This window comes from Heteronotia binoei, chromosome 13 (assembly GCF_032191835.1).
Source record: "Heteronotia binoei isolate CCM8104 ecotype False Entrance Well chromosome 13, APGP_CSIRO_Hbin_v1, whole genome shotgun sequence".
Lineage (NCBI taxonomy): Eukaryota > Metazoa > Chordata > Lepidosauria > Squamata > Gekkonidae > Heteronotia > Heteronotia binoei.
In genome coordinates, this window is record NC_083235.1 from 44,480,868 (window position 1) to 44,769,225 (window position 288,358).

The 288,358-nt window shown below is 45.6% G+C and overlaps 2 protein-coding genes, 1 long non-coding RNA gene and 1 other non-coding gene across 5 annotated transcripts; all 4 read right to left on the minus strand.

Moving 5' to 3' along the window:
* Positions 1-1,795: 1,795 nt before the first annotated feature.
* Positions 1,796-14,711, minus strand: SMARCD1 (SWI/SNF related, matrix associated, actin dependent regulator of chromatin, subfamily d, member 1). The gene is made up of 13 exons (XM_060252282.1): positions 14,499-14,711; positions 13,099-13,286; positions 11,857-11,899; positions 11,658-11,780; positions 10,349-10,471; positions 8,345-8,461; positions 7,932-8,033; positions 7,442-7,603; positions 7,251-7,348; positions 6,513-6,648; positions 4,381-4,503; positions 3,945-4,046; positions 1,796-3,452 (listed from the first exon to the last, which is right to left on the minus strand). The coding sequence occupies exons 1-13, from the start codon at positions 14,664-14,666 to the stop codon at positions 3,399-3,401; spliced, it is 1,539 nt and encodes a 512-aa protein (XP_060108265.1). The 5' UTR covers positions 14,667-14,711; the 3' UTR covers positions 1,796-3,398.
* A 10,184-nt stretch (positions 14,712-24,895) lies between these two features.
* LOC132581324 (uncharacterized) lies at positions 24,896-26,626 on the minus strand. The gene is made up of 2 exons (XR_009556115.1): positions 26,260-26,626; positions 24,896-26,073 (listed from the first exon to the last, which is right to left on the minus strand). It is a non-coding gene; the product is annotated as an uncharacterized LOC132581324 (long non-coding RNA).
* A 514-nt stretch (positions 26,627-27,140) lies between these two features.
* ASIC1 (acid sensing ion channel subunit 1) lies at positions 27,141-230,385 on the minus strand. 2 transcript variants are annotated; one of them, XM_060252900.1, is made up of 11 exons: positions 229,991-230,385; positions 223,200-223,395; positions 43,594-43,744; positions 41,633-41,760; positions 39,421-39,571; positions 37,267-37,323; positions 34,460-34,613; positions 32,825-32,916; positions 31,729-31,808; positions 30,458-30,562; positions 27,141-28,546 (listed from the first exon to the last, which is right to left on the minus strand). In XM_060252900.1, exons 1-11 carry the CDS (start codon positions 230,353-230,355, stop codon positions 28,442-28,444), a joined length of 1,584 nt encoding a protein of 527 aa, XP_060108883.1. In that variant the 5' UTR covers positions 230,356-230,385; the 3' UTR covers positions 27,141-28,441. The 2 variants fall into 2 exon arrangements, with proteins under 2 accessions (XP_060108883.1, XP_060108882.1); XM_060252899.1 differs by lacking the exons at positions 223,200-223,395; positions 229,991-230,385 and adding an exon at positions 78,239-78,921.
* TRNAP-UGG (transfer RNA proline (anticodon UGG)) lies at positions 44,367-44,433 on the minus strand. The gene has a single exon. It is a non-coding gene; the product is annotated as a tRNA-Pro (tRNA).
* Positions 230,386-288,358: the final 57,973 nt, after the last annotated feature.

Sequence of the window (288,358 nt, forward strand, 5' to 3'; positions counted from 1 at the left end):
TACTTTCAAGAGCAGTTGTTTCAGAGCTCTCTCAGCCCCACCTACTTCACAGGATGTCTGTTGCAGGGAGAGGAAGGGAAAGGAGATTGTAAGCTGCTTTGAGACTCCAAGTGAAGGGCAGAGTATAAATACAACCTCTTCTTCTTTGGGTGGCACAGAGACAGTTAACATCTGCAGTCCAGAAGAGTGCTAGATGGCACGGTCTAACTACATGTTGCACACTATTTAGATCATACAGGAATCCACCAAGGGGCCTCTTGCCAAATTCCTTACTGAATAGCAAATTCCATGAGACCTTAATTCCCAGGCATGCAGGGATTTGGATGGGGGATCAGTGTGTTGGGAGATTATATACATCCTTCCCCCCAGGTGCTGTTTTCTCTGCCTGAAACATCCCAGGGGGGCTATTTGCCCTGCTTCATGTGTACTTTCGGGGTACACACCGATTCACCTAATGGAGCAAACATGACCACACTAAAGCCATTTCAGGTGAGAAAAATGGAAGGGCTGAGGAGACTTCAGCTTCTTCACGTGCCTGAAACAGGCACCTGAAAATTGTGTTTGTGGAGAACTTGTAGTGCATGTCTGACTGACAGGTCTCATATAGAAGATCTGGAAACAACCCAAGGAGTGCATAAGATGTAGTTAAGCCCTCAGAACTTCATCTGTCCAATGAACTCAGCTCTACCCACCCAAGGTCCTCTTAGGATATTTTCTTGCACAAGATCAACACATGAAACTTTGGGTGGAAAACATCCACCATTTAGTCATGCCAACTGTGAGCAAGGCAAGCTACTTAAGTAGGCAAAGGAGTAACTTTGTGTGGATTCTTTCTCTCTTCAAGATCACTACATTAGTCCTTGGAGAAATCCAGTTTTAACCTCTGTACATGGGTCAGGGCTTATAACAGGATGAATATTTGGAGGAGGGGGAAGATGACCAAAGGGTGATAACAGGAACCATGATTCCCAACATATGCGCACTGTTCCTGCTGCATCCCACACGCAGACATGCACACCAGCATGACTTTCTCACCAAGCATCCATGTGCATTCAAATAGTTTCCCCACACCACCTTTAATAAAACTATTTTTGCTCCAAATATGGACAGCAATGACTACCTGCCATTCCCATGGTCTGGGAAATGGCTACCAGTCACCAGAGCCAGTTTGGTGTAGTGGTTAAGTGTGCAGACTCTTATCTGGGAGAACCGGGTTTGATTCCCCACTCCTCCACTTGCACCTGCTAGAATGGCCTTGGGTCAGCCATAGCTCTGGCAGAGGTTGTCCTTGAAAGGGCAGCTGCTGTGAGAGCCCTCTCCAGCCCCACCCACCTCACAGGGTGTCTGTTGTGGGGGAGGAAGGTAAAGGAGATTGTGAGCCGCTCTGAGACTCTTCGGAGTGGAGGGCAGGATATAAATCCAATATCTTCTTCTTCTTCTTCAATCTCAATGGAAGGAAGGGTGGGGCCTTGAGGAGGGAGAGACGGGGACTGCTGAACACCCACTCTGCCCCTTCCTGGCTTCTGCTAAGGGCAGCACTCACTTTGCCTCAGCATTTTCAGTAGAAAGCATGAGCATGTGTTCAGCAGTTGAAGGGGTTCACAGATAGATTCTTCTGCTAGGCAACGGATTAAAAAGGTATTATCTTGTTACTGAGCAGGAAAAAAAAAATCAACCAACACAAGAAAGCCTGAAGGAAAATCTAATCAAATATTTTTATTCTGCCACATGCAGACCATCCCTTCTTACCCTGGTCTTTAATGAAAAACCAGTAATAAAACACACAGAGATGGCCTTCATTTAGAGGCAGCTTTTATTTAAAACTGGGTGACATCTAAAAGGATACAGTACAAAAAAAAATTTGGTCCAAGGGGAATGGGTGGGTGGGGGGGAGAGGAGAACCACAAACACAAAGCATAATAAGAGAGCACTTAAAACAACTACACTTTGCTAGCCAGCCAGTCTCTGAGCTTCCTTCATCTATACTTGCCCTGAGAGCCTGTGGCAGCTACAGAGGGCACCAGGGTTCTAATCCCTGGTACCACAAAGCGGAGGGGGGGGGGGGGTGTAACAGGGGAAGGTGGTCTTTCATATGGCAAAGACAAGACAGAAAGGCTAGACAGCCCCCAACTCTTAACACAGACGCACACATAGAGGATTAGGGCCACCTGGACTCCTGAAATCAAAGCGGTCCCCAGCCTCGCTTTGGAGGGGAGGTGTCAGTAACTTGATCTTTGCAGCTAGTGTCAGAATACAAGCAGCTAGGACCTGTCCAGCTGCATTACAGTCCCAAAAATCAGTTCAGCGGAAAGATCCTCTCCCCTCAACCCTCATCCCTGCCAGAAATCAGCAGGTGCCCAAGACCAAAAAATACATGCAAGAGGTGAGCCCCGTCTGATTTGCTGGTCATCACCCATGCTGTATTCTTCTCAGGTCAAGGACTCCTGCCTGCTCATCCCCATTCCCCATCTTAATGCTTGCCCCAGAAACCTGCTCTGTGCCAGTCAGCTGAAGAAGGCAGACCGAGAGCAAGCGCAGCTTGGAGGAGCCTTTCAGCCAACTTCTGTGTGCCCAGAGAACTGAGAGAGAGGAAAAGAAAAAGGGAGCTGGGATGGGGATGCTTTGTCCTCTAAAAGGCAGTGGCCTGGAGTCACCACTACAGCCCAGGGACAGGTCCAGAGCCTTCTGATGATTTCACCTGTTCAGAAAAAAAAAGCACCATCCCAATAAGATCAGGCGAGACAGGCAGGCTTGCCATGACTCTGTGCCGACCTCGCTGCATTTTGGTTCCTGATAAGAAAGCCACGTCTAAAGGAGATGGGGGGATTCCATCCTCTCCCAACAGATGCACCAGCACATCATTCCCCACCCCTTAAAGACCAGAAAGCACATGGAACTCCCTGCAGTGATGCCTGCTTGCCTGCCTGCTGCCCCTCAGGCTCTGGATCTGAGGGGGAACTGAACAGACCTGGCTTCACCTGAATCAGCCAGAGCTGATGTGCAGAAGAGCTGTCCAACCTCATTGCTTTGGGGGAGGTGGGGCTGGGGAAGGGGCATTGAGGGATCGGCAAGGAGGTCCTGAGCTTGCAAGGCTCTGAACTGAAGCAGTCCTGAGTGCAGGAGAGCTTCAGCTAGAGCCAAGACAGAAGAGCCCTGGGGCTCTGAAGGCAACGATCAAAGGAATGAGGCCAGGTTGAAAAGCAAGACCTTTGGCCTGCCTGCTGACTACATTCCTCCCCAAGGGAGGAAATGCAGCAGCAGAGAAGAGATGATGGCGGAAGGGATGGGAGAGCAGTGCTAGGTTCTGTGCTGGAGTGGGAATGGCGTAGGCCTGAGCAGTGAATCCCTGCAGTGTTTGGTAGCCACGAGACCTGCTGGCTAGGGAGAGGCAGGCCGGTCTATGTGTTGCGGATTCCCAGAGCCTGTTCGAGCTCCTGCCGTCTCTGTTGAACCTGCAAGAGAAGGCAAAATGACAGCTGTAGTGCAGATATAGTGAGAACTGCAGCTCCACAGAATTCTGCATGTAATAAGCCAGTAATAAAGGGTGTAAACTCAGCAGCTTTTATAAGACATTCTGCACCTAGCATGGGGCAGCTGCACCTGGAGGTGCCTCTGATAACACAGCACTCTCTTGCTTACACACATTTGTTGTATTAAGTGTCCCTTAAGCCCTAAAACATCACCTCATTTTAAGTACTGCTGGTAACCAGAACCTGCCAATATGCAAAATACAAGATGGAGAAGTACGAAAGTTCTCCAGTGGCTCCCTTTTATTATAACACCTTCATGCCAATAGTGCCTTCAGAAAGGACATCTATACAGGCAACGAGGATGGAGGTGCCCTTTCAGAACTGAAGGAGTGACATTCTATGATCCCAGCTTGAAATGGGAATTGTCCACTCCTCCCTGATTGCAGGAAAATCACAAGGGCCAAGATGTTTTACCTTAGAGTAGAAGTATCTGCACACAGCCTCCTGAGCCCATGGCTGGAAATAGAATTCAGCTCGGCGCTCCTCTTCTGGATTCCCAACAACATCTGTCATTGTCTAAAGGGAAAATGGGAGGGGGGGAAAGTGTATTCAGTTTAGCCCTTTCTTACACGCCCAGGGAAATGCTGCTTAGCAATTTCTCTCCAGGCCAGTTTAGGTTTTTGCCATCTTCTGGGCATGGAGCAGGGGTTACTGGGGATGTATGTGTATGGGGGAGGTATTTGTGAAGTTCTTGCATTGTGCAGGGGGTTGGACTAGATGACCCTTGAGGACCCTTCCAACTCTATGATTCTACTCATCTGCCCAACCTGGAGCAGAACCTCAATCCCTGCTGGAAGCCCAACAACAGCCAGGCAATTTGTTTTTGGGTTCTCCCTCTCAGGCTTCTCACTTTCAGATCCCGGCACTGGGACTGCAGCCAGTCATTGATGAAGCCTTGGGGGTCTCTGGCAAAGCTCAGCATGAATTCCCGCTGGGTCTTCAGCTGGTTGATGGTTTCTATGGTCTCATGGATCTGTGATGCAGAGACATGACAAACATTAGAAAATTTTTTAGAAACATTAGAAAAATTATACACTATTACAGTCTTATTTCACAGTCCATCTACAGTGGCTGGTTTTCAAACCATCTGCCACACAGCTTCATACACAGGACAGAGAGCAGTCCAAATCACATCCAGTAGTTAGTTTTTTTTGTCTCACTGCTTTTGTTCCCCATGCAAAAATCTTCTGCTCCTTAGTCAGGGTAAAACAAATGAGCCCTTTTGCCATTAAGTCTGCAGTTTCCCACTGACATGAAACGAGCAGTACAATACCATGCAGAGTCACTCTAGTCTAAGCCCACTGAGATCAATGGACTCAGAGTGGTGTAATTCTCCAAAGGGTTTCACTGTAAGGCTGCAATCCAAAGAATGGTTATAAGGCAATAAATATAATTAAACTAAATGTGGCTAAAAGTATTATTAAACTGAATATGGCTTAACTCTAAGTAAAAAAGGGTGCATAGATGTTGTCAGCTTTCTACTCTGGGTGGACTCTTATATTACAACAAAAGAAGCAAAGATGAAACTCTTTATGGCTAACCCAGATGAGTCACATGTTCCTCCAAGTATATAATCTTCTCCAAGTCTGTTCTGCCCTACATAAAGTGGTGGATCCTCCAACTGTTGCCCCAGAGTCTGAATCCTACAAAGTAAGAATCCACTTTGTTTCAAGCTCTTCAGGACTATGACTGGGCAACCTTCCCAGAGTCTTGGAAAGATTGCTGGTAGGCCAGGAGTCTGGTAAATTCAGGTCAAGTTTTCAGGACTGCCACAGACATCTTGTTGTGAGGAGAGAAAAAATAAACTCCCTCTGGTTATCACTGACTAGTCCTTTAGAAGCCAACATCAAAGTTCTGCTGCTTAGAGACCACATACTCAAGAACAGCAGAAGCTGTCTTATATTCACAGTGGTAGCAGATCTCCAGGGTCTCACATCACCTACTATTTGGTCCTTTTAACTGAAGTTGCTGAGGACTGAACCTGGGACCTGCTACATGCCCCACCACTGAGCCACAAGCCCTCATCAAGCAGTGATCTGTTTCTTAAGTTAAAACAGATAATTTTCACTGCAATAGCGAGGACAATATTCAATGGATACATGTATCCCCTGACTTTTTACAACTACATTTCTTTGCCCCTTTACAGCTTATACATAAGTTTGGAATATATGAATCAGGAACTGACTTGCCCAGATCTTAATATCTTTCAGACTGATGGGTGAGACTGACATGGAAAGGGGCTTAGCTTGTTCCTCTGCCAGTCACTCCAAGGCTCAGCTCTGTGAGGGAGATTCCTTGGTGCTTTTCCTTGGGTTGGTGAAGAGACAAGAATGGGATGGGCAACCTCAGAACTGAATGGAAGTAACCAGCAAGTCACTTGCGTCTCTTCAAAACAGCCACCTGGCAGTGTCTGGGCTTGCATCTATGCTCTACTTTCATGTTGCCAGAATTTCATGTCACAGACAACCACAGCCTGCTCCTTGCTGTTGGGACATACAAACCTCTTTGGAAGGGTTTTTTTTTTGTGGGGGGGGGGGAGATATTTTTCTACTAACCTTAAATGGAGTTTGTCATTGCTTTGCAGAAAGTTGCCTCCCCTTAATGCCTGGTCCAGCTGTGCTGCTTTGCTGATTGGCAGTGGGGTGGGTGGAAAACAACCGACCCCTTTGAAGAAAAAGGACTCTTCATTACATAAAAGCAGAGCTCTAGAAGAATCCAGAACTCCCAGTCCTCTACATCACTAAACATTACAGTGAGGACTTGGGTTTCTCCTCTTCTTGAAATTGGTTCACCTGATGGAACAATCTGAGCCATTATATCATTATAATCGACTAATTTTGACTGGAACGTCTTGCTACAGGATCCTTGGTAGATGAGATGTGCTGCTCCTTTCCAGATTTCTCACATGCACCCTGAGATGCTGTTTGCTACACAACTGCAAGAGTGCTCAAGGTATAAACGATCACCCCCAGGAGCTCTCACCTTGTTGTCTAGAGCAGCAATCTCCTGCTGGCTGGCCGTGGAGAGCAGGAAAGAATTCATCTGGGTTTTCAAAGTATCATCTACTTCCACATCAATGTCATAGCAGGCAGTTTTCTTCTGATCATTTGGATCGACACTGGGAGAGCAGGGCAGCAAGACATATGAAATAGTCAGAGCTTGGTTCAGTACAACAATCCTAACCAAGGGGACAACTGCGTAGGCTGTTGGCAAGAATTGTTCCTCTACTTCCAAAAATCCAATCTGCTCAATTCTTTAATTTTTTTTCTTCCTTCCCTGAAAGTGCTCTAGAATGCTTCTGTCTCTTGCCGATGTAACTTTCCAAAACAAACCCATTTGCATTTCAGCCATTTTAGAACCGTCCTAATGAAATATATCCTAAAAAATTCTCAGAACAACCTGAAGCAAGGAGGTGTACAGAAAGAAGACCCTAAGTTTTACTATGTTCTACCATGAAAAAAGGTCATTTTTGTGCTATATTAGCATTCACAGTATTCAAAGTATTTCACATGCATTAATCTTTTACTAATCCCCATAAGGCAAGTCATTTTGCAAGCAGAAGGCAGACAGGCTTGCCTGAGGCTATCTACTGAGATCATGACAGTTGCAAGACTGGAACCAGGGACTTTCCAAGTCACAGTTCAGCCTCTGTGCTGCAATGGATTCTATGGGCCAGGCAAGCCTGACTTCACTTCCTGCCACCAAGTGTCCCAGCCTCACCTGATGACGTGGTTGATGATGATTGGCTCTGGAGGCATAAGCAAAGCATGCAGCCGTTGGGGGATCTCAGAGAACTTCATTCGCTGAGACTCAAAAATCTGCAGGTTGAAAGGGAAGGTCAAGCAGCTCACAAGAGCTCAGCTCAGAGCATTCCTGGAAGAGCTGCTGTTTCCTGCCCCCACTGCCATTACCTGCTGAAGGTACTTGTCGCAAATGACATACTCCCGCTCATGGGGGTCCTGCAGCTTATGAGTCTTGATGTATTGCCACAGCGCCTGGATGATCACGGGACGGGTCTGGGTGTGGATCCCCAAAAGGCGAGCCAAACGAGGGTCCAGTTTGAACTGTGGAGGCTGCAAAGGGAAGGTGGGGAAATCCAAGAACTAGAAACATAAGCAATTGAAAAGAGTGATTTCTTACTGCAGGAGGTGCTTTAAGGAAAAACAAAAAATATAAGGAACGCAAACCAAGGAAATAATGAAGAGGAGAAAATACTTTGGAACATGTTCAGGGGGAAAACAAAACCATTTTAATCACAACATTCAAAAATGCATTAGCAAAGGAGGAGGAAGTTATTTCCCAATCAACAGGAAGGCATAGATTAATCTGTGGCAGCCACTGATCTCCCAGCTGCCACTCTCCTCCTTCTCAAATAGCACTCATGGAGGCAATCCTGCTCACCTGGTAGTCCAGCATCAGCAAGACAGTGCAGCGCACATTCACATCTCCAGGTCTCTTCACCTGGAAACCGTCTGTCTCTTGGGTGGTTGCAGTCCTATGCCACTGAACAGTAAAAGGTTGGGTGGAAGGAGGGGAAAGAGAAGAGGCAAGTACTGAGAAACTGAATAGAATACCAGCAAGAATGAACATTTCTAGTGCGACCCGGGTTCAAATAACCAACATGAAGCTTATTGGGTAACCATGGATTAGCCTCTTGGCTAATTCATTTCCCTTGTTTTTTAGGGTGGGGTAGGAAGGAAACCAGGCTCATGGCCCAGAGCTCCTTGAAGCAAGGGGAGGAATAGCTTTCACCTATCTGTTTGGAAGACTATTAAGAATTTTAGTAATTTATTTTTTAAAAAAAACAATCTTACCTCCACCAAGTGATTGTCTGGCCCATACAGGTCCTTGTCTAGCTCAATTACCAGAGATTTGAAAAAGGATGAGAACTTCCTCTTCTGCTTAGTAGCATCATACTTGGAAAGAGCAGACTGCAAAAGACAAGAGGTAGGATGAAGCCAATGGATCCCAGTTTGGAATGGTAAAAGCAACAACAACCAAACCTAGAAAAAAAAGGCAGTGCTTGCTCTCTCTCCTAGGACAGACCGCCTTTCATTAAGGAGGTGGTAAAGGATGCTGCTGTCTCTTCTCTGAGCCAGAAACTGCACACTGACTAGGTCACTGGTCCCCTCCCCACATGCAATACTAACAGTCTTCACATTGTCATTTAATCAATGGCTTCTTCAGACAGATTTAACATGTTGATTAACAGACTGGTCAAATATTAGTTCACCGGTGAGTTGACCATGGTTCAGTATGGTTAAGTGGGGACAGCTTTTTTAAAAAAATAATTATGGTAGCATTTACCAGTAAGGACAACAGTAAGAGCTGCTTACCCCCTAGCCCTGTCACAGTCACAGGAAAACCCAGCTGCACAGCAAAGCTGCTTCTACTGGCCATTTTCTACAATTGCAGATATTTTTCCACAATTGTAGATATTTCCAAATGGACTTTCAAAAAGGAGTTTCCATGACTTTTGCTTCATTCCTCTTAAAACATTTAAATAGGCTGACTTGGCTGCTTCAGGGCAAAAGCCAAAGAGCAGGAACTATTCAGTGAATCACTCACATTCAGAGAAGCCTTACTTAACATTCTTAAAAATTAATAATAAAAAGTATCAAATTTTCTGATTGTTACAGTATCTCCTTGCTCTAATTAAGTTAGTGCTTTAAAAATACTGGATCAATATTTGACCAAAGTTTCTTCAATCAGTCATATTCACTGTTGTATCTTCAAGAATGACTCAGGTACAGGACCTCCCTCTTAGCTGGATTAAGCTTCAGCCAGCTCAGTTGTAACCAACCCGCCACTGCTTCCAATGCCCTAGTTAGATGGTCAGGGGCGAAGTCTGGATGGCTGTCCATCAACAGATAGAGCTGGGTGTCATCTGCATGTTGGTGACATCCCAGCTCAAAACATCTAGCAATGTGGGCAAGGGGGCGCAAGCCCTGACCTGGTGGAATCAACTCCCTGTGGAGATTCAGGCCCTACCGGATTTACTACCATTCCGTAGGGCCTGTAAAACGGAGCTGTTCCACCAGGCTTTTAGCTGAGGCAGGCAGATGTCCTTACCTTACTGAGTATACCATCTAATTGGACTCCCTGCACTGATTAACTATCCTGATTGTTGGTGATCGGACTGATATTTTTGACATTTCTGATCTTTAGGACACCTATGACATCTGTGTCCTAATTTGTACAATATGCTTACACCATCCATGCTGTTTTATCTAATTGTTTAGTTGTTTTACTGTTGGATTTTAATTGTTTCACTATGTTGTAATCTGCCCTGAGCCCGCTATGGGAAAGGGCAGACTATAAATGCAATAAATAAAGAATTATTAGATCATGTCACTTGGAAAGAAAGGTTAGGCACCTGTCAATTTCCTGTCAGTTTCAACCCCTAACAAACAGCTTCAGAAAAACCTAGATACTCTCTGCAGAGAAAGTCCCTGTGAAATTGACACATTTGACTATCCACAGTGACACTGGCAGAGTCTTTAGTGTTGCAAGACCAAGGCTGATTAAAAGCTTGAAGGAGCATCAAGTTCAAGGTCAAAGGGTGAGTTTGATCTGTTCAACTAGGACTGGATGAGCTGAGCTATCAGATTTAATATACTATTTCAGGATGGAAAAAATTCACACAACAGCTCTGCCACAATAAATAAACAAGCTCTTGTGTACCCCAAATGTAAAGAGCACTGCCATAAGCCAATTTCGCATATGGGGAAACAGCTCTGCTCATGCAGCCACTCCCTATCACTGTTACACGTGGAAACTCTCCCACCGGGGACATGCTCATCCCATTCATCACTCACATCCTCTAACAGTCGCCCCTCGACTCGGAGCTCCCAGGAAGCCACCGTGCCTTCACCATCCTCTGCATCCGACTTGGCTGGATTGAAGGTATTAGAGATGAAAATGCGCAGCTTCCGCTTTTGCTGAAAGGGAGCACAAAATAACTGTGAAGCAGAGAACCAGTCATCCCAATCCCTAGCTCCACAAGCACCACTCTTGTCCCCAGTGTACTTGCCCACTCACTGCCCAAAAGAACAATGTCTTTGTTCCTCATTATTGTTCTGGAGGAAAGCTTCCAGTCCTATCCTAAACTTTTCTAAAGCACCTGCAGGCACAATGTCAAATATTCCATTACAGTTCAAATGTGCTTGCAACCTGTCAGATTTTAAAAGAGTGATGAACTAATAACAACAGATATAGGTCATTTGTCCATTATATGTGCATTAGGATGCATATATAAATCTGTCTAATTTTCTGAAAATCTGGGTGTCTTCTACAGGACTGATACTAAGGCCTGATTCATACATGCTCACAGAAGTCAAAGAGCTGCTACTACATGACTGCTTCCTATGTCACTCTGATAAGATTTAGAGTGAGGAACCACTAAGAAAGAAAACAGTTGCATGGGGAGGAACCACATCATTCACCCATCTATGTGGTCCCTCCTTCTACATGTGAAAGAAACAGCCAGAAATGAGCCCTGAGTCAATATGGTAAGGTATAGATGCATTCCAAGAAGCTGGAGAAAGCGGTGATTATGGTTAACAGGGACTGGAGGAAAGGGAAATCTGGATGCTAAGCTTGAGACAAAAAGAGGCAGAACAGGGAAAAGAGGTGGAAAGGCTGCCAGTAACAGCGGGAGGAGGGGGGAGAAATAAAAGCCATTCACGTATAGGAGAAATAGCGAAATTGAACAGCACCACAATACTTCCATGTACAGCCAAAGTCTGCATGTTGGTTGCTCAAAGAATGCAAAAGGAAGGTGAACTTTTGATTTAGCTGGTGCAAGGGCAAGCTTCATAGCCTCCTACTGACGTTGCAGAGTCTCACCTGTTTAATTTCTCCCAGCACTTGAACAGTGGGTGGGTCTTTGATTTGATGACAAGTTTCACCAGTTTAGTAGCAACAGAGTGTTAAATGGCAGTATAGCATCTTATTTCCAATCCCTACCAGTGCACCCATCCATAAAGTCAAATGCCCCTATTTAGGCCACAGATGTTTGAAGGTACATTATACAAAGGTGTAAATTGCTCTGTCAATTTTGTCTTATATAGCTTTGGGAAAGACACATAGATCTGTCTCAGATTTACAGATGATCTTCTCTGTTACCTTAATAGGTCGTTTCAAGGCCTCCTGGATGTCCAAGCGCTTTCTCATGATGGTCTGGTCCAGTTTCCTCTCGAAAGCCAACAAATCCATGTATGCCTGAGACTCCGGAACTAGCTCCCGGATCTGAAACAGATACAGTCAGTGTAGCCACTGCTTTCCCCAACCACAACAGACTACAAGTATCAGAAGCCCCACTCACTCGCTGAGGTAGAATCTTATCTGCCATCTTCTTCTTCTTGGCACTGTGTGGAGACAGAAATTTGAATGATGAAAGAAACCTTTTACAAAAGCCTAAGTATCACCTTGTTAATTCCATGCCAAATCATATTGACACACTTTAACATAAGACGCCAGGGAGAACCTTCCCTATGATACCATTGCTTTTTTAAATTAAAAGGTACCTAGGAAATCAGATTGGCATATGGAATCTAATTTTAGCTGTGCAAATGAAACCAAAAACCAATGTCCACTTATTAGAACCTGCAGCGCAAACCTAAACATGTTTACTTTCACATTAAGACCCATAGTAAGGATGCACAGGAATGCAGCCTCAGATTGGAATCTTAATATGGGTGGTATCCTTCTACATCTTTATCCTGTAAAGGCTTAGCCCATTCCTCAAAAGCAACAGAAATTTAACAGGGCCAGGAGACACTGTGGGCATGCCTTCTCTTAGGTTTCTGGGATATTTGGATCAAACTGGATGAGATGTTGGGAGATGTGTGGTCAAATCCTCATGGTATTTTTTAAGTACTAAGAGAAGCTACATTGAGATTGGCAGGAGCAGGAGGCACTGGGACGGCAGGTAACAGGAGGATGATCAAGCATGATCAGTAACAGCACAAAAGGTGCTGCCAGTGGAGAAGTTAACCCCCTTCCTTCCTCTCAGTGGCCTGTATTCAAATCAGAGCCCTGTACATACAATGCTTACAAATTTTGGAAGGATCTCATTATGACTCTCCCAGTATCCTGGCTAATTTCATCCTTGGGTCTGCATTTGAACTGTACCAATCATGCTCCAAGCTTATATGTGGACCTGTGACAGATGTGGGAAATCCCACACTGTATACAGAGAGACCAGTCAAAGTAGTGAGGCTAGTATATAAACAGCCACATCACAACAGAACTCTTTTTAGTGCTGCTTCCCACAGTGATCAGGAACTGAATCACTAGGATATGAATGGCCCATGGAGACACCTGGCAAAGTTGAGCCAAGTCTGTAGCAGATTGAAGCTTCTTCTCTCCTAAGTTTACAACAGTCATTTCACAATGTAAACAGTCTTCCTCACCCCTCTTTATCAGCATTTTTTCAACTAAGCCATCAGTGGAAATTAACCAAGGGAAGATTGCTCCCCAAAAGAAAGAGGAGGTTTCCTGACCCAAGGAAGAGGCACATAAACCTGGCAGCAGCGAGGTCTGCAAGAGAAGTGGAACCTCTTACTTGTGGTTGCGGTTCTGCACTGCCTGTTGCTGAACCTGCTGGATCTGCTGAGGGGCTGGCCTTTTCCGAGACTGGTCCATTCCTGACTGTGCCATCCCAGGTCGAACTGAAGGACTGCTGCCATAACCTGGAGGGCCCATTGCAGGTCCCTGAGGGGTCATGCGGCTGCCTGGCAGCATGCCAGGGCGCTAGGGAAATCAATGCAGAGGTAAATTAATTCTCAAGAACCTTAGGACACCTTCCCAACACACACATGCTCTTAGAGGAACATCCTTCCTTTTCCTTACATAGGTTTTATTCCTAACTGCTTAAAATTTGTCAGGGTCAGTTTATAAAGATCAACCAAATAATAGGGTACATTTCCCCCTTAGGCTGTAGCTCTTTAGCCTGCATATGGAGGCCTAACTTATGGTGACCACAGAGTTTTCAAGGCAAGAGATGTTTAGAGGGGCTTTGCCACTTCCTGCCTCTGCCTCCACAAATAAACTTTACTATACAAAAATATCAATACCTCATCACAAAAGAGAATTCTGCCTCTCACTCCCTTGTAATCTTCTATGTAAAAATGGTTACACTCCCCCCTGTTAAGGCAAGAATCAAATGTGCTATTTCTACAGGTGGTGCAATGTAAGATAAAGCATTACTGCTCCAACCTGCCAACTGCATAAAAATGGACTACTTCTCCTCCCCTCTGCTCCTACTCCAATATGCTAAAGCATCTGGGATCCTCGGTAAATGTTACCTTACATTCAACAATATACTATTTTGATTCTTTGTTGCATCTCGGTTGTTACTGAGAAGCACCTCTTAAACTCTGCAGATAAATGAGTAGTTACTCTGCCCTTCTCACAATAAGCTTAGAAAAGCCGGCATAGAACCCTCTCTTCCACTGTAACCCAGCAACAATCCTGCAAGCAATGGCAGGGTGAGAGCATACAACCTGATCAAGAATTCACACTCCCCAACCAGAGTCCCACACTCAAACCACTGCACCACTTCTGAGAGCCCCTGCCTCAGATGCTGCCCCATATACTGGCTGTCCAATCCAGACCCACGGTAAATCCTCTCCTCCCTTGACCATTCCCTCCCATATAAACTCGCTAGGTAGTCTCAGGCTGGTCATTGTGTCAGCCTAACTCACCTCAGATTCTACCTCTCAGCCCCCCTCTTCAAGCCTTACCCCCATGTTCCCCTTTCCCGCTTAATCAATGGATGACCCTTCAACAGCCGCCGCCACCGCCCTTCTCCTCCATCTTTCGAGAGGGATTTTCCCATCAGCCCCTTCCCCCGCCCACTGCAGCTTCGCCTCCCCCTCCGCCTCTCGCGCTTCCACGCCTTCGCCCGGGAAACCCCGCCCCTCCTCCGCCCCGCCCCTCCTCCTAGCCGGGCCGAGTCGGTACCGGGTATGCAGTGCCGGGCAGAGGCGAGCGGTACATTCCTTGTCCGGGCGCCGGGCCCATTCGAACAGGAGGCCCAGCGGTGCCCGGTCCTAACGCTCCCGCCCCAGGGCCGGCTCCACCGCCGCCGCCGCTCGGAGCTACAGCCTGGAAACCCGCCCGCGCCGCCATCTTCCCTCCCTCAGCAGCACAAAGCGGCCGGGAGACGGGGGGGGGGGGAGGAGGAGGCGGATGTGGGGTTAGGATGATTTAGTTGGGCTTTACCATAGAGAGGTCGCCTATCAGGGGATAGAAAACCGCCGAGCTGATCATAGAGCACAAACCGGAGAGAAGGACGGGAAGGGCGTGCAACTCGGGCCCCACCTGGTGCTTACGGGCTGTCGGTGCAGTTTGGAGTCTGGGAGGTCCTACACAATAAGAAACGGGGCAGCGAGACAGGTTTGGTTTGCAAAGGCGCATGCTTGCATCTGGAGCCTTTTTTTATTTTTAAAAGACCAGTCAGAATATTCCCCGCCTCCTACTTACAAGCTATAGACAGCGTCATAGACCACAGTCCTGTCATTTATTCTAGTAAGTTGTTAAACTATTTTGCACAGTGGCAGTGCAACCCTTTTACCTGCACAGAAAAACCCTCTTGAACAGTTCAGTTTTGCACAGTTTACGGAAACCAGGAGGCTGGGAGTTTTCTGCAAGGCCATTCCACAAGGTGGCGCCTCAGCAGAAAAAGCATATGGGCAGTTGTTGATTTGCTGGTGAGCACCAGCAGAAGTTCCTGCTGACATGACTGAAGCTGTTGTGGCAGAGCATAGAAAGAGAGGAAACCCTGCAAATTAGAGGGGTCAAGACCATGAAGGGCTTTGTGTGATAGCCAGCACCTTAAAATGAGCCAGGTAACATATAGGCAACCAATGGAGCATCTGCAAAATGGGACTAATATGCATGCTGTGTAGCTGCTCTGAATAGCTGAGTTATAGCATTTTGGAAAGGGTTGCCAGGTCTTACCTGACTGCTGGTGGGGGTCCCCAGTCCTCTTTCTGGGAATCTTTGGCATGTACCCGAAGTGCCAGTGATGTCATTGCACAGGGCACGTCATGTGGGGGGGGGGGTGCTCTTATCATTTTTGTGGGGAATGATAGCATTTTACCCACATGCTAGAGCATCCCATGATGCAACATGCCTAGCATGATGACATCATCTCTTGGTGATGCCATTGCATCAAGCATACTGGAGCTCTTTGGAGGCAGGGCTTCCCCACTGGCAGCTCCATGGCAGCAGACTGGAGGCCCTGAAAGCAAGGGAAACCCTGCCCCTATCAGGGGAATGGCAACCCTAATTCTGGATCAGCTGGAGGTTCCAAGTTGCTTTTGAGGGGAGGCCAATGTAGAAGGTATTACAGTAGTTTGTTTCTGTGGCATAGCTAGGTCAGGCATATCAAGATAAGGGACCATCTTACTGGCTAGGCTAAGTTGGCAGAAAGCCTTTTTTTGTGTGTAGTTGCATTAACTTGCTTCTGCAGGAATGCTGAATCTAGTATGACCCAAAGACTTTTATCTGAGTTAGCAAGGGTCAGTTGAATTCCATCAAAGGTGGGGAGAACAGTGTCCTTTAAGAGTTGTATAACATTTCTTTCTACACTGTACTTTTCACGTACAGAGAAGTATTCAATACATCCTTGTGATTAAACGTTTCACTCCTCAAATCCCAACGCTTAAGAATGTCAGAATTCATATCCAGAATGGAGGGCAGGACCTAATATATGATGGCTGGCTATTTGTGCAAATGATATGAATGCACATTTATATCAAATTGGTATGAGTGAAAGATCTATCAGTGCTACATGGAGGAATTTGAGCAGCTCAGTTCTAAGATAGGCAAGAAACTAACATTTGCTTATAGTGTCAAGTCATGCCAGGCCTTAAAGTTCTGAGTCTTCCACCCAAAAAAATGTGCTGGAAGTTGCAGGAGAAATGCCCTGATGTGAGATGACCTTAATCTTCCCTATCAAATAAGCTTCACAACAGGATTTTTTAAATTGTAATCATCCCATCCTGGGGTGGTACTTTCTGGCAGCTGAAAGCTAGGGATGGTATAGACAGTGGCTGGTGATATTCCTGCTGAAAGCTGCTGGTGTCTTTTCAACAGATGCTGATAATCTACAAGGCCCAAAGGAAATGGGCCTGCCTTGGATTACTTGGTAGCCACATGGTGGAAAAACACAGAAATAGAAACATGTGGCTTTCCTAAGCATTGTGCTTTGTGTCAAATTTCTTCAAGTGGTCAGAGGAAGGAAAGATGGAACAGGATGCAACCGGGATTGCACATTGCCCTCATTCCCAGATCCTTGATGGATGTTACAAAAGAGCTGATCTGAAACACTGTTTGCCAGATTTTTTTAAAATTGGAGGTCACTATACTGCATGTTCTGTTTGACAAGTAATATTCTGCATTGTGGGTCTATGTGTATATGCTTGGCTCTGATTTCTGTGGCACCAGCTGGGAAGCTCATTTTCATGCCTAAGGCTGTTTGTCTGGGACCCTCCACCCTTCCCCTTCTGGAGGTTGGCCAGATAGCACTTGCTACAAACACAACCCATATTCCCCTCTTAAAGCTTTTTACAGTATAGTCCTTGGTAGAGTTACACCCTTCCCAGCTAATAGTTATACTGCATTTCAAGTGCCAGTTTTTAAAAAAACCCAATCCTAGGAACAGAGGCAAAGGGCAGCTTGCTGCCTGTCAGCGCCAGTCCCATACTGGCCATCCCACAGATAAACCCATCCATTCCAGATCACTGTGTATTTCAGGTCTGGGCAAGCTGAGAATGGCCAAGCTGAATGCAGCCCATCAGCCCAGTACTGATTCCTTAACCCCACCTCCCTATTTTTGCAGACCCAGAAAGGCAGTAGAAGAGGGTTTTCAGGTCTCTACTCTCTAGTGGGCTGCTACTCCTCATGATATTCATGGTTGTCCTTAGCCTAGTCTGCTCCCACTTACATCACCCCTTCATAAAACAATACTGCTTGAATTAATCATCCTCTTGATGTGTTAACATATGAAGGACAATTAATTCCCAGCACCACATGTCTCAGTTAATAGAGATTCAGAGGACAAAGTAAAGTCATGAATGATAACAGATGATGCAGAAAGTGGCAGTCTCTGCCTAGCAATCTGTGGCTGTGCTTCTGGGGAATGTGCATTACATAATCTTTGTCAAAAATACATCATGATGTATCTATATTTGGCACAGTAATATCATTTCATGGGTGGAATACAGCCCTGTCCTCTTTGGGGTGTTTTCAGATGATTAAAACGTTTCTAGTCCTTGCATTACCACTTATCTAGAACCAATATGGAAAGGTAGTATGTAGCCTTATTGTGAAATTTTTGAAGCAAATCAAGAGGAATATAGCTGCACTTTAGAGAAGCAGGGTATGCAACCTTTGAAGAACAAAATTAAAACTTTAAAAAATGGCCACACAGGGACTGGTTATTGCTGCAGGAAGGAAATTAATTTGTTTTTTTTTTTAAAAATACTGTTTCTCAGGCAAAGTTTCAAAGCAATTTGTGATATAATATCTAGTTAGTATCCTGTTTTTATGGGCAGAGGCCTTTTTTTGTAAACATTGCTGTATTTTGCCAAAGAAAAACTAAGCCTTTAATGTTAATCCCCCCATACAAATGTAAAACTTTTAGTGTTGTTGTAAACTGTATAGGTGTAGGGGGGGCCTCTCATTCAATTTTGGCAGAGGACCTTATCTTTGAAAAGCCCTTGCCCTCTGAGGCTTACCTGGTGCCTGCTTTATTCTCCTTTAGGCATCAGGCCAAAACATTTCACTTCACCCAGGCTTTGAACTCAGCCAGTGATATTCAATGGCTTGGGAGGCACACATGCCTCTTTGTCATGCCACCTGTGTCTCTTCTGGTCCCTGTTCTTCACAGTCGCACCTGTTTCTGTCCCAGGAAAGTGGGCAAGGCCCTTGCCTTAGTTGGACAGGACTGACAGATGATTGTCACAGCTGTTGCTACAGGGACAGGAGGACAGGTAGGATGCAAGCATTCCTGGGCTGCAGGCTGCAAGCTAGGAATAGAAATAAAGGACCCATCCTTTCCAACAATCCCCCAGCCTTCTGCACAGCCTTTCAATGCCTGGGCAGCTGCTGGGAGGATGGCATACTGACCAGAGAGCATACAACCACCCAGGGCCGGCCCTGGACTATTTGGCTCTCTAGGCAAGGCTAACTTCGGGCACCCCTGTCTGCATTGATAATGTCACTGAGTCACATGGAGAGTGCCCAATTTGGTGCCCCCAGAAGGTGGACACCCTAGGCAGTTGTCTAGTTTGTCTAATGGCAGGACTGGCCCTGCATCCACCACCTTGGCAGCCACCTGGGACAAGAGCAGGCTGGCCACAGTGTGTGTGTGTTTTGGGGGGGGAGGTGGTTTCACTCCCCTTTCTGCATGAGCAGCTTGCTCTTCTTCAGGCATCTTGGCAGTCTCATTCTCTCACCTGAGCTGCTGTGCCTCATGCTGAGGAGAGAGCCAGAAGGCAAAGAGGGAAGCCTTACTGTTCACTTTGGATGCAAAAGTACTGGCTATGGTTCAACAGTGGTGGAGAAAGAAAACCCTACATCCTCAGACGTACTCGGGTTCTAGTCATATATTTAATAAGAATAGTTAACATATTAGTAGATATGTGTCTTTGGTGGGCTGGTGCACAGAGCATGCAGTCATCATGTGACTTTTTAAAAGGTAATTAAAAATGTGGCTGTTCATGTTCCACAGAGTGAGGACCACTGAACTAAGGGTTTCTGCCTTTTACAGTTGTTTAATAATCTGCACGCCTAGCCTGAAGACTGTTTTATCACCCTTTTAGACTGCTGTTTTATGCTTTTATGCATTGCCTTGCTTTTATGCCTTTGCCTCTCACAACTTGAGTCATTCCCAATGAGCTTTGAGAGCTAACATGGAACCTCCATGTTCAGAACCAGTATACCACCGAGTATCAGATGTCTGGGACAGAAAATAGAGTAAGGCTTTTCATTTGTGATCTCTTAAGTGCTTCCCAGAGTCATCAATCAGGTTGGCCAATGCTGAAAATGAAGCACAAGGATTAGAAGGGTTTTTGGGCTGAATCCAGGTTCTTCAGTGATGATAGGATGTCCTGTCCTCTGGGTCTGTTGAACATTAATTGATTGGGAAGGAAGGATCCCTTGTTTGATTGACTGGGGGAAGAGACCAAAGTATTAGGAGAATTAGGATGCAAGTGATCTCTGTATGGCCAGGAAATAGTGCACACTATATTTTATTTGCTGATGACATTTACTTATTTATTTATGCCCCACCCTACTCCCCAACTGAGATCCAAAGCTACTCACATTGTTCTCCCCTTCTCCATTTTATCATTCACAACAATCCAGTGAGGTAGGTTAGACTGAGAGTTGTGGGACTGACCCAAGGCTACCCAGCAAGCTTCCATTTCAGAGGGGGGATTCAAAACCTGAGTCTCCCAGATCCTAGTCTGACCATCTACCCACCACTCCACCCTGGCTGTCATGGACCCCCCTGGATTGGGGATCTCTGTGCAGAACAGGATACTGCTCTTGCATTTCTCCTGTAGCCAGGCTGGGAAACAGCAACATCTCGAAGTCTGGAGGTTTGATGTTGGTCAGGATCTTAATAGCTAGCACTGGCTATTCAAGGCATCCTGTTCCCCATTACAGTACAACATTTTCTTTGGAAGATTCTTCTATCCTCTTACCTGTCCTTGGGATCAACTATGCTGATGGTGGTTATAGATGGTTCACAAGCAGACCTACTGTAGTCAAGTGCCATGGTTGGTTGGCCCAGCATTTCATGGCCTAGGTAAAAGCAAGCTGACAAGCAGGCCACCAGTGTGCTGTTCCCAGAGCAACGGGCAGGCAACAGCTCAGTTAACATTGCCTCCCACAGCACAGTATAGTTCCCTTTGCCCAGTGGTTCAGAGGAGGGGACCATGATGCTGCTAGGATTCTCTTATGCGTGTGAGTTGCAGCACAGATTGGCCACTTCCTCCCCACCCTCAAGATGATGTCGCAGTCCAGCGTCTTGTATTGTTGGGCAGGGCTGGGAGAATGGGAGAATTAATGCTACATTAGGCCTCCTTACACTAATGGACTTTGAGAGGAAGAAACAAATAAAGCAGTGGTGTTGAATGGAGATAATAGAGGTTTTGCTCTGTAGCTCCTCTGTGATTAAGCAAGCCTTGCAAAGCAAGCTCTTATGCAGAAGGAAGGGAGAGAGAGGGAGAAGGAAGGAGGTAACAGCCAGTTGCTTGGGGACCTGATTTGGCCCCCGGGCTGCATGTTTGACACCCTGATCTAATATATTGGTTTAATTTTCCAAGGTACACTTTATCCTCTCTCAAGGCACTTTTGTATGCCCTAATACACCTTTTTTGAATCATAGTTTTAAATAGGGTCTGTTTTCTGGGCAGTGCCATCTTTTCCCAAGAAAGCACAGGAAAGCAGCATGGTGTCAAAAGGCGGAGGTCATGCCTTTGAGAAGGTGACAATGGGCAGGTTTCTTCAAGTGGTGATTCTTCCTCAGTTGTAACGTATTGAAGAAGTTGATGCTACCCAGACAAGCAAGCCACCTTTCTTCTGCTTTTCTTCTATGGACTAATCAGAGGTGGCATATATTAGACCAATACCATTGCCTCTATAATTCTCTATCTGATGCAGAGGCTGCACCCAGTGTGTGCTGTGTGTGGTTCTGGGCAGGAACAGGGAATGCCATCCCAAATCTTCACAGGAGACCTCTGGATCCAGTACATGATGTATTTGATGTATTTGATGCTGGACATGATAGGGATCACAGAGCAGCCTTTTCTGGAAGATGGGAAGTCAAGAGAAAAATTTCTTTCCCATTCTGTGAAAAAGCTAATTTGATTTTTAAAATACATTTTGGGAAATCGTACAGAAGCGAACATTTCTACTGGCCCCAAGGTTTACTGACGCTATGCCCTTTGCAGTAAACACATCATAGAATTGTGGCATTTTCCTTGATCATATCAGAAATGCCTTGGTCTGAGATGTATCACATCTGCCATTAATGTGGAATGGAAACATAAAACATTTTCAAAAATCAGTTGCACATAATAGCCAAGTTGGACAACATTACATGCGCTTTACGCTCAAATTACAGACATGAGAAACACTGAAGACCCTATAAATATTACTTGCAAACTTGGCCTGTGTGAAGTACAAAATGTCTCTGAAAAATATCCAAAGTCCCTTTTTAAATTATAACCAGCCTTCACAAATATACAGTTAAGACTATACATTTCTGGTACAGAGTATGACTTCCATATGAGCGGGCTGCCAGAGTCTCATTCATACCTGGTAGTGTATTCCAGACTTAATCAAAAGTGAGAAATCAGGTGGAGTTTTCCTTGCTGGAGAAAGGTAACATGTAATATCCATTACTAATCTTATATCTTCATTATACATGTCTGGAGTTGGTGGCACCGAACTAGGGCTGCCAACTTTCAGGTGGCACCTGGAGATTTGCCACCATTACAGTTAATCTCCAGATGACCGATATTTGTTCCCCTGGAGAAAACGGCTGCTTTGGAAGATGAACTCCATAGCATTATACCCTGCTAAGTCCCTCCTCTCCCAAAACCCCGCCCCCACAGGCACCATTCCCAAAATCACCTGGTATTTTCCAACCCAGATCTGGCAGCCCTACACCCAACTCAGCCTCTCTCCCCCTCGCTGTGGCTTCCCCATCATGTCCAGCAGCCTTACATCTAAGCAAGTTGCTGCTGTTGCTACCAGGTCAAACATGGCCTGAGCTCTCTTTCCCCCCCTCCCTTCCTCCCTCTCCACTCACCCAGCAAAGATCCTGGTCAGAAAGAAAGACGCAGCAGCACCAGGGCAGCAGGAGTAAGAGAAGCCTCACCAGAAGCCAGTTGTCACTATAGCAGCCCTTGGAAGCACCAGTAATGGCCCAGCAGGGACAGCTAAGGTCAAGAGTCCCAGTCCAGCAGAGTACCAAGGAGGCCAGGAGGCAACAGCCCAGCAGAAGTTCCTGGGGGGGGGGGGACTAGGAAGGCAAGGAAGAGGGCCAGCTGGGTTGGAGAAGGCAATTTAAAGGGGTAGTACTCCAACCCATAGCCTAGGCGGTGAGGATGAGGAGGGCTGTGGCTAACTGAAGGACTGGGAGGATGCATTTAGGTAGGCTCTAATACCAGACCAGGGAGGAAAGAGGAGATGTTTGCCTTAGATAAAGGAGCAATCTCCTAGGGAAGACTTGGGTGCTGTAACTCTTTCTCCTATCCCCTTCACCCCTGTTCTGAGGCTTGGGGAGTCCCAAAGAGGTGGGATGTGATGACGGAGGAAAACGGGGGTGGTGCTGGTGTGGGAGGACCCTTGCAATGTTCTTCTGCCTTAGATTGCTATTCCTGTTTACAGATGGAAAATGGATGAAATATTTTTGAATTTGGCTACTCAGCATTCTATGCTGGAGGATGAATCAGAAGCATAATTTCTCAGGTGTGAGGCCATACAGATGCTCATTGGATGTGGGCAGGGCCAGATTAACAATTAGGCCAAGTAGACACTGGCCTATGGGACCCCACACCTTTAGGGGCCCTGGGCCAGCTCCCCCCCCCAGTTTCCCCCCTGCTTGCAGCCCTTCCAGCCTGCATGCACAGCCAGCAACTGAGCCGCTTTTTACCCAGCTTGCCTGGTGCGGCTGATGCTGGCATCATCACCAGGTTTGCACCTCTCTGTCTCTCCCCCACAGCTTTGTCAAAGGGGCTTTTGAGAAGGTGCCTGCAGGCAGCAGGGCAGCCGCTCCAACTTGGAGATAATTTGTGAGGGGCCCCCCCGTGAGATTTTGACTGCCTAGGGGCCTCCACAGAGTTTAATCCAGCCCTGGATGCAGGTATGAGATCCAGCTTCAGTCCAACCTGAGTGTTCAAATGAACAGAGTCTATGAAATTTCTGGGCAAAACCTTTTTTTAAAAAAAATCTGTTTGAATTGGATAATCTGCCCCTAGTTCAGGTTTATTTCCAGTGACACTAGGGTATACAGTACATCTTGATCCTGTCATGTACCTGCCAATCTCATGGAGACAGTTGTTTCTAATTAACCCTCCACAACATTACTGCATGCTCAATTTTATACAATCCCAAGCCTATGCTTAAAGACATCTTCTGATTGTGAATGTTGATTGCACTTGTTCCTATAGCAATTAGGAGCCATGGCTTAATGGTGGAGCATCTGCTGTGTATGCAGAAGGTCCCCAGTTTAGTCCCCAGCAATCCCAGTTCAAAGGATCTGCCTGAGATTCTGGAGAGCTTCTGCCAGCCACCATAGACAACACTGCCCATAAGCAGTCCTCATGTGAATGGATGGTTTTATCTACCCTTGGCTGCTTCTGCACACTCTGTAGAAGCATTATAATTATTAGATGTTTATACCCAGCTTTTCTTCCCAGTGAAGACCCAAAGTGACTTACACAATGATTCTCCCCTCCCCATTTTACCCTCTAAGCGCACATGAGGTATGTTAATTAGGTTGAACAAGAGAAAGACAAAGTATGTGACCAGCCCAAGATCACACTGCAAACTTCCATAGCAGGGTGAGGATTTGAATCTGGGTGTCCCAGATCTTACTCTATTGCACCAACCATTACACAGTGCCTGGAGATCTAAGAGAAGCACGGGCCTGTCAAGACCAGTGGCACTGAGGGTGGGTGTGTTGCTGGGGCCCCAGGTTTTTCATAGGACCCACCATTCCAACAGTGGGACCATTCTCCCTTTGCACAGAGCACCTTAGAAAACCAGAAGCAGCAGTGAAGAATTCTCTTTGCCTGCACAGGCTCTATCGGATTAAGGGAGATTTTAGTGTTCAAATTATAAGAGTGATTTCAGTGTTTAACAGTGCAATCCTGAGAACACTTTCCTGAGAGTAAGTCCCATTGAGCAGACTTAAGTAGAATTCTGAGTAGACCTGTTTAGGATTGCACTGTAAATCTATGAAGGTAGGGGCCCTTAATAAAATCCACAGTCTCCACTCCTGGCTTCCATTCTTGTAATAGAGCTTGGAAAACCAAGTCATGGGTTTGGAATGTAGCATTCGACAAAGCACAGCTCCAGAGCCTAAAATACAGAGCCTAAAAGTCCTCCTCTCCCCACTTGCTTCTGTAATCTGAGGAGTAAATGCCTTGCTTAGGAGCCTCTTCAGATCCTGGAGCTGCTATTTGGCCATGTCTGGATTGTATAGTTGAGTATAAATCACTGTGGCCAGAATGGGAACCAACTCTATAGCCCGGTCACAACAAAGCAAAATAAAAGAAAGAATAATCCTAATAATGATGGATTTCTGCAGTCTAGCTAAGGAGAAACAGGCTGAGTCTCCATGGTTGATATCATTTATATCATTGTTAAGAGGAGCAAGTTTTGATATACAATGCATTTTGTCATCTTCTTGTGCTTCCTATGAAAATGTGTACATAGTACAGATACCAGAGATAATTCAACACTTTATACACTTGAAGGCATTCAGAGATTGGTAGTTGAAAAAAGAAATAATAATGGCACAATATCAAGGCTTTTGATGCTACTAGATGGATATATACACTGACATGATGCATATAGAGGTGTGTGTGTCTGTATATATATATATGTACATATATATAATAATATATATCATATATTTTATATATATATAAGAAATATAAAATGAGCATGACATAGTAAAAATGGACATACAACTTTAAAAAGAAAAAAGGTCAAATTTGAGCCCTATCTTCAAAAGCTTTCAAGCAGAAAAGAAGAAATAATTGGAAGGAAAACAAATGCAAAACACTCCAAAGGAAGAACCCTCCTGAAAGGTCCCTAGGACACTTTCTGGTCATGGCGGAGCTGCTGCAGCATCTTTGGGACTTCTGGGGCCTTGGTTGATTCAGGAGGCCAAGTACAAACAAACCTTCACAACAATCTTAACAATCCCAAACAAAGCTCTGGAATAATAAGGATCAAAGAATTAAAAAGCCATACAAAAACAATGAGATTTTATTGCAAAAGCTCTTAAAGATAAGGAGAACTTTGGCCCTTGGGGCTGCACATGCAGCAGATCTGGGTTAATGTTTGAGGAAAAGACTGGACTGTGCCGGGGAGTGGGGCAGGCACTAGATGCTGTGGGGCCCAGGCAGAGAGGCAGGGTTGATTTCCTTTCAAGGTGAAACAAAAAACTCATTGCGGACTTATTCCCATTAGGCAGCAGGCCAAAAACAAATTGAGAGGCAGTTTTCATGAGGAGTGCCCCTGTGTCATCAAGGCCTGGGGATTCTGGGAGGCTGAGGGTGAATACCTGGGTTTTCTCAGGAAACAGTTCTTTCAGCTCTTAGTTTAACCTCCTTAATTTAAACCAATCAATTTATTTAGTCTTCCTTTTTTCTTCAGGCATAAAGCCTGGAGGGATGAGAAGTCCAGCTCCATGCCCCATCAGAAGACCCATCATGCAGTTGCCCAATATGGCTTATCTCAGGCAATCCTGAGTCACTTTATGACTATTGATGACTCGCCAGGGCTTTTTTTGTAGCAGGAACTCTTTTGCATATTTGGCTACACCCCCCTGATGTGGCCAATCCTCCAAGAGCTTACAGGACTCTTCTTACAGGGCCTAGTGTAAGCTCTTGGAGGATTGGCTTCATCAGGGGGTGTAGCCTAATATGCAAAGGAGTTCCTGCTACAAAAAAAGCTCTGACCCATCCACTCAAGTGAATCTGGACCAACCTCAGCTGCCCATGGTCTGGGAGACTGAAAGGATATAATCATCCAAGCTGAAGGTGGGTTACAGAGGATGTAGTTTGGTGGCCCAAACCTTGCTCCCTAGCCTCACTGATCTTTATTGAACAACTAAATTTTGAGACAGTTGTCTCTCCCCTTGGTGACTTGGGCAATCCTACTTTCTAGACACTTTCTATAAGAATGGAGCAGGGTGGAGAAGGTTGCTTCAGATTCATTTCATAAAACAAAATTCCAGGTGAGTTTCCCTCCTCCAATAGGACTGATTCACCAAAAGTGCTTTTATTGCATTGGCTATACTTTGTGGTTGGTTTCTGGATAACAAATCTGATTCCCCCTCCAACCCCCCCATGGTTTTAAATCATGTGTAACTAGGGGTAAGATGGAAAGATCCATTGGGGTAAAGTACAGCTTCACCATTTTCAATGATAACTTTCAACACCATTACTCTGTCTTCTTTGCCTTGCTTACTAGGCACAGGTTACAGTGCAAGCCACACCAAACACAAATATCAAAATGGAAGATCAAATCACCTTTGTCTTCCCCTCCATGATATTCAACCCTTCCACATCCAAGATTTCTTTCCCAAAGGAGTGTTTGCTCTTGGCAGATGAGGGGTTTCACAGCAGCTTGGATAATCGGGTTGGATAAGGATGTTGCAAAAACAGGAGTTGGGTTTTCTGCAAGACCTCTGCATTAGGTGGAACTCAGAAACCTGACCTGCTGAAACTCAGGAGTGATTTCTTCACTTCTCTGAGCTGGCCCTTTTTCATTTCAGTGCTGAGGGTGCAAAAGTTTTACGTGATTTGGATACATTTCCTTGGAGACCTTGTGTTGTCTAGTGTTGTTTATCACCAGCAAACTGCTAGCCGTAAGGCAGGATGAGCTACGCTCGCCCATAGGTATTTAGGGGCAATGCATTTCCTGCAATGTATTTGAGCAGAGTTACTGATCTAAATTTCTTAGAGATCTCTGTTATTCTTTCAAGTCCTGGTGCTGAGTCCAAGAGGCAGGAACTGATCTATGTCACCTCTACAATTCTGTGTAGCCAAAGAATGACACCATCCTGTTCCTAGCTGCAGGACTGGGCTAAGGGTTGTGGGAAGTGATGCATGGTTTACATGCCACCTGCTTTCTTTTCCTTTCGGCAGGCAAGGAACCCTTGTGAAGAAATATACTGGAAACCATCTAGTTTTGTAGCCTACTAAGAATTCTGAGGGATTCTTGCCGAACCTTCAGAATTTTCACACTATCCCTAAGAACATGCATGGGTAGGATGGAGGGGGGGGGGAGAATGGGGGCGGGCAGTTCACAAAGCTGATGTTTTCAACTTTGGGACATCTCCACAGTTCCTTCACCTGTCTCATGTGGTGGGGACTCATTTTAGACCTAGAAAGGAATCTAAGCTGGGCCAGATGGGAAGTTGCTAGTTGGATGAGACAAGCAGATGACAACATGTTCTAACTGAGGGGGCCTCTTCACAGGTTAGGTCACAGTCTTGCCATAAGGGAAAAGGTGTGGCTGTGCCCCATGATGATACATAGCAAGGGAGGCGGGGAAAGGAAAGGGAGCAACATGTCACGCACCTCCTTTGGCTAGGCAAAGCAGTCCCTACAAATGGCACACCACAGAGGAACAGCCCGACTGGCACTCTTGTAGGTTCTTCTTGGCATCAAGATTCAAAAGGAGAAGGCTCCACTTGAGACGACTGCCCCCCAGCAAGGCTTGCTGTGGGCACGAAGCGGGATGATGACAGATAGAGGGACAGACAGACAGTCAAGATGTGTGTGGGGGGGTTGTATGAAGGAGAGAAGGCTGTGCCCTCTCCTCCACTTGACACAGCAGAAGGTTCTTCTGGCAGCTCTTCTGCTGAGTTCAAGTCCAAGGCCATTATTGGGGCAAGAACAGTTCCTGGAGTGGACCTGGCAGCACAGACCCTCCCCACACTTCTGTCCACCTGGCTCTGTGTGCGTATCGCTGCCTTGGCCTGGGGAAGGTGGATGAGGGGGGCCTGGATTTTGCAGCTTCCCCAGGAGTCTGAGATAGAGGCCCTGACATGTCGGTTGGCAGGTTCATGGGCTGGGCTGGGCCAGGGCTGCTCAGCACGGACCCTTCCCTTTGGTAGCGTTGGTTGTACATCCAGGTGTCAGTTAGCAGGTAAAGTCCTCGAAGGTGCCCCTGGCTGGGTGGTGAGGTAGGATGTTGGCTGCATACGTCATGCCAGCTGGATGCCCTCGGATATTCTCACATGGATTCTGAAAGAGCAGGAGACAGGAAGGAGGAGATTAGAATGGAGAACATAGTGGTCAAGAGAACAGTATCTATATTGTGAACAGGGCTTTTTTTGGTAGCAGGAACTCCTTTGCATATTAAGCCATGCCCCCTTATGTTGCCAAACCTCCTGGAGCTTACAGTAGCCCCTATACTAAGAGCCCTGTAATCTCTTGGAGGATTGGCTGATACATCAGGAGTGTGTGGCCTAATATGCAAAGGAGTTCATGCTACAAAAAAGCCCTGATTGTGAACATTTGCCACTCACTACAAATAGCAGATGAGAGCCAGCCCTGGAGTATAGATGCCAGAGTTGCTTCCCACCCTCTCATCTCAGAGCCTCTGAACCTCTAACAGTTGTATGTACAACTGAAATTCAGCAGGTGAAATTTTTCTTAGGGATGGGGAAAGTTTTGCCTACCAGATTTTTGCTTGTCTGCAGTTACTTAACAGAGGATAAAGACAAATGAGCTTTGCCAGAGAACAAGAACGTGGTGTGATGAGGATGGAGCAAACATGATGGTTGGCATCTTTAGAGAGTGGGAAAGCAAACAGCAGGAGCTGTGGGGTGAATACGGATGTAGCTCAGTGGTGGGGACTGGTGGGAGCTGCCAATAATCAGACAGCACTGGGTAAGACAGATCAGTAGGGCTGGATTTCTGTTGACAGCAGGGGGGTGGTGTTTCCACCCATTTCCCCATCCTGTGGCAGACCTCTGATTCCCCCTTCAAGTTGTCTCTGGGGGAACTCAGGAGCATCATTTTGTAGCAAAAGGGCAGAAAGCAAGAAAGTTGCTCTCTGCAATGGAAATCCTCCTACCAGTGGATATTTTCGGCAGAATCCAAGCTACAGTCTAGTAAAAACAAAAAACAGGATATTCATTGCATTTGAAAGAGTGACTTGTAAGAGGTTCTGCCTGTTGAGAATTCTGATTTCTGAGAAAGGTGGAGGGGAATGTCAGCAATTGTGGCAATTTTTCAGACTATGCCTGCTTACCCTTTCTATAAGCCAAGATAAGCAGATAAGATGTTCCAAAGGCTTCCTGACACTCTTGCTTCCCTTGGTTTTTATGACCATCTCCTATCTTCTCTGCCCACCTCTGGGGGACTTTCTGAATTCTCTTCAGCCAGAGACTTGCTTATATGTGGCTGTTTTGGATGCAATGAATCTAATGGTCAGCCAGGGTTTTAGAACAAGGCAGCTTCATAAGTGTACACACAAAGAAGTCATGGGATAGCTGCTTAAAGACTTACCATTTGGCACCTGGAACCTAGGGAGAGGTTGCCATTTGCTAGTTCAGAACCCTCAGCACAGAATGACCAACCTTGGGTTTTTCTAACCATCTGCCAAAAGCTTGGTCGTGCTGACCTTTACCAGAAGGTCAGAGGCCACTTCTGGTTTTAACTTTTAAGTTGAACTTTTAAGTGCCTACTGATCATTTTCTCAATTCACATTCACAGCATATCCACCTTCCAGAGTTATATTAAAAGTCATTCCCTTTCCTCGGGGATTGAAATTGAGGGCAAGGCAGGACCTATTACAGAGAACTCTTAGGGTCCTTGTTACCAGTTACCAGAATCTTTGGGGAAACTTGTGACTTGGCTCAGCATCTGCTTGGCACGCTCAGGATCCCAGGTTCAATCCTTGGCATCTCCAGTTAAAAGAATTAGGCAGTAGATGATTTCAAAGACCTCTCTCTGAGACCCTGGAGAGCCACTCTCATTCAAAAGAGAAAATACTGACCTTGTCTAACCAATAGTCTGATTGCACATAAAATAGTTTCATTTGTTCACATATACAAATCCAGTATATCAGTAATGGCCAAGGTTCCTAAGATTCTGGAATAAGTGAGTCATTTTATACTAGGGCAAGCATTATGGATTTTAGACACTCACGTGGCGTTTCACGTCATCCAGGCTCAGGGCCACACCCTTGTCACTGTTGTTGCCTTTGTGTTTCTTCTGGCACTTGCCACGGCGGCAGAGGCGGAATTTAATAACCTAGAGATGGAGTTAGAGGATGTTTTGGTTGCTTGAAGCAAAATGCTTCTTATTTGATGTTCCAAAATGATAAATCCACTATTGTAGAACTAGTTGTGGTAGCTAGAACTTTCATGTATAGTGTGGCTTGTTTTAGAAGTAATACAAAACCATGGTTTAATTAGCTTAACTGGGCTCAGCATGATTGTCTAAATGTGGGCCACTCCACTAATTATGGTAAACTGGGATCAGAAACTCTAGCTTGAACTTGTTTATTAGTTAATCTTAACTATGATTTTGTGTGATTCACGGTTGTAAATCTCCTGGCTTGTCCTCTGGTGCCACCCTTGGTACAGTGCAGGCTGGGATATCAACCAGGTGTCAGTGGGTAAGTGAGGGAAAGAGCAAAGGGTTTGAAACCAGCAATTAGGATTTGAATGGTCATCTGTGAGCAGAATTATGGTTTCTCAGACTAGCCATAACTAAAATAAACCTTGGCTTGTTGCTAGGTCTGAAATCAAGCAACAAGCGAACAACACTTTTGTTTTAATGGGGAAAACTGCCTAATTCTTGTTATGACTAGTCAAACCACTATAATAAGAACATTCCGGGATGGATATGCACAGAAATGAGCTTGGGAATGCAAAGGGAAGGGGTGGGGACATCTTCCTAGGACAGACATAAGCTTCAGTATAGGAAGGAAAATGGAGGAGGGAGTAATAAGTGAACCCAGTATTAGGTAAACATCTTAAAGCAATGGAGAGAAATGTGCATGTCTCTGAGTTGGGGGATGTCCAACTTACTGCATTGCTGTGGCTACAATGAGACTGTCTTGGCTTAGTGTTAAAAGAGGTAGGACAGAGTTGCAAAGAACTAGACTTAGCAGTATCCCCGTGCAGTGGGAATGTTTCTGGGGGAGAGAGGCACAAACTGAAAACCTTCAAGAAACTACAGTGCTCTGAAAACCTTCAGAAAACAGGCATATTTTTTTGAGGGAGCATCTCAGTAAGATGGAATGGCAAGGGTCCTTCAGGGAGGTCACAGCTGGTTCCCAGGAAGTTGCCTGGCTAGGCAGTTTACAGGTCCAGATCTTCTTAGAACTTCATCGTGACCCTTTAGGGCAGTTTCTAGGCCACAAGCAAACCTGCACCCTTCCTTCCCCTTATGTTCTGGATACTTGAACTCACCTCATAGGCGTAGTCAAAGAGCTCAAGAACAGTTAATATACTGGCTCCGATGAACAGACCCATCTGTCCCCCAATGTCACCTGCAGACAAGAAGAAAGTGGGCAATACTAACGAGGCACCGAGATCTGGTGTGCTTCTGGAGCTCTACACTGAGCTTTATGGGTGCAGCTCATGACCCCAGATTACCTAAGCTGATTTTAGAAGTCTTCTACAGTTCTGGAGACTGAGTTAACCAACCCCCCCATCCAGTATTTTTGCTTCAAGTACTTTGTTGAAGAAAATGAGGGATTTTGATTTGGGGGATGTAGGAGCGTATGTCTATCGACCCCACAGTCTGATACACTAGGCCATACTTCCTGGCACATCAAAACTTGCTGACATACCCCTTACTTGCCCAAAATCTATCAGGCTCCACCCCTCACCAGTTAAGCCCCACTCCTGGCTCCACCCCCATGTGGATATTTTTAAAGCCACAGTCTGGTGAGCTTATGTGCAGGATGCATTCTTTGATAAAGAGTTCCCTCTCTGCTTTCCCCAGTGCTCCAGACTTGAATCCTTTCCCCCCAGCTTGGCCTAGGAGCTGTCAGTGACTCTGTACAGGGCTTCAAATGCTTTATCCTTAAAACAAGACAAAACCCTGTATGCATAAACATCTGGATTCTGTGATTTGTATAAATCATACGAATTTGCATATATTTGCTTATTGTTATACAATTTATTTTGCATCTAAGTAGAAATGAGGAGCAATAGCTATGTAGTCTAGTGTGCTGACTACTGGGAATCGCTCCCTTCGTCTTTTCCCCCCAACTTCCTGTCCTTGAAAGCTTAAGGTCTAGAAACTGCTCTCTGAAAGAGTAAAAACTGAATTTCACAAGATACCACATTTGGCAGCTAATGCTAATCTGGTAACTAATACTAATCTTTGTACTTGTCTGGTGTAAATGTGCAATTGCAACTGCAGCCATGATTATGTATGTTTTGCATATAGTAGCTAGTTGGACCTTGAACTGAGCCCATTTTGGGGGAAGGTCACAACTGGGGAAGGTTGGAGGCATGCAGGCTACCCCCTAGTTGCTGGCCAAAAAGATTGTCTCACCCAGAAGTCCAGCCACTTCATACGCTTTCTTCTGCTCAATGGTCTCATAGTTCAGAGCTTCAAAGAAAATGTCCAGTACCAAGATGTTCTCCCTGTATAAGAGGAAGGGAGGTGATAGGCAGTCCTTGGCACTACAAGAGCATGCCTGGCATTCACAAAGGAACCTGCCCACAACAAACCTATGGATACACCAGCATGGTCATTTGCCTGCCTGGATCTAAAATACGAATATCGAATTGATGCCAATCAAAGGCACTGAGTTATTGATTTCAAGAAATAAGGACACATCACAATATAGAGTTTGAAAGGACCAGAATTGGTTGAAAGACTCACAATACAAGAGAGATCGGTTGGAAAGGGCAGAGAGTGAATGTGTTAATGATGACGTAATCTTAGGCTGGAGACAGACAACAGTTGTTAAGAGAGTTGAAAGTGACTTGAGTGAAGCATATTTTCTTTTGATGTAAACACAACTTGCCCCACTCTATCCTGGAGTCAAACAGTTTTTTTGGGGAAAAAGACACTGGTAAGTGAACTGCCTTCAGCTCTCTAAAGATACCACTATTGTCTGTCTCTGGGTTAATGTGTTTTGGGTCTTAGTGGTGTGTAGACTGTCTTTAGTGTTTGGGACTGTGCTCATTACACATATAGTTTCTTCAGTATAGGACCATTTGTGGCTCAAAACATTTAGTTCCGTTTACAATTCTTTCTCTGGGCTTTTCTTCATAGGGTATTTTAGTTAGTTCTGGCCCCATACTGTTTTGATTTGTCCCCTGATTACTATATGCATTTCTGTGCCTTCAGTTTTTGCTTATTGTAAAAAATGTATACCTGTTTCTTTGTTTTCCCTGGTTCTTTTGAAAACTTTTACCATGATTGTTTTCTGGAAGCCAATTTTGAGTCACCTTTTTCCTCCTGCATAATATTTCTGCTCTTTTCTTTGTCTTTTCCGCTCCCATCCACCTCCAGCCCATTTGCTGATGATTGGACTGTTGTCATCATCAAACCCCTACTTCTACCCCCCCCTGCCCTCTGAAGATCAAAATTTTAAAAGTACAACTCTTATATCAGTGTGTTGATATGTTGATATAAGCATACACATACATTAAAAAACAAATTTAGGTTTAGCAGGTTCTCTGAATCCCTAGCTTTCTTCTTTTTTTAAAAAGTAAGTCTCTATCCCCTCCATTTGCTAATAATTTTTCTCTTATATCTTCAATATATAACTATATCAGTATTGATGATACCATTGATGACAACAATACCCTCATTATTTAAGGCGTGGAAGACAATGAATCAATTTTACATCTGTGAAAATGGCAGATGCAGTCATCTGCAGATTGAAGCAGGTGAAGGGCCAATTTCCTTGAGTTTGATCTTGTTGGTTCTGGCTTGGCCAGAATAGAGGAAGTGCCAGAATTAAAAGTGCAGCGATTCAGGGCTGGATTCATAGGTTCCATTCTTCTAGATGATGCCTTCCTCTGGGGCATGGAGCCCTCCATTGTGGGGCAACATATACCTGGGGAAGTCTCCTTGCATTGTAGGAAGGGTTCCTTTAAATAAAGAATGGACCTTGGCACCCAACCCAATAGCATTGTGGGGTGGGTGGGAGTTGAGGGCAACAGAGGTACTCACGCAATGTACTGCTCACTCTTGTTGTATTTCTTGGCCAGGTACTTGGCTGATGCCTTGCTGGGGATCTTGACCATGGAGAGCTCCTTGTTGTAGCGGGTAACATTGCAAGGCATCTCACATACACAGTACTCATTGTCCTTTTCCACCAAGAAGTCTGGGGCAGAAGGCAGGAGTCACATGGAGTGGGTGCAAAACAAATCAAACACAAACAAATTGAAAATGTTAGGAACAGTGGGGGAAAATGTGAAAGGTACTTAGAACATTTATATCTAGATGTTCTTATTCAGCCTGAAGTGGCTTATAAAACAAAGCTATGAAAGCAAGGGGTAAGATAGTTAAGAGCCGGGGTGATGTAGTGATTAGAGTGCTGGACTACAATCTGGGAGACTCAGGTTTGAATCCCCACTCTGCCATGGAAGCTTGTTAGGTAACCTTGGGTCAGTCATACACTCACAACCTAAACTATTTCACAGAGTTATTGGGAGGATAAAATGAAGCGAGAGTGAGGTAAGCCTCTCTGGGTTCCCACTGGGAAGAAAGGCAGGGCACAGATGAAGTGACTCAACAAAATCAGATGAAAATGAAACACCAAAGACAGCAAGAAAATATTTACAAAGCTCCAAAGGAGCAACTCCATAGAAAATGGAGCACCTCCCCCAAAACTTAATTCTGTTGGCCAAGCCCTTAGAAAGAAGCTTCTTAAAAATGATGCAAAAGAACAGTGGCAGCACAATATATGAAATCCAAAAATACAACAATACAAACTATTGTGCACAAACAAACACTCTTAACTGGTGTATATAAAGTTCTATTATAATGAAATGAACAGCCTACAACAGTGGGCATACATTCATACAGTATAAATAGAAAACAACAGTCTCAAAACAATATACCAAGGAGGACCCCACACAGTCACTGAGTTTTCCAAAATGAGTACACAGACTCAAAAATAATGTTCCACAGGAGTCCCTCCGTTGTTTGTTGACTTCTGAAGGACAAATTCTAGCCTTCACGCAAACCCCGGATTTGATTGCGTTCCGCTGCTCCTGCAGCTTCCTCGTAAGTCAACTGAAAACTCCAGCCAAGTTCTTTCTCAAACGCCCATTTTGATATCTTAATTTGCAAATTAAGAATCAAATCCGGGGTTTGCGTGAAGGCTAGAATTTGTCCTTCAGAAGTCAACAAACAACGGAGGGACTCCTGTGGAACATTATTTTTGAGTCTGTGTACTCATTTTGGAAAACTCAGTGACTGTGTGGGGTCCTCCTTGGTATATTGTTTTGAGACTGTTGTTTTCTATTTATACTGTATGAATGTATGCCCACTGTTGTAGGCTGTTCATTTCATTATAATAGAACTTTATATACACCAGTTAAGAGTGTTTGTTTGTGCACAATAGTTTGTATTGTTGTATTTTTGGATTTCTTAAAAATGATGAGCTGCTTCCACAATATAGGACAGTGACTGAAAAAAGCTAGGAATGAAGAAAGGTAAAATGTGTCACATGTGGAGGGGGAACAGAGATGAAAAACAGTTGCAAGAACTGCTAAATTTCACTTTTCCTTTAGAAAACAAAATGCTTCCTTCGACGGGGCTCCCTGTCCACTTGCGCTTCAGTCAATGCATACAGCATCAGGTGCTTCTCAATCATTCACTCTGCCAGATTAAACAGTTTAAATATGCAGACATTCATCAACATTCAGTTACATTCAGCTTGGAGGTGAAATCTGGAGTAATCCAATGTTAAGAGTAAGGGAGACTTTTCCAACAGAAATCTGGTTTGCTCTTTCACTGTGATCCAAAGTGCTCTTTCACTGTGATTTTAAAGTGATCCAAATAAGATTTACTTCTGATTAAGTATGGTTATGACTGGGCTGCAGGATCAAAAACCAGCATCCAGGAACTAATAATGCCTTAAGATGTGCCGCAGAGATACAGTTACAGGATCCTGCTGTTGAAAATGTTAAGGGCTGCTGTGCAATTCTAAGTAGAGTTGCACCCAAGTCAATTAAAGTTAATGGACTTAGAAGGGTTTTAACTCCACAGTTAGATACATTAATAGAGAATAGGCCATGTTAGGTAAAAATAGAACCTCCTCATTCTGCAAAGAATCTCTCTTGCTATCTCTGAATACCAGAGCTTGGAATCATTCAAATATATTGATTGGTTCAGTGAATTAACATGGAGTTCACTGTCATGTGATAAACCTTTAGACAGCTAGACAAGTTCATAGAAGACAAGATCTACCAAAAGCTATTATCCACTGTGTTATGTTGTGACAATAAAACGGATGGGGGAAAAACAATGTTATAAGCCACTTTGAGCTCCCGTTGAAGAGAAAAGGAGGGGTATCTGAATAAATGACAGACAAATGGAACCTCTAAGGCATTATACATCTAAATACCAGATACTAGTGGTGAGCAACCGGAAATGGCCATGACTATTATACACCCAGTTCTGATGTTTGCTCTGATTACCAGATTCAAGAGGGGATGACTATGTCTACTACTTTGCCAGGTATTCTTTGGACTAGATGGAATCTGAATCCCTGAAATAAATATTGGCACTAAAATTGTGAGTGAGTGATTTGGCTACTGCATAAATTAGTGTGCTCTGGGGCCACCTTTCCTGAGCTAAGACAAAAATGTGTGAGCTGGAGGCTAAAAAACTGAGGTAGCTCACACTAACTCAGCTTAGAGGGAACAGTGGTTGGGACTGCTGATTTTTTCTGGACCCTTTGGGCCTAATCCAGCAAAGCATCTTGAAGTGACATCCTATGCAAAATTACTGGGGTAAATGATACTTACCAAGGGCGGGGTCTGCACATTCCTTGTATTGCTCAGGGGTGCAATAGGGAGCATCACCTGCAGAGAAAAAAGAAAAGAAAAGCCAATAATGAGTCATGTCTCAGAGCTCTGTGAAATGTGGGAGAATGTATGATGACTTTTCTGCATTCAGAGGCAATGGAAGTTTATCCCAAGAGACATAAGCAAGAATCTGCCAAGCCCTGCCTTTGAATGCAAAGTCACAACTACAGGCTTGACTCTCCATCCTGAATATGAAGAAGTCACATATAAGAGCAGAGCAGAAGGAATCCACTATTTCACCACCCAGATTTTGTGGCAAAAGGTTCACTTGAGTGCACTTAACTGTGACTTGTTTGCATCGCGTGATCTCTAACTGCAAGAGATCCTAAATCCCCCTTCTCCATTAGCCAGCAGCTCCCTTTATCAGCCATCATTGCTGATGAAGCAGATTGTGTATTTTGAAAGCTGAAATTTCCACTGATGACTAAGTGATTGATCATGTTATGCCTTTGGATGCAAGGCAGACAAAAATCCTTCTGACCACGTGAATGGCATTTCTACACAGAAGTGTTTACTCATGTCAAAGAAAGGACATTTTACCTTGCCTTCACCAGGAGGTTTGAGAAAGCTTCTCTGCTGGAGCATTCTGCATTCCTGAACTAGCTTTTATGGCTAGCGGGGAAAACCTTATACTGATACTGCCACTGACTCTGCAGTTATCACCTCCTGCGCTCAGAAAAGTAGTATGCAAGGGAGAAGACCTGGTTGAACCCAGGGCTTTTTTTTTTGTAGAAAAAGCTCATCAAGAATCATTTGCATATTAGGCCTCACCCCCTAATGTCGAGCCAGCCAGAACTGTATTCCTGTGCATTCCTGCTAAAAAAAAAAAAAAATCTTTGGTTGAACCCCTTTCCTTGACATGCTAGTGATTTTTCTATTGAGAGTTCCCTCCCTCCCACAAACCATTCCAGTTTGAGATTCTCTCAGGTAAAGCCCGAGAAGATACAATCCAGGAGAACCTTTACCACTTGTCTTTGATAAATCCCCAAACACTACCCAGAAAATGAGAACACTGTATTTCTTTACGCTTTATACAGATATTTCTGTGCATTAAAGCTATGTAGGGAAGTGTAAGCATCATTATGATATATAGAATTCTCTTTCTACCTCTAGCTCCCTTCAGGACTCACAACACCCACCTTAAGTCTCAGAGAGAAAGGTGGACTATAAACAACATAAACAAATGCAATGTCAGAGCAGTCCTGATAGCTGTCATTGTGGCTATCTCTGCCCGCCTGCCGTTGGCTGTCATTCACTCAATCCTGTTTCCAGAACATTCTCCAGTAGCTTGGATATCAATTGGCAGGCTCAGCCGACCTTGGGAAATTCTTCTCTCCTTCCTCTTCATACATCTGCTCTGTTTTTTTGCCTGCCCTCTCCTCTGTGAGAAGCAACTGACTAGAATAATTAATGTATTACCTCATTTTTATTATGCAAATTGCATCCCTTGAGAAGAAGTTGGAGTTCCCTCCCTTGTTCCTGCACTGACATCCTCCTGAGGATCACTATAAGCTTGCCAAGGAGGTGCAGGGCAGCCTCCAAGGAGGAAGGAGGCCAGGTCTTGTCCTCAAAGCCAGAGGGCAGACAAAAACTGGGAAGAGAGAGAGCTAAAGGTAAGGGAATACCACCCCCCTCTCCATTCCATTGCCGAGGCATTGGTCTCAGGCATGCTGGAAAAGGAGAAGCTGGAAGGCAAGCCCTTCTGGAACTCTGGCTCCTGGCTGTTGGAGTCTGACACTTGGTGTCCTGCCTACCAGGAAAGACTGAGTACAGACTCAACATGGAGTGGTTGAGAAAGCACTGGAGGCTTGAATCTTTATGGTTGAAATAAAGTCTTGAGATGGCTGTGGATATAAGAGGCAATACCTATGATTGGTGGGGACTATCTCATAAAAATTGGGACTAGCTGAGAAACGAGGGATGGGGTGCTATTGTGAACATTTTGGGGAGCATTGAAAGGCCTGTTTCAGTGTTTGCTCTACAGACATCCATGAGATATGCTCCTTGCTAGTAAAGCATGGGAATCCTGGGCTTTCCAAGCACTGAAGAACTTTGTTTGCCTGCTCTGTGTTGTCATTAACTTCATAGGCTTACCAGGCATGTGGACCATGCGGCAGTTGCAGTTCTCCACCAAGTAGCGGGTCTCACAGTCTATGCGGCAAGCTGTGATGCTGTAGGTGTCATAGAATTCGGACTCCATGGTCACAGCCTTGCAGTCTCCCCAGGGCGGGGGAAGGTAGATGATCTGCATAAAAGTGGGGATAAGAAGGGATAAGAAAGGCGGTCTCCTACCTGGGGCCCACAGTGGTGACTGGAGTAGGACAGACCTGCCCCTTTTTCTTCCTCAGAAATGCCTTCTCTGAGCACGCTGGATGATCTAACAAGATGGATATCACGTTATGTGTTCAAGCCAGCCCAAATGTTCAGTCTTCCTGGGACTGCATCACTGTGTTGCTTCAGAATGCAGGGGGGAACATCCCATGTAGGAATGGTCTTTCATGCTTAGAAACTCCCAGTTATTGAAAAGCAACCATACTAAAGCTGAAGAGTTCTAACCTAGCCTCCTCCCAGAAGCTATAATTTTGAATTGGCATAGAATTTGGGGATGGGGAGACACACAGTTGTACAATTCCCAATCTGTATTCTAAAGTGGAGCAGTCCCAGGAGGCCTGTTCCATGGGGCCAGTGTGTGTAGTAGTTAGAGCACAGGATTAGGAGTGGGAAAACATTGGTTGAAATTGCCCTTTAGCATGAAGCTCGTTGGGTGACTTCAGACCAACTTCCATCACAGGCTTGTTCTGAGGATGAAATGGAAGAGAGGGAGAACAATGTACCCTAACCTGAGCTTCTTAGAGTAAGTGGAAATATACCAATATGATACATAGATAGACATTTGCTTTGAATTGGTTCTTAGGCACAGAATGATATCCTCAATGTTACATCATCCAGCGTGCATTGCTATTTCTTAACTTTTAGTGCATCCCCTCCATCTTTTTAGGGTTTAAGCCTAAGATCACAGCCCTTTATTTCATTTAAAAGGTATTAATCCACTAGGTCTATGCTACTTATGCTGATTAGGGATGGGCACAAACTGGCTCACAAACTAAAGTTTGTGATGAATTTTGGCTGTTTGTGACTCACAGTGAAGTTTGTGGCAGGTCACCTGGCACAAACTTTCCACAAACTTTCAAGCTGTTCATGGCAGTTCATGACAGTTTGTGAATAGATACATTCAATTCAGACTGTCTTTCCTCAATCTAAATGTTTACTAAACTTTAAAGCAACAAGGGGGTGGAACTTGGAGAGGATGTAGCAGAGCATCTGGGAGAGATCCCCTATGACTCTGGTGTCTCTAACTTGAGCAGGATCCATTCTACACACTCCTGAACCTGCAGCTGTCAAAATGACCACCTGAAAGCATTTTCCTGGAGGCCCATTCTTTGGGGTGTGTGTGTGTGTAACTCAGACCCTGTAGAACTAATCTTCACAAAACTTGGAGGGCAGGTAGAGGAGAGTTAGCTGGAAACTCCCTGCAAGTTTGGTGTCTCTAGCACACTGGGAGGGGGCTGTTCTACCACATCATAAACCAAACTGGTTCATTTGATGACTAAAAGTTCACAAAGCTTTGTGAGTTGTGAACCTGGCATGCCAAGAAACACAAACTGAACTGCATTTTCCTGGTTCGTGCCCATCTAAATTACCACTTCATTTGTGAAGATGCAGTTAAAGAGAGGAGGAAAAAAATAGCCCTCCTTTTAGAGCTCACCCCCATTCCAGTGACAAGAAGATAGTAAATGTGCATTAAGAACAGAACTGACTTGGACTCTATGACATCATTTCCCTTGCATTTCTCTCCAGCTGCTGTGGAGGCTGTCCTCCACTGCAGCGCTTGCTTCTTCTGCTCCTAGCCCTTCTGTGTATGCAAGATAAATCTTTTGAAGGAGCACATGCAGAAAGCCTCTGTAGTGCCCAAGGAGAAACATGAAGGGGATGACCTCATAGGATGCAAGCCATATGTATCCTGAGAGAGAGAGCCGAACACAAAAGTTGTTGCCTCGTTTTCTAGCACCTTAGTGACACTCTCTTCACCCAGAAGCAAAGACCTTCAGTTCTTTCCAGAAATTTCCTAGCTCCACCTTTTCATTCTGAGCTGCTGCCTACTTTATCATCAGAGGATGGGAGAGAGAGAAAAATGTCACCCCTGGGAACTCAGCAATGCTACTTGAACAGTGGGGACATATCCTTTGTTCCACATATAATAAAGACTGCCTTTAAGGGGAGGAGTGTCATAGATAGCTCATCTTACCCGCTGCTCCTGGCAGGACACAAATGTTTGGAAGCCAGGTGCCACCCCAAATCCCAGCTGGTCAATGAAGGGAGGCTCATCCTGGCTGTGGATCTGCACCTTAATCCCAGCTTCAAATGATGTCTCATCTGTGGCATAGAGACAAAGAAGTAAAAAGGGGACCCAGGTGATCACAGAAAGGTCTAGCTTACTGATTTTCCCAATGTGGTACCTGTGGGCTCCATGTAAGGTTACCAATTCCAGGTGGGTCCTGGACTTCTTCCAGAATTACAATACAGTAGATCTCCAGACTATGGAGATTAATTCCCTTGAAGGAAATGGCACCTTCAGAGGGTGGACTCCATACAATTACATCAAGTTTGAGCTCCCTCCCTTCCCCCTAATGCCAGCCTCCCCAAGGATCACCCTGCAAATCTCCAGGTATTTCCCAAGCCAGAGTGTGCAGCCTGAGTGCCACGGTGGCTGCTAAGACATTCCTTGGTGCCCACTTGCTCTTTTTCATCTCCTCATCAAAGCAAAGGGCTCCTTCTGTCTTTCCTCCCCTCACTGGAGTGGGAGATGCTTCAAAAGAGCTGAGAGGCGTCACTTTTGTAGCTTCGGAGAGGACCCATTCAAAAATAGCTTCCTCCAAGATAGGAAGGGGCTTGGGCTGGAACATTCAAACATTTTATGGAAACTTGCAACATTTTGAGGTAGGACACAACCCCCATAGCAGCTGTTTTGTGACTGGTTCCACCCACTATCCACTCTCAATATTTTAAATGTGCCCACAGGATTGACAAAATGGAGGTGGGCAGAATGGTGTTTTAAACTGTTTTGCGTTCCAATTGGTGGAGAAAAATGGGCTATATATATCAAAATAAATAAGTATGCTGGAAAGTATACTGTCTTGTTCTCAGTCTTCCAGAAATCATAGGGTTTACATCAGCAAAGAAAGGGAGACAAACTGAATTGGAGGCATCAGGCAATGGAGGGCAGACCCTTTCTTTCTTGTTTCTTCCAGATAGCACTCTGTTTTAGCCACTGTCTCCCATGGTGCACTATTGCTAAGGTCATGGCTGGCCCAATCTGAATAAAGGTTCCTTAAAACTTCAAATTGTTCCTCCCTAAACACTGGCTTATTCCAGGAACATATTAGGTAATTCCCCCCTTCCCCCTGTATTAAATAGCTACATCCAGAACTCCCACATTTTTGGATTAGGGAGAAGTCTTCCAGGTCATAATTCCCAGACAATCCTGTATCCCAAACCTTCTCTCCCAAAGGACCTTTTGGATACTTTGCACAGGGACTCCAACCCCACCATAGTCTCAACAGCACAGCTCTTGACTCTTCTCCAACTCGATCAAGGCTATTTGTAGATAAGAGACAGCTTCTTGCTTTGCGGATGACAAGCTGGTTGCCATGGCAAGTAGCAGAGCATAGAACAGAGGAGCAAGTCAGAGATTGGGATGGGGGAAGGAATGATATGAGGGCCAGGATGCAGTGTGAGTCTAGAAAAATAATGAAGCAGAGAGAAGCTTTGTGGGTTGATGGACAGGGCAGGGAAGACTTGGCAAGGGGAAGCAGTCTATGATGTAGTGAATTGGAATCCACAGCAAGGAAAGAATATCTGGCATGATAAAGATCAGTGCATGGTCACACATGATGGAAAGGTCTAACAAGGCAAGGGGGCAACATGGGACAGAGAATTTGCAGCAGTGTCTCAGTCTCATCAGATCTCTGAAGCTAAGCAGGGTTGGCCTTGGTTAGTGTTTGGATGGGAGACCACCAAGGAAGTCCAAGCTTGCTGCACAGAGGCAGGCAATGGTAAACCACCTCTGAATGTCTTTTGCCTTGAAAACCCAGTGGCGTCTCCATAAGCCTGCTGTGATTTGACACCACTTTCCACCACCACCCAATGAAGGGGTCTGAGGAAAAGAAGAACTAATGTATGATATGTGAAGTCAGTAATATATCCTACCTGTCTCTCCCCACACAGGAAGATACTCATCTTGCTGAATGTCCAGCATGATCTCCAAGCCATTACCAGTTCCCCCCTTCATAGTGAGGAGTGGTGGCTTTCCAGTCTGGCCTGAATTAAATGTGTAGCACTTCCCATAGCGTGTGAACACCTGAGAAGGAAACAAGACAGGATTAGACCAGGAATGAGAAGCTTTTAGTAGAACTCAGCTACTTCTGCTAGCAGCTACTCATCAGCAGATCACAACAAGAAGCATTGAAACATCATTCTCAGCAGTGGGCCTAATAACAATCCTCAAGGATGACCTCTTATTACTGATTCAGCACCAGGGATAGTTCCTTGCCCTACATGGCTTCCCAGTTTCCCTGAAAGGCCATTCCCAGTGGAAGAGGGAGATCTTGATGCCATAGGAATGCTAGAAGCAATGTCTTATCTCAGTGGTTTTCAAAGTTCTTGAAGTGCAACTCAATTCTAAATTTACTCTTCAAGGCTTATGTGTAAAGTAACTGCACTATGTTCTCCCTCTCAAACAAAAAATGCAGAAACCAAACAGCAATTAACTAAAAAAGTTTATAATTCATTTTTCTTGTTGTATATATATATATACATATACAACATCACTGAGAAATGTATTTATATATGAACATATGAAGCTGCCTTATACTGAATCAGACCTTTGGTCCATCAAAGTCAGTATTGTCTTCTCAGACTGGCAGCGGCTCTCCAGGGTCTCAAGCTGAGGTTTTTCACACCTATTTGCCTGGACCCTTTTTTGGAGATGCCAGGGATTGAACCTGGGACCTTCTGCTTCCAAAGCAGATGCTCTACCACTGAGCCACCGTCCCTTTCATGGCTATTTCACACATTATTATACAGAGGCAAACCCAAACTGGCCATTCAGTCTCCCAGAGCCTCCTCTCCCAGTTTATCTTGCTCTCCTGGCCTTTTGACTCACCAGTGAGCAATTCATGACCCACGTCATGAGAGACACTGTCTGAGAGACACTGCCTTATCTAGTAGGAGTATGGGATATGATGGATTAGAGTCCTGAAAACAGAGCACACTGTGTTAGCCAGCTAGAGCACTGCCATTCCACAGTCATTTATTTGTAATTAGGGTGTGGTGATGGTGACAGTTACAGGTTATGCAATCTGAAAGGGATACAAAGCCACAATGATAGCCCTAGATCCTGAGATTTAGATAATGCAAGCAGAGGTGGTAATGAAGGCTGAGGGGCTCAAGTTCCAGAGGTGTAGATTCACTAGTTGCATCCCTCTGTTAAAGAGGAACTGTTTCAGCCATGCTGGTATTTACACTCTACTAGGTAATTAATCATTTGCAGATGCTCAGATAATGGTCCTTGCCAGGCAATTTGTGTAACAAATAGGTTAGGGAGTAGGATTTGGCAGCTGCTGCCTAAGGAATGTTAAATGATTTGTGGATACCAGCTGAGCTCTTCCGTCCCATGATCCATCCCCTGTGCAGTGGGTACATATGAGCTAAATTCTTAGTCAATAAAGCTGAGCTCAGACTGGGAAAGGGTTTATCCAGCTGTACAAAGTAAGTTTGCAGCACTGTCAGGCATATAGCCAAGGCATAGCTTATAGCTTCCCTCTGATCCAGACCCGTTATCCTTTAAGACAGTGCAAGGGCAGATCTCTTGGGGGGAGGGAGAGGAATCAGTTGCTAGGGAAGATTCTCCCTCTCTTCCAATCCAGGTTTTGCATGGCTTGCATTTTCACTCGCTCATCCTTTTCAAATCAATGCAATAGCCGCATGTTTGTTCCTTGATTAATCCATCATGGCAGGTGGCTTTGTTTTTTAAAAGCTTTTTAAAATAACAGAGCCATCAGCTTGTAATTTGTGGAGATATGCATTGTCACAGCACTGTCCTAAGCAGAGCTACAGCTGTCTAAACCCATTGAAGCCCATGGGCTCAGAACGTCATCGTTCTCTTTAGGATTGCCTGCATATCCACGAGAAGCTTGGTGGGTCCTGCATTTGCTTATATGATCTACCATCAGCCGAGCATAGAAGCCCTTAAAAAGGATTTATTATGGTTTACTCAATGGGGTTTGTTCCCAGGAAAGTGTTCTTGGGATTGCATTCTAAGAAGTCCCCCGTTTCAACATTCTACCCTCAGCGCTGCTGCAAGGCAAATATTTTGGAATCCCTTTTCCCACTGTTTGTGTTTTTTGTCAACTGAACATGATGGAAACAGCTGAACATGGGTTACTTCATTATTTATTTTACAAGGATATTTGTTCCTTATATATTAGTCCAGCTTTATTCTAGTTTCCAGGTAGAGCTGATAAATTTTATGCAGCCATTCTTCTTGCAAATCACCTTAATGAAACCCTGCTTAAGGCAGCCAGACCCTGTGCTTTGGCTCAGTCAGGAAGGAAGCAGACGATGCAATCTTTTTATTAACTACCTTGTATTACTGAAATTAATGCTTAATGCAAACTGTTTTTACATTTGTGTTCAGCTTGTGCTCTTATGTTGGTGCTGGCTGATCTTGGATCCTACTAAATGAACTGAATTGAATCGTAAGAACACACCACTGTGCAATTGAATTGTAAGAATACACTACTTTTCCCTTTCCCATTTCCACAGCAAATAAGATAGCATTATTTGATTTTCCAGCCCTCCTGGACACATCCTTAGAATCCATCTCTCAAGACAGAAGTATATCACTCAATTTTTGGTCCTGACCTTGATCAACATTGTGTTTGATGTACACTATAAAACTGAAATTATTTTGGAAAGCAACTCACACTAGATATACATTATAGGGTTGCCAGCCTCCAGATGGGGCCAGGAGAATGCCTGCTTTTACAACTGATCTCCAGTTGGCAGAGATCAGCTCCCCTGGAGAAAATGGCTACTTTGAAGGGTAGACTCTGGCATTGTACTATGCTGAGGCCCCTCCCCTCCCCAAATCCCACCCTCTACCAGGTCCACCCCCCCCCAAAGTCTTCAGGCATTTTCTAACACAGTCCTGTTAACCCTATGTACATAGTAAACTTTGTGGGGTGAACAGTTGGGGCACACATGCACATATAGACTTTTTTTAAAAAGTACAGGAATGAAGTTTTGTTTATACAAATGTCTGTCAACCTGAATGCTATGAAAGAGGCAGTAACATTGTTAGTTTTTTAAGCAGAGAGAGAATTTTTAACGGCTTTATTACTTACATAAGCACTTGCCAATATGAGAAACCTTTTTCTTTGTAGTCTAAAGTTTTGAAGTTACTTCTCTCAAGAAGTGACCCATGCTTAAAACACATTTGCCAGTAAATATTGGCTTGTACCATTGTGAGTGTTCCTTTCATCTCTTGCTCTTAATTTCAGAATCCCTCCATTCCTACTCACTGCAGCATTCCTGATTCCCCTTTCCCTGACTGCCCACAACCATTAAATTCTCCTTGGCTACAGAGAAGCTGAGATTTTTAAACCAATAATTAAGAAGCATCAAAGTATTCATAATAATAATAATGATAAAGTCTTCAGGTATTTGTATACCTGAAATCTCTGTAGATTTATGTGCATTCAAAAACCCAGGAGTTTGTGAACAGCTTAAATGAGGATATTTATTTACATGACTTTTAACCTGTCTTTTTCCAACAAGGGATTTGAGGACCTGACAATGATATGATTTAAGCATGTTTCGATTTTTCTGTAAGCTGCTTTGGGACCCTTAGACGGAGAAAAGCAGGTTAAACTATTTCAACACATAACATTTCAATACACATTACAACCAAATCCAGAATGAGTACTAAGAATAATTTGTTGTGGTCAAGTTGCAACTGACTAATAGGAACCCATCACGGGTTTTTAAGGCCAGATTTGAGCAGAGGTAGTTTGCCATTTCCTGCCTCTGGCAGAGCATCCTGCCCCACACCTGTCTTCCTTTGTAGTATCCCCTCCAAGTACAGATCATGTCTGACCCTGCTTAGTTTTTGAGCTCTGGCACATCCCAACTAGTCTGGGCTATTCAGGCCGCGACAGAATGAGTACTAGTCATTTAAAAAAACATTTCTGCCTTCAGCTGGAAAAGCCCTTCAATATAGCTCTGCTTTTTATTGCCTCTGGAAACTCCGCAGGCTACTTTTATCCCTGGAAAGAGAGAAAGAAGAAAAGAGAAGAGAGGGTGCTTCTTTCTATCTTTTTAAAATCAGGATCAATCCAAATTAAATCCATTCAAATCAACCCCCCCTCCCACACCAGCTGACCCACAGAAAAGACCTATGATCTGACCTCCAACACTGTGTGGTTTCGCCCCAGGGAACTCTTTGATATTTAATCTCCAGCCTTGGGTGTGGCAAAGTTAGTGAGAGTCTGTTACGCTAATTACAGTCTGAAGTGGAAGCAGATGAAATTTCCCAAGTCCCAAAGTGTCTGGGTTGTGAATCATTAAAAAATCATTCAAATTCCAACACAGTACTTAAGATGCACAAGTAACAATTCAAAGCTTTGCTAAGACAAATGAATATCCCCACACAGCTCATGAATATAGAAAACCTTATTTATTTACATCCATCAAGGTCCTTACACTGAAATGGATGTCCCAGAGCTGCCATTTCCCCTGCTTTTGGAAGGGCGACAGCCAGGTAAGAGCAAGTTCACTGTCTTTGTATCCATGGTGGGTTGTGTCCTGAGGTGGGGTTCACATAAAAGGTCTGAGCAGAGCAGCGTTAGAACATCCCACCAAGAGCTTGTTCTTTCCTTTTCTTGTGCATCTGCAGTGCTTCCTTGTTGTGTTGCTGAGGATGGAAGAGGGACTGAATGGGTTCAGGAGGGTGATTAAGCCCTGCTCCATTGCCAGTGCAGTCCAGAATTATACTGGTGCCATACTGGTCCAGTGTTAGGGTTGCTTGCTTCCAGATGGGGACAGGCAATCTCCCAGAACTGCAACCGATCTCCAAAGGACAGAGACCTCTTTGTCTGGAGAAAATGCCTGCTTCAGAAGATGGATTCTCTGGCATTATACCTAGCTGAGGTCCCTTCTTCACCCTCCCCAAGCTCCATCCCCAAATCTCCAGGAATTTTCCATGCTAGAGTTGGCAGCCCTTCCCACTGTGGTGCTACCACAGCCTGGCACATCTTCAGATATGATCGTTTATCTTTAAACTGTGCTGGCATCAGTGTTAGTTGCTTGCCATCCTAAGCTATTCAGGCAGAGGGCTTAGGGTGGAGCTCAAGGAATCATGCAAATTAGAACAGTAATCCCCCCAAATTGCCTAAATTATTCTCATAATTTTATGTATGTAGTTATTAAAGGCCATCAAAATATGCTGCACTTTACAGAGTAAAGTAAATATTGATGCAGGGGAAGTCATTCAAGGAAACAGAGGGAGATGAAAGTGGAAACAAAGGAGGGAAGAATTTTTTTTTATTATTTTGCTTCATTTATAGCCTCTGTTCTGATATTGGAAATGTTACTCCTTCAGTTATGAAAGAGCTAACCAGTTTGTTTATGTATGCTAATTCTTTGCTATGTAGCCTAGAACCAATTAGGTCTTAAACATGTATTCTTCACCAAAGAAAAGGAGGTGCTATTCCTAATGAGATGAGCTCTAGTTTGCAGGTTGGCTGATCAATAAATTGATTGGGGTCCACATGCTGTTTTTGCCATGTACACAGGAGATGGGGCTTTGGGGAAAACGTTTTGCCCTTTGTTCTCAGCTTGCAGAGTGAGTAAGAATTAGCGTTTAGACACAGAATCTAAACCAGTTAGACTATTATTATTTTCTCTTACAGCAGGAATTCATTTGCATATTAGGCCACACCCCCAGATGCCAAGCCAACAGGAACTGTGTTCCTACTAAAAAAAAGCTCTGTCTTCAAGTAACCCTTTCCTATTTTTAGTAAAGTTTTCTTAATGCTAATTACACATGTGTGCTGTGTTGCTGTTTATTCTGCTAAGTATATCCAACGGAGGGAGAATGAGACAAAGGAGGGAAGAATATTTTTTATTTTTTTTATTTTGCTTTATTTATAGCCTGCCTTTCTTGCTGAGGCTGACAGTGGAATTTAAAAGTTTAGAAAAACAATGCAGTAGGATCACGACTACAGAACTGCAGAACAATTTAAACAAACAGACAAGGAAAAAAAATCCTGTCTAAAGCATGATGCGCCATAATATGGAAAATGGGTTACAAAGGTAAGAAGACAATATATGTTCATTTCAGTTAAATGAAAGACCTAACTCTGTGTTATCTTTCCCAGGTATCCTCACTGGTTTGTTGTGAGGGCTTGCATTCAGGCTGCAGTTGCAAGTTCCCCCCACTGGGAACTCAGTTCACAAGCACAAGGACTTAAGGCTTCTCCTTTGGCATTTCCCCAACCCCTAAAAACCCAGGGGGGGGAACAATTTGCCTCTCTGGGACAAATGCTGTGTCCCCCATCAGTACCTTTGAATATCCCAGTGGGGCAAATAGTACCCCTGGGGCCCTTTAACTTTGCAAAAATGGCTCAGGGGAAGGTTTAAACCAATTATCCTCACGTTCTGTGGTATTATTTTATTGTGACATGATTTTTATGGACTCCAACCCACTTTGTCATGTGCATGAAGTTCTATTTCTGCTGGCGGGCTAAGACAATATATGGAAATGTCCTTGATCTGCATATTTTATATAACTTGCTGAAGCCAGCTTTTCTCAACATAGAAGTCCTCCCCTCCCCCCCTGCAGCCAGTGGAGGGGATGCTTGAAAGGATCAACTCAGGAATGAGTCTTCAAATGAGATTAATCTTCCTTTGCAATGCAAACTGCATGGCAAGATATTGAGCGTTCCATTAAAATGAAACAAAGCAATACTTTATGAAGACAAGTGGGTTGGAGGGCTGCTTCAGACATGAAAGTTCATTGCTCAGAGACTGCAATATGAACTCATATATGCGAATGAAGTAATCAAAGAGTTAACATCATTAAGCTAATGCAGTTTTCTGCAGCATCATTTCATACGGTCAATGGCTGGTCATCTGATGATGTGAAAGATGGCAACTTAAGGTGCTGCTCTGTGTTGGTCTCTTAGCAATCTTTAGCAACAACTGCAGGCCAATCCAGAACAGGACCAGCAGTGGTTTTTATAATTTGCAGATGACACCAAACTGGGAGGAACAGCAAATGTGCCGGAAGACAGAGATCTGAACATGCTGGAAAAGTGGGTGGATGTGAACAAGATGCAATTTAACAAGGATAAGTGCCGAGTTCGACATACCAGTAACAAAAATGAGAAACACACATACTGGATGGGAGATACACTTCTGGGTAGCAGCATGTGAACAAGATCTTGGGGTACGGGTGGACCATAAAAATATGAGCAGCCAGTGTGATGCAGCAACAAAAAAAGCAAATGGCATCTTGGGGTGTATCAACAGAGATATAACTTCCAGATCACAAAATGTCATAGTTCTGCTGTACATTTTTTAAGCAAACTTTAAGCAGGGGCTGGACAAGCACTGGTCAGGGATGCCCAGTCTAGGCTGATCCTGCATTGATTAGGGGGTTGGACTAGATGGCCTGTATAGTCCCTTCCAGCTCTGTGATTCTATGAGAAGCATAAGTTATCACTGAAACTGGAAGCAAAGCAACACAGAAGATCAAGAACAACTTTGGAACAGCTCTGTAGGAGACCTGTCTTTAAGTTACTGGCAAAAGTCATCATGGTTCTTGTAGTAAGAGGGTACTAAAAGCATGGGATTGCTCCTATGATAAAATGGGCAGGCTGATTCCATTCATGTCAATTCCTGTTCAGTAGGGCTTACTTCCACACAAGAGAGCACAGGACTACAGCCGCAGAGAGGCAAGAGCATTGGATTTTATTTTATTTCTCATGCAGATTTTGGAGGACGAGTGGAGTGTGGGGAAAGACCTTTGTCTAGACCTTGGGAGTCAAAGTCATTTGTTATGAGGCCAGATTTGACCTTTGTGGGGCCAAACTATGCTTGTCATGAAATACAATGCCAGGTAGCAGAGATATAAACTTTATAAAGGATACAGATAAACACAATTAAAGATGTTATTTTAACTTATAATGCAAACATGCTTAGAATGCTTGTGGTATTTTGTTTAAAATGGAAAAGTGGGTGAATAGTGGGATCTGGCAATGCAATTTTTAAAATAAAACATGAAGAAAAAGAACAAGGATCACAGCAGGAACTAAAAATATAAAAAGGTAAAGGTAGTACCCTGTGCAAGCACCGGGTTAAAAATATAAAATGCTCTAAATCTAGGTAAACATGAAATGGCTTCTCCCCTCTCCCCCCAAGACTACTCAGACTGACAATAGCTCTTCAGTGTAATATCCCCCTTTGGCGGTGGGTTCCCAGGTTAGTCACTAAGTACCAGTTCTCAGGTCCATTCAGCATAGACAAGCCGGCTCAAAGCATCAACCGTTTATTTGCAAGCAGCTTAAACTGGCCTTAAACTCTGCAAAAATTGAGACTGCCTTACCTCCACTCAATTGAAATACATTGCAAAACAAAACTGCAAGGAAAACGTGGAACAGATTTTCCATTAAGGTCTCTGAGTCTTTCCATTAAGGTCTTCCCTTGTAAGGAAAGCAGGTTCTGAGGAGAGCATGCGCCACCTCCACCCCTGCTCTTGCCTTCCCAGGTCTGCACAGACAAGGGAAGGTGAGAGCAGCAGGGCGGGGAGAGGGGGTGCTCAGCAGCACCCCTGTAGACCAGGTGGCACCCTAGGTTGCTGCCTACCTAGCCTACTCCTACACACCGGCCCTGTTTGGAGAGTATGCTGGCCTAGTAGCATATTGTCAATCTTGGCTCTGATACCTTGCTCCCTGAATGGTTTTTCTTCTCTGATTTGTCACTTTGTACATAAGTGCTGTCAATGATGATCCTGGCAAGGGGCTTTCAAGGCAAATGAGAAGCAGAGGTGGTTTGCCATTGACTTCTTCTGGAGGGTCTTCCTTGGTGGTCTCCCTTCCAAGTACCAATCTTTCTTAGCTTCCAAGATTGGGCTATACCATACTGCTGTCCCTCCAGTTTGTCAGTGCATGGCTAGACTTATCTGTTATGGTTGTTCTAACCTTTGGTATAGACCAGGGCTGTCAAACTCCCAGCCCACAAGCCACACCTGGCACACCCAGGGCTTCAATCAGGCCTGTGGCAATTTTCTCTCCTTTCTTCCCCCTCCTGTCCTTACCCGTTGAAGCTCTGAGGCTGCCGATGATGTTCCCAGCTCCTTCTGTCTTATCTTTGCTGACTTCTGGACTTGCAAAGTTGCAAGGAAAACACAGAATGGATTTGCCATCAAGGTCTTTGCACCCAGAGACCTTAATGGAATATCCATTCCATGTTTTCCTTGCAACTTTGTGCTGCAATGTATTTCAGTTGAGTGGAGGTAAGGCAGTTCCACTTTTTGCAGAGTTTATGGCAAGAGTGGCAGGGCAGGATGGTGAGGTGTGCTCTCCTTGCAGCCCAACTTCCCTTGAAAGGGAAGACAAGCTCTGATGAGAGCACTTGCCACCCTGCTGCTCTTGCCTTCCCAGGTCTGCGCAGACCTGGGAAGGTGAGAACAGCATGACGGCGTGTGCTCTCCTTCAAGCCCGGCTTCCCTTGGAGCACACAGGTCGCCACCCCATCTTCGCCTTTTCGAGTCTGCCTGGGGCAGGGGCGGGCCTAGGGCACTAGGAACCTTGGTGCCGACCCTGTCTCCAAAGCAGGGGAATGGACTCACAGCATACTATTTCTCCCTCTGGGGCAGTGGAGAGAGCCCACACTTTAAACTTTGGTTCCCATTTGGGAGAAAAAGGGGGATTATGAAGATCTAAATAAATAAATAAATAAAACTCTCATTTGGAGACCTGGTTTAGCAACAAAACAGCATGAAGTCGTTTTGTTGCCAGCTAGACCCAGAAAGGCCTGAGAGGGGTCCAACTGACCATTTAAAAACTGTTGAGGCAAATCCTCTCATGGCTCTTTACCATGATTACTCACAACCAAGAGATTCTTCCTGTTCCTGTAAAAGTGCTCCTTCACACCAGACAAGGAAGCTATGGTCTCTTTGCTACCTGTCCCTTCAATTATTTTTTGCTCAGTCCTTCTTAAGAGAGCAGAATTCTAGCTATACAGGGCAGTAGGTGGAACAGGAGAGCCAAGGCAGAAGAAAACACCCTGGAGAAGTCAGATCCTAATTCAACAGGAGATTGAAAGGAACCATATTGCTGTTCCAATATATCTTTCTCCATTAAATAGTTAAATATTTATTTCCTCTGCTCAGTACAGATGCCAGCCTCCAGGTGGACTTGGGGATGCCCCTGGAATAACAGTTCATCTCCAGACTGCAGAGATCAGTCCCCTGGAGAAAATGGATGTTTTGGAGGGTGGGCTGTATGGCACTGTACCCCACAGAGGCCCTTGTCTTCCCAGGCTCCATCCCCAAATCTCCAGGAGTTTCCCAACATAGATCTGGCAACCCTACCTCCATCCCCCACAAGTGACTGGGGGGGGAGGGGAGGGAGCCTGGTAACCCTACTGTCCAGGTCTCAGTTTAGTCTCCTCCAGAAGAGAAGTTTAGTCTCAGTTTAGTCTCATCCAGAAGTTATGCAGTCAGAGGACATTATGAAAACAGATCAACTTTGCATCTCTCCAATGATCTTGCATAATGTGCTTTTCTTCCAAGTTTCAGATTTCAATTAATTTAGAATTCTTGGTCAGAACTTGGGGGCCAGAGAAAGAAAAACATGGAGAATGAAGACAGGTTGGTCAGAAAATATAACCCTGCTGCCCACTCCTCCCGGCCCACCTGATGAGAGATCCACACACCAAATCAGTTTGGAATGATTGCACACCTTTCAAACTGCCTACCAGGAGCAGAGAGCTTTTTAACAGCACAGTTTCGGGATGACACCACTTGTAGATCTCACAGGACTGCTGCTGCCTTAGAGTTAAAGAGCAGGAAGGATGGGAAAAAATAGATAAAGAAAGGCTAATCAAAGGTGCCTGAGGTTTGGAGTGCAGCAGCCTTCTGTCATCCTGCCAGCCAGCCCCCACCTGGGACAGGCAAGTAAGCATTAGGGAACCAAGGTGAGCTGCGAAGGAGGTGGCAGCAGCTTCTGTTTTGTAGAACAGGCTGAGGACACCTTGATGTCCCTTCCCTTGGGCCCTGACCCGCTCACTGCCTGCTTAATCCAATAACTCCTCAGTGTCTGAGCAACAATCACCACCGTCACCACCCAACAGTGCCTGAGAAGGCTGCAGGGAGACAGCCCCGGGCACGCCACAGGGGTCTGGGTTGGGATGCAGGATATTTGGGGAGAGGGAGACCACCGGGAGAGTGAGGCTACACTCAGTTCCAGAGCCAGTTCAGCTCCAGGCTCCTCCCTGGCCAGAGACAGCAATGAGTCACATCTCTTTTGCCCCCCATTCCACTGGTCTGTGGCTTGGGGGTGGCTGGCAGGGCAGTGAGAGAGAGGCAGGTTCCAGGGTACCCAGTGCCCAGCAGCAGGAGATGATGTGGCCAGGCTCCAGGAGAGAGCTGTGGCCAGGCTCCTGGGGCCCCACCTGCTGACCAAAGCTGGGGGTGGTAAGTGGTGGAGCTGGAGCCCTGATCTCCATGTTTATGGTGGGACCAGGACTCTGTGGGGTCCACTGTGGCTACAGGCCTGATCTGAAGCCTCACTCTTCTAAGCACTGCTCAGTTATCATTGAGAACTAGTTGCAATATGCATATTACACCTATTCCGTACTCATTCCATTAGTTACTGATCAGTTACCAGGTTTAGTTCAGGGAACTTGTTATCACATAGAAAGCCTTCATGGGCTGGGGCCCTCATATCTGCAGGACCATCTCTCTTGCTATGTTCTCCTGTGACATCTGAGCAAAACCTTTCTGGTACAGTGGTTAAGAGTGGTTGACTCTAATCTGGAAAACCGGGTATGATTCCTCCCTCCTCTTCCACCTGAAGCCAGCTGGGTGACCATGGACCAGTCCCAGTTCTCTCAGAACTCTCTCTGCCCCATCTATCTCACAAGGAGCCTGTTGTGGGGAGAGGAAGGGAAGAAAATTGTAAACAGCTTTGAGATGCCTTGGAGCAGAAAAAAGTGGGGTATAAGACCTAACTCTTCTTCTTTTGAAGGTGCCATCTGGCAAATGAATATGATTGACAGCTGCATGTACAGTAGCTTTTCTGTTGAGGCCCCCACTTGCAGAAAGACCTCCCTGAAGAGGTCAGGAAGGCTCCCACATTTCAATCATTCCACAACATCTGCAAAACAGCAATGTTCAGGAGGGCATTTTAATGAAAGAATTGGGGCTGTAATGAAGGGTGCTTTTTATAAAGGAAGTTTGATTGTAGTCTATGGCACTCTTTATTATATGTATTTATTGGATGTATTATCTTGGGTTTGGTGCCTTGTGTTCTACTGTAATCCACCCTGAGTCTCAACAAGAAAGACAGCCTATAAATCAAGAAGGTTATAAAATGACAAAAAAAATCAACAGTTCATCACAAACATCCACAATAAGGACTCATAAATCAGAATGTGCTCACAGGCACAATAAACATACAGGGGCGTTCACAGAATGACTCTTATAAAACTTGCTCACGCTGACATTTCTTAAAGGTGCCACAAAATTTTTTCCAGAATCCTTAAAGCAAATATTTCACAAGTTAGTCCTCCAACGTGGCATTGATGTGTGAGAAGAAAAGTCTATTCATATAAAGCCAGTTCACATAAAACTGGTGTGATACATTTTGTTGCCTTTCTCAAGACTTGTGACTTAAAGTGGAACCAATCCTTCCTGTCAATTCCATAGAAGACACAGACTCATTTTTTGTATAAACAGAAGAGGTGAACTTGCTTTATATGAATAGACTTTTCTTCTCACACATCAATGCCGTATTGGAGGACTGACCTGTGAAATAAACCTTTAAGAAATGCCAGTGTATGTTTTGTAAGAGTCGTTCTGTGGACTCCTTTGTATGTTTATTGTGTCTACGAGCACATTCTGATTTATGAGCCCTTATTGTGGATGTTTGTAATGAACTGTTGATTTTTTTTTGTCATTTTATAACCTTTTGTGATAAATTTTCAGGCTAAGTAGTACGCAGTATTTCCCAGCGTTTCTTCTTTTAGAATTCTACGTCTATGCAGGGAGTTTCCCCCCTTCTTCTCCTGTATATATAAATCAAGGCCTGTGGGGACCTATTACCAGATTTTGCCACCTGCTCATATATTTCATGTTTCTTCCCAGTCATAAGAACCAGAAACCTGGTGAAAGTTGAAGATAGCCAAAATTACAAGCCAAATTCTATGCTTTGATAATGAAACAGTAGAGAAACAGAATACACGCAACCCTAAACTCCATCTTACTCTTGTATCCACTGGAGACATTAATATGAAAAGCTATCATAACTTTGAGAAGAAGCAGGGCAGGCAGGACTTTCTTTGGCAGCCAAGGAGAAGGGACTGAGCCAAATTCCATTCTCCCTCCAAGAAGAAACATGCCAAAACAGCCATTCTGCAAAATGGTGGGATTCAAAGCCCCGTCTCTTGTACTGCACACCTGACTGTACAATTAAGGCTGCCAACAGGCCTGACAAAAATGTCCTGTCCCTTTACTAGGGAATCAGTATGCAGATGTTGACAGCTTTTCATGGCATGGAGCTAAAACTCCCCCCACCCCGATAATTGGCGCAGATCAAAGTGTTATTAAAGGATCTGCAAGAAGGACCAATTGGCATCCAGTGTACCATCCCCACCCCTGTTGCTAGTAGCCATGCCAAAGGTCTCTCCCCCCGACTCACAGTGGTAAAGTTGTGGGGGCCACAGCGTTCGCCCTGAAAGTGGCAGGAAAGCAGCATTTCCTCTAGTTGGTGTCCCAACTTGTCCAGCAAGTGTTGGGTGGACTGCTCTTGTGGCAGTGGAGGTGGCAGATAGTGGGAGAAGTTCAGCAGGTTCCCCAGCCAGAGCCATCTTGGATCCCGCAGCAAGGCCCACGTGGCAGGCATGGGGTGGAAGTTCTTGTTGAGAAGTCCCAGCCAGTAGCCACTGAGGTAGAAGTCCGCGCGGCTCATGCGCTGTAGCAGGAGTGGGTTCTTGTTGCAAAGAGTGACGGCTGGAAAAGTGAGGTTGCGGGAATAAAAGACATGCACCTTGGTGTGGACAGGCCAGGAGAGCAGATAATGGATGAGGTTGGAGGACCAGGTGAAGAGCATGGCCAAGGAGGTCAGGAAAGCCACGAGCCAGAAGGCTCGGTGAGGGCATGAGAGGTGCACCGAGAAGATGTGGCGGAGTCCGTGGAATTTGGTTTGTTCCAGGAAGGAAAGAGAGGGGTCCACGATGCGGCCAGTCCAGCTGCTCTCCATGAAGGCAAGAAGAGGGGAGGGAAAACCCAGCGAAGAAGGATGTCCCTTTAAAGAGCCTGCTTGTTTAGATGCCAATTTCCTGCTCTTTTCTAATCTCTGGCTTTTCTAGCATCTCTTCCAGAGAGAAAGAGATGCTCTTAGAGGTGCCTGCAGCTTCCTTGAGAGGTTGCTTAAAGCATCAGCAGCATCCTACTGGTTCCACAGAGAAGGAGGAGGAGGAGGAGGAGGCAGCAGCGTGTCTAGGGAACAGTCTGGCTCTGGTATCCAGAGCCACCTAGAGCATGCCAGAGCTCAGCCAAGCAGGGAGAAGTGGAGAGAAGACAGCAAGATGTGAGGAAGGGAAAACGAGAGAGAGAGAGAGAGAGAGAGAGTGAGAGAGAGAGCAAGAGAGCTGGATTGCTGGTTGGAGAGGTGTTGACAAAGAGAGAAAAGGCAGTGATTAGGCTGCAGGAGACTGGAGCAATACAGAGAGAGGCATTACAGAGAAAAGTGCTCAGAGAGACACAGCATGTATGAAACAGGGAGGAAATGACATCTTGACAGACAGTGAGACAAGCCTGAGTGCAGTCCTATCCCTACCCCCATTAGTTCAACCGAAGGAATAGCAACAGATGCCTTTAAGCTGACTCCAGGCTTCATGAACCACATTTGTACAAGCCTGGTGGTATAGCGCATGCTGGCAAACTCCACACAGGGGCTGGCTTCCTTGGAAATGGGTGCAGACACATTCCTGACTTGTGCTTCTGTTTGCGCCCATGAGTGCATGTCCGTGTGCTCTTGCAGGCCCAGGATGGCCTCCCTTCTGACTGAAAGGGGGTGCGTGTGTGTAAATAAATATGGAGAACAGAGAACTGTGCGTGAAGGACAGCTGAACGATGGCAGCAGGGAGGAAAGTACTGCTGTATGCTTGAAAAATATGCCCAGAGATCAAACATACTGAGCAGTGCAATACCCTTGTGCAATACCAAGATATCTCAGTGCTTCTCTTTGCCAGCTTAAATTGGAGATCCAGGGAACTGGAAAGTTCCCATTGGTTCTACTGATCCAGACCCATGCCCTGGAACATGAGACTCTGACTTAGGAACTGCAGTGGCCAGTTGAGATTTAGGAGCCAACATGAGACCCCCAGGCAGGATTCACCATAACACTCAGGGCTTTAATTCATCAGGTCTCCAGCCAAATGGAACACCTTGCTTGCCAGCGTTAGGAGCAGCTTTGCTTTGTCCCTAATCATGACCTATGTGACTGATGTGGACTCCCAGAACACATTTCACCTTAAGCCTTCCAGCTGTTAGCCCAGCCTGGCCTACACAGAGATGTGTGAGTGGTCCACCCTGGTGAGAAGAAACCAAATGACTTCTCTCCTGCTTTTGCTTGGTCAGAGCCTAGATGTCACACACTTGTCCATCACTATAATGAATATTGTGTCAACAACACAGAAAAACAGGGAGAATCAGGCATGCAATTCCAGCTGCTTTTAGCATGGATGTGTACATTTGAGCTTTCAATAGTGGAGAGCTGGAGGGTCACACAGCAAGGGGCAAGCCTACTTCAAAGCCTCACTGAATTCTTCTGACCTATTCGTTTTCTTGGCTAGATGATTTCTGAGTGTTCTACAAGCCTGCTCCTCTCTCTTCAAGGAGATGTCATCTCAAAACTGGGATAACTTGAAATGGGCCAGAAGGCAGAGAACACAAATAAATCACAACAACCTGCCTCCTGATGGTTAGTTAGACACACTCTTGACTAGAAGCAGAGAACAAGAGCCCTCAAGACACTGAGGTTGCCAGCTTTTAAAAACTGCCCGTTGTAGCTGGGCCCATTGCTGACAGCTCGACAGGCAGTCATCAGTAGATGAAAAACCTTCCAGTTTACAGAAAATCATTATTACATGTTCAGAGATGCATTCAGAACCTTATTATTCAAGAACTGACCTGAATCACGTTGTGTCATTAAAATCAGAAATGCTTCCCAGGTGAACTGGACTGCTCCCAATGTCTACAAGTGGCTGGAAATCTATAATCCAGCATCTTATGCTCACTGTCTGGTTTTAGTTTTGGGGCAGTGAGGAAAGTGGATGAATCAGCAGATATGCGTTTGGCAGGGCCCTTGTCCAATAGGTTTGCCAATGTTTCTTCCAAAGATTGTCCTAATGAGTCTTTCTTTGTATAGTATCAGTTGGAAACCTTATATAAAATGGTTGCCAGTAAGGTACTAACTGTGAAAAGAAGCCCAGTGTACTATGTCTGCATCTTGCCACCGTCTAGGTCTGACCCATCTAGACTAAAACAGAATAACAGTTTAGTAAAGTATCCCCCCTGTTTAATTCAGGTTTTCTGCAACACCCCACAAGAGCCACGTAAAGCTACTCCTGGATCCCAGGGGATTTTTCTTTTTCTTGATTCTTCTCATATGCTCAACAGAGATCTTGCTTCTTGTCACAGAATTCTCGCAAGAAAAAAGCATCTTTCTTCCACCTGCCCCTGTGCTGCTGCAGTTATGGAGTGAGGCTGCCACCTAGTGACCACAAAGGTTATATGTTTCATTCTCCCACTGAGGAAGTAACTGCGGGAAGTTTTGTGACTGGAGTTTCTAACAAGCAGCTAAGCCCTAAAAACCCCTGCCGTGATGACTGAAGGGGAGGCAGTACAGATCAATGTTGCTGTGCTGGACAAGAGGAGGACTGCTACCGCTGATTTCTGTATTGAAAATGGTGTCTATTAGGTTGCCAACCTCCAGGTGGGGCCTGGAGATCTCTCACCATTACAGCTGATCTCCAGACAAAAGAGCTCAGTTCCCTGGGGAAAATGCCTGTTTTTAAGTATTGATTCTATAGTATTATATCTCACTGAGGACCTTCACCACTCCAAACCCCAACTGCTCCAAGTTCTACACCCCAGGAATTTCCCAGCCAGGAGCTGGCAACCCTATCTACAGCCCAGTATAAATGAAGGCCCTTTATGCCTGACTTTTCTTCTTTACTGGGGTTTAAACCAGTCTGGAGGGGAAAGGGTGAACCTCCCTTTCAGTGGTGCCATGACCCCAGTTCACATCACCCTCGCCCAGGCCAAATGTTGCATGCTGGGAGTTCCAGTCACCAAACTCCAACACCTTATAGTAGAGTAAGAAGGGGCATCAGCATGGAATCAGGGACAACAGGGAGAAAAAAGAACGGGAGCCAGGGGATGTTTCTTAGGAGGATCCATTCAACAATGGTATCCTGTTACGCATGCACATCTCTAAGTAGAGAGGCGACTCATGATTGTCAACATGTGATAGTGGTTAGAGTGCAGAACTAGGAGCTGGGAGACCCAGGTTCAAATCTCTCCTCTTCCCCAGAAGTTTGTCCAGTGCCCTTGGGCCAGTCACACAACCTTACCCTTACCTACCTCACAGAGGGCTTTTTCCCGTGACTTCTTTTTTTCAGTAGTTCTGACTCCATACTGCATTGGTTTATGGCCCAATTTCTGCATGCATTTTTGTGTGCTTTTAGTTTTTACTCCTTTTTTTGCTTTGTTTTCCCCCTGCTTTTTTCCAGCTCGAGACTGCTTTTACCTTGATGTTTTTCTGGAAGCTGATTCTGAGTTGGGTTTTCCCTAGTGCATATTGGTTTTCTTTGTCCTCTCCCATCCCACTTACCTCCAACCCACTGTTCAATGATTGGACTGCTGCAATAGCTAACCATCTCTCCTGCAAGACAGTGATTTTTAAAGAAAAGGCCCTAAAATATCAATCTAGTGATATAGTGTAATGATAGTTTAAACTGTGTTTCTGAATTCTCAGCTTTCATTTTTTTTAAAAAAAGTAAATCTCTAGCTTTTACTCTCACATAGATATATGGGGAAAGGCATGTCTCTGGGAGGAAAGGCACTAGAGACTTACTTTTTTTGTAAGTGAAAGGGTTGAATTCAAAGAACCTGCTTCAATTATCATTGCAACACTACACTGATATATCAATAGTTTATGGCTGTTTTTTTTTTAAATGATGGGTACTTAGAAACCATTGGTAACACCAACAAAGATGACAGGATAAAATTGAGAAGCAAAGGAAGTTTTAAGCCACTTTGGGTCCCTACCAAGGAGAAACATGTATACATGAAATAAATAAGCATGAGTCTAGTAAGTGGAACTGAGTCAGTAATTTGAGCCTACCTTTATCACAGTGTGAGGGACAGAAGATATTAATCCATAATGCATGCGCTGTAAAAATATAAATCTTGCACCAGCACCACTGCTCCAATCAAATTTGGGTCCCCTCCTGGTGCCATTCAAGAAAAACATGAGTGTCCCATTGAACATGTATGTTGGCCCTGAATACGGATTTGGACCTGTGACTCTTGCAGATGAAGTTCACGCTCTATCTGATGTTTCAAACTGGCTGCCAGGTAGCTCTCATACTAGATTTTCATTTTCCATTGATCTGTGCTGGTGGAAGCCACTGCTAAAGTATAGCACCAGTTCCCTTCTTCACATTATGTCTCTCATGTAAGCTGTCACATGTCCCAAAAGTCACCAAATACGAGTTGTGAGTCCATAGAATCTTCCTCCCACCATAGAACAGAATAAGCAGCTAGACAGTGCGGGATGAAGCTTATTTCCTTAACAGGAGCATGCACATCATTAGGCAAGCACTGATTTAGGAGAGGCTGAACTGGATTTAGCATGAGAAGATCAGCTTGCAGATCTGATGTGGGCTCAGCCCCTTCCTCCACTTTTTGCCCTTATCCAACTTGCATGGAATGTAAGGGGAAGGATGGGCAAGGGGGAAATCCCACATTATGCACATATATGCATGCGTGTTTGTGCACAGGAGCATGATGCTTGCAGGGATTGCAGGCCCACCCTCTCTGCCTCTTCCCCACAGCCATCAGTTACTGGATATCCTCACTGGTATTGTCTTTATGTCCGTAGGCATTAACAATCTCTAATGTTGATGAGTGTGGCAGCTATGGCTCATTGGCAAGAAGTTGTTTAACTTAGTTGCTTTGATGATGACAGTTGGTCTTAAACATCTGAACAATATTCAAGGTTCAATAGTCTTTGTAGCAAATGCAACAATAAACTTTCAGAGTAGGGAAGCAATAAGTATATGTAGTTATAAATTAGGGCCACTGGAGGGAGACCAAAGCAAACAGAATTTCTTGACACACTCCGGAAAATCCTGTACGCTGCTCTGGTGTTTTTGCTTGGTCTTAATGGCGGGTATTATACGATTTTTTTGTTTGAGGCTTGTTTGCCATCTGCAATCTCTGAGCCAAAAAAAAAAAAAAGGCTAAAAGAGAAATAAGGAGTAGGACACAGAACACCATCACCTGAAATCTGGAAGACTGAGGGATGGGAGAGACAGCATTGTACGTATATCTGTCACAGCTCTGGTGAGGGTGTTAAGAGCTATATATATCCATCCCATAAATATATCACCCCTAAGCAGTATCTGAATACAGCCCAGATAACATCACTGATCTGTGAAATTTAAAATAATAATAAAAATCTGTTACCAGTTTGGGGCTGGAAGCTTAGAGTGGATCTACTGGTCGGACCAGAGGGCAGGTCCCAAATATTTTGGGCAAGTCAGACGCAAATAGCAATGGTCTTCTGCTCATGGGTCAGGGCTCTCAGGCAGGCCCGTAGCTATGAGGGGGCCTGTGGGGGCACAGCCCCCCAACTTCTTGCCAAAGCCCCCTGACTCCAGGGCCCCAAGGAGCCCCCAGGGCCTCAGCCATGTTGGCAGGAGCTGCCACCAGCCCCGCGAGCGATTTGGTGATGGAGAGGTCACTTGCGGGTCCGGCACCAGAAGCAGCCTGGGCCTCCTGCCTGAGTTAAAGGGCCCACCAATCAGCTGATTGGCAGGCCCTTTAACTCAAGGGGGGGGGGTGCTGGCTGCTGCTTCTGCTCCCCACCGGCAGAGAAGGAAGGTCAGTAGCCAGAGTGACTCTCCCTGCTGCTCTTGTCACTGTCCTTCCTTCCCGACCCTAAAAGAGCATGCAGGCTTGGGGACAGAAGCAGCCCCCAGCACCCCACCTGAGTTAAAGGGCCCACGGAGCAGTTGGGGGCTAGGAGCTGTTTTAGTGACGGGAAGGGAGGGCAGCAATGGGCTTTCTCACCAGCCTTCCTTCCATGCCACTAAAATAGCACGTGGGGCCAGGAGCAGAAGCAGCCTCCAGCTGATCCGTGGGCCCTTTAACGCACCGGAGACTGGGGGCTGCTTCTGTTCCCGGCCGCTTACTATTTTAGTGGCGGAAAGGGAGGCCAGTGACCAGAGCGGCAGGGAGAGCCGCTCTCTCCCCAGCCTCCCTTCCACACCACTAAAATAGCACATGGAGCCGGTGGCATCCCTGTAGGCCTGATGGCATCCTATGTGGCTGTCTACCTGACCTACTCCCACATGTCAGCCCTGCTTCCTCTCCCCACAAGAGGCACTTTTGAGCTTGGTGGGGCTGAGAGAGCTCTGAAAGAATTGTGACTGACCCAAAGCCAACTGGCTGGCTACATGTGGAGGAGTAGGGAATCAAACCCAGTTCTTCAGATTAAAGTCCACTGCTCTTAACCATTATACCATGCTAGCAACCCACCTGCTGGATTGTGAGGCTCTACAAAGCTACCATTGGGGGACAATTCTGGGGGAGGAATTTATTTAGTGTGTGCCCACACAGAGAGCAAGAATGCCACGTCTCTTGACCCTCTTTGGACACCAGCTGACAGAGAGAAGCAGCGCCACTGCCAGGCCAGGCCGCTGAGCAGAGGGACGAATCCTCCTCAGCGCTGTTCCTTTGCTCACTCTACTACAGTACCTCAACCGTGCTCAGCTTCTGTTTCCTGTTCCTGGATTGGATTCTGCATATCCCCGAGGTCCCCCCTCTCCCAAGAGCAGCATTTCAGGGGGCATCGCGGACTGCTTCAGGAGAGGAGAAATTGGGCTGAGACAATTGCTGCTGGCTCAGCATCTACATTTATTAAGAGGGGAGTCTCTCCAGCTCATAGGCTTTTAAGACAGTATAAAGTTATATACAGTGCAAAATTATATAAAATGTCATTTAAGGTAAAATTCAGAACCAATCCTCTCCTGCTAAACATCTCTATGGTCTCCAACATCTACCATAATCAGCTGGCTTCACAACAAAGGTAAAATTATCCACCATCCTGCAATGAAACAGAAGGGCAGGGTTCCAGAGTAATCACCCTGAGTTTAAATAACTCTCTTGGAGCCTCAAGGTCAGAGACAGTATCTGGCAACTGGTAGGGTAGCTTCTCTGGTCAATAGCCATGTAGTCACCCCACCCTTGTGGCTTCCAATCGTACTGTCCAATGAGTGTGATGTCACATGACTTGCAGCTCAGTGGCACTTCAGTAGAGTTGCCAACTCCAAGCTGGAGATTTTGGGGGGGGGGGTAGAACCTGAGGAGGGCAGGGTTTGGAGAGGGGAGGGGCCTCTGTGGAGGATAACACCATGCAGCTCACCCATCAAAGCAGCCATTTTTTCCAGGGGTGCTGATTGCTGCCATCTGGAGACTATTGGTAATTCCAGGAGATTTCTGGGCTCCTCCTGGAGGGTTGCAACCCTAGCTGCCCCCTAGAAGTTAACAGTGGGATTTGGATCTGGAAATGTTGAAGTTCACTGACCCAAGATACAGTATACAGCTACAGCAGCATGACTGGAAGAAGAAAAATGCTGGCCTTTACCCTTTCATTCTGGCAGCTGTCCAGAGAGGAAGGTCAGGATACTGGAAACTCTGAATCCAGCTAATGAAAAGCTATCTTAAACTAGCCTCTCTCCCATTTGGTAATTCCCTCTGTCAGCTTGCACTCAGCAGAAGAAAAGGGGTACTTTGTTCTGGTCTGGATGAAGTTAGCCAGAACCAGAGAGGGGAGTTGGTGACTGGCAAAAAGAGAGCCAGCATTGCATAATGGTTAGAGTGTCCAATTAGGATCTGGGAGATCCTGTCATATCATGCAATTACAATTTTTTGTCTGTTTTTAAAGGTTTTAACATTAAGTACAGACCAGCCACAGCCCCTTGCTCATTATGCATTTTTGTAAAATTTTATCCTTGTTATTTCTTTTATGACCACTGAGGAAGACAACTGTCAACATGCATTTGGTCTTTTTTCATGCTTTGTAAATTAAGGGGTATTTTTAATATTTCTTTATAAATGTACACTATCTTTTACTTTCCTTGCTTTTAACATAACAGTTGTATTCCAGTGATGAATCCATAATTGTTCAGGAATAACCTTCAGAGTCTTTTTATACTATACTTTTAAATATTTTGTATTAATACTGTTCACTGGCAATTCTTCATTTCTTGATTAGGACCTGGGAGACCCAGGTTTGAATTTCTGCTCTGTCTCAGAAGCTTGCTTGGTGATTTTACGAATTCTCCGCCTAACCTGCTACACAAGGCTGTTGTTAGGATAAAATAGAGGACAGAAGGACAATGCAAACTGCTTTGGATCCCCACTGAGGAGAAAGGTAGAGCATAAATGAAGAAAATAAACAAATAAAATCTCCTAGGTGGGTATCCGCCCCCCATACTGCAGTTGCAGCTCCCATTAAAACACACACACACCTGAAAGATCTTTTTTATGGATCTGCTATTGCCTCATCTAGTTTGGCCCTAGCAAATTTTTAAAGCATACATTTTGAGCATTTTTAATCTTAGACAAGGGATGAGGTGGGCGTCACAATTTACGAAAGGAAATTTTATTTAGTTAATTTTTATTCTGCCTTGGTTTGCACAAAAACTTGAGGTATAAAAAAGTGACAACTGAATTGCAGATTGTGAATATGGTAGTACCAAATGTTTTAAAAGCTCAAGGTACATGACATTATTACTCTATAGTTATACACTATAAAACACACCCTGGTATATATAAAGATCCTCACTGTTCCAAAGAGCTAATCTGCTAAAAACCTTCTAGTTTAAACCTCATAGCTTAGAAACCTGATTTCTTATTTCATTTTGCTTTGTAATTTGTCCAGCATCTTCCCACCTTTAATAAACATCTCCCTTGATCTAAGGTCATGGTAGATGCTATCTGAAGGTAAATAAGTTTGGGATGTTTTGTCTCTGGACAGACATCCAGATTTCATTTCTTCTTATTTCTTATATAGTCTGGCTAAGCAGGGATAGACCAAGAAAACACAATAGGGAATACATTGCAGGTTGGCATTGGCTTGCTTGCATTTTCAGATGCGGGGCTTACATTTTCAGGCAAGGGGTAGCTTGTTCAAGCTGACCTGGAGCTCAGGAGGGGGGCAACCTGAGTCTCTTGTGCTGAGGAGTATGTGCCACACTGTAAACAGTATTTGGAATATGTGAAAGGGAGAATCCTGATTTCATGCAGGGCGTCCTGCTCACACACATGTGTAGGTCTTATGCAGAAGACCTCTCTATGCATGACCCAGACTTACACTGAATCAGTGTGCATAGAGGGGGTGCAGGCACAAGCAAGCTGATCCTACTTTTGCCTGATCTGCCAGCTTGTGAGCATGGGGTCTGTGCTTGCAGGAAATGTTTGTGCAAACATGCTATTCCTGTGATCGGGAACACTCCCCCCCCCCCCACAATATTCCCAGTCATGGGGACATCACCTACATGTGCACACTTCCTGTGCACTTAGATGTTGTGCTCATGAGCCAGCCATCATATCCTGTAAGTGGAGGGAAGGGCTAGTATATTCATGCCTGCTTCCCTTCTACATATAGATGACTCAGTGCAGGTATGGTTTATGATTTAGAGGGTTAGACCTTAACGGAATATGTGCAGAGTGGAAGCTCAGTCAGTGCAAACAATCTGCAACTGCCTCATCTAGTTTGGTCCTAACAAGTTTTTAAAGCATACATTTTGAGCATTTTTAAGGCAATCCCTCCCTTTCCCTTGAGTTCAAAATAATGTCTGCAAAGCCTCTCTTCATAAACCTGACTGTACCCCCTGGGCTTTAGTCTTCTTCCCTGTCTCCTTGCGCATATAGCCACCCAACTGAAGACTTCTGAAGACTTCAGCTTAATTCCAGTTTGTTGTGATGTCTGAATTCAGGCACCTTAAAAAATTGAGGTGTGCTGGGATTATTTAAGCACCCAAGGTCAGAGATCTCGGCAAAGTGGAGCTAAATAGGAGGGGTCCATTCAATCCGGGCATCTCTCATGAGAGGGAGAGGGAGGGAGGACACAAAGCTGATTATCTAGGTTCATGAAGAAATGCTATTTTCCTTAAACCATCTTATAATATAGTGGGTTCTATGCAATGATGAGGCGAGGTGGTAGTGAACAAAACTCTTTTATTGAATACTGCATGGTATAGCGCTGCCTTAGAAGACTGAAAACTGGGCCTATAGGGCCAACTATATATACACACACACAAAGTTCCCATGCTAGCATTCTATTGGACCATTCAAACCAGCAGGGGGCTTGTGACTGGAGCAAGGCAGTAGAATTTGGATCCTACTCCCTATTGTTCCTGAGTCCCCAAGCTCAGTCCTACAGGCTCCAATGAGCCAGGCAAGAACTCCATATCATAGATACAATTCTAGTCACATATACAACGCTTCTGAATGCAACCTTAGTGTATGCGTGTGTCTGTGTGGGATCTCAGTGCCCTTCAGTCAGGGAATTTCAATTTTAGGGGGCCCAGGCAGACCCCTGCCCACCAGCAGCCCCCTTCACTTGTGCTTTCCTTCCTGCCCGCTCACCTACATGCCCCCCAGCCTTCTCATCACCCATAACACCAGCCTACATGGTCCACCTCTCATTCTGTGACAGTGTGGGGAGGTACACACAGCTGGAAGTGCCACCAAGAGTGCTGCCAGTCCTCCGCACATCCTGCATGCCTTTCTCTAGTGGCACTGGGTATCATTTTCAGCTGGGATTACAGGTGTGACTGGTGGAGTGCATGCCAGTGGGTGGCAGGAGAGGAATGTAGGCAAGGGTTTGGTGGACCCGTGCCCTGCTGGAAGCCTTGGGTGGCTCCTGAGTCCTGTCCTGATTTCAGTGGCCCTTTGGAATGGGAGGTTTGGGTCTGGATTTATCTAGGCAGTGTATAGGATCCCAACCTTTCTTCTTGCAGTCATAAATCCTTAAAAAGGGAGATATTTTTGACTTGGTTGTATTCTGAGATTTAAAGGTCATTTTATGTGTTAACAGACATTGTGAAAGCATCCAATCTTCTTTTGTTTTAATGCACTGTGATGCTCATTTACAAACCCCATACATTCTTGTGGCCATCTTAAAAGAACCAGTGTATTCTAATGGCCATTCTGTGCCATTCATTTCAGTATGGAGAACATGTGATTTTTGCAGACTCACCTACATCTATATTGCTTTTATAACACTTGAATTGACATGGCTTTTCCCAGAGAATCCTGGGAATTATAGTCTGAAGAGATGCTGAGAATTTCTGGTTCGTGATCCTTAGTTCATTTTCCTCACAATCCCCAAACTGCCCTGGGAAGAGGATACAATTGGTATGGATATGTATATATGTTTGTTTTGCCTTTCAGTGCAGATGTGCACACAGCAGTGAACATTTGGGGCAAGCGCTGATTCCTGCACAGCTGGGGACATCTAAACTGTACACTGAGACAAACTTCTGTTATTTATTTATTTTTAAATAAAACTTTGCTTTGAAAGGATCTGCTACATACAAGACTTTAAAGAGCATCTTAAAAATTCATTTCTACAAAACAGCAATTAAAATGTAAACAGGAAGGAGGGTCAGTAACAGAACACTAAACAAAACACTTGCAGAATATATGGTAGGGGGGTGGGATAGACAAATTGCCTTGAAGAGGAATGGCACAATTTTGGTGCCACAAGTGATAAGGCCCATTTTTGGATTGCCACCTGCCTCATATCAGATGCATTCATAGCAGATGACAATGGCCATAATCGTTGAAGCACTTCATATGGGAACAGGTGGGCCTTATGGTATGCTGGTCCTTAGCAAAATTGGGCTTCCAAGGTCAACAGCAGCATCTTGAATTGGGCCTGGAAGCAAATTGAGACTAGTGAATGTCGGTGGAACAGTACCAGAGTGATATGGTTCCTCTGGCCCACTCCAGCCAGCAATCTCACTGTAGCATTCTGTAACAATGGTAATTTCTGGACACGCTTCAAGGCAGCTCCACAAAAAGCACACTGAGCAACCTAACCTAATCTAGAGGTCAGCAGTGCAGGCATCACAGTGGCTAGGTCTTTTTCACCCCAGAAAGGCTGCAGCTGTCTCATCAGCTGGAGCTGGCGGAAATCACCCCTGGCCACCAACGAAGCCTGGGTCCAGCAGCCCCCCAAGCTACGAACCTGCTCCTTTAGGGAGAGTGCAACCCCATCTAGAACAGGAGACATTGTCAGCCACCAGTAACACCTTCATTTTATCAGGATGAAGTTTATTAACCAGCCTAAAACTGCCTCCAGGCATTGGGTTCAAGGTTTCCACAGCCTCCCTGGGAACTGCTGGAAGTGAGAAATAGAGCTGAGCATCATCTGCATGGAGACGCTGCATGGAATTCCTGGGGGGAGGGCAGGTGTGCTAGCACTGCTCCAGCATGCAACATCACTTCTGGCTAGGGTTCCCAGCCTCTCACTGGGTGCAGGGTTTTCCCCAATTTCGGGGCTTCCAATCCACCAGCACAGTGGCCAGTGGGGGGAGTCCCGCCCTGAAAAGCTCCATCAGTGCCCGACATGCCTGGCACAATGACATCACCTGGAAGTGCCATAATTGTGCTAGGCACATCTACATTTTGGTTAAAAACTCTATGGTGCAATAGAGTTTTTAAACCAAAATACTAGAGCGTCTCCATGCAATGTGCCTGGTGTGATTATGTAACTTCCAGTGACATCATTGCGCTGGTAGCCAGGTAAAACTTGGCAACTCTACTTCTGGCAAAAAATTAAAAGTGACATCATGATGTCAAGGATGTTCTAGGGCTTTCCATGCAATATGGTTAAACCATAAAAGTTTTGGCAAATCCTAAGCATCATCCCAATGTCATGATATTTCTGCCAGTTTTTGCCAGAACTGATGTTGTGCGCTTGCATGCCTGCCCCATTTATCCCCAGCTGTCCTCTGAAGTACTGGAGGGCAATTGTGTGTGTGTATGTGTGCAGGAAGGCTTCCTACCATAGCAATAGACCTGGCATCCCTAGTGACCTCATCAAGCAGTTTCATGAAGACGTTAAAAAGCCTGGAGCACAAGATGGAGTTTTACAGAACCCCATAAACCAGCAGCACCACCTTCTGAAACCTGCCTTCCAGTTAGGATGATGCCTCCCAGTCTCAACCCTGAAAGATAGTCCAGAATGATACCATGAATGATTGTCCTGAAAGCTGCTCAGAGATCCAGGAGAATCAGCAGGGCTGCATTCCTTCTGTGTGTCTCTGGGTGCAACCAAAGCTATGTCACCCATTAGTGCAACCAAAGCTATTTCAATCCTAAAACCAGGCCTGAAACCAGATTAGAAAGGTTCCAGAGCTGAATTCTGATTGACAAATCTGGTTTGGGAAATTCAAGATTTTGGAGTTATGCCTAGGGCAGGTGTTCAGTAGGAATCTGATGACATGGCATCCGCCCTCTAAAACTGCCTTTTCCTTCATACAAACATCTCTTTGGCTTGCTGTAATCCCCAGAGAACTCCAGAACCCACCTTGAAGTAGGGTCACCAGCCTCCAGGTGGGGCCTGGAGATCTCCCACTTTTACGACTGATCTCCAGCTGGCAGAGATCAGCTCCCCTGGAGAAAATGGCTGCTTTGAAGGGTGGACTTTATGGCATTGTACCATGCTGAGGCCCCCCTCCTCCCCTCTCCAAACCCAGCCCTCTCCTGGCTTCACCCCCAAATCTCCAGGTATTTTCCAACACAGACCCAACCCTACCTTGAAGTTAACTCAACATGGAGAAAAGCTCTTTGGGACCTAAAAAGTAATCAGTGGGAGGGTCTTGTATTCCTCACCCATGCATTCCTTTTGCTGCTAAAAATGGACTCCCTGTTCTCTTCTCTCAACATGATTGAGGATGATCCAGGTTGAAACACATTGATCTGAAACCATCATGTTTAATTTTACCTGGAGACAACTATAAAACAGGATCCAGGGAAGAGACGGCAGCCCAGAAAGAAGCTTTCTTTCAGGAGAAAAGGGCATCAAAATTTAGTCAAAGCAGTTAGAGGTCTAATTTCCCTTTGCCCTTGAGAAAGTTTTTCATCAAAACATACTAGGATTTTTATATTCAGAGCCACGGAAGAGGGCAATGGCACCAAATGCTGATGCAAAGCAGAGTATTAAAACTGTACAGAAGATTTATTGAGCCACGAAAATATTCAAGATTCCAAAAAACACAGTTCTTATGTAGAGCAGGCTCTGTCAGAGTTATAATAAAGTGGGCTGGGGTTTCCTAGTGTCTTCTTTCAGATTTAAGGTGTTTTTAAACCTACAGTGGAGAATGGTAGATTATAAAGATGCTGTGTGTGGAATAACTGAAATACCATCTTCTCTAATGCAATGTAGATCCTTTGTTGTTGTTGAGGGAATCCACTGAGTTCTTCATAGATGTACAGGGAGAATTTGAAATAACAAAAAAGCCACCATACTTGGACAATGGTTCTAATGTGAGAAGTATAACCAGACACTACTTGCCTGCCAGAGGAAAACAAAATCCTTTCATGAAGCATATTAAGGATCTGTGCCATATTTAAAAGATGCTATGTTCTTGTTACGATTAGGTAATACAAAGCTAGCCCTTTCTCTAACATAGGGGTCCCCAGCCTTATTGATCCCGCAGGCTCTTTGTGAAATTTGAGAAAGGGCAGTGGGCACTACCAGCACTGTCATGGGTGCAGGAACTCGCAGAATACTGCAATGATCTAGGAAATGCTGGGAGATTCCAACCCAAGCGTCCTACAACACAGGCAGCTGCTGCTGAATGGCTACTCCCTGCAAAGGGGATACTTCCTGGGTGCCTCTGAAGCACTTCCTGTACTAAGGTGGAGGAAAATAAGTATTGGCTGTTTGTTACAGTTTCCACAGAAAGGGAGGGTTTGCTGTCTGAACAGCCAGAGGGAGAGGTTTCCAAGTGCAGAGACATAATACAATCAGCATTTAATGGCCAACATACAAGCCACACAGCAATAATATAGTACATTCCCATAATGAGCTTAGCACTCAGGACTCTGCTTGCCCTTCCACTCAAGATTCTTTGAATTCTATTCCCAAGAAGCAAGCAGGCATCAGGAAACACATTTGGCAGGTGTTGTGGTAGAGTGGCCAAGTCTCCTGCTATGGCAAGCATCACTACAATGCCTTCAGCATCACAACAGTGGTCACTTCTGGTTACATACTTGGAAATGACATTATGGGACTGCAACAGCACTCTAGGAATTTCCCAGATCTCTATGGGTTTTACCATAGCTGTAAAATTATATTGACTTTTCTACTTATCGAGACCTGATTAATGTGCATGAATAAGAAATGTCTACTAGACTCAGGATTTCAGTCATATGGTTTGCCACCTTTCAAGCACTTATCCTCTGTTCTTTGTCTGAGGCTCTCAAATAACTGGAGAAACTTGTTCTATATGATCTAATACAGGAAATAAGCATTACCATCAAGATCATTTGGGAAGACGATGTAGTCTGTTCCTTTTCTGGCTTATTATTAGCGAGAGTATCATAATCACCTCCGCTGTCCTTGCCCAACAAAAGAGAACTCTTGGAAATCGATGCAGGAGCTCAAGTGTCAGCTTTGCCTCTGGGTGAGCAGATATATGATCAGGTTGGTGAGATTTTTTTCTTAAAGGGGCCTGAGGGCTAGACCTCTATTCTATGAAAGATCTCTTAGGGCAGCTGGGTAAATAAGGGGGAAGAGAGACAGTTTGAAGCTGGAGAGAGCACCCTAAGCATTACCTCTTCAAAGTTTCAAACACTGGCAGTATTGACATCTAAACACCTCCCAACCACTTTCTCCACTGTTGCCTACTAAACTTCATCCTAACATTATTTCTTGCAGAGATATGACAATTTCTGCCTTCCCCAAAACCGAGCTGTATACACCCAAGCACACAATCAGTCAGACCTCTTACCTGTTCCTATCCCTGCATTTTGATTTTGACCATCTCCTTTGCCTGTACTGTCTTCCCACACTGTTCCAAGCCTCCTTGTTCCCTAGAATGGTGGAACAAGTATCGGATCCTCTCTGGGGGCCTCTGGCCCTCTCGCTGGTTGTCTCCAGCTGCCAGGGAGCATTTGTAACTGCAAACCACTCCACCCTCTGTGATGCTGGAAAGAGCAGATTTATTCTCCGGCTCTTGCATCCTTTCAGCTTCACTTTTCACCCCTCTGCTCTTCCTGCCAATGATCACTGCCAGCATCTACATCTATGCCACCCAGGGCCTTTTTGCTTCCAGCCAGGACCTTCATTTCCTTGGGGAGTTAACATATCATATTTAGGGGCCCCCTTCTTGCCTGGGCTCCCAGTGCTTGCTAAGATCACCCAGCTATGCTTCCTTCCCTTGTTTGCCTTGCCTGACAGCTAGTAAAACATTTGTGTCACCTCCTTTCAGGCACTGCCTCCCAGCCATAAAAAAGGGCGGCTTTCCCACTCTCTGTGGCCGCTAGCTGCTTTTGGATGGATATTTTTATGACTGCAGTTCCTGCTGCACACAGAGTTTTAATTACAGTAAGCAGCTTGGAATGGGCAGCAGAAGAATGAAGCTGCGGGAAGGCAGAGATGGTGCATCTCTGAACAGCACAGATTAGGCCATCCCATCCCTTGGTACTGAGTTGGTGCTGAGAGGGTCAGGCCTTTGCAACCCAAGGGAGGAAGCCATAGGAAATGCAGCCTGAGAATCAGGAGCTCTATTGTAGAGAAGGAGTTCTCTGAACCCTTGTGTAGTACCAAGATTACCCTAGAGCAGGGGTGGCCAAACTGCGGCTCAGAAGCCACATGTGGCTCTTTCACACACACTAAATGGCTCTTGAAGCTGCCCCCCATCAGCAAAGAAAGGCATTTCTCTCTTTAAATCACTTCTCCAAGCCAAGCCAGTTGGCAGCTTGGAGAATGCATTTAAAGTTAAAGTTGCTTTCTTTCCACCTGCCCCATCTATTTGCCTGCCTGCCTTCTCTCAAACTTGCAGCTCTCAAACATCTGATGTTTATTCTATGTGGCTCTTATGTTAAGTAAGTTTGGCCACCCCTGCCCTAGAGACTTTGTTATACAAGAGAACCAAGAGCAGCTCCCTGGGGCAGTCTGAGGATGTAAAAACAGCAATGGGGCAGAAACTGCAGCCACTTCTTTATCCATGCTGGGGCCTCAAGTAAAAAGGAACCAGTGGGTGGTCAGGGAGGCACAAAACTCCCATTGCATGTGTGATGCAAAACGCTTGTGTTGTTCCCAGCAAACAGGAGGGCTTTGTAAAGTGACATCCTCAACACAGCTCAGCAGCAGACCAGGTCTTGAAAACACAGGGCCAAACGAGATGTGATGGTGTCCTTGTGGCTACCATGAGGACACTAATGCCATTTTAAAGTCATTCAAAAATATCACAGAGGCCCCGTCAGGCTAGCGTTGTTATCCTCCAGGTGGAGCCCGGAGATCCCCCAGAATTACAACTGATCTCCAGGCAACAGAGATCAGCTCCCCTGGAGAAAATGGCTGCTTTGCAGGGAGAAGTCCTTGGCATCATACCCTGTTGAGCTCCCTCTCCTTCCCAAACTTCCAGGAATTTCCCAACTCAGAGCTGGCAACCCTACATCAAGCCCACAATGTGACTTTCATTTTTCCCTGCAGGCCTTTTCCGGTATCGAAACAGCTACTGGTGCAGGGGTGCCAGCTCCAGGTTGGGAAATTACCAGAGATTTTGGAGGTGGAGCCTGAGGAGGGTGGGGTTTGGAAAAGGGAGGGACTTCAGTGGGGCAGAATGCCATAGAGTCCATCTTCCAATGTGGCCAGTTTCTCCAGGTGAACTGATCTCTATCACCTGGAGATCAGTTGTAATAGCAGATCTCCAGCCACCACCTGGAGGCTGGCAACCCTACCTGATGTTTATGGCCATTTGGGCACTTGCTCAAGCATGGAGCGGGGGGACAAAAGCTCCTTAACTCACTGTACTGGCCCTTGTTGCATCTTTAAATGACTGGAAGATGGTGACGGTGTCCCTTAGCCTTGGAAATATGAAGCGGTCACAAAGGGAAGAGTGTTCCTGTGGACAAACAGAGCATCTTTCCTGCATTCCCACAGTTAATGCCCTCACAGGTAGGATTTAAGACCAGAGAGGTCTTGGTTTCCAGGGGATGCTCCAGAAATTTTTGCATGACTTTTTTTTTAAAGAGGCCACTTAAAGCATGGCCTTTAATTCAAGCGCACCTGATTTCCAACAGATTGCACTAACCCCTATAAGTAATCCCGCATCCAAAGGTTAAGCACCTCTAAATATGCAACCAAGTGGATATGGTTGATTGCACTGCCAAGGAGACAACTGGGCCCAATCTCAAACCCAGTGATGCAGGTTTGCATAGAGTGGGGTCTCTATATCTTGCTGTGGGCAAGCTCTCCCTATATGTAACCAAGCATAAACAGGTTGGTAAAGTTGCCAGGTTTTTTTCTGGTACAGCCCCTGTGTATTTAAAAACGACATAACATGCAGAAATGTTTAAATTTCCTCTTGGTTGTGCTGCATGGGGTTGCCATCTTTTAATTGTCTCTATTCTTGCATCTTTAACAGTAAACTCGCCACAGCAGGTCCCAGTGGAAATAACTTTGCCTGTCCACCGATTAAAGTATTTATTTATTTATTTAGTTTATTAACTCTCCTGTTTCCACCTGATTACCATATATATTACGTTTTCTCTGAAACAGCTGATGGTATGAGACTGTTCATCGAAGGTAGCTGTTACCCTTTGCAAAATAACACAAATAATTTAATATAAGGAAAATCCTCTCCAACACATTGCTTAAACCTGAAACAAGATCTATACAAACAAACTGAGACGATGCATTTGAAGGACTGAGTCACCTTGTTTGGGAAATGACATCAGGCAAAGGCAACTGAAAATCATTTTAAACCCCACCCCCAAAATTATGGTTAATGAATGAATGAGTCAATTACAGTGATTAATTGGCAGGTGCATTCAATGAGGGATCATTATCGCCTATGAAGGACTGATCTTTGGAACAGGTTCCCTAGATAGAGAGGTAGATGTTCTCAGCCAGCTGGAATTGCTGCATCAAGAATAATAAATGCCTTTCCAAAGGAAATAGCCACACCTAAACAGGTAGATTCGGGCCAGGAGGGAATTTTCTGCTCAAGTCTAAACAGGCAGTCAGGATATACTTTGGTATAGATCTCTGAGACTGAAATCTCTAGCAAGACTAGTGTGAGGTAGTTCACCTCAGACTGAAGATTCCAGGGTACCATTAAAGGGCAGAAACTTGTCAATTGTTCATTATTATATTTTTCTTTAGCATGGGGGCATCATTTAAATTGTTTTGCTTTAAATTGGCTTTGGCTTCCTTTGGTCTCTATTTTACGTCCTATAGCTGGAGCTTAGCAAAAATTTGGGAGGGTTAGCTGCAATACTCCCTCTAAGCTGTGGCATCTTGTGATCAAAAATTCTACTTTGTGAGCTACTGGCATTAAAGTTGTAAGGATATATTAGTTTGCTCTGGAGCCATTTTCTCTGAGCTAAGACAAACATCTATGAACCAGAGGCTAAAAAACTGTGAGCTAGCTCATACTAACTCAGTTTAGAGGAAACACTTGTTAGCTGTATGTGTGGTAGGTATTCCTGTCCCTCCCAGACAGAACTGACTTGGGGTAGTATCTCTCTCAAATCTCTTCATGGTGTGGAGATTAGAACTACTCACTGGATCTGAAGCAAGCCAGCACTTTGGGACAACAGATATGTTCTTTCCTTCTCCTTCCCACTGAATACATGTAACCAGGGCTTTTTTGGTAGGAAAAGTCCAGCAGGAACTCATTTATATATTAGGCCACACCCCCTGATGCCAAGCCAGCTGGAACTGTGTTCCTGCGCATTCCTGCTCAAAAAAAGCCCTGAATGTAACTGTTTTATATCAAGGCAGCCCATTGATTATCCACCCCAGTACTGTCTCTACTGACCACCAGCAACAGCTTTCCAGGGTCACAGGCAGAGAAATGTCTTCCCCCAGCTCCTGCTACCTGAGATCCCTTATGCCCAGAGACCGAACCTGAGACTTTCTGCATTCAAAGTATAAGTTTTCTGCCACTGAGCCACAGTCCTTCCTTGGACCTCCAGTCATCCCTGGGTAAAGCTGGCACTAGGACCAACACGGGAACCACTCACCACGGAGAAGTCGTCAGGCCTGCAGGGCTCGCCACGGTATTTGCAGGTCAGCACCATGTCCTCAAGCTGATGGCTGTTTCGGTCAAAAAAGTTATACAAATTCAGAGGTTCATCAGGGGTGTCAAAGGCAGGTGGGACCAGAGGGAATCCTGCTTCCAAAGAGAGATCCTCATAGCCCACAAGTGGGGAAATATATAACAGGTCACCATAGGTGAGCTGAGAAACACGAATGCGGTTGAAGTTGCAGAAAGTGACAGCAGGGAAAGTCATCTGCGAACTCTCCTGTTCATCCAGCTGTGTTATGTGATGGTACTCCAGATAGTAGAATATTCGCCCGACCACCTGGTACAGGAAAATGGACAGCGAGAACAGGAAGGTGCCTGTCCAGAGTGCCTGGCGCACCCCAAAGCCTCCCTCCACAAAGATGTGACTGGCCCCATGCAAGGTGCAACTGTTAGCAAAAGTTATCAAATCTGGAGCACCTTCTTCCTTTTCCTCCAGTTCTGCTGCATCTTCAAAGCCCCCCTCCACGTCTTCCACTTCATGTCGGCTGTAGAGGAACTTGTCACCATTACTCTCAGCTGCCTCCTTGACCGTGTTTTTCTCTTGGTTTGGAGTGAAGGAGATGGTGCAGAATATCTGGATGGGCATCTTGCCCCCACAGGGCCCCTTGAGATAGCTCCTCAGCTGGATAGTAGAGGTACTTCACAAGGACTTTTCAGGGTTGGAAATCAGAGACAGATAGCAAGGGGGAAGAACAGGAAAGAAGGAGGTGGAGGTAAAGAGAGAGGGTGCCGGTGATCGCAAGAGGGTGGAGGGGAAAGGACAGCTTGGAAGAGAATGAGGCACAGGAGGAAGGAAGGTAAGAAAGGCAGCTCACAAGAGAAATGGGAGAGGGGTATAGAGGTCCAGCAAAGGAGGCAAGGAAGGGATGAGGAATGTAAGAAGCATCCAAGAAACAGAACTGAAGGGTGCGGAAGAGGAAGTGACAGGATGAGTTGCCAGCTGACCGCATCCAAGCACCTCCTGGGACTCTGAAGCTTCTTCAGATCAAGTGTCCAGAATCCAGTGCCTCCCTGGCTCCAAAAGCTCCAGTTTTCCAAAGTTGGGAGTTTTCACTGAGCAGCTGTTCCCTTGCCAGTGCAGCCTGATGGCTGGTGTGTGTTCGCAAACAGCCTTTGGCAGCACAGAAGTCAGACCCAGACGCCTAGGACAGGGCCTGCTTAATAATTCATCAGCTTCCTTGGTTTCTGTGTTGGGGTTGGGAGCTACTGAGGGAAGGACGAGCATCTCTCTTCTCCCTCCCTTCTGACCAATGCCTCCAAAAGCCCAACCAGTGGCTGGTGCCAGATCATTTCCTGCACCCAGCATGATGCTGCCTGTTCCAGCCCTTCGCGGCTGTTCCTGTGTGTGTTTGTATCCAGAACAAATCAGCCCTTGGGTTGAAAGCAGGCAGCATACAGATCTTGCACATCCAGGTCCTTGCAGGGAAACCCTATAGGAAGTTACTCCAGACTAAGCCCACTGAAATCATTCAGCTTAGATTGGAGTAACTCTGCATAGGACTGCACTGTTGGGTGCTAAACTGCATTTATAACCCCCAAGACTCCCATCCGCTCATTTTCTTGTGTTTATACATAATTAATATGGGACCAACATACCCCAAATGCTGTCATTTTCATGAATTACCTTAGAGAAAACGAGGAGTTCCAAAATCTCAAATTGCACAGTTTGTAGGAGAGATGGAGCACCTCCCAACCAAACACCTTCGTCAATCCTTCCTCCTTGATTCTAGTTCTCTGGATTTTGCCTTCTAGACAGAAGAGGCCCAATAGCCTCAAATGATGGTCTTCTTAAAATGTACGCTCTGCTTTTCACCCCAGTGAAGACCCAGTCCAACATATCACATCATTCTTACCTCCTTCACCCTATCTTCACAGAAACGACCCTGTGAAATTGGTGAGGCTGAAAAAGTGTGACAGGCCCAAGGTCACTTGGCAAGTTTCCATGGTAGAGAAAGTATTTGAACCTGCTTGTCCCAGGTCCTAGTCTGACACCCTAACCACCACCAGCTCTTCTTCAATCAAAGCATACTTAGGATATGACATATGATATGAATGGATAAAAGGAAGTACTTCTTCACCCCAAGGGTGATTAACACATGGAATTCACTGCCACTGGAGGTTGTGGTGGCTGCAAGCATTGCCAGCTTCAAGAGGGGATTGGATAAACATATGGAGCAGAGGTCCATCAGTGGCTATTAGCCATAGCGTATTGTTGGAACTCTCTGTCTGGGGCAGTGATGCTCTGTATACTTGGTGCTTGGGGGAGGCAGTGCGAGTGCTTCTAGTGTCCTGGTCTCACTGATGGACCTCCTGATGGCACCTGGTTTTTTTTGGCCACTGTGTGACACAGAGTGTTGGACTGGATGGGCCATTGGCCTGACCCAACATGACTTCTCTGATGTTCTTATGTTCCTTCTGTTGAGTCAGACCTTTGGTCCATTTAGCCCAGACTGGCTTCTCTGACTGACAGTGGCTCCTCTAGCTCTCAGGCAGAGAAAAGTCTTTTGCTACACCTGTGGCCTGAGAATTCTTCATCAAAGAGATGCCAGGACTGAAAGTGGGACCTATTGCATATAAAGCATGTGCTCCTGCTTCAAGCTGCAGCCCCTTCTATATAACCTTATGTTGTGTGCTTCCACACGAGTGCATTTGTCAGTGACTGACACTCTTAAATCAGAGCATTGAACACCCACAGACTAACAGGATTGGCATGGGGCAAAAGGTTGTGCACCAGAACTGATGGGACCACACAGCCCTTGCAACAGGAAATAACTGTTTCCTGTTTCTTATCCACAATTGCCAGTGAAGGCAATATGCGGAAGCGCCTGCTGACACGGCACTTATTCATGTCCAAATGAGTATAGATGACTATGCAGGATGGGTGACATTTCCCTGCATGTTGAAAGAAAATCCAGTGTGACCAAGATTCATGTCACCCAGAAGTACCAAGCCAGTATAAAGTCCAGTCTGATTATGAGGTACCAGAAGTTTGGGAGTAATTTATGAGGAAGTAAAGTTGGGACCAATTTTGCCCCCAAATATGCAATTCCTGGGTTTTATTTTTTTGTGCTGGTATGTGGGGAATATATGGGTGAAGCCCTTCCACAGTGGCACATGTGTATTAGACACAGCATACAAGGCCAGTAGTATTCAGGAGGCAATTCTTTGCAGCTTGAGAGAAGAAGGATGCCTAGATGTGTTAAAGGGAGGATGTGAGACAGCAGTCTGATCCTTTATAATGCTATCATTCCTGACAGTAAATCCCACTGAATAGGTTTGGACAGAATTTTGGGTAGGTCTCTATTAGGATGGCACTGTTGGCCTCACACGATGGCCATGCCTCATTCAGGCATGCACTGTCACACTGGAACATAACAGCACTGTCCTTCAGACCCTGCTTGTCCCTGCTGATTGCTGCCCAGTGACAGCCCTGATAGGTTTACCAAGCTTTTACCAAGCTTTCCTCTGGACCTCAGCTGGACAAATACTAAAATCCAACAAAACTACTGCGTGCATCTTTGGTTGGTGGGCCCACTTCAGCATTCCTAAACAAGGCTCTGATTTTTTTAACTTTCAACAATAGCATGGCAGAAAATTGAACAGGTACAGATTTGCCTATCATGAAGATGCAGTTATAAGATAAACTGCCCCAGTCATATTTCATTTTTCTGACATGTAGTTCTTAAGAGGTGAAGAAGAAGAAAAAGAGGAGGAGGAGATTGGATTTATATCCTGTCCTTCACTCAGAGTCTCAGAGTGGCTTCCAATCTCCTTTCCCTGTGAGGTAGGTGGGCCTGAGAGTGTTCTTTTGAGGACTGCTCTTGAAAGAGCAGCTCTGAGAGAACTGTGAGTGACCCAAGGTCACCAAGCAGCTGTTTTATGGAGGAGTGCAGAATCAAACCTGGTTTTCCCAGATTAGGGTCTATGCTCTTAACCACTACACCAGACTGGCTCATTTGTCAGGAAAAGAGATGGCAACATTGATTACAATAATGTATGATTGAAACTATTTGTCCACTATGAGCATTTAGGTGTACATAACTTTCTTACTAAAAAGACAGGAAGAAAATGGCTTGCAAATAGCAAAGGCTTGGGCTAGGGTTATCAACCGGTCAGGAAAAAACAGACAGGTCTGCTCTTGTGCCTTCACACATATGAACGTTTGAAGCTGCCTTATACTGAATCAGACCCTGAGTCCATCAAAGTCAGTATTGTCTACTCAGACTGGCAGCAGCTCTCCAGGGTCTCAAGCTGAGGTTTTTCATGCCTCTTCACCACCCACTTCATCCACAAAGCCAGTTTGGTGTAGTAGTTAAGAGCCGCAGGACTCTAATATGGAGAACCAGGTTTGATTCCTCACTCCTACACTTGCAGCCAGCTGGGTGACCTTGGGCCAGGGTGTCTGTTGTGGGGAGTGGAAGGGAAGGCGATTGTAAGCCGCTCTGAGACTCCTTTGGGTAGTGAAGGGCAGGGTATAAAACCAACTCCCCCTACCCTCCTCCTTCTCAATTGAAGCTTCATCCATCACATTATTTTCATACAAAGGACCTCAGAGCAGCATTTTATGCTCCTCTCCATTTTATGCTTACAAGAACCCTGTGAGGTACTGATCACTATCAGTAGCTCATAGTCACCTACTGATGGCTGAACATAGATTTGAACCTGGGACTCCCCAGTTCAGCTCTCTAACAACTAGAATACGCAGTGATCTGCTTGCTTCTGATGGTGGACCACAGTGCTGTTAATGCACTAAAGCAAGGGCTAGTTAAAAAAAGAGAAGTGAGTAAGCGTAGCATGATTTGCAGAGGACAAGGAAATGCAAGAGAGTCTATTCAACCTGCAAGACGGATAGTAAACCAGGCTGTGAATTTAGAAACTAGGAACAATATCAAAGATGTATTTTGCTTACTTTACAGAAACTCTTTGTACCTGTACAAAGTCTAGGGAAGCCCATTGTTTGTTGCAAGAAAAGAACAATTTTTGAAAAGTAAGGAATTTCCCTTGAAACAAAGTGGATTGTAAAATATACTTGAAAACCATTGCTATTGTGATATTGGGAGTCAGATGAAGAGGAAGCTGCAGGCAGCTAATGAAGTACCTGCTCTCCCTCTCCTGGCTCTGCAGCAGTCTTCCCATCCTCCACCCCACCCCATCCCACCTTGTGGTTTCTTCTCCCTGCACTTGGAAGTCCATTAGCAGTGGCCACAAAGTAATTTCCAGCAGCTTGGTCACTGCTGCCCAACTCAGGGGATGGGAAGTATATAAAAGGGGCAGCACTTTGGGGCCTGAGGAAGCAGCTACCAAATTGACTTTCTGACCAGTGCAAGCTCAGCACAAGACTTAGCTCACCGCACCTTGTTGAGTTAACTGTTTGTGTGTTGCCTCCCTGCCTAACCCTTTTGATCCCTGATTGCCAAGAATATACATGGATGATGCATCTAATTAAATGGGCTTTAGTCAAGGAAAACTTATGCTAGAATAAGAACTGGCTCATCTTTAAGCTATTGCAAGGCTCTTGTTTGATTTTGTTGCTGCAAAGTAGGGTTGCCAGGTCCAACTCAAGAAATATCTGGGGGCTTTGGGGGTGGAGCCAGGAGCAAGAGTGTGACAAGCACCCGAAGGGAGTTATGGCCATCACATTTAAAGAGATCGTGCGCCTTTTAAATGCCTTCCATCCATTGGAAATAATGGGGGATAGAGCACCTTCTTTTGGGGCTCATAGAAATGGACCCCCTGGTCTAATCTTTTTGAAACTTGGGGGGTTTTTTTAAAGGAGATGCACTAGATGCTATGCAGAAAATTTGGTGCCTCTGCCTCAAAAAACAGTGCCCCCCCTAAGCCTCAGATATCCACAGATTGATTCTCCACTATACGCTATGGGAACCAGTCTCCACAGGGTGTAATGGAGTGTCCAGCAGACATCCCCCTCCCCACTTTCTGATAACCCTGAAGTGGGGGGAGGGCCTCCAAACCAGGGGATCCCCTGCCCCCAACTGGGGATTGTCAACCCTACCATTAAGTAACACAGATATTCCAGGGATATATGGTAACTGTTGCTGCTGGTGCATTGGAAAACATTTTGCTGCATTGTAGCTAAATGAAAAAAACTGAATATGCTGATAGATAGACAGACAGACAGGCAGACGGACAGATGGACAGGCAGACTTGACATGGTAGCTGTAATTGCTGGCACACAGTGTAAACTTAGTAGTGTAAACACAACTGGTGTCCAATGTTCCCTCTAATCTTTAGAGTCTTCTGAGCAAAAATTCTACTTTGTGAGCTACTGCCATTAAAGTTGTGAGCTACTGCATGTTAGTGTGCTCTGGGGTCATCCTTCCTGAGCAAAGACAAAAATGTATGAGCTGGAGGTGAAAAATCTGTGAGCTAGTTCATGCTAACCCAGCTTAAAGGGAACACTGCTGGTGTCATGTGCATTATTTATGTTGAACCTATGGGTTGCTCTGGTTAACAGCGGTGGACTCTAATCTGGAGAACCAGGTTCAATGCTGCACTCCTCTACTAGAAGTCAACTCAGTGATCTTGGGTCAGTCACAGCTCTCTCACCTTGGCACTTAGTGGTGTATAATGCTAAAAGATTTAGAACTTACAGCTGCCAGACAACCTTAGGATCTCGTGGCTATACCACACATAATGCCATATGACAATGAAGATGACAATGAAGATGACAATGATGTTAGGCCACTCAACTTGATTTGATCTAATTTGGTGGACAATTATTAGGAGATTTATGACCTGCACTTGTAGCTTGTAGTTTCTTATTTTTATTTATTTATTATTTATTTGGTACATTTATAGTCCGCCCTTTCCCATAAGGGCTCTCCCAGGAGTATGTAGACCTTGAGGCAGATAACAACAGAAAAGATCATAACAAAAAACCCCAATAAATATCTAACATTAAAACACTGAATCACAGCAGTAAAAAGAAACACGGTAATCACAAGAAACTAATCAACCAGCAACATAAAATCTTAAAAGCCACAATGATATAAACCAGTTTTTAAAAAAACATAAAAATAATTCTATATAATACTGATGATGATGATTTAAGCGAGGTTGGTCTCGGTTAGTATTTGGCTGGGAGATCACCAAGGAAGTGCAGAGTCACAACACAGAAGCAAGCAATGGCAAACTTCTGAACTTCTCTTGCTTTAAAAACCCTATGGGGTTGCCATATGCTGTTAGCCACCTTGAGTCTGTATGGAATGGGCAGGATATAAATATAACATAAATAAATAAATATGTCAATTACATAGGGTTGCCAGCCCTGGGTTGGAAAATACCTGGATATTTTTGGGAGCAGAGCCCGAGGAGGGTCCTTAGCTGGGTAAAATTCCATAAAGTCTCCCCTCTGAAGCAGCCATTTTCTCCAGGGGAGATCTCCACCCACCACCTGGAGCCTGGCAACCCTACCTATGACCTGATTGCACTTTCTAGCAACGTAGCAGCCAGAATTCCGTTGGAACTACGGCTGATTCCGCACTAACCTTGCTCCGCGCCAGGCTTCCATTTCTCTCTGGAGCAAGCTAGCGATTTCGCACCGGCTGCTCCACACTGCCATTTTGTGTGGGGAAAACCCGTGATTTGCTGCGCTGCAGTGTAAGTGTGCAGCATAGCACCAGATGCTATGCTGAACATTTGGTGCCTTTACTTCAAAAAACAGGGCCCCCAGACCCCCAGATACCCATGGATCAATTGTCCTTTATACCCTTTGGGCACTGGTCTCCATAGGGAATAATGGAGTGCCCAGCAGACATTTCCTCCCCTCCGTATGTTTTTTGATAACTCTGAAGTGGGGTGGGGGAGGGCCTTCAAACCAGGGAATCCTCTTCCCCCAACTGAGGATTGGCAACTCTACCTCCCAGCTTCAACTGACAGACTGTACCAAGGAATTGGTTTTGTAACCAGAGTTGGAAAAGACTGCCCTGCAAAGGGGCTGAGCTCTGATTTAACTGCCCTGCAAAGAGGCTGAGCCCTGCTACTAGCATTAGAAGTCTTCATCACTGCTGGAAAGGAGGAAGATGAAAGTGAACCTAAAGAATGTGTATATGTAAGTCATGGATTAGAGAAGTGGCCCTCAGTAGGGGGGTCATGATTCACCAGTGGGTGAATGCCCTGGTCCCTCTTGTGGTTGCACCCCATTCTCTCTATTCTTGGTGTTTCTTTGTTTTTATTAAGTGAAAGGGAGGGAAGGACTCAAAATTATAGTGAGAAACAAGTGAAAAGAGAAGCACAGAGAAGGGAAGAAATCCTGTTCTTCCCTTCCTATATTCCGACAATAGACAGAATCATTCATCGAGTGGAAAGGTGGTATAAAAATGCTTTAAATAAATAGATGACTGATATGTATAGAAAAGAATCTTCATGCCACCCAAGTTTGTTCCAGAGCCAGTTACATGAGGGTGTCGAGAGACAACAGGAAATCGCCATGGGAATGGTTAGTGGTGGAAAAAGTCTGGACTTTTCCCTTACCAGTGTGAATGACCCATTTAATCTTTTAAAAATCTAAAATATTTTATATCTGGATGTTAGCGGCATCGTGGAACTCTATTTCAGTGGTTACTGTTTGCACAGTTAGAATTTGTTTTTTGACTGTGATCCTACAATAAGGAAATGTCATCCCAGCACCTCGATCTTCCTTTCAAATCTCCATTTTCATCTGGCTTTTGAAGAGTCACTGTTGATTATCTTTCCATCTTTGTCCGAACTAAGGATTCGGGACTTCAGAAGATACACAATAGATCAAGGATCTTCCATGCCTTGCCGTAGTACAGGCTGGTCAGACCCGGTACCAGCACAAAAGCGTTGCCTGATTGTTCCGTAACTGTTTGAAATGCATGCCACAGAAACTTCAGTGCTTCTCCAGCAAGACCCTGCTGCTCTCTGAATGAATGCCTCTGCAAATCTATTGTCATGGGCTTCAGTAGGTTATGTAGGGCATTCAAAATGGACTCCGGCAAGCACCAGCTGCAGAAATGGAGTTAGGAAGAGATGCTGATTAACAGCAAGTGGCACCCAAGTTTGGCTTGCCAACTGTTGAGAAAAAAAGGTGTGGCCTGCTCTTGCACCTTTAACAAGAATTTAATGCTACTGTTGCTTGCATAGCAACTGAATGTACAGAACTGAGCAGGGGATACTTCTGCTGGCATGCAGAGAAGCATCATCACCTGCAAATGTCTTGCAGTTCGAACTGCTGTTCAAAGAGCAGAAGCTGTTTACAAAATTTAGCCACTTTATCCCCAGTTCTATGGCGGCGGTGGCAGCAGCAGCTTTGCAGCTGCTCTTCCTCATGGCATTTCATTTCTGTTTTATAATTTTAACCCTGCTTGGTTGTGAGTTTACATTTCAGTTGTGTGTGTAGCTTTTGTGATGTGAGCCAAGTATTTCACACAGATACAAATGTTAAGATTCATGCTGAAGCAGACCAAAGAGCCCTGTAGTCTGGCTTTGGATTTTATCTTCCAGAGGCCCCCGGAAAGCCAACCAGCAGGAGAGTACAAAGACAGAAGTAACTCAGCCATTCACATTCACTACCTCTGAACATGGAGGTTGCATTGAGCCATCATGGCTGATAGCCACAGAGCGACCTATTCTCCATGAACTTGTCAAATCACCTTTTAAAGGCCGCCTCACACTAGTCTCCATCTATTTCTAATGCAGCAGAGAGTTCGACAAATTAATTTTGCACAGAAGCAGGGCTTTTTTTGTGGCAGGAACTCCTTTTCATATTAGGCCACACCCCTGATGTAGCCAATCCTCCTGTAGCTTACAGGAGGCCTTGTACAAAGAGCCCTGTAAGCTCCAGGAGGATTGGCTACATCAGGGGAATGTGGCATAATATGCAAAATAGTTCCTGTTACAAAAAAAGCCCTGTATAGAAGTCTCGTTGTAGGGTATGTGTATAGGGGTTGAGATGTGTGTTAGTCATGAGTGAAGACAATGCCTTCTAAATGTGTTCAGATACAACCCTTAGCTTATTGTGTTCTAATAGGGGATCCATTCTTCTTTTCATCCTCACATCTATCCCTGGGCCTCAGGAATCCCAACAATAATCAAACTTAAAGCCTTGTGTGTTATTCCTGAAGGGACGCTTCATGTCTTGGAGCCGTATGCACAACAGGAGAACACTTTGACAAGGCAGCCCTAGGAAGGGGAAAGATCCCCCCACCCCAGCCTCTAAAGAAAAAATATTCTCTGTTACAGGAGCTGCCCTAGATAGCTGCTTAGAATTGCTGAGTGGAAGAGCTGGTTGTGCATAATGCTTTTGGGATCTGTCTTTGGCAATATGCATATCACTTTTCATGAACACTTAGGCTCCCCCCACAACAAGCCCCCAGTTGGTATCTGCTTGTTTACAGACAGGCAATAATATTCTCTCTCTTCCTGCTATAGCAAGATTCCCTTTCTTTTGGCACTGCTGCTCAGAGTAAGGAGGAAAAGAGAGAGTCTGCATCCCGATTCCCCAGGTCCCCTGGAATGCTTTTGTTCTGTTCCCAGCCACTGCTTGCAGTCCAATGGACCCCACTGACGCATTCAGGTGAGCACCTCTGGGCACCTTAATGGTGCGTTTGGTAGCGAGTACTGCATTAAGCAATACGTACTCCAGGATGTGGAGGGAACCAATGTCTGGAACAAGAGTACCTTTAAGTAATTGAAGTTGGGGAAACTCTTCAGAGGCTGGGGAGGGCATTGCTGTAATGAGAACACTCCATCACAGCCAGGGCAAGAGTCTGACACATGGCTCAGCCGTGGAGAATTACTGCTTGCTTCCAGCACTCAGCGTCTGGACAGAGACGGCAGGCTTGGTGCGGTGAGAGGAAAATGGCACAGAGGTGGAGCTGATGTTCCAGCCAAGCCTATCTTCCTCTTCAATATCCCTTCTCAGTGGATGGAATGACAACTCTATTCTCTTTCATTCAGGGTTGCCGATGCCATGGCAGCACAATTCTGGAAAGGGTGATTTCCTTGGGGCTCACTGTGTCCCTGCACACGCAACCACAGGACTGGAGCAACCACAACATGAACATCAGGAAGCTGTGGACAAGCTATAACATCATGTTACCCCAGCATCTGTTTGCCTGTTGTCCACGGGAATCCTACAGAATGCAAGTGTCTCTCCAAACAGTGCTTCCCCAGGTTGGGAAAATAGCACAGTGAGGGGAAGGCTGAAGGAAACCCCTTCTCCATGTGACCATGGTCCTGATCCAAATCAGGCACCACATGGGCAGGACATGAGGAGACCCCACAGTCAATGGGTGAAAAGGCCTAATTATTAGCTGCTCCATGGCCAGGAGCTCATCTGCACCTGTGTTTCTTAAAGGGCTTTTTTTTTTTGTAGAAAAAGCCCAGCAGGAACTCATTTGGATATTAGGCCACACCCTCTGATGCCAAGCCAGCTGAAACTGTGTTCCTGTGCATTCCTGCTAAAAAACCAAAACAAAACAAAAAAAACCCTGGTTTCTTATATCATTTTAATCTATTGTAAATTCCCTTGGAGATCAAATTATTGAAAGATGGGATATAAACCTTTCAAATAAATAAACTCCTTGGAGACAAAATGCTGGTAGCTTTGTAGAGGATGGGAAAGGGTCTGGCTGTAATTTGGATCATCTAAAATTTGCCATTATTGTGTGTTCTTATGAGTCTTTTGCCCCCAGGCAATACCATCCATAAGTTGTGTCAGGTCTCAGCAGATGGGCGTAACAGTAGAAGCAGCAGCTGTATCATCTGCTCAAAACGAGAACCAAAACTATGGGGAAGAAGATGAGCACAGCAGCAGATATGATGAACACAGCACATTAATGAGGCACTTAGAAGATGTCGTAGAAAGCATGATCCCATTTTAGAGTGTGTTCTAGACACAGGGTGGAGGCTGGAGATCCCCTAGAATGACATCTGATTTCCGGACTACATATGTAGCTTATTCATTCATTATTTCAAAAATCTGTTCCAGTTTTCCTGGACTGTATGGTACTCTGCCCTGCTGAGATCCCTCCTCAAATATCCAGGTATTTCCAAACCCAAAGTTGGCAACCTTATCTAGAAAGCACAATCCCATTTTACAGATGGGGACCATTGAGGCTGAGGAAGAAACACCCTCTTTTGCTTGCCTCCCCCCCTCATCCACATAGGGAGAGAGAGGACATGTTCAGCAAGATCCTAAGCATGCTTACTGAAAACTAAGTAGAGTCACCAACAGGCTTGGAGAAAAATGCCCTGTCCCTTTAAGAGAAAGAAATGGGCAGCTGACACTTTTCATGGCATGGAGGGAAATAACATCACCTGGTCAATAACTCTATCAGAAGGATTCCCCTCTTTTGAGTTTCAGTGGGACTTCCTTACAGCATCTCTATCACACAAACACAACTAAACAGGACACAGCCTGCCCCTGGTGGTGCGGCTGCTGCTGTTGGCACCTGCCCTAATTCCACTAGTATGGCTGCCCAGTGCTGGTTCATTCCCGCTCCCCAGCATGCACCTCCTGGGGCAGATTAGCCAGCAGGTGTGTGCTGGAGCTGGTGGCTCATGGTGGAGGCCAGACTGGGCATGAGCAGCTGACCTGACAATGGCGAAAAACTTGAACTAGCCAGCTAGCCCACTATGGCTTCTCTTTGTCTTTAGCCTGGCTACCTTCCTCCTCTTCAGCCACTCTACAACTGCAGCCAAAGAACATGGCACAGCCACCTTCTCATGGCACTACTCCAGTGGAGAGGCAGATAGGGACCAGCTGCAGCACAGTGGCTATTTGCAACTTGGCATGTGGAGGCCGCCGTCAACTGCACAAACCTACTTCAAAGCCTCCACCCCCCCCATTAAGTATGCATGTGTGTAATTCATGTGCACGTGCACAAAAAGAAACTTTTAAAAATACTAGAAAATGGTAGAAAGCTCTGTTGTGTATGACAATGAGATAGAGAAGGAAGGAAGGAAGGAAGGAAGGAAGGAAGGAAGGAAGGAAGGAAGGAAGGAAGGAAGGAAGGAAGGAAGGAAGGAAGGAAGGAAGGCTTTCCCCCCTTGTCTAACAGTGCAGTGGGGACAACTGAGTCAAATGAGTTAAATTCTGTTAGTTTGGTAACTCCACCCTAAGGCAGAATAGCAGTTTAGGAAAGTCCCCTGGTTCCTAATTTAAATGTGTCATGAGCTCCTAAGACTTCCCACCCCATCTGCAGTCTAGGGTGTAATTCAAGAATGTCAAACATGCAGCCCGAGAGCCAGTTCAAGCCCACAGAGGGCTCCTATCAGGCCCACCAGCAACTCACTGTCATCTGCTTCCTTCTCTCTGTCTTGCTTCCTTGTGCATCACAGCTTGCTTTGCCAAGCTTACTCATTTGCACAGGAGCTACAGAGCAAAACCTCTGTTTTCTCCATTGGCTGACCAGCACATGAAACATGTACCAAAGCAATTATTCTGGAGGCCTAGAGTTGCCAACTCAGGATGTAGAAATTCTTGGAAATTTGGGTGTGGAGGCAGTTGAACCTAAGGAGGGTGGACCTAGATAGACAAGGGACCACAACAGGGTCTGCCCTTCAAAGCTGCCATTTTCTCCAGGGGAACTGATCTCCACAGTCTGGAGAGCAGATAATTCCAGATCTCCAGGACCCACATGGAGATTGGCATTCATATCTCAAGCACGTTTCAAGTGTGCAAAGGACTTCACAGATATTATCTACTAGTCCTGGCAATGACCCAGCAAGTTATTATAATAAGAAAGTATTATTGCAGATGAGGCAGGGGACTGAAGATGAGCTATCAAGGTCAGTTAGGCCATGGCATCAGTCCTCCAGAGCCTCAGCCAAGGCACAGGCTGTAATTTGGGCCTCAGGCATTGTTATCTGTGTCTTTTTAAGTAGGAACTTAAGTGTAGGCTACCCAGACTTTCATATTTGCAGGCTGTATGTTGTCACTCCCAAACAATGAACCTTCTATTACCCTCATGGCCCTGAATCTGGAAGCCATTCCACCATTTGCAAGATTCTTGCCCTCTGTAGAAAATGTCATGCTTTCTTGAGACCCACCTGAGTGCTTGGGGGGAGTGATATTTTTCTATCATAGATCGTGCTCCTTTGTGGTAATGTGATTAAGTCTCTCTGTGTGTGTGTCTGTGCTTGTTTCCACTGGCTAAGGCACATCTCTGGGCTGGACTTCTGTCCCCTGGTTTGTCATCTTACCGCTTTCCCCCCCTTTGCTTTGCCACCCCAGCTCAGTCTTGGTGGGGGGAGTGGAGTTCCAGTTACGCCAGGCAGCAGCAGTGGCTCTGCTGTGCTGTGATGACACTGTCCCCGTGGGAGCTGCCCCAAGGTGACCCCTTGAGACCTGCCCAGGCCTTGCCAAAAGTATTTGGCAATTAGCAACTGTCTGTGTTAATCAGTGGGGTCAGGGCCTGGAGAGGCTGCCAGTTCTCCTTTGTGACCCCTTTCCAGGCTAATTAGGGGTGAGCTCTGCAGGGACCCTCTGGGAGACAGAAGCTGTCCTTTAAATGCTGGTCCTTGCCATTCTCTCCCTCCCTCCCATTCTCACCTCAAGAAGTGTATGTTCCTTGAAGCAGGACCCTCCCTTTTGCTTATATTGCTCTGTAAACCACAATTCACATATTACAGCAAAACTGAGATTGTTGGCTAGACTGCCTGTTTGCCTAGAGGTCTAGTAGTTTATGGAGATGAGCTCTTAGGACTCTCATATTTCCAGGGCTGCCTTTCTCAATATACTTCAGGAGGGCACTTCGCTCAACAGATCTAGGCCTATTGCAAGTATGGTCATTGCAGGCAGATCAGAGCGAAATCTGCCAGCATCACAGCTTATTCAGGGAAGGCTTTCCTGAGCATGTCAGGAAGGTCCCCAAATTAGCATTCTGATGTCAGTGTAAGACAGAACTGGCCTTCTGGTAGCCAGATGGCTGCTTTGAGTGCTGAAGTTGAAATTCAGGTCATTTGAATTTGTCATACCTTTTGGGATTTGTAAACTGGAATTGTTCTCTTTTGTTTTTATAGCATATTTTACTATCAACATGATCCGCCTGAAGTCCTTTTTAGGAGAAAGGCAGGCTAAAAATACCTTAATCAAACATTAATGCTTTCTGCTGGTAAGTCTGAATGGAATATACATTCAATGACTTGCCAACACTGAATATAATCAGCCTGCAGAACTGGCTACTGCAATATGCTCATTATTTGGACTGCCCTGGAAAGCTATGTAGAAGCAGCTGCTAGTTCAGAACACTGGCTGCCTACCTCCTGAGTAAAGCAGAAATTCATACAACATTTGCAGGGAAGTCCTGCAAGTTACTGTTTCCAGCCAAAAGCTGATGCCTAGGAGCCAGGCCTGGTAAGTCTGGGCAGGCTGGCAGTTCACCCCTGCAGTTCTGATCCACTGCTGACAGAGATAACTGAGAAGTGCTTCAGTACAACATAGTGAATAGCGCAGGTGATTCTGGCACTGAGAGAAGGAATCCAGGTGGAGGTTTTAGAGTGGAAAGTTTATGGTATGTTAACCTACATTCAGAGACAGGGCTGTTTAATTTATAGAAAGCATGTCAAGAGAATGGTTCCCAAGTTCCCTCCAAATCTTTCCTTAGTAGAGACTATTTTTATCCTCATTCAGGTAAAACAGTGTTATTATTTTTGGGCATGGAGGAAGAAGAGAAATGCCAAAAATAGATGCGCAGATCGAGCCAGTATGTTGGGCTCAGTCCCCGAACCAGCCAGAAGCTGTGACTAAACGGCTGACTTGGCATTTCACAGGCCCCCTCAGAGCCACAGCCCCCCCCCCCCGATGCCAATCATCAAGCCTGACTCCAGAAAAAGGCTGGCGGAACCTTCTGCTACCTCATCATGTAGCTTGCTACCTTTAAAAATTATCTAGAGGAATTCTGTACTTTTAAACAGCTGCTGGACAGAAATAAATTCAACAGGTAAAGCTATCCAGCATGCAGACTGATATGACGAAAAGACTTCATGTGATGAACTTCAGTCTTAAAATCATAATATCCTAGTCAGACTAAGGGTGCAACCACATGAGAGATTTGGCCTGACCTAGCTGTATCTCCCATTCAGATTTAATGTGCTCGATCACATTAACACATCTGCCTCCCAAGTCCCATCTGTACCTACCTCATCTCAGGATGGGCTGGAACCAGATTAAATAGCTACCGGGAACTTCCAGGTAGCAAACCTCTAAATTGTATGCAGGGCACATTTCCTGGCTGTCTGAATGGCGGGGTGTGCTCTGCACCTGCCCCACACTAGCCTGGCATGCTCATGAGCAGTCTGAAGGCTCCTCTTGCATGTATGTGGCTGGTGCATCTACCAGCAGCAGGGCAGGATCTGTGGGAATGCCTGGACATGGATAAAAGAGAACCAATTTTTTCAGAGCTAGGATAATGCTGTGCCTAATCTCCAGTCTGACTGTACCCTAAAATAAGGGCAGAGCTAGTGTGAGTCTCTCTTGAGAAAAAAAAGTTTTGTTTCGCAAAGGACAATGAAAGCCACATGCTGAAGCTTCAAGTGTGAAAATATCCTGAGTGTTTGTTGTTAAATGGTAAGTGCCCTCTTGCTAACACTGGTTGAAAGGACTCCCTCCCACATACACACACCGCAGGCAGCTACAAAAGACAGGAAAATGCAGGGCTATTTCCCTGGGACGGGGGGGACTTGGGAAACATACTAATTTTCTGGCTTGCCACCAGCGTGCTCCAAGCTGACTCAGCTCTGGTCCTGTACTAAGGAGCAGCTGGTTTCTCTCCTGCCTCCCCTCAGGAGCTTCAATTGATTTGGATGTGAGCAAGCAGCTATCTGAAGTCATTAGAAGTCCAATCTAGTGATGGATATCTGACAGGGCAGTGTCATGAGTCAAGTATGGTGCCTCAGTTGCCCAGAGCTTGTGGTGTGTGTGTGGGGGGGACTAGTGAATGAAGGCAGCTTCAGATAGGAATCTTCTGGGAAGCCTCAGTATATAGAAAATGAGAGGACAGACTTAATTTTGTCAATAATTAGCACTGGGGTTCAAGCCTTCCTGGAAGGCCTATTGTATCACCACTGCTCTAGATGGATGGGATCTGACGGAGTCTGTGAAGTGATGGAAGAAAGAGAATCTGCACATGCTGAGAGGCATCCAACTATTGTTGCTGCTTCTCCATATGTTTTAAGGCTCAGTCCTGGCAGGGAAATTGAATGGGGGATGAAAATTCTGCTCTGTGAAACGTGACAACTTCCTGGTACGCTGATGGGCACCCCCTGATTTTCCTGTGCAATTTTTTGGGAGAAACAGCTGTGTTGGAGAAAACAGCAAGTCACTTCCTTGCCCTAGTTTGCCTGCCTAAAATGAAAAAGAAGTAGTTCTAGGGAATCACTTAAGCCCCAAGGTTGCTCTATGGCAAAGAAAGCTCCTTCTCCTTTAAGATAAAGGCATTCTAGGCATTATGTGCAAGTTTGATCTAACTTTTCACAGTAAGAAAAAGCAGTGGTATGCATCTGCAATGCTGTAGTCCTCTCAGGAAAATCTGGTTGAAGAGCCAGGATATTGCACTGAGTTCAGGTGCTTTCAAGCAGCTTTCTCAGTGCTCACCCAACTTTTGAAGTCCATCCTAAGGGGACTATTGACAAGACATCAGACACAACTTCCTTCAGCATCCACAAGATGGCAGTGACTCTCTGTCACTAGGGTCTATGGAGGCTGCATGGAGAGGACTCTTTCCCCCTATCTTTGCACACATGCATCCAAACACAAACACACATTCATTTGTGTCATCACTCAAATAAATATGCATACATCCCCACATTCAGGCACACTTGCATACACAAATTCCATCTCATTTACCATCTATTTTATGTGCAATCTCGATGGCATGCATAAACACAGAAATGCATATGGTTCCTTTTCCATATGGAGTATGTGAAAGCTGAACAGAATAAGGATTGTAGAGTACTTTGATCACTCAAAGGAGCTACAGGATAATAAGAGACCAGGAGGAGGGGGGATCAGCAGTAAGCAGCAAAAATATCAATAATGTATCTGCTAGAGAGTTAAGAAAGAATGTATACCATCGCTGGGATAGTAATGGAGCCAATGGATTCATAAGCAGCCATCTCAGTGGGACCCTGTGACTCGTGCAAAAATTCATAGGACCTGGCTCTTTGTGACATGCAGCTAGTGATGCTTTCCTGCAATTCAGATGTAACCTGGGGGAGTTCATGCTCAAGGCAAGAGAAGCCAGCTCAGTCTCTGGCTAGCTACCAGAAAACTGGGCTTGTCAGTCTCCAGGTGGGGCCTAGAGCTTTCCCAGAAAATAGCTGCTATGGAGAAAGGAGTCTCTGGCATTATGCCCTGCTGGGTCCCCCCCCCCAGGCTCCACCCCCAAATCTCCAGGAATTTCGCAATCCAGAGTTGGCAAGATAACCTAGAATAGCAGTGAATTAGATATTACTGCAGGCACCAGCCATTTATAAAGCTCTTATTTATTTTCTCTTTCAAATTCTGTTCATTATTCACCTGTGTTTGCTCATACAACCATTTTACTTACTTATTTTATTTAAAACAATGTGTATCCATCATTCATCTTAAAATTTCAAAGCAGAGAACAACATATTTAAAATACAAATGATAAAATCAATATGGCTACAAAGAAAACACCTAATTCAACCCACAGCAGTGCACGTTAATATTCAGAGAAACAGAGCCTGGGAAAAAAAAGCAATAATAAACAGAAGCTCTCTGTAACAAGCCTGCCATGTGGCAGACTGGAAAACTAAGGGGAAGAAGGCATTTTCTGAACATCTTGAGGCAAATGGTTCCAAAGAATGAGTGCCAGCACAGACAATGAATGGCACCTTGCCTTATGAGGTAGGTCATGGCTATTTCTTGTTCACAGATGAGGAACTGATTCAACTGAAGCTGAGGGAGTGAATGGGGGGCACTCAAGGCCTAACGTGTTCCTGACTCAGGGAAGGGATCAATCCAGTCTTTAACAAAACCCTCTTCGTACCTCCCCCCTACCAAGACTAACCTTCTCTACAAGTAACGGAAACAAATGTCTGTTCTTCCACAGTTTATCCCTGTCACCATGGCCTCCCCTCCCCTCCCTTCTCTGTTCAGACTGTAAGCTGGTGCCTTTTCCTTAGGGCATCCTAACTTTAATAGTGTACACAGGAACACACAAAATTTTCTTATACTGAGTCATCCCCTTCACCTATCAGTATTGTCTACTTTGACTGACAGCAGCTTTCTGGGGTCCAAGGTAGAGGCCTTTCACACCACCAACAACCTAATTTGTTTAATGGGAAATGCTGAAAATTGAACATGGAACCTTTACATGCAAAGCAGATACTCTAAAACTGAACCACAGTCCCACCTAGTGAGAAGGAAGCCATAGAGGCGAGACAGTATGCTCAGGTCTTGCAGCGGGCCAGCCATGAGAGCAGTTCAAGGAAAAATAATAGTCTGATGAGACACACTGTGACATACCTGAGCTAAGACCAGATGTGCTGCCAATCCTATGAAAAATGGAGGGCAGCTCATACTCATTATTGGACAACTGCAACAGGTCTGAATGAGATTTAATTTTCCTATTGACCAATGCCAGTACAAAGATTTTCAGTGGAGCCAGTTCACACATTCAGCAGTGAGTCAGAAGTCATGCCGTACATGCATGTGTGAATCTGTTTCTTGAGCCAAGTCTTTATTCTTGAATGAATAACCCTCAGCAGCAAATAGCACCAGTATTCAAAGGAAGGCTGAAACAGCACTGGGTTTTGACGTACCTACAATTCCAAAATCTAGTTCGTGATCTTTCATGTTATGCAAAACTTTTCCATCCAGCTGGATATGTATAGGGGAACCCCCCACACACACCAGATATGTATAGGGGAACCCCCCCCCCCCACACTTAAACCTGGCTTATCTTGAACTGCAGATTTTTTCGTCCTTAAGATGGAAAAAAGGAAGCTCTTGCAAACTACTAATGCAAAGAGTCCCCTGGTTTATCATCTTGCGTCTTTCTTTCCCCTTGCCTACTATTAGTGTTTGTATTTCCGGAGAAGCAGATTCTTTATTATTGCTTTGTTCCAGGAGGCCTTTTGTGTGCCTTGAAACCCCAGGACAGAACCTTGCTTCAACCAACAGTCTTTCAGCAAGTTCCTCAGGACAAACACAATAAAGTGAAATGGAAGTACTATATGGAGGCATAAATAAAAATACCTTCCAAATGTAGCTTGTGTTTAAATCTGCAAATATTTCCTCTTTTCCATTTCAAGAGTGGGGTAAAATGTCTTGGAGTAACATCATGCCCATGTTCACTAGCCTCTGTGTTTTCTCTCCGCCATCTATTCAAGGAGCTATGTGAAACTCAAAAGTTTGCTTACTGCATGTTGAACACTTGCTGGTCCTAATAAAAGTTATCATTTCATTTCATGGCTTTCGATTTTTGTTCAGCACAGCTGCCAAGATTTTGATGAACCAATATTCAATTTGCTTCAAGGCAAGATATGTAAGAAAGTACATGACAGCCTCCCTCCTCGACACCACAAAAAGGGAAGCAAGCGTGACCAGAACCAAGCTGTTCAGTCCAGACTCTGTGCCTGGCCTTTGGACCCATCCCTCTTTTCCTCTCTCAACCTGGTCCTTCGGCAAGAGGTCAGGCAGCTGCTGTTTCTCCAACTTCGGCTGCTGCAAGAAGCAAGAGATCTGGAGGAAATTCTGTTTTTCAGAACCCACAGCATTGATTGTTAAGGCATATTTCTGTTTTTGTTTGCATGACAATCTCCATTTTGCACATGCTGGCACATTTGCAATGAAAATAAAGGCCTGGCCACCAGCACACAGGATTTAATTTGACTGGCGGTATTCAACGGTGCTCTGATAATGTTGTCAAACTAAAAGAAACAGTATTCAGAGGGGGGAGCACTGGTAAAGGTAAACGGGGCCACCCCAAGACATTCTGATGCTCCAGATGGTACAATAAAATGTCACCCTCATGTCCTTCAGCACAAATTAACATGGGCACAATTGACTGGAGTTTTCTCCTTGCATAAGATTCATCGCTTAAGCCTTGCTGAAGGGAACAGAAGCTGCACAAAACAGTTATCCTCCCAAGCAGCTTCTATCCCTTTCTCTGTGGAATATATACAGGCGAACCTCCCTGTGATTTTGCCCCACAGGACAGAACTGTTTCTGTCCCACTATGCCACCTGCAGCAGCACCAAACATCTGGCAGCTGCCTTGCTTTGACCTCTTGGCAGAATCTCTAGAAAGTGCTTTCCTTCCTCTGCCACCTGACTCTCCTCTGTTCTTACATTAAATCCTTTGGGGAAGGATCCTGCTGCTCTGTGAACCTCCATACAGCACTTAGCATATTACAGATATTAAATAGTTGCAGTAGGTTTTGCCCAACAATTGAGATAGCAAGCACTAGACCTGAACACACCACAAAGCAAACTAAATGCACGGGCTGGCCTAATTCAGAGTATTTCTCTCCCCACCCCCAAATGCATTTCTTCCTCTCATCAAAAACCAACTCTACTGGGCTATAATTAATCCTGAATGGAAGAAAGACAGGTGGCCTCTCTATCCCCTTGTAGCTCTAATTATAGCATGAGGGGGTCAAAAATGGCGGCCACATCACCTCCCATTTGCAGTGTCACCACAAAGCTGTCAGCTCTACAGTTTCCTAAGGGACTTAGAGAGAGGTCTTCCTTCCTCAACATCCCAATATTTTTTAGTTTAGAAAGGCGTAAACATGAGATCTCATAGAGAAATGGCAGTTGCCTTGGCCCAATCTTAAAGTCTGTGGTCATTCTAGAAACTAAGAAGGCAGATCAGAGCAAGGGAAGAGTCAGATGACTGTTGAAATGAATTGGAGTGAGTTTTCTCCCTTCTAACTGGGATTCTAAATCCCAGATGCACTTCTGGTTGAGAATCTCAAACTGTGGGGGGCAGACTTGCTCCATTTGCCCAGTGCCTTCATTTAGACACTATGGGCAACTGGACTTTGTTTTCACATTCTATATGAGAAGGAAGAGGAGTGAGGAGATCATATGGGCCTGATAAGCAAGCTATGTTTTTGCTTGCTGTGGTAAACTGGACTGTTAGTTCCTGCTTAGCACAATGTCTAAATCAGGGGTGGCCAAACTTGCTTAATGTAAGAGCCACATAGAACAAACATCAGATGTTTGAGAACCACAAGACAAGAACAAATATTACACACACGTCTTTATTAAAACTCCTAATACTTTCTTTGCACAGAAAGGTAAAATACATACATATGTGCTTTATAACATGACCATGCTAGAAGACTTTTTTTAAAAAAAAACAAAAGCTGGGATAACAGTCCCCATAAGACCAGCATAGGGAAAGGTTAGGGAATTATTTGGGAGAAGGAAACACGCATGCGCCATATAAATCACTGACCACCGTTTGCATCATTGTACATCTCTCTTTGATTTGGCACCAAGGTTAGTAAATACAGGTCCTACAAGAGCTATGAAACTAAAGGGGAACCCTGCACAGCCCTCTTTAATTCCATCCTTCCATCCAGTGGCTCCCTCGGCTCTTGCACTCTTTCTCCCTGCTCTAGGTCTCTAGGCAACCTCTGTGGTGGAGTAGAAGAGCTTGCAAGCCTGCCTATTCCCCCCACTTCCCCATTTTACACACAGTGGAAACAGTGACCTACCTATGGGTCAGCACTCATAGGCTGACTGAGGTACCAATGCTATGCATGCTTACTTGAGAGTAAGCCTGTATCAGGTTCCTCTTCAATCCCTGGAAACTGCACAGTATATGTGAAAGAGCTGCATGTGGCTCCTGAGCCACAGTTTGGCCACCCCTGGTCTAAACACAGATGATGTCTATTCTTCTCTGAGTCTCCTCTGCTTTCCTCTGCTCCTCTTCAGCAATTAAAATAAGCCCTCAACCTCATCTCAAAACTCTTTGCATTCTGTTACAGTGGGTCCATACTGGTAAAGTTAAAATTTTGCCTAGCAACCAGCTCATCTAAGAAAAGAGGCACAGATGGCCATGCTAACAGGGCCTGGCAACAAAAGGGTCAGATGTAAATGTTGCTATATCATATGAATGTGGCTAGAAAGGGTCAGATGTGAATGTGGCTATATAGAAGGGATGTCCTGACCTATATGGCCCAGTTTCATCAGATCTCTGAAGCAAAGCAGGGTCAGACCTGGTCAATATTTGGGAGGCTACCAGGATCATTGCACAGAGGCAGGCAATGGCAAAACGCCTCTTGCCTTGAAAACCCTAAGGGGTCATCACAAGTGAGATGTGACTTGACAGCAAACAAACAAACAAAACAGGAGCTACAATGAACACACTTAATGTCTGGACACACAACTGAGTGACAGTACGGGTGAAGCAAGGCACAATCATTTTCCAGGGTTTGGAGAAAAATGGGGACCCCCCCCCCAAAAAAAAACCCCAACCAAACTGATGCCACTTAGTTTGCAAGGACTTGTTCATACCAAGGCCCTGTTCCTGAGTAAACTCCTGCCATTTGGTAGGCATCACCTGGTGGACTGGTTGGCATCATCCTGCTTTTTTAAAAAAAACAAACAAACTAGCAGCTAGAACACCCAAAGGGTGATTAACATGTGGAATTCACTGCCACAGGAGGTGGTGGTGGCCACAAGCATAGCCACCTTCAAGAGGGGTTTAGATAAAAATATGGAGCAGAGGTCCATCAGTGGCTATTAGCCACAGTGTGTGTGTGTGTGTGTGTGTGTGTGTATAACATTTTTTTGCCACTGTGTTACACAGAATGTTGGACTGGATGGGCCATTGGCCTGATCTAACATGGCTTCTCTTATGTTCTTATCAGCCGGATGTAAGCAAACCATCCAATCTAGGGGACAAAGGGTTTTGCTGCAGGAGTGACTTGCCCAATATGGGTCAAATATACAGTGCTGTCAGGAAAACCACTTACTGGACCATATTATTTCGCAAGCCAGATGTGTGGTCCCTGAGTCACGGCGTCTTAGAGACAGAAGAGCAAATAAACGTGACCAACAGCCTCAAAAATACTTGTTGTGGCACAGTGTTTTGTGGACAGAAGCCCACTTCATCAGAAGCATGAAGTGTTAGCCTCAATTTCCCTATATATGCCCACATGCACACACAAGCAGTGGAGTGCAGCATTCACGAAACGTTAGGCTGTGCCACTTCTATGCAGAATGTCATTGAAAAAGTGGAGGCCAGCTTTTAAATGGCACAGAAGTGCTCCACCTTCCCAGACAGGCATTTGTTCAGTTTCGATGCTGTTCCACTACCAGGCACCCTTCCTACTTCTGTTTATATAGCTCTGCCTGCAGGGGATCCTATACAGAGAAAGGACTGGATAATGTGCGGGGAAGGGAGCCTCTGGTAGAGGCTAGGAGACCGCAGTCTTGCCAGAACCTTCGGGGCCCCTTCGTTGTGTCGGTGGGTGCTGCCAAGTTGCAGCCGATTTGTGGCACCCCAGCAAGGAGGAGCAAGTCAAGGCAAGTGAGTTGCAGAGACAATCTGCCCTGGCCTCTTTATGCAAAGGCCCCTCGACCGGAAAAAGGTAAAAGTCGGATCTACACGGATCTTCATGAATTCATATGATTTTTACATTGAAATGAAATCAAACCACTTTAATCCTATAGATCCTGTCTTAGACTATAGGCAGGACCACAAAAATCATGCCTCCACAAATTCGTGGCGCCTCAGCAATGCAAAAACTGGCTTCCAAAGCACGGATCCTCATGAATTCATATGATTTTTATGGAGAAATGAAATCAAACCACCATTATGTTGTAGATCCTGTCTTAGACTATAGGCAGCACTAGAAAAATCATGCCTCCACGAATTTGTGGCGCCACAGCACTGAAAAAACATGTTTCCAAACCACGGATCCTCATGGATCCTCATGATTTTTGCTTTGGGCCACCCCAAGATAACCAGCCAATCACATATCATGTCCATGGGCAGATGTTGCACCACAGAAATCGTGGATCCACGTGTTCGTGGCAGCGCCAGGGACCAAAAACTTGCTTTTGGACCACGGATCCTCATGGATCCACATTATTTTTGCCTTGGATCCCCCCAAGCCATCCATCCAGTCATATATCATGTCCATGGGCAGTTTACACCACAGAAATCATGGATCCACGGCTTCGTGGCAGCGCCAGGGACCAAAAACTTGCTTTTGGACCACGGATCCTCATGGATCCACATGATTTTTGCCTTGGATCCCCCCAAGCCATCCATCCAGTCATATATCATGTCCATGGGCACAGTTTACACCACAGAAATCATGGATCCACGGCTTCGTGGCAGCGCCAGGGACCAAAAACTTGCTTTTGGACCACGGATCCTCATGGATCCACATGATTTTTGCCTTGGATCCCCCCAAGCCATCCATTCAGTCATATATTATGTCCATGGGCACAGCTTACACCACAGAAATCATGGATCCACGGCTTCGTGGCAGTGCCAGGGACCAAAAACTTGCTTTTGGACCACGGATCCTCATGGATCCACATGATTTTTGCCTTGGATCCCCCCAAGCCATCCATCCAGTCATATATTATGTCCATGGGCACAGCTTACACCACAGAAATAATGGATCCACGGCTTCGTGGCAGCGCCAGGGACCAAAAACTTGCTTTTGGACCACGGATCCTCATGGATCCACATGATTTTTGCCTTGGATCCCCCCAAGCCGTCCATGCAGTCATTTATCATGTCCATGGGCACAGCTTACACCACAGAAATCATGGATCCACGGCTTCGTGGCAGCGCCAGAGACCAAAAACTTGCTTTTGGACCACGGATCCTATTGGATCCATATGATTTCTTCTTTGGATCCCCCAAGCCCTCAATCTAATCACATATCATGTCCATGAGCAGAGTCTGCACCACAGAAATCATGGATCCACGTCTTCGTGGCAGCGCTAGGGAACAAAAACTTGCTTTTGGACCACGGATCCTCATGGATCCACGTGATTTTTGCCTTGGATCCCCCCAAGCCATCCATCCAGTCATATATCATGTCCATGGGCACAGCTTACACCACAGAAATCATGGATCCACGGCTTCGTGGCAGCGCCAGGGACCAAAAACTTGCTTTTGGACCACGGATCCTCATGGATCCACATGATTTTTGCCTTGGATCCCCCCAAGCCGTCCATCCAGTCATATATTATGTCCATGGGCAGAGCTTACACCACAGAAATCATGGATCCACAGTTTCATGGCAGCGCCAGAAATCAAAAACTTGGTTATGAACCACCGATCCTCATGGATCCACTTGATTTTTGCCTTGGATCCCCCCAAGCCCTCCATACAGTCATATATCATGTCCATGGGCAGAGTTTTCACCACAGAATTGGTCGATCCACGGCTTCGTGGCAGCACCAGGGACCAAAACTTGCTTTTGGACCATGGATCTTCATGGATCCACATGATTTTTGCGTTGGATTCCACCATGATTTTTGGCAGACCTTGCACCACAGGAATGACAGGTCCATGGCTTTGTGCCGGTAACAAGGAGCCAAAATATGGTTTTGAAGTGCGGATCCTTCTTGATCTTAAAGTTATTTGCGTTGGATCAAGGAAAACTCGACATTATACCACATGTAACATCCATGGTCATAGCTTGCTGAACAACTATCACACATTCACAATTTTATTGTTCACCACACTCATTATCCATCCAGATGTCACGTCTATGTCCAGCGTTTGCAAAATACAAATTGGATTTCGAGTACCTTGTATGGTGTCACAGTGTGGTTACATACTTTGAAACACTTAATCTTCATGAGTTCTGTGACTTTTCATTTTTGAATAGTTGGGCTCATCATGCATGGTCCCCCTGAGGTTTCTTTCACATCACACAGCACGTCCATGACCACAGAATAACCCACGAAAACCTCAGAACACTGCCAAGATGCCAAACACTGCTTCAGCTACTTTGAGGCTTGTGCATTATGACATCACACCAATGTCTACAGGATGACCAAACAAAAAAAATCTGTGATGTCTCTACCTTATCAAGGACACCACAGTAACATGAGAAATCAAAATCATGTCCGTACCTTTCACTGTAAATAACTGCATTCTGAACTTTCTGATGCCACTGAGTTGCAAACTATCCAAGGCAGATATTGTAATGGTCTTATCTTTGACTTCAAAACATCTTGCTCACTAGATAGAGGCCACCAAATTAGAATAATGGAATCATAGAGTTGGAAGGGACCTCTAGGGTCATCTAGTCCAACCCCCTGCACAATGCAGGAAACTCACAAACATCTCCCCCTAAACTCACAGGATCTTCATTGCTGTCAGATGGCCATCTAGCCTCTGTTTAAACACGTCCAAGGAAGGAGAGCCCACCACGTCCCGAGGAGGAAGCCTGTTCAACTGAGAAATTGCTAACGATCAGGAAATTCTTCCTGATGTTGAGCCGAAACCACTTTTGATCTCAACCGCTTCTGCTCCTACCTTCCAGGGCCACAGGAAACAATTCCACACAAGGCAAACACAATTTATCACCAAAAACCAAGTGTCCACATCATGTTCAGTGATTGTGTCACTTTACTCTGCTGTGGTTAGGACCCTACCAGACTACTGCGTTCATTTTGGGGCACCACAGATTTAATAACGAAATATGTCCAGAGGAGGGCAATGGAGATGATGAGGGACATGGAGACCAAGTCCTATGAGGAAAGATTGAAGGAGCTCGGTCTGTTTAGCTTGGAGAGGAGACAACTGAGGGGTGATATGATCACCATCTTCAAGTACTTCAAGGGCTGTCATATAGCGGATGGTGTGGAATTGTTTTCTGTGGCCCCAGAAGGTGGGACCAGAACCAATGGGTTGAAATTAAATGAAAAGAGTTTCCAGCTCAACATGAGGAAGAACTTCCTGACCGTTAGAGCGGTCCTCAGTGGAACAGGCTTCCTCGGGAGGTGGTGGGCTCTCCTTCCCTGGAGGTTTTTCAACAGAGGCTAGATGGGCATCTGACAGCAATGAAGATCCTGTGAATGTTGGGGAAGGTGTTTGTGAGTTTCCTGCATTGTGCAGGGAGTTGGACTAGATGACCCTGGAGGTCCCTTCCAACTCTATGATTCTATACAATTCTATTATTTTAGTGTAGAACAGGGGTGGCCAACAGTAGCTCTCCAGAAGTTTTTTGCCTACAACTCCCATCAGCCCAGCAAGCATGGCTGATGGCTGGGGCTGATGGGAGTTGTAGGCAAAAAACTTCTGGAGAGCTATCGTTGTCCACCCCTGGTGTAGAATGTCAATTTGGGGACACTGCTAAACCAGGAATAAAGGTCAACTGTGAAATTGTTTTCCAAGACTCCTATCTTTTCATAAGAGGACCCATGAGGATCCGTGCCTCAAAATCATGTTCTGGATCCATGGTGCTGCCATGAAGCCATGGATCCATTATATCTGTGGAGCAAGCTCTTTCCATGGACACAACATGAGATTGGATGGTGAGCTTGGGATGAGCCAATGCAGATATCATGAGGATCCATGAGGATATGTGCTTCAAAGCCATGTTTTCGCTCCATGATGTTGCCACAATGCCAAGGATCCATGATTTCCAGGGTGTAAACTCATGAGGATCCATGGTGCAAAACCAAGTTCTTCTTCCATGGTGCTGCCACGAAGCCGTGGATCCATGATTTTTGTGGTGGAAGCTCCGCCCATAGACATGATATGCGATTGGATGGTGAGGTTGGGGGAATCCAAGGCAAAATTCATGAGGATTCATGAGGATCCATGGTCCAATACCAAGTTTTTGGTCTCTGGCACTGCCACGAAGCTGTGTATCTATGATTTCTGTGGTGCAAGCTTTACCCATGGACATGATATGTGATTGGATAGTGAGCTTGGGGTGGCCCAAAGTAAAAATCATGAGGATTCATGAGGATCTGTGTTCCAAAAGCAAGTTTTTGGTCCCTGGCGCTGCCATGAAGTTGTGAATCCACAATTTCTGTGCTGCAAACTCTGTCCATGGGCATGATATGCGACTGGATGGAGGGCTTGGGGGGCTCCAAAGCAAAAATCATGTGGATCCATGAGGATCCGTGGTCCAAAAGCAAGTTTTTGGTCCCTGGTGCTGCCACGAAACCGTGGATCCATGATTTCTGTAGTGTAAACTGTGCCCATGGACATGATATGTGGCTGTATGGAGGGCTTGGGGGGATCCGAAGCAGAAATCACATGGATCCATGAGGATCCGTGGTCCAAAAGCACGTTTTTGGTCCCTGGTGCTGCCACGAAGCCGTGGATCCATGATTTCTGTGGTGGAAACTCTGGCCATGGACATGATATGTGACTGTATGGAGGGCTTGGGGGGTTCCGAAGCAGAAATCACGTGGATTCATGAGGATCCGTGGTTTATAACCAAGTTTTTGATTTCTGGAGCTGCCACGAAGCCGTGGATCCATGATTTCTGTGTTGTAGACTCTGCTCATGGACATGGTACGTGATTCCATTGAGGGCTTGGGAGGATCTGAAGCAGAAATCATGTGGATCCATGAGGATCCGTGATTCAAAACCAAGTTTTTGGTCCCTGGCGCTGCCATGAAACCATGGAGCCATGATTTCTGTGGTGTAAACTGTGCCCATGGACATGATATGTGGCTGTATGGAGGGCTTGGGGGGATCCGAAGCAGAAATCACATGGATCCATGAGGATCCGTGGTCCAAAAGCAGGTTTTTGGTCCATGGCGCTGCCATGAAACCATGGAGCCATGATTTCTGTGGTGTAAACTCTGCCCATGGACATGATATGTGGCTGTGTGGAGGGCTTGGGGGGATCCGAAGCAGAAATCACATGGATCCATGAGGATCCGTGGTCCAAAAGCAAGTTTTTGGTCCCTGGTGCTGCCACGAAACCGTGGATCCATGATTTCTGTAGTGTAAACTGTGCCCATGGACATGATATGTGGCTGTATGGAGGGCTTGGGGGGATCCGAAGCAGAAATCACATGGATCCATGAGGATCCGTGGTCCAAAAGCAAGTTTTTGGTCCCTGGTGCTGCCACGAAGCCGTGGGTCCATGATTTCTGTGGTGGAAACTCTGCTCATGGACATGATATGTGACTGTATGGAGGGCTTGGGGGGTTCCGAAGCAGAAATCACGTGGATTCATGAGGATCCGTGGTTTATAACCAAGTTTTTGATTTCTGGAGCTGCCACAAAGCCGTGAATCCATGATTTCTGGGTTGTAGACTCTGCTCATGGACATGATACGTGATTCGATTGAGGGCTTGGGAGGATCTGAAGCAGAAATCATGTGGATCCATGAGGATCCGTGATTCAAAACCAAGTTTTTGGTCCCTGGCGCTGCCACGAAGCCGTGGATCCATGATTTTTGTGGTGTAAACTGTGCTCATGGACATGATATGTGACTGGATGGAGGGCTTGGGGGATCCAAAGCAGAAATCATGCGGATCCATGAGGATCCGTGGTCCAAAATCAAGTTTTACGTCCCTGGCGCTGCCACGAAGTCGTGGATCCATGATTTCTGTGGTGCAGACTCTGCTCATGGACATGATATGTGACTGTATGGAGGGCTTGGGGGATTCGAAGCAGAAATCATGTGCATCCATGAGGATCTGTGGTCCAAAAGCAAGTTTTTGGTCCCCGGTGCTGCCACGAAACAGTGGATCCATGATTTCTGTGGTGTAAACTGTGCCCATGGACATGATATATGACTGGATGGATAGCTTGGGGGGATCCAAGGCAAAAATCATGTGGATCCATGAGGATCCGTGGTCCAAAAGCAAGTTTTTGGTTCCTGGCGCTGCCACGAAGCCGTGGATCCATGATTTCTGTGGTGTAAACTGTGCCCATGGACATAATATATGACTGGATGGACGGCTTGGGGGATCCAAGGCAAAAATCATGTGGATCCATGAGGATCCGTGGTCCAAACGCAAGTTTTTGGTCCCTGGCGCTGCCACGAAGCCGTGGATCCATGATTTCTGTGGTGTAAACTGTGCCCATGGACATGATATATGACTGGATGGATGGCTTGGGGGGATCCAAGGCAAAAATCACGTGGATCCATGAGGATCCGTGGTCCAAAAGCAAGTTTTTGGTCCCTGGCGCTGCCACGAAGCCGTGGATCCATGATTTCTGTGGTGTAAACTGTGCCCATGGACATGATATATGACTGGATGGATGGCTTGGGGGGATCCAAGGCAAAAATCACGTGGATCCATGAGGATCCGTGGTCCAAAAGCAAGTTTTTGGTCCCTGGTGCTGCCACGAAATGGTGGATCCATGATTTCTGTGGTGTAAACTTTGCCCATGGACATGATATGTGACTGGATGGAGGGCTTGGGGGGATCCGAAGCAAAAATCACATGGATCCATGAGGATCCGTGGTCCAAAAGCAAGTTTTTGGTCCCTGGTGCTGCCACGAAGCCGTGGATCCACGATTTCTGTGGTCCAACATCTGCCCATGGACATGATATGTGATTGGCTGGTTATCTTGTGGTGGCCCAAAGCAAAAATCATGAGGATCCATGAGGATCCGTGGTTTGGAAACATGTTTTTTCAGTGCTGTGGCGCCACCAATTCGTGGAGGCATGATTTTTCTGGTGCTGCCTATAGTCTAAGAGAGGATCTACAACATGATGGTGGTTTGATTTCATTTCACCATAAAAATCATATGAATTCATGAGGATCCGTGCTTTGGAAGCCAGTTTTTGCACTGCTGAGGCGCCACGAATTCGTGGAGGCATGATTTTTGTGGTCCTGCCTATAGTCTGAGACAGAATCTACAGGATTAAAGTGGTTTGATTTCATTTCAATGTAAAAATCATATGAATTCATGAAGATCCGTGTAGATCCGACTTTTACCCAGACCCCCCTCGACCTAGTCTCCTTCCCGTTTAGAGCTTCCCAGATTTGACCAGATCCGCCTTTCGCACAGCACCCCACAGGCCGGCTGCTCCTTGCCCATTTTCCAATTGGTGCAGGGGCAGATGTTGCTGTGCTCTCCCCCGGCCCCCAGTTCCCTTCTCTCTCCCCCTAATCCGCCCGCGGCGCCCCTTTATCAGATCTGGCCACCTTGTGACTCCTCCCGGAGCCCGCCCCGCTGCCAAGTGCTCCTGGTGTTATCCGGCCTTTTATCCCCGCAGATTAGGCGCTTGCTGGCGGATTAGCGCCTTCTCGTTCTAATGCAAAGGGCCGGATCATTCCGAGAGCAGTCAGACCCCTGCGCCGGTTTGCCCTTCTTTCCGGACCGAGGGGCTTCTTGAGCAAAAATCTACCGCGCCCCCGCCCCCCCCCCCCCCGCCGCCGCCCGAGAATAGAGTTCACAGTCTGCACCCTCCAGCCCCCCCCCCCCCAACCCGAGATCAGATCGTGCTGCTGGCCCACAGGGAGTGGAGCTGGCGAAGAAAAGGGATCTTGGGACGAGGACAACAGCTGGGAAGGTGTGCCCGAGCACCGGTTGCCGAAGGCGCGGGAGAAAGAGCCTGACAAGAAGAAGAGGCTTCACTCCTCCGCCGTACTTGGGGAGCGCCAGTGAAGCTGCCTGGAGCAGGGGGGAAAGGCGCGCTCTCCCTCCCGGGCCTCCTGCAGAAGTCTCCGAGGAAGGTTTCCTATCCTTTTCTCTCAGGCTCCCGACTCGAGCCAGGCGTCGAGGCGCCTGCCCTGATGTCTCCTCCGCTGCGGGCGGCATCGCTGCGTTCTCTCGCTCCAGGCTGAACGGGAAACAGCGAGAACAGGCTCCGTCTCATGTTGTCACCTTGGCCCCCTGGGTGCCGGTTCAGGGAAGGGACGCTCCTATCTCCCACACCCTATTCCCAGACAATGGCTCTCGGAGGCTTCGAGGACAGGGCTGCGCCGGCGGGCCTGACCTGTAGGGGGAGCTGGCCAAGGCAATGCGCGGGGAGGCTTCGAGGGAGGCAGGTCTGTGTGAGAAGGTGGGCAGCAGGGAAGGGCTGGCTGTGTGCGGCCAGGACCCAGAACGGCTTGTTTCTCCTCCTCCCCCCTTCCTCCAAAATTGATCTCTGCTCTTCATGCCTGGCTGATCATACTGGCTTTGCCCTGAGACCGGAACATTTTAATAAGGTCAGTGCCAAAAGCAGGGTTCACACCTGCCAGTGATTCAATCAGGTTGATGCCCTGGACTCACTCTGATGCCTGCTCCACCACCCTCCCATCGCTTCAGGCCCTTGGGTTGCACTGCTGTTTCCTTTTCTCTAACCTGCCCCAAGACATTCTCTCCCTTTCAGCGCCAGTTAGTTTTTCCAGGAAGAGAGCAATAGGGTGAAAAGCTCATAAGTAAAGTATGTGTCAGCATCCTCAGAGGTCAATTCTGGCCTCTTGATGGATGATGGTTCCGCACTTCATCTGCATTTGTCAGCACAGAAGCAAAAAATATGGAGAGAAAAGAGCATTGGTTGGCACCTGAACTGGCAAAGCCCTTTGGAGATGGGGTTTGATGCACTGGTCTACCAGCTTCTCTCATCTCTCCAAGGAGCCAGTCAGGAAAATCCATACTCCACAAGTGTTGCAAAGCCTTTTTTATTTCTATCATATCTACAAGTGGCTGGAGAGAGGGTTCAGCATCACTCCATCCCATCAATCCCATATACCTCACTCATGAAGAACAAGAGTTTTGCCAGTGTTCCTGTGGAAAGATGTTCACAAACACATTTAAACAGATACACACACATACACAAAGACTGTGAGGGGCTACCTAGCCACTAAATTTCCCAGGCCATTACCTGGGGGAGACCCTGCCTTCTTATCCTTTCTTAACCTCTTTATTCTTAATTTCTCCCAGTATTTACAATACCAAATAAGCTATCTGGAGAAGCAGCTACTATAGACTATGTCTACTGGAACTGACCATAACTTTGCTCTGCATGCTGTTCTGAGACATCAAACAGAACACTGCTAGGGCAGCAGCAACCAACTTGAGCAACCCAAAGACCCCTAATTGGATTAAGTCTCTCTTTTTTTCAGGAGTTCTTACCTTCCATTCCTCCCTTGCCAGCACTCATCATGTATCTGACGGCATGGTGTTGCCAACCTCCAAGGTGGCTGGAGATCTCATGGAATTACAACTGACCTCCAGGCAACAGAGATCCATTCACCTGGAGAAAATGGCCACTTTGGAAAGTGGACTGTATGGCACTATACCCCTCTCTCCAAACCTCACCCTCCTCAGGCATCACCCCCCCACAAATCTCCAGGAATTTCCCAAAACAGAATGGCAATCCTAACCCCCTTCCATAGTGCCACACATGTCCCATAAAGGCTTCCATCCTTTTGTATTTTTAAAACAATACAGTTATGACTGTATCAGCTGCAATTTAAAAACAATACAATGTTTGTATTATTTTCTAAAAACTCTTGGTAGGCACCAGGAAAGGGTGGGCACCATGACACCCACATGCACCACACTGGGGACCCCTGTTCCATAATATCACAGAGGGTAACAGAGGATTCTATAGGGCCACCACTCAAAAGCTCCTGGCCCAAGATCTAGTTAGTCTCAGGCTGCGATCTCATGAACTAAATTATGCGCTTTCAATCCACCTTCAGTGCACTTTCCAACGGGATTTCACTGTGAACTGGCAAAATCCAGTTGGAAAGTGCACTGAAAGTGGATTGAAAGTGCATTATTTAGTGTGTGTGATCATAGCCTAACTCTTTGACTTTTTGCCAAAGACAGCAGAAACTGCCTTATTGGTTAATATCTATTTTCCAGATTTCTTCTCCTCCTTTTCCTAAAAGAAAAGACCAGCATCCCACAAAACTTACAGCATCACAGTTGGCTGTTATAGACAATGGATACAGAGTGACATCTTACTATCTCTAAAATAAACACCTTCAAATAAAAAATAGAGTGAAAACCAGTTCTATCATATACTGCAAACAACTAGGACTTTGGGCATTAGGACACTGTCTCCATGGTGCTATTCAACCAATTCCAGTTCTTACGACAGCTTTTGGATCCTGGCAACTAGTCAGTGCCCTGAGTACTGCTCTGAGGTGATCTAGAAGCTGGTTGACTGTGGGCAGCAGCAGAAGATATTGGATTTATATCCCACCCTATACTCTGAATCTCAGAGTCTCAGAGAGGTCGCAATCTCCTTTACCTTTCCCCCTCCCACAACTTACCGTACACCCTATGAGGTAGGTGGGGCTGAGGGAGCTCTTACAGCAGCTGCCTTTTCAAAAACAACTCCTGCGAGAGCTATGGCTGACCCAAGGCCATTCCAGCAGCTGCAGGTGGAAGAGTGGGGAATTAAACCTGGTTCTCCCAGATAAGAGTCTGCACACCTAACCACTGCACAAACTGGGTCTCAAGAAATATGGGATTGGGATGTGGAATTAAATTTCCAGGGGAACTCAGCTTTCATTTAAACAACAACAAAGAAGTTTCCAGAACTTATTGCTGTGCAGAAAAGCCTCAGAAGTGGTATGGGTAATGCCTGCTGAAATCTCACAAGAAAGAGAGAAATGTCTGAATAAAGATGTCTCATGGTCAGGGAGCGAGCGTTCAGTACCCCATTTAGATCGTCCTCCCCCAAGAGTAGTAAAACCAAAATAAATTAGATAAAATAAATTACATAAGATACGTAAATTATATAATTTTGACAAATTGTGTTCTGCACAGAATTTGGCATAGTTTTGATCACATTCTATTGCAGAATTCTGCTTTTCTTAATGCAGAATTCTGTGACTAGGCACATAGTTTAAGGTTGATACTCATCCTCCCTCCCTGGCAGATAGGCAACTAGTTTTATTTTAGGGCAGAACCTATACACCCTTGTCTATAGAGCAAAATGATTGGGGTGGCCTTGGAAACAGACCCCATTCTAAATCCAGCAGAGTCAACAAGTGGCCTATAGGGCCTGGATCTCCTCAGTATGAACTGAAGGAGCAACAGGGTGGTTTATCTCGGTGCGGATCTTGCTATGCCTTCCTGTGTGAAGCTCATTTGTAGAGAAACAAAGCACCTTCATGTGCTGCAGTTTAGCCCTGGTCGAGTTTATCGGGCCAGTGCCTGCCATCCCCTGCTTCAGACTTTAATAAAAGACCCATTAAAGTGAGTAATGCACTAAGTGGACTTCATTATGGGATGCGCGCCTGCCCATTGTTCTAGATTATTTTATATCAGAACAGCCTTATCTCCCCTCAGAATGCTTCCATTTAAGCCCCATTCATCTTTTAAATTCATCCAGCCTTTAGTGTTCTCTTGGCTGTACCCAGGCTCACCGCCCTCTTCCCCCCTGCCTCCCTTTGTGTTCCCTTTTTGTGTTGCAGTGCATGCATACACACAAAAATAAGCCTCCAACTCTTTACCACACCAGTCAGACAGGGCGACCGGCTTGGAAGCTTTGTGTGACTCCATTTAGAAAAACAGCAACGCTCCATTTAATCTCCTCAGAGCTTTCGATGCAGTTAGGGCAGCCCAGGGCATTTTGACACCTCAGGTGAAATCTTAAAATACATCCTCCTCACCTCTTCCCGAATCAAATCTTAGAACGCTAATGTAGCAGGCCATGCAGTTAGTTGAGCACCAAACACAGGATCAGAGTGTCAGAAGTGACTGCAAACGAAGCTCCACTCCCAGCCGCCCTGAGCCTGCTTTGGTGGGGAGGGCAGGATATAAATAAAATGAATAAATAAGATCTAACTGTCCACAGACAGCCATTCTCCTGGGTCTTTAACAGGAACCTTAGGTACAAATATTAAGCTGGGGAAGTCATTCCTGGCTTGGTGATAGAGACTCGGATCAGATGCCACAAGAAATTGTAGTTTAACCAAACCATTTTATTTATTTATTTATATCCCATCTTTCTCCCTAATGAGGACCCAAAGCAGCTTACACCCTCGCCTCCATTTTGTCCTCACAACAATCCTGTGAGGTAGGTTAGGCTGAGAGCATGTGACTGGCGCAAGGTCAACCGGCAAGCTTCCACGGTAGAGTGGGGATGAAAACCTGGATTTCCTTGTTATCCTAGTCTAAAACTTTTTGTGTTTTTCTTGTATATTTGTGTGTGAGTATGTCTGCACCTGGAAGTTGTATCAACCTCTGGTAACTGCCCCTATACAGAGAGGTGGCTAAATAGAACCTGCCCCTGTTCTCTTGACTGGGTATTTCAAGGAAGTCTCCCCATCCAACTAACCACAGTCAAACGTGCTTAGCTTCCAAGATCTGACAAGATCAGGCTTGCCTGGGCTTTTCAGGCCAGGGCCCTAGTCCAAAACTTTAACCACTACAGCACACTGGCTTTTAATCTTTTCCCCACATGCTAGACTGCATGGGTGCTACTGAGCTTCCCAGTGAGCAAAGACACCATTTTCCTTTTGGAAGCTCCTTTAGACCAAGGATTCCCTGGAAAATGCACTGGTCACCCACCACCATCTCTCAATACCTCCTGAAAACATCTAGACCAGGGTTTCCCAAACTTTCCCCCCTGTGGCCTGGTTATTTTTACACTTCTCCATCGTGGCCCACTCAAATTTGGGGGTGGAGCTGGGAGACAGCGATCTGCCTCCCCCCCCCATTTAACCCCCCTGGGTTTTAAATGGGGAGGGAAGCCCGGGAGCTACCTTTGCTGTCTCCCCACCTTGTGGGGAGGCAGCATAGGCAGCCAATCTGCCTCCCCCCATTTAAACACCCCATCCCTCCCCATCAGGTGTTTAAATGGGGAGAGAAGCCTGCGAGCTGCCTTTGCAATCTCCCTGCCTAGCAGGGAGATCAGCAATGGCAGCTCTTATTTGCAGACTGGTACTGAGACGTCCGGGGCTGGGTTGTGACCCTGCAAATGGGAAATGCTGATCTAGACTCCTAGACTGACCCATTGAGAAGGCGAATTTTAGGTGCAGTACTAGAACAACAACAAAGTGCCAGGGTAGAAACCTTAGAAAATACCTAATAACAAATCTGGTAGCACCCATGCAGTCTAGTAGATGGGAAAAAGATTGAGAGATATTCCAAGCAAATAAATTGTACTAAGTGAAGCCAAAAATATCTTTATAAAAAGTTTTATTATAAAGACAAGAGAGAAAAAAAGGGAAAAGTGTGGCTGGATTCAAAGGTGATAGAAAAATGGCAAAAACACAATACAGGGAAAGGAACCCAGCAACAACAGCACAGCAAGATTCAAATGAAAACCAGTACGGTTGAACTAGCTAGCTAGTACAGTTGAACTATTTATGTATATACTTCATTAACAACCTGCCTTCTCCCCAACAGAAACCCAAACTGGCTCATGTAGTTCTACTCACCTCCATTTTATCCTCACAAAACCCCTGTGAGGTAGATTAAGCTGAGAGTATCTCACTGGAAGCTTCCATGACAGGACAGGGATTCAAACCTTGGTCTCCAGCCCAGACCTTAATCCAACATTCTAACAACCACTACACTGCTTTGGCTCTTGGCTAGTTATACTATGACTAGTATGATAGTTCCACACATGTAGGCCACTTCTTTAACTATGGTTAGTTAAGATATGCTAAACTAACATTTTAAACCATAACGTGAAGCTTGTTTAGTAACCACAGTTAAGTCACTGCTATCTTGGTTTGTTCACAGTTTCTGCCCTCACCACAGTGTAGGAGAAGATACCAGCTGGGTCTCTGTGGGGAGGCAGAGGAAACAGCAAAAGTGATAAAATCACCATTTGTTGAGGCAAAACTAGAAACAGAATGGTCATTTGCAAACTGCTTTTTCAAATGTTTCTGATCACAGGGAGAAAGCCTCTACTGAGTACATGAATAAACTCTATGAATAAGCTCTGTGCTCATGAGGCAATAATTCGTTGTAGAGGTACGCTAGGGTTGTCAGGTTTGTGTTGGAAAATAAACAGAGGCTTTCAGGGTGGAGCCGGGAGAGGGCAGGATTTGGGGAGGAGAGGGGCCTCAGGATGGTACAATGCTATAGACTCCACCTTCAAAGCAGCCATTTTTTTCAGGGAAGCTAAGCTCTGGCAGCTGGAGATCAGTTGTAAAAGCGAGAGATCTCCAGGCCACACCTGGAGGCTAGCAACCAAAAAGAGTAATGTGAAATAGTAGAGCAGGGGTGCGTGGCCTAACATGCAAAGGAATTCCCGTTACAAAAAAAGACCTGAAACTTTTAAGCTTCCCCACCTCCTGGCAACCCTAACCAGTGGCAATCTCAGGATGGGCATATTTTTATTCCAAGTAGGGTTGCCAGCCTCCAGGTGTGCAGGAAACAAAGCCACAGGGGCATCCACATCAAGTCAGCCTCTGTTTCTAGAAATTCAATATTTATAACATATTCATAGAAAATTACAGTGTATTACAAAGTGCACAGGGAAGCCACTCCCGAGTAAACCATTCATAAACTCATAGCCAAAAGTCTGTTCTTTTAAGGCTGGAATCAGGAAGTGGTGTGAGATGCCGTGAAGATAGAGCTCAATGCTCCAAAGTTTCTTCTTTAGCCAGTGTTAAGATGGAATGCAGCAGGGCAAAAGAACGCAACAGGGATGCACTAAATGCCCTGTTTCACCAAAGGCTTCAATGAGCTGCATAAATCAAAGTTAAAAATCACTGATACATAAACAATACAAAATTTTGATAATACAAGGCATAATCATTTTAAATACCTTTGAAAATGACTAAAACCATTCAAATTGGGGACCAGCACTCCTACATTCTGCAGAAAGGCAACGGCATAAAGAGAAGGACCAACATGCACTTATACAACAGGTGTTGAAGATTACAGCATTTCTTAAAGTGACAGACAATCAAGTTTACAGTGGCAAGCCTAATACATAAATAACTGAAATTCTTTCATAAAAAGCACAAGTCCCAGTCATTATTAAGTCCATTAGGCATCAGAGAATCCAGTTTAAAAATCTACCGCATTTCCTGCTTTAGCAGCCACTTATTCATATCTACTTTCCCATGATGCAAGGCAGGAAACTTTGGAGCATTGAGCTCTATCTTCACGGCGTCTCACACCACTTCCTGATTCCAGCCTTAAAAGAACAGACTTTTGGCTATGAGTTTATGAATGGTTTACTCATGCGTGGCTTCCCTGTGCACTTTGTAATACATTGTAATTTTCTATGAATATGTTATAAATATTGAATTTCTAGAAACAGAGGCTGACTTAATGTGGATGCCCCTGTGGCTTTGTTTCCTGCACACCTGGAGGCTGGCAACCCTACTTGGAATAAAAATATGCCCAACCTGAGATTGTCACTGGTTAGGGTTGCCAGGAGGTGGGGAAGCTTAAAAGTTTCAGGTCTTTTTTTGCAGCGGGAATTCCTTTGCATATTAGGCCACGATGTAGCCAATCCTCCAAGAGCTTACACTAGGCCCTGTAATAAGAGCCCTGTAATCTTTTGAGGACTGGCTACATTAGGGGCATGTGGCCTAATATGCAAAGGAGTTCCTTCTACAAAAAAAAAGCCCTGATAAGTGTTCACTATAATTGTATTTATTTATTTAAAACATTGTAGACCTCCTTTTCACTAAGGTGTGGGACCAAGATGGTTTGCAATGTAACACACAACATGGCAGCAATGGCAATAAGTAACTTTATATTCACGCAGTCCATAGAACAGTGGTATGAATCACCAGAATCACCAGAAAGCCCTCTCGAATCAAAGTGCCTCACAACCTCTCCTAAACATGAATGAGAAGGGAACAGATCTCCCTTCCACAGGAGGCCTGATCCAGAATACTGGGGCAACTACCGAAAAAGCCCTGGGAGTGAGTTGCCATCGACCTTTCTGAGGAAAGAACCGGCAAGAAAAAGCTGCTGTGAAGAACAAAGCACAAGCATAATAGCTCACAGGCTTTTTAAACACCCTATTCTTAATGCAGCTCATACATTTTTGACACTAATAGTTCATAGGCACTAAAATACACATAGACATGTGGGCTTGGAGACAGGCTTCTAGGTGTTCCCGTTGGTTATGAGGAAATCACTGGTTTTAACTCCGTTATCTGAAGATTTACCAGGAAATCTGGCAGCCTTGCCTAACCAGGAAAGCTGTCCCCACTCCTGCACATTTAGGCCTACTGCTCAATGCTTCCTGTACAAGAAAAGCTATCCACACTTTTTTTCTTGACAGTTGTTTTAGTTATCATTATCCAAATATTTAGCCTTTCTATAATACTTCTAAAGGTTCAAAGCTCTTCACATACATGGTCTCAGTCATTCTTACCACTGCAGTTCTGTTGGTCTCTTGGCATGCACCCCCATTGTAGCCTGTGGGACTATTTTACCTTGGTTTCCTTTAGCATTTTATTTATTAATTAAAATATTTGTATCCTGCCTTTTTTCATTGAACAAGGTGGCTAACAAATCACAGTTTAAAACATACAGAATAAAATAAAATCCCAAATAATCCCTTCCCTCTAAAAGATATCTGCACTCTATACCCCATTAAAAGCCCTAGGAAATAAAGTGATCTTGCAGAGTCCTGGAAAAATACTTCCCATATGTACCCATGCACCTGTTGTGGTCCTCAGATAGCCACCTGACAGCTGTCACATGCTTAGGATAGCCTGTCTGGAGTCAGCTAGAGCCTTCACTCACATCACATCTTCAGGGAGCCCATTCCACAGAGCAGGAGCTATAGCAGAAAAGGCACAGGCTGTACTTGACACCAGGGTACCTTTTCCCTACTATAAGCAGGCAACCCCCACCACTGCTTCCCCATCTTCCACCAGCAGTAATTGGAATAGCAGGGAAAAGTGAGGAGGGAAATGGCATCACACAGTGTTGTGACACTCCAAGACTTTTCCTGATCTCTATGGTCTCCAGCTCCTAAAAGCTCCTGCTGCTGTATAGGGCTGGGCTGGTAACCTTGATAGGAAGGGACAGGCCTTTAGATTTGTGAGTCCTAGACCATGAAGATCTTTACAGCTCATCATCTTCTTAATGTCCTCTGACCTTCATTTATACCATCTATCTGCTGCTTCTTGTACTTGAGTGGTTTCAGACTGTGAAGCAGGCCTCATTTTGGGGGAGGCACTGAAGAACTTTGTTTTAGATTCTGAGGCTGGTATAGCCCTCATCTTTGCATCACTAGGGTTGCCAGCTCTGGATAGGGAAATACCTGGAGTTTTGGGGGGTTGGAGCCTAAGGAGGGTGGGTTTGGGGGAGGGGAGCGACCTCAGCAGAATACAATGCCATAGAGTCCACCTTCTGAAGCAGATGTTTTCTCCAGGGGAACTGTCACTTGACTGGGTATTTCAAGGGTTTTCTCCAGGGGAACTGTCACCTGGAGATCAATGGCAATAGTGGATCTCCAGCCACCAGCTGGAGGTTGACAACTATTGCATAATGCAATGGGTAAGTTGAATGGCATAGATTTGTGGGAAGGACTGCACCCTCACCTTTCCAGTGTTTTTGAGAAGAAGAAGATGATAAAGAGATGCCACTTTCTCATTTGGTTGTTTCTCTGTGCATAATTTTAAGAGAGGGGCAGAGAGGGGGCATTCTATTCCTCCTCCAATGCTGGTGTTGGGATTATTTCCTCAGTCCATAGATTCTTGCATGTAGCAGCAGCCTGTATGTACAACTAGACACAAGGGTCTCCACATGGTCACATGTGGAACACATAAATGGTGGCTGGGCTGGGAGCTCTGGAAAGTCAAGTTTAGAAAAGAACAGGCTGAATAAGCCCTGAGAAATACTGACTTATTGTTCAGCTATAGGCACCACTTGTACCAAGCTGTTGCTTGGAAGAGAATACTGCATCTGCTTTTGCAGTCTATGAAATATGATTCTTGGCAACCACAAGTAGCTACCTTGTAGCAAAAGCTGATGCAGGAAGCAGCTATCTCTGGGAGGGAGAGGAAGTAGAGAGAATATTACCAGCACTGTGTACTGATGGTGTCACCATCTATTGCCTGCTTTTGTTCCGAGGTAAGAGAGACAGAGTTAAATAAGACTGCCAGCAAAAACATCCAGCAGAAACAGCTGTGGTTTGCTCAAGTCATCCCACAGAGAAACACTCAGCAGCTGCAGTCCACCATGCCAAGAATTCTAAAATGTCATCTTGCTAATTCTGTTTAAGTACTTAGAGTTTTGTGTTCTGAGGATCTGGGTTCAAATCACTGCTCACAGGCAAGCCCTAACTAACTTCAATTCCTTATTTGCAAAGGTGGGCTAATAAATACTTTGACATAAGGATGCCATATCAGAAATGTTCCCCTATTCTGTCCTGGGACCAAGACCATCCCAGGTCTGCTAGCAGGGAAGAATGTGCAGAACAAACAAAAATATGTGCATAATAACTTCCGACTGCATTTTTCAGAAACTGGATTGCTTTTTCTTCTCAGATAAAGGCTGGTGGGAAAGGAGAAAAGGAATGAATGCCATGCTGTGGAGTGACTGTTGGGATAAGGTGAAAGCAAGACAGGCACATGGAACATAGTGGGGAATCAGATTCGGGCTCTAACCTAGGATTGCTAACCTCCAGTGGGGCCTAGAGATCTCCCAGAATTACAAGTAACTTACAACTGCTCTTTAGACAATAGAGATCAGTTCCCCTGGAGAAAATGGCTCCTCTGGAGAGTGGCCACGATGGCATTGTACCCAAATAAGGTCCCTCCTCTCTCCAAACCCTGCCCTCCAGAGTTTTACCCCCAAATCCCCTGGAATTTCTGGGCCTGGAGTTAGCAATCTTAACCTAACCCTCAGAAATTATGCCCATATGCACCCAAACACACAGATGTGAGGCTTTATAGCTTTTCTTTTAAACAGAGCTGAAATTCAAGCAAGCAACATCAGAATCCATGCTGTCCCTCTGGATTCCTCATTGCAACTTCACAGCCACTGAGATCTTTGCAGTGCGCCAATCACTGGAATGAATTGAGGGTTGAGAGGCAGGAGAAACCTGTTCAAAGTGGCCAATTCCAAATACAGCAGAAAAAACCCAGTGCCAGAGCGGGGGATCTTAATGTGAATGAAGGATTTTCTGTTCAGCTGGAGACCACGGGAGGAGAGCAATACTGTGGCAAACCTGCAGCTTGCCAGAACTGCAGCGCTAATACTGTGTTATCTGCTGTCTGCAGCTTCCCAAGCTAAAAATCGCTCGCTGCTCCAAGCCTTTGTTAAACTCCCCAGGAGCAAATTCCCTGCAACAGTGAATGGTAATCCTGCTGGTGTCAGGAAATAATAAGTAGCTGTGCAAGAGAAACGAGAAGTTGCCGAGGTTCTGGTGAACAGCCCAGGGACCCTTCAGACCTAGAGCTGGCCTGGTGATGATGTGGACAGAAAGCATGTGCAAAGGAGGGAATCTACAGTTCTGTAGGTATCGTCTAGATGTACTTCTCTCCCTGAAGCAGTTTTCAACCAGCTTGATCAGAAACGCACTCTGCATTCAGAAGTGATGCCAAACACAGAGTCTTGTCCATGACCATTGTATTCACCGCCTGTTGTGCTCACCTGTTCCTCTTGCTCCACCCCTTGCTTAGCAGCAGACCTGAAGGTTTCTGGATTCAGGGAGTCTTGAATCAAACCCTCTTTTGCCTTGATGTCTCACTGACCCCACACTGGAGTTTTTTCCCCTCCACTTCAACCTAGGAATTTCCCCTTGGGTGACAGCAAGTCACCCTCCCTGTATTTGGGTCCATCCATGTGACCATTGCACCCAATGGTGTTTGCCTCCCTATTTTTCCCCAGGTCAGAATTTTTAAAAACTTCTTTTAATCCAGCTCATTGGGGAGACTGCAAGGTGGCTGCAGGTAGAGCATCCATGTAGACCTTACTCCCCATAGCCAATATGAGGAGGGATATAGCTAGAGTCAAGCTTGTTATTTCCTCCCTCCTCTTTTCAGCCCATTAAAGGGCTCTTTACTTTCTCAGATGAGCCATGCCATGGTGTACCTTTACACCATTTATAATACCCATAATGGCAGACCTTTATACCATGGCTCTGCTGGGAAGAGGAAAGGGGGGGGCGGTTTGTGGACTTCAGGAGGGTGCCCAGAGCCCTCTCTTTAGGATATCAGCATTCAAATATAGCTCTGCAGCAACACCACTGTTGCAAGGAGTGCAAGAGTCAGCATGAGTACCAGAGACTGACACTTGGACTGGGAAAGCCAGTTTCAAATCCCTGGTTGGCAATGAAATGGTAAATGCAACCTAGTCAATCTCTTTTGGCTTAATTTAGAATAGAGACAGATGTAAATTTTTTTTAAATCTCTGACAGCTTACTTTGGATGCATCTTCATGGCATTCAGATTAAACATAACTTTTTCCTGTCTGAGCGCTGAAAAAAAAAATTAGTTTGCAGCAGCAGCCAGCTGTGGACAGTATTCAGTGCTGGTTCTAGGATTTCTGGGGTCCTTAGCCAAGGCTTGGGCCTTTGTATTCTGTTTATGGGCCTTCCTGGGCATCAATGTGGGAAACAGGATGCTGGACTAGATGGACTTTTCATATTATGTTCTTCCCACATCCTCCTTGGACTCAGTTAATCTGGAAAAAGTAGAGTATGTGTAATGAGAATTCTAGCACTCTGCAGCCACTGTGGTCCATTCATGGGAACTGGAAGCCCACCAGCCATGTGTATCAAGAGCATGTGGATTCACCTGAATGGAAGCAATACCCATCTGAGCAATTCATATGATCCAGGTGCTGCATGGCTAGAGGACTTATGGTTTGCATGAACTGAGCAGAATATATACACAGCTTTTCCTGTAGCTTCGGATCTTCTTAGGTCCTCTGCACAAAGTGAGCAGGATAATGTTCTATCAGTCTTTAGGGTTAGGGTTAGGGTGATAGAGCTGGCCCTGAATACCCTGACTGGTTGGAGACTTGTGATATCATCCCTCCAGAATTCTTGGAGCAATTCCCCACTTTTTAAAAAACTTTACAATGAACAAATGAATGAATGTACTTGCTTTAAACATAGGAGTGGGGGAGATTCACAGTTAAACAAGAATGTGATGCATTGGTGTGAAGTTAGTCATTCATAGGCAGGGGAAGCTAGGTTGACCAATGTACAGTCGAATCTCTTATTACATATGCCTACACCCATACTCAGGACCATAGCCTTGAAAGGCCCTACCTCTGACTTCTAGGCAAGGCCCCCCACTCGGGGCCCCCAACCTGCGATATTCCTTCCCCGCTGCCACTGCCCCCACCTGAGGGCTGCCCCCCTCCCCACTGTGGTCCCAATCACTGGAAAGGGTGTGCAAGAGCAGTCACTGCTCCTCCTGCACAATTTAAAGAGCCTGCTGAGCAGCTGATCGGTGGGCCCTTTAAATCGCACAGGAGGCAGGCAGCTCATCCCGATGCCCCTCCTGCATGACTGGAATCATGGGGGGAGGGAGGGGGTAGTGGCAGTGGGGAGGGAAGACCACGGGTCAGCAGCCCTGATTCCAATCACACAGGAGGAGGAGCAGGAGCAGCTGTGGGCCTCCTGGATGATTTAAAGGGCCCACTGATCAGCTGCTTAGCAGGCCCTTTAAACTGCATAGGAGGGGGAGTGGCTGCTCCTGCACACCCTTCCCATGCAATTTGAATTGTGGGGGGAGGACAGGCGGGGCGGACCTCAGGAGGAGGAGGAGGAGGAGGGGGCAGGAGAGAAGAGGCAGAGCCTGGATTTTTTTTTAGGTTGGTTTTTTTTTAAAAAAAAAATTCAAGTGCCTCTTTTTAAAATTTTTTAAAAAGCACTCAACCTAAAAAAATCCTGGCTACACCCCTGCCCAAGGATGTTGCAAAAATAAAGTGAGCTAACCCTATATGTCATGCTCCTATGCTCCTTGGATGAAGGTTGGTACAAATATTAGCAACAATAATAACAAATTCTATATTGCCTTGCAAAAAAGAATTATTTTAAGGCCTCTTGAAATAATATGCAAGTAAACCTTGAATAGAATACTTATCTGAACTGGCTTGGCAATTTCACTGCCTGGGTGAATATGTTAGAGGACACTTTTTTGGTTTCAACCCCAAAACCTTGAAATACACATGTTCTGAAGCTGCTGGTACAAATGTGGACTCTTCACAACAAGGCTGGTAAATTCAGTCATGGCAGGGAAAGAGACTGTGCATTTTGCACCTTCTTCCCCAGCCCTCCAGGAGCTGCCCACTTGTCAAGTGCGGTAAATGTCACCAGCTCTGCCTTGCAGCGGCAACAACCAGGCAGGCGCTCACCTTCAATGGAAATGTTAGCAAGAGGTGCCTCCACAGCACAGCCCTCTGTATTCTGGAGAGCTCATTGGAAGGCTTTGGGCCAGGTTTTGCCCTAGAATCAGAGTAAGTCCATGTGCTGAAAGGGAAACAATTTCCAGGAAGTGTTCCAGATCATAGTAAATCCTGCCTTGAGGCTGGAAGTAAATGGCACACTAAATGTATGGAGCAAGTATGTAAATGCGCACGTTGAAAAGCGAGCTGAGTTTCAAAGAACTATGCCGGGGGACCTTAATGTCTCTTTGCAGCAGCAGAAACAGCAGCAACACCATTGAAATCTATTCAGTAAGCACAAGTTATAACTAAGCAATGAGCTTTTGTACATAAGTTGCTTTGTGTGCTGGTCAAGAACATGTGAAGGCACCATGACACAGAACTGAGGACTGTGTGTTTATTTACAAAGCTATAGTCTTCCCCAGAAAAATAACTGCAACTCCTATGAGGCGGTGCAAGAATAGAGAGACTGCAGTGTATAGAGGTCAGTATAAGTATTCCTGGTGTGATTTCCCAGCCCCCTGCCGCTTCTGGTCAGTTTCACTCCCCTCTGAGATTCCTGTCTGAGGAAAGGAACCAAACAATACACCAAGAAAAGAAGCCAGTTCATTTTCTTGTTTGGATATGATACGATTAAATAAACCAGTTTGAACGAACCACAAATCGGTCCATTTTGAGCACAAATCATGATTTGTGGTTCGGTTCATGCCCTTGCCTATTTGCTACTATACTACTCTTATACTCTCTCATGGATTGCTGCCTTGTCGTGGCGAGAGGGCTTGCATGGTTCAATGAGGCTGTGGGCTATGCCATGCAGGGCCACCCAAGATGGACAGGCCACAGCTGAGAACCCAGATGAAATGTGATCCACTGGAGAAGGAAATGACAAACCACTTCAGTATCCTTGCCAAGAAAACCCCATGAACAGAAACAAAAGGCTAAAAGATATGGCGCTGGAAGATGAGCTCCTCAGGTCAGAAGGTGCCCAATATGCTACTGGGGAAGAGTGTTCAAGTAACCACAGAAAGAGTGAAGTGGCAGGGCCAAAGCTGAAAGGATGCTCAGCTGTGGATGTGTCTGATGGTGAAAGAACAGTCTGATGTTGCAAAGAACAATACTGCATTGGAACGTGGAATGTAAGATCTATGAATCAAGGTAAGATCTATGAATCAAGGTAAGCTAGATGTGGCCAAACAAGAGATGGCAAGACTGAACATCAACATCATGGGCAAAATTCAGGCTTAAACTGAAGAAAACTGCCATTAGGCCATTCAGGTTTGACCTTGATCACAACCCTTATGAATATACTGTGGAGGTGAAGAATAGGTTTAAGGAACTAGAGTTGATAGAGTGCCTGAAGAATTATGGACGGAGGTTCATGACATTGTACAGAAGGCAGCAATCAGCACCATCCCAAAGAAAAAGAAATGCAAGAAAGCAAAGTGGCTGTCTGATGAGGCTTTACAAATAGCTGAGAAAAGAAGGAAAGCGAAAGGCAAAGGTGAAAAGGAAAGATTCACCCAACTGAATGCAGATTTCCAGAGAACAGCAAGGAGAGATAAGGAGGCCTTCCTGAAGGAACAATGCAAAGCAATAGAGGAAAATAATAGAATGGGAAGGACAAGAGATCTATTCAAGAAAATTGGAGAAATCAAGGGAACGTTTCGTGCAAAGATGGCCATGATAAAGGACAAAAATGATAGGGACCTAACAAAAGCAGAAGAGATAAGGAAGAGGTGGCAAGAATACACAGAAGAATTATACAAGAAGGATCTTAATGTCCTGGACAACCATGACAGTAAAATTGATGACCTTGAGCCAGACATCCTGGAGTGTGAAGTCAAATGGGCTTTAGAAAGCATTACTAACAACAAAGCGAGCGGAGATGATGGCATCCCAGTTGAGCTATTGAGCTGTTAAAGTGATGCATACATTATGTCAACAAATTTGGAAAACACAAAAGTGGCCACAGGATTGGAAAAGATCAGTTTATATTCCAATCCCAAAGAAGGGTAATGCCAAGGAATGTTCAAACTATTGCACCATTGCACTCATTTCACATGCCAACAAGGTCATGTCAAAGATCCTACAAGCCAGGCTTCAGCAGTACATAGATCGAGAACTACCAGAAGTTCAAGCTGGGTTTCGGAGAGGTAGAGGAACTAGAGTTCAGGAAGAGAAAGAGAGAAAGGCTAGTCTATTGGAGAAAATGACCTGCAGGCTTGCAATTGCTATAGCAGCTATCAGCGTGCTGGCACAATTGTTGTTAAGCAAGTTTGCTCCAGTCTTGGAAAAAGGGAAGTGTAGCCAATCCTAGTGAGCTTTTTGCTATGCTCAGATTTCCCTGAGCCCCTAGTGGCTGCAGCCAGAACTGCATTTTTAAAATAAAAGGAAAGACTTTTGGTTGGACACAGTATAACCCTGGTTTCAAGGGCTCCCTTTGAGGGCCTTCTGCAAACTGTGCCTGGGGCAGACCACACCCCAGCCCAGTCCTTGGTACACCACTGCATGTTACATTCCATATATGTATTACATATCCCACATTTATCCAAGTACTGGTCTCCAGTTTCATTCATAAAGTGAACGTATTGACTCTTCTTACAAACAGATACATGCATGTATTTACAAACAGATATATGCTGAATATAAAATGTGCATATACAGGCTGAATATAAAACTGTAAAATGCGATCAGGGCTAAAGCTGATTTGGCTTCCAAACAGGTATACACTGCAAAATAGAGGCTTGTGCAATATTCACGTTTGCAATTTGTATCAACACCTGAAAATGCCCTTGCAGTATGCCCATGTGACATACTTTTACCAAGCTCACAGGAAGCATCCACAAATGCCTCCCAGTTCATTGCACTGATGCCAGTCCCATTTGGACAGACGAAGCTGTTTTGGACTGTCAGACTATTGATCCCTGTAGCTGGCTGCTGTGGCTGGCAGCATCTCTGCAGGGTCTGAGGTGGAACTTGCTCCCAGCCCTGCTATCCAAAATCCACTTGACTGAAGATGCCAGGGACTTTCTGCAAACAAAGGGTGCACTCTACCACTGAGCTGTGTCTTTCTTTTGCTGAGCAAGTTACCGTTCTTACTGGGCATCCTCGTCTAAGCCAAATAGATACAAATGGCTTTTGAGTGTCAGAGAGAAAATTAGATTAGGATCTGGAAGAAAATGATCCTCCAGAAAGATGGGAGGGAGGGAGACAGCCTGTGTGCTGGCTGCACTCTACAGTGCACAACACTCAAAACACAAGGTGACAGTTGATTCACTATGTACTGACAGAAACGTGTATATATGTGAGTGTGTGTGGCTTTCCTTTGATCTGCAAATACTCTCATAGGAGACTCCGGATTTTTACGGCTCCCCTCAGCCATTGGCACTCAGCTCCCTCTTCCTGAAAAACCATAATTTGGTGCAACAGCAACCCTTTCTCCCCAACACTGTAATCGGTTGTGATTGGCTTTTGCTTACCTTAGAGAATCTCGTTGGCAAGGAGGCAGATTGGGTTTGGATGGAACTGGGCACTGTCTGCAGCCCATCTCTGTTCTTGTACATTGTGTTTGATGTGACAGTTTCTATAACTACATTATCCTTCTTGCCGTGAACCTATTTACGCTGCTGTAATTGAAACCGTTTGTAATGCAGAGAGGTTTCAGGAGACAAGGAGGGAAGCGTGCACGCAGCAGATGGGGAGGGATTTTTGGCCAGGGCTGCATCAGGCACAGAGGCACCCTCAGCCCCATCCCAAGACTCAAGGCAGGGAAGTGGGGCTCTGGAAGGATCAGGGATTATCTACAGTTTGGAACTGAGAATTCCCAAATGGGTGGGATGGGGTTATTCCATATCAGTGCATTCATCCAAATACAAGTTTCTTCTTTTAAATAAAATCCCTGTGAATTGCACTCAGAAGGGCTGATTTCTGTTTCTCTGTGGGTTTTTTTAACCAGTAGAATTTGCAATTGTTCTCAAGGTTGTGTGCAAACAAGATGCACGTCAGTGGTTCGACAGGCAAACATATTCTCAACTTGTTTTCTTGCTGGGCTTGCTGGAGCTTGTTCTGTGCACCTAAAAGCCTCTCCAATCTAATCTCATTCTCATAGCGGCATGTCATGGCAGTGCCAGTGGCCCTCTTCTGGGTACCCTGCACAGCACAAACTCTCCTTTGCCACATGGCATTAATTTTTGCCATAGAAGAGTTTGTCTATGTGTCCGATATTGAGTGCTGTCTGTTTGGGGATTCTCTGTGTGATTTTATGTGTGGTTGTACTCAGGCCTCGGATTCAGTGGGAGCTCACAAGAGCACAGCTCCTGAACCTTTCTGAGAGTTCCACCTCCTCCTTCTGAGAGTTCCACCTCCTTGTCCATTGAATAGTATGTGCAGCTGAATAACAATCCCTGGATGAGGTCCATCACCTATTTTTCTACAAAATGACCCCTGGTTGTACTACAGTTCCTCTTGCCTGGAACCCATGCTGGGTGGTATTCCTGAAAGAGGTGTGTGACATTTAACTGTCAACATTTTCCAGGTGTACAGTTAAGTCGTTTTAAATTTTAAATGCAAAGTGAGAATGTAGCATGTCTGCAAATACTTGTCTCATAACGGCACACTTGTTAGGAAGCCAGAATTGTGCTTCCTTTGTGAAAGTAAGTTGCAAACCTGAGGTTCATGAAAAGTATGAAACAGCCCACCATGACATAATGCTTATCTTTCAAAGTGCTTGTGTACTCTTATCTGTTTAAGGGATGTCACACCGAAAGCATAATAGAGCATCTTAGTGTTACCACATTATCACCTGCCTGAAGCTCTGGGAGATGGTAGCTTGCTAAATATTTGCCACCCAGGACTCACAGCTTTCAATAATCTGTTTTCCTAAGAGAGAAGAGATGTTGTGTCCTTCCAGTAATTCTGTTATATTTCTTTTCTCCCCAAGTATGGACACAAAGCAGCTTATCACATTGTTTTCCGTTCCTTCCTTTCACCCATACAACAACCCTGTGAGGCAAGTTATGCTGAGAGAGTCACATGGCCCAAGGCATAATCTGATCTTTGTCTTCCTACTCAACACTTCTCCATTAAAAGTCGTCAGTGGGTGATTCTTCAGATCTTCAGTTTTAATGCACTTCTGAATGTTAATTGAACCATGTACTTGCTGGCCCTGCAGACATGTACGTTCTGTGCCTTTGGCAGCATCAGGAATTACGCAGCCACTTCACCTACCTCACCTTCATAAGAACATGAGAAGCCATGCTGGATCAGGCCAATGGCCCATCCAGTCCAACACTGTCACACAGTGGTCAAAAAACCCAGGTGCCATCAGGAGGTCCACCAGTGGGGTCTGGACACTAGAAGCCCTCCCACTGTTCCCCCCCCACCCCAGCCCCAAGCCCCAAGAATACAGAGCATCACTGCCCCAGACAGTTTCATCTATACCTTATGGCTAATAGCCACTGAAAGATCTCTGCTCCATATGTTTATCCAATCCCTTCTTGAAGTCATTTATGCTTGTAGCTGCCACCACCTCCTGTGGCAGTGAATTTCATATGTTAATCACTCTTTGGGTGAAGACATACTTCCTTTAATCCATTCTAACCCTACTGCTCAGCAATTTCATTGAGTGCCCATGAGTTCTTGTATTGTGAGAAAGGGAGGAAAGTACTTCTTTTCTCCACCTTCTCTATCCCATGCATAATATCTTGTAAACCTCTATCATGTCACCCCTCAGTCATCGTTTCTCCAAGCTAAAGAGCCCCAAGTGTTTTAACCTTTTTTCAACCCTTTAATCTTTCATGTAATCAACCCTTTAATCATTCTTCCCTGCCACCTCCTTCCCATCCTTTTCAAAATCTGCCCCTTGCCCTACAAGACATTTGGATTTCTCATGGAAGGCTCACATAACCTTTCCCAAGGTCTGATATGTTCTAACGTCATAAGCCAGGAAGGGGCAGCAACCAATGTAAATAATGGCAATAGGCTTTGCAGGTGGATGTTGTATCCCTTGTAAGAGAAACACGGGCACGTTTGGACCAGTGCCCTGCCAGCACCTGCACAAACTTTCTCATGCAGCAGTACCCTGCCTGTGACAATTTAGCTATGCCAGTGCTAACAGCTTCACCCCAGCAGTGACTTATCTGTGCCTCTTTAGAAGCTTCAGTGCCTCAAGCTTATCCACTAATGTGTTACTGAGCTTCATCCAAGCAGTGCCCATTTGCACTTCTAGATATAGAGGGTGGTGTTTCCTTACCAGCTGGAGTGCTTGGCTGGCAGCTCCATCTTACTTATCCTGTCTGGACCGGTATAAGTTTTCAGACCCTGATGGGGCATCCTTTACCTTCTTACACCCACAGTGGTGCCAGCCAGACATCACTCTCTTTTTTGCATCATTCTAGAAGGCTGTTGCTGCATATACCAAACCAATACCATCCTCTCCTCCAGCAGCCCACCAAACTCATTGTATGAAGCAGTGACGCTTCTGTATGTAAGACCAGCTCTTTTATCATCCCTTCACCTCCCTATTGATCCTGAGCATCAGAAGTGCAACCCCCCAGCACTGGTGGGAATATAAAGTTCCCCTCCCTCCAACATTGCAGCAAATGTGCTATGTCTCTACAATGCATTTGTTGGTAAGGTCAACCCAGTCCCTGCAGCTGTGTACAGCAGTGCACAGGGATGTTGCTTTTTCACTGAGAGTGAAGTGGGACTATGGTTCAGTGGCAGAGCATCTGATTTACATGGAAAAGGTCCCTCCTTCAATCTCCAGCATCTCCACTTAAAAGGATCAGGGACAATGCTTCCTCTAAGCTGTGGAGTCTTGTGAGCAAAAATTCTATTTCGTGACCTATTGACATTAAAGTTGAGAGCTTCTGCATCAGGTAGTTTGCTCTGGGACCATCCTTCCTGAGCTAAGACAAAAATGTGTGAGCCAGAGACTAAAAAACTGTCACACTAACTCAGCTTAGAGGGAACACTGAGTAGGGGATGTGAAAGACCACCTATGACTAGGGGGATGAGGTCTCCTGCTATGGAGGGAAGCTTCTCACTTCCCACCTCTGGCTGTCTGCTGCTGCATGGTAGAACAATGGGAGAAAATGGGGAAAGGGGATGCTGTCCTGGCGGCTATCCTTCATGCAACTGGAAGTGATGCAGCGGCATTGCACAACACCTACTCCCATCTCCAAGAGCTTCCCAAAAGCTAGGAGCAACTCTCCAGAGCCACTGCCAGTCAGAGAAGACAATAATGACATTAGTAGACCAATGGCTTGATTCCATATAAGGCAGCTTCATGTATTTGTGTGGCTTGTCCTAGCGTTTGGTGGAATAGGACAGGTAGGAGAGGAGGATGCAAGTTTTCAGTCTGTGGAGGGAAGATTCCATGCAATCCTTGTGTAGGCAAATGCCTAGGAGTCCCTCCACCCCACAACTCCATCTATCTCTGCTGCATCCCAGTGCAATGCATTCCATTAGCATTCCTTGCTCACAACATGCCATACTACTCTTTCCCCCCTCTGTCTCCTCTACCCCCACCTGACTATCTCTCACAACATTGATGCTATTATCAAACAGAGCCAGGCAGCGGGTTTTATCGCCCATGCTGAGCAGCTCTGCCTGCAAGCTCTGCATACAACTCTCTCTTCTCTGCTGCCTCAAACTTTCCTAGGTTAAGCCAATAAGGGCAAAACTTATTTCTGTTTCTTGCCTTCCACAGCCTGCTTGGGTGCCAAAGCAGCTGCTCCCAGTTTAGGGCATTTATACCCTGTCCAAAGCCTTCCCTGCATCCCAATCCATCCCTTATGAGCTCCATCCATAGTCATTTCTCTAATAACCCCACTGCTGCAATTTCCACTACCTTTACAGTTCACAAAAGCATGCCAAATGCTAACCCAGCTTTTACTGGGCCAGGAGACAGGGGTCCTGCAAAGGGTAATGTGTTTGCTGATGACGACTGCCACATCCATAATTTCCTGGCTCCCACATGAGGGTTCCCGAGCTAAGATGCTCCAGCAGCATCAGCCGCCACTGCTAAGATTAAGAGCCATCCATCACCATGATAGTGCTGGCAGGTTGCGTGGCTCAGCTGCAGTTCTTTGTTTACAAGGCGTTTCCTCAGTCAACAGAAGCTCCAAGCAAGTAAAAAACCTGGCCCATCACTGCCACAGTAATCTCAGCTAAATCACAAAGGACTCCTTTAGTATCACTTCCCCAGGACTGAGGGACTCTTGGCTTGTCATTTCATCTTCCTCGCAACCAACCACAACTATTTTGATTTCCTATGGTGGCACCACTTCCTCTGCCTGTCAGGAATCTTTCTTTGCCACAGCTGCCACTAGCTATGGACACAGTTCGGTCACCTTGCTGTCCATCTCAACCATATCAACTCCTATGTGAGAGACCTTGGTCTGCCACTGTCAGAGTTACTGATATTGTTCTCTTTTTCTCACCTGAACTTGTTAGTACTTAAGTCATGTCAAGCCGTCACCCTCATGTTAGAGAATGAGGCCTTCGGAGCATTCTGGACTCTTGCTACCATGGTAACAGTGTCATGCCAGACTCCCTATTCCTGCAGGACTGAGCAAGGCCTACTCTGAGCTTAGAAAGAGGAAGAAGAGCCAGAAGCAGGGTGTGTGGAACTGTGAGATGGACACACTTTTCAATGTGCCAAATATGAGAGAATTCCCAGTGGAGCTCTGGAGCAGATGGTGCGAGATAGCCACATTCAAATTGTTTTTCTGGTAATGCACATAAAGAGCAGTGTCAGAAGGGGACAATTGTTGATGTTTTAGAAATAACTGACTTATTGCAAAGTAACAAGTCATTGGGGCTGTCTGAGACTCACTCAAGAGTTCCTTTAAGAATTCAAATGTAAAAGGGCAAAACTAAAATATGTAATTTCATTAAAATCAGCCTCTTCTCCAGGAGACTAGAAGGTCAAACTGGTAACCGTAACACCATCTTTAAAGGACACTTTGGGGAATATACAGACCTGTCAATCTTTTGCTTTCCCCGAGTAAATAGATGGAAAGCAGATACGAATTGTCACAAATATGAAAGAACAGTCTTGCTGAAGAACTGGCAGGGAAAGTTGTGCCTCACTCCTTAGAATTCTTTGAGAATATCAACAATCATACAAAAATGAAAACTGTGTAAATGCTTCTTTTAGGACATCTAAAGTAACACAAAACTGGGTGTAAAATTTTAAGATCTAGAGAACTGTTTGTCAAATCACATGTGAAAAAGGGCAGTGGAAAAGGTAATGTGAAAATATCAGTCTGTTTCTCCTTCTAATATTTGTGTGTGTTGCTTTAGTCTCACGGTGTGGAGTCCCTGCTCCGTAGTTCTGTCTGTTAGTTACAACTGTAGCCTGCATAAACTCCCTGGTACTGAACTACTTGCTCCCATCTTGTTAATAAATTGAGGTAATTTTTAACACACCTGGCTCTGCTATGAACCTATGAGCAGGAACCTGAGTGTGTATCTTATTCCTGCTTTGCAGTTCCACACAGGATGCAGAGGAGAGGCTTTAAATTCCAGGTCAGTGGCATCTTTCTTCCTCTTATTCTTTAATCCAGCCGGACAAAGGAAAGAGCAAGAGCCCAGTAGCATTTTAAGGACTAACAAAATTTGTGGCAGGATATGAGCTTTCATGAGACACTGTTCACTTCCTCAGACCCAAAGTTCTGACAAAGAGGTTTTGAGAACTTGAAAATTTATACATTGCCTTTAATTATTTGGGGTTGTCCTAGTTACAGGCTTTTGATTTTGGATTTTGCTTTGGACCGATGTGGCTATCTGCAACCTCTGTAAATAATTATATAAATTGGATAGATCTAGTAGACAAAGGACACCTCATTAAAAAAACCAACCCCTTTTGATAAACTTCACCTAAAAAGGCCCCTAGGTCAAAATATTCTTAAAAATTGTACCCCCTGTGTAGGATCATGATGCCATTTCACACATCTTCATAGAGGTAGGTGTATCCTTGGTGCAAGAAGGAATAACCATGTTGTGAGGGAACTGCCTTATGACTGTCCCACACCCCACAAAATATATATATTCCCTCTAGCATTGGAGAGGAGGAGTACAGATCCAAGAAACAAACTAGAACCAAAACAAAACTGGAAGAAAAGCTCCCAAATAATGAAGCACTACTGTAGGACAACATTGATCAAACTGTGGTCTGGGGACCCCTAAGGGTCCTCCAGGGGGTTCACAAATCTTTTGTTAAGACAGAATCAAATGCCTCTCATTCCTTTAAGAGCAACAAAGTTTTATTCAAGGTATAAGAAGTGTGCTTGCTCACGAAAGCTTATACCTTGAATAAAACTTTGTTGGTGCCACTGGACTCAAAATTTGTTCTGCTGCTTTAGATCAAAATGGCTACTCACCTGAATCTATCATCGCATTCTTGACTGACTAATGTTTTCTAGGAATCTGGGAAGAATCCGTTTCTGCCTCTTTTGATGGGTGGGAACTAAAAGAGTTGCCTTCTCCCCCAGTCACCTAGCTTCCACAGCACCTCTGAGCATGAGCCAGAATAGATGCTGATGGGTTGCTAGGAACAAATAGCTCAGACCTAGGAATCAGGAGCCCTGTGGCACAGAGTGGTAAGCTGCAGCACTGCAGTACAAGTTCTGCTCATGACCTGAGTTTGATTCCGGTGGAAGCTGGGTTCGGATAGCCAGGCCAGCTCAAGGTTGACTAAGCCTTCCACCCTTTTGAGGTTGGTAAAATGAGTATCCAGCTTGCTGGGGGTAAAGTGTAGATGACTGGGGAAGGCAATGACAAACCACACCGTAGAAAAGTCTGCCGTGAAAACGTCGTGATGCGATGTCACCCCCAAGTCGGAAATGACTGGTGCTTGCACAGAAGATTACCTTTATCTTTCTAGAAACCATGAATGGCTAACTGGCACCAAAGAAGTACATACCTATAACAGGTTTTGGGCTGCTTTCACACAGATGATTTGGTCTGCCATGTTTTCAAAAAGGAAGGGTTTTTTGGTGGTGGGGGGGTTTGGTTTCACATGAGGTTGTCCTCCTCCTCCTGTTACCCTTCCATCACCCGAATTATCTTTTGCTGCAGTGCTTCTCAAATCTGCTTCAATCCAATATTTCTGGAAACACCAGTGCAAAAGCAAGCTTGTCTTCAGTATCTGCATACCTCCTAAATATCCACTACTACTGATTTTTTTTAAAAGCCCAGAAAAAACCTTCTGGTGGGGGATGATGTCAGAGAGGCAGAGTCGCAAGATGAGCTAAGCCGCCCTCCATCTGAGCAAGGCATTTTGGGTAATGGAGGACAATTTGTAAGTCAGCTTCAAATTTGAAAGGGGAGCTTCATGGGAAGCTGCATGGCAGAACTGCCTGGTGAGCCCCTGAAACTACCTGACAAGCTGGAGGAGGCTATTGGCTGATATTTACAAAGGAACAGAGGAAGAATCTCTCTTCAACACGTAACAAAAAACAGAAATCCAGTGGCACTTTAAAAAGTAATGTCAAAAGGTGGCAGAGGCAACTTTGCTGACTGACAGCAGGTTGAGGTCACAGCAGCCTTCTGAAAGCCCTCTGAAAGTCAGATCAAGAATAATCCAATGGAGGCCCTGCCCAAGGCAGAATTTGGCAGAACAAAATGGGAGCCATTTGCCGGGAGCCAGGCGATTGGCCAAGCATGGTATGAAGCTCCAAGCAGCAACTCAGATACTGAGCCAGAAACTCATAGTCAGGCAGAGGAGGAGACCAGCCAAAGAAGTGGAATTTAAGGGTAAATTCTTGGGAACTGAGCCATTCCAACAAGAGGGGGCCCTGCCCCTGGAAGGAGCCAAGGGAGTTTGCCAAGCCTGTAAAGACTGGGCAGAGGCCTTTATAAGAGGGAGGAGACAGGCTTATGAAGATATGCCAGATCTCAGTTTCTGATTCAGCAAGGAGAAGGTCTGGAGAGTAGGTAGGGAATCAGGCTGTTGGACTAAACCCTGTTCCCCTAAGTGCCCCCATGAAGTGCCCTATGAAGTGGGGCAAGGAGTCCCAGGAGAGTGGGCTTGCACAACTAACAAAATTTATTATAGCCTGAACATTTGTGAATTGTGATTCAAAGCTAGGGTTGCCTTCAACCCCTGGGAACTTTTGGGGAAGGGCACCGGGGATCAACATCATGACATTCCAGGAATTCCCACAGTTCAGAGATTTCCTAGAGCATCTTAACATCAATAGATATCACTTCTGTTTCCCCTGAGCCACTGCACTGAGAGCAGGGGACAGAGGAGCATCAGCAGGAGCGACAAGGAGTCCACAATGGGGACTCCCTTTATTTTCCAATGCAAAGGACTTCAAGGAGGCAATGGTGGTCTTCAGATACTGGATTTTCAGGTTTTGTGATGCCAGTCTTTTTTCCTCCTTTTGTCAGCATCTCTGAAAATTTTTCCAAGTCCCTTCCCAGCCCTGTTCAGCTGACCTCTATCCAGATTATCCATTACAGAAGTTTCTTTCTGACTCCTGTGCAAAGTACCTTCTAATCAAGTGGTGAGATTGATTAGAACTTGAGTCAGGGTCTTTTGAGTTGTAGCCTTATAGCATCTGCTACTTTTTAGGCCAGCACAGACAATAAGACACTTTTTTCCTTTGAACTTGCTGTTACCAAATTGTAGTTCATAAATGTCTCATTGTATTGTTTTGAGGACAGGAGAGGATGGAAGCCTTTGCAGGGCATATGGAAGCTGCCACGCATGCTTTGAAAAGCCTCTTGTGATGTGTGTTTATGCAGGAGGAGGGGAGTGCTTGAGAGTCCAGAAAATTTTTTAAATTGAAATTGGGATCAGGTTGCTGAAGTTTGAGAACCACTCCTGAAGAGGTAACCTTGCTGGTGTTTGCCAGGTATCTTTTGTTCTCTGTATGTGACACTGAAACTAGATTTGCTCTATATACTGTGAGCAAGTCAACCAATGAAGCTTTGAATTGCCAAGATTCAGTCTGAAAGCTGACAACTACAAATAACTGGTGTCAGATTCATTGCCATTCATGGCTAAGGCCTATGATGATATCTCTTCATTTATAAGGGCTTCTTCCTTTCTCTCTGCCAAGACTTAAAAGGTTCTTTCTAGTATAAACAGCTTAATGAATTGCCTATTTGCTTAATAAAAGACCCACAGAATTCAGAAACCTGTTTAACAGCAGAGCAAATGAATGTTGTTCATAACAGCCTGTGTGCAAGTTTCTGATTTATACCAAAGATGATGGATTGCATCCTAGGTATCTGAAAGGTGCATATTTAATTGACCCAGGGAAACTGAGAAGAGCATGAAAGAGATTGGCTAAAAATACCCAGGGGATTATGATGTCACAACTATTTATTTATCTGTTTGCTGGTGAGCATATATGCACTGCCAATACAGCTTTTAAAGTCACCAGGATAGTTACACACACTGTGTTTTTAAAAGGAATATTTAGAACCAAATGTTTGCCCTTTGCTTGGCTTGGTTGGCAGGGACCACTGATGCTGTTGGAGGCCAAGTTCAGAAGCAGTTTGGGTTTTTTTATTTCTGACCTGGATTTTAAAATTTTGTTTGATTATAATTGTGCAACTCTTCTACTATCATAACAAAATTTTGGTTTACAACTTCCCTTTGAAGTTTACTGTACCAGATTGGTTAAGAGTATCAGACTAGGATCTGGAGGACCCAGCTTTGAATCCTGATTTGTATCATGGAAACTCTCTGGGTGAACTTGGGCTGGTCACACCCTCTCAGCCTAACCTAACTCACAGGGCTGATGTGAAGATAAAACAGAGGAGAGGAGAATGATGTTAACCACTTTGGGTCCCCATTGGGGAGAAATGGAGTAAATAAAAGTAAATAATTTATGTTGTTTAGGTTTCTATGCCAGATTTTATGCCTGCTATTCTGTTTCTTGTTGCATACATTGGAATGGAGCCTCTGGTTGCGCAAGCAGAAACAATTTGCAGAGGTGGCACCTCTTCTGCCTTTCCCATCCTCCAGCACAACAAGAGGAGGGATGCACTGAGGAAGAGAAGTCAGGCAAAATGGCATCCAATTTCTTCTTCCCCAGTGGGAAAGCTTACATTGCTATACTTTCTTGGCCAGTGGAGTATCTCGTGATTTGCATGGGTGATTTTAATGTACACAGCTTTTAAGCCTTAAAATACCACTTTTTCCTCATTGCTGATGGGTGAACACACATGAATCTACTCCAGGAACAAGCTGGAGAAGACAGGCGCTCATCAGACATCTGCCAGAGTAGTCCAGATTCTAGATTAGGTTTAGAGTGTATTGAGCTGGCTGGCATGTGGGAAGGGTATTTGCATATAGCCTATCTCTGGTCAATAAACCTTCTTCCAACTTAATTGACTCTTCCTCTGTAGGAAGAGCCACTTAAGCTGGAGGAAAGCTCTCTAGGCAGGATCCAGGCTTCAAACTTTGCTCAGGGAAGTGGCAGCATATATGGCTGAATCGCTGTCCACTGGATCCCAGGAATTTCAAAATCCACCACTGCATCCATTCCTGCAAAATGCCTTTGCTATTCCATAACACAGCAATGAAGCAATGACAAGATGAGCTTCTGCTTGGGTTGGAAGTCTCCTGCTATAACTGGAGACCTCCTAGTATCACCCTCTGACCCCCACTAGTAGTACAGTTGGGGGGATGAGCCAAAAATTGCTGTCAAGTTGACAGCATGACATCATTTCCCTGGCAAATCTGGAAGTGATGCCACACCACTAACGCAACACTCTAGCATTCACTGATTTATTTTGAACAAGCCTGAATTTCAAAAAGGGTGGATTAAGGTGAATGGACATCGAGACATTTGATATCTGAATCCCCCCTCCCCCATTTTCAGATTTTGCTCCATCATCAACAACTGTGCAATAGTTGATGGACAGTCTTGAGTCACTAGGACCAAAGTATAGATTCCACTAGCCAGAATAAAGGCAGCAAGATGGCACACAGCATCATTTCCTTCAACTGCCCTAGTAGTAGTGTTGTGAAGTAGCTCCTGGCCACTGGGGAGGGGGTGTGTGTGTGTGTGATGGGATAGGATTGCCAGATCCAGGTTGGGAAACTCCTGGAGGTATGGAAATGGAGCTTCGGGGGGACAAGGACTTCAGTGGGGTACAATGTCATCAAGTCCACCATCCAAAGTAGTCATTTTCTTCAGGGCAACTGATCTCTGTAGTCTGGAAACGTGCTTGGAGGCTAGCATCCCTAGGCCTGCTCTTCTATCCTCCTGCCTGCTGTAGTAAATTGGATTCTAACGTTGCCTTCCAGACAGAGGGGGAAAATGCTGGGCAAATGAACAATTTGACTACCATTTCTCCTTGCCACAGACCCCTTAACCCTACTGAACAATGGCAAGCCAAATATAAATAAACAAAACAAACTGCAAAAAACTTCAGGCCCAGTATACTTTTCCAATCTAGTAAAGAATGAAAAATGTGTATAAAAGAAAAAAAGGATAGGATGTAGGAAAGCACAAAATCTCAAGTGTGTGTGGGGGGGAGCCCAAACGAAATTCTAAATCTTTATTTACTTGCTGCTTACTGTGAGTGACAGGGGAAGCCTAAATGCCAAGGGAAAGGGAATATGGAAGACCTGATAATAAAGGGCAATACAGCTGGTGTTAGCAGTTGAGAAGACTGAGTCCCTGCCAAGCCCTGGATCTGTTTCCAGACCCATCAAGATGAGAGATCTCAAGTGTGGCTTTGCCACCTCAGAGGCAGCACACACTCATCTGACTGGCATCTTGTGAAAACTGTAAGAGTATTTCACACAATACCTTGGCAGGTTACTGAAAGCCCAGAGGACCATGGAGCTAGACATGAAATGTGAAGGCTGAGGGAAAGTCTGCGCTTGACAAATAATGGGGTGCCCAAAGAATGCAGAGAGGAGGAAGAAGCATGAAGAGAAAGAAGAGCAGCTTATAAGCAACACTTGAATGTGTGAGTGTTGGGAGGAGAGAACTAGATAAAGAGAATGAAGTAGAGAGAGGGCAATGCAATTTCACATCTAGTTGTTCAAAGATGGATCCCCCAGTGTTATGCATGTTCCAGCCCTTCTAGTGTCTTTTGGGGAAGACTTGGCTTGGGAAAGAGGAAGACTTTCCCAAATTACTTATTCCCCACAGGCTGAAATTGGTTATAAGTATAAACTAAACAACTGACTATGTGTTCCTCTTTAACTGTATTGCCAAAAGGGCTATCTGAGGCAGGCAGAGGCAGGCAGGCAGAGTCACCCTGCCAACGGGAGTAGACTGGGAACTGAAATTGGACTTGGAGCAAGCCAAATTGAGTGGCCTTTGTGGTAGACAAGCCAGTGCTTCAGGGCCACTGAACTCAGTGGGGCCAATACTAGGCAATAGCTCACGCTTTGCATTCTCTCCCAGGCTGGCAGCAGTGTGGCGGGAGACAACAGGTGAACTGACAGCAATCGTCATTGCTTGTAAAGAGTCTGAGCCAAGTAGGGTTGCCAAGTCCAATTAAAGAAATATCTGGGGACTTTGGGGTTGGAACAAGGAGGCTTTGGGGGTGGAGCCATAAGCAAAGTTGTGACAAGCACAATTGAACTCCAAAGGAAGTTCTGGCCATCACATTTAAGGGGATCACATACCTTTTTAATGCCTTCCCTACATTAGGAATAATGAAGGATAGGGCCACCTTCTTTTGGAGTTCATAAAGTTGGACCCCCTGATCCAATATTTTTGAAACTTGGCGAACATTTTGAGGAGACTCATCAGATGTTACGCTGAAACTTTGGTATCTCTATCTCAAAAAACCGCCCCTCCAGAGCCCCAGATACCACGGGATTAATTTTCCATTATACCCAATGGTCCAGCAGACACTTCCCTCCCTCCTCCCCCCCCCATTTCTGAGGACCCTGAAGCTCCAGAGGACCTCCAAACCGGGGCTCCCCTGCCCCTACCTGGGGATTGGCACTTCTACTCACGAGTTGCTGAACTTTCAAGTTTTTCACAGTAACACAGGACAACCAAAGGTTCAAGTTTACCTTCACACTATGCAAACGACCTCTGCAACGATTGTGCAACGAACGGAAGGTCTGGGCTCCTTTCACAGCCATGTTGTTCTGCCTCCCCCCCGCCCCGCTCCCCTTCAGCCTTAAAGATGCAGACACACCATCCAAAGAGGAAGGCTTTCTCAAGTAGAGACTGAAGTCTCTGGAGGGGGAAAGGCACATGATGGCTGTGGGGACGGGGCTTCCTCCCGCCGGCCAGCTGACTGGAGGTGGGAAGAAGCCTGAGAAAGCGGGAAAACCCCCGCTGGGACCTGGGGATTGGCAAGCGTAGGCTGAGCCAAGTGGCCCTTGAGGTATTGACGAAGTCACTGGGGCTTGACTCTGCTTGCTCCTGGCCACCAGTGGCTCTCTAGAGCAGTGGTTCACCAAGAAACCTCCTTGTAAGTTAAATGGCAATTCTACCCCTGGCTGCAAGTAGGGCTGGACCACTGCTAAAATAGGGGTAAAAGGGCTACTTAAATACTTGGCAGATGACTGTTTAGCTATACAATAGAAACTTCTATGAAATCAGATTCCAGAGACCCTTGAGCAGCTTCTTTCAATGCTGAAGTGATAGTTAAATTAGGAAATGTTACTCTTATCCCAGGGGTGGCCAAATTTGCTTAACCCAAGAGCTACATAGAATAACTGTCAGATGTTTGAGAGCCACAAGACATGAACATCAGATGTCTGAGAGCCATAAGGGAGGGAGGGAGGAAGGAAAATAAGATTGGGGGAGGGAGAGGTGGAAAGAAATCAACTTTAAATATGTTCTCCAAGCTGCCAACTGGCTTGGCTTGGAGAAGTGATTTAAAGAGAAAAATACCTTCTCCAGTGGGGCGGTAGGAGCTTTGAGAGCCACATAATATGTGTGAAAGAGCCACATGTGGCTCCCGAGCCACAGTTTGGCCACCCCTGCTCTATCCTGATTCCCTCTAAATGAAACTCAGTGTCCTCACTAAAAATGGTAACACAAATGACTTCCCTCTTGAAGAAGTTCTTAAATATTTTAAAGCCGCACTCTCCCTTCAACTACTTTCCCCTGTATTCAAACAGATTTGATCCCTTTACATTTTTAACATCCTTTTCCCTTGATCCCTTTCCAGCTTGTCAACTTTCAATCAGTGACCAAAGCCGAACTCTCTTGGCATCTCACTAAAATTCTTTTCCTTACCCAACCCAAGTGGCAGGAGGTTCCACCTTCCACCCTTTTTTTGGAGCAGTGTCTCCTTTGCTCCATCCATTTCAGAGCACCTTGCCTTTTGAATGTAGCATGACTATTGTTCGATTCAGGGAGCAAAGAAGCGCTCTGGCTAATGACTTCCCATTACTGCCAAAGCAAACACGTAAGCAAAGGCCAGGCTGAGCCAGCCCAGCAGCACAGCAGCAGAATGGAAGGAAATATGGATGGAAACTCAATGTAGGAGCTGGACGTAAATAGAGATTTCCCCCCCACTGCCCAATCCCACCCCAGCGCAGCATCTGGATGTGTGATTGTTCCAGAAATTGTGATGACATTGGCATTTCAAAGGCTCCCTGTGCTGGCCGCTCACTCCGCGAGCAATAAAGCGGAGACGTGAGTCTATTAAAAGCTGGGTAAATTAAACTTCAAGTAAAAGGCCTTGCGACTATTAATTTTCCTGCTTCCCATCTGAGCAATCCCCACCCCTGATCTGGCTGTTTGTTCCCAGAGAATGAGGGAAAATAAATAAATAACAAAATCCATTTCCTAGATGGATTCGAAGCAGGAGGGGAAAAAAATCCTCGCCCTCTTCTGTGCATCCCCGCATGGTCCATAGCTACAGCCTGGATTTTAGATAACACACATGCAGGGAGATTAAGAAAGAACCAATTGAGTCACTTTATATGGGGCCTTATCAGCTTGGGAGAGGGAGCGCCCACCAATGAGGGGCAGAGAAGCTGAAAAAAGAGAGGAAGGGATGGGAAGGAGATGCTGTGTGTATAAATGAGAGGGAGAGATGGAGAGAGGATTCTTACAGCAGATTTTCCAACACAAGGTGAATTTCTGCAGAAATATTTTTGCAGACAGAAGCCCTTGACTTGTCTACTGTGTAGTCTGATTTTAACAAAGAAAAGTTTGGCAGATTGAGTTCTGAGCACAGCTTAACATGCAGGAACCAGTTTCAAATCTGAGATCCTGACAAGTCTTAATGTTAGGGCAAGAGATCACCTCATTGTGGGGAGAAGTGACCATGTTGCTCCCCCATGTCAAACAGAGAATACGGTTCTTACAGGATACCCTGAGTATTCATACAGAAGAGGGAATTTACATAGGCACAGCTCCTCATGTTACAGTGCTGCTTGGGGGAGAAACGTCGAGCTTGTGGAAACTCCCTCTTCTGCACAACTGGTATAGATATAGTCAGTCATCTGTTGTATCAAGTCACAGATAAAGACAGACAACTACCACTGAGCATGTGGGAGGAACACTGTTTATGATGTTCATATATACACTTCCAGAGAACTATACTAGAGGAATTTTTAAAAAATGAGTGATGAATGTTGTGGAGAAACAGTCTCTCAGAATCCTGTTTCCTTCCACCCATTCAGATGGGAAGTTCAGAAGCTCCAGGGCATTCACAGGTTCCTGTTCAGCAACACTCCTCACTCCTTTACTCCCAGCTTAACCCTTTCTTGGGTACCCCTCCCCCAATAGTAAGAGCCTTTTTTTACAGGAGGACTGTGCTCTTTTTTTGCACTCTCTGGGGAAGGAAGAATTGACCTGCCTCCTCCCCATATGTGATAGGCGTACAGAAATCAGACTTCTGGAATTCAAATTATAAGGGTTTAATAGACTAATAAAGTATACACACAAGATTTCTCTTTAGGCAGCAGAAATGAGCAGAAAGGATACCTTAAGCAACTGCATTCTATCCAACTCTATTCTTACATGTCCCTGACAAATGATAGCTAAGGACAGGCACTTGTTTCTTGGAGTTATGAGCATTAAGAGAAGTTCTATTACTAGGGTTGCCAAGGGCCTGGAGAAAAATGCCCCTTGTCTTTATAAGTGGAAATGGGCATCTGAAGCTTTTCATGGCATGAAGGTAAAGAATACCATCTGGTAAATAACATCCCATTAAGCTTCTATTAAAGGGACAGTCCATTTTTTTCTTCAGGCAGTTGGCAACCCTATCCATTACCTCAATCTCATGCTTTGAGGCTCATCGCCTTTGTTCTGTAACACAAGTGTGAAATGGAGTTCAGGGGTAAATAAGGACAGCTTAGGCCTCCATGGCTATAGACACAAAGCCGAGGCCCCATCTTCTTGGTGCCATCAGGAAATTTAACTTCTGATGTGGAGACATCTCTTTGTTGTTAGGCAGATCCTCTATAATTTTCTGTCCTGCGGGGAAAGTGGCACTTCACCATTGGGTGCTCAATGCTCTGCTACTTGAGGTGTTACTTTAGCTCAATCCTTTGTACCTATTCTGCACATCTAAAGGCTAGAAGGCTCTTAAATTGAAGGAGGAGTACCCTCTGCCTTATCTCAGCTGTGAGCTTGTAAAAAGAACTATGACTTTCAAAGCCTGGGTCAGACCACATAGGGTTACCTGGGTGCAGGCGGGGAACTCTGGGCCTGTGTCTGGGAGTCTTCTACATGCGCAAAATGTGTGTGCTGTGATGACATTACCCAGAAGTGAGGTCATCACACTGGGCATGGCACGTGGGAGGTGCTCTATCATTTTGGGGGAAACTCTGTGGTCATCATAGAGTTCCCCTCTAAATGATAGAGCATCCCCCATATGATGTGCCTGGTGTGATGATGTCACTTCCAGGTGACATCATTGCGCCGGGCATGTCAGGTGCACCAGTGCTCTTTGGGGGTGGGGGCTCCCCCTACCAGACAGTTCCATGGCAGCAAGTTGGAGGCCCCAAAATCAGGAAAACCCCCAACACCAGTGGGAGAATGGGAACAACCCTAAGACCACATGATGAGAATTTCTGGGCTGCAGAGCAATACTCCACAACCCCATTATTAAAATAAAATAATTTGGAATAGTTGAATGAGCTTGCTGGACTCTGTAAAATGAATTTGAACTTCAGTTTGAATCTGGATGAGGTTGTTCAGGAATGTTAGATGCCTGACCTAGATAGCCCAGGCTAGCCCAATTTCATCAGATCTGGAAAGCTAAGCAGGGTTGACCCTGGTCAGTGTTTGGAAGGGAGACCACTAAGGAATACCAGGATCGCTACGCAGAGGCAGGCAATGGCAAACCACCTTTGAATGTCTCTTGCCTTGAAAAATCCCACGGGGTTGCCATAAGTCAGCTGTGACTTGATGGCAGAAAACAAAACAAACAAACATAAATACCTCAGGGTCTTGGTGCATAAACATAATGCTATTACTTTATACCAGAGCCTCCCATGTTCCAGTTGTCTCTTGTTTACCTGGTACAATCCCAGTTTTCTATCACTTACCCCTGATTATTCTCTGTCTCTTCTTTGTCCCATTTTTGCCTTTTCAGAATGTCTTGTTAATACTGTCTTACTGTGAGGAGCTCAAGTTGTCTTTCTTCAATGAGGGTTCAACATGCTTCTTGGTTGCTCAGAAATTAAATCTCTAGTGGTGATGAAGGTGGTTTCCACATGGAGACAGACATACGTGGTGATCCTATTGCTGTTATGATATACTACAACAGCCACAGGGGTTTCAGCTGGAAGGTTTCCTTACAATTTCTCTGCCCCAGTCCCTCAGCAAACTGCCAAACCCCCAGTCCGGGTGGGGGTTCCCCTGCCCAGGAGGTTTCCAACCCGCTGGCCCACATTGGGCCGACAGGGGGAACCTCCCCATACGTCGCCAGTGTGATGATGTCACCCAGAAGTGACGTCATCGCACTGGTGACATCACACAGTGGCCACTCTAGGCATTTCCGGGAAAACGCTGTTTTTCCTGGATGATCTAGGCATCTGGGAGGGAAAAACTCTTGGTACAATAGGTACCATAGAGTTTCCCCCTCCTAACTGGCTAGAGCGTCCGGGGAAACTATAGAGTTTTTCTGGAAATGCCTAGAGTGGCCACAAGTGGCGTCACCAGCACGATGATGTCACTTCCGGATGACGTCATTGCATCACGTGTGTGCTTTGCGCACGCGCGAAAGTAACCCCGCTGCGGAACACAGGGGACTTGGCAACCCTAAGTGCCAGCCTCCTCCCCTGGGCCACTGGGCCTTTTCCAGTTGTTGTTTTTTAAAATCACCACTGAATACTGTTAAAGTGCTATACCGTTATACCAGTTTGTGTAACGGGTTCTCTGAATTCTGAGCATTCATTTTTTAAAAATAAAGGCTTCTCTAGTCTCTTCTATTGTAGATTCGCCTTTCTCCTTATATCCCTGTAACGGAAGCAGCTAGAGATTTACTTTTTTTTTTAATGAAAGCTGGAAATTCAGAGAACCCGTTACGCATACTGGTATAATGTTATATCAATATCCAAGTACTGATTTTTTTCCTTAGAAAATCTATGGCAGAGGAAAGAAATGGCTGCAGCAGGGACAGTGTCAGGGGGAACATAGCTGCCATGTGGGCTGGAAAATCTGAAATTTCACACCCATACGGTAGCTACCAAGGCTGTACTGCAATCTTTCCCACAACTCTGCAGCAAAGCAGGTTTGAGAGATTGGAGAAAAGCTGGGGAAGCCCTAGGAGGGGCATGGATGCATTAAAATGCTGTGAGGAACCAGGAAAAACAACCTTCTTCCTAACAGCATTGAACCCGTTTGGAAATGCTCAAAGACACATGGTCTGTTAACTACTCCTGTGGCTCTCCTTCAATATATCATTTATTCTAATTCTTGTTTTGGTTCTCAAAATGCCAAGCAAAGTTAAAGTACAATCTTATGCAGAGCTATTCCAGCCTAAGTCCAGTAGTTTTAGACTTGTGTAACTGTTCATAGGACTGCAGTATTAAGTTTGCCCAACAAAAATACTACAAAACAGGCCTCGGATTCAGCAGGAGCTCACAGAAGCACAGCTCCTGAACCTTTCTGAGAGTTCCACCTCCTCCTTCCCACCTTGTCCATTGAATAGTAGGTGCAGTTGCCTAACAATCCCTGGATGAGCTCCACCACCTATTTTTCTACAAAATGATCTCTGCTACAAAATTAGGCTTGCCAGTCCCCAGGTCCCGGCTGGGGTTCTCCCACTTTCCCTGGCTTTTTCCTGTTCCCAGTCAGCTGGCCGGCGGGGGGAAGCCCCACCCCCACAGCCACCATGTGTCTTTCCAACCCCAGAGGCTTCATACTCCGCTTGGAAAGGCTTCCTCTTGGGATGATGTGTCTGTGTCTTTAAGGCTGAGTGGGGGCAGGGGCAGAACAACATGGCTGCTCCCAGTGGTTGTGAAAGCAGCCCAGAGCCTCAGTTGGTTGCACAATCTTTTCAGAGGTCGTTTGCATAGGAAACGTAAACTTGAACCTTTGGTTGCTATGTGTTACTTTGAAGAAGTTGGAGGTTCAGCAACTTGGGAGTAGAGATGCCAATCCCCTGCTTCAGAGTCATCAGAAACGGGGAGTGGGGGAGGGAAATGTCTGCTGGGCACTTCATTATTCCCCATGAAGATCAATTCCCATAGAGTATAATGGAGAATTGATCTGGGGGTATCTGGGCTCTGGAGGGGTTGTATTTTGAGGTAGAAGCACCAAATTTTCAGCAGAGCATCTGATAACTCTCCTCAAAATGATTTCGAAGTTTCAAAAAGATTGGACTGGGGGTCCAATTCAATGGGCCCCAAAAGAAGGTGCCCCTATCCATTATTTCTAATGTAGGGAAGGCATTTAAAAGGTGTGCAGTTCCTTTAAATGTGATGGCCAAAACTCCCTTTGGAGTCCAATTGTGCTTGTCACAACTTTGCTTATGGCTCCATCTCCAAAGTCTTCTGGCTCCATCCCCAAAGACTCCACTCCCAAAGTCCTCAGATATTTCTTGGACTTGGCAACCCTATAAAATATATAATTTTACAAAGACCCATATGTTTTTAATGGTGGTTGTGGTGTTGATGCACTTTGAAACTTGTACACATGCATGCAAATGTATGCACATGAACACTAAGAAACGCTGGCTTGCAGTGTATTTTCAACCCTAGCTAACACACTGTGGTGACAATTTTTTTTTCTAGCAGGAGAAAATATTGCCTTGCCTTTTATATAAGTGGAGATAGAACAGAGCCTTCCACAATGTGCCATAAAGAGAGAGTCCTTGGTGTCAGAATAGTGTGCTTACTGTGCTGTGAAACATTGGAGGGGTGGGAACCTGGAGGCCTTAAATCCCACTGCAGCTTCAGTGGTGCAAACAAAGGCCTCTCTGCCACCCTATTCCAACTCACCATGCTATTACATAAGGTTATTTTTGTGCGTGGATGTACAACAGCCGATATGTATGCATTTATATGTAGTGGAGGTGGGAGTGATGGCTTGCATTTCAAGAGTGGGCGACACATTTAGGCGAGAAATTTGATGGCAGTTTGAGAGGAGCCACTTGCTGCTTCAAATACCTGCATCTTTTCTGATGTCCTGATAGAGAAGCAGAAACTTTGATCACTTCCAGGGCTAATTTCAAGATACAGAGGAGTAGCTCAAGCTCAAGTATGGGCTGCTTGAGAACCTTTTCATAGGGATTGCTTACACTTGTGGGAGAGTGAATGTACATAAAAGGGAGCAGATTCATGCCTATTGGCTCCACCCCTACATATGGGTATATAAATTATGAGCACAAGCCTATTCACACACAAATGTATGTGAATGGGCTTTATATCCCAGGTCAGCAACCAGCATGTGTACAAAGCCTGCATGCCTCTTGCTTATACATTATGTCAGATGCATTTTAAGGACAGCAGTGGACACTGTTCCACTCCTCCTATGTGCATTCGGTTGTCATAAATGGTAACTTGGGAGCAGTCCTATACCGATTCCCCACTAACCTTGTCCTGGTCTCATGCTCCTCTTCTCTGCATGCTTCCATCAGATTTCGCACAAGCTGCTGTGGGGCTGCGACTCGCTCGGCTTCTTTCTAGAGTTGCCAAGTCCAATTCAAGAAATATCTGGGGACTTTGGGGGTGGAGCCAGGAGACACTGGGGGCGGAGCCAGGAACAAGGGTGTGACAAGCATAATTGAACTCCAAGAGAGTTCTGGCCATCACATTTAAAGGGACAGCACACCTTTTTAAATGTCTTCCTTCCATAGGAAATAATGAAGGATAGGGGCACCTTCTTTTGGGGCTCATAGAATTGGACCCTCTGGTCCAATAGTTTTGAAACTTGGGGGGTACTTTGGGGAGAGGCACTAGATACTATATTGAAAATTTGGTGCCTCTACCTCAAAAAACAGCTCCCCCAGAGCCCCCGAAACCTCCAGAACAATTCCCCATTATACCCTATGAAAATCGATCACATAGGGAATAAGAAGACGTTTCCCTCTCCCCCCTCCCCCCCTTTCTGGCAAGTCTGAAGCAGCGGATCGGCCTCTCTACTCACCATTTGCTGCCAGCTTCTTCACAGAAACAGACACACCATCCTAAATTGAAGCCTTTCAAGTCAAGCCTCCGGAAGTGCAAAGGCACATGGTCCTTTGCGGGCGGGGCTCCCTCTCCCCCCCCACCAGCCAGCTGATTGGGGGCGGGAAGCAGCCTGGGAAAACTGAAGAAAGGCCACTGTGATCGGGGCTGGGTGGGAAGGGAAGGGCAAGGAGAAGCTGCTGGGATCGGGGCTGGGTGGGAAGGGCTGCCATTCCCCCCCGCTTTCCGGATTTTTGGCGAGTGGGGGGAGAAGGCTCCAAATCGGGGGTCCCCCGGCTAGGCAGGGGATTTGGGAAGCCTACTTCTTTCCTGCAGCAAGCAGAAACTGGCTTTCAGAGGATCTTGCTTGCCACAGGAAAAAGGTGGGGTGAGTCGCAGCCTTGTGGCAGCTTGTATGAAATTGGATGGAAGTGGCATGGAGAAGAGGAGCTGGAGTCCTGGACAAGGCTAGTGGGGAATCAGACATAGGCTGCTTCCACACATACGTTTTCTCCACCTAGGTTTCAAAACTGGAGCCTTTGTGGGGAGTGGCACTTTCGCATGATGTTGTGCTGTAATCATCCTTTTTCCAGGTTTTCCCATCCTCAGCATACTCTTCCCCAAACCTGTACACTTTTGGTTAGAATGTTGCCCAAACATGTTGTGCTGTCTGGAACGAATGGTGCAAAATTTACCTGCCCTGCAAAGGTCTTGTCCAGATCAGTGTCGTTTTCCTGCCATTCGCTCCTCACAGGATCCATTTTCCTGGTGTTCTTTTCCTGCCATGCTGCCACAGGACCTTTGTCAAGCTTTTGTTTTAAACTGGCAATCTTCCTCTGAATTCCCAGTTTTTTTAAAAAATTAATATGAATTCTCCTTTTTTCATTGCAGAGGTATGAGGAATTTATTTGCCTATTAGGCCACACCACTGACGCCAAGCCAACTGGAACCGCGTTCCTGGGCATTCCTGTTAAAAAAAAAAGCCCTGGTTCCACCTGTAGGACAATGCTTTTCCAAACTTCTAACCGGTGAAGCAGAATCCCTCCTTCTCAAACTGAAGTTCAAGACATACTTCACTCTTACATCTGTAAAGGGTTACTTAGAGAATATGTAGGAAGCTGTCCTACAAGGCACTTACCTGCTCCATTTTTGCATGAGTCAATGTACTGGACATATGTGACAGACATGGAGAACCAAAGAGTTGGCAGACTGACAGGGCATAGGGGTGGAAGCCCTGCAAGGGTTAAGCTTGTGGGGCAGGTGTGGCTTGAAGGTCATCTTGTCTGGCACAGCTGGGTGATTTGGGTTGCATGGAGCTTCTGCCTCTTTCTAACAGTTAATGGATCAGGTCCTAGTAGAATTGGATCAGTTCACAATAGCCTGCATTGATGACACACTCATTTTCAGTGCCTCCTGGGAAAGCCACATAGAACACCTTACCCAAGTGTTGTGTGAGGCTGATCTGATGGCCAATCCTTGCAAATGCAAGATCACCCAAGGTCCAGTAAAATACCTGGCTTTCGTGGTAGAGCAGGTTGCACTTGATCAATGGAGGCCAAAGTATGTTCCCTGAAACCATGGGCCTGACCCTCATAAAAGACGGGCTGCGATGTTTTTGGGGTATTGGTATGGATCCAGGAGGTCGACACAGTCTTTTGGGCACTGTGGGAGGCTCTATCTAACCAAGGAGCCTCTCTTACAGATCCCTGATCTCACCCAACTGTTTGTATTACAGGCAGGTGCCTCTGGAACTGGCCTAGGTGCTGCACTATCTTAGAGGGGAGCACATCTTGGTCTATATCTGCTGCAAGCTGTCTGACTGGGAACACCACTATGTGGTAATCAAGAGGAAAGTGCTGATGGTATGTTGGGCCATATAATAACCATTATAAGTCATTACCAGCAGGGAGTCCCTTTCACAGTGATGGCAGACTACACACCCCTCCAATAGCTCCACTGCATGTAAGACACCCAAGCTAACCCAGCCACTAACTCAGTTCCAGTTTCAGCCATGCAGGTCAGGAAAGGCAACCATGCGGACAGAGCAAGGAGAGAGGCAACTCCCCCATGAGGGAAAGAATGGCCTGTGGGGTTGCTGGCAATAAAAGAGAGTTGAAAGCTAGCTCAGTGTCCAAGTCATTCTTGGAGACACATGGATAGGCAATTCCTTTCCAGTTTTCTGCACACCCCTATGCTCACCCCTCCCCACTCTGGTTTAGAGAAGGACCCTGGACTACAGGATATCTCCTTTGATGTTGGATATTTCTGCAGCATCTTTGTGTCTGGGGTGATCAAATGATCCAATCAGACCCACGACAGAGATGTGGCACAATTGCTTGTCCACAGTGGAGTCTGTGTAGAAGTAAAAGTAGGCAAGGCTAGAGCAGTAAGACATAGCGGGTGGCTTCTTCTGTGGGTGGATATTTGGAGCTCAAAGGAGCCTTAAAATTAGTTCATTAATTTGTCATAGCCATACTCCTGTGCTCTCCTAACACATCCCTTTGCAAATGACTGCACTAGGAAGAAAGTGATGTCTTGTGGATACAGCTGTGGGTGGTGAATCATGGCTCTATTCCTGACTGTGTCCTTACAAGGGGAGAATGACCCCGCCACAGCTCCCACTCACAGTGGGTTTTGGAGGCGTAGCCAGTCTCCAGTTGGGAATGAACCAGTGTCAGATGGAAAATACTATTGAGGAGCCAAGTGTTGTTATTAAATCTTCTCTGATTAATGACTCATTACGGGTAACGAAGCTCAGCAAGAAGCCAAGAAAACCCAGCTGGGTCTGGAAATACTCTTTAATTCTGAGCTCAAGTCATGGGACTCAATGATCCCAGAGGAGACTGCGGTGATAGCAACTTTGTATTTAGGACAAGCTCACTAGATCTGGAATTGCAGAACACTACTCAGTGCCAAGGTAGGCTGATCTGGAAACCCTCTCCTTTTCTATGCATTTTATATAAGCTTTGTCCAGGGAACTCAGGGTGTTTGCTGTACTTAGTCCTCCACACATCTACTTTATTCTAGCCCTGAGAGGAAGGTTAGACTGAACAATGATAACTTGGCCTAATGTCAATGGCAGATGCATAGGAACCTAGCTCTCCCCATTTCTCCCTTAAATCCAATGAAATCCTTGTGCAAAGGCACCAACAACTGCTAGAATGATGGGAAAACAATTTAATAACAAAAACAAACCTCTGACAACTCTGCAGATGATAGTAAGCTATTTTCTGACTAGGGAACAGAGGAAAAGCTCCAGCCACAACAGCAAACAAAATGGTGGACAAGAAGCCCTCTCAACCAGTGGGAGGCCTGACTATCATGAGTAAAAAATTTAATGCTGCCATTTCCCAATTAGAGGAAAACATTGGTGAGATGATTTCATCTGTCCTCACGCCATCATGGAGCAACTGTAAGAATGAAGGAGTCCCTAACCATACTGTACAAACTGCAGACTCAGCCTATGAACTTTCCATGATGGTGCAGGAAGATGTAAGGAAAGTGCAGCAAGCTAAGGAATACTCCCGAGACAAAATTATGGCCTTGGAGAACAAGTTAAAGGAATGGAATAACGCATTTCAGGGGATACAGGAGAAGGACACGGACATTCGTTCTTTTATTGCAACATGGCTGGCAAAATCTCTTGATTTGGAGGAGGGCATGCTCCCTATTGTCATAACTGGGCTAATGTTACCTTGTGAAGGTTCTTTTTGAATAGCTAAGTGCAAGTTTAAACCTGGACCTCCCAGGTACTTATCTGACACTCTGACCACTGTAGTACACATTGCTGTCCTTTCAGATTGGATCCCATCACAAAGTAAAATATTTTTTATTTTTTTACACAAATATAAATAACAAATGAACCAACAAACTATGTCTTGGGTAAGTCCTAGATCCAATGGCTGGCTCATCTGAAAGCACAGGCTGCCAGCTAAAGGCTAAGATTCAAAGGGCCAAGAGCCCTCAGGCCCTGTGCCTCTGGCCACACCTAAGCTTCATACCTGTGACAGGAAAGGAAAAACAAATGTGAAGCAAGACAGTACAACTGGCAAAGATGTTCTTCCCAATTTCCCCCTCCCTGCTATGCAGCTATAAGCAGAATCCTGATCTCCTCAGATACAATTATAAAATATGATAATGTAGGTGAAACACTGCCAGCTTAACAGCTCTTGTTTGGCTTGTGCCCAAGATTGTGTTCTTACAGCATATGATCACAGACACAAATGATCTTAGGAAGGTGCCTTATCCTGTCAGATCAGTGGTTCATCTGGGCTAGGGTTGTTTCTTCTTCAAAGGCTCAGCCATGGCTCTCCAGGCTCAAGCAGGGGATCTTTTCCAGCTTGGTTGTTTATGATCCTTGAGATTTCTGGAATTGAATCTGGAGCCCTTCTGTAGGCCAACCATGTCCTCTGCTACAGAGCTATTGCTTTCCCAACAGATGTGGTGAAAAACTAACAATATGCCTCTAATCTTCTTCCCCTCAGAAGCAAAAAAATTCCATCTGTGTGTGTGTGTGTGTGTGTGTGTGTGTGAGAGAGAGAGATGGTCCTACTTTGCTCTCTTCTACAGTTATCCTAGCCTAACTCCTGCTCACAGCCCCTGAAATATCACTACCTTGCTGGTGACCTTTTTAAAGGGTTGTTTTTTGAAATCTAATGTGTTCTGATCTGACGTATGAGGGGAATAAACCTACAAAGCAAACAGTGGATTTTAATGGTATAATTGTAACCGGCTACTGTTGCCTTGCATACAGCATTTTGCTGGCTCTCGCAACTTGCCACTTGCCTGTCTCTTCCTGAGAGTTAGTGGCAATATATCGGCTCATTCACTCGCTCGGTTATCGCTTGGTGTTTTGTTTTTCTTTTCCTCCCCTTCTTTCCTTTCTACCTGGAGGCATTAGCTGGGTGATGTCAGCACGCTCCAAGAAAAGGGAAATCAATACGGTAGACTTTCAAGCAGCAGAAAATACACCCATCTTGGGACTGCACAAAGAGAAGATGCTCTCATCACACACACACACCCAGCATTGCAGGATGACAACAGTGGAGGGATAAGTGTTTAGGAGTTTGAGGTTGACATGGAAGGTGACTTTTGGGTGTGGCAGGCAGTTTCTGCTGGTGACCATCATGGCATAGATGGAATGCTTGTGGTGAGTTTCTCAGCCTGCTGGGAAGGTCTGTCTGTCACTATGGTGATGGTGGAACTGGGGTAGACAGGAGGGTGTGTCAATACAGGGTGTGTTTGCAATTTACTGCAAAACTTATGGAGATATTGACTAATTTTTTTTTATTCCCCTTTCCTCCAAAGAGCATGGCTGTGACCCTTTTAACCTCACAACAACCCTGTGGTAGGTTGAAAGATAATGGCTGGGCCAGGGTCACCCTGTAACCTTTGTGGCTGAGCAGAGATGTTCCCCCTCCACTGCTGATGAACAATAGTAGGGCATTAAATTACTACTGGAAAATTCCCCAAGATACTTGAAGGAGACAGATCAGATGATCGGCTAAACATTAGGAAGAATTTCCTGACAGTTAGGGTGGTTCCTCTGTGGAACAGGCTTCCTTGGGAAGTGGTGGGCTTTCCTGCCTTGGAGGCTTTTAAACAGTGGTGAGATGGCCATCTGACAGCAATGCTGATTCTGTGAATCAGGCAGATCATGAGAAGGAGGGCAGGAAGGGTTGCATCAGTGCTTAGTTCTTGTGGCCCCTTCTTACACACCCAGGGAAATGCTGATTGACACTTTGGAGTCAGTCGGAAATTTTTCTCAGGCCAGATTGGCAAGAGATCCTGGAGATTTTTGCCATCTTCTGGGCATGGTACATGGGTCACTGGGGATGTATGTGTGTGGGGGAGATATTTGTGAATTTCCTGCATTGTGCAGGAGGTTGGACTAGATGACCCTGGAAATCCCTCCCAGCTCTGTGATGCTATGATTATTAGTCAGAAATAGCTGAGCAGTCTAGCATATTCTACCAATGCAAATGAATATAGGATATTACTTATTTTTTATACTTATACCTCTTGTTTCTTCCCAATAGGGACCCAAAATGGCTTACAACATTGTTCTATCTTGTTCAGTTTTATTCTCACAGCCACCATTTGGGGTAGGGTCTGCTGAGAAACAAATGACTGGCCTAAGATCATCCAATGAACTTCCATGCAAAATAAGGATTTGAATCTGAAACTGCCAGGTCCAGCCATAACACTCTAATCACTATACCACTCTGGCTCCGCTGCTTTTCTTTAGTAATGATTATCATCATCATAATTACATGGTCAGTGACTACAGTATAAAAGAACATCACAATAGAGTTGTGGCTATGTTGCACTGAATCTTTGCAAGAAGTATGGCTTACCATCAGCCAGGAATATATGGGAGCACAAACCAGACAATTTCATGGAGGATGATGGGACTTCTGATTACAGACAAATAAACACCTGGAACCTAACTCCACTGATATAACAATTGTCGAAAAAAAATGAAATATGGTTTTTGGATCATTGCAATCCCAGGCAACAGCGGAACAGAAAAGCTCTAACCCAGGGGCGTCAAATTTGTTATGAGGGGTGGATCTGACATAAATGAGACCTGGCCGGGCCATGTCAGACTGGGCCATGTGTGTACCTATTTAAGATTAGGTAGCAGAGATATGAACTTTATAAAGGACACAGACAAACACAATTAAAGATTTGGCTCTGACTCTTTCCTTCCTTCCCCAGGGGACCAGGAGGAGGAGGAGCCTCAGCCAATAGAAGGAAGAGAGGCTTGCCTCAGTAGTTCTGCTGTGCAATTGAGAGAGCCTGGCAAAGCAAGCTCTGCCTCCCTCCACAAGGGAGAATCCTCAGCCAATGGAGAAAATAGAAGTTTTGCTCTGTAGCTCCTGTGCAATTGGGCAAGCTTTGCAAAGCAAGCTGTTATGCAGAAGGAAGCAAGAAAGAAAGAGAGAGAAGAAAGCAGATGACAGCCAGTTGCTTGGTGGCCTGATAGGAGCCCTCTGGGGGCCTGATTCGGCCCCTGGGCTGCATGTTTGACACCCCTGCTCTTACCGGCCTGTATGATGTCTTATACCAACTTGTGCTATAGGCCTTGGTTTGAGCCCACCTGTTTGATATGCAGGTTCTCCACACACGTTTATACCATACTCTCGGGATGTTGCTGACTTGATAAAAAATTTAGCTCACTGTTAATTGTTAATTTGTTCTGCTTTGGCTTGGTTTTAATGTGAATTGTATAATACTGTTTTATCTGTTTCACAGTTTATTGTAACCTGCCCTGAGCCTGCATGCAGGGGAGGGTGGGATATAAATCCCAAGAAATCAATACATAATAGCAAGAACAGGAGAAGATCACCAAATACCAAGACCTACAAATAAAGTTAGAGCCTCTCTGGGAGAAGAAGATAACCATCAAGCCAGTTGTCATTGGAGCCCTTGGAGTAGTTCCCAGAAGTCTTGAAGAAACTTGGACATTCTGGGCCTTGAACAAATAAGACCAGCTCAACACCAGAAGACAGTGTTGCTTGGAACAGCAAGAATCCTGCAAAGATTCCCAAAAATCTGTTCCCAGTTCCTAAAAGCATGACTAGATCTCAAATTGCAGAACACCATCTACCAGTCAAACATCTGACTGTGACAAATAATAATATTTATGAAGTTTTAATTGTTCAAAGCAAATCACACATTGGTTTGCAATCTAAGTAGGCAAGTATTGTTTCCATTTTGCAGATGGAGGGATCAGATTGAGAGAGACAGCCACCTAGTGAATTCAAAGCAGTAGCAAGGGGACTTCACCTGTCAGAACTCAGTTTCTTAGCAAAGCCCAGGAGATCCGTAGTAGTTTAATCTCCACTGAAGCATCAATGAAAACAGAAGTGAAGGCATTTCCAGTGAAGTCATCTGTGAGTTTTGAAACACGTTAAGTGCCCTTTTGGACAATTAGGGGATTGAAAGGAACAAATGACTGATTCTCACCATGTTACGAGGTGTTCTCTTATTAACAGTGGTAGGAAAGACCCTTTGCTCAAAAATGTCTCATCCCTATACATGATAGTGGAACCCTCTTTTATGAAGAGGAAGTGGGTGCATCAAGCGGTCCCAGCTTAACAGTGAGCTTTTATTGGGGATGCACAGGAAGCATCATCAAGTAAGGCACAGGGGAAAGAAGGCTGTGTGTGTCTGGTGGTGGTGGGGAGAAAGACAGATCAGGCCATTTGAGTATGTTTGCACACTGCACATGCAGTCCAGCACTTGCCAGACAGTGACGAGACACAGCAGACACTTTACCGATTAGCATGATTGTATGAGGACAAGGAGAGGTGAATGCTCCAAAAACAACTTCTAGTGCATCCTTGGAAATCAGTCTGATTAATCAAAACCCTGAGAGCCAGAGTGCTATTAATTAGTACCTCCAGCTCTCAGGTGTCTTCTCTCTCTTCGCCTCACTCACACACATGCATGAAGCCATAGATTAAAAGAGAATGCTCTGAGATATGGCCCATATGAACCAGTGTACAATGGCCTGGGCAGGTCTGTTTGCAGCTAGGTTTCTTCTCTTCTGTCCAGCAACAGGAAAACTACATAGAGGGAATGTGAATCCTAGCTTCAGGGGAACTTTTTAAAATACCCAGTTCTGTGCATTAGTGCAAAGCAAGTCTGGGAAAATTCAGGCACACTGTTTGTTCCATGGGTGTTGTGTGCCTTACAGAGAAGAGATCAGGTGTGTCAAGTTAGCACCTCTCCCAATGTGCATTAAGCACACAGATAATCATCCATCAGGTAAGGACAAAAATTCCAGCAGATGGAAATCTCAGATGGAGGTTGACAGGTCTGTTATAAAATCCACCAGTTCCAACAGTCTTTTCTTTTACTTGAAGACAGACAGAAATGAGACCTGATAGAGGTGACAGGCAGATTTCGAAATGTTCTGATGGTTAGAGCAATAACTGGAGACCAAAAGAGGCTTGGTTTCACTTTCTGCTTTGAATCGTCCCTTGGTTAATTGTAAAGAGGTCACCCAGGCTGCATCTTTGTATCCTAGGGCCCTCAGGACAGTATTCCCTTGCTCCAGGTGCTTTTTAGTGGGTGTATGTCTCCTTTTTAGTACGGCCTATAGCCTGACATGGAAACTATTCCTGACCAACCGGCTGCTATATTCAAACACATTGACCCATATTACAAAAATCAAGAAACTACCATTTTGTTTGCTTTCAGACTAGCTATCCATAAGGGGGTAATTGTGCAATTTCCCCAGAAGTTGCTGTCTTGAGACACTGGTAAGGGTATGGGAAGGCTGTGAAGACAGACAGAGAGCCAGTGGCATAATACCTGAAAGGCAAGCTGCAGCAACTCCTCCCAGGGCCATTCCAGTGGAGCTGCCACCACAAGCATTTGCTGTCCACTCTCAGAACCTCCTCTCTGACTGCAGCATCCATGGCCTGGTTATGTCTCCCTGTCCCTGACATGCAGGGACTCTCTCCATCGCTGGGGTGCTGTAGGTCCAGCCTTAGCTGCTAAGCCTGGTGGATGGATGGTGGATTAACCAAGGCAGCAGCACTGGCCCTAATCCCAAATCAGGCTGCTAGGGACCTGAGGATCCCCTGGAATTACAGCTCATCTCCAGACTACAAAGAACACTTCCCCTGGATAAAATGGATGCTCTGGAGGATTGACTCTGTGGTATTGTACCCCATTGAGGTCCCAGGTTCCTTCTCTAAATCTCCAGGAGTTTCTCAACCTGGTTCTGGCAACCCTACCCCCCATCCCCTTGCACCAGGTGCTTTTTAGTGGGTGTATGTCTCCTTTTTAGTACAGCCTAGCCTGGTGTGGAAACTATTCATGACCAACCAGCTGCTATATGCATACACCTTGACCCATATTACAAAAATCAAGCTGTGCGGGAGGGCTTGGCAATCCTACAAGCTACTAAAAGCTAGTCTGGCCTGCCAAAGCTGCCTACCCAGACAGCGAGGTTTGTTGTTCCATTTTGTTTATTATATTAAATGGGCTGTGGAAGTATTAAGTTGCACTAGTATATTTTTGTTAAGTGCTATGTGTTCTTTGCACTGTATAATATCTTAAATTATGTAAGTGCAATTTCCCCTTTTATAATTTTGTTGTAGTTTACATAATGTCTGTCGCCACACGATTAAAAGTACATTGCAGAAAAGAAAATTGAGAAAAGACGAAACAGCTATGGCTGCTAAAATCCAAGTGATATGCTTTGCTCCAAGACTTTACTGATTCTAGCTACACCATTATGGAGACAGCATTGTGGGCATCTGGTGACCACAGTAACTTTTTTTCAGGTGTTCCCGTAACTTTTCTTCAGGTGTTCCAAGTGCATCCAAGGACCATATGTGGGAGGAGGCGCAAGGGGATCACAGGGGCAGGTTTCAGCACATCCACTGGAACAGAGTCACAGATCCTACAACTGTGCTCTCTTGGCCTGCTTGGGAATCCTGAAAAAAACTGGGTTACTGATTACATGGTGAGCTACATCCAGATGTGCTGATGTTCCAATCATCAAGGGCAAATCAGGGGTGGAACTGGCCACTGAAATCTTTATCCACTTTAAGATGTATGTGAACGCACTGAGAATGTATACAATTTATAAAGAGATATAATGGGAACCTGGATCCCTATCAGGAAAGAGGAGGGTTGTTCTCTTGGGGAAGATTTATATGTCCCAAAAGATGCTGTTTCTGGTGGCAGCTTATATATAGCTCTCCCTCTTTGCCGTATGGAATAATGCTTACCCATATCCTTATATCATCTTGTTGAGCAGGGGTGGACTGAGAGGGAAAAGTGGCCCTGTAAAAAGAGGGAGAGAGAGTCTCCCCAGTTAACCTTATGCTATGAGCAACATAGATGCTTCCTTCCCTCCCTTCCCTGGGATGAGGACCACCTCCCCACTTGGGGCTGTGTTGATCCCAGTGGGGGGGGGGCAGTCCCACAGGTCATCGGTCCACAAGGACTTTTCCTGGTGCCCTTACTGGCCATACTACCTCTTACGTTGAGTCTTTTCCTATCCTCACACTTCTTTTGACTGCAACTGAGAAATGTGTGATGCAATATCATCAAGATAAAACATTTCTATGTATTACAAAAAGGGAAGGTGAGGCTTCAACATGGGGCTGACTAGGTTGGCATCAACATTTTCATCATATCTAGTTCTACCTTCAGTGGGCCTGAATTCCCAGTGACTTTTTGCCAGGGTTAAGGTGGGAGCCAGCAAAGCAGTTGTCTGAATACATTGCTACCAGCCGAGATCCTACCCTGGAGCACCAAAAGAATTTGAGCTGCTGAAGTGTTTGTAATAGAGCACTAAATCAGCATCTGAACCTCTCGCCCTATGCTTCAAAACTTTAATATTCAATCTAATAAAAATCACCTGAGATGGAAAATAAGCCCCAAAGGTGTTATTCAGTGAATTGGCTTCATGTCTGCAGAGCATCTTCCTTCCACTCTTGTTAATAGATATGGTGGGACATCCTGGCTATGAGCCTAAGAACTGACGGGGTGATGCAAAGTTGAGTGTGAGGGATCAGGGAAACCAGGGAGCAGAACTCTGGCTCTCAAGAACCTGGGTGATGGGCAACTGGCCTTTCTGAGACCACAGCAGGCAAGAGAAGAAACCAGTACTGAGCAGAGAATTCAGCATCCTGAAAATCTCATATGTATTTTTGTTGAAATGTACAAGTTTTGAGACTACCATAAAAGTTGTGAAGGTGGTCTTGAAAAATCTCAAATATTTGAGAGGGGCTGAGTAGAAGTGTGCATATGTGCGTGCATGTGTAAGAGAAGTATTGGCAAAGGAGGAATCTTTCAAGATTCTGCAGAACTCTTTTCCCTGGGTAGCCCCTCCCATGACTAGCAGAAGCAAAATAAATTATGCAAACTGAACACATTTTGATATGATTTTGTTTTAATACGCAATTTATACAGGCACCAAATTGTTGGGGAGGCAGATTAGTACAGAGTCTATCCAACTCCACAAAAGCACATTGTATTTTTTGGGAGCTCTAAGGTCAACTGAATCAGGTTGGGCTAACTAAAGCTTCCATAGTGATGACTTGGGAGAACTTGAAGAAGCAAGCAGCAGAAAGCCCGAGGCAGATTCTGCTGCAGGGAGATCCATGAAGAACATATTTAAGTCGCAAAGGAAGCTTGATGATTCCAGGGTTGCCAATTCCCAGTTGGGGACAGGGGATCCCCCGGTTTGGAGTCCCTCCCCCCACTTCATGGTTATCAGAAAGTGGGGGGCAGCCCCATAGCCAGGATTTGAAAAATAGGGGGGCCCTGATTTTTTTCAGGGGGCATATAGTGGCCCCAACCTCCATGGCCTTCTCTCCTACCACCGCTGAGGAGGAAAGCTGCCAGCTTGTTGCCTTACAGCCTCCCCCCTCCTCACAGTTGCCCCAAGGTGATCCCTTTCCACCCTTCTTCCAGCAGTTCTGGTGGGGAGCCACTCAGAGGTTTAGATACGTGCCGCACAGTTTCCTGCCCTTACCTGTAGAACTGGAGGGGACAAGGAGGGGTGGTGGAAGGCGCCACCAAGTTGCAGCTGACATCTGGGGCTACAAGACCTCCAATTCAGATTTCTTCCTGTCAGAGGGTGAGCCGAGACTGCCCAAGCGCAGCTCCCACCCTCGTTTGGGTGGCCAGCGAGATCAGGCCAGAAAACCCCTGCAGGCAAACGTCACCTCTCCACTGATCCCCAGCCCCGGACTGCAGCCGAGACCTCCACTTGTGTGCGCCAGCCTACGCTACCCTGCCCTGCCTGGCAGAGAAAGCCTGCAATGGAGCCATCTGCTCCCTACCCCCACTGCCCCACTTGTGGGCCGGAACGGCTTCTTCTTGCAGGCGCCCTCTAGCCCAACGTCAGCCCAACATGGAGCTTAACTTTCAGTCCCCCGTTGTTTCTGCTTGCTGAGGGGTCAGAGATTTCTTCCAGTCCCTAAGCAAGCAGAAGCAATGCGGAGCTTAACTTTCAGTCCTGGGTGCTGAAAGTGCCCCGGTGTTTCTGCTTGCTGAGGGGTCAGAGAATTCTTCCGGCTCCTAAGCAAGCAGAAGCAACTGTGTATGATCAGGTCCCCTAAGCAAGCAGAAGCAATGGTGCATGATGATGGCAGAATGGAGAAGGATGCAGCCGAGCACTGGAGGCTGATTAGGGGCCCCAAGTCAGGGGGCCCTGCCTAGCAGCCAGGGGGCCGTGCCCCCACAGGCCCCCTCGTAGCTACGGGCCTGGTGGGGAGGGAAGGAAATGCCTGCTAGGCACTCCATTATACCCTATGGAGACTGATTCCCATAGGGTATAATGGATAATTGATCCATGCATATCTGGGGCTCGGGGGGCTGTTTTTTGAGGTAGAGGCACCAAATCTTCAGCATAGCATTCAGTGTCTCTCCTCAAAACACCTCCCAATATTCAAAAACATTGGACTAGGGGGTCCAATTGTATGAGTCCCAAAATAAGGTGCCCCCATCTTTCATTATTTCCAAACGAAGGGAAAGTATCTAAAAGGCAGGCGGTCCCTTTAAACGTGATGGCCAGAACTCCCTTTGGAGTTCAGTCGTGCTTGCCACACCCTTGCTCCTGGCTCCACCCCCAAAGTCCCCAGGTATTTCTTGAGGCAGACCTGGCAACCCTATGGTTCTCCAAAGCCCTGTCCTTCCACTGCATGCTGGGAGAATCAGGAAAGGGAGGGGCTGTGCCTCAGTGCCAGGACTCATACTTTGCATGCAGAAGGTCCCAGGTTTGATCACTGGCATTAGATCGTAGCTCTTCTCTGCCTGAGACCCTAGAGAGCTGTGGCCAGTAAATACTGAGCTATGTGGGCAGGTCTGACTTGTTATCAGGCAGGTTTTTTTATGATTCTAAAAGTACAGAGCCCTGTACCAGTGGAGCTGCTCTGGTGTGGGGAGGGAGGGGCCTCGCATGGCTCTTGTGGCAGGTGATTCTGAGGCAGAGGGCCATCCACTGATACAGGTCAGCAACCCCAAGGCCCTAAGCCAACCTGAAGGCCTAGCCAAGGGAGAGCCCTCTGCAGGACAGCGGGGGGGGGGGGGGGAGGAATCAGAATCTGCCCTTGAGGCCAGACGTTCAGACTCCTGCAGCCAGGAATTGGACTCCACAGGCCTGCAACCATGTCAAGAGCTCAGGGCCCTGCACCTCTTCCCTGTACATTTCCAGCACAGAACAAGGTGGGAGAGCACGTCTGGAGAGCACCCAACCATGCTGAAGGGCAAGGCTCTAAGCCAAGGCTCTAGGGACTTCTCAGCTTCTGCTAGCTGTTGGCTAATGGTCAGGTTCTGGGCATTCAGCAGCCTGCTTTGCTCTTTAAGTGCTCTGCTGAGCACCTGCCTGTCCATTTTTGCCTGGTAATTTCCCCTAGATCTTGTTAGGTGAAAATAAGAGTTTTTGCTATTTGCCCTGACCTCCCAGATTGCACTTGGCCCCAGCTCCTGCCCAAGGTATTTTTTATTCTTAAATTAAAGGTTGGCAAATCCAAGGCAGCTCTGGTACAGAATTTAGATATTGTTAATACAGGTGATACATAGTCCTGCCCTTAACTTGTTAACACTACTTGTTCCTGGCCCCAACCCCAGAATAGCAGCCAGTGCAATGCCAACACACACACACACACACACACAGCCTATGTGGCCACAACCCAAACCAGGTGCCTCCGTCCACAGTTCCAGCCAATCTTTGGAGATCTGTAAATTCCAAGCCTGCCCTCTCCCTGCTGTGTGAGAACTGTTTCCCCACTCCTGCTCTATCATTATCCACTAAGCTTCACCACAGGGGTTTGGGTTCCTAGGATATCTGGCTGCCAAGGATCAATTACTGGCAGCTTGGCAGAAGCCAGGAACAGCCAGAGGTACTTTACCTTCCAAATGTGGTTGATGCACCAGATCCCCTGGGCTGCCGCTTTCTTGAAGATACAAGTTTCTCCTTCTGTGTGGGAATAGTGCTAAGTTAAAAAAACGTGTGAGCTTGCATCAAAGCTTGTCTGGGAAATGGCAGAAGGGATGGACTGAAAGAGGAGAGGGGAGTAGAATGATATTGATGAGAGCACTTGCAGGTGCAATAAGGGACAGATGGATGCTAATAGCCAGGACTATCTTGGATTTTTTTTTTCAGAAGGGGAATAAAGACAGACTGGAATGTCTGCATGTCACTTTCTACAGGACTGGGTGCTTGATGCAGTTCACTGTCAGATCTGTACTGACCCTATGTGCATGGTACAACATGTCATTTGGACAGATCGCGGGATGGTCTGGGCAATATGGTAATGCAATTTTTGCCTTCATCTCCATCAAAGGATAAGAGACGAAAGGGACCTGCACGTTCCGCCACCCCATCTTCCTTCAGATGTTTTGCCTGCTACAAAATATGCACTCTTTTGAAGCTGATTTTCTAAAAACAAATTATCTTAAGCCTGCTCATCACTCAACGACTGCAACAGCGATGACTTGTACCTGTGAAACAGTCATCCTCGATTAAACACCACAGGCAAGCTTTCGTATTACTTCACACCAAATGCAATCTTTTCAAATGGAAGCAGCTCACACATTGAAGCCACAAATCATGGATGGGCCAGTTCACACATGCACATACATATTCCTTTCACCTGCTTTCCCCAACACTTGATGCCCCGCAGCTGACTGCATAAACTTTTTCCAGTGGAAAAACCATTATGTTGTCCATGACCTTGAGAGCCCATTCTTCAGGACATGACAAGTACTTGAAAGGGAGACCTCCTTGGAATACCAGGAGTGGGAGGCAGAGGCAGGCTATATCAAGCCACTTCTCTGAATGTCCTCCATGCTCCAGTAGGGGATTGCCAGAAGTCACCATAACTTCCAGGCATGCATGCACAAGAAAGAAAGATAGACAGATGGACGGGCGGAAGGAAGGAAGGAAAGAAAGAGAAAGAAAGACCATTGTGTTGGAAGCAGTGCACAGTGACATGAAAGTGCTGCCTGAAAGACTGACCAAGGATATCTTTGCTTCACTCTGCTCTTTGGTCAGGGGCACATTAACTGAACTTGAACCCAAGTCCTGAAGAAAGCTTTTGACAAGAACAAGTTTAAAAACATGGGGGGACTCTAGGTGGCGTTGCATTCTCACACATTGCTGCTACATCAATTATGACTGTTTCTTCATTAATAAGCCTTCATGCAGAGAACAATCTCACCAAATATGCAACTATCTGTGCATGCGCATAAACAACTTCTTTAACTAGTCAAGTCTAAATCACCTCACCCCTTCAGATCATCTGACTGCAGACAGATGTAACATTTAACTGTGGCTAAGGGGGTGGGGGTGGGCAACCTGGCTTGTTCCTGGCTTTGCAAGTGGATCTTGCTGCTCCCCCTTACTTTCTTGTGTAAATCACAAAAACCAACTCCAGTCATCCATGACGAATGAATGCATATACACAGGTTGACCAGAGTTATTTTCCTCCACCCACTAACTGGGATTCTAAAGCCTGGATTAAATTTTGCTTTAGAATCCTAGTTGGGGGAGGGAGACGACTAAATCTGATTAATTTATGTGCTTGCATTTCTCTGTAATGGGAGCTAGTTTTATGTTGTGATAATGTGCATGGAAAGGGAGGGGCGAAGAGAGAGGCACGTGTATGTGCAAGACTGACAAGAAGTTTGATTTATGCACACTTTCAAAAAAATGCAGTTCAATGTGATGGCTGAATTAAGCCACAGAGGGAATCAAGCTGCTTACCAAGCTGCTGAGACTAGCCTGTATCCTACCCTTCCACCCAGCAAAGCATGAAGCTGCCTTCTTCCAGCCTAAGGAACCTTCTTCCAATTCAGGGTCAAACCAGAGAATATGGGAAGCCCCATAGATGTCTGCCCTTTTGAAGCAGTGAACTTTCAACCAGGAACTCCTTTAAAGTGTGCTGTGGGGGCTCACTTCTGGGCAGGACCATGGCAGCATGGGGGAGGAGGGAATCCTGACCCTCCACTTCTCTGACTTGCAATTGCACCAGAGGGGTGTCTGGTATTGTTTTAGGGCAGAAAAATGTGTGTGTGGGGGGGGAGGCCTTCCTCCCTTCCATGGCTTGGGGGTCCCAACCAGAACCAAGCCCCAGGGAACAGTTTAAAGGAGTTCCTGGGTGTGGGAACTCACTATTTCAAATAGTGGTGGAGGTGTCCCCTGGGGATGCCCATGTCATCTAGTTTGACCCTTCTGTGGTTCTTCCAATGGAGGAAGAGTCACAGAAGTAGGATGAAGGCTCTTGTGGCTGGAGGAAGATTACTGATGCCAGCCCCCTAGAATTACTGCTCATCTCCAGGCTACAGAAATCAGTTCTCCTGGAGAAAATGGCTGCTTTGGAGGGTGGACTCTATGGCACTGAGGTCCTTGTTCTACCCAGGCTCTAGCCTCAAATCTCCTGGAGTTTCCCAGCCTAGATCTGGTAACCCAACCCCTGCATCTTCTGCTGGTGGCCCTAGGGGACCTAACAACCCTAGGAAGATTTCAGTATTTGCTGACCAGGACCTAAGATGCAGCTCCTTCTAAACTGTGTTGCAGCCATAATGATGGACACTGCTGCTACTTGAGAAAGCTGGCACTTTGTACTGAACTGCCAGGAATTAAATGCACCCATTGTAAGGAACAGGAAGGGTATACTCCCTTGGAGTGGGACAGTCTCAACTAATTTTGTTAAAGACTGGGCCTCCAACTTAACTTCAAAGAGGGCAGCAACACCATGGGAAGATGCTCATGATCCCAGGAAAGGGGCAACTTGATGTCCAAGCCCCAGTTCTGGATGATCTCACAACCAGGATGTGCCTTCCCACTCAGTAGCAACAGGAATAAACAAAGTCATAAGCACAATGTGGTGGGTAGGGAGAGAAGTGATTTTGCAAAACACTCAGCAAGAAATCAGACTCTTGCCTGTTTTTTTCTCCCTGCTATGTAGTTCCTCCGCCCCCAAAGGCAGCTTCTCTAAGTAGCTAATCTATGAGCCCTCATTCTAGCCCTCTTGCTGGAAGCCTGTATGTAGTAGAGAGGCCCCCAGTGTCAGGACGTGACTTTGTGGCTGGATCAGACATTACCACTAAGTTGCCTCAGCTGCACAGAGAATGCTTACTGTGTTCCTTGACCTAGCTCCTCTCTGGTGTGGACGAGCCCAGCCAACATGCAACAGCAGGCAATGAATTTGTGCCTCATTCAGCAGCAGAAGTAGCAAAGACGCAAGATGTCAGTGTTGAATAACACCTCTCTAACTTAAAATGATTTGGTTGGCACTATTAGCCTAGTCGCTAATTGTTTTGCTTGTTTCATCTTCCCATTCCACCTCACACACGTATAGCGAGGGCCAATTCAGCACTCCTTTATATGGACAAATTGGATCCTTGGTTGCAGAGTAAAGTGCTCATAACACAGGTTTGCAGTTGTTTTCCCAGCAGACCCACCTCAAAATTCAGCACAACACAACATGTATTTGTCAGGGTCTGGCAAAAGGAAGTCAAGTTAAGTTGTTGGGTTTGGGTGTCAAATGGTGCAAAACCATTGTGTTCCTATTCGGTGACTTCAATCAGTATGTGCAGTTCCTGTGAGAAGCTGCTTGTTTTCAGTAATCTGAAGCTGCTTGTTTTCAGTAATGGGGTCATTTCAGACAAATGATTCATAAGGTAAGACTGAGGTGGTAAACTTGTACCGTTTTTGCACACAGCTTACCTCGCAGTCACAATCCTGTTCCCTCCGCAGCGTCCGGTCGGATTTCCCACCATCTGCGCCGGAGTTACAGGAAGTGCTGCAGCTTCTGCGTAGCAAACGTAAACTGGGTTTTAGCGGTTTATGTTTGCTACGCAAATTGATGAATTTACCACTGGACAAATTATTTTTTGAACCAGCTCTAATAATAGTCTTGAACTGAGGGAGAAAAAAGGATATGTGTAATATGATAATGTTGGCAACAATATGAAAGGTAAAAACAGGGGGATTGATTTACTAGGGACAATAGATAGGGACAGATGAAGTGTGTACATTCCAAGGCTGTTGCTCATGAGGAAATGACATCTGGTACACAGGAGTGTTTATGGTCATAATCAGCTCTCAGGGAATGGGATTCATTGAGTCAGTCTTTCATCACCCATTCTTTGGGCCACTAATCCTAACAATCTCAGGCAAATCAGTTCAGTTGACACAACACAGTGGGTTCCTCAAGGTCTCTGGTCTACAGCAGGCACAACTCGTAAAACATTGAGGTCTCTGTTTTGCATCTTTCCCCCATGTGTTGGACAAAGTGCCCACCAGGAGGTAAAATGAGATGACTAGTTTGGGGTAGATTTCATGTACCTTTAAGGAAGCAGTGGGAGGCAGGGAGATCAGACCCATTGGTCCAGTCCAGTGGGCAGTTTCCCCTCACAAAATTCCCTCAAATGAATCAGAATTGTGCAAGAGCAAGCAGGTTATTTTTTCAAGGTTCAGCTTCTACCACAGGGTCTTGAAGTTTAATCTCTTATCAAGTAGCCAAGGGCTAGGAAGGGGCATTAGTAGATTAAAATTTTTTTAAAAGATACAAATAAAATCCTGTTTGTAGTTTTACTGTAACTAATACAAGCAGAGGAAATAATGGCATATTGGAACACTGGTGCTTCGTTGTCTGGTTTAGAGAGCTCAGACACAGATGAGACTTAGAGGGAGTGGAGAGCTATTCAGGGAACTGTAAATGAGGGATATTTCCCAGTCAGTAGTGTTACACTGCTCCTGTCATAGACAAGAACATTCCTGTTTATATATTGTTCCCAGCTACCACTGCCAGCTCAATGGCTAATTAAGAGGGCTTTCTGGATTCTGTAAAGACCCCCTACAATTTTGCCTCTTTGCTTGAGATGGTTTTATTCCACTGATGCTTTGCTAGTATGCTAGCAACTGATAGGAGAGAAAGTGTGAGTGAGTGACAGTGCCATCCTCAACAGAGCTACACTCTTCTAAGTCTACTGAACTCAATGGGCTTACAAGGGTGTAACTCTGCTCAGGAAGGCATGATGAGTGATTGATTTCTTTTACTGTACGAGAGAGTGTTGCTATTTATCTAATGTTTAAGGTTTTTTACTCTGATCTTGTGTGTTACTCACACTGATTAAATGCACACATATTAATAGGTTTTTTTCTGTGTGTCACGCTGCAGTGCATTCAAATACACAACTGAAGTGATTTCTATTGAGCACTATTATTCCAGGGCTTACACATGCTGCCTATATACCTCTAGCCTGTGTGCCTGCTCTGCCAAATGTAAACCTCCACCCACCACATATCACTGTCTGCCTTTCTTGTGGTATAAAAGGGAAGAGTCTACCTGCTTCCTTGGGCAGCCAAATGTAAGACACTGTGCCTCCTATGTAACTCTGTCTGCCTGTCTTGGAGTCTGAGGTACCTTCTTGACCAGGCACTGTAAATATTGCATGGCTGATGAGGGGCCCAGCCTGTGTCCACTCTGCAATTTCAATTGCATATAAGATGGGGACCCTTTCAATGATCTGCCTGATATCTAGAAAAGAGGGTCCTTGTCTGAGAGGTCTAATCTCTGAGTATATTCATTTCAAACAGTGGAAAATGGAAACATTACAGCAGGAAATACAACAGGTTATAAACAGTGATGCTTAATGAAATGATTTTTTTTTAAAAAGTGAAAATTAAACCAAACAAAAATGGAAAAAAAAAATCTTGTCCCTAGCACACACATACACAAGTGCTGCAGCCACTGAGCTATATGATGAACTGTTGATCACTGATCAGAGTCCAGTTGTGTTTTTCTAGCATATTTTAAAACTAACAAACACACACTCCTGTGGTTTTTAAATTGGTGGAAGAGAACTACAGCAAATTAATACCACATATAGAAGGAGAAGTGTTACATACAATCAGGAATACATAAAAGAGGCAATGAACCTTAGTGTAAGAACTGGGATTCCTTAGAGTATGCCCCTATTTACATTTAGAGTATGCCACTATTTACATTTATGAAACAAACATTAGGTATGAAAAAAAGACATAGGCTTTGAATCTCCATGGAAACGAAAGACCTTCCCATCTTCTCACCCCATTCTTCCCCCCAGGAGCAAAATCTATAGAACTATAGCCGAGTGTATCTAAATTCATTGTCTGAGACAGATTACTGGCTTTTAAGGTTAATCTTGGATATTATTTATTTATTACATTTTAATCTTACCTTTCCACCAAGGAACTCAGGGCAGTGTCATGTGCCTGGTTCTCTCCTCTTCCCTTTCAGCCTCACAAAAGCCTTGGAGGGGGGTAAGGCTGAGAAAGACTCAAGGTCACCTAGCGAGCATCATAGCTGAGCGGGGATTCAAGCCTCCCTGATCCACGTCTGACACCTGAACCCTTGTGCCATGCAGTGCTTCTCTCCACCTCACTAGTACCAGTGTTTCAAGCAAAAAGATCTCAATTGTGAACCATTAACACATTTTAACTCTTAAACAAACCAAACCCATGGAACTCATTCAGTGCCGGTTTCAGGTTTCTGAAGGCCCTGGCCAGACAGTGTCCTTCTGCCCACCATGAGGCCACTCCCATGCTTCCCTTTCCACCTACCCTCTGTGTGTCTTTCCACCTGGCTGAGCATGTCTCTAAGATTGCCAGCCTCCAGGTGGGGCCTTGAGATCTCCCACTTACAACTGATCTCCAGCTGGCAGAGAACAGCTCCCTTGGAGAAAATAGCTGCTTTGAAGGGTGAACTTTATGGCATGCTGAAGCCCCTTCCCTCTCCTGGATCCACCCCCCCCCAAAGTCTCTAGGTATTTTCCAACACAGAAGTGCCACTCTACCCCCCCTCACAAGCCTTCCCACTACCTGAACTCACAGCTACCTGCACCACATTCATGCTTTTTCCCCACAGCGGGGGTGGCCAACGGTAGCTCTCCAGATGTTTTTTTTACTACAACTCCGATCAGCCCCAGCCAGCATGGCCAATGGCTGGGGCTGATGGGAATTGTAGGCAAAAAACATCTGGAGAGCTACTGTTGACCACCCCTAGTGCATGCAGCTGGCAGTGCTGCTTCTGTGGCTGCCAGAAGTCCCATTGCTGTGCACCACCTGCATGTACTTCTCCATCAATGATGTGTAGTGGGAGTGTGGGTGGTGGACAGGGCTTTCTTCCAGCAGGAACAAAGAGGAATGCAGTTCCAGCTGGCTTGGTGTCAGGGGGTGTGGCCTAATATGCAAATGAGTTCCTGCTAGGGTTTTCCCCTGCACAAAAATGGTGATGTGGGGTGTGGCCTAATATGTAAATAAGTCCCTGCTGGGCTTTTTCCACAAAAAAAGCCCTGGTGGTAGAGCTCTTGCAAGCAAGCACATAGGCAGGTGACAAGGGAAGCATGCAGGCGGTGGTGATGTGGGGTCAGTGACAGTGGGCACTGCCAGAAGCCCTGGGCCCCAGCAGCTGGCTCACTTCCAGATATGCTGACACCGTCCCTGAGCTCCTTCCAAATCCCACTAAATGTCTGTGTTGTCCTCTCTGCCTGTCATGGTATGATCACAGTCATTTTATATGTAGGGGGAAACACAGCTCAGCACCACGTAGCCCTTGTGTCCTTGATGAACCCCGAAAATGTACAAAGCATGCACCACGAACTACCTATTAGGTGAGTCACGCGCCTGGCATAGATTTAGATTTGCAGCCATCCAGGGTCAGTTTTCTTCAACGCAGCAGCATGCCAGAACTGCTATGCTTATAACAAAATGCTACAGACTTGGCTTGTTTTGGAACAAACAACAAAAACATACTTTATGCGAGTTTAAGTTCATACTCCGGGGCGGGGGGGGGGGGGGAGATAACAAGAGGGACACTGATTATTCAGAAATAAAACATGAATTGAAATATCTCCTATAAGAGTAGAATGAAATCCCTAATACTGTCACAGTCAACATACCCTATGTATATGTTCAAAGTAAAATCCTATCAGTGGTATACCTGGCAGCTGAATATACTTCTGTTGAAACTATCACTGGTCATTACTAGAACAGCTGGCGCCACTGCACCAGTGTGACAGTTTGCCTATCTATCTTGCATTTACCCTGTCCTTCCTCCAAAGAGTTCAGTACAGTATGCACAATTCTCTGCTCCACCATTTTATTCTCTCTTCTACAAGGTACAAAGCTTAAATTGGTTCCAGTTTCTTATTTGAAACTCTAACCACAGATATTGATAATACTTTTAAAAGCTCTCCACTCCAAAATAAACAGCGGACCACCCCAAACTATTTATTTCACAGAGCTCTACCCTGCAAAAGTTCTTAATCGTACCCTGTTCCAAAGCTTTGTTTTAGCATTTAGCGTTCTCAATAGGGATGCACCTAAGAGAAATGAAGATTAATATAGTGGGGGCACCTGCACCCCAATAGCACTGACAACTCCAGGTAAGGAAATCCCTGGAGATTTGAGGAGGGAGTCTAAGGAGGACAGAGTTTGGGGACAGAAGGGGAGGGAGTTCAACAGGGTTGTGATGCCATATAGTCCAATCTCCAAAGTTTGAAGCTGCCATTTTCTGCAGGAGAATTGATCTCTATGGTCTGGAGATCAGTCATAATTCCAGGAGAACTCCAGGCCCCACCTAGGGGTTGGCAACCCTGTCCCAAGGCAAGCCTTGCATCAGTCTGAATCATGCACCTCAAATTCTGGGGACTGTGTCCCGCAAGGGATAATAAGGAACTGGGAACCAACCAGATGCAGGAGACAGTGGCTAGCCCAGGATCACCCAGTGAGCTTAAGGCCTGAGGACCACACCAGACCCCAGAAACTCACAGTATTTTTTTCCTTTTATGTAGCCAGTGTTTGGACACCTGACTGGCTGATTGAGTTACGGACTTCATTTTTAGTCCACCTCTCTCATTGAGACTCAAGGTGGATTACAAAATGAGATAACAATGCAATAAAGATAAGTCTGTCAGCTCCCTGGAGGGGGAAGGCGGGAATCCTGTCCTATCTCTTTAATGGAGGCTTAACGTGTAGAAATGAGCAGGGGAAACTTTTCATGGCATGCAGGTAAATAACATCACCTGGCAAATAACACCCCATTAAGACTCTATTAAGGGAACAGGACATTTTTTCTCCAGGTATTTAACTCTACCTGTTAGTGATCCTGCATTGTGAAAGCAATCCTAAATAGGTCTATTCTGAATTCTACTATGGTCTATTCAATAGGGCTTACTTCCAGGAATGGGTCCTTCGGATTGCACTGCCAGTGCATGAAGGGTGTTGCTGCAAGTCCTGTTTGCATGTTACAGCAAATGAACATACATCCCGCATGCACCTGTTTGTATGAAAGAGTCAATGTGAGTTCACTGTACAAACCAAACCAGGGACTAATACTTGGGTGAATGTGTGGTTTCAATCCCACATCCAACTATATACATGTGTTGAATGTAATGTGAGAATTACCCAGCACATGTATAAAAAATTAAAATGCATATGTATTGTAAACACATTCACTGTAACTTGTGAACAAGGCAACTGCTGATGTACACCAAAACACACTTGGGGGCAAGAGTCGGGGGGGGCAGAGCAGGTAGAGTGCTGTAATGTGGGAGCCTCAGATCTGAAGCTCACAGGGTGACCTTTGGCTTCATTGTCTTCCAGCCAAAGCTAGCTCACAGGGTGGTGCTTGTTGTTGTAGAGATAAAATGGAAGTTAAAAGGTAAATGTAAAGGCAGTCCCCAGTGCAAGCACCGAGTCATTACCAACCTATGGGGTGATGTCACATCACATTTTCTTGGCAGACTTTTTACGGAGTGGTTTGCTGTTGCCTTCCCCAGTCATCTACCCTTTACCCCCAGCAAGCTGAGTACTCATTTTTCTGACCTTGGAAGAATGTGCAAAGCTAAATCAAACTTGAGCCAGCTATCTGAACTCAGCTTCTGCCAGGATTAAGCTCAAGTCATGAGCAGAGCTTGCACTGCAGTACTGCAGTTTACCACTCTGTGCTAGTAAACCACTTTGAGAAGAAAAGTGGTGTATGGATTGCCTAAATAAAAATAAAGCCAGTGGAATCAAGTAATCTGGACCTCTCTTCTTTGCAGACACCCTACTATGGTTCAAGGAGCCTCATGGCGCAGAGTGGTAAAGCTGCAGTACTGCAGTCCAAGCTCTCTGCTTAGGACCTGAGTTCAATCCCGGCAGAAGCTGGGTTCAGGTAGCCGGCTCAAGGTTGATTCAGCCTTCCATCCTTCCAGGTCGGTAAAATGAGTACCCAGCTTGCTGGGGGGAAAGTGTAGATGACTGGGGAAGGCAATGGCAAACCACCCTGTAAAAAGTCTGTTGTGAAATGTCGTGATGCGATATCACCCCAGAGTTGGAAAGGACTGGTGCTTGCACAGAAAGCAAGGAGGGGACTACCTTTACCTTTACTATGGTCCAGCTGTTCTCTGCTTGCAGTACACCACAGTCTTGATCAGGGGTGGCAAACTGTCTTGTTAGCCACATATGGTGTGGCTCTTGAAGCCCCACTGCCCCATTGGCTGGTTTGGAGAAAGTATTTCTCTCTTTAAATCACTTCATCAAGTCAAACCAGCTGGCAGTCTGGAGAATGCATTTAAAGTTTCTTTCTTTCTACTTCTCTCTCCCTCCTTGCTCCCCCATCTATTTCCCTTCCTCCCTGTCTTGCAGCTCTGAAACATCTGATGTTCATGTGGCTCTCAAACATCTGTCATTTATTCTATGTGGCTCTTATGTTAAACAAGCTTGGCCACCCCTGGTCTAGATGTTGTGGCCTATGGGAGGGTGTGACTGGTCCTGCCTGGAGTCAGGAGCTTGGACCTGATGGCCTTTCATTCCCTTCTAACACTCTGATGCTATTATTCTAAATATTTGTGTCTTCCTAGCATAATCAGCCCCCCTGTCTCTTTCTCTTTAAAAGAAATCTGTGAGCCAATGTATGCCGTTATGCTTTCCATAGAACGAGAGCAGCAGTTTGCTGCTACAGGAGCTATCACTGGTATGATGCCTAATGCAGCATTTAGAACGACCATCTGCCTTCTTTGCTCCTTAACAGATGATGCCTTTTCTCTCCCTGAATCTGCTCTACGAAAAGCTTCACCTGCTACAATGTCTGGATGGAAGGCTGCTGTGCTATTGCAAGCACAGAAGCAGGGCCAGAAAGCAAGGAGAGGATAGCATCCTCGGGGCCCTGAATCAACACTTGCTGAAGTTAAAAAGTGGGCAACCGGGCCTTGAAAGGAAGCCAGTAGCAATTTACAATTCTCAACAGGTCTGGAGAAAAATGTCCTGTCCCTTCAATAGAGGGTTAGGGTATGGAAAGGACTGTTGTTCAAGGCATGGAGGCAAGTAGCATCACCTGGTAAATAATACAGGTACCCCATTAAAGGTGCAGGAGACTTTTCTCCAGGCCATTTTACAACCCTATCGTAAATATGGTGGCCCACCCATGAATGAGCTGGTGCAGCTGTCCCTTTAATAGCAGTTTATTTTGCATCTATTAGCAGGCAATAATATTTAGCTCCGTGTCAGGAAAAGCATCATTTACTAACTCCTGCTGATCACACCCCTCTGTTAAAGAGATAGAAGCAGGCCAGCCCAGTTCTGTTTCCTGACAGCTTGGCAGTGTGAGTAAGAATAGGTCAGTAATTTGCAAACAGAGGTCAGACTGTCAGGAATACTGTAATATCTTCAAAGCAGAACATTTGATGTTGAAGTCCGAGGGAGTTCTGGCCGGGTGTTCCATGGCCAATAGTCAGATTGAGCTGTGTTGTGTATCCAACACATAATTCAGTGACTGCGAGGTTGAAAAGCAGAGCAATAACAGGATCAGTGATCCCTTCCTTCCCCCTCCCACCCACCTTAACTGGGGGCCTTTAATTGCAATCATTTGATTGCTGCAAAAATGCAAGTCCCTCTGCGGCCATAAACTGTAATGAATTTGCTGGCTTCAGATGAGAAGGCCAGTAATTAAATGGATGAAGAGCTGAAAGAACATCAGGACACTGATGAAGGCATAAACATTGGTACCCAGGCACAGATGCACACCTTGGATACAAGCAAAAATGCAGTCTTCTGATGGGGTATACAACGGGATGCAGTTCATATGCACAGAGAAATGTGCATGTGTGCAAGTGCATGCATATGCCCCAAGCCACCTGTGTACATGCCCCTATATGCTTGTGGACAAACTCACAAATGACATGCCTTGTTATGCTTGCATGTACACCTGCAGTGTTGCCAACTAACAGCAGCATAAAATACAGGGAGTTACCAGATCAGGTTTTTCCCATTGCTTAGCTTCCAACCAACATCACTCATTAAATTTTGGCACACCCACCTGCACAGGACTATAATAATGGTGGCAACCAAAAGAATGCATTTGTATAACACTCCACTGTGGACTTCTTTCTCTTGGTCTCTGTAGCTGTATAAAGAGAGACGGCCTTAAGATCTGATCCGATGCCATGAGCGGCAGAAACAAACAGTGCATCCTAAGCAGAGTTAAACCCTTATGAAGCTATTAAAGTCAATGGGCTTAGAAGGCTGTGACTTTGCTTAGGATAGCACTGTTACTGTAAAACCACTCAGCATTCTTGCCAATGGAGGAGTCAACAGAAGAACAGCTTGGCAAGAGCTGTTGGGGTGATCCTCATCCATTCACTGCTTGATTCTCTCTTGCTTCACAGAACAGGACTAATGGGTAGAAACTACAAGGCTAAATATTAGGAGAAAAGTCCAAATGTTAAGAGCAGTTCAGCAGTGGCCCAATTGCCTGAAAACAAGGTGCAACCTCCTTCACTAGAGGTCTTTCAGTAGAGGCTGAATGGCTACCTACTGGGGCTGCCGTTGTTGTGCGTTAGTGCATGAAGCAGGTGATCAGTCTAGATAACCTCCAAGAACTCTTCCATGTCGGACACTCTTTGACTTGAGCAGACATGGAGATTACAGATATGTGGAGGGTAATGTCATTGGCACTACCCAATAGGGGTCAGTAACAGCAAATACAGAAGTGCTGCTTGAATTGCAAGGGCCTGATTTCATTTGATCCCAGATACTGTCTGAAGGGCCCAACTTAGATGGCCCAGGCTAGCCTGATCTTGTCAGACCTCAGAAGTTAAGCAAAGTTTGTCTTGGTTCTTACTTGGATGGGAATCCACCAAGGAAATCCAGGGTAGCTACCAGGGGCAGGCACTGGGAAACCACCTCTGTTTGTCTCTTGCCTTGAAAACTCTACAGGGTCACTGTAAATTAGCTGTGACTTGATAACACAGCACCCATGCCTGAAGTCCTGTGAAAGCCTGTGAAACTGGTAAGCCTGAGGAGTTTTTGTGGTTTAATTGCGGGACATTACAATGAACAAGCACTGCAGACTATGGCTAAGTGTCTAAAAAGTTATCATCTGCACACAGACTTGAATTAGCAGCAATCCCTAGGAGGTTCATCCCTCTGCGTCTTTGGGGAAGGCAGAGTGCAGCTACAAGGATTCATCTATAGTTACTGACTATTTGTGAAAAGGCTCTTGCAACTTTTAGTACTTGCATACAAGCAGAAATTCTGCAGTTAAAACTTCTCTTATTACTATATCTGCACACTAACAAATGTATTTCCACTTATCGCATAGCTGTTAAAGGTATAATTGCCCTGCCATAAAAGTCTGGCAACCCTAGATGTAGCACTTGGATACTTCAAAACCTTCTATTCTGCCTCCACAAAAGCAATTAATTCCTGTTAATCTACTACGTTAAATTGGAATCTATTTTTCAATGTGTTGTGCTCTGTTTTCCCTAAACAAAGTCTTTTCTTTGTTTAAGATTACCTGTTTTGCCTGGGTTATTCTAAACCTCAAAGCCAGCCTGAGAGCTCTTCGTGCTCTGAAATGTACAACCTGAATAGGAAATTCCTGAGAAACATAACTATGAGAAAGCTTCCATGTATTAAATACAAAAGGGGGGGCATAGACTTTACAGTCATTCCACGTACTCATTTCATAAAAAGTTAGTGTGTTAGAGCAAATCTCATTTACATGCTGTGGTGTGGGAGAAAGGTTGCCAACTATTTAAAAAAAATCAACTGGGCCTGCTCCTTTTTCTTTAACAGAAAACATAACTTTGAATTTAAGATCATAACATCAAAATGTTAAATTTTTATGTCTTAAACGGTTTTATGGCTTTTATGTTTTAATATGTTTTATACTCATGCATATGCATGAGCATGTAAGCCGCCCTGAGCCCGCCTCGGCGGGGAGGGCGGGATATAAATGGAATAAAATAAATTAATTAACAGCAAGGTCTCTGCTCACAATCTGACTTCGATCCTGGCAGAAGCTGGGTTCAAGTAGCCGGCTCAAGGTTCACTCAGTCTTCCATCCTTCCAAGGTTGGTCAAATGAGTACCCGGCTTGCTGAGAGGGAAAGTGTAGATGATTGGAGAAGGCAATGGCAAACCACCCCGTAAAACGTCTGCTGTGAAATGTCATGATGCAACATTACTCCAGAGTCGGAAACGACTGGTGCTTGCGCAGGGGAGACTACCTTTACCTTTTTAATCTACATAAATCTGTAAGTGAAGCTTTTCACTGCATGGAAAAAAGCAGTCTTACCCACTAATCAAGGCACAGTTACAGAATGCAGCTGAAAAGCTGGCAGTCTTGTTTAGGAACTGCTTCCCTTTGCTGCAGTGACCTGCATATGTGGGAGAGTGTGTATGAAGCAACTGCTGGTTGGGACCAATAATGTTGAATATTGTCCCACAGGGAGGAAGAGTATGTGGGAAAGAAGCATTTTAGGTATGTGACCCCTGTGACAATTTTAAGATATTGCAGGCCAGGAAGAACCACTTGAAGCAGAGTTGCCAACTAGCCTGAAGAAAAAAAAATGTCCTGTTCTTTTGATAGAGGCTTAATGTGTGGAAACAGGCAGATGAAGCTTATCATGGCACGGAGGTAAATAACATCGCCTGGAAAATAACAGCCCATTAACATTTTTATCTCCAGGCACTTGGAAACTCTAGCGGTAATCTTGATCTGAATTAGGCGCCATGCACACAGGAACCGAGAAGAACTCGCAACTCCTGTCTGCCTGTTACATAGCGTTGCCAGCCTCCAGGTGGGGCCTGGAGCTATCCCACTTTTACAACTTTGATCCATGATTGAATTCATTGTACTGTGGGTAAGTGTGTTATTGTAAGAGTGGGAAGAGATAGTGGTGGTCAGTGTCATGATATTCACGGTTATTTTAATAACAGCTCCAGTTAAAATAGCATTGAGAAAAGACTGACGAGGGGTAAAACCAATGAAACTGTAAAAAAATTCAGGAAATATGGTCTTTTTGTTCTCTCTACGAGGTTGTGCAGAATGACGCCCCCAACTCCACCCAAGTTCCAGATGCGAGAAGCGGCTGAAGGTGGTGCCTCTAAGACTTTGCTATAGGAAAATGGCCTGGGAGAGCGGTGAGAGGGTGTACGTTCTATTGCTTTGCTGCATGGACTTATTATAAATTGTGCACTAAATATTCATTTACACGCTCATTGTGTGAGTGATAATTCAACCAGTGAGGTTTTGAATGTTGTATTGTACTTGATACACCGGTACCTGTGTTATTATATTACCCCTGGAAAACATGGCTGCTTTGAAGGGTATTGTGTGGTATTGTGGTATTGTCTCATGTGGTATTGTCTCATGCTGAGGCTCCTCCAATCCCCAAATCTCAGCCTTTCCTGGATCCACCTCCGAAGTCTCTAGGTATTTTCCAACCCTACCAGACTGACTTATGGTTGCCAGCTCCAGGATGGGAACTACCTGGAGATTTTCGGGGTGGCGCTTGAGGAGAGTGGGGTATGAGGAGGGGAGGGATTTCAATGGGGTACATTGCTATAGAGTTTACCTTCCAAACCAGCCATTTTCTCCAGGTGAACTGATCTTTTTTGCTGGAGATTGGTTGTAATACCAGGAGATATCCAGCCACCACCTGAAGGTTGGTAACCATGGACTGACTTCAACCTGTCAGAATATTAATTTGGTCCATACAATTCAACATATTTCATAACAGTTTAGTAACTTGAGCTATGCTCTGTGCTAAGTCATGACTAGGAAATGACATCAGGCAACTAATAGGACTGTTTGTGGTCATAATGAGCCCTCAGGGAATGGCATTCATGGAGCCAGTCTTTCATCACTTATTGTCTGGCCTGCTAATCCCACCAATCTCAGGCAAATTAGTTCAACTGACATAACAGGGCCAGTTCATCAATGTCTGTAATTGGTGGCAGACACAACTCATAAACCATCTGTCCACACATCTTTCCTCACATGTGTTGGACAAAGCACCTCCCAAGGTGTAAATTGAGAAGGCTCCTTCTAAGTGGGTTTCATGTGCCTTTAGGGAAACAGTGGGAGGCAGGGAGATCATAGCCATGGGTCTAATCCAGCAGGCATTTCTCCCAGATGAGACTCCCTTAAATGAATGGGAACTGTGCAAGAGCCAACTTGCGTGCCTGTACAGCTCCTGCTGACTTCTACAAGGCTTGTGCAGGAAAATTCCCTCTTGGATTAATCAACATGATAGATGAGCTGTTGGATTCCCCACTTCAGGCACTGTAACAGCTAGAGCTGTCCCTGATATGTTCATGGTTTGGTGCTGTTTTCAAAGGGAGAAGAAGAAGAGAATCTGTTTATTCTCCATCCTTCACTTGGAGTCTTAGAATGGCTTACAATCTCCTTTCCTTCCCTTCCCATAATAGATATCATGTGAAGTAGGTGGAGCTGAAAGAACTCTTTTGAGAACTGCTCTTTTGAGAACAGCTCTGAGAGAACTTGTGACTGACAGCAGATGCATGTGGAGGAGTGGGGAATCAAACCCAGTTCTCTCAGATTAGAGTCTGCACTCCTAACCACTACACCAAACTGGCTCAAGCCAATACATTGTATTATACAAGATAATACATTATCCTAGCTCAGCTCTGAAGGACAAGGCTGCCAGTTCCATCTGTTATAGATAACTGAGGTTTCAGATGGCATAAAGAAAAGTAATGCTTGTGTTTCTTCAACATGCATTTCATCAGAGAGCCATAGGGTTGCCAGGTTTGTATTGGAAAATACCTGGAGACTTTGGGGGTGGAGCCAGGAGAGGGTGGGGTTTGTGGAGGGGCCTCAGCATGGTGCAATGCCACAGAGTCCACCCTTCGAAGCAGCCATTTTCTCCTGGAGAGCTGATATCTGACAGCTGGAGATCAGTTGTAAAAGCAGGAGATCTCCAGGCCCCACCTGGAGGCTGGCAACCCTAGAGCCAGTGTGGTATGGTAGTTAGAGTACTGGACTAGGTACTGAGAGGCCTTAGGCCAAGTGCCACCTACCTCACAGCACTGTTGTGAGATAAAATGGGGAAGTGGAAATCACCTATGCTGGCCTGAGCTTCTTGGAGGAAAATACAATATTTTACGATAATATAATACTAGAAAACATCTAGTATAAAAATGTACTAGATAGCATTACATGAATAAGTGCTGTGCTTACATTTTCATAGGGAGATCCTCCACCGGCCCTATATGCTTCTGTGTAACTTGATATCTTTGCTTCCCCACTATTATTTAAAGCTTTGATTTTTAAAACATCCACAATGCATCAGAATAGGAAAGAATAAAAATCCTTTTGATAGCACTTCCCCTCCTGCCCCTTACAGAAATAGTCTTCCTATTTCCAGTAAAAATCAAATCCATTTACAATGTCTATACGCCTAAGTCATTCATCTTCAATATTTTTTGTACCATTGTACAATTGGCTTCACTAATGCAGAACTTGAAGAAAAGGGGTATGTGAAGAAATGCATCCCCCCCCCTTTGGAGGCTTGAAATGAGCAAAATCTTCACTCTAAGTTTTAAAAGTTTTTTTCCCCTCTGAGCAGAGAACAGGCAGGAAGGAGGGGAGTCAGTTCAATTGCTTTTCAGACTTACCTCAGCTCACCTTCATGCAAATACTAATAGGTCCAGGCAATGTGATGGTCAGGCTCCCCTCACCCCAAGCAGGGAACAGAGTTTTGGAGGAATTAAATACTAGAGAGACTTCAGGGAGGAAATTCCTGGAAATGTCAGGAAATCTTTTTTTACCTGGCCTGACTGTGTCAGTGGAAGGGGAAAGGGAGAAGATAAAACTCCTGGAAGCAAAGAGGAAGGTCTCTTTTGTGCTGACTCCATCACAGCAGACAGAACTCTTAACTGAGGTGTGGAGGAGGCACATTGACTATGTACTGATCTAAGAAGCTGGAGGAATTTCAAGGTAATTGAACTCTGTGACTTCTTAAGCTAAGGAACCCATCCTGTACTTTAACATCTGATAGGGCATGTATAGAGAGAGGGACAGAAGAACCCATTTCCTTTGAATTCCTTGTTCAATCTGGTGCTGTGCTAAAAGTATGCTTGTGAACATTTTCTTTGTAATAAATACTTTATTACTTTTGATGCTGGCAGTGGTTCTCTGTGTCACATAGACCTCCACCATCTCAGACATGCTATTTTAAAAAGGAGAGGTGGGGGAAAGAAGGTAGTTGGCAAACAGCTATTCCTCCAGGGACATCCAAGGCAGTAAATTGTCCCTGTGGTGACCAGGTGCTGGACAGCTGGAGACATAGAGGCAAGGCCTCTGAATTGGAAGAGAAGCTGGTAGTCCTGATGCTCCCATTGGGCAATTCTGTTCAAAGGTCTGGTGGTTGTGGTGAGTTACCCAAGAGAGAAAGAAAAGCCTCTCCAGGTGCTGTGAAATCCTTAGAGGGCAGGGTGGAACTATGGTTGCCAATCCCCAGTTGGGGACAGGGGATTCCCCTGTTTGGAGGCCCTCCCCCTGCTTCAGAAACCAGAGTGGGAGAACTGATCTATGGGCATCTGGGGCTCAGGGGGCTGTTTTTGAAGCAGAGGCACCAAATTTTCAGCATAGCATCTGGTGCCTCTCCTCAAAACACCCCCCTCCCAAGTTTCAAAAAGATGGACCAGGGAGTCCATCCAATTATATGAGCTCCAAAAGAAGGTGCCCCTATCCATCATTATTTCCAAATGGAGAGAAGGCATTTAAAAGGCATGCAGACCCATTAAATGTGATGGCCAGAACTCCCATTAGAATTCAATTGTGCTTGTCATACCCTTGCTCCTGGCTCCACCCCCAAAGTCTCCAGATATGTCTTGAGTCAGACCTGGCAACCCAAGGTGGAACAGGACCTGCAGGCTGGAGCAGGCTCATTCAGCTCCAGGGTACATATACACACAAAAAGAAAGGCAGGGTATGTATGTAACTCTGTCAGCTACAGACACTGCGTTCTTTAAATATACTGTGCTTTGTTAAAAAAACCCACATTTTTTTGTTTCCTTTAATATCTTGAGTGTTCAGTGAAAATCAAAATTTCACAAAACACAGAGTAAATCTTAGATGAACCTTTAAAAAGGTCTTGTTTATTCGTTCCCGCTACAGCATTTTTCTTTTGAACCAGTGCATCTGTTTTATTTTTGATCTCCCATGGCTACATTCCTAAAAAGCAGCAGCTTCTTCTTTTATTTAGAGAGAGTTCTAGATCCAGGTATTCTTCATTCTTATGGACTGTCAGCCAAGTGCAGATACCAAATGTGGTATCAGAAGAAATTCAGTTTAGACCCCAGACAGAGAGGTGTCATGCAGGATAGTTACTAGGCAGGAATATAGGATAATTTCAGGAAATATTTGCACACATGCCTGACAAAATGAAATGGCTTCAGACTAAAATAGAGAAGTACAAAACTCCAGGTTGCATTTTGTCAATACAATGTGGGGTGGGGATGGGATTGAATTTCCACATGTGTAACAGTCCTTTACAGAAGTTCTAAAATTACTCTTCACTGGTTGTACTAAATGAAAGTAAGTGTACCACTGCTATATTTTCCGCACAATGTATTTCTTCTGATACAATCTCAACACTGAATTAAATTAAATCATGTGAACCATCTGTTGTGCACTCATGTGCACATTGTTTCATTAAAAATTAAGGTCCTACATGTTGCTGTGGGGAGGGAAGGCGACATGGTTCAGCCCAATCTCATCAGATCTCAGAAGTTAAGCAGGGCCAGCACTTGGAAGGGAGACCACCAGGAAGACTCTGCAGGGGAAGGCAACGGCAAATCACCTCTGCTTTTCAATTGCCTTGAAAGCCCCTTGCTGGGGTCACAATAACTCAGCTGCAACTTGATGGCATTCACACACACACATCTTGCTGTACGAAATATACTACCTCTTGTGCCAGTGGAGCTGTGCTAAGTACATTTTCCTTTCAGCTCACACATTGTCAGATCTGACTCACAGTTCGTGAGCTTTACCATGCTTGAGAGTAGCTAAGATCTTCCAAAACAACTCAAGAACTTATCTTCTTCCTTATCTACTTCAGATGCAGGGAAAGCTATAGACCCTTTCCCTGAAGATGTCTCCCAAGCAGGGTTGCCAACAGGCTTAGAGAGAAAAAATATGCTGTCTTTTTATTTGTTTTGCCACTGTCACAGCTTATTTACAGCAACCCAGTAGGGTTTTTAAGGCAAGAGATATTTAGAGGTGGTTTCCATTGACTCCTTCTGCACAGCAACCCTGGACTTTTCTTGGTGGTCTTCCATCTAAGTATTAACTAGAGCTAAACCTGCTTAGCTTCCAAGACTTCAGATGATCAGGCTACCCAGGACAGTCACAAGGCAGCTGGCCATTTAATAGAAATGTGTACAAATGGACAACTGAATCCTTTCATAGTGCAGAGGTTAATAGCATCTCATTATGCCTCTATTAAAGGGACAGGGCATTTAATTTCCAAGCAGCTGGCAAACCTAGGCCCCTTGTCATTCACCAGACTTTTGCTTGGCAATACCCAATTGCAGTCGAACAATGACCTCGGTCCTAGGAGTGGGGAACTATGGACTTACATTTTGAGGCTTTTTGTCTCCCTCAGAATTCTGGGCTTCAGTAGCTCCTTGTACTCATTCCCTCTTGACCCTGATTGTTTGCAGGCTGCATAGGTGACACTTCATGACACTTGAAGAGTTTGACCCAAGGCAATCATCCAGCCTATCTGCTATCGAAGAGGCTGGAGAAAGAAACTTAACCATCTAGCTTTTTGTGTGTGTGTGTCTGAGAAGGCAAGCAAGAAGAGTCAGGGGGATAGGTGCTGGCAGCCCCGTAGCTAAGGGCCACGAGGAGAGGGGGCCATTTAAAGAATTCAGGAGGCTGGTGACTGCTATTTGGACCCCACCAATCAGCTGATTTGTGGACCCTTTAAATGACATGGGAGGGGCAGCAGCTGCTCCTGGGAGCCGCTCCCAGCCCATTTAAATTGCACAGAAGAGAGAGCCAGCCTGGGGGTGAGGGGGCCCCCAAACTGTCAGGGGGCCAGACCCCGTGGGCTCCTGGTTAGCTATGAGCATGGGTGCTGGGTAAATGAATGTTTAAAAAAGCATTTAGATCGGGAAGCCATGACTTTTCTGTTCCTGACTGGCATTTTTCTTGCCACTAATTTCACCTCCCCCCCCTTTAATTCTAAAAGCTCATCTCTCAGAACTTTGTTTTTTGTCTTGCTCTCTCTCTTGGTGCTGTATGATCCCTCCAGCCCCAGGGTGGTTGCAGCACCGCAGAGCTACGTCTTGGGTTACTCCAGCCAAACTGATGAATAATGAAGGAGCCTGAAAGCCAGAGGCATTGATCGGACCTGCTAATGAAAGTGTCAGCATGATGCTGGGGAGGGGGAGGGAATGGGGAAGAAAGAGGGGAAAGGAAAGGGATGGGGGGGAAGGGGCAGTAGGGTCTGAGCTGCAAGATAAAACTACCTGAGGCATCTGTAGCTAGATTCCAGTCTCTGAAGTCTGCATCCATGATGGCTGCCCCTTAAGCAACCCACTTGCCTGAGTACAATGACCCTGTTGGTCCAACTGGATGGTCCATGTGGCTCCTCATTCTGTATTTCGCCTAGGCATCATTTCAGAGCCTCCCACAACAATGCCTAAGATGGCTGACTAGGTGCTTCCCTTTTGGACACTGTTGCCAGTTGGCCTAGAGAAAGGATACCTGGTCTCCTACAGGCTCAATAGGATGTTATTTGCCCAGTACTATTACTTACCTCCATGTCGTGAAAAGGTTCAGCTGCCCATTTCTACACTTTAAGCCTGTATTTAAGGGACTGGATGTTTTTCTTCAGGCCTGTTGGCAACTCTAACTACATATTACGTACTGTGATCTCTGCAGCATATCTCACATGTCTTCATACATTGTTCCTGTGACCTACATGGAAATCCAGCATATGCAAATCAAGTAAGTGAAACTCTTTCTATCCTGTCTTTATGCCTGGAAAATGCTCACCTGCTTAGCTTTTAAATTTCATCCTGCTGCTAAATGCATGGGAGCAAAACCTGAGAAAATAAGTTGGCAACTTTATGCATTCTTTCTCCTCCACAAGGAAAGTCATTCTCCCAAGGTTGGACATTTTAGCTTTGTGCTTCTCCCCGCATCCATGGGACTAGGCATTTTTAAACACAAGCCAATTGCTATGTCACACACTCTTCTAGCAGTCTGTCTGGCTCCTACAGGGATGTCATCATTTTAAAAAAGGTAAAGATAGTCCCCTGTGCAAGTACCAGTCGTTTCTGACTCTAGGGTGATGCTGCTTTCACAACGTTTTCACGGCAGACTTTCTACAGGGTGGTTTGCCATTGCCTTCCCCAGTCATCTCAACCCAAATTCCATAGGGTGTCCTAAGGACAATGTAAAAGTGTGGGGGTGGGGGTTGAATTTTGAAGTTGTTGGGGCTGTAGTGGATGTGTGTATTCATGTTAAGTGTGTGCTCTTCATTTGTACATGCTGCTTGTGTCACTACAGCAAACTTTGTATTTGCCATATGTGTGTGCATTCATTTTTGGATATCACTGCTTTCCTGCTCCCATTGAACAACCACAGCAACCCCTACCTTCAGTTTGCCAAATCACTGGTGGTGTTAGCCTTCCTTGGAACTCCTTAGATAGAAAACTGCCTCTAACCATATAAGTTTTTCCCTTCTCCCAACTAGGGTTGCCACGTCTAATTCAGAAAATATCTGGAGACTTTGGGGGTGGAGTCAGGAGACTTTTATTCATAAGGATGCCAGACTTTTCCATTCCCAAAATAAATACATAAAAATACAACAGTGCAGTTCACCTGCATAGTCATCAGTTCCTCATCGCCCAATAGCTGCAATTCTAGTAAATGAAAATGAATACACATAAAGCAGCCAAAATACACAGAGTTTGCAAGCTCACATTTCACTAGGGCTTTACTCACAGGAACTGCTGTTCTTCAGGCTAACGCTGGCAAATAAAAAGAGAGGTAGAGTTTTCCTCCATCCCATAAACAGGTTCCTATACAAAGTCTCTGAAAATAATGAAAAACAAGCACAGAGACACACACACCCTCTACAAAGACTTCTGAAAAGTACAGGGGCTGCTCTCTCTCTCTCTCTCTCTCTCTCTCACACACACACACACACTTAACTGTCTCTGATTCTTCCACAACATGGTCTGAAAAGTACATGGGCTATGCTGCTCTCTCTCCCGCACACACTCACACCCACCCACTTACTTACCCTGAAACAAAAGCAAAACAAATGGAAGGGCTGTGCTCTGACTCTGCTGCTGAGCCTTTCCCATGAAGTACTTCCTGCTCAACTTTAAAGGCACACACACTTTAAAATGGGATTTGTTTCTAAACCTGCCGGAGATCTAGAGGTACAAGGTGACTGTGGGGGCGGGGCTCCCCCCTTCACCAGCCAGCTGGCTGGAGGTGGGGGGAAGCTTGTGAAACCGGGGGATCTCCCGCTGGGACCCGGGGATTGGGAAACCTACTTCCAACTGAAAACCAAAGCCTTGCTCCTGAGAAGAAGACCTGTAGGACCCAGGCTGAAGGTGGTGGAGGGCAAGACCATGGGTTATAGAACACAGGACCAAAAAACAAAATTATGTGAACTGCAACATGTTTGTCAAATAAAGATATTTGTTTTCTACTTACCTTTCCCCTTTATTTGACTATTTATTTGGAACTGTACATTTTGTGAAGAATTGCACATTAGGAAATCTCCTGTTACTTGTCTCAACCATGGCAATCTTGTATAATACACAGAGATGAGGCAGCTGGACCCATCTGAAGATACAGAGTTGGATCCAATTGCCTTTTCTGCTGGTGAAAAAAGAATGAGGGGACCTCAGAAGGCCATGCAGAGGACTATGGGGTCTGCATGGGCAAAGGCATGGGATGAATGCAGTAAGGAAGGGAATTAGATGAGACTGAGTTAAAAAGTGGGATGGATCCAACCCAAATAATCTGTCTTGTACACTCATAAGGTTTGCCGTATTTGGTAAAGCCAGTAGTCCATCTACATGAGTCCATCTACCAACACAATTAAACCCCTTGGAAAGGTTCATGAGCAGATTTTAATAATGAGATACCAAAGGTATGTCTCAAGTGACACTCTTAGCTAGGGTCAAGCTGAAAAGGGTGCATGGGTGCTATTCACAAACATTTTCATCAGTATGTAAGAATGTCCCCTCTCCTTTACAGGAATTACATTTTTTAAAAGGGCAAACATGTCTGCCCATGCATAGTGTAGGCAAGGGGAGAGCTGCTTGGCTAGAATCATCCATATGACTGATAAAGGAAGCTCTGCCATCACTCTCCATTGCCTTCATTTGCTTTCACTAACACTGTCATGTAGTCAGATGTGATTAGCTACTCAGCCTCTTCACTTGGCAATCCCTGACGGGCGGGGATGACCCTAAGAAGAAAAAGCAGCACTAAGGCAGCAAATAGGTTCAGTAGAGAGTGATTGGGGTGGGTGGGGGAGAGATATTTCACTCCCTGAAATCTCAGTTTATAGCATAAAACAGAACTGGACATCCGTAATTGGGGCAAACAGCTGCTGAGGTTGCCAACTTCTTATACTGATCTTGGTTCTGTGCCTTGAACTGCAGGCTGCATACAGAAACTGGACTTTTTCTGTATCACTTTATCTACTCCTGGAAAAAGCCTTACCTGCTAAATTTCTGTATATTGAACAGCTGCTGTTCAAGGCTGAAGAGCAGGTCCAGTACAAAGGCAGTGATACTAGGAACAGCTAATAGCTAATAATCCTTGTCAGAATCCATTTGTGCTAGTTGCCATCACAACACAGGACTGTCAATTTTTTTTTTAAAACTCAGCAGGGTTACAGGTGCCTTTAACACTTGCATAATAGGCAAAAAAAAAATCAGCAGATGAAGCGTTTGTCTCCATTTCGGCAAAAAAGATTTAGCTGTTGAATTTCAGGCAGTTTTTCAGTTGTTAAAGGTAGAGAAGTCTTGCTTGAAAAAGGATTGGTGACTGTACTGTAACAGTCCTGCTTACCTGTCCGTTGCCACTGCTGCTGAGTCTGATGTGCCATGCTAGGATATTGCACCCTTCTTCCATCTACCACCCAAGCCTGCCCAGTGGCATGCAGGGGCAGCGGTGGTGAGGGCTGTGAGAGCACCAACCTGACATTCTCTCCCGGCCGATTCTCCTGGGGCTCTTTCCCTCTCCACTTGTGTTTGGAGAGCCATTAATCTCCCACTGCGAACGGCTGAGACGTCAGATACCATCAGTAAAGAACTTCATCTCTTGCAGCCCAGACACAAAGATCTCAGAAGAATAAGTACTGCCCAGCAATCAGGGCTGGGGGGGGGGGGGAGGAAATGGAGCAAACCCATGGATATCAGTCACAGGCAGCAAAGAGCAATACACGCATCTCCTACTTATGGGAACACAGCTGTACTTTGTCCCAGCCATGGCTCCAATTGACACCTTCCTTCCCTTCTCACACACAGCAAAACACATCTGGATAGCTGCCAGGCTCTCTGGCCTGGGAGGGGCTTTAGAAAGGAAGTGGGAGGGGTACAAGTTGGACTATTGGGGTCATCATCATAGGTAGAGCTGTGGAGCAGGACGTAGGTGAAGCAGGCTTGCTCTTACTGTGTGTCTGGGCTATAGGCAGGGCTGACCCTGCCACTAGGCAAACTAGACCTAGGGCACCGGCCTTCTGGGGCACTGAATTGGGCACCCCCATGCTACTTGGTTATGTTATCAGTGCGGGGGGGGGGGCACTAGAAGTTAGCCTTGCCAAGGGTGCCAGAGAGTCTAGGGTCGGCCCTGGCTATAGGGTAGGTCCGTAAAATAGCCCCAGGTTTCAGCCCTGCATCTAGTTGAGAGAACGTAAGGTGGCTACTGATGTTCTTTTTCCTTATATGCATCTGAAGGCCTCATCACTTGGCATATTTAGCGGCCATTTCACACATCATGCAACAGCAAACCTAGTTTTTATCACCAAGTACAGAAAATCACATTCAGTTCTGTGTATATGGCACACAGCTTTGCAAGCACAAATTGTTGGTTGTATCTTACATTTTAAGGTGTACCAAATTATCCACCCTACATCTGGAGTATCAAAATAAAACAGGTTATCTCTGAATCTAATAGTAAACTGGCTGGCCCCCGCGTGGATGGTGAAAACTGCACAATTGGACCACCCGCATCAAAACATAAGAGCAGCCACACTGATCAAACCAAAGAGCCCATCTAGTCAGTCCAGCATCCTGTTTCACACACTGGCCAACCAGATGCCTCCATCTCAGGAGAAAAGCAGGGTATCAATGAAGTAAATAAATACATCTTGAGAGGCATATCTACTCCATGCAAGTTGTCTGCAGTGATCCTGTGGTGATGTTTCTTTATGTGCATAACCATTGGCACAAAACACGTTTCTTGGTTTATTGGAGTACCTTCCATAGTGTGACAGACGAAGCTGGCTTACACTGAATCAAACCATGGGGCTCACTTAGCCCAGAGCCAAACTTAACATTACAGCAGCCATGGGTCTGACTTGCAGCTGCTGACAGCATTTCAGAGCAGAATTTGGCCATTCAAAAATGCCATGAGAGCCCAGTTCTGATCTGGACCAGGAGATCTTCTCCACCCCATCCCACACCTGTTCAAGCACTGAAAGGCATACAGGTAGATGGACAAGATTGCCTGGTCCCACCGTAACACAGGCCAAATCAGGATCAGGTCCTTGTGGCATTTTTAAACAGCCAAATTCTTCTCTAAAATGGCAGTGACAGCCATAGGTCCCCAAGCTTTTGGACCCTATGGACATTGGAATTCTGACACTGTGTGGTGGGCACAGCCAGCAACTGACTGCAGCAAAATGGCTGCCACAGGAGGGGGAGCTAGCTACAAAAAATGAGTGCTGCAGCTTACCTTCAGTCACACAGAGAAAGATCCTTGTGTTGTGGTGGCAGTTGCAGCCAGATAAATCTCCAATGGCCAACTAGAAGCCTTGTTTGGCTAAAGCCCCCATCTGGCCTCACCCACTTTGCTGGCAGTGGCCAGCAAAGGTATCAGAGGGTGCCATGGTGCACATGGGCACCACATTAAGGATCCCTGGCATATTCTAAGTAGTAGAAGGGCTCCAAGGCCAGGCAGAGAAAAGAAGTTTCATAATGCTTGCTTGCTATGGAGACGACAAGGACTGGAGCTGTGAACTACTGGGTTGGAGTTGGACTTTCCTGCTTCCTGCCCTTCCTACTGCAGTTTCCTGATCTCTACAAAATCCTGCTCCTGAGTCACAGGAGTGACATGGTGGGGGGTCTGCAGAAGGAAGGGGGCTTCATAGATGTAATCTGGATCCTACTTGCTATATACAAAGCACACCATCTATCATTTAACCAAGTCCTCCTTCATGGATGAAAACTGTGCTCTACCAAACTGTGCGACAGAGCTCTGCTGGCCCCAGGAAGGAGGTGCTCTGTGCCAGAAAAGGGGCAAAGAGAAAGGCCATGTATAACTTTCCCCCTTCGAATATTTTTCCCTGAAAATACTCCTCTTCCCTTTATTCTTATTCCTGCAGGATTCCAATCTTGTGTTGATAGGATAACAATGGTAGGAATGACAGTTGTTGTTCCCTGGGGAAAGTACCCCAGGCAAGGGAAAATATCTGATCTTCACTACATTTAGAACCCCAGTTGGGAGGGAAGGAAATTACTCCTGGTTGAATGTGGCATAGGTCACCAGAATTAGTTTTCAACCAGGATTCCTTCATCACAGACTGCTTGGGAAGAGAAGGCCAGGCTTGTGTTCATTCAGGTTTAATTTAAATTTGACGTAAAATCTGAGCCAATGTAACATACAAGAGCCAGTGTGGTAGAATGGTTAGAGTGCTGGAAAGCTAGATTCAGATCCCTGTGGAAGCTTGCTGGGTGACCTGAGGCCAGTCACTCTCCCCAGCCTCACTGACCTCGCAGGGTTGTTGTAAGGATAAAATAGGTAGCGGAGAACCATGTATACTACACTGAGCTCCTTGGAGAAATAGTGGGATATAAATATATGAGAGAGGGGTAGGCTGTACTGGCTGCAGTTGGGAAACCTCCAATTCAACTCTTGCGTTATCCATTAACTCTACTAAGTGGCCTCAGGCAAATCATTCAGCATCTCGCTTGCCTCTGCCCCCCCCCCCCTTACAGTATGGAATAATAACAGTCTGCCTTACAGGGCTATTAGAAGAATTGCTCAGATAATACATTGGAAATGTTCTGAACATTGTTTAAGCACCAGGCATTAATACTTTAAGGCTGTGTCTTCCGTGCAGAGGGTCCCAGTCTCAACCCCTCCCATCTCCATTAAAAGAATTTCAGGTGGCAGAGTGGGGAAAGAAGGCCCCACTCTGCCCCAGACCCTGGAGAGTCAATGGAGAAGAGAATAAACCAGGAAGGCCAATCGTTTTAGTCAGCTGTGGAAGGACATTTCATTCATATGTTTGATCATCAAACACTTGAAGCTTCCCACTGGCACCTCCCACTGCCCATTCACAATTCATTTTTTTGCAGGAGGGAGAAAGAGAATGTTGGTCCCACCTCTGTTGGCTTGGGGAGTTTAAAGAAAGACCAGAAAGGGCAGATGGTCTCCGATGATGCTCAGGTTATCTTCCCGAGGGGCTGGGAGACAAGAAAGGCCAGCATCTTCCAGAGGCGACAACGGGGGAGGGGGCTGGAATTCTGCACTGAAATATTATTGTTCCTTTAAACATAAGCGCATTTTAAACGCCTATTGCCTATTAATGGGACGGAGTTTTAAATTAAAAGTTCAGGTTGTACTAATCACGAGGCCAGGCAGATTTAAAGTTATCCAGAGGACAACTCCATTGGAAGTTTTCCCCTCTCGGCACTAAATTAAATCAACCAGCAGTGAGCCCCAGACTTGTCTCTCGCTTGCAGGAACGGGGGGTGGGGTGGGGGGTCTCGCAAACCCTTTTTGTACCCCTCCCCCTTCAGCGCTGGACCGAAATGTGGCCCCTCCCTCTCACCTGGGGAAATGACAGGGGATCCCCTGGAGCCGGGCCCAGACGGAGCCACAGCCGAGGATGCCGAAGGGCAGGGAGCCAAGAGGAGGCAGCAGAGGTGGGGGGTCTCCCCGGGAAGCGTGGCGTTCGGCGCCGGCATCTCCCTCCCAGCAGTCGGGGAATTCCTCGGCAGGAGGGCAGGCAGGAGAGCGCAGCTGCCGGGGCGAATTGTGCCGCCCCCCCGGCGGGCAGACGGCTCCTCTGGGAGGGAGTGCAGGCAGGCGTGTTGAGCGCCGCTCTCCGGGAAAGGGAGGAAGAAGCGCCCTGCCTGGACAGCGCTGCGCCCGGGGCGGCCTCGGTCACCCCACAGGCTGGCTGAGGCTCCAGAAGCTCCCGAAAGAGGCCCCGCCTGGAACCAGGCTGCACAGCGGCTTCAGCTCAGCCATGCCCGGCCTGGAATTCCCTCGAGGGCCGGCGGTGATGCGGGGGAAGGAAGCATACGGAGAAGGAGGCAAACAGCAGTCTCAGCTGAGGGGACTAGGAAGGTAGCAAAGCCCGGACTCAGGTCTTCGGGTCAGGCCTCTTACACTGACCGCGAGTTAGTCCTTAAGAAGTGCCGGTGTTCTGCGTGCCCAGAACAAAGGGGAAGAGAGAGCAAAGGATTTTATACCGGAGAAGCAAATTTGGAAGTAGATAAGGGGGAATGATTTACACCGTGTTGATATTAATTATGCACCACGGCAAAGCGCAGTTTGTGCCAAGAAAAGCTGGATTCTGCAGCCTGTATAAATTATGCAAATCAAACAAATTGGAATATATTTGCTAATTTTGCATAGTATAGTCTTCCGCTGCTAGCCGTGACTGCAGAGAGGCAAAGAGTGATGGCTTGCCCTAAAGACCTGACCCCCTGAAATGTGATTGGATTCAGCTCCCCATCACCAGTCACCCATCTGAGCTCTGGATTTAATCCTGGTCTGGGATTGTCAAACTGGGCGAGAGAAACTGCCTTTTCCCACTTGCCTTCCAAGCAGCAGGTTTCACGTTTTAGTGTGCGGAAGGCCGCAAACAGATTTCTTTTCTTTCTCACATTGCAGGATTTCACTGTTTCTTGAAGGGATTCAGGTAGCATACTTGGAAGGTCTCATTTCCCCCTGTTCACAACAATCTTGTGAAGCAGGTCAGGCTCAGAGAGAACAACTAGCCCAAAATCTAAGACTATCCAAGTTAAATATTCTTGAACTGAAGCATCAGACTGGCTAATTTCAAAGCACCAGGGGCAAAGAGTCACAGAAAGCTTCAAAGATATTTTAAGGGGATGTGAACATATCCACACTATAGACATTAGTAAGCTAGCTGCCATCCCTTCACCCAAAAAAGCTGCCATCCCTTCACCCAAAAAACAGAGTAGTGATAGCACCTCTTCAAACTTTCATTCCCAGAGTTCTCTGAAGGAAAAAGCATAACACACTTGACCTGCACTGGCTTCTGCACAGGTTATGTTAATGATTGATCATAGCAATTTTTGTATTGAATAATTTCAGACTGTTATTTATTTTAGGCCTTTCTTTGGCTCTAGGAACCAGCCCAAAAATTTAGGCAGCTGACTCATGACCAAATTTTCTAGTCATTGCTACCACAAAATCATCTACCAAGTACTTTATAATTTCTCATAACTGTATTCAAGATATGACAAAAACATTTTTTTAAAAAAGTAAAGGCAGTCCCCTGTGCAAGAACCAGCCATTTTCGACTCTGGGGTGACCTTGCTTTCACAGTGTTTTCACGGCAGACTTTTTACGGAGTGGTTTGCAATTGCCTTCCCCAGTCATCTACACAGCATGGCCAATGGCTGGGGCTGATGGGAGTTGTAGGCAAAAAACATCTGGAGAGCTACCGTTGGCCACCCCTGATCTATACTTCCCCCCCAGCAAGCTGGGGACTCATTTTACCAACCTCAGAAGGCTAGAAGGCTGAGACAGCCTGAGCTGGCTACTGAACCAGCTTCCACTGGGATCGAACTCAGGTCGTGAGCAGAGGGCTCCTACTGCAGTACTGCAGCTTTACCACTCTGCTCCACAGGGCTCTTTTTTTGCAGTATATAAATATGTAGATAACCCTGGATGTAAGCATAACAAAAACATAATAGTAAAATCACTGCTGAAAATACTAGACACCACAATGAAATTTTTAGGCATCATGGTGACCTGGCACCTGGGATTTGCTGAACCTGGATTGATTTATTATTTTATTTACATTTATAGTCCTCCTTTCTCAGTGCAACTCAAAGCAGATTACATAGGGTAAGTCCATGCAACCAACAGGATGAGGCATCCAATAAGCAATGAAATAGGATTAGGACTGCAGAAATCTAAAACAAGCGGAAATCTGAAATAAAGCTTAAGTATTAACATGACATGTTAAATGATGCAGAAATTATAGTTGGATAATACATGCAGCAATAGATAGTGTGTTCCATGTAATCTCGTAATAGATCTGCTTTGTACTTTCAGAACAGCTAAAATTCAGACACATTAGCTGAACAAGTGGTTAGTCACACTAATGAACACTTTGAATGGCATCTCCAAATCTCCCTGAAAGGCAAAAGAGAGACCCCAGATATCAAGAAATAAGGATTACCCCTGAAAAAAGGCATCATTAGGAAGTATGTTGGTAAGACTTACACTGTACTTATTTCTTACACTTTACAATAACCAAACACTCATTATCATCTGTAGCCTTCCCTGAACAGCACCCGTCTCCAGCAAAAGTCTTATCCTTTAGGTTGGCAGCAGGAACTGGAGAACACAGCGGGGGGAAGGAGGTTGGATCCTTTGACTCCCTTCCCCCCCAAATCTTCTTCTGCCACAGAAAGATTTCCTTCAACAAAGAAAGACTTTCCCATCAGGATCCAGCCCAGGGTGATAAGAATTATTTTAACAGAAGATTCTTGGTTACAGTAAAAACATATAGCACAAACCACCAACATGTTTTTGAGAATCTTCCTTTGAAGAATTATTGAGATCAGACACGTATGTAATTCCCCTGAGGAAACACATCAAAGACTTTTGCTATACATTTGTGACTACGCCTAAGAACCGTGTTATTAAAAATCATTTTCATGGTATCCTTTGAGCTCTTCCTTTGTCATCTTCATCTCTGGTATTTGGTAAGGCCCCTTTTTCTTTATAAATTACAAAAACCTCCACCTTATTCCTGAAAAGACTGGCACATCAAGTTAACCTCATACAACTCCAAAGAATGGTCCCTTGACCAGACTTCCTCAAAATAGCCAAGAAAGCAGGCATTGCTACAGTCTCCACAGAAGGCACAGAAAGCTGGAAGGATATGTACGTGCTCGGGAGGGCCTCCTGCGTATGACTGGGCTCTGTAAGTAGCACAAGACTGAGACCTGACAGTACTTTTTGCCAACTATGATAGTACTGCTGCTGTATTGGTATGAATACCCCAGTGCAGATGCAGCTGCCTAGATCCTGGTACTATGGTACAGACTGTGGCCATGGGGAGTATGGGGTGTTATGGAGTGAATGCTGCTGTATCAAGTCTCTTGGGGATTGTACAGATGGTGCTGTATCCATGTGAGAAGCACAGTGCTCAAGCTGCTGTGTGGCTACAATGAATAACAGGGCAAATCTGTGTTAGGATGCTGCATACGATGAGCATCTCTGATTTTGTTTTATGGATTACTCCTCTGGCTGCCAGACACTCTGAGAAGCTCCCCTCTTCAGCACAATGGGAGAGAAGCGATGCTGCCTTGTCAGAAAGCCTATATGATGGTGGTTGGACTGGGATCCAAAGACTCAGGAATCCAAAGACTTTCTGTCACTGGGTCACTTTGGGCCAATCACACATTCTCAACCTAGCCCACCTCACAGTGTGGCTAGGAGGATAAATGGAGAACCATGTAAGCAGCCGTCAGCCACCTGGAGCAAGAGTGGGCTAAAATGTGCTAGAAAGAGAGATAAGAGGGGCTTGCAGAATCAGAACAAATCCAGCCTTCTGGTTTCTAGCCAGATGCCTCTGAGAACCTCACAAGCAGGATATAAATATAATAGCTCTACCCTACCATAGACCAGAGTTCAGAGCACTGGCCTAGTACCTGGGAGACCCAGGTTCAAATCTCTATGTTGTCATGGAAGCTTGCTACTAGATGTCCCTGGGCCAGTCATTTTCTCTCAGTCTAACTTACCTCACACAGTTGTTGGAAGAGAAAGCAATGTTGTAATCTACTTTGGATCCTCATTGGGGAGCAAATCAAGATATAAATTCCTAAATAATGGAACAGTTTCCCCTAGAGCACTCAGGTTGCCCTCTGGCACTGTGGTGATCATTTGTAGATACTATGGCTAATGCCCACAGATAGGTCTTTGTCCTCTCTGTATTTATACAATCCACTTCTAAAGCCATCTGTGCTGTGGACCATCACAACATCTTGTAACAGCTCCATCTCACCTCTGAGTCTCCCTCTGCACCTGCTTGGGACACAGTAAGAACTACTGCAGAGGGGGCTGTTGTTGTGTTAAAGCCAGAGGCCAGTTGCCATAGCAACCGTGCTCTGGCTCCCTAGCTAGATATGAACGGACTTCCCAGCTGCCTTGGCCACCAAGGATGTGGCTCGGATTCCACTTGCCAAAATGGAGCTGGCAACAAGCTACCTAGCTCCATGGTCAATATATAGCTATTTTGCTGATGGGGAAAGGGACAGGAAATCAAAATCCGTAATGACACTAGTTAAGTGTGCATTGCTCATCTTGGCCACAGACCATTGCCAAATGATGCACTTCATGAAGATGAAGAACTTGCTAGCCACAAAGCCAGGAGGTGCATCCCAGAAGCCTTCTGGGCACCTCTAAATACTTGAGTTTTAAAAATGCTATAATTATCTGCTGATTCTCTATTCACTCTCAACAGGACTCTGATGAGCATATTGAGATTGTCTGGGTTGTCTTGGAATTATTGTATACCTGCAACATAAAAATCCTGGTAAAATGACTAAAGAAACCTTGCATAATATTATGTATTATGATGTGGATCCTGCTAACGCTACTATTATTACTGCACTCTCTCAGCATTGTCAAAGGTCCCGACTCCTCCCCTGCAGTCTTGTTTTCCTCACAATGTTATTTTAAAACACCAGCACTATTAATTTTTTTCCTGGAGGTAATGGAGCAAATACAGTCAAATACTGAATAGGGAAGTGGAGCATTTATTACTTTAGTGCACTAGCTGCACCAACGTGTCTGCGGAGGGCATGCAGCAGCTTATGTACAAATGGAAGCGCAGGGAAGGATCTGGGGAGGGAAGCAGAAGAACATTGCAGGGAGTTTTGAAGGAGTTAACAGTACAGAGCAACAGGATTCTAATTAGTTCATAATTGCAAGCAGTGCTAAGGGGCACCACTCTGCCACAGGTGCTCTTATGGTAAAAGGAACAACCCACCTGTACCTTTAAAAAGGACAAATAGTGTGCAGAAGGAAACTATGTTATAACATATCACAAGCCAGAATTTTTGCAGCTGGCTTACTCTAAAGTGATACTATAGTGGTGTGGGGAATCTCATTTCAGATGCTTCTCAAAGAAGAATGGAGCCATATTCTCCCCAGTCTCTGTGTGTCACTCCAGCCGGAGATCCATAAGTGTATGTCTGATATGTATGATCTTCTTTCCAAGCACCCTGGAAGAGGGAGAAGAGCATGAATGGGGTCTGTGTGCGTACAGGAGGCCTGATCAAGAGCACCTACAGCACATATCACACTAGGTAAGTGGGAAGGGAGACATGGGGAGAGACGCTCACCCATGCATTCACCATGGAAACTGGATCACTGCCTGGTAAGCATCTGAGCCAGGCCAAAGAGTGCCAGGAGGCCTCTTTAAACAGATCACTTAAAAAAGCATCAATACAGTTTTTGCTCCAATCCTCAGGGTCCTTTGGGCATTCCTTTCCCATCTGAAGGTGGTGATTGTCACAGTCTCCCAGGGGAGAGGGAAAGATAGATGACCTAGGTCCAGGAAGCCTCTAGAAAATGTACCACCAATGAAAAATGCTGATTGTCCTGAAGTAGCCCCCATTTTCCTGGTCTGGGGCTGCTGGTTCAGAGGCTGCCATGCAGTTGGACTTTCCAAGATTCCCTCTTCCCCCACCTCCATTAATCCTAAATATAATCATTTTCTTTTCTTTTCTAAAAAACCTCATTTATTGTCTAAATTTGGATTTTACAAACATTGCATTTTTTTTATCATTATCCATTGTTTGGGTTTATTTTGTAGTTTGTGTCATATTTTATGCAACCGCATGTTCATTGCAAGCTACCACAAAACTATCCCATCCCCCTTTGCTGCGCAAAGCTTCCAGACCAAGGAGCGCTCCCTTGCATTCTCCCTCCCCCTCCACTTCCCCCCTCCCCACCGTGGGGCCCACTGCAGTTGCTGAGGTTGCCTGCCTGTTAATTCTGATGGGCTGAGTCAGCAGAATGAGCTCAGGGGAAAGACTCATCAAAGCATCTGGACAGGAAGAAAAAAGAGAAAAAGTAAATGAAGTGTGTGTGTATGTGTGTGTGAGAGAAAAGGGAGCCAGTGCAGTGAGGGAGAGCACATTTAGCAGCAGCAGAAGCTCAGGATTCTGGAAACTTTCTTCTAGTTTCAAGTAAGTGGAGCATGGAGGGGAACTGAGAGCCACTTCCCAGTCCTTCAAAGAGCAGCTAGCAGCAGGCAGGGGGTTGTTGTTTTTTTGTTTTGTTTTGCATTTTTAAAAAATTGAAGGGAGGGGAAAGGGTTAAAACTCTTATGGTGCCACATGGCCTCAGCCAATATCTGTTCTGAATATCTGAGCTTGGCCCACCTGGAAATGTTGGAGCCCCTCTTCTTAGCTACACACTTTGCAACCCTACCATTTGCAGATGACACTTCAACCTGCAAGAACCTTGCTAGTTAGGGAAAGGATAGTGTTTCCCCCAGCAAAAATACACGGCCATCTAAGTGCTGGAAATGTGAGATACAATTCCACACAGAAGGGCTTCGTGGAAGGAAACCATCTGAACAACAGTGCCTTTGATGTGCTAGGGACTGAGATGGGCCCTTAAAGGGCCATACTAGACATGATTGCAACAAACCAGGATCTCATTTTAGAGCACAAATAGCATGCTGTGAAGGATACTGAACTCTTCTTCCCACAACCTCTCCCAGAGTCTTCTCTTCTCACCTGGGCTCACTTCTAGCAGTGAAGCCTGAATTGATTGAGAAGGGATGTCAAGGGACAGGCTGCTGGAAGAGAAGTCACAGGAAGGCGGGGGGGGGGGGGAGTGTTTAGCCATCCCTTACCCATGTACCCCTCTTTCTCTTGCTTTGCAAATGATTGATGAAGGTGCACACTGAAAAGGATGTATCTGCTGCTACCATTCCCAGTCTGGCCAGGGAGGCCCAGGCTTATGTTGTGGCTATTGGCAAAAGAACTCTGCACATGCTTTGAAGCGCTATTTTTTGCATGCTTCAGAGCTGTGTCTGAAACCAGGATCACACATATGATACATTTATAGAAATATGTTTCTAATGTTCTTTTGAACATGCTGTGTACATAGATGATGGATTAATCCAAGCACCTGCTTTGCCCAAAACAGATTAATGCAACTGAACGAATGGAATATATTCTGTTGTGGCTGAGTTCCGTCCTAGATTTTATTACTATTTTATCACAGGTTTTATTAGCAGTAGTAGCACTTATGCAGAGGCATTATTATAAATGATGCTTTGCAGAAAACGTATGAAAAACAAATACAAAACAGATCCCCAATATGAGGAACTTGGAGTCAAAGATTACTTTTATACTGCACTTTAAAGGTTGGTTAAATTTGTTTCTTTGTCTACTCACTTCTGAATATCTAAGCATTGGAGACTGAACTATCCATTTCTGTTGTTTCCTTAGTATATTTTTGTATCTGGTGTGTGTGTTTTATCATTACTAATAATTATTTTGTAGTCTGATTTTATTCCTTTTAATCTCTCTCTCTCTCTCTCTCTCTCTAATCATTGTTTACCATCCTTTTTTGCTAAATTTTATCCCACCACTGAAGACTTTAGCATACTTGAAAGATCTTGGGCAGATCATTCAACACCACTTTCAACTCTGCACTTTATTAACTATGTATTTATTTGCTCTATTGTGAGGATGGCCACCTTTTGATTCAGTCAATTAAGGATATTTTGCCATGGAGCAAGGCCAGGCAAGGGAGAGTGGTCGTATCAGGTTGCAGCAACAGACTCACTTGTCAGCATCAAAACCCAGTTTTAAATATTGCTTACAGTTTGTGCAGCTAGGGCAGGCCTCCTGATGCCTTGCTAGGGCCAGCCTACATAGGATGCTACCATTCTGTGAATGAAACACCAGATGTATCCAGGGTTGCCAACCTCCAGGCAGTGGCTGGAGATCTCCTGCTATTACAACTGATCTCCAGGCGACAGAGATCAGTTCACTTGGAGAAAATAGGAGCTTTGGAATTTAGACAATATGGCATTAAAGCTCAAACACCACCATCCTCAGGCTCTACTCCAAACCCTCCAGTTATTTCACAACCCAGAGCTGGCAACTCCCCCCATGCGTGTATATGTATGTCAGGATTGGGGCCATGGCACTGAAGGGAGGTTTCACCCATTTCCACCTGTTTCTCTGAATGAAACCAGCCCTCTAGTTGCTTTACCTCCTTTAATCTCTTTCTCTCACTTCCTCCTCCCTCCATTCCAGACACAAACATTTACTGGGATTTCCCCCTGTCTCTGGGAAAGAGGTAGAGCTGCTATCACTTTTATGGGTCCTGCTTCTCTGCTTTTAACAGCTGTGCAACATGTGTGACATTTTACCAGGTTGAATTTTCTAACTTCCTTAAGCATACATCACATTAAGCTTATTTCACATTAAGATCTGGAAGTAGGGTTGCCAGTGTTCAGATGGTTCACAACTATTGGGAGGGGATGCAATACTAAAGTGCTGTGTTTTGTAATATCTATGAATTTAATATTTATGAATACTGATGAAAATTGATGTGATTGTGTAACGATGAAGAAGAAATGAAATATGAAAACTGATATATTTGTTTTCTATTGACTGTATATGTCTTTCATAGATATTCAAAGTTATTGTTAATTGTTAGCAATTAGCAGTTGTGACACCCTTAGGCAGTGTCCAACTAGTGGCTGGAGATCTCCTGGAATTTCAGCTTGTCTCCAGGATACAGAGATGAGTTTCCCTGGAGAAAATGGCTGTTTTAGAAGGTAAACATTATGGCATCACACCCTACAGAGGTCCCTCCCCTCCCCAGGTTCCAGCCTAGGGTTGCCAGGTCAGTGTTACAAAAAATACCTGGAGACTTTGGGGGTGGATCCAGGAGATGGCGGGATTTGGGGATGGGAGGGGCCTCAGCATGGTACCAATGCCACAGAGTCCACTCTTCAAAGCAGCCATTTTCTCCAGGGGAGCTGATCTCTGCCAGCTGGAGATCAGTTGTAAAAGTGGGAGATCTCCAGGTCCTACCTGAAGGCTGGCAACCTGACTCCAGCCCCCCCCCCCCAATCTCCAGATTTGTCCCAGCCCAGAGCTAGCCACCTATCTGGGAGACCTAGCCAAATCTCCACTATGTTATAGAAGCTCTCTGTGTGACCCTGGACCAGTCACCTGCACTCAGCTGGGTTGTTGTGAGGATGAAATGGAGTAGAGGTAATGATTTTGTATGAAAGTCACTGTGGGTTCCTCTGGAAAATATAAACAATAGCAATATCTACATCAAATCAAACCTGAAGTCTCCTTAGAAGCTATAGTGAGCAAACTGAGGCTATCATATTTTGGTTGCATTATGAGAAGACAAGAGTCACTGGAAAAGACAATAATGCTAGGGAAAGTTGACAGCAGCAGGAAAAGAGGAAGACCCAACACGAGATGCATCGACTAAAGAAAGGAAGCCACGGTCCCCATTTTACAAGACATGATCAAAGCAGTTATCATAGCACATTTTGGAGGACATTAATTCATAGGCTCACCATAAGTCAGAAGTGACCTGATGGCACTTAACATGCACAGTACAAATAAAATGGGTGGGAGGTTAAGGATCTCCCAGAAATTACAAGTGATCTCTAGCCTACAGAGCTCAGTTCCTCTTGAGAAAATGGAGAATGGACTCTATGGTGTTATACCCCTCTGAGATCCCAGCGTCACTAGGTTTCACCCCCAAATCTCTGAGAATTTCTCAATCCAAAGCTGGCAGCCCTAATAACAACAGACAGGACACAGAGACTCAAACCTTCCCGACATTCCTAACTCTGGCATTCAGAGGTTTACTACCTCCGACTGTGGAGGTTCCCTTTAGTCACACTGGATAGTAGCCATTGATAGATCTCTCCTCCATGATTCTAACACCTTTGAAAGCCATCTGTGTTAATTGCCCCCTCTACAGCCACTGGTAGTGAATTTCAGCAGCCTGAAACACGACATTTAGCAGGCAAAACACTTCTTGGCACGGATCAGTGGGGTGGCAGGAATTTGGAAAAACTTCATGTGCTTCAAAGTGTTATTAAAATGAAGTGGGGGTAGGGGGGCAGGAATGACATCTCTGAGAGATAGGAGGACTGTGCTTGTGCAGGTCAAGGGAAAGCTGAGCTTGGAGATGGCTCTTATCCAGAGGGAAATGCCTCCAAACAGATTTGTGCATGTCTTCCAGTAGATCTTACTGAGAACTCATAGGCTTGCCAACTCAGGGTTGGGGAAATTGCTGGATATTTTGGAGGTGGTGTCTGAGTTTGGGGAGGGAAGAGACCTCAGTGGGGCCATAGAGTCCACCCTCCAGAGCATTCGTGCTCTCCAGGGAGAGATCCATGTAGTCTGGAGACCAGCTGTTATTCCAGATCTCCAGCCCCCAACTGGAGGTTGGCAACTTTACTGAAGGGAATTGGCTCTTGTAGAGACCACCAGTTCATATCAGCTGCCCTATACCACCCCATACCGTGGCAGTGACAACTATCCCTGCAGCGTGATGCTTGGGCACTTGGCACAGCATTAGCAGAAGTCATTCAAGCAAGAAGGAAGCAGCAGAAATTAACCTTTAAGGAGATGTTTTAAAAAATCTGTTTAAATGCCTTTGGCCATTTTTGCTATCTTTCACTTCAATTACACACTCCACACAATCTGCAGTTTCCTGCATTGTGAAGGGGAAGTCGAGAGGAATCAAAAGCTGGTTGTCTCCTTTACTGTTATTTTTTAAGGGACTGTTTTAAAGGCTTTAACGTTTAAGGCTAGCCTAAACTGGATGTGAGGCTTCTGGAAGTGTCTACCACAGGACTCATTCAAAGAGGAAAGGCTCGATGAATCACGACATGGCGAAACGGCTCTAAGTCACTGTCCCGCTCCTGCCCCAAAGAAGGGAGACAGCCAGCACGTAGCTATCTTAGCAGGGGAGGCCCTTCTGCCCAGCTGGTCTTTCTCAGAAGCACTCCAGGCAAAGAAGTCCCCCTAGGAACTGGCTTCTGCGTGAATAAAGGAGAGCGAGGAGCGGCGCGGAGCTGGCGCCGAATGAATGAAAAAGGAGGCCCGGGTGAGATTCAGCTACGGGGGAGGCAGGCCTGTGGCGCGATCGCCTCTTCCGCAAAGGAAATGTGATTCCACATTCCCCCACCCACCCAGGCAGAGCCCCAGGAAGCCCATGCGCAGGGAGACGCAGGCAAATATTTCAGTGGGGAACAGCAGCCCGCTGGGAAATCCAGGGGAGGGAAATGTGTTTGATATGCAACCGGGCGAAGGCTTTTCCGCCGCAGCACTTTGTGCTCGCTAGCCAGGCGCCTGCGTGAGGCTGCAAGGGGAACCCAGAGAGAAGCATAAATATAGCACCGAGGCAGCTTTTCCTAATCAAATCCATTAAATCATCCCAACCGGCTTGTAAGCACTAAACCAAGCGGGGAGAACAAAGAGCCACGGGAACATTCTGCCGGCTCACCGGCCCTCCTTGCAACACAAGTTTACAATTCACCCGGAGCGGAACTCTCTGCCAATCAGGTATTATATTGGGCATTTTGGAACCTAAGAGAGATTTCACACTTGCTGCTCAAAGCAGTCCTGAGCCTTTCTCTGCTGCTGTTGAGGGGCATGTGTATAAGACAGGAATGCGGCTTTAAATGTGCTTGTATTAGATCTTTAAATCGATTTAAGGCTGTGCAGCAAGGAGGATTTACGGCCACATTTCAACCTTACAGCAATTTCGTGTCACCTGTGAACACATGCACTCTACCAGAAGCACATTTTTAAGTCCTCCACCCATCATTTCCCCCCATAGATTGGTACACGCACATTTTTAACTCCCCTGTACAGAAATGCATTTGGGGACCTCTCCTAGTTTCCTTCACCGTTCTTCCAAGTAATAATTAAAAAACACTTTATGATACATGTGTGATCTTGGCCTAAGCTTCAAAATAAACTGATCAGGGCAGATGTGTAACTTCAGGAGAAAACAGGAGTCTCAGCATCACTTTGACAAACAACCACAACATAAACAAGGTTCTAGACCTCATGGCTGTAAAGGGAATTTTAAAATAAGGTGTATAGGTTCTGAACACCACTTGCAGCGGGGATCTCCTGATCAGAGTTTTTGTGCAGGTCATATTGGGTGTACTGTCACTGTTCTACCTCCTATGATGCAGATCTTCATAAAATATTTGAGACTGTTAAAATCAAAATATTGCAATCAAAATAAACGATCTGCCACAATGCAATAATGCCATGCATATTTCCTTGGGAATAAACCCTGTGGAATTAAGTGGGATTTATGAGTAAAATGCATAGGATTCAGCTGCATAGCTGTAATCCTAAACACAATTACTAGGATCTAAGGCCCACTGCACTCAATAGGACTTTCAAGTAAACATGCTGTAACTGAATGGTAAGAAAATATAGATCTTCTCAACACCAGAAACCCACATATTACACTGCTGGCTCCAAGGAGGATGAAAGGAGACCCTTAATCAATGAAGGAGGGACATAAGAACATAAGAGAAGCCATGTTGGATCAGGCCAATGGTCCATCCAGTCCAACACTCTGTGTCACACAGTGGCCAACCCCCCCCCCCCAAGTGCCATCAGGAGGTTCACAAGTGGGGCTAGAAGCCCTTCCACTTTGCCCCACCAAACACCAAGAATACAGAGCATCACTGCCCCAGACAGAGAGTTCCAACAATATGCTGTGGCTAATAACAACTGATGGACCTCTGTTCCATATGTTTATCCAGTCCCCTCTTGAAGCTGGCTATCCTTGTACCCACCACAACCTCCTGTGGCAGTGAATTCCACATGTTAATCACCCTTTGGGTGAAGAAGTTCTTCCTTATATCCGTTCTAACCTGACTGCTCAGCAATTTCATTGAATGTCTACTTCTTTCTCTACTTTCTCCATCCCATGCATAATCTTGTAAACCTCTATCATGTCACCCTGCAGTCGACATTTCTCCAAGCTAAAGAGCCCCAAGCGGTTTAACTTTTCTTCATAGGGAAAGTGTTCCAGACCTTTAATCATTCTAGTTGCCCCTTTCTGAACTTTTTCCAGTGCTATAATATCCTTTTTGAGGTGCGGTGACCAGAATTGTACACAGTATTCCAAATGAGATTGCACCATCGATTTATACAGGGGCATTATGATCCTGGCTGATTGGTTTTCAATTCCCTTCCTAATAATTCCCAGCATGGCGTTGGCCTTTTTTATTGAAGTCGCACACTGTTTTGACATTTTCACTGAGTTATCTACCATGACCCCAAGATCTCTCTCTTGGTCAGTCTCTGCCAGTTCACACCCCATCAACTTGTAGTTGTAGCTGGGATTTTTGGCCCCAATGTGCATTACTTTGCACTTGGCCACATTGAACCTCATCTGCCACGCTGATGCCCACTCACCCAGCCTCAACAGATCCCTTTGGAGTGCCTCACAATCCTCTCTGGTTCTCACCACCCTGAACAATTTAGTGTCATCTGCAAACTTAGCCACTTCACTGCTTCCTCCCAACTCCAACTCATTAATGAACAAGTTAAAGAGCATGGGACCCAGTACTGAGCCTTCAACACCCCACTGCTTAACACCTTCCACTGCGAAGATTATCCAAGCAAGCTCTCCTGAATCCTCTGGAACATGGCATTGCATGATGCTGAGCCTAGCCTCTCTCCCCTCCCTGGAGCACAGCCTGTCTTTGTACCCCCTACCCTCCCAGAGACCTTTGTGATTGCTTGTGCATGCTCCCTAAAAATGCTAGAGTCTGCCAACTGTCTGAAGGAAAATAATGGCCTGTCCCTTTAATAGAGGCTTAATGGGATGTTATTTACCTCTGTGGCATAAAAGCACTCCTTCCTAGCCCATTAAGCCTCTCTTAAAGGGACAGGACATTTTTCTCCAGCTCCTTTGGCAACCCTAGCTGCAGCACAAATTTGCATTACTATTGATCTTCCAAGGTGTTAGGTGGGAAGTCAGAAGGCCAGTTCCAAAATCACTTATGGGGGGGGGGAGCATCTGAAACATTTTGGAGGCAATGCCAATGTTTCTTTCATGGCTCCTTGACTTCCCATTTATCACCAAAAATGTGGGGATGGAGTTACTGATCTTAGCTCTTACTCTTTCTTGAGACTCAGCAAACATCCAGCCAAGCTGACTGCTAGCAGTGACCATGTCCACACACAAGGTAATTATAGCCCTTAGGATTTTCATTTCATTTCAGCAATGGAGCCTTCTTTTGCGTAATTAATTATGAGCAAAGAATTTGGATCTTCTTGATGAAGCAGTTCATTTTTCAGTGATTTTATTTATTTATTTGGGATTTATATCCCGCCCTTCCCACGAAGTGGCTCAGGGCGGCTTACAACAAAGAGTCAAACATCCAGAGCCAACCTGTGTTTGTTTTCCTGTTTTGTATTGCCTGTCTTTGAGACAATAAAAAAGAGCTTGTCTCCCTGCAAGCTCTTCTCACCTGTGGTTACTCAGAGTGACAAGGACCATTGGCTAAGCATCAGCTACATCTACATCTTTATGCATATCTGTTACCAATGGTGGTTTAATAGCAAATGTGCCAGGGCATTGTGCCTCTATGTTCCCTCTGACCAAATCCATTCTACTAAAGAGTTGCTGGTTATCCCAGAAATCTAAGATAAGGTGAAATGATACAGCACACAGGCTGGGGCATTAGGACATGTTCTTAATGCTCTTACAAACTGCACAGTATCCAGTGTTCTGGTATAGTGTTTCAGCTTTTCAGGTAAGAGGCTAAGAGCTCCTACTGATCCTTTTACACACTCAGGGTTTAGATGTTGTTTATTGACAAGTGTAATTAATTTGAGATGCATCTCAAGCTACTTCCCAATAGAAAACAAGGGCAAGTTAATTAAACCCCCTTCTTAGAGTTAGTAGAAATTTCGGGATGTATACTGATTAGCTGGGCTGCCCCATCAGTGCTTGATGGATTAGGTTCAGTCTGAGAAGAAAAGGAGAAATGCGATGGAAGGTTAACTTCAGCAAAAACCTTCTTTACAACTCTTCAGCTCTACAGACAAGCCCCTTTAAAAATATTCCCCAAATAATTCCATTCCCCCCAGGAAAGGGGATAACATCTGACCAACTATGCTACTCTGCTAAGTTCTTCATGGGCTACTAGCTACCTTCCACTAGTACTCATGGGATACATGCAAAGTTAATAGAACCTTCCTGGTAAGACCTCAAAATGCCTCAGAATAGTGTTTTTAAAAATTTAGAAATCCTATCTAACTTTTCTCCCCAATGAGGATCCAATGCAACTGACAACACTGTTAAGAAAATAAGAAGATGCATCTTGCTGACCATGGATGAAAACAGAATATTCACCAGGAAGTCCAATCCAGCAAGGATGCTTCTTAGATTTGTATATAGTTAGGGATTTGCATCTCCCCTTCAAGTCTCATCTATTTACAATAACAAACACTGGATGGAATGCTGATAGGACTCAGCTATTGCACATGCTGTGATAGATTCAGGTAGACTATATCAGGGTAACCACCAATGCTCCCTCTAAGCTGCAGAGTCTTGTGAGCAAAAATTCTACTTTGTGAGCTACTGGTATTAAAGTTGTGTGCTTCTGCATAAAGTAGTGTGTTCTGAGGTCATCCTTCCTGAGCTAAGACAAAAATGTGTAAGCTAGAAGCTAAAAATCTATGAACTAGCTCACGCTAACTCAGCTTAGAGGGAACACTAGTAACCACCATTCAGGGTTGGAATCAGCATACCCAATGGTGGGGTGACTGCCAGTGTCCAGGGCTTCTGGTGGGGCCCACTGCCACTGCACCCCTACCAGGTGACTGGAAGAACTTGTGAACAGGAGGCGGATACACAGGGAGATGGTGGGGGTGGGGGGAGGTACAGGAACCTCTGGACACTTGTCAGCCCAGGGCCTCCCAAAATCTGGAATCAGTCGTGCCACCACTAAAATGAGCTTTGGTGGTAGAAAGTGCCAACTTATGGCAACCCCAGAGAGTTTTCAAGGCAAAAGATGCTGAGAGGTGATTTGCCATTGCTACCCTGGACTTCCTTAGTTCTCTTCCATCTAAGTACTAAGCAGGGCTGACTTGGCTTAGCTTATGAGATCTGATGAGATCAGACTAGGTTGGGCCATCTAGGGCAGGGTGAAATGAGTTGTAGTGGTCGTGAACCAGAGGCAGTACCACTGAAGGAAAGAAAGTCTGCCAGATCAGTCCTGTTAACAGTGAACAAATCTATGCCAAAACTATTATTGGGAGCTTCCCCCGCACTCTATTCATCTGATGAGAGACGTGGGTGGTGTACAGTTCCAGCTCACTTATTCAAGACCTCAGGGGTAGCAATCTGTAGGAGCTGTTCCACACCTAGGAACAGCTAATTCCCAGGTGGTAGCTTGGGGCTCACTGACATCAGAGGCACGTAACTGGAAGAATGCATGAAGCTGCCTTATACTGAGTTAGCCCATTGGTCTCTCAAGTTTAGCATTGTCTACTCTTGACTGTCAGTGGCTCCCCAGGGGCACAGGTAGAGGTCTTTCACGTCACCACTACCTTTTAAATGGAGATAGCTGGGAGTGAACCTGGGACCTTCTGCATGCCAAGTGGATACTCTACCAGTGATCCACCTCCCTGCAACAGAAGGTGTCGGAGTGAAGACTTCACCAGCAGCAAGGCTAGAACCATGGGGAACAGACCAAGAGAGCCAAACATAGGAAGTGTAAGCCAAGCACCAGGAGGTGGGCACAGGCCGGTTCAGAGGTACCTCCTCCTTTGCAAAAAAACTCACCATTGCCAGCTGTCCCATACTTGCAGCTTAGAATCCCCCTTCTCACAAAGATCATTTTTCTGAAGGAGAGAAGGGTTCTGCAGTACAAACAAGTATGCAGAGCATTGGAAGGACAACTCACATGGATTGGTGGGGGGGGGGGGAAGCAGGGAGAAGAGACAGAAGGCAAGTGAGAGCTTTTTTTTGTAGCTCTGAATCTGCCTGTGCTAAAAAGGAATCCTTTCTACCACTGAGCGACCTTGTCTGGTCATTCAGATGCTCCTCACTGTGCATACAAAGAGAGGCAGAAATCGTAATGCCCTTGCTTTCTATGTATCTGCACTAGCAGCAGATGCTTCTAAAGGGCATGAAAAAAAATAGAGCCAAAGGGCTCTCTTGCCCACCTGAATGTCCCACCCCATCAACTGAAGCTCACTGACCTAGAGTCTTTGTTCACTGAGCACCTCTCTGTATCAGAGCTGATTTCTGTTTATGAACAGGAGCAGAAGGACACATGTATCCAACTGGAGTAGAGAATCAGACCTACATTCTTGCCTGCCTCTCCAGCACTGAAATGGTATCTTGTGTCTGACTCCTGAGTGAAAACCATCCTGAGAGCCACAGGTGTCTCTGTGTGTTTGTGGGTGTCCATATTTATAGTAGCACATAATGAAGTCTCCTGGTTGTGTGATTTTTTTGGTCATTGTTGATGGACAGACTATACCCCAAGACTAGGTCTGGATGCCTTAGGACCCTACCATCCATGACATCACCTGCAGCTGGGTATTCAGCAGGGCACTCTGTGGGGCAAAACAGAGCCACAGTGGGGCAAAACACTTTTGTACTTGGTGCAAAAGTCCACATCTTGAACACATGAAGCGGGCAAGACTCTTGTGGCAACTTAAGAACTAGCAGACTAATCACAGTGCAAATATTTGTTGGACAGAGCCAAATTCCTCATATGCATGAAATGTTACCTTCAGTTGGCAGAGGATCAGAGATTATATAAATAGAAAAGAACAGGTATGACCTGAAGGCACACAATGCAGCCACCTTGCTGCAATCTGGGTCCAAACTGTGCCTAGATGGAAGACCTCCTAACTTACTGATGCTTTCTTAAGTTTCCCCATGGAAAAGAGACGGGATAAACACAGGCACAAACAGGAGAAGGGAGGGATGCTATCATCAAAGGAGGTGAGAGGGTCCAGCAATCCAACAGACATTATTACAAGAGTGTTACATTACTATGCGGAGAACAAAGGAAAACAAGATCTATGCAAAAGGATAAAAGACCCAGTCAGAGTGGGTGCAGACCTCTCCCGGCTGTTGATAAACAAGGGCGGATACACAAACCTGAATGGAGAGACAGTGACTTTCTATAGGGAACCATTTGTTATTTATTCTAAACATAGATTTGTGTCCCCTGCACCCAAGGGACACTTAATACATAAAAGCAAATACAGCAGAAAAGACTATAAAGCCCACATGAACAATAAAAACAGCAGCTTTAACAGCAGAAATAAAAGCCTATAAAGTGGGGAATAATTAAAACAATACAAAGACAACAAAACACAGAGCTTTGCAGCCAAAAAGTTGGCTAAACAGAAGAGACTTTGATTGGCAATGCTAGGCAAACATTGAGTGAGGAGTTCCATAGGTAGGGAACAATAATAGAGAAGACACTGTCTTCAGTAAATCCCTGCCTAAGTTCCAAGGCAGGTGGCACTAGCCCCTCCTGTTCCTGTAGAGATGCTTCAGTAGTCTTTCTGCTAATTTGCAGCAGACTAACAGTCATCCCACTGGAATTTCAGGATGTTTTTTTCTAAGATTCTAGGCATTAAGGCTTCAAAGAAAGGCCAGGCTTTGTTGGACAATCCCTTGTGAAAGCTAGAACTGGAAGAACAGCTAATGTGAGTCAGGAGACTGGGCTTCAGTGCCCTACATTCAGTGCCCTCTTTGCTCTTCTCAAGGACTAGCCAAAGAAGGAGCAGAATAAGCAAAGGGATGCCTTTTATTTAATTTTTTGTGTGGAACTTACACAATACAGCTAGAATTAAGCTTTTTCTTGGTGCAGAATTTTGATTTTTTTTTTTTAAGCACACAAAACACACAGCCCCCTGGACTGTACCCCAGCACCCCCCTCCCCCCATATAGAAAATTCTGGGACACATGAAGACACTGGGAAGGGGTTTCATAAATAGGAGATGCTAAAGCTGTCACAAATGTTTGACTCAAAACTGCTATTTCCCCCCATGACTCTGATTCTACTATTTTAGATTTTGTTGAACACCAGTTAAATTCAGCAAAATGTTAATTTAAAACATAGCATGACAAGAAAAAAGAGAAATAAAATGATGCAGTGCATACAGTGGAATACTAAGCAGAGTTACACCCTTCTGTAAAACAAGATCAATGAATTTAGGGCATAACTCTCTTTAGGATTGCACTGTTTGCTTTTAAGTATCTGCGATATAGACTTGGTCTGTTATTACAGTCAGTTTCTACACTGCTGGGACCAGGGTCAAGGGCTTCCAAGTCAGGGTGTATCATATTCAGGTAGTCTTGAGTCTCAGAGCCAAATTAAGTGTGCATATTTTTAAAGAGTTGGCTCTTAGTTCCTGGACTCAATTTTAAAAACAAGAAAAGGAGAGCCCATTTGGGTTTGGAACACCACCCACTGTAGGGGGAGGCAGGGGTCCTGTGTCCCACCCAGCCATTTTCCCATGCCGCTTCCTGTGTACATAGAGCAGCAAAAGCACAGAAATAACCCCACCCCACCCCCAGCATGGAAAAACATCTGGGGGAGGAAAGAGCCCTTTCTCCCCTCCCCCACTAGAGACATTCCAAGCCCAAATACTACTTACGGTTGGATTTTTCAGTGTTCTTTTCCCTCGTTCCCTTTTTTCTATTTTTTAAAAATAAATTTTTAAAAGCTCAAATGTGCTCTGCTATATTTTTCATAGTAATTCCCTGCAGCTGCTGTGTGGCTACAGGTGAACCTAAAATGCTAAAAATAAGGACGTTTGGCCCTCAGCCTCTCTTTGAAAGAAATTAACCAACTTAGAATTTTGACTGCAACATTCAGTCCATTAATTGGTTATATTTCCACTGATGCACATCACATAAAAACAAAGAAAGAAAGAAAACACCTTTTTTTTTTTAAAAAAAGGGACATTTTTTCCCCTCATGTACACTTGTAACCAAATTTCAGGAATTAATAGGTTAATCAACCACACCCCATGCAATTAATCTGTGAAGAGTTTTTTAAATGAGTGACAACCCTCATTAGAAACTGATATCTGAAAGGGTGAATAAGGGAAAAACCAAAGCCATCTCTCAAAAAACGATGCCTGGCCTCACAGGCTTAACGTGCTAAGAACAGAAACAAGCAAGGGGATCCTTTTGATCAACAAGCTCTGCATCTCACACCTGGACCTTGAATGTTTCATGTTGTCTTCTTTCCTGTTTCCTCCCCCCCCCCGAATGTTGGTCATAGCTAGTTCCAGGAGGGGGAAAGATCCTGTACTGCCTGCAAGGACCACAGAACCAAAAAGGGTGCTGGGCCCCACAACTGGAGCCCCTCGCTTTCCTGTAAGTGACATCATCTCCTTTGGTGGCATTGAATAGTCAACTTCCCAGTGAAGGAGAATCGTTACCATATAATTTCTTGCTGAATCTCCTGCAAAAGGGAGCGACACCTATCATAGAGAATCTATTGTGCGTTGGATCTGTATGTCGGCATAGCACGAAACAAACGCCCCACGGTATAGAGTCGGGGGGGGGGGGGAAGAGGATGACAGAGCTTCAAGTGACTGACTGGAAATTATATTCCACTGATACACCCAGCGTCTGCGTGTCTATTTATGTTTCTCTGTTTTGTCGTTTGTCTCACTGGCTCAGGCTGGATTTTCTGCAGCTGACATCTCATTACAGTGTAGTTGAAGGTGGGGGGGAGGCAGCAGAGCTGAAAAGAGGGGACTCCGGTGCCCTCTCCGCCTTCCTGGCCTCCTGCAGGAAGCCCTGCCTATCATAAAAGTGCATCTCAGGGGAAGGGAGGAATGGTGTAAGGAAAACGGAGGCACTGTCCGTAAACAGATGTGGTGCTAGAGATTAGGGACCGGACTGGGAGATGCAGAGAGATGGGACTGAACACCCTGTGAACAGAGCGAGTGGAATGCTGGACAGGGGAGACAGATGAGAGACTCACAGAGATGGAAAGAGATTCGATATACAAGGAAAAGACCAAACTCACTGGAGAGTTTTCTCTTTCTCCAGGCTAGAAGCAACCAAGCAATAGTTAGGCATTAGTGCCCAGCTTCTGGGTCTGACGATAAAACTCCCTTAGCACTGCCTGGAGATACTTGTGTTATATATTCTGCTGTAGATAAATGGTCCTGACTCCCTGTAGACAAAACTGGGTAAATTGTTAGGCATTAAAATCTATGGCAGTGGAGTTGTTTAAAAATTTGGTTAAAAAGACGCTGTTGTATAAGTTTGCACTGTTCTGGAACTGGTTAGATTCTAAGAGGAGACTCCAGGGTCATCTCCCCCTTCCCTGCTTCTGGCAAGAAGACCTTGTCCATCGACAAAGCACATCTCTAGGCAAAGAAGAAGCAGCCCAGGGAAGGAGAATGTGTTGAGCTTGAGATGTGAATTTTTGACATGAACTGGGTAAGCATTGTAAGGAAAAGCCCAACTCATGTTTCAAGGGACATACGTGTTTGGGATATTCCTGCTCTTCATTTGAGAGTGGTTTGGACTGCCTCTGTATATTGGAAGCCAGGTGAGCTGCCAAGAATTAAGGTGACTACAAGCAATGCTCCATTTGAACCATGACCCTGTTTAAAAAGACATCCTTCAAGGCCTATTCTGGGGAGGGAAGGCAGCATGACCCAGCCCGATCCCATCAGTTCTTGGAAGTTAAACAGTACTTGGAAGGGAGACCACCAAGGAAGACTCTGCAAAGGAAGGCCAGGGCAAACCACCTCTGCTTTTCACTTGCCTTGAAAACCCCTTGCTGGGTTGCCATAAGTCAGTTGCAATTTGATGGCACATACGTATGTAAGCAGGACTTATTCTGAATGGGTGAACAACAGGTATAGGAATATGTGACACGGCAGGAGTGCCTTTGAAAACGTGCAGGGTGCCTTTCCTTCACCATCCTGAGGGGATTTCTGGTCCCCAAAGGTATCTTTCTTGGCTGGATGACAGTTCCAGATATCCCCAAGCATGCTCAAATTTGGTAATGTCTAGCTGAAGAAAACTAGCCTCGAAACCTCTTTTCTTTCCCAAGGAAGAGTTAAAGAGTTTCAGATCAAAAGATAAACAAGAACTAAGAACTTTTCCCCCAACATTTCAGAAGACTTTTATTTTTGTATGTGTCATCAAGATGCAAACAACCCTCACACCTCCACAGGGAATTTCTCCTCTTTCTTCATATCTTTGTCATAATGGTCTGATTCACTTCAGAGAACTGATATTTAGATTTTTCTGTAGTCCAGGCTAGCAGGGTCAGCCCTAGTTAGTACTTGTATGGGAGACCACCACGGAACTTCAAGGTCACTACACAGAGGCAGGTAATAGCAAGCCACCTCCGAATGTCCCTTGCCTTGAAATCTCTTTGGGGTCACCATAAATTGGCTGTGACATGACCCTGCCCCGCCCCCAGTCCCTCCACGATCCTTTGCTTTCTCTACTGCCCCTGTCCCAAATTCTCCAAACACCATCTTGGGATCTGGGTATTTGTGCATCCTCAAAACACCCATGTACATTCACCACAGTAGCAGCTTCTAATCACCTTAGAAGGACTTATTCTGAATGGGTGCACAGGTAGTGAACAGTGTACAGGTAGTGAAAAAACCTTCCCAATGAGATCTAGAGCCTCCTCCTGGACCAAGGTTTCCTCCATTAACTTCACAAAGTTGCATGTTCTGGATTCTGAAACATCACCATATCACAACCATTGTCTCCTGTCCCTGGTGCTATTTTTCCTGCCTCCTTGGCCTGCACTGCTGGTTGGTTGGTCCAAATGGAACCGGGACACTCCTAGCAGCACCACTGGGGCTGGGCTTGCTCTCAGGGGTGTGGTGGGAAGAAGCCATAAATGCAGACAATGCTATAGGTGCCTCCCAGACTTGAACCACTGCTAGCTTGGCCCAAACTGAGCCTTTGAGGTGCTGGCAGTGCCTCCAGGGCTTTACTTGCTCCCAGACAGGAGCAGCATGGAAAATGGTGACACCCTCCCCCATCCCCTTACATCTGGCTTGTTATGATCAGTCTTGGCTCACTTCCAGCTTGTGGCAAGCTGGAAGGAGGTAGCAGCCAAGCCTCTGCCATGCTTCCCTGGCCTAATTCTGCAGACCAGCTGGAGGGTCCCTGCAAACCATGGGTGGTCAATTGCTTAACCAACTGGTATGGGAATCTCATGCACATGATGCATTCCCTCTTTGTGTGATTCTGCACACAGAGCTTACCTATACAAGCAGCTGTTCCCCCTGTCAGCTGATTGGGTGGAGAACTAAAAAGTCTAATACAGTCTCCACCAAACAGGTACAGCTGTTGACTTGTCTTTCCTGCTTGCACTGTGGATCAGAGCCCTGATTTTTCAGGCTGTGTCTCTGAGTCTGTAGCTATGATCCCTCCTAGCAAAGCATAGCTTCTGGGAAACAAATTTCTCTTGGATCAGATTCCATCCTGCAAACAGGAGAAATTAAAGTACGTATATGTATTTAACAGCTAAATTATAATATCCAATAAGTCATTTATAATTGACAATATGAGAGTTTTATATGTTATGATTACTTATGACATATCTACTAAAGGATATTTATGTGTTTAGTTTAGCATTTATTGGGTTTATAATTTAGTTCTTATATACATATATACCTCAACATTTCTTGTATTGGGGGGTTGGTTGCTTCTGGTACTTTTCAGATTTCATTTTGCTCCTCTTGCAGCCGTAGGCTGCTTCCCCATCACCTTAGGACTCTGATCAGTACCTCACAAGGGCTTTTTTTTGCATTTTTGTATTTTGTGTGTGCGCGCACATGTGCACCTGCAAGTCATGGTGAACTCTGGTGACTGACCCCTACTGGGTGCCTGAAGGACACTCAGAGGGGAGGCTGAATAAAGCCTGTTCCTGTCCTCTCAAGTGCTGGTATTCCTAGGAGGTCTCCCATCCAAGTTTTGCCAGAGTTAACCCTGCTTAGCTTCCAAAACTTGACAAGGTCAGGCTTGCCTGGGCTATCCAGGTCAGGGCACCTCACAAAGGCTTTTTGACTGCCAAGATTCTTGATCTTTGTTGGTGAGTGTTTGTACCAGATAGTTCTGGATTAGCCACAGGGAGCGCTTTGGAAGTTTGAATTAGGGAAGCTCATTTCGCAAAGTTCGGAAACAACTGATCCATGGACTGACAGTGACACACTCTATAGTAATCCTGCTGAAGGTAAGCACAGCCTTAAGGCAACAGTAGTCCCATGGCAACTGGCTGGCATGGTTCAGACATTGCAATGGTTGTCATTACATAAATCTTGGGACATCTTCAGGCTTCCATATGTTCTCCACCTTCCATCCACATGTCTCAACAATCACATACTTTTGCTACCTGTTGTTTTCTTCAAACTACAGACTATGGTTTTGTTCTCTTCTATGCAAACCAGAATTCCAAACTTTTATTCTGATCTGGAGGGGGAAAGGCTTGGATGAAATGACAAATGAAGATTGGACATTTTGGGGCAGTGTGCAAGGGAAGGGAAGAGGGGCGAGTGCGCCTGGGTCTGAGGTCCTCCAGGCTCTTTTGCATAACAACAAACCATAGTTTATTGCAACCTGCAAACTATGCCCTGGTGGGCTAAGCATGCAGGAGTCTAGCAGCACAAGATGGTCCTTGTGCTTTTTACCGGGCAGTTTTGGACAAGTTTACACACAATGTGACTTGCAGTGCCATCCTAAACAGAGTTAACCCTTCAAAGCCACCTGATGTCAATGGGCTTAGAAAGGTTACTCAGGATTTGAGTCCAGTAGCACCTTAAAAACCAGCAAGTTTTCCAGGGTATAAGCTTTCAGAGCCCTCTTTGTCAGATATCTGACAAAAGCATCTTTGACTCTCGAGTTTATACCCTTGGTGGTCTTATAAGGTGCTACTGGATGCCAGTCTAGCACTTTTACTGGAGACCAACTTGGCTACCCAATATACTCAGGATGCCACTGATTCTGCCATGCAGCAAGCACAGAGGAACTCCACCCCCCCCCCCCTCAGAATTTTCTCTCTGGCTTCCAGCTTCTCAGCTGGCAGAGTGTAAGCAAACTACAGCTCCACCATTCTCAATCTGCAGCACACAAATCAATATCGGAAGCAAAATCTAGCATCTGTATAATCTTGCATTTTAAAAAGCAGATTTCTAGTCCTTACAGCTGCCAAAATATGTGTGAATACTTGGAAGGTGATACCCGGTGAAACATCAAGACTACATTCAGGCATTTTAAACAAACCACAGCTTGTGACATAAATGTGCCTCAGATCCTGGACCAATGTGCTTCCTCACTCCCCTCCCCACCACTTGTGTGCATGAGCTGTGACTGAAGACTTCCTGGCTTAGGAATTCTCAGTCTAACTCCTAGTTGCTGTGGTGTTCAAGTGCAGATGCTTCAATAAATCGAAGTCTGTTTCCTTTTTCAGAATCTGGAATTGCAATCCACCATTTAATCTTGGTTGCTGGAAAAGGAACAAACTCTGATGTGACCAACTAGAATTAGATCAACTGGAGCTGGATCCAAGATTTCTAAACCAGGACAGTGCCAAGTATAGCTGCATGCACATGGAAAGGGCAGAGAGAGTAAAAAAAAAAAAAGGGGGTGGGGGTGGGAAGGGCTGGAGACCATCAGAAACCACCTAGAGGTGGTTTTTGGTTTGTGAGTTTCTTTATCTCAATCCAGTCTCTTAGTAACATTAACATGGTAGAAGGATCATTGGTTAATAAAATGTCTCTAAACTGTCCAGCACTTCGTTAATGATTTCCTCTGACAACAACTGTGTGTCTTCCAAGTGCATGAAGCAGAATTACTCCCTGAAGTTCTTTTCATATAGTTTTTTTTGTGCCGCATCTGGCCATCCCTGGCCTAAGACGTATCTTATACTTTATCCTAAGCTTTATTTGTTATGATTGTAAGCCACCTTGAATCACAAGGAAAGGATATCAATTTTAATAAAATAAATAAAGCTAGCCCTCTTCCACTAAGTCAACTCAGAGATGTGTGTTAGTCTGAATCAAGTTGACTAAGCGGCACAGATGATGTGCTTTGCCATGTGCTGACTAATCACACTGAGGATGCCCAATTATTTTACTCTGGCTTATTGCTTCCTTCTCGGGCTTCTTCTTCCCTCTATTTATTTGTCACTTTCCCTGCATGAGCCACTATTGCAACTGTCCATCTTTATTCTGTCTTTATTCACCTCGAGCCGAGGGGACTTAAATGGATTTGATGCTCCGGAGTGACTATGGAGTTGACAGAAGAAGCCCCTGTACAGTTTTTATACAGCTTTTCTCCCGATGAGACAAGCTGGCTGGGTTTCTGCTCATGATATCCAAGGCTCTTACAAGGAACTCAAAAGCATACATTGTGGGAATCTGTAATGGTCTTCCAGCTCTGACTGAAGCCTAAATTGCTAAGCATCAACTAAAACTCACACAAGTCACCACCAGCCACTACTAGTCACTGACATCGAGGTAATAATCCAGATGAGCAGCAATGGACACAGTCCACACCACATCTACACCCAATAGTTATCCAAGTTTGCAACAACACAGAAGGTAACTACAGTCTCTTGACAGGCATTGCAATGTCCATGGCGAGATAATGATAAGGTTTCCCTTCTGGACTTTCTCTCCTACACACCATTGGATTCACCAAGGCTGCTCACACTCTGGGTGTACATCACAGACAGAGAGAAATCACAGCAGGGACATCCTCCAGAGGTCAGTACCTTGTAAATATCTGCTGCCACCACAAGGGCCTTACAGCATCCATACAGTTAATTGCCTCAAGATTTATATACATAACCAAGATTGTGACAGGTTTTTTAATTCAGCCTCCAATTATATAGTCTCCTGCAGAGTCTAGCTTGGGTCCTTCACAGGTCATTGTGTCTCTTGAGGGTAACAGTAACCTCCACCCATCAAAGATAAGCTTGCTGTTTCTACATGATCCTTTAATCAATGAGTCACTTTGGCCTCTGATTCACCCCACTGAATGTTTAAAAAAAAAGTCAGGTTGAAGCGAGATCAGGAGTTTGTTATCCTGGGATAAACTGATTATGTCAAGAAGATCTGGTGTTCTTCTCACCTACTTTAGGATCCTCAAGATGCACCTCAATGCAGATCGCTACAAAACAGACATAAAACCAGACATACACAGTAGCCTGTCAGCCACTACATTTCTCCTCAGCAAAGCCAGCCATTACTTCACTGCACAACATAGATTCTCCTCTCCTTGAACACCCAACAGGGTCTGAGGCAGTATGACACCAGCCAGTCACATATACAACATCTCCTTCCTCAATGAGGCAAAGGCACAACATAGCACTCACCACTTTGAAGTCTTCTGGAGCGCATGGTTCCCCACGGAACAAGCAGGAGAGCAGCATTTCCCGGATGTCATGCCCAGCTCGGTCAGAGAACTCCAGCATGCTGAAGGGTTTTGGCTTGAAGTTGCGGAAATTTGCTTTCTCCTGCAAGATCTCCACCTGCTTATCGTCAGCCATCTGGGTGTCTGGGATCTCGTACCTGAAGAAAACAGATAGTATCTCAGGGAAAGCATGTGGCTCCTTGTATCCTCTGGCTGGGTTGGCCTTGGCCCACAGAGACAGCACCGCAGTCTCCAGTGTCCCTGTGAACTAGCTGAGTGATGTACTTTTAGGAGGAGCTTTATGGAGTGCAGTGCAGAGTCAAGTCATGCCCAACATGACTTCAGGTACAGTTTATTTGGTGTGGGGATCTGCAGCAGACAACAATTTGCACAATGAGAAACAGGTATTTAGGCACAAGCATGCCATGCTCCTGTATGAACATAGCTGGGGATTTTCAGAACCCACAGTTACACTTTAGCTCAAACCAGCAGCTTCAGTGCAGGCTGAAGTCATTAGACATATTATATTTGTTCCAGTCATGAGAGCTAGGAACTTATTTTTTTCCCCAGAAGAAAAAATCTGCTGCTCTCGTGCTTTTATTACATATGCCACTAACAAAGCCAAAACTGACATGACGTGTATATTATGCCCCTCCTCATCTCACTGTGTGTCAGTCCTTCAAGTATTTTTCTTCCAGGCCACATCATTTCAGGAATCAGGGGGGGGGGGGGACCGAGGTGGGGGTCTTCAAGCAACAGAATGCAGTGAGGTAAGACGGGGAAGGTGGCAAAACTTTCCTCACTCACGTGTAGAGCAGAATAAATGTGAACTGATCTCTCCCCCACCCATTATATACTATTGGGCCTTTGTGAATGTTCAAGGTGAGAATATGCAGGCAGTGATCTTATATTCACATAGCACATGCCGATATGTTTACACTCTCTCCAAAGGTTTCTGCTACAGTACACAACTGTGCCTCTTTCTTTAATAGCAACAAAGATTGTATTTTTATTCACACCCTTCCTCCATGGAGTTGGGAATATGCATCTATGGTTGTCCGTCACCCCACTTGACCCCACCCCTTTTATGCCTAAAGCCTCCCAAGCAGAAATAGCAACCAGTCCATTGTCTGCACCCACCAAAAGATTTCCACAAGCAGAAGGGATTTCTGAATGCAGAGAATGATTGCCCTGGCTTCTCTCTCCCATGACAGCTCCCCCCTCCCCCAAATATTGCTCCTGGGGAACAGGCAGAGTTAGAGGTCTGCTTTGGAGTGGGAGGACAGGCAAAAATCCCCTCCTTATGCACTAGGAAATTCTCTAGTGCATCCAAATGTGTAGTGGATGAAAGCCATGAGCTTGCCCCAAACTTCATGGAACAGTGGCCTTTGGAAATCAGGCCTCCCCAATCCTTGTCTGCCACTGTAACCACTACACACCACTTTCTCTCTAGAGACTCTGCATGGTTATTAATTGTGGGGGGGGGGAGGGGGAAAGAATGTACTGTTTCAATGCTGGGTCTGATGCTTCTTCCCAAACTGATCCTCTACTGGCCCACTTGGTGGACAGGGGTCCACGCAACAGCAGCCTGGAGTCCAGGCCCTGGACACTGAATTCAAATGTGGGGTATCTGAATGCTAAAATATCATACAAGTATAGTGTTTCCTCGGTTTTCTTTTGATGTCCTGCACTGCAAACAAGAGAAGCTGTCATAGTGACGTGCTTTTTGATACACTATGGCCTCCTGATAATTTTATCTTTGTTTTTAAACAAAGTTTTCTAGGCCTTAAGGTATGAAATTAGTTCCAAAAGTGTGTGGCAGTGCTTGGTGAAATATCAGAAAGCCAAGAGAGGAAACTCAGCAGGATTTCTAGAGGTCAAAAGGTGGGACCTTCAGGACCTTGTATAATTCTTGGCCAGCAGAAACAGATACCTTATTTTTTGAATTTAGATTTTATACTGAAACCAATGGGATCCCAAGTGGTTTACACCAGTGGCCCTTGTCCATTTTACCCTTACAACAACCCTGTGATCATGTAGGTTAGGCGGCGGGGGGGGGGGGGGGTTATATCTGGGTCTCCCAGAACTTGGTCCGACCCTGTAACCAGGGCCAGCTTGCCCACTAGGCAGAGTAGGCATTTGCCTAAAGCGCCAGCAGGGTGGGGGTGCCAAAATTGGCCCTTGCCCCCACCCCCTAGGCAAATTCCTATCTGCCTCCCTCTCCCTCCCTCCCAATTTTAATGCCTTGGTGAAGTGGGGTGTAGTGCCATGCTCCCTGGGTTCTTTCAAGGCCACCCACTCACCATCAGCTGGTAAGCGGGTAAAGCAGTGAGGAGGCCAGCAGCTCCTATGCCGGCTTTCCGCGCGCTCACCAGGATCAGCGCTGGGGCAGTGGTGGCAGGAAGGACAAAGAGCTGCTGAAAGAGTGGCTGCCACCTCCTCCCCACTTCCTCCCTGGATCGTGTGGGAAGGAAGTGGGGAGGAGGCAGCAGCAGCTGATTGGCGTGGGGGGGCAGCCTTGAAAGAGCTCCGGGAGCGTGGTGCTCACCATGCTTTACCCAGGCATTAAAATTGGGAAGGAAGGAGGGAGAGGTGCTGCAGAGGGGTGTGGCGTGGGGGGCATGGCATGAGGGGCAGTGGGCAGCAAGGCTGCCTGGGGCGCCATTTGCCCTAGGGCCAGCCCTGCCTGTAACCTCTCCACCGTGTTGGCTCTCACACAAAACAAATATGTGCACACTTCTTTAATTTATATAAATTGTAGAAAGTATCTTGGAAAATGTAATCCCAATACTGGAATACCTCCAATAATACACAATTGTTCCTCTTCCTAACATGGGTATTACCTGGCACTGACTCAATTCTCTGGAGTCATTCTCTGGTACCCTTGCAGCACGGGAGCCTCATGAAGCTGCCTTTCAGTGAGTCAGAGTCTTGGCCCATTAAGTTCAGCAGCATCTGCAGTGTCTGGCAGCCATTCTCCAGGGTTTCTAAAGAGGCTGTTTGACATCACTTGCTATTTGACCCTCTTAACTGGAGAGATGGTGGGGAGGGGACTGAAGCATCCCAACCACATTCTCAAGCATGGAGCCACAGCCCCACCCCTTGGATGTGGACCACGTCACTCCCATGAAATGTGCAAATAAGGAATATGCAGACAAGTGGGGTGATGCTGTGCCTTCTCTTGCTAGCAGCCAGTGTCATTTGCAAAGGTAACATCTGAATCAGCCCTCAGAGCTTTTGCATTGATAACAATGACACACAGTTGAGCTTTCTGTTATTATGGTACAATTCTTGGAAATTTTCAGAGTCTTGGATTCAGTACTGTGCCTTCTGAGATGAAGTCAAGCATTCTGGCATTTCTGTCACTGAAAGATGGCTCTAGTGAGTATCTTAAATTGCTTTGGGCTTTTTTGAAAAAAAGAAAAGCAGTCAATAAATGTTATAAATAAGTTGTCAAATGTTCAAATGCAAGAGGTGACAAGTACTTTGAACAAGCATAGCCTGGAGGTCTCTCTCAGCAATGTTTGCCCAGACTGGGGGAGTACAGCAGATACAGGAGCTTTATGTCAGGCAGTAGTAGTGGATTGGCTCTATGAGATCACCTGATTCCCAGAACAGGGAGGATTCTGAGCTTTGAGGCTAGTATCCCAGCTCAAACTTCCTGCAATTAGTTCCTCCAAACAGTGACCCTGGAGGTGCAGGGAAATCATAACAGCCAACATAGATAAATTATACTACTTTCAGAGAAACTTAGGGCTCTTCATTGGTGCTCGAAAATAATTATACATCACTTTCTCCCTCAAGAAATCTCAAATTCTGTTCTCAGAATAAATTAAAGCACATTGGCAAAGCTTGCACATGCTCACGTATTTTGCATAAATGTGATTAATTGCAGGTAACGTTCTGAATCAGATATTTTATCATAATTTGGACTCTTTTTTTTGCATGAAGCTGTGCAGTGAGGTATAGCAGTATGATTGTGCTGATAGAGGAATATGACAAGAGCCCCATGAGTTGGGAAAGCAGTATTGGCAATTATAAGGCATCTGGGATCTCCTCATTCTGGGTTTAATTCACGACCTCCAGAATGATGAAAGCCAAAAACATGAAGTTGTAAAGATATTACCCACAAGTCACAGAAACCCAGATTTATCACAAGAAGGCACTTTTTACACACAGAGTGATACTAGATCAGTGTCAGCAGCTGGTGAAGAGAGACTTATAGACACTACTCCTAGACAAAACCGCCCCCCCCCAGCAATGGTTACAAAAAAGGAGTGCTGCTTCTCTCTCCCCTCTTATTTATATCAAGCCCCTCCTCAATACATGCCCATAGTGCTTGGAGCACAACAACCCATTAGCCCCTATCTTCTACAAAAACAAAACCTAAGAATAAGGCACAGATATACTTCTGCTGTTCATTTCCACTTTCATCTTCTCACTTTCCTTTATTGTTTCCCCTGTGGTTAAAGTTTAGATTGTAAGCTCCTTGGAGCAGAGAGCAGTCTTCTCATGCTCTGTACACGGCACTATATAAACAATAAATTACAAGAATAACAACTTTGGTTTGGCTGCTGTAGAGCAAGATAAAAGAAAGCTGAGCTTCGCCAGTTACTAGCAGCCAGAACCTTAATGTCCTCTGGAGGATCTCAGATCCTAAAACCCTCAAACAGCCAGAGACTCAGTGAACAGCCAGGAATGAACATCAAAACATGAGAAGAACCCTGCTCAATCAGACTGATAGCCCATTTAGTCTACCATCCTGTTTCCTACAGTGGCTGAACCAAAGAGATGCTCTTAGAAAGCTCAGAAGCAGAGCACAAAGTGCAGAAATGGGGAGCCTCCTCCTATGTCACCCAGCATCTGGTGGCCAAAGGTAGATTGCCACTGTATTTGGAGGTTCTGTGAGCAATTGTAGCTACAGGCTTTTGTTAGAGGTATCCTCTATGAGTGAGTCCTGTCCTTTTAAAAAGTCATCTTAGCTTTTGATCAGGACCCATCTGCCTTCTAACAGCAGACTCCATAAATCAGGGGTGGCCAATGGTAGCTCTCCAGATGTTTTTTGCCTACAATTCCCATCAGCCCCAGCCAGCATGGCCAATGGCTACCATTGGCCACCCCTGCCATAAATTACATGTGTATTGTGAGAAAACCTCATTTCCTTTGTCTGTTGTGATTCTATTGCCAATCACTGTCAATGGGCAAGTCTGAGTTCTAGTCTTATGGTCAAAGGAGGAAAAAAAATATCTCCATCCACTTTCTCTATACTACATGTATAACCCTCTATCATGTTCATCTCCCATTAGTTATTTTTTTTCTTCCAAAACTGACTAGGCAGTGTTGGTAATGGAATGCAGCACTAAAAGGGCCTTTTGTCCATTCCAGCAGAACTCTTCTTATGTCTTTCTGTTCTGAAACATGAACCCTACTGTGTGGAAGGGAGGCATTTTGGAGTTGCCCTTTGAAAGAAAGGAAACCCCCATTTTTAAAGGGACATCTTCAACTTTACCCTTTAGTGGCCTGAATGTTTAGCTATTTTTAGTTGTGGAATGTGATACATTAGATTACAGATTTGGTTTATGCTATACAGACTAAGCCTTCAACTCTCCAGATGCGTCAGAAGGGCATGACAGTAGGAAAACAAGCAGTATGTCTAAGAAACCCATCCACATTTCCCAGAAAGGTTGCCTCCCCCCTTCCACTCCCCCCTTAAGAATACAACGACTGTGGTACACTGCAATTCATGGCAATTTCCTCCAGCAGAGGGCAGTAGGGTGCCTATCTGAGATGCAGTGAAAGGCCCAGGGGGGGTTCTTGGGGTTCACGCACCTGAGCACTTAAAAGCAGTCACTAAAACAAGCGAAGAGTAGCTTAGGTTGCCAACAGCCTTGTTACAAGGAAGGCAAAGAATTCACATGGTATGCTGCTCCTGCCTGCCTCCTAGCTTAACCTCTTCTCAGAGGAGTCCTACATGTTACTGTCCATGGTCCTGAGCTTCAGTCATCCTGGCTCTGCACCTTCTTGCTTACACCTGTGCAGAAGTGTGTGGGAAGGCTACCCGAGCAGAAGCCTTCCTTGGTCCCTGCCTCATCAGTTGTAGAGATCATCCTGTTCCCAAAGGGATTGACTCTGTTAACTAGCCGTGAAGTGGCTGAGATGAGACAGTAGGTAGACAATAAAGGATGGGTAGCTGCATGATACAAAGATAATAACCAGAAGGGTAAGAAAGCAACAGTCTCATGGGAAAGCAACTGTCTTAAAGGAGCTCATGTAGAGCGTATCATGGAGCATGATCAGAAAAGGGATGGATAGGGCCACATCCGGCACATAACAGAAGCAAGGTAGCACATGTTTTTTGTTTCCACATGTACAGCATTTGCAAGGAAGCATGTGCAGGAAACCACATGCATGGTTTCCCACAGTACCTTCAGCACGACACACAGGTATGTATGCAAGGTACATGCATGGCATGCAGTGCCCTACGCATGGTCCAGTACATCTGCATGTGCTAGCACAGCATGTTACAATGTGTACTGGCAGAACTCTGGGAACCATCTATGCAGCGTGTTTCAGTGCACCCTGAATCTCATCTCCCAGGATAACAGGCTTGTCGAGCACATGTTACAGGTAGGATCCATGTGCACAATGAGTGTGCCAACTGTTGCATGCCAACCCACAGTGTTGCTTTGGAGCCCCTGGCTCTTCAGACCTTGGCACAAGGAGGCGCTTCGCCCGCCCCCCACCCCGACCCACCTGTTATTGAGCAGGGTCAGGAGCTCCCCGGCATGGTACAGGTCATTCTTGGTCACTCGGCTGAAGCGGAACTCGTTCAGGTTGCAGAAGGTGACGGCCGGGAAGGTCATGTTGCTGGTGGTCACCTCGTCCAGCTTGGTGACGTGGGGGTAGCGGAAGTAGTACTGGATCCTCTCGTTGCACACAAAGACCAGCAGGGCAAAGGAGCCCAGGAAGCAGAGGGTCCAGAAGATGCGCTTGACCGAGAGGCGCTCGTAGGAGAAGATGTGGGACAGGCCGTGGAGCGTGGAGCTGCTGGCGAACGCCTCCAGGCTGACCGGCTGCCCGTTCTCCACCTCCTCTTCGTCCACCTTGAGGTCCATCATGGTCAGGGATGGGGCAGGGAAGGCGGCGCTGCTCTGGGGGGGGGGGGAGAAAGAGCCCGAAGAAGCAGCGTTACTCCCGGGACTCCCGCCCGCCCGCCCCTTCCCCCAAGCGCCCCGCTCCCCCCCCCCCAGCCCCTTGTCTGGCAGCGGCAGCAGGCGCGCCCATCGCCCCGGCCTCGGGCCTCCTGGCAGCTGCCCTCTTCCTCCCCCCCCCAGCCGAGCGGAGGCTCCAAACCTGCAAGCGGGGCCAGCGTCCAGCCGCCGGGCGGGAAGGAGGAGGGAGGACGGGAGCTGGCCGGCCGGCCGGATGGCTGCGGGGAGGCGACGGCAGCAGCAGCAGCAGCAGCAGCAGAGGCGCAAAGACGCCGCCGCCGCCGGGGGAGGGAGGCGCCGCGAGCGCGAAGAAGGTGCCCGAGCCCAGGCGCGGCTTCACCTGGCGGGGTGGAGGGGGGACCCCGCCGCCGCCGCTGGAATCACAGGCAGCGGGAGGAGGCAGCGGCACGACGGAGCGAGCGGGCGGCGGCGGCGCCTGCTGCCTCGCTGCCAAGCAGCACATGCATCCTCCCCGGGGGGCGAGCCAGGCCGATGCTGGGCGGGGGGGGGGGGCGGGGGGCGCCTGGCTCAGAGGCGAGCGGAGGAGCCGCAGCGGGGCTGCATGGCGTCCACAACGGCGGCAGGGCCCAGCTGGGCTAGCCCGGGGTCCTGCTGCGGCGCGTGTGTGTGTCTGTGTGTGTGTGTGTGTGTGCGCGCGCCTGTGCGGGAAGAGGAGGAGGAGGGGAGCGGCTCCGGCGGCGGCGGGGCGGGGAAGGGACCCGATCTGGGCTTCGGCGGGGGGCGCGCTGGCAGCCGGAGCCGCTGCGAACATGTGTGAGTGTGGTGGAGTCGGTGGGTGCGCGCGCACGCGGGCGCCTGTCACCCGCTCGCCCCCCTCCCCCGCCCCGCAGCTGTCTTAGACCGACGCTTTGCTGAACTGAGGCCAAAGTCCCGCGCCCCCCCTCTCTCTCTCTCTCGCACACACACACACGCACACACTCAGAGTAAGGAGAAGATCCCCAGGCCCCACCACCATTCATGCTGGGGTGGAGGACCAGGCGCGCCAGGGGAAAGGGGGCTCAGCGGACAGGGGGCTGTTGTCCAGTGGCTCTTGCAAAGGCTGGGGAACCCCTTGGCCAATGAGCGGTTCATGGCATCCCACAAAACTGGGCCCAGTTGGCACATCAGACAGGGCAAATAGGGGTTTCAAAGGATGGGAGCCTGCAGCCAATTTTAGCTCCCCGAAGAGTGGGGCGGCAGGACAGTTTTGGGTACCACCACCAGTTTGTCTCAAACAGACTTTAAGCTGGGCATGGCATGAGTGCCCCTAAAAATCTAAGGGGCAAAGAGGCCCTTTGCCTTCTACATCATAGTCCTGTCAGCAGCTTGTGATGGAAGGAGAAGTGGGGTGTGGGGTGTTAGCATCTCTTTCATATTGTCTGGAGTTTCCAGTTGTAAAATGCATAAGTGAAGTTCTAGAATTAGGTGTGCAATACAGAGAAAAAAAAATGCTGAAGCTGAGGCTAACTCCTGCTTTATTCTGCTGCTACAGACTAACACATCTATCTATTCAGAGTTAGGACTAGGTATCAGTTGCACTGGCTGTGCCCAAGAAAAATGTACACAAGTGAGGCATCCGTAAGTTACCTAAAGCCAATATATCGTCTGGGGTAATCAGAGGCATTGTGAATGTGTTCAAGAAGGCAATGGACCATCGCCAGAGATGCTGGGTAGACAGAAGGCCCCACAGTCCCTTGCATCATCAGCTAAAGGATCTCTGTCAGCGAGGCTGGGAAAAGGGTCTTGTCAGAACAGGCTGCGGGGTGTGTGTGTGTGTGTGTGTGTGTGTGTGTCTCCAACCTTGCTGAGCCTGTATTGATGGCATTCTGAGAACTGGTAGAGGGCATCACCCCAAAGTGACTGCTATGGGGGACTGAGGACAATCACAAAACGTTAGGGGAGACTGATGGAGGCAGAGGCTTCCAGATGAGTGTTTCCTGTAGACAGAAAGGCTACACCTCTGCTGAAGCATTTACCACTCCAGTGAAGCAGAGGAAAACCAGATCTGGTTCTTTGATTTGGGGATGAGATACTTTGTGCAAGGAGCAAGTGGGTGCCAGCAAACACATTGGTGGGGGCCATGGCAACCATGTGTGCCACACTGAAGGGGTCACTGGAATAGACCCTACTTGTCCAGCTGAAACTATTGTCTGACTCAGTATAAAGCAGACTCATGTCTACATATGAGGAAGTGCTGGTTGCCTTTGGAGCTCATTGGACCTCAGAGCACTGGCTGATCAACCAGTGGTTCATCTAGTTTGTGTGCACAGAATTTCATGTGCACATGAAAGTTGGAGGATGGTGAGACAGGACAGGTTCTGCTCAACTTCAAATGCTTCCATTGTTCCACCAACCACCAGTTTGTCAGTATGTGCAGGTGGACTTCAGGGCAGCTCACCCAATTGTAAAAACTGAAACCCACTAATCCCTGGAATGTCTGCAGAAATAATTAAAGGGGGGGGGGAGGCCAATTAATTTTAGCAGCAGATTTCTTCTTGTAATATTTATACCATTAAATTTAAGACTGGGGGGCAAGCACCTTCCCTGCCCTCTCCTGCAGATGCCCATGGTTAGTCATGGTCTAGCAGAAAGAAATGGCCAACCATTGCTAGCTGGCTAGGAGGAAAGCATTGGAGGAAGGAGAACTTCCTGCCCAGCAGCAGGTGGCTGTATCATCTGCTGTGGATCTGGAGAAAGCAGCCTGTGTGTCAGCAACGGTCAGCAGTTCAGTAGAAGGAAAACAGTGCCTTAGACCCTGGAGAGCATTTGATTAACTTCACATTCTTTCCTGGAACTCAACCAGAGCTGTCATTAATGTTAACATACCACAAGAAGCTTTTTTTCCTGGTCCAGCTGAATCAATAGCTGGAGAGGGAGGGAGGGAGGGAGGGAGGGGGAGGGAGGGAGGGAGAGAGAGAGAGAGCATCATGAGTGAATGGATTTTGAACCCAGAAAAGACATTTAGGACAGGGGGTGTATATACAAATCAACATAGATAATTCAAGTTCACTTTTAAAACAAAAACTGGTTCTTAGGTTCACAGCCTAGTTGCATGATCTTCTGCCAAAGCACATAGTTCATGGTTTGTTTTAATTGCAAAACCACACCTGACAGAACATGACTGCATGCATAAGTACACTGCAGTGTATCCCCAGGCTCTCCTCTGTGTGCATCTCAGATCAGTATTACCAAGAGGAATGGAAACACCCGAGCCTTTTCACACTCATTTGTGTGAAAACCAAGCCAGAGAATTGCTCCCTCCCTTGGTAAAAGCAGCTGCCCCCATTAACCAGGCAACAACTACATTCAGACCTGATCAGGAAGGCAACAGCTGTTCCTGCTGTGCTGTTTAGCCTTCATGCTGTAACTTTAAAAGCTGTGCGCTGATTCTACCTGTCCTCTTCCCCGGAGTCAGTGGGGTGCATCCTTACTTTCTCTCATGCTTTTGGCAAAACCAGCCAGAGCCATGGCAAGGCAAATCGTTAAGATTGCAGCTCAGTGATGGAGTGACTGTTTTGTAGACAGGAAGTCCCAGGTTTGATCCCCAGCATCTCCCAATAAACGTGCACAGGTAGAAACCCTGGAGGGTTGCTGCCACTCAGACAGCATTGAGCTAAAGGGGCTTGTGTGTAAGGCAGGTTAATAGAAGTGCAGTTCTTGTCCTGATCCAGCTGTGGTTGGTAGTGCAATCTGGGAACAGAAGAAAGATTATATTAGCTACAGAGACAGAATGTTGCAACCATGAGCACATGACTGAGATGAAGCAGGACTCCTAATCTATTGCAGACAGTTATTGTCTGACAGGGAATGGCTCTCCAGGGACTCAGATAGAGGTTTTTCACATCACCTACTGCCGGACAGTTTTTAAGTGGAGATGCCAGGAACTGAACCCGGGATATTCTGCATGGAAAGCAGATGTTCTGCTGCTCAGCCATAGTCTCTGCTGCTCAGCCAACATGCAAAGCTTGGGCTAGAACACAAGAGTCCTTCACCCATCCCAAATTCTAAGCATTTAACACTTTGAAATCTGAGAACAGATCAGAGATCATGGCTCCAAACAACATTTTCTACCCATGAAATCCCCAGAATCCCCGTCTCTCCAATTCCCTGTTCTTCCAATCCCAAAGTTCTGCTTCCTCTGCCAGGCAAAGTTCCTCCTGGAATCACTGAGTTGTACACATCAATATCCAAGCAACTGCTGAATATGCAGTCACTGAGAGGTGGGAGCATGTGGAGAGAAACGACTGCTGCATGAGCTCAGGGACTGTGGACTAAAATGAATCTATTTTGGGAGGCAGCGAGAAAAGTTTCTACTTTATGAATTTTATTCGGTTCTTTACAGAAACCAACTGAGCTTGGGAAATGAACTGGGAGCCAAGGCACAGGCAAACTGCTCCCCAGTGAATGTATGTGAGAAGCACATGGTGGATCACAGTGGAGAAAGGCGTTCAGCTTGACTGCAGGCACAAACACTTTCCCCCAAAGTCCATTTCCCCTACAGAGCTGCTTTCCTCATTGTGAACCCTCTTAATTGCTGGCCTGTTAACTAGGTGTCCTTTAGTCCATAGCTAGCAAACACAGCTAGACTGTGTTCATGCCTTCCCTTCCCTGTCCTCTCTCTTCTGCGGGCTATTTGAGTCTAAGGCCCAGTTTAGATATTTCTTGGTGCACAGATGATCACCAACAGGACTGTGCACAGGTACTCTTTGGATGAGCCAGTGCTGCCACACAAGAGGTGGAAGTGAGGCTGCCTTGATTTGTACCATCTTGACTGCTTAGGTCCTTTATGCAATGGTGGGGTGTTTCCAGTATATATAATATGTGTGAAAATTGCTTAGCAGTAAATGGCAGTGAAATGAGCTATCGCCACTTATCTGCTTCAGTGTTTAATAGAATCTTTATACATCATGTGTGTGAAGAAAACAAAACAAGTAGGCAGTGAGTCATCATGACAACTGTGATGACAATGCCCCCCCCCCAAGCCAGTGCCAATGTCACCATAAAGCACATCTGGAAGGGAAAAGTTGGGGAAAGACAGAGGAAAGTGTGCAGAAATGTTCCACATGTGGAAGCTCCCTCACCAAGGTGCATTTGCTGCTGCACCAAAACCAACATGGAGAATTCTTGCCTGGTGGCAGCAGCCTTAGCTGGGTTGCCAGTCTGTCTCTTCATGCTTCCAACGGTGATCTTATGAAGGCTGAGCAGCACCTGAAACCCCCTCACGGGTTAGAACACTACCTCTCATAATCAGAACCATAAATCTGTGCTACTGACATGTAAACTGGGCATACCTGTATCTTATGTTTAACGTGCATACTTCATTTTAGATGCAAACTGTGAACTTCCTTATAAAATGTGAAATTTATGCTGCATGGTACTTGGATGGTGGTTGGTAAAGAAGTGGAACAGAGAACCCAGTGGCAAATACAGATAGGCTTTTTGGATCCAGGGACAAGTCACATTGTTGGGGGAGGGGTGTTGCATACCCCATCTATCTGAGGTATCAGGGCAATCAATGGCATCAAGATTCTCAATGCTGTCTGTGGCTGTCTTCAAAAAGTGTTGCCTTTCCTTTAGTGGTACAAAAGCTGGTGGGGAAACGCTACCACCTACATTGATTGTTTCATTTTGTTTCATAGAAAGGCCAGCTCTGCAGGTGCTTCCCACCTCTGTTGCACCAGTGGTGCTACTTGTGAACATTTTTAATGTGGTATACCAGACAGGGCTTTTTTTGTAGCATGAACTCCTTTTCATATTAGGCCACACATTCCTGATGTAGCCAATTCTCCAATAGCTTACAGGGCTCTTCTTACAGGGCTTACTGTAAGCTCTTGGAGGATTGGCTACATCGCGGAGGGGGAGTAGCCTAATATGCAAAGAAGTTCCTGCTACAAAAAAAGCTCTGCCAGTGATACTTAGTCAGTGGCTCATGCAGAGCCACATTTGCAGCCAAAATCAGTCCAAACAGCCACATTTACTTTCATTCCTGGATGAGGCCTGCACTTCAGGGAAACTCACAGCTTGCCTGTCCTAGTGTCTGTTTCAAAGTGGAAACCACCTACCAACCAGAAGCCCCACTGGGCAATAGCCTTGCCCACTTTCTTGAAATATGGGGCAGGTGTTAGACTGGACAGTGGTACTCAGAAGATCCATCAAAAAGGCACCCGTGCCGGTGCCTCCCAAGCCAGAGTAGATAGCACTGCGTTTAAATAGTGTGGAAGAGGAATCGAAGGCAAATCTAGTGTTATATTTCCATTAGTGACCTTTTTTAGCACAAATTAATCTGAGCTTTGGATATAAAAAGACTCTTAGCCTTTAGCCTTAAGCTGTCCTCATACTTTCCGAGCTGCAATCCCCATAGATGAGAAATATGTTTACTACTTAACTATGAAAGTTAAGCTTTTCCAGGTCTCTGGCAAAACAACCTGATTCTGTGAATAGTGATGGAGTTGCCTAAATATGTATTCCTCACTTTGATGTCCAGGGCTGTCACGTAAAGTTCCAAGTTGCATGTTCTAATCTACAAGCCTCTGACTGGTGTAGAATACAAGTCAATGTTTCTGGCTGAATCAAATCCTTGGGCCCTTCTCTTCATAGTCATTCAAAGCAATACACTGAAAATGAGGGAGGGGGAGCATCTGCAGCCATAAGATATGCAAAGAAAAACAGAAAAAAAGAAGCTGCTTCTGTGTGTGGATCTCTTGGGAACCAGGTATACAAGAAAAAAATAATCTCCTTCCTCTTCATAATGTAAACAAACACAATTCTGCAATGTACTTTGAGTTACTTCTCTTCATAAGTGTTATTCTGTAGCTTTTCAGTAAGAATTTATATAGTTCCTATGCTACCTTTTCTTTCAAGAAATACTCTGTTTACTGTCTATCCAATTCCTATCTCACCTTTGCTTTAAGCAGCTCAGGTGGCATATTCTCCCTATTTCATCCTCATAACAACCATGTGAGGTAGGTCGCAGGGTTAAACAAACAAACGGCTGACTTAATTCTGGTTTGAACATAGCATTGGAATAGATCACGTAGATGTTACAAAGTTTTTTTCAACTGAACTTTAGAACTGTTTCCCTGTCCAGCATTTGGGATCCTTTGTTACAAATTCTTTATCCTGTCAGTGTTAAGCTGCTCTTCTCCACAACTTCACTCAGCCAGACTCCCTCTCAACTCAACTAACCGCTGTTTTACCCATCTCTGTCACCAACATGTCATCTGTTTCCATTGGCCGCTCTTAGGGAGAAGCATAAATATGGCATTGTATGGCAAACTGGTGGCTTTCATCCACCAGGACTAAAAGTCAAGTATGAACCTTTGATGTGGCTTGCCCAAAATGTTGATTTAGGAAGCCTTCACATTTTTCGTTGACCAGCAATTTCTACAAGATGAAACTGAATAACAGGCAGCTGACAGGAACTGTTCAGTGAGGAACAGCTGATTGGAGCTGTCAGAGCTAAACAGCTGATCAGAGCAGTCATTGCTAACTCAGAGCACTCTGTGCTAGAAAGGTGATAGGAGTAGTCAATTCTGTCATCTCTAGGCTACAGATGATCAACTGAATGGAAGAGAGCTCTCTTTTCTGGGCAAGTCAAAAGCCTGATGAAAGATCAGATGTTTCACACCCTCAAAATCTTTTCAATTGACTGAAGCTTTCGCTATATAATTGAGAGAGTTCTGGGCTTCTAGTTGAAATGGACACTCACTATCTAAAATCCTTTGACAAATGTACAGGCCATTGTGGTCTGGAAAGAAGTATGTTTTAGAAATATATATATATTCATTTGCAACCATTTTCAGGGTAAAAGAGGAGATGGGGGGCACAAAGTTACATTCTTAGGGTCTGCGCAGCAACCAATATGTCTCCCCGCTGCTGCTGCTTAGGTACCATTGCCTCAGCCTCACCCTCTCCCTTTGATCACAGCCATTTAAAGATCACCTAATGGATGCAGCAATCAGGTTTAGGTCTGTAACATTACAGAGCCAATTCAGAGCAAGGCATGATTTATTCCCACACTCTGAATGGACAACTACTTTTATCTCTGTTCTCAGACTCCCCCAAAAGAGGATTCTTTTTTGCTGGTGAAAAAGTTGCTTCCACACAAAATTAAATTTGCCATTATTCATTGCTTCTGTGAATACAAAGACAATGGAACAGGCGTGTACCTCATTCTTCCTCTCCCTGCTACTGGTGAACTTCTTGCCTTTCCCCTCCCTTTTGAGTATCCCATAGTAGGTGAGAGGACAGAGAAGTGTGGAACTTTGCACCTTCTTGTCAACAGTCCCTCCCAAGTGCACTTCTGGTATACTTCTTTAGGAAGGATCATATAAAAGTAGGCCTGGGGAAAACCATAACAGAATCGAGAAATACATGGAAGGTCAACATAACAATGTTGTGCGCAGAAGCCAAAATAAAGCCTGCTGTGTTGAGGGGTTGGGGGGGGGGGGAGCATGGAGCAATAGCTCCATGCAGAGGAAACCAAATGTTTCCATAAGCAGTGCTTCAATCCTTTTATCCAGCCCTGTTATATAATGGGATGCCCAGGTAAGCTTGGCCACTATACACTGAAGAATCATGGAAAGAGGCAGGAAGCACCTGCAGACTGGAACTGCTGTTTTGATGCTGAATGTTTTTGAGTCCAAAGCATCAAGTTATCAGTCCTGTTGTGCATTTCCTTTTCTCTGCTTTGCATGAGGAGTGATGGCAGATAAGCTGGAACTGCCTGGCAGCTGTTATCTCAATACACTCAATGCTCTGGCTGGGACTTGCCTGACGGTGGGACTCACCAGTGCATCTATGATGAATGTGGAGGAGTGCCCCCTACAGTACAAATTTAAAACCATTATCCTGCAATCTGAGATCTGGCAGTGAAGTGTACACATTTCTCCTTTCAAATGAACCCTGTTGCTTAGGGGCCAAGTTGTGTTCCCCAACTGCTGTCCTAAAGGGCCTAGCTATGGCTTTTCTCCCCATCCCACCCCCACCCCCTGGACCCTGAATGCCTATTTCTCAGCCAGTTCATGTTCTGGCTGCTTAGCAGGATTTGCATAGATTTTGCAACTGTTTACCTAAGGGGTGGGCGGGCAGGGCTGGATTAAACCCTGTGGAGGTCCCTAGGCAGTAGAAATCTCGGGGGCCCCCTAGCAAATTATCTCTGAGTTGGAGCACCAGCCCCACTGCCTGCGCCCCCTGCTGCAGCCAGCAGGCACCGGTGGCTAAAATGGCATTCCGTCAATTTTGCGCCACCGCTGTCTCCAGACTCTTCCCATCCCATTCCTGCCTCCCCACAGCCCCATTTTCGCTGCTGCCAATCTCCCCAGGCTCTTCCCTGCCTCCCCCACTCTCCCCGCGGCCCTATTTTCCCCACTGCCACTCTCCCGGGGCTCTTCCCTGCCACCCCCACTCTCCCCACGGCCCCATTTTCCCCACTGCCACTCTCCCCGGGCTCTTCCCTGCCTCCCCCACTCTCCCCGTGGCCCCATTTTCCCCACTGCCACTCTCCCCGGGCTCTTCCCTGCCTCCCCCACTCTCCCCGTGGCCCCATTTTCCCCACTGCCACTCTCCCCGGGCTCTTCCCTGCCTCCCCCACTCTCCCCGTGGCCCCATTTTCCCCACTGCCACTCTCCCTGGGCTCTTTCTTGCCTCCCCCACTCTCCCCGTGGCCCCATTTTCTCCGCTGCCACTCTCCCTGGGCTCTTTCCTGCCTCCCTGCTCTCCCCGTGGCCCCATTTTCACCGCTGCCGCTCTCCCTGGGCTCTTCCCTGCTACCTCCCCCAGTCTCCCCGCGGCCCCATTTTCCCTGCTGCTGCTCTCCCCGGGCTCTTCCCTGCCTTCCCCGGTCTCCCCGCAGCCCCATTTTCCCTGCTGCCGCTCTCCCCGGGCTCTTCCCTGCCTCCCCCGCTCTCCCTGCGGCCCCATTTTTCCCACTGCCACTCTCTTGGGGCTCTTCCTGCCTCCCCCTGGGCCCCCCACCCAGAAATGTCTGGCTACAGGGCTGAGTCTGCAGCAGAAGCAGCCCCCAGCTCCCCCCAGGAGTTAAAGTGTTGGCTGGCCTGGCACTGCCAGATGCAGAAGAGGGGCTGAAAAGCTGCTGAAGGGCAGGCGACCCTGACGGAACTGGCTTGCCTGGCTGACTTTCTCACTTTTTTTTGCTGCAGGCAATTTGGATTTCTGCCTGGGGGGGGAGTGTCCTGTGCCCACTGTCCACCACTCAACCAGAGCCCAGAGGGAGTTTTACAACAGCTTCCCTTTCCTCCCCACCTGACTTGGCCGAAAGTGCCTTGCAAGCCCGGCGAGTGCAGAAGTGGTTTTCTCGCTCCAGAGATGGGTTTCCCTGGGGCTGGGCTGGCAGATGGGCAGGAGGCAGGGCAGGCGGACAAAGAAAGAAACAACAGGGAGGTCAGGTGAAGCGGGAAGCGGACAAACAGTGAAGCAACAATGAAGGAAGAGACAGGGAAGGAGGGGGCGGGCGGACAAAGGGGGAAGCAATGGGGAGGAGGCGAGGCAGGCAAGCTGAGGGGAAGGAGCCGACAGAGGAAGAGGCAAACTAGCCGTGGGGGGGGGGACTGGGGGGGGGAAGCTGGCCCCAGAGCCCCCCAAAGGCATGGTGGCCCATAGGCAAGTGCCTCCTTTGCCTAATTGTTAATCCAGCCCTGTGGGTGGGGGAGGGCAGTGCCTGTCACTGATGCCCCTTCCATGTTCTCCCCTCCCCATTCTTTCATATGGTTACAGTTCTGGCCCTGAAAATGCTCACATCCTGGCTCTGACTTAATCCCTTATGATCACACTCACAAATGCCTTCCTTTGTTCCAGGGACCTATGCCACAAAGAACAGTGACCCAGTGTGGGGTAGTGATTAGAGCATCAGACTAGGAACTGGGAGACCCAGGTGCAAATCCCGCACTCTGCCATGGAAGCTCGCTGGGTGTTATTTGGCCAGTAATACACTCTCAGCTGAATTTATCTCACAGGGTTTTGCAGGGACAGAATGATGTGAGCTGCCTTTGGTCCTCATTGTGGGGAAAGGCCAGGCATAGATTAAATAAATAAAACAAATATATAAACCAGCAGTTATGAGACTTCTCCCTCTGCCATAGGGAATACGTACAAACCTTCTGAACTCTATCATTGCATAGCACTTTTTATGTACAAAGCACTTTGCAGTCCTTTTCTTACTGAATTTTAACAGCCCCGTCAGCTATGTTGTTATCCAGAACTAGGGCCAGAGCTCTCCTGATCTGCCTTCCATTGCTCCTTATGCCAAACCATTGGAAACTGCAAGGGGGGGGGGGAGCTGAATTAATTGTATTATCCTTCCCTGTTATGGCAGCCATCCACCTAGCTCCATCACCCTAGGTTATCTATTGGTTCCTGCTGGCCTGCCCAGCCCAATAAACACTTCCAGGTCAGGTGTGTGTGAGCTTGGGCAATATCCCCATTCTTTAGATGCCTCTCAGAGGCTGACAGGTCAAAAAGCAATAATACTCTTGGCAGGTGTGGATGGGGCCCAGTGTCTCTGCTTGCTTGTTTTCCAAGAAGCTCTGCTTATGCTCCTTTTTAGACCTGCTAGTATCTCTATCCTTTCCTGCCTCATTGGTTTCACTGCCAGTCAGACTTGTCTTCCCAGCCATCTTGTGTCCTTAGCTCCCTAAACCCAAGCATCCCTGTTATGTTTACTCAATGCTGTGCATATCCCATGATACTCTGCTGCACACTGTAGACAGAATTCAGCGTCTTGAGAAGTTCTGATTCCACAGCAGAATTCCAGTTTTGCAAAGATAAATCTGAATATATGTAGGGCCTTTTTTGTAGCAGGAACTCCTTTGCATATTAGGCTACACCCCCATGGTGTAGCCAATCCTCCAAGAGCTTACAGGGCTCTTCTTACAGGCCTACTGTAAGCTCTTGGGGGATTGGCTACATTGGGGGGGGGGGTGTAGCCTAATATGCTGAGGAGTTCCTGCTACAAAAAAAGTCCTGAATATATGTATTCATTGCCTAGTGACATGTCAAAACCTGGCAGAAGGAATGGGGAAGGTGGTAACAGGCCAGTGACATGCAGGGGATGCAAAGACCTGCAGTAGTCAGGAGGTTGGACTTCAGTGCCCTATAGATTTCCCTGCAACTTCCAGTGACTAGCAGAAGCAGACTGAGAGACCCAAAATAAGCAATTCCCGTTCAAATTGAGGGACAGGCCCCTAGATCAGTGGTGGAGACCATGCTTTTTATTCAGATTCAATCACTGCCAGGCATCTTCAGGTAGAGGACCTCAGAGCACAGGTGTTGAGAAAGACCATTCTCTTCTGGAGGGCCAACCTGGACATTACACATGATTGCCATGTGGACTTAGAGTCAGACATCAGCTGTGAGCTCCCTATAGGAATTCAGCTCCTGATGTGGATTGGGACATAGTGTGCAGTGAGAAGGGACTCCTGTCCCCCTCCTGAGCCATTTTCTTTACCCAAAGTGAGCCCAGAGATACTATTTGGTCTGTTGGCAACTGCACTCATAGCCCATCAGTACACTTGCAACTGCTGCAGACTGAGGTTGTTTTGGGTCAGAAAAACAGCATGAGGGAAAGGCAGCAGCCCCTTATCTGTATGAACCAGTGTCCCAGTGAAAATCAGGGCCACAAACATTTGAGAACTGCATTCCCACAAGTAAGTCATTGCTGATGTCTGATGTTCTTCCAAGTCCTATATAACAATCGCTGTGAGACTTCAAAGAGCAACTGTCAAATAGATAATTCTAAGATAGAAGACCAATGGTCTGACTCAATTCACTCATGTTCATGTGCTTAAATTTGCACATTTGCCCAGTTTTACTTGATTCACAGTTGTCTTGGCATTAAATACAAGGTTTTGTTTCAGTCAGTAGCACATGAAAACCTGCACATATTGCCTTTTCTCAGGTGAGAATTATAGCAACTTGCTTGAGGCCACTGAATATGGATTTGAACCTACATCTCCAAGACCAAAGGGCAACCATCTACTCACAAAACCCGACCTGTTGCTTCAGTGTTGCTCTGCAGGCTGTCCTCCCGAGCACTACCAAACTTTTCTGCTCTCTCCAGTAAATTCGCATCCAACCGTTCCTGCTAAAGACTCCTCCATCCACACCCCTCATTTCCTAAAGTGCTGATGTTAAGTGGTTTTTTATTGTTTGTTTTCAGGAACAAAAGTGTAAACACTTCCCACAAATGATGCACTTAATCAGCCTCGTTTGCCAAAGCCTGTCATTGCTACGTTGTTGATTAGAGACAAAAAGGGCCAGACTTGGACTGACTGAATCCCCTGGGATTTGAGCTGAGGGGAAGTTCAAAGGAAACATTAAAAAACTGGATGGGTGTGAAGCCTAAAGACCTCTCCTCCTCCTCCAAAGCAACTATTTGGCTACATTCCCCCTGTGCTTTTAGGCCTCTTTCACTCTGTGCAGGACACAAAAAGGGGATAGGTCAAGAATGACACTGTAAGGGAGGAAGATGCAATCAGTGCCAGTGAACCAAGCAAAATGCTGTCTCTTTATATGGAAGTAGATGACAGAAGAGAAGTGGGGAGAGTTTGAAGCTGATCTTTCAAATGCTGCCAGTGGAAAGAGCAAGATGGCTTCCTGACATCCTAACTCCAAACTCATCCAGTTTAATGCATTTCTGGGTTTTGCAAGAACTTTCCTGGGGCCTGTTCATCTCAGAAAACATAACTCTATCAAGGAAAGACCATGATTCGGTATCTGCTTGGTGCACAGTAGATCCCAGGTTCAATCCTTGACAGTTCCAGTTAAAGTGATCAAGGGGTAGGTGATGTGAAAGAGCTTTTCGTGAGACCTGGGAGAGATCCACTGCCAATCTGAGTAGATCTTGATGGGCCAATGGCTTGACTGTGTACAAGGCAGCTTCATGCACACAAGCACAAGTCACATTTCTCCATCCAGCTCTGAGAAATCAAGGTAGAGCATTCTCAATAGTGCCCTCTAAACTGCTCCTGTTGAGACTTGCAAACAGAATTATCTGCTACAAATGTCAACTTTACTTATATTCCACCTATCTCCCCAGTGAGGACCCAAAACAGCTTACATAATTCTCCTCACCTCTATTTTATCCTAACAACAACCCTGTAAGGTAGTTAGGGTTGCCAGGCAGAATGGGCTTACAAGGAGCAGGGAGTCTCACCTGATGTTCCAGCGACATTCCTGGTGTGACTTCCAGTGTGATACAGCAGTGACATGAGCATGATGCCCTGGTTTTGGGGCAAAAACCCTATGGTAGAATTAGCTTCTACCATAGAGTTTTTGCCCCAAAACATCCCTAACTTGTCTATGTCACTTCCGGGTCACACTGAAGTCATGTCGGGGACATTGCTGAAACATCAGGTGAGACTCCCTTTTTTGCAGTTAGTCCCTCCCACTGGCCAGCTGGTTGGCAGTGGAGAAGTGGGGCCTGGGAGCGGGGCAGGTTTGGCATCCCTAGAGGTAAGTTAGACTGAGTGTGTGTTACTAGCTCAAATGCTACCTAGCAACTTCCCATTGGGTTTCAAAACTGGGTTTCCCAGATCCTGGTTTGACACTCTAGCCTAGAGGTGCCAAACTCATTTGTTACGAGGGCTGGATTTGACATAAATGTCACTTTGTTGGTCTGGGCCATAAAATGTAACATGAAGTACTGTAGATAGAAACTTTTATAAAGGTGATTTCAGATGTCGAATGGCAATAGCAGATAAATGACAATAATAGGCTTGATTGGAATAGGTGTGATATGCAGAAGGGCAGTAAGCATGGAGATACTAGGAGGAGGATGCAAAGAATAAATGGACATAAATCTGATTGGGAACCACAATGTTCAGTTGCTGACCTAAGAGCAGCAGTACTCTTGCAAAGGAATTTCAAAGGGAGATTAGAAAGAGAGACTGCTCAATTGCAATTGATAATGAAGCTCAAGACAATGCATTCTCCTGAATTGAACTGAGAGCTAATTTTCCTGTCTCATTACTAACATGTGTTATTATCATTTGGCATCTGAAATCACTCAACTCTCCAAGATATAAGGAGTAATCCATGTGTTCTAATTCCTAATCAGAAATCAGAAATTTTTGAAAGAGAATAAACCTAGATAGGAACAGAGAAATCCATTTTTTAAAAAACTGTTCAGAATAAGCCAAAATAATTTTCTCAATGTACATTGTACTTGTCAGAAGAAGCCATCCTTCCACTCACCCACCCACCCTGCCTCCCTCCCTCCCTCCCTCCCTCCCAAGAAGAAGTGTGCTTGCACACAAAAGCTTATACCTGCAATAAAATGTTGCTGGTCTCAAATGTGTCATGGGAGTCCAACATTTTTCTCTGTCTCTTTCACCCCCCTTTGTCCCCAAAAGAGAAGCAGCAGCCCTGGAGAAGCAAGCAGAAGGGGTGTGTGTAGGACTGTCCCAATATGAACCACACTCTAGTTACATTTTTCAACAACAGTATCATGTGTGTGTGTTTAGTAGTCCCTTCCCTCGGGGTGTTTACAAAAACTTCAGCTTGTTAGTGGAATTTCTTACCAATGGCCTCAGTCTTGTGGAAAGGCCTCCTACTGGAGGTTGAAAGTCTTAGAAAGGCATGGATTGCATTTGTAAGAAGGGTTTGCGTTTGAAACTAGAATGTTTATTATTGCTTCCCAGAGCTTTTATTGTAGAAAAAGCCCAGCAGGAACTCATTTGCATATTAGGCCACACCCTCTGATGGCACCATAGTTTCACACAGGGCTAAAAAGCCCAGCAGGAACTCATTTGCATATTAGCCCACACCCACATGCCAAGCCAGCCGAAACTGCGTTCCTGCTTTAAAAAAAAAGCCCTGTTGCTTCCGAATGATGATAATCCCACTGTATTCATTGTTTTACTATATTCTTTTAATATCCTTATACATCATCATTTGCCCCCTCCTGGGCAGGGCAGGGTTGCCAGCCTCTCACCATCCCTGCCCCCTGGCTCTCACTTCCCACCACTCCTCCCAGTGGCAGTAGGAGAAAACATTTTTTACAATTGCTGACAGTGTTACATCACTTCCAGAGGAAACCCAGAAGAGACATACCGTAAATTCTCTCTAGAAATCACTGGAAATTTTTTCCATAGAATTTCCAGAGATTGCAAGAGCAGTGTGGCATCCCTTCTGGATTTTCTCCAGTATACCTGGAAGCCACAAATCTGGCAACAGATAAGGCCCATCCAGGCACAGACTAAGCAGGGTCAAAGGATGAAGACTGTGTGCCCAGGGGTAGAACTGAGGGGTACAAAGGCCAAGAAAAAAATGATGTGTTTATCTAAAGCAGGCACCTGTTCCATGTGCTCACAACCCCCTTTCAAGCAATAAGCAATACATGAAAAAAGGCCTGTACAGATCAAACTTCCAGAATCCTGATTCCTATTCTGCCACTAGCACAAATTATGTACTAAAAGGGCATGTGAGTCAAGCAGGTGAGAGCACTGCAGTTCACTATTCACTCACATAAATAAAACACACACACACACCTGTAGCATAGTGTGTGGAAACTTAGCATTCAGAGCACATTCAGGGGAAATGGTCTATTTTACAGATGGGAAACTACAGTTCACCTCCCCCTTACCCGGGCTTTTCAAACCCTACACAAATCTTTGGATTCTGACACAGGGTGGTGGGCACAATCACAAAATGTCTGCTGTGGGAAGTGGAGTCAGCCACAAAATGACTGCCACAGGAGCTGAAGCAAACCACAAAATGTCAGAGAGAGAGGTTATGCATAACTCTAGTAATCACTCTTCAACATTTGCAGAAGCTCTGTTTGACAGATGCCTTTTAAAAACAAACATATTGTAAAAAAAAAAAAAACCATTTTCTTGCATATCCACAGCTTACTTTCAGTCATGCAGAACCTTGTGTTGTGGTGGCAGCTGCTGACAAAGCAACTTTTAAAAAATCTGCACAGTCAACTGCATCCCCAGTGGCCAATCAGAAGCCCTGCTTGGCAAAAGCTTCCTGGCCTCACCCACTTTCTAAAAACACTTGGTGGGTGCCAGGAAAAGTGTCGTCAGGCACCATGGTGCTCATGAGAACCATGATGGAGACCCCTGCTGCAGTTCAAAAGAAAATCAATGAAGCCATAATCAAGAATTCCAAACTCACACAGAGCAGATATCTCAAGAAAGTAAGCCATGCTGCATGACAAACATTCAATCCATAGCAGACTGTTCATCACAATTGGCGCAGGTATTTATCACACAGTCTCTCCCCTTCCTGATGACTCTCTGATACTTGTTGCGTTGGCTGCATCTGATGGCCGGCTGCTTCTCTTTTAGTGACTGACTTTAGCATTTGGTATTGGTGGGAGGGCAGTAGGCTTGGTGAAAGGTAAGCAGACTGCCTGTGCTGCTTCTCACCCATAAACCTGGAGCAACAATGTGCCTCCAGAGTCCAATATGAATCACTGTGTCAGCTCAGTATCATGGCAGCCTGGACCCAGGGTTCACCATCTGTGGCTAAGCTTGGTAGCCAAACTTTATTTTCTCTTAGATTATTTATTTATTTTATTTAGCTTTTTATCCTGCCCTCTCCGCTGGCGGACTCAGGGCAGCTAACAATCAGTTCAGATATCTCTAATTACAATTTAAAACCAATAAAACACAATTCAAAACCATTTTATGATGCTAATTTAGCTTCAGTATAGGCGGGATTGCTCTCATGGATTGCTGCCTTGACGTGGTGAGAGGGCTTGCGCGGTTCAGTGAGGCTGTGGGCAATTCATTCAGGGCCACCCAAGATGGACAGGTCACAGCTGAGAACCCAGACAAAATGTGATCCACTGGAGAAGGAAATGGCAAACCAGTATCTTTACCAAGAAAACCCCATGGACAGTAACAAAAGGCTAAAAGATATGGCGCTGGAAGATGAGCCCCTCAGGTTAGAAGATGCCCAATATGCTACTGGGGAAGAGCGGAGGGCAAGTCCAAGTAACCACAGAAAGAGTGAAGCGACTGTGCCAAAGCCAAAAGGATGTGTCTGATGGTAAAAGAACAGTCCGATGCTGCAAAGAACATACTGCACTGGAACGTGGAATGTAAGATCTATGAATCAAGGTAAGCTGGATGTAGTCAAACAAGAGATGGCAAGACTGAACATTGACATCTTGGGAATCAGCGAACTAAAATGGACAGGAATGGGTGAATTTAACTCAGAGGATCACTACATCTATTATTGTGGGCAAGAGTCCCGTAGAAGAAATGGTGTGGCCTTTATAGTTAACAAGAGAGTGAGGAAGGCAGTAATGGGATACAATCTCAAAAATGACAGAATGATCTTGGTCTGTATCCAAGGCAAACCATTCAGTATAACAGTAATCCAAGTCTATTCCCTAATCATTGATGCAGAAGAGGCTGAAGTGGACAAGTTCTAAGAAGATCTACAACACCTTCTAGAATTAACACCAAAAAAAGATGTCCTCCTCATCATTGGGGACTGGAATGCCAAAGTGGGAAGTCAAAAGGTAACCAGAACAACTGACAAGTTTGGCCTTGGAGAACAAAATGAAGCCGGGCAAAGGCTAATAGAGTTTTGTCAAGAGAACAAGCTGGTCATAGCAAACACCCTCTTCCAACAGCCTAAAAGGTGACTCTACACATGGACATCACCTGATGGGCAACACAGAAATCAAATTTATTATATACTTTGCAGTCAAAGATGGAGAAGCTCCTTACAGTCAGCAAAAACAAGACCTGGAGCTGACTGCAAGTCAGATCATGAGCTACTCGTTGCAAAATTCAGGCTTAAACTGAAGAAAACTGGGGAAGCCATTAGGCCATTCAGGTTTGACCTTGATCACATCCCTTATGAATATACAGTGGAGGTGAAGAATAGATTTAAGGAACTAGAGTTGATAGAGTGCCTAAAGAACTATGGACGGAGGTTCATGACATTGTACAGAAGTCAGCAACCAGCACCATGCCAAAGCAAAAGAAATGCAAGAAAGCAAAGTGGCTGTCTGATGAGGCTTTACAAATAGCTGAGGAAAGAAGGAAAGCGAAAGGCAAAGGTGAAAAGGAAAGATTCACCTAACTGAATGCAGATTTCCAGAGAACAGCAAGGAGAGATAAGGAGGCCTTCCTGCAGGAACAATGCAAAGCAATAGAGGAAAATAATAGAATGGGAAGGACAAGAGATCTTTTCAATTAAATTGGAGAAATCAAGGGAACATTTTGTGCAATAATGGCCATGATAAAGGACAAAAACGTTAGGGACCTAACAGAAGCAGAAGAGATCAGGAAGAGGTGGCAAGAATACACAGAAGAATTATACAAGAAAGATCCCAATGTACTTGATAACCATGACAGTGAAATCGTTGACCCTGAGCCAGACATCCTGGAGTGTGAAGTCAAATGGCCTTAGAAAGCATTAGTAACAACAAAGCAAGTGAAGATGATGGTATCCCAATTGAGTTTTTCAAAGTCCTAAAAAATGATGCTGTTAAAGTTATGCACACATTATGTCAACAAATCTGGAAAATGCAACAGTGACCATGGGATTGGAAAAGGTCAGTTTATATTCCAATCCCAACGAAGAGTAATGCCAAGGAATGTTCAAATTATCGCACCATTGCACTCATCTCACATGCCAACAAGGACATGTTAAAGATCCTACAAGCTAGGCTTCAGCAGTATGTCGATCGTGAACTACCAGAAGTTCAAGCTGGGTTTCAGAGAAGTAGAGGAACTAGAGATCAAATTGTCAACATTCGCTGGATTACGGAGAAAGCACGGGAGTATCAGAAAAATGTCTATTTCTGTTTCATTGACTATGTTAAAGCCTTTGATTGTGTGGATCACAACAAACTGTGACGAGTCCTTAAAGAGATGGGAGTACCAGACCACCTCACATGTCTCCTGAAAAAACTGTATAAGGGTCAAGAAGCAACGGTCAGAATGGGATATGGAACAACTAATTGGTTTAGAATAGGAAAAGGAGTTCGACAAAGAATGTATATTGTCACCCTGCTTATTTAATTTATATGCAGAATGCTGGCCTGGATGAAGCAGAAGGAGGAATTAAGATTGCTGGGAAAAAACATCAACAACCTCAGATATGTAGATGATACCACACTAATGGCAGAAAGTAAGGAGGACCTAAAGAACCTCTCGTTGAGGATGAAAGAGGAGAGCACAAAAGTAGGTTTGAAACTCAACATCAAAAAAACTAAGATCATGGCATCCGGCCCCATCACACCTTGGCGAATAGAAGGAGAAGACATGGAAGTAGTGACAGACTTCACATTTCACTGCAGATGGTGACTGTAGCCATGAAATTAAAAGACGTTTGCTCCTTGGGAGGACAGCTATGGCGAACCTGGGCAGTATAATAAAAAGTAGAGACATCACCCTGCCGACAAAAGTCCGTATAGTGAAAGCGAAGGTATTCCCAGTAGTAATGTATGGCTGTGAGAGCTGGACCATAAGGAAGGCCGAGTGCAGAAGAATAGATGCTTTTGAGATGTGGTGCTGGAGAAGAATCTTGAGAGTCCTAAGGGAAATCAACCCAGACTGTTCCCTGGAAAGTCAGATGCTGAAGCTGAAGCTCAAATACTTTGGCCATCAAATGAGAAGGGAGCACTCACTGGAGAAGATCCTGATGCTGGGAAAGACAGAAGGCAAAAGAAGAAGGGGACGGCAAAAGATGAGATGCCTGGACAGTGTTACTGATGTAACTAACATGGATTTGAGCAGACTTCGGAGGATGGTGGAAAACAGGAGGGCCTGGCGTGACTTTGTCCATGGGGTCGCAAAGAGTTGGACTCGTCTGTGCGACTGAACAACAACAAATAGGTGGGATCTTTCTTTCTTCTCTTCTGACGGTGATCCTATGATCATAGTTCCTCAGCAGTGTAAGGTGGCAGTCCTCTCCCAGTTGAGGTGTTGAAGACCTGTCGAAATAGTTCAGTTTTGCAGGCCCTGCAGAATTGAGAAAGATCCTGCAGGGCCCTTATGGCCTCTGGGAGGGCATTCCACATTTCTGGTGCAGTCACTGAGAAGGCCCTAGCCATTGTAGAACACCGCCTGGCCTCCCTTGGTCCTGGGACAGACAGTAGGTTTTGTGACCCTGAATGCAGTGCTCTCTGGGGAACATGAGGAGAAAGGCGGTCTTGTAGATAGTCAGGTCTGCGGCCATATAGAGCTTTAAAGGTCAATACCAACACCTTGAAACGGACTCAGAACACAATAGGTAGCCAGTGCAGCTCTTTCAGCACTGGTAGAATGTGCTCCCTTCAAGGGAACCCCATTAACAGCCATGCTGCAGTGTTCTGCACTAGCTGTAGTTTCCAAGTCAGGGTCAAGGGTAGCCACATGTAGAGAGCATTACAGTGATCTATTCTCGAGGTGACCGTAGTGTGGATCACCATTGCTAAGTCGTCATGTTCCAGAAGAGGGGCCAGCTGCCGTACCCGCCAAAGGTGAAAAAAGGCGGATTTGGTAGTGGCTGCTACCTGGGCCTCCATTGTCAAAGAGGACTCCAGGAGCACTCCCAAGCTCTTGACCTTAGGGGCCGATATTAATGGCACCCCATCAAGAGCTGGCAAAGGGATCTCCCTTCCTGGGCCACCCTGGCTCAGATAGAGAATCTCTGCCTTTGTCGGATTCAGCTTCAACTGACTCAGCCTGAGCCAAGATGCTACGGCTTGAAAAGCCAGGTCTAGATTATCCGGGGTACAGTTGACTGGCCACCCATCAATAGATAGAGCTGGGTGTCATCTGCATATTGGTGACATTCCAGCCCATACCTCCTGTATGGCTGTAAAGCCTCTTCCCACCACAGTATTACCTGTGGCAGTAAGATAATTCCTAGACTAATTTGACCTTATACTGACTGTGTTAACAAAAAGGAAGCAATTCTTTAAATAATTACTCTTACACTCTTCAACACTCACTGCCTTCAACTTTTTGAACACAAAAATGATTTTTTTTTACTTCTCTGTGATTAATTTTGTGACTTTCTGGCCCTTTGTCCTTTCGATCTTTAATGTGGTTTTTTTTAGCAAATACATAATTTAGACAAAAAGGTCAAATACTGAACAATCTGGAGAAGAAAAAAAATCCATTAAAGATCTCAACGAAACTGGAACAGGGTTTTGCATGTACCATATGTAAAAAGTATGTGCTGTTCAGTGTTTGGACTTGTTATAAACATTATGTATTTGTCATTAAAATAGTTAGTACAATGCTTAATTTAAATTCCTGTCCCAAAGAATTTATTACAAGAGTGACAAAGCAACACTGAAGTGTTCTCTTTTTTTGCAGTTTTGGAAAAGCCTTTCAGTAGGAATGAGCAGGAAATCCAATTTCAGTTTTCCAAAAGATCTAACCTCTGTTAACTGGACATACCAACAAAAAAGCAGTATCATGTCCAGCTTTTGCTGGGAGATATCTGAAAGGAATGAGAAGCAGAAAATGAAGCCGAAAGACAGCTGTAGTGTTTAGAGATGCTGCTTCTGAGGCACCCAAATGCCTGGACTTAAAACGAAAGTAAAAAATTGCTGCAAGCTTAGTTCTGGGAAGGGCTGAAACATGCAAGGCAGGAATGGCAATGGCAAGCGTATGAAATGTAAGAGACAGAATGGAGGAACTGTTATGAGGACTTCAACCGATACATGAATTTACATAAGAAGAGGTAGGCTTTTCAGATCGGTGGGAAAACATGCTAGTTGCTCACTTCAAGCAGCAATTCTCCAGCCATTAGATCCTCTCATCCACTCGTACCTCTGGGTAGGGTGGCCAGACCGTCCCGGTCTCCCGGGAAAGTCCCGGTTTCCCGGGAAAGTCCCGGTTCTGGCCCCCAATTCCTGGCTCCCGGGCTGGCTATACCGGGACCATTAGCCAGCCAGAGAGCCGGTGGGCCGCGCGCGCGGGCGGGGAAGGCGGCGAGTGAGGGAGGGAGCGTCCCTGCGCGTGCGCAGGGCGATTGTGGCAGGCTCTGCGCTTGCGCGGGGACGCTCCCTCCCTCGCCGCCTTCCCCATCCACGCGCGGGGCCCGGCGGAGGCCGGGGAGGCGGCGGAAAGGCCGGCGCTGGTCTCTCCGTCGCCTCCCCAGCCTCCGCCACCGCCGCAGGGCCCCGCGCGCGGGCCTCCACTGCAGGCGGAGGCCGGGGAGGCGGCGGAGAGGCCGGCGCTGGTCGCTGCAGGGCCTCCAGCGACCAGCGCCGGCCTCTCCGCCGCCTCCCCGGCCTCCGCCACCGCCGCCGAGCCCCGCGCGCGGGCCTTTACCCGCCCTGGAAGCAGGTAAGCAGGGCAGGCAGGGAGGGAGGGGGCTGAAAGCGGGGGGGGGGCGGCTGGCGGGAGGGGGCGGCCTTCCTTCCTTCCTTCCCTCCCTCCTTCCTTCCTTTCTTCCTTCCTTCCCTCCTTCCCTCCTCCCTTCCTTCCCTCCCTCTTTCCTTCCTTCCTCCCTCCTTCCTTTCTTCCTTCCTTCCCTCCCTCTTTCCTTCCTTCCTCCCTCCCTCCTTCCTTTCTTCCTTCCTTCCCTCCCTCCTCCCTTCCTTCCCTCCCTCCTTCCTTCCTTCCTCCCTCCTTCCTTCCTTCCTTCCTTCCCTCCTTCCCTCCCTCCCTCCTCCCTTCCTTCCCTCCCTCCTTCCTTTCTTCCTCCCTCCCTCCTTCCTTCCTCCCTCCCTCCTTCCTTCCTTCCCTCCCTCCTTCCTTCCTTCCTTTCTTCCTTCCTTCCCTCCCTCCCTCCCTCCTTCCTTCCCTCCCTCCCTCCCTCCTCCCTCCTTCCTTCCTTCCTTCCTTCCTTCCCTCCCTCCCTCCTCCCTTCCTTCCCTCCTTCCTTCCTTCCTCCCTTCCTCCCTTCCTTCCTTCTTTCTTCCTTTCTTCCTTCCTTCCCTCCTTCCCTCCTTCCTTCCTTCCTTCCTTCCTTCCTTCCTTCCTTCCTTCCTTCCTTCCTTCCTTCCTTCCGTGGCTCTCAAATATCCGATGTTCATGTCTTGCGGCTCTCAAACATCTGACCTTTATTCTGTGTTGCTCTTTTGTTAAGCAACTCTGGCCACCCCTGGAGTAGACAATACTGACTTTGGTGGACCCAAGCACTGATTCAGTGTAAGGGAGCTTTGTGTTTGTGACTGGAGTAGACAATACTGACTTTGGTGGACCCAAGCACTGATTCAGTGTAAGGGAGCTTTGTGTTTGTGTCTTCTGGTGCAATTTTGTTCTCAGATCCTGTATTTACTTCATCAGTATATGGGATAAGGCACTTTCTCAACTGTGCTGCATAATGCAGCCTATTTATTTTGTCCTGTTTGCTCTGTTGGCTCTATCTGCGCCACCTTCATCACTTTCGGGGTGTGGATCCCCCAGTGGGGTGGTCTCCCGACTCCCTCTGCCGGCTGTTTCTGATAGCCCTGCGCCCCCTCTTTCATTTGATATGTGTCCCGTGCGGGTGCCACCCTCCCGCCGGGAGATGCCGCAAAATGAGCCCCCTTGAGGCTTATGGCGGCAGGGCTTGGGGGAAGCGAGCTAGACTGCTGTTCTTTTGAGGGGTTATAGAGTGTTTCGAGCCCGTCCCTGTGGCATCGGTCCCATCGTTGTGGGGCCCAGCCTGTCGGTCACTTACGGGTTCCTGTCCTGCATCTCGACCTGTGTTATTAGTGACAGGCTGCTTCGGCGTGCCGCTGCGCCGGCCTCCTGGGTCCCACAACAATGGGACCGATGCCACAGGGACGGGCTCGAAACACTCTATAACCCATCAAAAGAACAGCAGTCTAGCTCGCTTCCCCTGAGCCCTGCCGCCATAAGCCTCAAGGGGGCTCATTTTGCGGCATCTCCCGGCGGGAAGGTGGCACCCACACGGGACACATATCAAATGAAAGAGGGGGCGCAGGGCTATCAGAAACAGCCGGCGGAGGGAGTCGGGAGACCACCCCACTGGGGGATCCACACCCCGAAAGTGATGAAGGTGGCGCAGATAGAGCCAACAGAGCAAACAGGACAAAATAAATAGGCTGCATTATGCAGCACAGTCTCACTGGAATCTCACTGGAATCTGACTGGCTTCTCAGTGTGGAACCCGTTCTCTCTAGTCTTCTCACTTTGAAAAAAGTAAAAAAAGAGTTTTATTTAACTTTATTTCCCCCTTTCCCTCTCTATAAATAATCTTGGTGTTTCCGGTGGTGATATTTGGGGGATTTTGGGGGACGTCACAGGAAGTGCTGTGAAGTCACTTCCTGTTTCCGGCAGTGGCATTTGGGGGAAATGATGTCATTTGGGGGAAATGATGTCACAGGAAGTGATGTCACTTCCTGCTTCCAGCAGGTGGCGCGGGGAAATGATGTCACAGGAAGTGATGTCACTTCCTGTTTCCGGCGGTGGCATGCCGTCACCGGAAGTGACGTCACTTCCTGTTTCCGGCGGCACGCTCTGTGCACGCGCACACACATTCCTTCCCCCCTCAAGGTGTCCCTGGCTGGCCTGCAGAAATTATGGCCACCCTACCTCTGGGGCTTTCAAGAAAAGAACAGCAGAGAATGGAAACAACATTGTGCTACATGTTGACATCACATCCAAGTAAAAAACCAAGTAAAAACCCAAATGTGACATCAGTGCATTAGCTAGAGTTGCCAGGCCCCTCCAGGAGATCAGAGAGGGATGGGATGGGAGGACATACGAGGAGAAAGGAAGTAAAAACCCAAATGTGACATCAGTGCATTAGCTAGAGTTGCCAGGCCCCTCCAGGAGATCAGAGAGGGATGGGAGGACATACGAGGAGAAAGGAAATGGCCTGGGCCTCATGGCCAGCATAACACAGGAAGTGATGTCATAAATGCCAGCGATGTCTGGGTAATGCTCTGGTATTTAGATAAAACCTCTATAGTAAAACTGGCTTCTATTATAGAGTTTTCGTGCAAACACCACAAGGCCTAGGCCTTCTCCTTTCCCTCATGGCCAGCTGGGGGTATGGCCTAATGGTAGAGGATGTCCACCTCCACTGAGGGGTCTGGCAACCCTAGTATCAGCTGATACCCTAAAAACTGTATGGTAATACCACGGAGTTTCCAGAGGGCTGTCTGATGCCATGTCCTGGTTTTCATCTGGATATGACATTGACACATAGTGCAACATCATATCCACTGCATCTTTATCTGTAGGTCCCAAGTTGTGAAGGGCTTTAAAAGAAAAACCAACATCTTGAATTGAACCTGAAAGTAAAAACAGCCTAGCAGCTGTATGGCAAGGAACAAAAGAGAGGACTGAGTTCTCTTACAAACAGCCAATGACATGGTAAACCTGTTTCTGGATTGTATCCACTTCAGGCAGTAGGTGAGGGAATCACCTACTTAAATATCTTATTTTGAAAAGATCTCAGCATGCATAAAACTGCATATCCAGAAGAAGGATTCTTAGCCATGATCTGCTGGTTTGTAACTTTCCAGTGACATGTCAAGTCTTTTGATTCCCCATCCCTTGCCTGCAGACTGAAGAGGTCCTGCCCAAAACTGATTTATCCCCTCATCTACTTTTTTTGGTGAAAACTAAGCCATTGGCCTGATCCAACATGGCTTCTCTTATGATCTTAAGTATTGCAGCTAATCAGCTAGTAGGAGCCTTAAGGAGCTCCAAGGGCATGCTGTTGCTTTGGGGTAACTAGTGCAGCTTCCTAGCTTAGGACTGTCTCTATGAATGTTCGTCATGCTGGCTTTGTATGCAGATGCACATTTTATTACAAGAGGAATGATAAGTCTGTATTACTCTCTTCTGTGAAAACCTTCCTTTAGAAGCTTTAGAAGCTTTTATTGTTTTAGGAAGTGAGAAGGATGAATCACTTATGAACTGGGTCTTGGATAATATTGCTCATTGCTTTGGAATCCTACCATTACCTCTCTCTTTGATGGATGTTTGATCCTCAAGCTCCACCAGTTTCTCCCTTCTAGGTACTGGGTTTAATAGTTCCTCCCCTTTCTTCATGGATATAACTTCCCACAGCAACCTCAGTTCTGTTTCTAGCTTCACCAGTTTAGATTCTTCATTGCACACTTGTAAAATGAGAAATGCTTTCCCTGGTGTTTCAGTTTACAAAAGGTTTGAGGCATGCTCAGGCCTCTCAATCAGTCCTGCTGGGCAATACACCAGGCAAAGCTTTCTGAGTAGGCTTCTGACACATGACAGAGGTTTCCTGGGAGAGAGATTATGGTATGGGCTGTATGGACTCACCATGACCAGTGCATTCAGCAATAGGTCACTTAGATGAGGGTGAAGAGTGGGAGGGGGAAAAGGGAGAGAGAGAGATCAGCAACCAAAAAGCAGTCAGAAGGGAAGACAAGACAAGCTGAGAAAACAGAACAGTGGACACAGCTGGATTTATGCACAAACTACAGTTGAGAGTCGCAGATTAGGAGGACTCTCTAAATAAAAATATCACTAAACATTACTAAATTAGCACAGAGGGAGAGAGAGAGATTGGTTCATGGGTCTCTTGCCTCTCTCTCACACACACATAAATAGTCTCCATAGTAAGGAGCAACTTGGTGGCACATAAAACATGGATTTTAGTTAAACATTAAGAGAAACATTCTAATTTAAATTGGCATAGTTTAGAACCTCAACAAGTCTGAATCCAGCCTTGACAGCTATAAAGAAAAACTAGTTAGTGAGAGGGAAAATGGGAGATGCTAATTTTACATGTTTCAGCACATGAAACAAAAATTCAAAATGATATCCTTCTGCTCTGGAATGGAGATTTCTTTAAATAAAAAATGACACACATAAGTAAAAGTTTGGAGATGACCCAGAGCCCGTTTAAGTATTTTTCAGGTCTCTGGACAGCCTGCTAAGGTAATTTATTCCCACCTTGACAATGTTGCATTCCATGAGTCTGGTTTTTCCTGTACTCATGGAATCATTAGGAGCACTGAGAAGGCAGAGGGCTTGTAGGCCATCCAGGTACAGTTGCAAACCTGCAGATGGGAGCTGAAGGTGTCCCAGAATTACAACTGACCCCAGATGACAGACATCAGTTCCCCTGGAGAAAATAGCTACATTGTAAGGTGTACTCTATGGTATTATACCCCACTGAGTTCCCAAAGCCAACCTTCATGTTCAGTGAAAGTAATTCAAAGCTGGAGCATTCCCAAGAAGTGACTGCCCACAGTATGTGTTTGTGAAACCTCTGGTGAAGGAGATCCTGCTAGGTAACTGGGTCCATTACCAAACTGCTCTTCCTGCTAAGAAGTTTCATTTAATGTTCAACTGGGATCTACCTTTTGGTAATTCAAACCCATGAGAACTCTGGAACAACAAGAAAAGCCCTTGTGACAGCCTTTTAGAGATCTGAAGAGTGTGGCCATGTTTCCCTTTCTCTAGACTAAACATACCCCATCCATCGAACCTTGCCTCATAGGAATACTTGATAAGAAAAAAAATCCTTCCAGGGCTGAATAGTAGTTCACTCTGAATGGGGCTTGCATGCTCACAAGTACTGCATTCTACATTTATTCAACCTTCTACCAATGTTCCCTCTAAGCTGCAGAGATTTGTGAGCAAAAATTCTACTTTGTGAGCTGCTGGTATTAAAATTGTGAGCTACTGCATAAATTTTTGTGCTCTGAGTCCATTTTTCCTGAGCTAAGACAAAAATGTGTGAGCTGGAGGCTAAAAATCTGTGAGCTAGCTCATGCTAACTCAGTTTAGAGGGAACACTGCTTACTACATATATGCCTATATGAGATAATGAAGCAGAAACACTTTGTATGTGCTCTGAGGTACCTCTGCAGTAGTCAAGACTTCCATCTCACAGAACTGTCCTACTGCCTTTCCTTCTTGTCTGGCCAGACTCTGCCTCTGTCTACAAATGGTGGTACAAGGGACACCCCACCCCATCCTGTGTGTCACTCTCATTTTACAGTCTGAACAAGCCTGTACTGTTTCTGATCTTATGTGTCTCATACCTTTGAGCATGCCCCTCGACTCCCACATTTTCCACTTTCTGAGTCTGGGTAAGTGCCAGATCACTAGGACTGCCCATCGTGCACTCCCCAAATTAGCTGCTTGAAGAGACTGCTTCACATTTGCCTCATAGTAAGACCCGCTCAGAGACCATGTGATGAGACAGAGAAAGGAGCAGACAGAGAGACTGAGAGCTAAACCAGAAGGATGCTGACAGGGAGGGAGAGAGAGAAATACAGAGGGAGAAGAGCTTTCCGGCCCAGCTGAACAGACAGCCTGTCATGCCAATCAGAATCGTCTGTATATGTGAAGATTATCTGGGCAGCCACAGTCTATTGAGCCATCACCACTATTAACGGACATTTGGACTTGGAGCAGCTCACTGGGTGGACCAGGTTAGGGCAAGGGAGGTTGCAGGTCCTGCTTCAGCCTCTTGACACCATTTGTGACTTGGCTATAGTGTGTGGTGGGCCTTTAAGAGACTCTGAAGAAGACAGTGAGTAGAAAGCAGAGCTGTGAGTAGAAAACAGAGGGCTGGATCTACAGAACTGGATCCACAGAAGCCTCCTGTGTCTGCTACTTTGAAGGTTCCTGAGAACAGTCAGACTTTGGAGTGTGCCATTCAAGGGGCATGGTTTGCCTTCTAGATGGGGTTTCTGTGTATGCCCATTAATTACTCTCTTTGGCTAACCCTTTTCTATATCTCTTCCTAAAATGAATGAGAAAAAGCCTCTCACCAGCAGAAATCCAGGGCTGGCACAAAGAATACTAGTGGATTGGTTACTTTGCCCAGTATCCAGGAAAACCTTAAACCTCAGGTGTATATCCTGTATTTGTTTTACAGAGAGTTCAGAGCAGGCTTCTCAGTGCTCTCAGTGATATTCTATCCAGGCGCTATTGATCAGGACCATGCTTCTGCAGTTTTACTTTTGCTATAGGATAAGTTGAAGCTGGAAAATCTCATTGGATGAAATACATTAGAAAGTGTTGCTCACATTGTTGAGCACTTGTTGTTTACTTATTCTACTTTCTTTTCTCCCTTCCCCAGGCCAATCACCCATTCCACATTAGAGCACAAAGAGCTGTGTATATTATTTTTGCATGTGTACCCTGCTGTTATGTGCCAAGACCTATGGATGGAAGGCTAACCCAACACTGCTATTAAAAAGGGAAGTGGGCCAAAAACCTTTCACTCTTCCTAAAACCACAAATGGGGACATGCCATTAAAACGAATGAAATAGATACGATGGGGTAAGTGAGGGGGCAGTGACCTGCACAAAACCAATATGAATCAGTGAGGCTCCTCTGCTGTTGGCATTATTAAAACCTCTGGTATATTTTAGATGGTGAGGGAGAAAAGTTCTCCCTATCTTAGAATTCTGCCCCTCCCTGGAACTCTGTGCCCTGTTTGCAGGTGTTGAAGAATGCTCCACTACTTCAGAACCACACATTTACATTGTTTTACATTAACATTTACATTGTTTTTCCAGTCTGCTTTCAGCTCTGCTTCTGCACTCTTACCCATATTCCATTTTATCAAAGCCCATTTGGGTCTTCCATTCTGACCATCATACACAGGATCATCAGTGATATGTGTGCAGGGAAATTCTTTATGCATACTCCTGTTCTACGCAAGAGCAACATCTCCTATGCCCCATGCAAACAAATCCCCTTTGTCTGTATATGGCAGACATGGGAAATTACAGAGAAGGCTGAAGTGGTGCAATCCACATGGTAAACGTCCTTGGAGTGTGTTATTTGAACACCACCTCACTTTTGCATATACTGGTTCTTCTTGTACTGAATGTTTTGTGTGATGCTCCATAGCTTATTAGGAAGGTGACAGGACTAAGTGGAAAAGCACCTCTTTTGCATATAGAGGGTCTCAGGTTCATTCACTGGCAGAGCTGGAAAAAGGCTTCCATCCAAGACTTTGGGAAGCTGCCAGTACTGGCCCCAGATAGATATAGAGCTTAAGTTTGCCAGTCCCTTCCATCTCAAACGGGCCATGCCTTAAAGCAAGAACATTACTGTTTCATGCTCTCCACTTCCCAGTACAGTAGAATTTTTCAGAATCTTTTGGAGGAAAGGCATGACTGGAGACAAATGATGTTTTGTAATATTTATTTATTTACAAGTACACAGGTTGAGCTGGTATCATGCATGCATGCACACTGGCAGGCAGCACCAGTCCCAAGCAAAATAAGATCAGTTCAGTAAGATTGCTGAACGGTTGCTTCGGCCAGCATGAAAATTAAATCTCCTAGAACCAATCAGCATGTGATACTGGATCCTGAGGCTGGAGTCCTTAAGTGACATTAATGTCTACCATGATGCTTGCCTCAGCGGTGTTTTCATGCATGCAGAGTTTTGGGAAACCTTAATGCAATCCTTCTCCCCCCCTCCCCCTGTGCTGGTATGTTTTCTAAGGCTCAGTGCAGGGCAGATCTATTAATATATTGGTAGGCCAGGCCTACCAATATAGGGGAAAGGGGTAGGTAGACCGTCACAATCCATACTATGTCTTCTGTCATAACTTTGCAATTTTGCAATTAAACTGGTTTAGTGTTGTATTGTCTGAACTCTGTTCAGCAGGTCCATGAGTTTGGTGCTGAACAGAGTCAACTGACAGATCAGCTCACATCTGATTATCACAGATGGACAGTAAGTTTTGCTATTGAACATATTTGACACAAAATTCACGGCATCTCTAGCCCTGGCTCTTTGCATCCCACCTCACTCCTTCATAGGTGAGTAACACAGTCACAAAGCATAGCATAGGCTGTATATTTGAATAATTTGTTAAGCATCCAAAACTATTTAGAACATTCCCCATTTGTTCCCTAAGTTGGCCTGAACCATCCCACTGCCATGAGGGATCATGGCTGCCACAAACACATTTCCTCCTACACTCCAATTATTTCTATTGACCTCTCTGTCTGGTGCCAAGACATAGTAAAACTGAGAGAGGAAGGAGAGAGAGACTGGGAATTTTGCACAGCTGAAGAGCTGGTCTGTAACACCTGCTTTTCCTCAGTGGAAATGCTATGCTTATTTTCATATTTCTGCAAGAGTTATACAACTCTCTTCATACAGGATCTTTTCTAATATGTCCAGGAAAATGTCCCTCTTAACAGCCTCTTGTTTCAAGGAACTGGTCTTTGAAAACCTGGCCCCCTTGGCCTCCTTTTGCACATCAAGCGCCTGCGTTCTCCACATTTCCCATCCCTCCCACTAGAGTTAGCTCTGTTTCTGTTTTAATGGCCTTACTAGAATTCAGCCCCACAGCTCAGCAAAGCCAGCCCAGCCTGATGACACCAGCCTGCATATGCTTGCTCACAATTAGAATGATACGGTGGCCAAGAAGCATCCGTTCCCTGTCCCGGAGAGGGCAGAGTTTCCCCACACAGTCTATAAGTCACACACGCCTTTTTTTTTATTCCCCTTTGATCATTCCCTTAGACTACGCAGCCCCCTGCTTGCAAATTGCTTCTTTATCTGGAGCCACAGTCCATCTGTTGTATGGGAGGCAATTTAATTCGCATTGGTCTATTAAGTACTGCAGTCGCTGGAGGTGCTTGGCCGATGCAGCACCAGGCAGCTCAGCAAGTCCTTGGGAAATGGGAATAGCTCTCATTTTTACGGGGCTGTTTTCCATGTTAACAGCCTGAGACGCTTTTTGAAGTATCCCGTAAATCGCCTGACCCCGATGATCACCTGAGGCCAGGTGGGGAGGATGGAAGATAGGGAAGGAGGAGGAGGACACTTATACTGCTTCTTGGCAGCAGCCAGCAAGTTAGACCCAAAAGCTAGGGGATGCAGGCAAATGCCTTTGTGGCGGCCCCAATGGCAGGGGCAGGGTCTGGCTTGGGGGATGGATGGACACACCATTATGTTGCAAGGAGCCTTGGTCCTTGGAAACCAAAGTAAATAAAGGATGTAGCAGCCTGCACAGTTCTCCCTAGGCAATGGCAGAAGTGGTGCCTTTGGGTGGCACAGGGTTGGCAGCCCCAGGGAGCAATGGGGGGGGGCAGAGAGTTCATGGACCAATATTGCCAGCACTATGACACCATTTCTGGTTTCAGGCCCACAAGTGCTCCCCCAGCACCACACCACACTCTAGGAGTATCCATAATCTTTATGGTTCTGAAACTGGAAGAGATTTCATGGCACTAACATGACAGCAAAAACCACCACCCCAATTTTGCTTCCACTGCTCCATGGAGTGGCAGTGGAACAGGGACCCCAAAGGTGAGAAGCACAGAAGGCAACTTGGTAGCTCTAATCATGGCTCCGCTGGCTTGGATCTTGTGGTAGATGGAAATCAGCATAATGGGACTTCCTCACGTCCCGCTTCCTATTGCAGGCCCCAAACAATCCCCAAAACAATTCCTCCAAAATGCTGTCAGCCTCATTGGCCCTGAAGAACCCAGCTGTCTGGCTTCAGGTCTCATATCAGCAAACAGACTTGAGCCATCTGATGGCTGTGAATGCTAAAGACAAAAGGGGGATGAGGCAGTTTTAAATGCATCCTGGCAGAGGGTTAACATTTACTTTCACAGGCTAGTCATCCATCACATTTTCATCCCATCGAAGGACTTCAGGGTGCAAACATAAGGTTGTTGCCTTCGGTATTGTTCTGTCCTCCCGACAACATTGTGAGGTAGGTGAAGTGGAAAGAGAAACCACCCAGGGAGTTTCATGGCTAAGGGCTGCCCTAACTACAAGGGATGAAGTCCTTGGGTCATGTCTGGGGCTGTTGTGCTGACTTTCAACCAGAACTCAGCTCCCAGATGTTCTTGGTCCCAAATCAAATTGGGACCATGGCACATCAGGAGGGAAGCCTTCTCCCATACTAGTTCCCCAGCCTGAATGTGTCCTGGAGGTGCACTTGTCCTATGTGTACCACATCAATACACATGGAGCTCCCAGTAGGACAGATAGCAAAAAAGCACAAGAGAAGAAGAGAAGAGATTGGATTTATACCCCACCCTTCACTTGGAGTCTTAGAGCAGCTTACAATCTCCTTTCTCTTCCCCTCCCTACAACAAACACCCTGTGAGGTAGGTGGGGCTGAGAGAGCTCTGAGAACGGCTCTTGAGAGAACAGCTCTGAGAAAATTGTGACTGGCCCAAGGTCGCCCAGCTGTTGCATGTGGAGGAGTGGGGGATCAAACCCAGCTCTCCTATATTAGAGTCTGCACTCCTAACCACTATACCAAACTGGCCCCCTCTCACCACATGCCATGGTCCCATCCCCAATCTGGTCACTGAGTGCCAGGGAATTGTTTCCTATGGGAAACTCGCAGTATATGTCTGATTGAAAGTCTTCACAGTGGATCTAGGGACTTTGTAATGTGTAGTTTGGCTCTCTGAGAAGGGATTTGAACCCAGGTCTCCCCAATGAGAAGGAGCCTCATGGCACAGAGTGGTAAGCTGCAGTATTGCAGTCCAAACTCTGCTCATGACCTGAGTTTGATTCCAGTGGAAGCTGGGTTCAGGTAGCTGGCTCAAGGTTGACTCAGCCTTCCATCCTTCTGAGGTCGGTAAAATGAGTGCCCAGTTTGCTGGGGGTAAAGTGTAAATGACTGGGGAAGGCAATGGCAAACCACCCCATAAAAGTCTGCCAAGAAAACATCCTGTTGTGACATCACGCCATGGATCGGTAACGACCTGGTGCTTACCTTTACTTCCCCAATGAGAGACCAGCATACATACTAGCCACTACATCACACCAAGCCATGTGTAAAACTACTCTCAGAATCAGGACCGGATCTACATGTTCTTTGAGGGCGGGGGCAAAATTAGAAAATGATGCCCTCTTATGGGCCATTCTATCTTATGGTCCCATAGAATACAATGGACTCCATACCCAATTTGGCGCCCCCCCCCCTCCATCAGCGCCCGGGACAAGCACCCTCCTCTGCCCTCCCCCCAGATCCGGCCCTGCTCAGAATCTGGTCATGAGAGGAAGTTGACTCAGGGACTCAATGCAAAGCTGGAAAGAGTATTGATAAGCTCTTTTTCACAATTTACCAGGGGCAAACTCTACAGATCAGGTTCTGCTTTCCCAGGAACAGTACATTTTTAGAGATATTCTAGTTTCAAGGCAATCCTGGATTCTCAAAAATCTAAGACTCAAGGGTTCAAAAGAAGGGGGGGGGGGTTTCGTTTAGGGAAAAACATGTTTCACACTTCAGTTCAGTCATCACCTGTGGAAGTTCAGGGCTATGAAACAATCCCAGAGGACCAAAGTGACTTGTTCCACCCCTATCAGGACTTTCTCCAAGTGTTAGATCTGAACTGACATCTGAAACCATGCTCCACCAACACTATTCAAAAAATTAAAATATTCCCTATGTGTGAAAAGGAGAATGCTTAAGACTAAGAATGGTCTGCATTCAAAGGAACCCATCTCATTTTTTTTTATCACGCAGCTGGGCCTGTCAACTCAGTTGAAGGAGGAATGCCTGGAATCCTGCTGACTCATGACCTGTGAATGGCTTCCTCTGAAGGCTGGTGTTTTCTGCTGTGCCTCTTTATCCTGTGCCAGTAATGATGGGATGATTCTCCAGAACTACTCCACCCCCCAGAAAAGGTTGATTGGAAGGAGGGAATGCAAATCATGCCACAAAAGGCCACAATGGGTGGACGGGTGCTAGGGGTTCACAGGAATCATTATTTTTTTGATTGCTGCACACATGAGCAATTCTCTCCTTGCATACAAATGTGCTGTACGTACTATACAGTTTGGAAAGATTGTGTTGGGAAGATGCACCACAATCCAGATTGGCAACATGATGTGTGCACGCATGAATGCAGGATGATAGGTATGTTCTCTCACAACAAAAGACAACCATGCTAGCTGTCTTTCCAAGAAGTCATTTTAACAATGGTTCAACTCTTTGCAAGATAACATCTGCGGTCAGATGGGCAGTTTGGCCCAGTATAGTTGCTGTTCCCTTAATAGATTAAATGGGCTCATTCACACAGCCACAGCTGGAGTCCATTCCCCAGTTGTACTCACCTTGTCATATAATAAGTTGGATGTGGAGTAAACAGCCATCATTAAAAGTCTAGTGCTTACAAATGTCTGTGCATCCACCCCACGTCTCCAGTTATCTAAACACAAAGGAGTGCACACAAAATGGATGGGAAGTCTGAACCCTCCAATCCATTCCAGATGGGTTCCCGCCCCCCCCCCCCACACACACACTTGTGACATGCATGCACCAGGAAAACTTTTTTTAAAACAAGCCCAAACCACACTGTGTGGATAACTCACTGTAACACTGTAAATGATTGACCGCAGGCCTTGAGCACTATAAGGGTGCCTCAGGGTGCATGCATGTCACATGTCAGGGTGCAGTGTCTGATTGAGATTCTCTGTTTCTGAATGAAATGGAGAGATTAGTGGCACACCCATACAGTGCCAACCTCCCAGTCAGCCTATTTGGTATGCATTAGTGATGTCTTTTAAGGTGTTGATAAGGGAGGTTTGGAAAGCCTGGCTCTCTAGAATGCTGGTCTGGTGACCTTCAAAAATGCCTACTGCAGATAGAGGTAGAGAATGAGATGTTTGCCTCTCCCCCCCATTTATGGAATCAGTCTGCAGGCTTTCAAATTTCAAAAATGAAAGGGTTCAATTTCTTTTGCCTGATAAATGATTAAAAAACATTGACAATGAGGTTACTCTAAGGGAATTTTTCATAAGAGCTACACAGCTATTTAGGGACACATAGAAGAGCATGCAGCATGAGCATTATAATTCAGGGTGGTAGGGCTGAGTGTGAGGGTCTGGCTAAGTCAGCAGGCAAGTATGCGAGTCACAACAGTGTATGAAAGCTGGAGCCCCAGATGCATCTTTGAATTTTGTACTTCCCTGTCTGTCTCCTTCCCTCTCAGTTCCACATAATGTAGCTTCTGACACTGATTGGTGATCACAGCACTGCTGTTTGAATGCACAGGTATGCATACTTGAGAGGTAAAATATAATTGTCTATGCAGTATACCACCCCATTTGCAAGTGCAGTGACTACTGGAAATGAACCTCTGAGACCACAGTAAACATGTAGGCTTGGTAGACCGCTTCCACCCAGGGCTAACCCTAGACTGTCTGGCACCCTAGGCATGGCTAACGTCTGCCTCCACCCCTGCACTGATAACATCACCAAATCACATGGAGGTGCCCAATTCAGCTCTTCCAGAAGGCCAACGCTCTAACCAATTGCCTACACTGCCTACTGACAGGGCTGTCCCTGCCTCCACCTAATGGGTTGGATGCAGCCATTTTTTACTCAATCTCAGCCACTTCTCCAGTCTACAACAGCCCCCTGTCCCACATGGCTTTGCCCATGCATATTTCATGATCCCCAGAGTAGCTTTTTTGAGCCCCTGCTTCTATTTTCACTAGCAGAAAAACTGGTTGGATCCAACCCAATATCCAACTGCAAGTAAACCAGTTAGAGGTAATTAGAGTCTTTTCTTTTGTTAGCTCCATGGTCTCTCTTGCATTTTGGAATAAACAATTCTTGTTTTAAAGTCACAACGTTCCATAGGGGATGATTCAAAAGAAGCTTCATTACCCCCTGTAGTGCCTCTGCTGCTTTTGGATAGTTATATGGGAGCATTAAAGCAGTTAAAACAAGAGCAGGCATCCTAGTTTGGGGGAAAGGCCCAGATCTAGGACAGAATGGTTTCGGTGCCTGGGGTCCAACTCAGATCCAAAATCAATTTTGAATGGTTTGTTACTAAGCATTCTTGTCTGTCCAGGAAGTTATTAAAAAAAATTGGCAACTGGTATAATTGGGCTTAGATTCAGTGGTCAAATTTAATTGCAAATATTCCTTACTGACTTGAATAATGAGCCTTCTTTGAGGCTTCTGGTAAATGTGTGGGTGTGGTTAATTACATTCAGGGCCTCAGCTCCCTTGCTGCAGTAGGAATTTGCACCCTCAGTTACTCAATGGCAGAGCCCCAAGAATAATTTCTCTCTGGTTTCAGTACTTGTTTTCCTAATTCCAAAATATTGCCTGTACTCAGACAGTGCAATAAACTCCTGCATGTTGTTGACAGACCCTGATTAATCTACCCAGATGTACATACCAGACCAGAATCTGTTAATAAATCCAAGTTAGTCTGCTGCTTGTCTCCTTTCATATCTCCCATAAGAGTCCTTGCATGCTATGGTAGCTCCATACCAGGCTGCTGACAAAAGCCTTTCTACTTGTACAGTCCACTTTCTATTGGTGCGCTGCAACTGGAGTGGAAGGAAGAGTTTTGGCCAAGCCTCCTTCTCCTTAACAATAAAGCCTTGCTAGATCATTGCCAGGCTCCCAGTGGCACCTGAAGACCTCCTGCTATTTCAGTGGCTCTCCAGGAGAAAAAGATCAGTCCCCATAGACAACATGGCTGCTTTGGAGGGTGGAGTCTATGGCATTATATCAAGGTCCCTCCCCTGACCCCTCCCCAAACCCCACCCTCCCCAGGCTCAACTCCAAAGCCTCCAAGTATTTTCCAACCCAGAGCTGGCAACCCCATGGATCAGACTAATACACCACCTGGTCAAATATCCTAAGCACACTGTTGCTGTGGTGGATGGACCAACAAACAGGCACAGAGGTCAAGGCCTTTCCCTGACCTCACATCCTAGCACTGTTATTCAGAAGTCTATTGCCTCCAAATGTGGAGGTTGCCTTTAGTCACCATAGCTAGTAGCTAGGGTTGCAAGCAGTGTTCCCTCTAAGCTGAGTTAGCGTGAGCTAGCTCACAGATTTTTAGCTTCCAGCTCACACATTTTTGTCTTAGCTCAGGAAGGATGACCCCAGTGTTAGCCAAATTGCCCTAAAAGTAGGTTTGGGGAATTAGTTTGGTGGGCAACTAGGCTCTAGCGAGATCAGGATCTATGTATACAGAAGATGTCTCCTTTGGAAGTCACCCAATAACGAGGAGATGTTGTCTAATAATGGTATTTATTATAAAATGGAGACAAGCATACAAGGGTACAAAAACATTCGCCATACATACAGACCTAAGAAAACAGCATGAAATAGACAGAGGTAACACAAAGGATGGACAAACAGAGCAATACAATTATCTATCATAGTCTTCAAGGAAGGCTCCAATGACAACGAAACAGGGGATGGGGAAAGGACCCTCAACTGATCAGGTAACGGGGGAGTACCTAAACAGCAGGGTAGGGGTACTGTCAGATGCACACTTGGGGAATGTTGGGTCAGAGGTTATAAGGACTACCTTGAGCCCTTAGGGGGAGGGAGGACCAAGGACCTGTGACACGGGGTCAGGTGGGGTCATGATGCTGTGACATGTGGTACATTACGTCAGAAAAGGGGAGGCTCCAAAGTGGCAGTTTGGGCAAGGCATGGGTTGAGGGGATTAAAACAAGCTACACAAATGTATCTAAAATGACAATAGAGGGCCGAATTGATATCTAAGGTGACACCCGATTTACACAATAGCGCTGGCTCTGGATTAAGACTGTTCTTCCTCCTCTGGCTGGCATCGTCTTTTGTTGAACGTTCCATTTGACAAAGGCTTGGGCAGTCCGGCAGGATACACACCTAAGATAAGCATAATGACCTTATGCAGATGTCTGAGGCAACCACTGGATACATGGGGCTCCAGCAGGAAAAAAAACATGTGTCTGAAAACTCCCATCCCTGTTTCGGATTACTGCAAGGCGGCACAATACCGACTTCCTTCTGGTTTCCACCAGTAAGTGTGAAAAGGCCCAGAGTCTGGAAGTGCAGGAAGATGGTCGCTGATGGTGTTAGCTTTAGTAATGGCCTCCATGGCAAAGGGCTGAAAACCACTTGACTGGACAGCTCATTGTGGCGTGACTTCTTCCACTGCAACAGCTGAGATTGTGCATGCACGGGGAGGCTGGGAGATTGCTTTACTTCTGGCTAGCACCCATTCAGAGATAGAGAGTGCTGCTGTAAAGATGAGGCCTTTAGTATCCACATAGGTCTGTTAGGAAATGGCAGGCCAAAACCCAAATCTTAGCGCAGATGTGTGTGAGTTAAAACTCCAGGCACCCTGGCAACCAAACCAGTGATCACGATGTCTGTATATAAATAAACATAGGAGGTTCTTGCTCACATCAGAGCACACTAATGTATGCAGTAGCTCACAACTTTAGTGCCAGTAGCTCACAACTTTAATGCCAGTAGCTCACAAAGTAGAATTTTTGCTCACAAGATTCTGCAGTTTAAAGGGAACATTGGGCAAGCCCCAGGAGCTTTTGTGGGGGGTGGGCGTTAGGCATTATACAACATCACTTCTGGTTGTACAACTGGAAGTGATGTCTTGCATTGTCACAATGCTCTAGCAGTTCTCCAAATTCTCTGGTTTTATCATAGAGTTTGGGGGGGATTACTAGAGTAATTTTGGGGGGGATTACTAGAGTACTGCAGTAACACATAGCTTCACTTCCAGTTACACAACTGTGCCATTTCTGCAATGGCATTTTCAATCCCCATTTTCTTCCACTGCTGGCTGCAACCCTATAGCGATGGACTTGATCCTCCTGTTAGTAGCCACTGATGGGTCATCCTCCACTAATCTGGCTAATTATCTTTTAAAGTCATCTGTGGCACTACTCATCACAACATCCACAACTTAATTACTTTATGAGTAGCAAAGTATGTTGTTGAGTAGCAAAGTACTTTGTTTATCCACCCTGAATTTATTACTCATCAGTTTCGTTTGGTGTTTCTGAGTCCTAGCATTATAATAATGGAAGAAAAAGCTCTATCACTTTCTCCATCCCATGCATACTTTTAAAAATCTTCTCTCATGTGCCCCCTTAGTCATCTCTTTTCTAAACTGAAAAGCCCCATACTCTCCAGCCTTTCCTCATAGGAAAGGTGCTTCAACCCCTTAATTACTTTGGTTGTCCTCTTCAGCACCTTTTCCAGCTCTGCAACATGTTTTAAAATTGAAACTGAGCACAGTACTCCAAATGAGATCACACCATTCAGCTAGAAAGGGCATTACAATATTGGTCATTTTATCTCAGTCCCTTTCCTTTAATCCCTACCATGGAAGTTACCTTTTCCCTATAGTCCTTGTCTTGGGATTGTCTTTTTTCATCATTGCTATACACTGAGTTAATATTTTCATCAAGATATCCATCTACTGCAGTTCCAAGATCTCTTTCAGTCTCATTCCAGGCCTGATTTCTTTGTGTCTTTCTATCACATATCATAATACCAGTTACTGTGAATGTGTATGTGAAAGGGAGTGTATTTCTCTCTCTCCCTTTCCTCTTGCTCATTTGTTGCAGTCCAAATTCTTTCAGTGGTCGCAGATCACATCACCAATTGCTACGAAAAGAGCAAGATTCTGAAACTACTTGGATGGATCAGCTTTGGAGGCCAAACACAGTTGCTGAGCTTCATGCGATGAAGACAGGATTGCATACATTACTGTGGCAACAGATCAGTGAAGATGGCACAATTGACAGCAGGAATTAGGATAGATATTAGGACAGCTCTAGGGTTACCAGGTCTATGTTGGAAAATACCTGGAGGCTTTGGGGGGCGGGGGTGGATCTGGAAGAGGGTGGGGTTTGGGGAGGGGAGGGGCCTCAACATGGTACAATGCCATAGAGTCCACCCTTCAAAGCAGCCATTTTCTCCAGTTGTAAAAACTCCAGTTGTAAAAACTGGAGATCTCCAGGCCCCACCTGGAAGCTGGCAACTTTAGATAGCTCTAGTGCCCTTCAGGGTGCTGGGCATCACATATCAACATTTCACTATTTGGCAAAGGTAATAAAGTACCTTTGTAAACAAGAGGTTACTAGTGAGCAACCCATTTTTAGTCACATTTTTGCTTTATTGTTGCCTTAGTATTGCAGGGCAGGATGTAATTTTTATATGTATGTAATAAACAAATAAACAAATCACAAACAACTGCTTGCATACTCTGTTGGCATACTTCAGCACGGTAATTTCAAAATATTAACTTCAACATTATGCATTTCCCAAAAGTCCAACAACACATTTTCTCATTTAGAGACTTCAAATTAGCACATTTTTTTACTGTTACACAAGATCCTGCTCCAAAAAACTAAAGTGTTCAGAAATTTGAAAGTCAGCATACATTAGTTGTCTTATCTAGTTTCCGTGGACTATTTCATTTAGGTACAAGTGGCAGGTAAGAACCAAAACCAAATGAAAAAGAACAACATAAAAGAAATTGTGCCTATTAAATGCATACAGTCGGAGGCTATGAATAATATGGGCTGTAGTTTCAGTGCGTTTTTAAGCTAACATGATAGAGCATAAATAGAGGATTCTGGGTAACGTAATGAGATACTTGGCCCTCCATGACTTCTAGTGGAATTTAATAGGAATTAATGAGTCTTATTATCCACACTTGTTGCCTGCTCAATATATTATATATGCATATATGAAGAATCCTATATCTGAGACATCACAAACCCCTCTTCCTAGGATGGTGACCTTAAAAAAGATATTGTTCCATATATACTTTTAAAAACCCTCTATACATCCCCAGCTCTACATAAATTGCTTTCACTAAAACCAAGGAATGTCAGCCTAGCAAAAGCTCAGGTCAGATCCTTTCCCTCAACAGCCCAGAAATTCCAGGCACATCAGGACATCACCATCTGTGTGGATTCCAGGTCACTTGAAAGAGCACCATCAGGGCTTTTTTTGTAGATAAAGCCTAACAGGAATTCATTTGCATATTAGGCCACAGTCCCTGTTGTCACCATTGTTTCACACACCATTGTTTCTACAAAAAAGCTCAGCAGGAGCACATTTGCATATTAGACCACACCCTCTGATGCCAAGCCAGCCCAAACAGTGTTCTTGTGGATTCCTGCTCAAAGAAAGCCCTATATAGATGATGTGTTCTGTCCCAAGTACCACTATAACAAGCCAGATCTTTAAGTCATTGAAGCCCACTTGGATTCGTTTGTCAGCTGAGCCCTTTCTATGTGATACAAAATGCCAAGGGAGTAGATTTCCCAATTTCCCGAGAAGTGTTGGGGCTGGGCCAGAGGCATCACTATGCTAGGTCCCTAAAAGAACCAGGGCCCCATAACATCATAGGGTGGAGACAATGGCATCATAGGAAAGGGCCTCCATTGCCACTATCTATGGAGGAAGGGCCACGGGGGATTTAGGGTGGGGCTTCCCAGAAATTTAGGGAGGGCAAGGAACCTCCCTAACAATGTCCCTGGGCTGGGCCAAACCTAGGAAAAGGTGGGAGTTGGCCAGTGGTTATAGTGGTATCTCAGTGGTCTCCTGCTGTGTCCCATTTTTGAGATTCCCTTTTAGAATAGTCACTTTAAGATCTGCAAACATACATACGATGTGCATAGGACAAGCTGACGGTCACAAATTTGACACTAAGAAAGCCAACACAGAAAAGCCTGCAGGGGACATTTTAAAAGTTTTTCTGGATGTTCATTTACAGGAGTCTTGTTTCTGTCTTATTCATAAGGGGGACTTAGTACTGAAATTTATTAAACTATGGTACCACAGATGCCTTCATTTGGTGAATTTCATTTCATTTGATTTATATCCCGCCCTACCCCACCAAAGTGGGCTCAGGGCAGCTCACAACATAAAAATTCTAACAATAAAATTCAAGAATTAAAATACAATAATAATTTACATAATTAAAACAACTAATATATCAATACATCAATCAGTCTCAGTGTGCTATCTTATAGTCTTCCATCAGAATATTTCAATGTTTCAATGCCGGTCAGTTATAAGCCAACCGGAAGAGGACTGTCTTACAGGCCCTGCAGAACTGTCCAATGTCCCGCAGGGCCCTGACCTCTTCCGGTAACTGGTTCCACCAGCAAGGGGCTGTGATCGAGAAGGCCCTGTCCCTAGTTGACTTCAACCAGGCCTCCTTTGGCCCGGGGATTACAAGCAGATTTCTAGAGCCGGATCGCAGCACTCTCTGGGGGGCATATGGGAAGAGACAGTCCCAAAGGTAATAATAATAATAAATTTTATTTATATCCCGCCCTCCCCGCCTAGGCAGGCTCAGGGCGGCTAACAACAGTTCAGGTAGACAGGTCATAGGCCATATAGGGCTTTAAAGGTAATAACCAGCACCTTGTACCAGACTCGGTATATTATTGGCAGCCAGTGCAGTCCTCGGAGGCCCGGCTGAATGTGCTCCTGTCTAGGGAGCCCTAATAACAGCCAAGCGGCGGCGTTCTGCACTAGCTGCAACTTCCGGGTTCGGCACAGGGGCAGCCCCATGTAGAGGGCATTCCAGTAATCCAACCTTGAGGTGACCGTTGCATGGATCACTGTTGCCAGATCGTCCTGCTCCAGGAAAGGAGCCAACTGCCTCGCCCGCCTAAGATGAAAAAATGCGGACTTAGCAGTGGCTGCTACTTGAAGTCTCTGAGTCAGGGCAGAAAACAAAACATTTGCTGTGCACTCAATTTCTGCACAATGAAGAGAGTTCAGAGTAGTAGCAGTCTTCTTCTCACTTCAAACTCATATCTTACAAGTGAGTACAAGTACGTTTTGTCAATATTGCCTGGCATTTGTTGCTTGGGGGAGGCTCAGCACTCCCACTGTCAAATCTGGAGGGTGCTCGAACCCTACAGCACCCCCAAAGTTTACAGTTATGCAAAGTGCCACCAGATTCTATTATGGTCATGCACAAATACATCTTTAAAAAACAAACTACCCCATGATGAGGAAACAAATGGGTAATCTGAAACCTTTCAAAGCAACAGATTTTCAGGAGAGACTGTTTTCAGGGGTTGCTATCTCCGGCTGATGGGTTAGGATGGCTTCCCTCCACCCCCAGCTGAGAAAGCCAGGACTCTTGCATTGTCTCTTTGCCTGTCCAGCTGTTGCCCTGAGCAGTCAGGCACTTCCTTGCCATCTAAATGCTAAACAGTCCCTGTGATTAGAGCTTAAGGCTAGTTATTTATTTAACATTTAAGTGAGAGTGAGCCAAGCAGCTCCATAGGGCTGAAGACATGATGGGTGAGAATCACTCAGGTCAGAGTTGCCTTGGAGTGAAATTTATTATGAAAAATCTGGTACATTAAAACAGCCCCTCGAGGTCTCCCTGGAACCGGCATGAGAAGTCCATTCTGCTCTTTACAAACCTATCATAATTGTAGAGCTGCCATCCTGATTTATCTATGGGGGCATTTGTTTTAGTATTGCAACCAGAGGACCCGTTCTACTGCAAGTTAGTTCAGGAATGCAATCTATTGGAAGCATCTGCTTCAAAGGGTTTACAATGAACAGCCTTGGCATCATCCACATATCTGATGTTATGGGTTATACCTCTGGCTGGGTTCCCTCTCATCCTCCTCCTCTGTGCCATTCTTGCCCTTGCTTCCTGTGGCGATTCAAAAACCCATCTCTCTTGCTCCATTCAGCACCTCTTCTGACAACATGAAAGCTGGTCTCCTTTGTTCCTTCCCCTGAATACCAGGCATTTGTCTCAGGAAATCCAGAAGCAGCTCTCCCTTCGTGGCCTGGCACCTTCTCTACCCTTCCTTAAATCTATTTCCTTCATATGTTCTGCTTCTTTTTTTGGTTAATTCTCTCAGTGTACATCCAGGGCTCAAAATCACAGCTTGCAGATCAGATCTTCAAGTGCCTTGAGCTCTGCTCTAAGAAATGTTGAATTTGGTTCCTTGGATAAATCATGCACATTTGCATATATGTCTAAATTTTATTCTGCTAACCAAGGGGAAGAACTATATAGGCAGTTAAAATGCCAATGAAAATCTCTCCCCCCCTCCCCACCCCAGTCCTGCAGCCTTGAAGATTTCCACTTTCAGGCCTGTTCTCCTGACAGGTGCCATGCTGAGGTGCTGGCTGGCCTAACAAGTGATTGCAGTCATAAACATGCATGAAGAGTTTATAGGGTAGCTAACCTCCAGGTAGTGCACTTGGGGGAGAAAGTCATACACAAAAGCAAAAGCTCACAACTAGATTACTAAAGTGAAATCAAAATATTTCATTCAAAATTGTAACTATTAATGTCTACTCACAGGGCTTTTTGTAGAAAAAGCTCAGCAGGAGCTCATTTGCTTATTAGGCCACACGTGCTGACATCACCATTGTTTCACACAGGGCTTTTTTGTAGAAAAAGCCCAGCAGGAACTCATTTGCATATTAGGCCACACCCCCTGACACCAACCCAGCTAGAACTGTGTGCCTGCTAAAAAAAAAGCCCTGTCTACTCATATGTAAAAGTGCCACACTATTACAAAAAATATTCTAACATTCATACAAAAATTCACAAGACGACAGATTGTCCAGAGATTTTCTCTTGAAGTAGGATCCACATTCACCTCTCTCATTAGTATTTGGATTAGCATACCCAGCTAAATTCTTGGGGTGCTTACATGGTATTGAGTTAAGGAATTTTTGTATGATTGTTGGAATAGTTTTCTGTAATAGCATGGCACTTTTACATATGAGTAGACATTATTAATATTTACCATTTTGAATGAAATATTTTGATGTCACTTTAGTGATCTAGTTGTGAGTTTTATGGCTTTTGTATACAACCTCCAGGTGGTGGCTGGAGATCTCTCACTATTCCAAACAAAACAACACCCCACTGCTAATTGTTTAAAGAAGCAACTTTGGTTATTTTCATCAGTCCAGGTGACAAAGATTAGCTCACCTGGAGTCAATGGCTGCTTTGGATGTTGGACTCGATGGCATTATGCCCCAAATCCCACCCTTCTGAGGCCACATCTGCAAAATCTCCAGGCATTTTTCAACCTGGAGCCAGCAATGCTAGTGAAGAACACCAGCTAGCTGGTGAAAGAAAAGCATAGCATTTGAGCTTCCATTTTATCAAAAATCACTGGTTAAAACTCCTCAACTTTGCAAGGGTTCAGAGTACTGCTTTCTCAAGGGTGCAATACTATATTTTCACTATGCCAACCAGTCAGCATGCGTTGGACATGAATTTTAAATGCGAAACTGATGAAAATAATCAAAGTTGCTTCCTTAAACAATTAGCAGTGGGGTGTTGTTTTGTTTTTAATATTAAGTCATCTCATAAAGAGAAAGTGTCACCTTCCTTCAGGATCCTTTATTAAAGTGCTGCAATAATGGAGGGTATGTAAATTTAATTAAGCACCACCTGATTGGTTTAGGCCACAGCTACTGCAAAATTGTTTCCCTAACAGAGGAGGGAGGCAGCAGTCTTCTGCTAGCAAAACCTTCACCACCAATATTTGTTCTAAGCAGGACTTCATTTGATGCAGGACCTGTGTTGAGTGTCTGAACATGTACAAAGTATTTTTTCTCAGACATTTAATCACTAACCAACACATCTGGAATCAGGGGTAAGGACTCCCCAGTTACAAACAGTGACTTTTTTGGCCAGCTTGAATTTTTTTTTATGTGGGAAAAGGCAATTTCTGGTGTACAAAGAAAAGAAGACCCTGCAGGGGGCAGCAGCAAGAAGACAATTAGGTAGTATAGTGAGGTCAGCACCTTCTCTTTTGTTAAGTGTCATTCCTTGTCTGTCTTCAGATTGCTATTTTTAGAGTAATTTCCCCCTTCTTCTCAGAAGTGCCACATGCAGTTTTACCCTCTTTCTCAGCTAGAGATGAAGTTAGAAACTTATCTCTGTCTGGTCTAGTTTGGTGTTGTGGTTTACACAGGGCTTTTTTTGTAGCAGGAACTCCTTTGCATATTAGGCTGCAGCCCCCTGATGTAGCCAGTCTCCCACGAGTTTACAGTAGGCCCTGTAAATTCTTGAAGGATTGGCTATATCAGGGAGATGAGGCCTAGAATGCAAATGAGTTCCTGCTACTAAAAAACCCTGTGGTTAAGTGTGCGGACTCTAATCTGGGAGAACCGGGTTTGATTCCCCACTCCTTCACATGCACCCGCTGAGTGATCTTGGGTCACAGTTCTTGAAAGAGCTGCTCTCTCAATAGCAGTTCTCTAAAGAGCTTTCTCAGCCCCACATACCTCACAGGGTGCTTGTTATGGGGAAAGGAAGGGAAAGGAGATTGTAGACTGCTCTGAGATTCTGAGTAAAGGGTGGAGTATAAATCCAATCTCCTCCTCCTTTTCTCCTTCTCCTTCTCTTCCTCCTCCTCTTTCCTATCAAGTATATTAATTCCTAAATAAACCTTCATCTAATCTTCAATCAAGTTGTGCATCATGTTAATTATTCTGCCAACAAAGGTTATAGTGGCCCATATTAAGCACACCTCTGATTAAAGGTAGAAAGATCACCAGAGACTCTTGGCATGAGCAGTCAAGAACAAAGAAACAAAGATGGCAACCTCCTGTAGTGCACAGCATGGTCACTTGATAGACAGGCTCACGGAGAACAATGATCTAATCTGGAAAGAATGAATGAAGAGTCACCTTCTTAAAACAGGATTATGGGACATTATCCAGGGTGCCCAACCAGGAGATATTGACCCACCAAAGCAGAGACCCTGGGACTCCAACAATGAAAAGGCAAGGGTTTAGCTGACAGAAATGTGTTAACAACATTTTTGCCAAAGCTACGTGGCGTAAACTGGAAAGGCTGCATGCAAATCCCTCATTAAAGAGCCAGCTTTATCTACAAAAGAAACTTTTCAGTATTAAGACGAAAGAGGGGATGGGAATTCATGTCAACATCTGGATGAGATGCTTGGATTGGCTGAGCAGTTGAGGAGTTCAGGAAAGGAAATTGTTGATCAAGATCTGATTGTGTTACTATTAATAAGTCTGCCAGAGTCATATGAAAAGATAGTGTCTTAGATTGAATCTAAGAGTAATCTGTCCCTCACAGAAGTTATAAATCAGCTGGAGGGACATACAAACACAGACAATTTGAAATGTCTGACAAAGAATTTAAACCGAATGCTGGTCAGATGGCTTTGAATTTCCCCCTTCTTCTTGGAAGTGCCACACTTGACTCTCAGCTAGAGACATAGTTAGGATTAGGACTCATCTCTGTCTCTTTCAGTTTAACTATATTAATTCCTAAATAAATTATCTACCCCTTCAATCAGCTCATGCATCATTGCTGTGTTAATCACTCTGCCAACATTTTATAAACTGAAGCAGAACTATACTGGTATCAGTGGTTCAAGGCACACAGGGCTGGAGAGTTTGTCCTAGCAGAATGGCACAACTGCCAACTCTTGAAATTAAAAATACTAATATTTGGGTGGAGCTTAGGGGGGGAGGCCTCTTAGGCTTCTAGTTGAGATTCAGAATGGGTCTACAGGTAGAACTTGGAGGCAAACCTCCATAGTATGGAGTGGGTCTGGGTTAGTTATTAGTTAATCAGCTAAGGAGTAGAGCTCAGGACAAAACAGAAAAGACAGACATCAGTGACTGTCCAGCATTTCCAGAGGTTCCCATGGGAAGGTGCTGTGCCTCAGGAAAAGTGCATCTGCTTTGCATGCAGAAGGACCTAGGCTAAATCTCCAACACTTCCAGTTGACAGGATCCAGCAAAAGACCTGTGAGATTGGAGACCTTCAGAGTACTGACCATGACAGGCCAATGGTCTGGTTCATAAGGGCCTTTCAGAATTTGCCTGTGTTGGCAAATTCCTTGAAATTTTGGGGTGGAACTTGTGGTGGTTGGATTTGGAGAGGTACTTCAGAGGGATATAATACCCTACCATCCTCCAAAGCTGCTGGGGAACCGATTAGGTGCACTGATCTCTGTTGTCTGAAGGTTGGTTGTAATCCCAGGAGATCGACAACCTTGAGTTCCATTGCAGTGTGAAAGAATAAGATTGCATTCCCTTCCATTCCCACATGGTTTCAGCAGTGAAACCCATCCATGCCCTGGAAAGGGGAAATCACTGTCTTTACTCCCCCCACCCCCTTAAACCTTTCTAGGGCTAATAATAGCATGAGAGGGATCAGGTTGGATTGTTAAAACCACACAGGAGTTCCTGATCTGAATTATGCTGCAGCTACTATTCTTTTCAATAATTGCCAGAAAGATCCAGTTATGGATTTCTCAGCATAATCTCTGTTTTGGTCCTAAAACGATAGGTGATGGGAAACAGCTTGCCTAGCCTCTTGCCTTTCTGACAGCTCCCCCCACCCCTCATGACCCAGCCATACAGTTCCCACCCTCATTTGATTGGCAGCCTCTAATAATTATCCTAGGGAGGCCAGAATAGTAAAGCTGCAGTACTGCAGTCCAAGCTCTGCTCACAACCTGAGTTTGATCCTGATGGAAGCTGGGTTCAGGTAGCCAGCTCAAGGTTGACTCAGCCTTCCATCCTTCTGAGGTTGATAAAATGAGTGCCCAGCTTGCTGAGGGTAAAGCATAGATGACTGGGGAAGGCAATGGCAAACCACCCTGTAAAAGTCTGCCAAGAAAATGTCCTGATGTGATGTCACCCCATGGGTCAGCAATGACCTGGTGCTTGCACAGGGGACTACCTTTACCTTTAGTAATTATCCTAATATGTGGATCTCATTGGACAGGATACCGAAAGGTAGAATCAGATCTCCATTTTGATCAACTGAAACCATACTGGCCTATTTTCTTTTTTATCTCCATATATCAACAGGCACCTAGACTTTTATTTCATTCAAGGGAGAGGCCTAGAATATCCCTTTGGGCAGTGACCCCCAAAACTCTTCCCTTAGTAGTGAATCTCCATCTCTGTAGATATCACAGCAGTGGCTACCCATTGATTCTGCCACACCAAGGTCAAGGTTGAATTTGGGAGGGGCCATGGCTCAGTGGAAGAGCATCTGCTGGACATGCAATGTCCCAAGGTCAATCCCCAGCATCTCTAGTTAAAAGGATAAGGAAGCAGGTGATGGGAAAGAGTGAGACCCTGGAGAGACGCTGTCAGTCTGAGTAGATAGTATTGACTTTGATAGGATAATAGTCTGATTCAATATAAAACAGCTTCATGTTGTAGCCCTGGTAATATAAACACTTGTTCCAATTCTGTTCCCTTCATAAAAGGAATGAGAAGGGTTGTGTGTTGTATTTGTGGTTCTACTGCTAGTCAAAATAAAATCATACCAATGCATCTGGCACTATATTCTATATCTACATTTTAGAAACAGTGAGCATAATTTAGGAGGAGAGGTAGGAAAAAATACACAGCTGGTTGAAAAGCTCCTGAAAACCTCTGCAAGATTCATTTAGAGTTGGATATTATATGGCACCTGCTATTATACGTATACAAAAGTCAGGATTAATTGAAGGCCTGCAATTAAACTAATGCATAAAGCTGTCAGCTGTGGAAGTGGGAGACTGCATATAGGGTTGCCAGCAATTTTCGCTCTAAGCCACAGTCTTGTGAGCAAAAATTCTACTTTGTGAGCTACTGACATTAAAGTCGTGAGTTATTGCAGGGGTGGCCAGCGGTAGGTCTCCAGATGTTTTTTGCCTACAACTCCCATCAGCCCCAGCATTAGCCATGCTGGCTGGGACTGATGGGAGTTGTAGGCAAAAAACATCTGGAGAGCTACCATTGGCCACCCCTGAGCTATTGCATAAATTATTGCGCTCTGGGGTCATCCTTCCTGAGCTAAGACAGTGTGAACTGGAGGCTAAAAATCTGTGAGCTAGCTTAAGCTAACTCAGCTTAGAGGGAACACTGGTTGCCAGGTGTCCACTTCTGAATCAAACAGTCCAGCATTTTCCCTTTCTGTTCAGTAAATAAATTGCAAAAATCCTAGGCATATACATGTCTAGTATTTTCTAATTGTAAGCCTGCAACCAATGCAGTCAAGCTCATGCATGCACTCTTTCTTTCCCCTATGACTTCATAAAGTGGCAACACCCCATGATCCACTTGCTCTCTATCACAGCCAGAAAGGTTTGAAAAGCACTGAACCCGCCACTCAGCCAAGCAGGCTGCTCCCAGAGAGATCCTATTGGCTTGACTGAAGAAATCTGGAAAGGGGGAGACTTTTGCTGCCAACCAATTGGTTTCCCATGTTGGTTCCAGCTGACTGGTCATAGATAGTGGCAGGTTGGAATCTTCTAATGAAAAGTGAAAAAGATCTCGGGGGGTTATGGTGGGGGAAAAGGCTGGCGAATTCAGCTGTACTGAGTCCCTCAGAGGGCAGTATGTAGACAGGGTATCTGCCTTGTATATTTTTTCTTTGGTGCAGCTTTGGGGACTACATACACTTCATTGCTATTAAGTACTTTAAGGTTGCAAGATAGGGTTGCCAATCCCCAGTTGGAAGCAGGGGATTCCCTGGATTGGAGGTCCTCCTCCCGCTTCAGGGTTATCAGAAAGCAGGGCAGGGGTGTTGAATGTATGCTGGGTACTCCATTATACCCTATGGAGACTGGTCCCCACAGGGTATAAAAGGAGAATCGATCCATGGGTATTTGAGGCTCTGGGGGGGGGCTGTTTTTTTAAGGTAGAGGCACCAAATTTTCAGGATAGCATCTGGTGCATCTCCCCAACCCCCCCTCCATTTAAAAAAAACATTGGACCCAAAAGAAGGTGCCCCTATCCCCCATTATTTGCAGTGAAGGGAAGGCTTTTAAAAGGAGCATAGTCCCTTTAAATTTGATGACCAGAACTCCCTTTGGAGTTCAGTCCTGCCTGTCACAACCTTGGTCCTGGCTCACCCCAAAGTCCCCAGATATTTCCTGTGTCAGAGCTGGCAATCCTATTCAATACTATGCACATTTACCTGCAAGTAATTGTCACTGAGATCACTGAGGGTCACTTCTGAGTAAAGATGGTTAAGATTCTGGGGTAGTTCTTCCAGTGATTTCAGCGGGAGATAGATATTTACATATGTGCACAAATATGGAATTTTCAAGGCAAGAGAAGGTCAGAGGTGGTTTGCCATTGCCTGCTTCTGCGTTGCATCTCTAAACTTTCTTGGTGGCCTCCCATCCAAATACTTACAAGCCAGCTTAGTTTTCCAAACTGTATTGTGTTCAATGTTTTTGTTGAAACCGTCTAACAATCCCAGCTGTGTATGGATTTCTGATGTTATCCTTTGACATTTCAGCAACTAGAACTTCATATAACACAAAGATCCACCCCCAAAGTCCCCAGATATTTCCTGAGTCGGACCTGGCAACCCTATTGCAAGATTATGCACATTTACCTGCAAGTAAATGCCACTGAGATCACTAAGGTCACTTCTGAGTAAAGATGGATTTCTGACATTATGGATACAAAGAACAGTTTCTAAGAGAGTTGAAAGTGGTTTCATATCATTGTTGCATCTGCCCAAACAGGTTTTTGAAACAATACAAAATCCCTCCAAAGTCTGTTTACCAGAGGCATATAAATCATAAGCAGCAGCAACTCTTCTTTCTAACTCGCTGGGGAAAAAATACTGTCTTTCTGTAACTTTTGTCTTCTTTTTGTTCCCAGGGCAATCCACTCAAAGTATGCTATGAACTTTGAACAACAATTTTCATATGCATCTTTCAAAACAAATATTCAATAAATCAGGCAGAAATATGCTGCCATTGCAACACTTCAGTAAAATTTGGGATTGCCAGCCTCCAGGTGGGACCTAGAGTTCTTTCAAAATCATAATGGATCTCTGGGATAACAAAATCATTTTCCCTGAAGGAAATGGAAGCTTTGGAAGGTGGACTCTTTGGTAGACCGTATTATACAATCAGTTTATCTCAGTCTCTACAGTATACCAAGATCTAAGAGAAACAAAAGTCTGAGAATAACTACAGAGGATGGATGCTCTAGGACTTCTGTTCTAAGGTATACTGTAGAGACTAGGAGAAATGGATTGCTGTCTATAAAGACACTAAAAACCAGAGAACATTTGAGGACTGAGAGAAGGATACAGTTAATGGTAATCCTCCTACAGGTCTTCAGAATGAGCTTTTCTCCTAAAACTGAAGAGGATTTTGAGAGGTTTATTTGTTTAGGTTAAGTGAAACTTTGAGTACAGTGGGGTGGCACCTCAGAATGATATAATACCATAGACTCCACCCTCCAAAGCAGCCATTTTATTCAGGAGAAATAAACTCTGTAATCTAGAGATCATTTGTAATTTACACTAGTATAGTGCTGCCACACCTGGAGGCTGGCAACACAGATGCTGTGATCCTGTTTCCCCCTCAAAATTCCATTATAAATTAGGAGATTATGTCTAGTCTAAGATCTCCCAGGTAGCTTCATGTCCCAAGTGGAGATTAGAATCTAGGCCTCCCCACTCGGGAGTTCTAATTACACATTGTGCAGCCTTCAGGTCCATGATCACAATGACTTCCAATCAGATAAGCACTGCAAGTTCCCTATTGGGAACTCTGTTCCCATGCTTATTGTGGGGTCAATTCATATCAGGACTGCATGGTTCCCAACCTCTAGACTTGGCCTGGAGATCTTCTAGAATTACAACTGGTCTCCAGACTACAGAAATCAGTTCCCCTGGAGAAAATGGCTGCTTTGAAGGGTGGATTATTCAATATCTGCTAATCTCCTATAATGCGATCCTCAAACCCTCCCCTCCTCAGGCTCTACCAGTGGGGAATGGTTCTTATGCACGCAAAGTGTGCAGGGTGTGATGATGTCACCCGGAAGTGACATGTCACATGGAAGATGCTCTACCATTTGCGTAAAAAACTCTATGGTGCCATAGAGTTTTACAGAAGCTATAAAGGGATTTTGAGCCCCAGTTGAAGTGCTGATATTGAATAATAGTGCATAATAAGGCAATTGAAGATGCATTAACCGTATGGATGGGGACCTATCACTAGACCAGTTCTCCTGCTCTGGGATTCATCATCAAGGAGAGAGAAATATTGGTATGTTAAGCATTAGACAAGGTACTTTGAATTCCTAGCTCTCTCTCTCTCCTACATCTGGGATCCAGCTCTGGGATTTAGAGACATGCCAGGTTGGGGTACAGTTTTTGTACCGGGTTTTCAAAAGCATCTTCCAATAAAAACAGAAGCACACAGGGAAACCAGACCTTAAAACTAATGATTTGATATAATTGAGCTGGGCCCGGTGCTGTGATGTCATTTCACTGTCGTAAGGTTGCTAACTCTGGACTGGGAAATTGCTAGAGATCATGCAGTTGGAGTCTGGGGAGGGGAGGGGAGGGACTTTAGTGGGGTATAATGTCATAGTCCACCTTCCAAAGCAGCCATTTTCTCCAGGGGAATGGATCTTTGTCACTTGGAGATCAGTTAGGGTTCCCAGCCTCCCACTGGGCGTGGGGGTTCTCTCAGTTTTGGGGGCCCCAACTCCTGGCACAGAGCTGACTGGGAGGGAATCCCTGCCCCTGAAGGGTTCTGTTGGCACCCAACATGATTGGTGCAATGATGTCACCCCAAAATGACATCATCACGCCAAGCACATTGCACGGGGGACACTCTAGCCTTTGGGTAAAAACTAAGTGGCACCTTAGGACAGTGACACATAGGGAGAGGGTGCTGAAGCCTTATTCTTGTACCCTTTTCCTGACCTGGAATGGCCCCAAGTGTGCTGGTGGAGGTTTCACATTTACTGATGGGACCACATATACTGCTTTCCTTTGGTTTTTACCATTTACCATCCCACCTTCCACTCTAGCCTCTGGTCATCTGAACCCACCAAAGTCCTCCCTCCAGATTTTGATTTATGCGTCCATAAACAGAGAGACAAAAGGATACCAATCCAGCAGTTGTGGAGGTCCCATTTATGGGATCATTTTATCCTTAGCAAAATTTCAAGCAATATTTCTGTTCTGCAGCCTGACAAACACCAAGAAAAATTTATCACAGTGTTGCTCTCTGTAGTAGAATATTTAACAAAAATGAGATTATTCCAAATAACCTGCACTACAGAGATTTGATTTACTTTTGATAACATTTGGCTATTGATTTATATGTAAACTTTTGCTTTGGGGTAAAGGCATGGAAATAGCTGCTCACTGATTATGATAAGATGAACCGCTTTGTGATGATTTTGTATCATTGTTCTCAGCTTTGGCTAATGGACACTATATGGCACATTGTAAAAAATAAAAACTGAAAAATAAACAGTTAAAAAATTACTGCTTCCATAACAGCAATGAGCTCCATATTGGAATTCTACACTATGCCAACACTACATAGATCCCAGCTTTTTAGATCCTGTCCTGTATTCTTGAGAGTTTCAGAGTGGCCACTCTCGTCTTTCATGTCCTCTGGATTTCAGTGCTGCTATCTGGCTTTTAAAAACGGTATAAAGGCACTTCTAAAAATCATTCGTTTTAAGGTCTGGTTTCCCCATGTGCTTCTGTTTTTATTGGAAGATGCTTTTGAAAACCCAGTGGCTGAGAAGTGGGATATAAACGAATACCACAAGTAGACCCAAGGGACAAAAACTGTACCCCAACCTGACGTGCCTCTAAATCCCAGATGTAGGAGCTGGATCCCAGATGTAGGAGAGAGAGCTGGGAATTCACAGTACCTTGTCTAGGGCTTAACAGACCAATATTTCTCTCTCCTTGATGATGAATCCCAGAGCAGGAGAACTGGGCTAGCGATAGGTCCCCATCCATACGGTTAATGCATCTGCTATTGCTTTATTATGCACTATTATTTAATATCAGCACTCCAGCTGGGGCTCAAAATCCCTTTATAGCTTGTGTAAATATTTTATACTTGTTACTGTAAATAGAAGAAGCTTAAGAAGTGGCACAGAGGAGGGGACAGGGAGTTGGGCTCCAGGATTGCAGTGTGAAGAACACATCCGAGTGGATGCTGATAATTTTATCCGCTTGCTTTAGCTGCTTAATGCTTCTGCTACAGGAGAGGAAGGAGGTTGCCAGCAGATCCTTCCTGCCAGGTGCTGAGAAGAGAGGGAGGGAAGTGGGGAAAGTCTTGGTGTTGGATGCAGAGGGGATATTGAGCTCAAATATGGACCAGATTAGAGAAGCTCTTGAATCTGTGCTCTCGGTTGCCTGTGAGGGTCAGTACGGTTAAGAACAGAAGCTGAGAGCATTGGTCTTGACCTCTGAGCCACAGACCTTTGCTCCCATTATCTCGAGGTGTGCTTGGGGGGGGGGGGGAACACCTCATTTTTCTTTTCTCAAAATCTACGTGGAAAGTAAAGCCAAATGACACAAACAATGCAAATCAACACAATGTGCACTTGCAGTAAATCTTGCTCTTTGAGTTTGCAGAGTTTTTGGAGTGATAGAGAAAGGGAAGAATGGTAGTAGATGAGGCCATTGACTAGTAGGGAAACATTACTGGAATCACAGATAAAGCAGTTATCCAGTGCAGCTTGGTGGTTATGGTGCAGGATGGAGTTCAGGAATTCTCACAAGCAGGTCAGTAATGAATCTCACTGGGAGACTATGGGACAACAGTTCTCTCTCAGCCTAACCAAGTCCCAAGTACAGTTGCCAGCTCTGGGTTGGGAAATACCTGGAATTTTTTTTGGGGGGGTGAGGGGCCTCGGCAGAGTATAATGCCATACAGTCCATCCTCCAAAGCAGTCATTTTCTTCAGGGGAACTTCTCTTGGTCACCTGGAGATCAATTGTAATAGCAGGAGATATCCAGGTGCCATCTGGAAGTTGGCAAGCTTAGACTCCCAGGGTTTTTGTGAGGAGAGAAGCACAATGTCTGTTGTCTATACTTGGAAAAGTTTTGGAACAAATCATCAGTCAGTCAGTCCTGGAACATTTTAGGATGGCTGTGATCACTAAAAGAATGGCTGTGATCACTAAAAGCCAGAATGGGTTTCTTAAGAACAAGTCATGACAGACTAACCTTATATCTAGAAAGTTACAACCTTGCTGTAACATGAGAATGCTGTAGACATAGTTTATCTTGATTTCAATAAGGCTTTTGATAAGGTTCCACATGCTATTCTTATTGACAAGTTCATAAAATGTGGTTTGGATCCTGTTACTGTTAGGTGGATCTGTAACTGGTTGATGGATTGCACCCAAAGAGTGCTTGTGAGAGGAGAGGAGTGACAAGTGGAGTCTGGACAAGGATCTGCCCTGAGACCTGTTTTGTTCAACATCTTATAAATGATTTGGATGAAGGAATAG

What these genes read in the sequence shown, in the direction of transcription:
- SMARCD1 (XM_060252282.1), bottom strand. Translation starts at nt 14,666, where the DNA reads ATGGCGGCGCGGGCGGGTTTCCAGGCTGTAGCTCCGAGCGGCGGCGGC. An exon ending in TGCCCGGCACTGCATACCCG is followed by an intron (nt 13,287 to 14,498) that starts GTACCGACTCGG and finishes TGATTTCCCTAG; the next exon opens with CGCCCTGGCATGCTGCCAGG. An exon ending in AGGGGCGACTGTTAGAGGAT is followed by an intron (nt 8,462 to 10,348) that starts GTGAGTGATGAA and finishes TGTCTTTTGCAG; the next exon opens with TCTGCTCTTTCCAAGTATGA.
- ASIC1 (XM_060252899.1), bottom strand. Translation starts at nt 78,889, where the DNA reads ATGCCCATCCAGATATTCTGCACCATCTCCTTCACTCCAAACCAAGAG. An exon ending in GGCCTGACGACTTCTCCGTG is followed by an intron (nt 43,745 to 78,238) that starts GTGAGTGGTTCC and finishes TTTCCTTCTCAG; the next exon opens with GTGTTCACACGCTATGGGAA. An exon ending in AAGAGTGAGCAGTACATTGC is followed by an intron (nt 32,917 to 34,459) that starts GTGAGTACCTCT and finishes CCTCTTATACAG; the next exon opens with GGAGAACATCTTGGTACTGG.